Source organism: Neovison vison, chromosome 1 (assembly GCF_020171115.1).
Source record: "Neovison vison isolate M4711 chromosome 1, ASM_NN_V1, whole genome shotgun sequence".
Lineage (NCBI taxonomy): Eukaryota > Metazoa > Chordata > Mammalia > Carnivora > Mustelidae > Neogale > Neogale vison.
This window is the reverse complement of record NC_058091.1, coordinates 43,074,348-43,362,705: the sequence shown is the minus strand read 5'-3', so window position 1 is coordinate 43,362,705 and position 288,358 is coordinate 43,074,348. Positions and strand designations below refer to the sequence as shown.

The 288,358-nt window shown below is 38.8% G+C and overlaps 2 protein-coding genes across 5 annotated transcripts; one reads left to right on the top strand and one right to left on the bottom strand.

The window, feature by feature from the left end:
* The first annotated feature begins 77,558 nt into the window (after positions 1 to 77,558).
* HTR1E (5-hydroxytryptamine receptor 1E) lies at positions 77,559 to 196,106 on the top strand. Of its 3 annotated transcripts, XM_044246084.1 has the most exons (3): positions 77,559 to 78,177; positions 163,361 to 164,412; positions 196,020 to 196,106. In XM_044246084.1, the coding sequence occupies exons 2-3, from the start codon at positions 163,542 to 163,544 to the stop codon at positions 196,064 to 196,066; spliced, it is 918 nt and encodes a 305-aa protein (XP_044102019.1). In that variant the 5' UTR covers positions 77,559 to 78,177; positions 163,361 to 163,541; the 3' UTR covers positions 196,067 to 196,106. The 3 variants fall into 3 exon arrangements, with proteins under 3 accessions (XP_044102019.1, XP_044102002.1, XP_044102011.1); XM_044246067.1 differs by lacking the exon at positions 196,020 to 196,106 and having other exon boundaries at positions 77,560 to 78,177; positions 163,361 to 166,041; XM_044246076.1 differs by lacking the exon at positions 196,020 to 196,106 and having other exon boundaries at positions 77,560 to 78,234; positions 163,361 to 166,041.
* Positions 196,107 to 239,393: 43,287 nt separating this feature from the next.
* On the bottom strand, positions 239,394 to 256,435 carry CGA (glycoprotein hormones, alpha polypeptide). Of its 2 annotated transcripts, none has more exons than XM_044236433.1 (4): positions 256,357 to 256,435; positions 241,369 to 241,475; positions 240,003 to 240,187; positions 239,394 to 239,587 (listed from the first exon to the last, which is right to left on the bottom strand). In XM_044236433.1, exons 2-4 carry the CDS (start codon positions 241,466 to 241,468, stop codon positions 239,510 to 239,512), a joined length of 363 nt encoding a protein of 120 aa, XP_044092368.1. In that variant the 5' UTR covers positions 241,469 to 241,475; positions 256,357 to 256,435; the 3' UTR covers positions 239,394 to 239,509. The 2 variants fall into 2 exon arrangements, with proteins under 2 accessions (XP_044092368.1, XP_044092372.1); XM_044236437.1 differs by lacking the exon at positions 256,357 to 256,435 and adding an exon at positions 248,647 to 248,652.
* Positions 256,436 to 288,358: the final 31,923 nt, after the last annotated feature.

Here is a 288,358-nt window from a genome sequence, read left to right as displayed (position 1 = left end):
GGGGCTCCCAAATATATGCTCTTGGCTCAATGGCTCCCTTGCTTTTTGACTCACAGAGTCATTAATTCAATAAACATTGAGTTGTTGAGCACACATGATATATGAGTCTAAGTCTGGAGATACAGTGGCGAGCTTAACAAAGTCCTTGCTTTCATGAAACTTATTTTCTAGTAGGGAAATGCATCTAAAAACAAATGAGTAGAATATTTATGTGTTAGAAGAAATGACTGCTAAGAAGAAAAATTAATCAAGATACTGCGATAGAGTATTGAAGTTAAATGTAGAAACCATTCTAGGTAGAGTGGTCAGGGAAGAATCTCTGAGGAGGTGAAATTTGATCAGAGACCTGAATGGAGTAGGATTAAGCCAAGTGGCAAAGACCTATGGGAAGAGATTTTCCAGGTAGAAAGTAAGGTGAGTGCAAAAGCCCTGGGACATGATGCACATCTACATAATGAGTATCTACAAAGAGAAAGAAGACAAGTTGCCTGGAGCAGTAAGGGGAAGAAAGGAGGAAGATGGGATCAGAGAAGTAAGCAAAAGGGAAAACAAGACACTTTTCATCACTATAAGAATTTTAGACTTTATTCTAACTCACAAGGGAAGCCAGTGGAGGGTTTTGTTTATTTGTTTGTTTGTTTGTTTGGAGGGTTTTGAACAGGTATATGATACAGTTCAATCTAGTTATCTACTTGATCTCGCTACTTGAGTATCTCACAAATATTTCAAACTTAACATGCTCCAAACTCTTAACCTCCCTCCCACCAAAATTAAACAAATGAATGAACAAACATCCTGTCTCTTCTCCATTTTTCCATTTTCGTAAATGTTACCACAAGCTATCCAATTAATGAAGGTAGAATCTTGCAAATCAACCTACTTTCATCTATCTCTTCTATCTCTCACATCATTCCATGCTTAAAAACCTGCACTTTGTATCAGATCGTTGACTAATCTATTTGCTTCTCTGTGTCTCTTATGCCAACCTAGTCTACCACCATCTCTAACCTAAATTACAACCCTAGGGCCCGATTTTTTACAATTCTGAATCTTACAATTCTGAATTACAATTCTGTGCTCTAAAAGTAAAATCCATACCTCCTGCCATGATCTACAAAACCTTGCACAATTGAACCTATGACTAGCTTTTAATATTTCACACCATTCTTCCCAAACTCCTGATGCTCCAGCCATTCTGACCTCTATCATTTCTTTGTATACACCTTTCCTATCACAGGGCATTTGGCTTACCATTCTTCACTATTCTCTTATAGCTGCTTCTCGCTTTCTTCACTCTTTCTCTCTTTCTTCACTCTTTCTTCACTGACATATCCTCTCCTCAAAGAGGACCCCTGCTCACCCAATATAAAGTTGTCCTTCCCTGTATCCTTTCCTTGTATTTAATGGCACTTATCAGACTTTAAGGTTCATCAGAACAGAAACCATGTATGCCTTATTCACTACCGTGTACACTACCGTGTACACAATCCCAGAGTTGTACCAATGAAAGACTCCGCATATAGACACCCCCCCCCAGCCATTGATTAACTAACCGCTCTCTTGCCTTTCTGTAATCGCTTGGCTTCGCCCTTCCCCTGTTAGACCCTTCCCCCAGTTGTTAATTGTTTAACCGCTCTCTTGCCTTTCTGTAACCGCTTGGCTTTTAGGGGGTAATACTGGTCTCCTGTTTAAACAGGATACCTTATGTGCATAGTCACGTAGGCAAGGGTGGTCGCCTAGGTACGTGGGCCTAGTCACGTAGGCAGGATGTTTCTCTGCTGAGTAATAAGGTCCAACTCCCCCTCCTCACTCCCCCTCCCCGCCTTTTTCTTCGCGCGCGGGGGTCCTCCAAAGCCAATCCACAAACACCGAGTATGCCTTTACATTCAAACCAGCCAATGAGAACCTTGTAACTATGCTTCTGCTTCTGTACGTATGCTTTCGCTTCCCCAAACCCTATAAAAAGGCCCTGAACAAAGGGCTGGCGCGCGAGTCCTCCTAAGACTTGATCGCCCGCAGGTACCTGTGACTACTCAATAAACCTCGTGCTGTTTGCATCTGATCTGTGGCCTCGGCTCGGTTTTTGGGTCCCGGGGTCTCCTCCTGAGGAGAGGTCCATTCCGGGGTGCTTAAAACCCGGGGGGATCTTTCATTTGGGGGCTCGTCCGGGATACGAGACCCCCCCCACCCAAGGACCACCGACCCACTGTCAGGAGGTAAGCTGGCCAGCACTTTATTCGTTGTGTCTGTTCGTTGCATCTGTGGCTGCGTCTGAACCTGTTACTTGTGAATTTGCGCATGCTTTTGGTTTGGGGTTCGATCGGATCCATTTGTATTTGGCGAGGGCCAGAAGGAGCTGACGGGCTCGGACTTCTCCCTCGCAGCCCTGGAAGACGTTCCAGAGGCGTTTGTAGTCCCGCCGGGCGGGGCATTTGGGTCCTTCGGGACATCTGGGCCCCGGTGCAGCGGGGTATCTAGAGCTCGCGTTTGGGGAAGCCCCTTTGGAGCTCAGCCTGTATCAGAGAGATACGTGGCCTTGGTTGGAGAGGGGGAATCCGGACCCCCGGGATCTCCACTTGAGTTTTTGCTTTCGGTTTTGTACCGAAATCGTGCAGCGTCCTTCTTGTTAACTGTTTTGTGTGTCTTACTTATTGTCCTTGGTGTTTTCTTTGACTCTAAAATGGGGCAAACACTTACCACCCCCTTAAGTCTCACTTTAGGTCACTGGAGAGATTCTGAGTTTCTCCTAATAGATGTGGGGGTTTCTCCCTCACTCACTTCCCGTGTTAATGGCTATAACTGGAACCAACTGGGGTTGGTCTAACTCGAGACAGAGACCATAAGGAATATTCCCAAGCAGCTGCTGAAACTCTCTTTGTTTCGGGGAAGTTTCCCTGTGTTCTCTGGCCCGACTTGGACTGCTTAACCCCTCCCCCCCTTGCTGGTGGGCAAGCTTGGCGTCTGCTCCTTTGTTGGGGCTTATGAGCTCCAAAACCGGGAATCTTTTCTCTGCCTCCTGGCAGCACTTTGTTTCCTCTGTTTCCCCCTTATCGTGTTTCTGTACCAATGTGCGTGCAGCCTGCATGACTAGCCTCTCGATCATGCACCACGGCTCCTTCTCTCTTCACTGTCAAGGAGCAAGAAGAGCACCCCCTGGACCTAACACCCCCCACTCCAGATCTTCGCACTTGTGTCTCAGGTAAACATTCAAAGTGGAGTGGGTCCAGGTGAAATGTAAATCAGTACTGGAACTAAGTTAAGTTTGTTGTTAAGATAAGATGTGTCTTTTAAGTTATCAGCAGTAAATGTGAAACTTCGAAGTTTACTGAAGGTCAAATAAGCTCATGTTATTTGTTAAAATTTGTTAGCAAAGAGATGACTAAACTGATGGTTAATTGTCTGTCTCAAAGTTTTAATGGGTAATTGCTGAAGTAGCTTTCAAAGTCTTTGGTAACCTGAAAGTTTAAAGTTTTGCTTGGGTGACAAATGGAATTAAATTGTGGACATCTAGGTCTTAAAGGATAAAATGCTAAGTCATTAATTACTGGATGTAGGGTTGGGTTTTTGACTTAACTGCAAAGAAACTAAGAGTATTTAAATCTGCTGGTAAACTTGTTTTCCACTTAACTGATTCATAAATTTGCCACCTGAAGAATTCTGTTGTAACAGTTCACAAATGGCTAATAACTAAAGGTGTTTCTAACAATACAAAGTTCTGCTTAGTGTAACTAAGACTGATAGAAATAAGGGAAACTCTGTATGTAGGAAAGTAGGAGATATGTAAGAAAGATTTAAGGAATGGGAATACATTTTGTTGAAGGTAAGGGAAGGTAATTTTGTCCTAAATGAGATGGTTGTTTGGAAGGAAATGGCTTGGGACAAAACCTGAATGCAAAGGAAAGTTGTAGAAGGTTTGTGAAGGGAAATCTTCAGAAAAGGAATTTTAGCTATGGTCAAGATGGACTAAGATTGAAATGAATGGGTTTTAAAGTTACATTGGTACAAGACTGAAATTGTCTCTGTTCAAAAGGATAGTGTTCTCTTAGATTAATTGATCTGCTGTTACAAGAATGTAAATGGTTTTCTCTTTTCCTGCCCAGACAATTCAGTTCCTATATTTTGTTTTATCAGGTGTTTAACATCCCTAATTATACTTAGGCATGTGTTTTAAAACTTTATAAGATTTTAGCAAATGTTGACAAGATTTAAATTGTAGATCTCTTTAACTCGGGCTTTTCCTTGGTATGCGAAGTTGCTCATGAAGTACTACTGAACCAATGATAAACCTTGGGTTACATTTGGGAAAATACTGTAACTCTTATAGAGATTCTACGCACTTCCTAAAGTTTTAATGTTTTAAAAGATCATCGCTTGATATTGTAATTATGGAAATGCTATGTGTCACAGAAATAACCTGATTTCCTTGCCAGCTAAATTGTAAACTCTTGTCTCATCAGCTCTAACCATATCCATTCTGAGTTTTTGTCATTTATAATTGTTTTAATTCTCTGGTAAAATGAGTTTTATCTTCAAGGAGATTCATATAAAGGACTTTCAAGACAAATAGATATTTGATATACTTGAAAACCCTAAAACTAAAATGGGTAAAAATTTCCAGAACTAACTAAAGCTGCATTCACCAGATTTAGTAACATGGAACTAAATGAACTACAAGATTATAATGTTGTGTCTCTTAATGTTTTGTCTTGTTTTAGACATTGCTGGTTCTCTAATGTTTGCTCTTCCAAACTAGGGATACTTTTTCTTAAGTTATCTGTAACTCACAGAGATGTAAAAGTGCTCAAGGCATTCAACTTTTCTCTCTATCTGAACCCTCTGAAACCAAAAGGTCTCAGTAAGTATTCTTTCTTCCATGGCAATCAGTCATTTACATAAGTTCAATAAGAATCTGTTCTCTTTGTAACAGGACAGCATTGGAAACTGGTTATTTTACCAAGGCTTTGACTGGAATGTCATATTTGAGAAAGACATGCATAGACTCAGATATGACCAGACAGCTTTAAGGAACTAAGGTTGACTTTCTGAAACCTGGAGCCATAAAGCCCCTTGGGACTATTGGCCTAATACCTTGTTTACAGAGTTCCCAGCAGCCTCACCAGGTGAGTAAAGAATGTCACTCCTTGGTAGGTGCAGAATCTCATGAAGAGGCATATGCCCAAATCGACAGGTATTGCAGGCATGCCTGATGGCAAGTACGTGGCTTGGCTTCTGGCCTAGAGAGGCTACTAGAAGTTCAACCTAGAAATTCCTTATAAAAAGTTCCAGCAAAGCAGATTCGAAAAGATCTATTGATCACACTCACTGTTCTTGCTGAGCTTATGTAAATAATTAGGCCAAGTTTGTTAAAACTGGACTTGTTTCACAAGTGAATTAGTCCTGATTTGGCTATCTCTGGAAATGAGGGTTATTTTGGAGAGAAAAATTATGTTTTAGTAACACACCTTTATGGATGTTAAATTCTAGATTTGGTTGTCTTTAAATGTTTGTTTACCTAAGCTAAACAATTTGAGGTAAACTTCAGAAAAGTTGTACAATAGCTCCTTTAGTCGATCTTATTTTATGGGTGTATTAGCAGACCCCACGGCACATGATTAAACAACTAAAAAATGGGATTGATTCCCCTACAATTGTATAACTTAACTAACACCTTGTGTGTGGCTGAAATAATAAAATTGCCTAAAAGCCAGCCTATCGCACTCCATAGAATTAACTATAGACTTATAAAGATAATGAATGCTCTTCAAGATCCTTCTCTCTCTCTCAGTAATTGGTTAGCTTACTGGTTTGGAGGAGGACTGCGGCCAAATCTCCTTTTCGGGCTTCTCATTCTTATTGCCTTATTAACCTTAATATGTTGCTTTGTTCAATGTTTCTCTACTTGGTGCCGAGACTCCATTGCTGCAATGACTTCACCACGACAGATGATCCTTACCACGCGCAAAGATACTTCTTCACTGTCAGCACTGGATTCAGCTGCCTCCGCCTTTCGTAACTCCCCTATACATTCCTCCACTGATCAATGTTGACCTGAGTAGGTAGGGACAGCTCTACGCCCCTATTCAGCAGGAAGAAGTTACAGAAGATAAGACCTTCCACCTTCAACCACCTTAAAGATTTAAGGGTCAAAATTGTTCAGGAGGCTGGCTGAGGAGGGAGCAGGGGCTGGCGCCTTGCACCCCCTCTCCACCCACTCCCCTTGGTAATATGTATGACATTTCACAGGCACCCCTGACTGCCCTGAAAGAAGAACAAATGTTTATATTGCAGAGATCACAGTCTTGTAAGGCAGGAGTCTCCCTTTGTTTGCAAATGTCCTTGAGATTTACAACAAAGAAGTTACCTTATCAATAGCCCAATTTCCAAAGACACATAACTCAGTTCCTCAAGCCCATCTGCAAGCCCTGCAGCTAGTACAACAAGAGGTCTGAAAACCACTGGCACCTGGTGGCCTGACCTACACCCTAACATCTGCAAGCTAGCAATGGGAACTCCAGCCAATTAGGACGTAGAAAATTACTTTGACCTACAAAAGCCACCTTCACAACCATCCCCCCTGGGGGCGACTCGGGTTAAATCCTTGGGGAAGCTATGGGGACTGAAGTCAACAAAGTATGTTAAGAACACTTACCTTCTATGTATGCCCCGGGTTTCACAGACCCAGAGAGTGGACCTACTGTAGTGGGACATCCCACTTTTATTGTCGCTATTGGGGCTGCGAAACCACTGGTGACACAGCAATATCAGCTAATTCGACAGACCGGATCCCAAACTGACCTGGTACAGGACCAGAGCGAATGGATATAAGATTCTATCCATGATAAAAAAAAAAGAGGAGGGAATGAAAGACTCCGCATATAGACACCCCTCCCCCAGCCATTGATTAACTAACCGCTCTCTTGCCTTTCTGTAACCGCTTGGCTTTTAGGGGGTAATACTGGTCTCCTGTTTAAACAGGATACCTTATGTGCATAGTCACGTAGGCAAGGGTGGTCGCCTAGGTACGTGGGCCTAGTCACGTAGGCAGGATGTTTCTCTGCTGAGTAATAAGGTCCAACTCCCCCTCCTCACTCCCCCTCCCCGCCTTTTTCTTCGCGCGCGGGGGTCCTCCAAAGCCAATCCACAAACACCGAGTATGCCTTTACATTCAAACCAGCCAATGAGAACCTTGTAACTATGCTTCTGCTTCTGTACGTATGCTTTCGCTTCCCCAAACCCTATAAAAAGGCCCTGAACAAAGGGCTGGCGCGCGAGTCCTCCTAAGACTTGATCGCCCGCAGGTACCTGTGACTACTCAATAAACCTCGTGCTGTTTGCATCTGATCTGTGGCCTCGGCTCGGTTTTTGGGTCCCGGGGTCTCCTCCTGAGGAGAGGTCCATTCCGGGGTGCTTAAAACCCGGGGGGATCTTTCACCAAGAATAGAGCAGGTACTCAATAAAACTTGATGAAGGAAGGAACAGCTGTCCTTATCTTGTTCATTCAATCCTCACAACTGTCCTGTCTTAGGAACCATTGTGTCTAATTCATAGATGAGAAAACTGAATCTCAGAATGATTCAGTGACCTAAGATTATACAACTAATTAGGATAGAAATGGGATTCAAACTCAGGTGACTGTTAGTTGCAGATACTATCTGAAAATATTTTTTTAATCACAATATTAAAAATGAATTAATAAATATCAACACCATTTAAACCTTAAAATACTGAACCAGAAAATGTCTTTACTTTGACCAATATGATGGAAGAAGGAGAAATATAATTTGGGAGCCTGTACTAAACACAATGCAGAACTCATAACAGATAAATAGATGTTGATCATTTAAAAGATTCTTCACATTTCTTATAGGTTTCTCTAACCCAAACATTCTTTTCATTAAAGCATTTAATCTTGTTGCATTCTTCCTTGTGTGAATTCCCTTGATTATTAGTTTCTTTAATAATAGTATAGGGCTTTTAATGACAGTTAATACCTATTCTTAGCATCTTTTGTAAGATTTTCAATGGCAAATATTCTACCTCCCTCTATAAATTAGTCTACCAGTTGGCACTGAATGTATGATAGACATAATGTATCATTCTCCCGAAGCTAAGTGTCTATGCTCTGATCCGTTTCAAGTGCATTCATATATGCACATAGAGTATACACATCTGGCTACCCATTATGGGAAAGGGTGTTCTTTGGATATTTCCACATTGTGATGAAAACATAAGTTACCAGTAGCCAGTGATGAATTAAGAATTACATCTTTTTATCTCCTCACAGTTCATAAAACATAGTGGGCACTTAAATATTATTTGTTAAATGAATGAATAAATGTATAAATGAGTAAGTAAGTGCTATTGAGTAGAAAGAAGAGATAAATGGAGTTTTGCTTTAAACATCAAATACTTCTTTTCACCTAAAGGCTATTAATTTTTTAGGAAGCAGTTTCTTTTTCAAATTCTTGATATTTTATCATATAGTGCTTAAACCAATAACTTTGGTCACTTAACTTTGTAGTGTCTATAACTTCATTTTCACTATAAAAACACCATTTGCTTAATTTGAAAATTAAGGAAATATATGTATATAAAATGAAAATAATCAATAATGCCACTCTCCATACACCCAAATAATCTATTAGTTAAAAGGTAGCACACCAGGACCAAAAAGAAGAATGACAAATCATTTCTTATCTCAAAGCACAAGGTTAAACATACAATAAACAATTAAAATACTCCTCTTATTTCTAATGTACTATTTGTTTTTTTTTTAATCAATTTCTTTCTCTTTTTTAAAAGATTTTATTTATTTATTTGACAGAGGGAAACACGAGAGAGGGAACACAAGCAGGGTAGTGAGAGAGGGAGAAGCAGGCTTCCCGCTGACCAGGGAGCCCAAAGCCAGTCTCAATCCCAGGATCCTGGGATCATGCCCTGAGCTGAAGCAAGACGCATAACAACTGAGCCACCCAGGTACCCCTCCAATGTACTATTTGTTGACCTTTATGGGCAATAATAATTTGCAATGACATATTTAGAACTTAGAATATACAATATATTGAGACAGTACATGTTTTTTGCAAAATTGCACTTTGTGATCTTCATAAGGCCCTCTAAAGTAAGTAGCACTGTCAATCTTTTTTAAAGATGAGTAAACAAAGGCTTAAGGAAGTTCATAGTGATAACATCCCTAGAAATAACATTTCTGACATGGGGCAGACCTGAGATTCTAGCCTAGACTAGTGTGATTCCAAAGCTTACATTATCTCCACACAGAACTTGTCTAGAGCCACATGATATTGTCAGTAGTCAACTATTTTAGACATAGAAAGATGAAAATTGTATATGAGTCCATCTAATGCACATAAAATTAGTTTCCTAATTTATTACTTATAAATCAAGTCCCATGATAAATAAGTATCCAAATATCAGGTTAAAGGGTTAAAAGCAGATGACATAGAATGTGGTTTCAAATCCTTGCTTTCATTCCTACTAGCAGAGAGATCATGGACAATTCATCTTCATGTAGGTTTATTTTTTTGTTGAAAAAGTACCATTCCCTTGCTCTGCACACTTCATAGTCATTTGCAATGAAAAAATAAAATTTATGAAACTGTAAGGGATATAATCATAAAGTGATTATTATAAACGACACATTTACATATGGAATATCCAACAAGCCACATTCCCAAGTTTCAAATGTAAAAGACTAGCATTAGAAATTAGTGAAGAGGGGCACCTGGGTGGCTCAGTCAGTTAAGCATCTGCCTTCCACTCAGGTCATGATCCCAGGGTCTTGGGATCAAGTCCTACAAAGTCTCCTTGCTCAGCGGGGAGCCTGCTTCTCCCTCTGCCTGCCACTCCCCCTGCTTGTGCATGCTCTCTCTCTCTCTTTCTCTGACAAATAAATAAATACAATACTTTTTAGAATAAGAAACTAATAAAGAAGACCCTGAAATGTCTCCCACAGTGATGTTAACTCAGTTTTTGATAATCATGTCTAAACCAAAGTCAAACCTGCAGACCCTGATGAGCGAGTGATGAGCAATTCTTACTCACCCTAATAACCTACCCTAAATGTCAAACAGACGTTTCAGAATGCTTACACAGAAATTTAGCCAATCTATAAAAACTCATCATCATTCCTAGAATATAGCTCAATACTGCTTAAGAAATAATTATTGATGGACTATCTAAAAACCCTAATTGAAATTTCAAGAAGTTCTAAGTCTTCTGGGCCACTTACATAAATTTAAAGAGATGGAAATATTATATCTATTGGCAAAGTATCAAACCCCAATAATATGTGCCTAACCTGAAGAAGCTTTCCTTTACAAAGTCTTAGAAGAACTTGGAGCTGCCCTTGAGTATTAATGCTCTTTCCTACATAACTTTTCTGGAAATGGTGAATACTCAGAATGAAGAGACTCTTCCCCTTTGAACATATTTTTCCAGTGATTTATATTTGAGATTTTTATCCCTTCCAGTCATTTTTTTGGGGGGTAGGGGTTAGATAATTTGGTTGAATGTATTTTCTAAACTGAAAAGCTCTGAACAAATGGAAGGACTCTTATGATCACTTCCTGAGACAGAAAAACTACTCTTCTTTCTGTACCCATCATCAAAGCAAGGATCTTAAGAAGAATTATTAACACAAAACTTTAATGTAGATTTATATTTTCTGTAGTTACTGCAATGAAAGAAGATGTCTTCAACAACCAATAGGTTTATATAACTAAAACATTAATGTAGCATATTAGTCTAATTTTAAGTCTAGTTCAAAATTGGCAAATATGTTCTAATTAAATAAGACAAGCCTGAAAGCTCTTGCATATCACATATCTTTTTTTTTTTTTTTTTTTTTGTGGAGGGGATGGCTTTTTAAACTCATTCCATCTTTTCCCTGTGGTTATTCAGAATCTTTTTCATTCTATGAAAATCTCCAGCCCCACACTTGCCTTCTACCCTTAAGTCATTAAGCCAATGACTTAATTCTCCTTCAGTTCCTTCCATGACAGTGTCTCTCCAATGACCCCCCCCACCTTGACTAACTCCTCCATTTTATCCTCATCTCTCCTCCCAGAAGGCAGTGGGATCCCTTCTTTCCCAAGGTGGATTCTTCTACCTAGAGTTCCATTCCTTTCCTTACTCCTTATCTTTTCTTTCTCCTTCATCTTCATGATGAAATCGTGAAGAAAACTTCCTTATCCCTAAGAAAAAAAATAAGTAAACCAGAAGCAGGGTACCTGGGTGGCTCAGTTGATTAAGCATCTGCCTTCAGCTCAGGTCATCATTCCCGGGTCCTGGGATTGAGCCCCAAATTGGACTCCCTGTTCAGCGGGGAGTCTGCTTCTCCCACTGCCCTTCCCCCTGCTTGTGTTCTCTTTCTCTTTCTCAACTAAATAAATAAAATCTTAAAAAAAAAAAAAAAACACAGAAGTAAACAAACAAGACATCTCCATTTTATTCCTCCTTTACATTAACAGCCCATGTTATATCTTGAACATTAAGCCCTTCAAAGAGTTGTCTCTATTTTCTGAACTTCTTAGCCTCCTGCTTTTAACCCTATAATCTGGTTTTTATTTACTAATTTCTTTAATCTTCTAAAAGTCTTCTCTCAAAAGTCTAAATAATACAATACCCTCTCAGTCTTACTTCCAGGAATTTTCAGAGCTATCTTTTGTCTTTCCTCAAAGCCATCTTTTTCTCTTTCCTCTTCCTCCAACAGCCCCTTATCTAATCAGTTAGTATATTGTGTCAATTCTTTCTTCGCGTTCCCTTTCACATCCAGAGTTTCCTTTTTTTCCCAATGGAAATAGACCAGGCCCAATTCAAAACCTTCATCCCTTCTGCCGGGGATTATTACAAGTGACTCCTGACTGATCTCCTTAAACCTGCCTCCACCCCAGCCCTCTATTAGTGCCAAAGAGTAAACATTCTTGTTCCTCAGTCATCAGATCCAAGTTCTCCTTTAGCCTCTCGACCTCCTGATTCCTCCTGCCCCACTTTGATGTCCTTATTACCTCTTCCTAAACTTCCCGCCTAATGCTTTTGTGTATATTGTACGTCTAGTCTGGAAACTGCTTTCAAATCTGACTGTGCAAAGGCAAATGCATTTACCGGTCACCTCCTCCATGAAGTCCTTCCCAAAAGTGCTCTTAAACTAATATTCACTGGAACAAAAAAAAAAATATTAGAACACTAAGAAGTAATGACAATGTAAGCCCAATTTATATGTCAATTTTATATGGTATATAAACGTACTGGATAGAAAAAGGTCATAATGTTAACAATGCCCATTTTAAAGTATAATGACATAGAGATCTGCTATAGCACTTTTAGCAACTCGTTTTCTTTTTGTATTTTCTAAATTATTTGTAATAACTAATATTTATTGAGTACTTCCTATATACTAACCTCTTTACATGCATTAATTTATTTAATCTATCAACAACGGCAAACAATAAAACTCTCTGATGTAAGTATTAGTATTATCTTCCTATTACCAAGGTAATTAAGAATAAAGCAACTTGCCCAGTCACAAAGCTGGCAAGAGTCATCTGGCTCCAGAACCTGCTCTTGTAAGCACTCCAATGAACTGCATGAAGGATTTTCATAATTGGAAAAGCATGTTTTTAATTGCCTTTTTCACTCTTATCTCTACCTCTGCCCAGCTCCATCCCCTAATACCACCAAATTCCAAATTCTCCTTCCATTTCCTTCAAAGACATTAATCTCAGCTAGGTGTTAAAGAGAAAAGCAATCTGATTAAGAAAATTTGCATGAGCTTGTGAATTAGCAATTGCCATCCAAAGGTAATTGAATCTTAAAAAGGATTCTTGTTAACATAAATGAATCCTAATTAGTGGAATTTCTGTTGCTATGACTAAGTGAATGTGTCTACTACTGGCAGTGTGTGTGGGGGGGGTACGTAGAAGAATATCTTGGGAAAGAGGATTTTCTCTATACACCTTAAAGCATAAAGGTTGTTTTATGCACAAGGTCTCTCTCTGTTTCTCAAACCTTTCCTACCTCCCACACAATTTTGGGTTCAAAACACCAATAATCCCCACTCTGAGGTCTGCATAAAATCCCACAAGACCATTTTGATGCTACAGAGGCCACCAAAATCATGTGAAGAGCCAAAGGTCATAGGTGTTTATCTGGTTGGAATGCTCATTTTAGCCGGACAAGAGCACCACAGTGTTAACAAATCCATACCTGAAGCAATAGATATGCTTATATTATAGCATTTATTCTAGCTGTGTGTAAATTTCACAGGAAAAGCTTTCCAGTAGAAGTGTCTGGTCTAACCTCTTTTGTACCTATCATATTTCAGGAGGGGAGTTTTATGGCTGTGATTTTTCCTTGTTCTACTTTAGTTGCATAATGACGAGATTTTAAGTCAAGGATTCTATCTCATGTTTGCTACCTCAAAAGAATGCTGGGGATTCACATGACATTTTTTTCCTCTCTGCATTTCTAAGGACTGAATATCCTTCCTTTAGCATGGTCAATTTCTCCAGGGAACTCCGAAAGAACTGAGGACAGGCCTGTCAACTGCTAGGCAAGCTGTTTACTCCCCAGGAAGGGATGAGGGGGTGGGGAGATAGGGGTGTGACTGGGTCTGAAACAACACTATAAGCTCATTTCTAGGGGAAAAAAAAGTCTTTAAGAAAATTAAGGATTAACAAGTGATGCAAAGGAGAGTCATTTATAGAAGAATACTTAGTAATAAATTTATAAATATTTTTGGGTAGATGAATGGATCAACAGGTGGATACAAGCACTTTTGGAAGAACATATAGCAATCATGAGGAAATGCAATCATGGGGAGGAAATAGGAAATAAATAACATTCCTGGGGATACCTTGGTGGCTCAGCTCATCATGTGTTTGCCTTCAGCTCAGGTCATAATCTTGGAGTCCTGGGATTGAACCCCTTATCAGGCTCACTTGCTTCTCCCTCTCCCTCTGCCTCTCTCTCAAATAAATAAAATAATAAATAAATAAATAAAATCTTTAAAAAATAACATTTCATGTTCCCTCTGTCAATTTTGGAGATTTTTGTTGTTGTATGTATTCAGGAGATTGGGCAAAAAGGCAAATGCTTTACTATGACAGTCGGTCTTCCTCAGGGCAGTACCAAATCTCAGTGAGAAGAGAATGACCCCGGGAGAAGGCAAAGCTGAGAGAGAATCTCAGCCATTGTAAGATGCCACACACACAATGGAGTCCAGGAAATGCCAGGAAACTGAATCATGAAGTAAATGTAACCCTCAGTCTTATATATCCACCCAGAGAAAGGGACACCACACCAGGCGAAAAAGGTAAGGTGAAGAGGAGGGACCCACTGAGAGTTTGCCAGACGTTCTGAGTATTTAATACAGGTTCTCTCCTGGCTTAATGTTTGAAACTCATATTATTCAATGGTTTTCTGTTATTTGAAACTTTTAAGGAAGTTTTTAAGGAGACGAGCTGTGGCAAAGACTTGCTATTCACCAAATGTTCTTTGCTCCCCGACATTTCCCACCCTTCCGCCCTTAGGGAGAGACCACACCACTAGCTCTGGACAATAAACTGCAAGCAGCCCATTTCAATTTCAAGTCTTTTGCATACCAGCTGAGTGATCTTGGGCATGTAGGTTAGTATCTCTGGGCTCAGTTTCCTCAACTGTAAAATGTAAAATAATAGTACCTACCTTGGGGCACCTGGTGGTTCAGCTGGTTAAGCGTCTATCTTTGTCTCAGACAGTGACCCAGGGTCTTGGGATAGGGTCCCATATCCAGCTCTCTGCTCAGTTGTGAGTCTGCTTCTCCCTCTGCCCCCTCCCCCCACCACTTGCACTCTCTCTCTAATAAATAAATAAATAAATCTTTAAGAAAATAATAGTACCTACTTCAGAAATTTGTTTAGGCTAATACAGAGTAAGTACTCAGTAAATGCTATCTATTATTAATAATCTTACAAATAATAAGAAAGGACACAAAGTAAATACATTCCTTTGATTTTTCTTTCATTTTTTAAGAAACAAAGACAAGGATGAACATTTTTAAAATAACTAATAAGTACTATAAAGTACACTATCACTTATGTGTCTTTTTTTCCTTGTTACATGGTATTTACTTCCAAACTCAGAACCAAGCCTCTATTTTATTTTTTTTAAGATTTTATTTATTCATTTGACAGAGATCACAACTAGGCAGAGAGGCAGGCAGAGAGAGAGGAGGAAGCAGGCACCCCGCTGAGCAGAAAGCCTGATGAAGGGCTTGATCCCAGGACCCTAAGATCATGACCTGAGCCGAACTTAACCCACTGAGCCACCCAGGTGCCCCCAAGCCTCCATTTAAAAAAAAAAAAAAAAAAAACTACCACAATCACATTTCCAGATTACAAATGTTTTAGCAGGTAATGGTTTTTCTTTTTTAAAAAGATCATACCTTCCCTGAAGAAAATAAGTGTTATTAATTTACTGTGCCATTTAATGAATATTTGCAAAAAGGATTACAATGTGAAAAAAATTGCAAGAGAAGGAAGAGTATAGTTTTGAATGAAGTTTTGACTCTGAAATGAGACTTCCAAACCTTCATAAAATTTGTTTTTCCAATTGAATGTCACAGCTAGTACATCTTTTTTCTCAAACACTTCAGCACTGATAAAGCAATCAGAAATGAAAAAAACAATGCTGATGCCCAGAGTTGTGTATTATCTAGAAGTTACCCTAACCATAATTTCAGTCCTTAAATGTTCATGGCCATTCAATGCCTGTTTTCACACTGGAAGGACGATGAAGTAATTTTGCTTCCACAATTACAGAAAGTTGAGAAACTGAATCAAGACTTTTCTGAGGAAACTCAAAATACAAACTGACACTGATTAAACTTTAAGCACCCATTTAAGGTAAATGTAACATGGGGACACCTGAGTGTTTCCTTGGATTGAACATCTGACTCCAGGTTTCAGCTCTGGTGGTGAGCTCTGGGTGGTGACCTTGGGGTCGTAATCTCGGTGTCCTGGGATAAAGCCCAGAGTAGGGCTCCCTGCTCAGCACAGAGTCTGCTTGGGATACGCTCCCTTCCCCCCAGCCTCTTCCCTCTCCAGCTCTCTCTCTCCCTCTCTCCCCTGTAAGCATAACATGGAGTGCACAAGCCATTCCCGCCACTCAGAATGTCTCTCTATTCTTGCCTGCTGATGAGCTCTTCTTACACCACCCAAAACCTTTCTTTTCCTATTTACTTCTCCCTCATCCTAGAAGTAGCTGGTCGCTCCTTCCACTGTGTCCCTGCACAGCTGCACAGCCTCTGTTATTGCCCTTCCCATGTGTCTTTGCATCTCTCCTTACCGTGAGAGTAGGGTTTGTGTCTTATATACCCAGGAGTCTCCCAAACCTGTACAAGCTCATAAACTCCAGCAGAAACTGTTGTCCAAATAGTTGAATATGTAGACAATAAATGTCACTGTATAAATACATAATACATATTCATTTTGCTTATGTAGTGATTTTATACAACACTCAGAGTATTCTCTTTTAATAGTCCTGTTCCTCTACTAAATAACGAGGTACTAGAGGACAGCAATTTTGTGTCGTTTACACTTATAAGCTCTTATATTATCCAAAAAAGAGTTTTAAAGGCCCTAAGTGCTGTTTGCCGAAATTAATTTAAATTATTACAGCAGGCATAAGTGGTAGGTGACTCACTCAGTAACAAATGAGGTTAGGTCCTCATTGTGTCATGTGATTCTAATATTTATTACTGATCCAGCCAATATATGTTTCATTAATTGGCCCAGTCTTTCATTTACTATGATTCTGAGACTAAGCACAAGAGGTGTTCAGTTAAGTCCAACAGATCACCAAAGTGTCAGCAAAACTGAGCAGCCTTTTTGGAAAGTCAGTTTACAGTAATACTATAGATTGTGTCAAAAGTATATAAATTTCCTTTTTAAATTCTCATTATAATCACAGTCTTTATAATTCAAATAGTAGCATCAATTTCTTACCATCAATATTTCTTTCAAACCCAGTAACTTGATATCTAACTCTTTAGAAACTTAAAATATTAAACTTCCCCACAATTTTCAAATGATTTGTGTTCCTCTATCATGTGCAATAGTTCTCCCCAACACACACTGAGATACTTTGCAAAATACTGAGAAGTTACCAAGTGATTCATCCTTAGTGTAATATGAGATAGAAGCAGTTAATAAAAAGGCAGAAATCAGGTTCTGTTTCCAGAGATTCTAAAATAGTGTTCAGACACTATTCAGACAGAAATGTAAGGCACTCAGAGTTTTCTTTTTTCGGGTTTTTGTTTTTGTTTTTGTTTTTTTGTCCTCTTAGTATCAAATGAGGAAAGAGAGACCAACAAAATTCTTGTCCAACCTCTAATGCTACAGCTGAGTAAAGTTAGTCACTAAACTCAGAAACAGAATATTGTTGCTACTTGCTACTTATCAGCCTTGAGACTTGGGTAGCTCACTTTATATCACTGAGACTCAATTTCTCCATCTGTAAAATGGGGTAAACACCCTCCATCTTCATTGAACAAAGGGGTCTTCCAAGAATTTATTAAATATGTCTGAAACATGCCTTAAAAATCACTTAGGAAAACATAAAAATAAATTATATAAAACATGCAAAGAAGCAAAGAATATACCAAGTGTTTTCCTCATTTATAAGCAGTTTTTCATTTCTAAGTGGATTTTAAAGACGCATATTGATGAACAAATGGATAAATGACTCACAGTGGGAAGACTCATACCATAAACATGAAGCTGGAGAGTGTCTTCAATAATTGCTAAAGGGCCAGGGTGGGCGGATAATTGACAATGAAATTGCAAAGCAAGGAGATCTTGAGCCATAGACAGAGGAGCATGGTTCAGTGATGAAGAGAAAACCTGTTTCACACTGAGGAAAGACACTGGCTTATGTAACACCTATGAGATCAGGAACCACACGGCTGAGTCTCAGTAAAGCAACAAGGAAATAGAACTGCCCTATGACCCAGCAATTGCACTACTGGGCATTTACCCTAAAGATACAAATGTAGAGATCCAAAGGGGCACGTGCACCCGAATGTTTATAGCAACAGTGTGACAGCCAAATGCCATTTCAAAAATAGCTCGAGTTCTTCACTGGAATTTTTGAATATTGTGAGGGGTATGCGTAGAACAAAGCAAACCTTTGTTAAAATATCTCCTCTCTGTTCACCCTCTTCCCCAACCCTTCCCTCATGCACAATAGCAGACCTGGAGAATATTTCTTGTTCATCTGGGAATTACCCACTCTGCCTGGAAATAGCCCATAAGGATACCTGGTAATTATAACAAACACCACTCCTGTCCTCTTCATTTCTATAGAGGTGGGAGAAGGCTGTAGACTCCATGTTAATAATTTTTATCCCATCACTTTTGTTATGGTTAAGTTAGTACAGTGAGCTGGAAGTTCTGAATTTAGGGAGGATGGAGAAAGCTGGCTTGACATTCGATGGGGGAATCTGAGCAGGCAGCCAGGGCAGGATTGATGCAGACCATGATCCATGATGAACACGGTAACTGACACTCTGTGGTTTGGCTGATCACACATGCTCTGATGGTGAGGCTATTAAAAAGTAGCCAAACCTATAGTATCAAATGTGGGTGTGAGTTATATTTCCTGTGTCACTTAACCATGGGTCTTGAGACCTTGTTCAAGAGTTCCAGCAGGGATATACAAATACTCAAATATCCTGACCCAAATAATGATCTATTTCTGTGTGTCTGTCTCTCATAATAAAGACCGAGCAAAAACATACCATTTACCAGGCACTACTCCTAGCACTTCATGTATATTAAATAATTTAATTTTCACAGCAACAATATGAGCTAGTAAAAGTAATAGCCCCATTTTTCAGATGACAAAACGGCCCCAAGAACTTAAGCGATGATCCAAGTGACACAGCCGGGGTTCAAGCCCAAGCAATGTAGCTCCAGAATCCAAGATTTTAGGCAATACATTATCTTGCCTCCCAATTAATGGCACAGAGGTCTTTCTCAGATGGGACAGGAATAAAGGAAGAAGAAATGATGTGTCTTCCTGAGATGGAAAGCTGTCTTTGCAAGATATTCCCTTCCCTACCTTCTCATTCCCTTCTCCATTCTTAATACATTTCTAAGGAAAGACAGAAATTAAAATGGTGGGGCAGATGGCAATGTTGTCTTTGGGGGTGTGACATTAGGCATGTGAAAATTGAAAGGGAAGAGCTCTGTTTGCAAGACTTCTCATTAAGGTTGACCCGAAGACAAGTGTGTATCATTGATGGGGTAGAGGCCACGGATTGATGGAATACAGACGCCCAGAAAGAGAAGAGGGCCTGAACTTTTAAGGTAACATGACCAGATCTTGAACTTTGCACTGCCCTACCTTTTTAACCACTGAGACTAAAAACACCACCAGCAGGCTGTGACATGGGCTCAACTTAATCCAACCTAAAAAGTGAAGATTTAATCATCTTGAAGATCTCTTGCATTTTTAAAATCTATGACCGTGTAAGTATTAAACTAAGCCTAGCATTGGCCAAAATTAGCCCCAGTGCTCCATCACTTAAGTCCCCTTTTCTCACATCAATCTCCACAGTTACAGGTAGATAAAATAAGCTCACGGCCAAAGCCAAGGCAGCTCCTGACACCAAATGTGTCGAGGGACAGAAAACATTAAGTTCAGCATCTCTGGCACACTGTCTGGCTCATTCTGACGACAGATTCTGGCAGGAAAAAACCCTTGAACCGTCACAGTTTAGTTATTCAGAATGTCAGCCTACAGAACTCAAAGCCTAAAAGTTTTATTATGACTGTTAAGGACCTATTTTGCCAGAGCATTTCCATCCGGTTAAACAATAACTTTGTTGTTTAACCCTTAAACTGTCCCGGCCCCCTTCCCCCAGGGACTTAATTAAAAACTAGTCCCAGAAACCAGCCCCAGGTAACAAAGCCCAAATACAAGGGTGGGTCAGGCCCGGTAGAGACATCCAATCAGTGGGGGGGTACATACTGTCTCCCTAGTTACCAAGGAGTATGGGCCTCACCCTTTGGGAGCCTTTTGGGTGCCAATTCTGACCAAGGTGATAGGCTAGTGATACCTACTAGGTGATATCTACTAGGGTAAATTGTAATTCAGTTGGTCACTTATGTGTGACCTAGCATAACTGTGCAGTTTTCTCTGTGTGTTACAATTTCATTGGCCACCTGTGCGTGGCCAGGTCCAGCCACATGGTCTTTACCCTTAAAAGCTAATCTGTGAAGCAGAGAGGGGTTGCTGTCTCTGTAAGAGGTGCAGCCCCGAACGTTCAGTTTGATTCTTGATGCTTGGCTCGAAATAAAGCTTTGCTTGACCTTCGTTTTGTATCAGTCTCGCTCCTTTAATCACAGACCCATTATTGGGGGACCTTTCAATGACCGTTTTCTGCTCCAACTAAACAATAATAAAAACATCATGCAAAATAACTTCATTTACAGCTGAGTTATATTTAATGATTTGACATAAGAAAAGCATTGTAGATTGCAAAACTACCTACTGACTCGGCCCCCTGAGATATCTGTCCATAGAATAACACCAGCACGCCTCAGATACAGGCTGAGCAGTTGGCCGAAAGTTATAAGGAAGTAGAAAGAAAAACTGGAGTAAGAAAGAGAAGGTTTTATTCTCTGTTTTTACAAAAGCACTGAGAACATTTCAATGCTAACAACCTATAATAAAGAGAATGGAAGAGGCTGGTCTACTCACCAGTTGAATTGACCTTTCTTAAATTTCAAGTCATTAGCTTAAATAATGTATATGCTATGCACCACAGGGAAATATTTAAAGGAAAAGTTTACTTTTTGTGTCTTTAAATTGCTTTGAAAAATATCAAGGCAGAACTTAAAGTACCAAAGTACTTGAAGTGACATATTCCTGTTCCGTTTGATTTCCAAGATTAACTTGATTTTTATACCTAAAAACAATGTGTGCCAGATTCAAATGCATAGCAATTACTTAGTGTCTGGACTGATGTGCTAACTCCATGCAGTGGAACCTGAGTTTATAAGCCTAACCCTAAAACCAGTCAGTCTCCCTTTAACTCCTATAGCTCTCTGGTAACCAAGGACCCCTCATTCTCAGAAGCAGGAAGAAAAGGGCTGGATAGAGCAACACAAGCAACACACTCACTGAGCCACCCAGGTGCCCCAATGGGCACTCTAGATAAGTAAGCAATAATTCGGACACTACCATGATCTCTGTACAGAAAAGCAGATCATGGCAATATTTTAAATCATCATCAAGATTCAAAGCTCCCTTATTGATCATGATGATAAATCTGAGCTCTTGGAGATCAGTTATTCAGGATAGAGAAGTTTTGTTTTGTTTTGAACATATAATGTATTATTTGCTTCAGGGTACAGGTCTATGAATCATAAATCTCACACAATTTGCAGCACTCACCATAGCAACAACTCACCTCCCCAACATTTATAATCCAGCCACCCCATCCCTCCCCACAACCCCCCAGCAAGCCTCAGTTTGTTTCCTGAGATTAAGAGTCTCTTATGGTTTGTCTCCCTCCCAATTCCATCTTGTTTCATTGTTTTCCCTCCCTTCCCCCACAATACCCCCCTCCACCTCTCAGACTTCTCATATCAAAGAGATCATATGATAATTGTATTTCTCTGGTTGACTTATTTTGAGGATGGAGGAGTTTTTTGATACCAAGAGCAATATCTTTATTTTGGTACTTTGTTGTCTGTCCTCCACAGGAACATATAATTACTGGCCTATCCCAAAACATCTCAGGGTGCCAATTTTATATTTTCTGGGGTTCATTCTTACAAATAATATCAATCTATTTGTGAGTATACCTATGAAAACTGTTTACTATAGGATAGGCTTGGGGCTATTCGTGTGTTTGTGGGTATAAAAATGTGTACGTCCCAGTCATGTATCATACTCACACAAAAAAGTTTCCTTATATGTATGATATATTTGATGCAAAACACCTCAAGTCAGTTAATAATTAATCACTATGACAGACCCTTGCCTCACTAAAACTGCAATACTAGTTAGATTGACACAATTTAGGCTAAGTTAAAATGGTAGATTATAATGTCACTCTCAAGTTTCTCTCTCTCTGCCAGTATGAATGTGACAATGGGTCATCTTATAGGTGTCCAAGGGAGCTGGGTTCTACTTTCAGCCTCACTGCTATAAAACCACAATTTACTCAAAGAATAACATGAATGTATATTCTCAATTTATCTCAAATAGAAAATTATAGATAAAATTGCTTTCTAGAACCTCCTTTGAGTGGTATTATTATAGTATCATTATCATAGAATCTACGTAGCATCCATTATTTGGTGAATCTCGTTCCATTTTTATTATTTTATTCATTAAAGATCATCTCGTACCAACACACTAATTTACCCTTTTACAGTAAGTTTCTCCAAGAATGCTGGGGGTTGGACCAGTTATATAAATACACACTGGGATTGTTTAGAATATCCTCGAACCCTATAAAAATGTAATCAGTTGCATAAACTCATTTAATGGAAGTCTCACCAGGAAAAAAAGGTAATCAAGCTAAAACCAGATTCAGAAAAAATAAACCATATCACTGTTTATCTGGCACTGCATGAGATAGACACAAGCAACCCCAGCTCTAGAGAGATGTTCTGCAATGAAGTCTGATAACATGTTATCATACTTTCTCAACGTTTAGCAGCAGCATCCCAACAAAACATTCTGCTATTGCCACCAGGAGCGTATCAAGATGACTTCAGGAATATGAGAAGAAATAAATTCAACTACTCTAGCAAAGTACCTCAAGCAACTCCAAAATATAGTGGCTTGAATAAGACTGAGGTTTCCTGCTCTCTCACAGAGCCATTTGGATATGACCCAACCTAGTAAAGCCAACTCTGTCATCCCCCATATTCAGCTCTCAGGGTTGTCCCACTTCTCACCATTTTCCATTAAATATCAGGGAAAAAAATGGAAGGAGGGTGTCTAGGTCAAGTAAATTAATTTTGAGGGAGATAACCCAGAAATCACACATATCCTTTCTGCTCACATCCAACTGGTTTGTAATTAGCTGCAAGGGAGATAGGAAATGCCACTTCTAGCTAAGTGAAAGAAGAGGAGAAAAGAAAGATACTAGGAGGAAATTACTCATGCCTGTCATCTTCCAATCCTCTGGTCATCCCGGTATTCATGCATAGCCTCTTTTTGCACACAGAGAGCACACTCACATCCTTTACAAGTCCCCTCCAATTCATTCAGCTAAAAAACCCTGGGACTCTAAGTGATGCAAAGTCATTTTCACCAAGACCAAATGAGGCTTCTCATATTTCAGTGACGTATAGACTCATATGCAAGTGTTCTCTCTCTATCTCTCTCTTTCTCTCTGTCTCCGTCTATCTCTGTCTCTCTGTCTCTCTCTCTCTCTCTCTCTCTCTCACACACACACACACACACATTTGGAATGGTAGAGAAGGATCTGGATAACTGTCATAAAATTTCCAATTTATAGAAGACAAGAAGAGCACACATATAGCAGGAATCTGCAGGAATGATGAATTCTGTTGGACAGGACTTGGGAAATCCCCTGCCTTAAAAGTATAGGTGATCTCTTGGTTGGGATGCTGCTCTGTTGTTCATCATCAGGCAACTCTTTGCCAATTATTATCTGTGGCTACCGGCATTGCTATCTGGATGGTTTTCTCTTGTTCACCATGATAGTTGCCCTATAACCAAATAAGTGTTCCTTGACACATATGTCAACTATCTGGTGGTACCCAGTCAGAGGGAGGAAAGATGCTTTAGAACAATCAGAAGCTTTTGTAGGCCAGACTTGTTTCTTTGGCAAAAGAACTTTCTAAAAATTGTAGTAAGCTCTTTGCAGACTTGCTTCTGCCAAGTTCCAAGTGCAATAACCATTCCTAAAGTTCTCCTTCAGGCATAGTTCTTAAAGAGTGACTTTTCCCTTCATTTACTGATCTCTATATTTCCTCAAAATCATGATTGCTACAGTAAGTCCATTCTAAACAGTAAGCTTGGGAAGAAAAGCAATGCCCTTCATCAGATCCTTGCCCTGGAGTTTCTCCTTGGTCTGGTTGTGGTATCTTAACAGGTTTGTGAAAAAAGTTCTGAATGGTAGTTTTATCTTCAGAAGTTTGCACCGAAGAGTTGACTTTTCCAACCCTATGAATCCTCAAATTTAGCAGATCTATATTCCTTTCCCTCTCTGCTTCCAAAACTGGTAAATCCCATTTGCCTTTACCTCTCTTTTGTAAAAACCAGGAAGAAGGAGCCAATAAACATCCAGTGTTTGAGTTTTTCCATGTAGTCACCCTAGATCAATAGAATTAGTAAGCATGTAGTCTGTCTTCCAGGTTACTGTATACTAAATTTTACCAAATATTTTTAACAGTCTGTAGTCAGCAATATGAGAACTTACAGGATATCACCTTGCAACCCATGGTCAGACTGCTAAATATAGTTTTAACTATTGTTATGTAGGGCCTCACCTCTGGGCACTATTTCCTGTCTTCAACAGCTGCTATAACAAAAGATCTCAAAACAGAGTGGCTTATAATAAAGCTCTTTATTTCTCCCAAGGCAGTCTAGAGCTCCCAAGGTGGTTTTATCATTGATAACTAATGACATTAGTCATTAAGACTGCTCCAGTTGTCATCATCCTCCACCTAGTAGACAAGGGAGAAGAGACAACCAAGGCAAACAGGTGCTAAAGAGATGACCCAGAAATTACACGTATTTCTGCTCACATCCCACTGGCTTAAACTTATTTATATGGCCACGTTTTGATTCAAATATGTTCTCTAGCAAGACAAACACCTGCTCCACTAAAACTGACTAGAAAGGAACTCTATTATTAAAAAGAAATGGGGAAATGTTTAGTGAAGAGCAGTCACTGTCTCTGCCACATAGAGATTTCAGAATCTCAACCATTATTTTAATTCCCTCTTTTAACATGAGTTCTAAGAGTCTGCAAAGCAGAGTATGCAATGCAGCATCTCAAATAAAGAGCAAAGACTCACCCTGGATAAGTTTATATAGAGTACAACCCCCACACATTACACTGTCTCAGTTTCCTACCACCTCCTGTTTCCCATAATAGTTTATATCCCATAAAACGGAGTGAAGAAGAAGGCAAATTTAGCATTAAGTCTATTGCTTCCTTTTGGAATATTTGTACTTGAATATGGTCTTTATTATCTCATCCACATGTTGAAATTCTGTGTCATACAGCACCCACCCATTAGCTGTAGTATCGTCTCCAGATAGATCTGGGTGTTGGCAACCTTTTCAGCCCAGATATTATCCTCCTTCAGTTCCATAAATATAAAAATTATGATTCGTGGGAATATGATTACATCAAAACACAGTCACATAAATGTGCTATACAGTATTCTAAGATAAAATGGAAAACAAATCCCCTACTGGTTATAGTACATTGTTCCTTAAGCCAGTGTCTAGCATAGCATCTGAACCTTTTTGATGATAATTTAACATGTGCTACTTCCAGCATTTTAATTCCATGTTCATCTTCTGATCATAATAAGCTCACTTCCCATATACTTTAATACTAGGAAGTGCAAATCTTGGGTAAGGGATTCAAAAAAGGTCTTACTGAGTAGTATAAACTGAATATAATGTTATTATGTATGAAATGTTTGAGAATTTAATAGCAGTGAGTTTTCATCAAGAGACAGTAATCTCTGATTGAATCAAGCAAATCTATTTCTTAGACCTACAAGGAAATAGAACAAACAATAGAAAATGATGACTCAAACACATTGCTTTCTCTAAGAGGCTCTACTTAAAATTGAATTGTCCCTCAAAAAACAACCTCATTGGCCTTCCCTCAAATGCCTATAAATGCATTTCTAATTCTCATCAATAGATCTGTTGTGAGCTGTAAGTCTGAGGGCATGGTGAAGTGATCTTGCCAGTTATTTTTAGAACTTCTTAAATGGCAGATACATCAACAGTAATTAAAGGAAATATTGCTGTTCTTAGGGTGCCTGGTGGCTCAGTCATTAAGGTCTGCCTTTGGCTCGGGTCCTGATACTGGGATCGAGCCCCGCATTGGGCTCCCTGCTCAGCAAGAAGTCTGCTTCTCCCTCTCCCACTCCCGCTGCTTGTGTTCCTTCTCTTGCTGTGTCTCTCTCTATCAAATAAATAAATAAAATTTAAAAAAAAAAAGAAAGAAATATGACGATTCTTGACTTTTTATATTTTAATGAACCCCTATTTAGAAGGAAGAAACATACACACCTCTCATGTACCAGAAGACCAAATACTGACAACATAATTTTTTTTTATCATATGGGTCGATAAATATACAACTTCATTTATGTCCATAATAGATATTTTAAACCACTCATAGCACCATTTCCTACAAATGTTAGAAGTAGCCTTAGAATCATTCTTCATGTGGAAGTCCAGGAAATTGTCATCAATTACAGTTGGTCTTCATGGTAAAATCTATTCAATGCTCTGACAAACACATACACATGCTAAGATCTAAAGTCACACAACAAATTAGTGGTAGAACTGGGACGAAGGTCTGGGACTCTTATTTTCTGAGTTTCCTTTCTTCTACAAGGTATTATGATGGCTAATTAGTACATTAATGATAATTGTAACAGCTTGAAATGCCTTTATTTGCCAAGAAAAAATTAATAAAAGAAAATGAAAAATTGATCCATAGCTCTCTGGATGGCATTTTAAAAGACCTGTGCTATAAAAATAGTTTCTAAAAGACCTCCTAAATGTTAAAAAGGTAGGAAAAATTGCTGTTAATTAAATGCTCAATTAATGCTTAGTATACATGTTACATCATTTTTAGACTAAATTTATAACAGTGATCTATATACATGGTGCTTCTTACATTTTATAGTATATTTGTGCTTTCTCGTATAATCAAAATATATGGAATGTCAATGGCAATTTTATAGGCCTTCTATAAGAAATACAATGAACAGTATACTGATAAATTGGAAGAAATAAATGGTATCTGTCCTCTTCTGAGAGTATGGGCAAGGGCTAGTCATTGATTTTTCTGCATCCTAATATTCTCATCATTAAATTGAAAGAGTCTTTATGGTCTCTGAAAGTGCTCAAGCTATATTATTCAAAGCATAGTTTTGTTGTTTTCAAGTTATTATTTTTAGGATTTAGGATACTAAATTTAGGAGATACTAAAATTGAAGTTTTACCTAACAATGCATTTAAAATATTGGCAATTTGACATGAATTTTGAAAAATTATATACCTCCTTGTGTATTTTTAAGCTGAATCTAAATTTTATCTCAAATGTAATAGTCATAAAGATGCAATTTCTAATATGTTGAATATTATTTTTGATATTTAAATATATCTTAAGATAGAATAATAGAGATCTACATCTTAAAATATACTTGGAGTTGCAGACTTCGCCTTTTCCATTAATGAAACATAACTGCTATATGAAACCTCACTGTCCAAGCCAGTCCTCATGGTCAAACCAATTAGTCAAGTCATGATTCCTTTTTGCCATAAAAATTCCAACTTCATTTTTCAGTTTAAGTAAAAATGTCAATATGTGCTCCATAGCAACACTTCTGTTTCTGAATCCCAGTTCCCACACACATAGACAGAGACAAGGTGGGCACAGACCCAAGTTTGTGGCCTGAATGAAATCAGGCATTGCGCTCTTCTATTATTTTTGTTTGTTCATCTTACCAAATCTAGGGGCTCTCATTCAAGAGCTCTACATTTTCCTTTTTTAAAAGATTTTATTTATTTATTTGACAGTGAAAGAGCACAAGCAAGGGGAGCAGCAGAGGGAGAGGGATAAGCAGGCTCCCCAGTGAGCAGGGAGCCCAAAGTGGGGCTCCATCCCAGGATCCTGAGATCATGACCTGAGCTGAAGGCAGACCCTTAACCGACTGAGCCATCCAGGTGCTCCTAGAGCTCTACATTTTCAAACAAACTTTCTGTTTAGTGACCCTAAGATTGTTATATCCTGGGAAATCCCTCATACTAAGAATCAGATGGGTAACAGGTACACATTTCTTTTTGTAAAGTGGGAGATTGTCAACTGTGGAAAGGGAGGCAGGAAAGGAGAAGCATTGCAGGAGTGGTTCTGGGACAGATCAGCTTTAGGAAGGGACACAAAAGAAGCTGAGTACCTACAAAATGATGTCCTTAAAGCTGTTTAAGCTGTGTACATCTGGAGTCTCCCAGGGTATACATACTTTATTTAAAGATATCTGGATTGAGATTCTTCTAAACTATATATGCAGCAAGTTATGAGGTACTCACGGAAAGAAATGAGACAGAACTCAAATTCAAGCACGAATTCCCTTCCCAGGGCTCATTTATCCTCAAGTCCTCTGCAAAACTGCTTGCCATGCCTACACATACATATGGCAAAGAGGTTTCATCTTAGAAGGCCCTCCTACTAGCCGTGACTTGCTGGAGTTATAATGAGGTTTGTGATGTCGAGTCTGACCTCTTCAAAAGAGTGCTACAGCCGGTAAGCAATATCCAGCAGGATGGGGAGGTGACAGCATAAATGACCTACTGGTCTTTCCACCTTAAAGTCAGAATGACTCAACCAAACTACTTTCTTTTAATCTCTTATTTTAATATCTCAAGATTGGTTCCTAGAATTCTGGATGAAGGTACATTCCAAAGAATACTCCTTTTTAAAGGAGTTATGCACAAGATTTTTACTTTGTCATATACATAATACCACGTGTAAATGTAAGCCGATTTTCCCCACATAAGAAGAAAAGGCAACGCATTTATCAATCAATTAAGAAATAGGATTTATTCACTATTTATTACTAGATAGATTTAGAAGACAGTGCACATGCTTTATTTAAGAAATGGAATTAGGGGCGCCTGGGTGGCTCAGTCGTTAAGTGTCTGCCTTTGGCTCAGGTCATGATCCCAGAGTCCTGGGATAGAGCTCAGAACTGGGATCTCTGCTCAGTGGAAGCCTGCTTCCGCCTCTCTCACTCCCCCTGCTTGTGTTCCCTCTCTCGCTGTGTGTCTCTCTGTCAAATAAATAAATAAAATCTTTAGAAAGAAAGAAAGAATCAATTAATTTTCATATGGCTAGAAAATAAAGGGCAAAGGAGTAAGCAGTCAAGATCTCCAGGCAGAGACTAGGTCATGAAGGACCCTGTTGTAATCCTTAGGGTTGATTCTTTTTTTTTTTTTCCAATTTATTTATTTTCAGAAAAACAGTATTCATTATTTTTTCACCACACCCAGTGCTCCATGCAAGTCGTGCTCTCTATAATACCCACCACCTGGTACCCCAACCTCCCACCCCCCCGCCACTTCAAACCCCTCAGACTGTTTTTCAGAGTCCATAGTCTCTCATGGTTCACCTCCCCTTCCAATTTACCCAAATTCCCTACTCCTTAGGGTTGATTCTTAATGGAAGCCATTAGCATTTTAATCTTTTTATGGGTTTGGATTTACACTGTAGAAAGCTCCCTCTGCTGGCAGTGCAGGGAATAGAAAGACTAAAGGGCAGTAAGACCGAAAAGCACTTCAGAGGCATGAGATAAAATACTAGTTCTTATAGTGGGAATAGAGAGAAATGGAATGACTCAAAACTGTAACAGTTGGCATCTCCCAGACTTGATAATTTGTTGGATGTAGGCAAAGGAACGGAAGGAAGTGTCACTAAGCTGGAGAATAGAAGAAAGGAGGACGGGCCTGGAGTGAAAGACAAAGAGTCCAGGTTTGGACATACAGAGATCAACGCAGTTAGACATGTGGTCTACAGCTCAGAAGAAAGGTCCAAGGCAGAAACAGAAGTGGGGACTTTGGGCACAGAGATACCAGCTGAGGCTTGGTCAGTGTGTGTAGCAGAAGCGAGGAGACTATCTAGTAAGGAGGGCAGGGCTACCACAGGGACACCAACATTCCAGGGCTGGCACAGAAAGAGGAGCTTGCGAAGGGGACTGAGAGAGACCCAGAGCCCTGGAGACCTGGAGCAGGTGGGCTCGTGGAAAGCAAGGGAACCACGCCCCTGGAAAGAGAGCATCCCAGGCGGCAAATGCTGCCAAGGCAGCAGTCCAAAAGGACCAATGTATGTGGACTGGATGTGTGTCAGAGTGTTTATGGGGGAGAGGTTTTTCCCTGCCTCGGTTCCAGTTCTGTAAGGAGAGTTCAGTGGGTTGAGAAGCAAAGAGGGGGCGGAAGAAGGCAGCTGCAGCAGCTGCCGAGGGGCAGACGGGCTCCGGGAGAGCTTGTTACGGAGCACAGGAAAGATGTGGACAGTTTTTAAATGATGGGAAGAGTCTGCACACAGAAAAACACTTGAAGACAGAGAAGAGAGAAGGCATGAAGGAGTTGAGGTGGGAGTGAGAAGAGGAGGCTTTGCTGAGCAGAGTCCCGTGGAGGAGCCTCACACGGACGGAGGGAGGAGGGAGAGGGCGAGAGGGCCTGCTGGTGGAGCATCGGTGTGTGGCCTCTGTGCTCAGCAAAGCTGGAGGGAAGTTCAGGATGCCAAGAGAAGTGGAAGAGCCAAGGGCGGGGACGAAGGGAGAGCCAAGAAGAACAAAGCATGTGGGAAGCAGTCATGCGGAGGAGAGAGATGGAAGCTGAATCCAATCACGGAACATCACAGACACCCAAACTGTCGTTTTACAGAACGACTGACCCGCAGTCTTCAAAAGCATCAGTGATGTCATGAAAGACCAAAAAGTCTGTCCCAAATTAGGTGACATAAAGGAGAAAACTAAATATCACACAACACATGAGCCTAGATTGAATCCTGGATCAGAGAAATAAACTGATTCTTGAACGCTTCAGCAAAAATAAAAATAATACGTGTGTATATGTGTGTGTGAAATAAGAGTTTATTCTATTATTCCTGCAATCCTTCGGTGTGTTTGAATATTTTTCAAGGTAAAATGTTTTTAAAAAGGGATTAAAAACAGAAAGATCTATTCAAAATACAGTTTAAATTCATACCAAAAATTAAATTTATAGAAAATTATATTTATACATAGCTAATCCTTTTCCTTTTTCAGAGAATATTTATATTTCAAACAAAATTTTATCACCAGTTGAGTATCTTGTTTACTTGACATTTACTTTCTCCAGTACCCTGAACAACATTACTATATTTGTACAAATCACAGACTTTAAAATTATAGCCCTCACAAAACTGTAAGATGGTAAAGATTGGTTCTACAATAAAAGGAGACATGAAGGGAGAAGAGAAAAAAAAAAGGATTAACAAAACCTTTAGCTTTCCAGAAAATATATAAAGCATAATTTATATAACATTATTTGTTGATTCCTAAATTACCTCTGAAGTATTAGCTCTTTTTTTCAAAGATTTTTTTTTAAAAATGTATTTATTTGACACAGAGAGACGCAGAGAGAGAGGGAACACAAGTAGGGGAGTGGGAGAGGGAGAAGCAGGCTTCCTGCGAGCAGGGAGCCAGATGCAGGGCTCCATCCCAGGACCCCGGGATCATGACCCAGGCCAAAGGCAGACGCTTAACACCTGAGACACCCAGGCACCCTCAAGTATTAGTTCTTAATATTCATGATTTATTTGGCCATTATGCAAACACATAAATGATGAACAAGTGTTCCATTTAAGTTCAATCCTCCAACCCGTTTTTTTTTGCTCAGAAATTCCATTCAGAGACTCAAACAAACGAAGAAAATTCCATAATCCTAAGCAAAGAAAGGTCTGTCCAGATCAAAACATGCTGCTGGAGATCATTCAGTCCAGTAATATTTGCTAGGACCCAGAGTAATATACATATTTTTAAATAACCATTTATTTTACATATATATGGACTTCCATTTTTTTCACTTTCAGACAATTATCATCAATAATTGGTGCAACAAGTAAGTTGAGACTGTCATCAGTTGTGAAATAGGACAACCTACAACTCTTTGCCGACACTCCACAGTGATGCTAATTCAATATTTCCCTGGGGTAACTGTCCTTCCTTCTGACATACAGTTATCAGAGTTCTGCTCTTGCTATGACACCATCTAAGTCATGTTAGTCTCATTTTCTGCTCGTGCTTTGACGAGGAGGATTCTCATGGATCACATAGTGTTTCACAGACCAACAGCCTATAAAATTATGAAAAAGCAACACAGCAATATTTCTCTGACTTGGTCCGCTTCTGTAGAATTCAGGTAACAGACTCCTCTAAATCCTCTCTCCTAACTCAAAGCAAGGTGAACAACGCCTGGGAAGTCATACATTAATGTCTTCCTCCTAATTTCCTTTTGTCCCCTGGTTTCTCCGTGTGTGATCTTTCCTAATGTATCTAAGAAACAGTGTGTTTCCAATTCCGAAAATCCCAGCTCACTGAGAATGCTAGCTTGGTGTCAAAACAAAGCAGCATTGTGTGACCTTTTTTTTTTTTTTTTTAAAGTCTTACCTATTAAAGTTATCTCCACACCTGACATGAGACTCACAGTCATGACCCCAAGCTCAAGAGTCATGCTCCTCTGACTGAGCCGGCCAGGTGTCCCCTCTTCATTTTAAGTAGAAGCTCTTATGACACACACTTTAACTTTCTCTCTCCCTCATACATTCCCCTCTTGACATCTGTCAAAAGATCACTGGGCCAGAAGTTTAACGATGATCACTTCTTAGTGTGACCATGTGCACACCCTACCCCACTCCCACTTAGGCTAGAACTTGTGGAATATAATGCCACAAAGGACAGAGCTGTTACAAAGAGAGAGAACTCCAGAGATTCACAGAAAGGGTCTACTCAAACCTCTGACAGAATTTCATTTTCTAATTGAAGTATAGGTGACACAAAATGTTATATTGGTTTCCAGTGTAAAATACAGTGATTCAACAACTCTGTACATTACGCTATGTTCACCGCAAGTGTAGCTACCATATGTCACCACAAAACTCTATTACAATACCACTGACTGTAGGCTCTATGCTGTACCCCTTTTATCCCTGTGACTTATTCATTCCATAACTGAAAGTCTGTATTGCTCACTTCCCTTCATTCATTTTGCCCATCTGCCTATCCTCCTCTCCTCTGATAGCCATCTGTTCTCAGTACTTATGGGTCTGTTTCTGCTTTTTGTCTGCTTATTAATTTGTTTTTTAGATTCTACATATAAGTGAAATCATGTGGTCTTTTTCTGTCTGAGTTATTTTACTTAGCATCATACCCTTTAGGTCCATCCATGTTGTCACAAATAGCAAGATCTCATCCTCTTTCCATATGTAACATCCTGTATGTAGAATAAATTCCATATGTAGAATAAATAAAACTATCTGTGTGTGTGTGTGTGTGTGTGTATCTCTTACATTCCCTATCCATTCATCTATCAGTGGACTCTTGGGCTGCTTTCATATCATAGCTATTTTATATTGTGTTGCAATAAATACAGAATGCATATGTCTTTGGGGTGCCTGAGTGGCTCAGGGGGTTAAGCCTCTGCCTTTGGCTCAGGTCATGATCTCAGGGTACTGCGATGGAGCCCTGCATGGGGCTCTTTGCTCAGCAGGGAGCTTGCTTCCCCCTCTCTCTCTGCCTGCCTCTCTGCCTACTTGTGATCTCTCTCTCTCTGTCCATCAAATAAATAAATAAAATCTTTAAAAAAAAATAACAGCTTAAAAAAAAGAATGCATATGTCTTTTCAAATTAGTGTTTTGGTTTTCTTTAGGCATATATCGTGTAGTGGAGTTACTGAATCATATCATATTTCTATTTTTAGTTTTCATTGTTGTTACTTTGTTTCTATTTTCAGTTTTTTAAGAAAACATACTGTTTTCCACTCTGGCAGTACCAATTTATGTTCCTACCAATTGTGTACATGGCACTTTTTTCTCTACATCCTCTCCAACACCTGTTATTTCTTGTCCTTTTGATTCTAGCTATTCTGATAGGTATAAAAGGGTATCTCACTGTGGCTTTGATTTGTATTTACCTGTTGATGAGTGATATTGAGCATATTTTCATGTGTCTGTTTGCATCTGTATGTCTAATTTGGAAAAAAGTTTCTATTCAGGTTCTCTGCCCATTTTTTAATTGGATATTTGGGCGTTTTGGTGTTGAGTTATATTAACTTCTTTATATTTTTTAGATATCAACCCCTTATCAGATATATCATTTTCAAATATATTCTCCCAACCAGTAGGCTGCATTTCCATTTTGTTGGTTTCTTTTGCTATGCAAGAGCTTTTTATTTTGCTGTAGTCCCAATAGTTTATTTTTGCTTTTGTTCCCCTTACCTAAGGAGATACATCTAGAAAAATCTTGCTGAGGCCAATGTAAAAAAAAATTATTGCCTATGTTTTCCTCTAGGATTTCTGTGGTTTCATGTCTCATATTTCAGTCTTTAATCCATTTGGAGGTGATTTTGTGGATGATGTTAGAAAGTGGTACAGTTTCATTCTTTTGCATGTGACTGACCAGTTTTCCCAGCACATTTATTGAAGAGACTTCCTTTTCCTTTTTGTACATTCTTTCTTCCTTTCTTGTAGATTGCTTGACCACATATGCATGGGTTTATGTCTGAGGTTTCTATTCTGTTCCATTATCTACGTGTCTATTTGTGCCAGTATCATAGTGTTTTGATCACAACAGCTTTGTAGTACAACTTGAGATCTGGGACTATGTTACCTCCAGCTTTGTTGTTCTTTCTCAAGATTGTTTTAGCTATTTGGGGTTTCTCCTGGTTCCATACACATTTTAGTATCATTTGTTCTAGTTCTATGAAAAGCAATGTTGGTATTTTGATTGAAAATGCATTGAAACTGTAGATTGCTTTACATAACAGTATGAAGATTTTAATAATAGTAATTCCTCCAATCCATGAATAAGGAATATCTTTCTATTTGTTTGTATCACCTACTTTGACTGAATTCATTTTTTTTTTGCTGTTGTTTTTTTTAATTTATTTTTTATTTATTTTCAGCATAACAGTATTCATTATTTTTGCACCACACCCAGTGCTCCATGCAATCCGTGCCCTCTATAATACCCACCACCTGGTACCCCAACCTCCCACCATTGTTTTTCAGAGTCCATAGTCTCTCGTGGTTCACCTCCCCTTCCAACTTTCCCCAACTCCCTTCTCCTCTCTAACTCCCCATGTCCTCCATGCTATTTGTTATGCTCCACACATAAGTGAAACCATATGATAATTGACTCTCTCTGCTTGACTTATTTCACTCAGCATAATCTCTTCCAGTCCCGTCCATGTTGCCACAAAAGTTGGGTATTCATCCTCTCTGATGGAGGCATAATACTCCATAGTGTATATGGACCACATCTTCCTAATCCATTCGTCCGTTGAAGAGCATCTTGGTTCTTTCCACAGTTTGGCGACCGTGGCCATTGCTGCTATAAACATTGGGGTACAGATGGCCCTTCTTTTCACGACATCTATATCTTTGGGGTGAATACCCAGGAGTGCAATGGCAGGGTCATAGGGAAGTTCTATTTTTAATTTCTTGAGGAATCTCCACACTGTTCTCCAAAGTGGCTGCACCAACTTGCATTCCCACCAACAGTGGAAGAGGGTTCCCCTTTCTCCACATCCCCTCCAACACATGTTGTTTCCTGCCTTGCTAATTTTGGCCTTATAACTGGTGTAAGGTGATATCTCAATGTGGTTTTAATTTGAATCTCCCTGCGGGCTAGTGATGATGAACATTTTTTCATGTGTCTGATAGCCATTTGTATGTCTTCATTGGAGAAGTGTCTGTTCATATCTTCTGCCCATTTTTTGATATGATTGCTGTTGGTTTTTTTAAATTTTAATTTAATTTTATTTTTTTCAGTGTTCTAAAATTCATTGTTTATGCACCACACCCAGTGCTCCATGCAATACATGCCCTCCATAATACCCACTACCAGGCTCACCCCACTCCCCACCTTCCCCAAAACCCTCAGTTTGTTTCTCAGAGTCCACAGTCTCTCATGGTTTGTCTCGCCTCTGATTTCCCCCAACTCACTTCTCCATCTCCCAATGTCCACCATGTTATTCGTTATGCTCCACAAGTAAGTAAAACCATATGATAATTGACTCTCTCTTCTTGGCTTATTATCTATCCATACATGTAATGGAAACCCTATGAGGCTGATAAAGGAATTCAAGAAAACTAAGGCTGAACAGTTCCCACAGCTCTACACAGGGCTGGGAATGGTTCACATTACCACCAGTCAAAGTGCAGAGACTTTGGAATACATGGGTCATTAGGTAGAGTCCTCAAAATGATATCACCTTAGTAAATTACACCACAAAGACTATTCTCGACCTGCCTTAATAAATTTTAAGATCAACCCTTGGAAGAATCAGACTAACATCAAGTAACTAGATTATGCCAGAATGAAGCCAAATCAATATTCCTTAAAACAATATAATATGGGGATATCTAGGTGGTGTGGTCAGTTAAGCATCCAACTGTTGGTTTTGGATCAGGTCATGATTTCAAGGTCATGAGATTGAGCCCCACTTCAAGCTCTACACTCAATGTAGAGTCTGCTTAAGATTCTCTCTCCCTCTCCCTCAGCCCCTTCCCCCTGCTTCTTATCTCTCTCTCTCCCTCTCTAAAATAAATAAATCTTGAAAAAAAGAAGAATACAGTGCAAGTCTTGGGTTATGGACACTGGAGAGGGTATGTGCTATGGTGAGTGTTGTGAAGTGTATAAGCCTGACGATTCACAGACCTGTATGCATGGGGCTAATAATACATTATATGTAAATAAATAAATAATGTAAAAAATGAATGAAAAAAATTCCTAAGTATTCAAAGAAGTAAGAACATATAATCCATAACCAAGAAAAAAGTCAATCAATCAATACAGAATAAAAATAACAAATACAAAATTAATAAGTGAGGACATTAAAATAATTATAAGTATATTCCATTTATTCAAGAATGTAGAGAAAAAATGAGCATAATGAGGAAAGAAATTGAAGATATAAAAAAGACACAAATGGAACATCTAGAGATGAAATGAAAAATATTCTGAGTGATATTAACAGCAGATTACACAATGAAAAAAAGTTAACTAAAGACCTGGAAATAGAAATTATCCAGAATAAACACAAAAAACAAAAAGGTAAGAAAAAAAAGTGAGAGCATCAGCGACCTATCAATATCAAACAACCTAACATACATCTAATTGTAATCCCAGAGATGAGCAAGTAATTTTAAAGAAATAAGGACTGAACATTTTTCAAATTTGATGAAACCATAAACCCAGAGGTCCAAGTGTAAGTATCAACAAAATTCAAGTAGCAACATAAGTAAGCCACACCAGGACATATCATAATCCAATTACTAAAATCCGATAATAAAGAGAAACTCTTAAAAGCAGCCAGAGAAAAATAGAAGGATGTAGAAAGGAACAAAAATAGGAATGGCAACAGAATTCTCAACTGCAGCTATGTAAGCCAAAAGACAATAAGACATCTTTAAAGTGTTTAAAAAAAAAAAAACTTCAATAAACAGTTTAAATAAAATGCTGGACACAAATGAAGAGAAAACAAGTGAACTAGAAAACAGAGCTAAGAAACTACCCCAGAATGTAGCACAATGATTTATTCACTCAATGACTAATATATGCCATGCAATGTCCTTGGCATTGACAATATCTCACAGAGCTAAATAGGAAAGTTTCTTTCCTGACCTTGGAGAGTTTATAACCTAGAGGAGAAGATGTAATAATCAAATAAATAAAAATACATATATAATGTGTCAGGTAATAGTTTTTGAAGAACAATAAAAAAAGAAAACCGAGCTAGAGATTGAAAATGGACAATTTTAGATGAGATTCGGAGAAGTAATTTCTGAAGAGATGAGTTTAAGCAAATACTTAAAGAAGGTGATGATTCATGAGAATATCTGAAAGAAGGTCATTCTAGAGAGAGCAAACACCAGTGCAAAGACCCTGGAACAGGAGCATAATTGACCTGCCAAAAAGTGGTGAGGAGACGACTCAGAGAAAGAGAAGAAAATTGTGAAGAAGAGGTTAAGAGACATGGAGGATAGACAGGAGATCTTAAAGAATATAGTGTAAGGATGGGGGAGAGTCACCATTGAAAGAAACAGTGGCTGATAATGTGCCAGAAATTGTGAAACAGTGTATCATAAGACTGAAGAAACATGAATCCCAAGTAAGAGAAAAATATCCACACCCAGACAAGTTGTAGTAAAACCTTGGAATATCAAAAGCAAACAAATAAAAATCTTGAAAGCTCATCTTCACGGTAAACTGGTTTTTTTCTCACTCCTCATGGTTCCTGGATTCTTTTCCCAACACTTATCCCTTATTCTAAGACAAAGAGAAGTGACTCATGCAACCAAAGAAAAAGAAGCATGCCTGGCTCTTGTCTCTTTGAGTTTCTTCCTACATTCTGAAAGCCTGTATTTTGCCTTGTAGGAAAAGGAAACTGCATCTACAGAGAAGGTGTGAGGTCATCCACTGTGTTGAGGATTATGTGATTTACAACTGTAGTTTATTCAAAAAGACACCCAGCTCTGACTACAGCCATCAGAAGAACAGGCTTTTAATTTTCTACCCTTCGGTACTCATAATAAAGTAGTGAGATTGCTATATACTAAAGTCTTAGAGAAAACGATGTTCATTTATTAGTAAAAAATTGACTAATGGGGCACCTGGGTGGCTCATTAAATTAATCCTCTGCCTTCAGCTCTGATCATGATCTCAGGGTCCTGGGATTGAGCCCCATACTGGGCTCTCTCTGCTCAGTGAGGAGTCTGCTTCCGCCTCTCTCTCTCCCTGCCTCTCTGCCTACTTGTGATCTCTCTCTCTCTCTCTGTCAAATAAAATAAAAATAAAATCTTTAAAAAAAAAAGTTGACTAATATAATCTTAGGACATGTAAAAAATAGGAACAGTTTACTTACTAAAATAGCATAGCAAATTTTAAATGTTACTTAGGTTTCTTCCCAAAGTATGTTTTTCTCATGTCCTTTATGGTCCTACTAGCATTTTTGAACTGTTTAGGAAATGCCTTTTTTTTTTCCTGAGGTGAAATTCCCATAAAATTAATCACTTTAAAGTGAACAATTTAGTGTCATCTAGTGCTTTCACAATGTTGTACAACAACATCTCTCTAGTTCCAAATCATTTTCATTATCCTGAAGGAAAATTCCAGTTTTCTAGCAGTTACTTCTCCTCCTACCCTCACCAATCCCCCACCCAGGCCTTGGCAACCACCAGTCTGCATTCTGTCTCTATGGATTTACTAATTTTGGATATTTCATATAAATGGAATCATACAGTAGGTGTGATTTTACTTCTGCCTTCTTCCACTTACCCTAATGTTTTTAAGATTCATCCACATTTTGACATGTATTAAAAAAAATTTTAAAAATTAAAAAAGTTAAAAGCTTTCCTTTTCAAAGCTGAATAATATCCCATTGTATGTATATACAACAGTTTGTTTATCCATTCATCAATTTATGAATATTCAGTCTATTTGCACCTTTTTTGTTAGTACTAAGGCTACTAAGAACATTCATGTCCATCTATTTAAGTATTTGTTTTCAGTTCTTTAGAATACTAGACTAGAGCTTTAATTCAATGTTTAATTTTTTAGGGAAAGTGTGTCTTTTAAACTTTATAATGCTATACTATATTCTGTCATAATTCTAATTAAAACATTCAGTATCCCATTCAATTTTGCTCTAAAGTAATATTCAAATTTTGTCTCACTGTTTTCAAGTACAAGTCATTTATTTTACATGAGTTATTACCTATAAATATAAATGATACATTAAAGAATTTATATATACTTAAATAATTTTCAGCAAGTGATATCTATATCTTCAAATTTCAAAGATATTCTGCAATGCTATTTTATTGGAAAACTTAATAGCTACGCACTATTTGATATATTAAAGACTTCACCCAAGAACATGATTTACATTCTGAAATGAATATTTGTTAAATTTAGATTTATAAGCCTATAAAACTATCTAATGATAATTCTAGTGGTTCTTTTTCATTGGTTGGCATTCAAAACCCATTATTTTATCTCTATCAAACTTAATTGAATGCTATTTGCTCAAACTCCCATGACCTATAATAAATTAAATATATCCCTAGGAAACTTATTCAACAAAAATATCTCTTACCATTTATATTAAATGAAATCCATATTATACTTGTAATTCTAAAGTTAACAGATCAAAAAATGGGCAGAAGATATGAACAGACACTTCTCCAATCAAGAAATACAAATGGCTATCAGACACATGAAAAAATGCTCATCATCACTAGCCCTCAGGGAGATTCAAATTAAAACCACATTGAGATATCACCTTACACCAGTTAGAATGGCCAAAATTAACAAAACAGGAAACAACATGTGTTGGAGAGGATGTGGAGAAAGGGGAACCCTCTTACACTGTTGGTGGGAATGCAAGTTGGTGCAGCCTCTTTGGAGAACAGTGTGGAGATTCCTCAAGAAATTAAAAATAGAGCTTCCCTACGACCCTGCAATTGCACTCCTGGGTATTTACCCCAAAGATACAGATGTCGTGAAAAGAAGGGCCATCTGTACCCCAATGTTTATAGCAGCAATGGCCACGGTCGCCAAACTATGGAAAGAACCAAGATGCCCTTCAACGGATGAATGGATAAGGAAGATGTGGTCCATATACACTATGGAATATTATGCCTCCATCAGAAAGGACGAATATCCAACTTTTGTAGCAACATGGACGGGACTGGAAGAGATTATGCTGAGTGAAATCAGTCAAGCAGAGAGAGTCAATTATCATATGGTTTCACTTATTTGTGGAGCATAACAAATAGCATGGAGGACAAGGGGCGTTAGAGAGGAGTAGGGAATTTGGGTAAATTGGAAGGGGAGGTGAACCATGAGAGACTATGGACTCTGAAAAACAGTCTGAGGGGTTTGAAGTGGCGGGGGGGTGGGAGGTTGGGGTACCAGGTGGTGGGTATTATAGAGGGCACAGCTTGCATGGAGCACTGGGTGTGGTGAATAAATAATGAATACTGTTTTTCTGAAAATAAATAAATTGGGGGAAAAAAAAGTTAACAGAGGTACAACATTTTCAAAATAGATTTTAATGACCAATTTTTTTTACTATCTACGTATCCTATATCCAACATAAAAGTCTACATTGAAATTATCCTAATTTTTATCTTTTATCATCAGTTCTCTCATAAAGTAGAAAATACAATTACATTCTTGAGCCATTGTAATAGTTTATCGTGTTCAGAGCTTTTGTCACCAAATAACAGCCTTTAGCTGGAATAATTCCTCATTTATGGACCATATCATGATTTTCATTTACCTAATCTGGCTGTATGGACATATAAATACACATATCCACCATCTAATGCATAATTTTTTAAGAAAAGAAGACTCAAAAAAGCTCTGGGAATCTGGTATTCCATTTTTCCCCAGCCACCACTTAGAGTCATTATACCATGAGGAAAGCAGCACTGTATAGTGGATAAAACACAGACCCACACAAGCCATTGCAATGTATATCATGATTGCGTAACAGGTGTGTGACAGGGATAGAACTTTACAGAGGAGGAGGAAAACAGTGAGCCTGGGTGTCTCATGCTTGCCAAGAGAAGTAACCGTGATGGGACTTTTACACAATATATAGGGAAGAGCCAAACATGTAAGGAGGGATCATGAGCAAATGTCAGGCTCAGAGGCCAGAAGCATCATGATGACTTCAGAAAACCACAGGTCGTCTAGTACTGTTGCCTCAGAAAGTATGAAGGATGTTAATGAGAAGAGGTAAACAGGGACCAGCCCACCCACACCTTCATAGGCCATGCTAAGAAGCTTTAATCGAATTCTGTAGGTAATAGCAACTTAAAAGGTTTTCTTAAAGGAGACTGGTCAGGAGCTCTTTGCTTAGGCCAGTTAAGACATGACAGAGTTAGAATGACTGTCATTAGCAATGACAAAGGAAAAGATTGAATTTATACATATATGTAGGATATAAAATGGACAGATTTCAGTGTCTGATTAGAAGCTCAAGCTGAGGTGTGGCAGGGGTAGAAGAGAGAAAAGTAGAGCATGATTCCCAGGTGGAACTTGTCTTGGGTTGAACCCAGTTCAAACTTTGCCATGAATTGTGATCTTGGGGTCCAGTCCTGACAAGGAGGGGTGAGGCAAGGAATGGCTCCAGGACAAATATGCTGTGATCTGACATTATGAACTTAGCCTTTCTGGGAACACAGAGGGACAGCTCCAGTGTGGGCAAGAGGCTGGAAGAACAAAGGTCATCACAAAAAACCCAGGTTTGCATGCTGTGTAAGACTGTGTAAGACATTTAATGCTAAGAGCCACAACCTCTCAAACAACTTTAAATATGGACTTGTTTGACCAGTTTGAAGCCGTATCATTCATCCACCTCATGTATACCTCATGTATAAAACATAAGAATAATGTAAGTTTTGTTAAAACATAAATTTTGGGGCCACCTGTGTGCCTCAGTCAGTTAAGCCTCTAACTCTTGATCTCAGCTCAGGTCTTTTTTTGTTGTTGTTATTAAGATTTTATTTATTTGAGAGAGAGAGAACACAAGCAGGGAGGAAGGGCAGAGGGAGAAGCAGGCTTCCTGCTGAGCAGAGAGTCCAAAGTAGGGCTCCATCCCAGGATCCTGAGATCATGACCTGAGCCAAAGGCAGATGCTTAACCTACTGAGCCACCAATGAGACCCTCAGCTCAGGTCTTGATCTCAGGATCATGAGTTCAAACCTGTGTTGGGCTCCATGTCGGGCATGGAACCTACTTAAAAAACAAACAAACAAACATTTAAAACATGCATTTCTGTAAAACTCAGTATCTACGATATTGTACCTAATTTTAATGAAAATCAAATGTGATTGCTTGATTACAATATTCTGAGCATTGGAAATGAATTTCACCTATACCAACATCTGAAGGACCATGCAGTAATCAATAGCAAATACAAAGTGCTTGCCACAAAAGGTGAAACTTGGTTTTCTCTCTTCCTCTAAAAAAGACAAGCAAAAAACAAATCCCCAAGGAGCTTATAAATGTTACAGGAAGTTTATAGGTTAAGCCAGATTTTCACAAAGCTAATGATATTTCAAAGTTTTTATAAAATTAATTTTTTGATCAAAATAGCAACACTTCCTTCCTTCTTTTATTTAGTTTTCTTACTACAAAATCAGTTTAAATGTACGATCTCTAGGGGCACCTGGGTGGCTCAGTCATTAAGTGTCTGCCTTCAGCTCAGGTCATGATCCCAGAGTCCTGGGATCGAGCCCCGCATTAAGCCTTATATTGGGTTCCCTGCTCAGCGGGAAGCCTGCTTCTCCCTCTCCCTCTCCCCTGCTTCACTTCCCTCTCTCGCTGTCTCTCTCTCTCTATCCCCATCAATTAAATGCAATTAAATGAATAAATAAAATCCTAAAAAAAAAAGGCCAGATAATTTGTGAACACTGAATAAAGGCAACGTCCTTTATTTACTGGATTATGTATCCTCCAGCCACCTCTGTCCCCTCCTTTCCCTATGACCCTACATAGAGTGTGATAGACACCCCTCCCTATTTCTTCCTTTCAAGTAAACTAGTTTTCTTTGAGGCAGTGATGAATCCAGCCCTCAGCAAAGTACTCACTGAAACGTACTTTTGCAGCTAAAGGTGGTCATGTGACAATGTTCTAGACAGTGAAACATAAGGGGAAGTCTTCCAAATATTATAAGAAGGCTTTGCTTTTCTCATTAAAAAAAAAAAAAAATACACCCCATGCCTCCTCCTTCTGAACTTGAACAAGAATGTGATTAAGTGTTGCTGAAGGAGCCATCTTGTCAAATGAGTAAAACCATTTTTTTTTGGTTTCCAGTAAAACTCTGGAGTGGACTTGCAGAGGTCCAAGTGAGGTGATTATAGGTCAGGTCTCTGAATTCTGGCCCTCAACAAGCAAGGACCCAAGGCAGGGGAAGCAGAGGGGTCCTGGAGGTTGAACTGGGGAATCACTCTCTGCTAATCAGAGTTGTAGGGGTTTCACACAGTGCTTTCACTGTGATCACTCAGACATCATTCATTTGGCATTTTAGAGATCCTGTCTTCTTTCTCAGGTAGTATAATGAGTCCCTGGAAGGAAAGAGGATAAACTCCTCACTGTCACATTTCCCCCCTGGAAAGTTCCAAACTCTGTTTCATCTGGCACCATTAAGTATTCAGATTTTTATTCATAATCAATTTTCATTTTTCTTAATATATTCATGGTTCTCTCTACCCTGTTATTAGGCACAATTTTGTAAATGTCATGATCAGTCTATCAGTAGAAATTGGATTTGTCCATAAGTTATAGAGTTGAAAAATAATGGAATATAGTGAAATTTATTTCTATCTTACATCAAAGTGTGAAGTTAGGAATGGAGAATTGATATGGGGTTATGTTTCCCAAACTTTCAGGGACCCAATCTCTTTTCAGCTCACCACCCTGTAATTCTGAGATGAAGCCATACTCTATGAGGTTCAAAATGACAGCCATTGCATCCATGGTTCAGTCAGCAGGATAGAGGAAAGGATGAAGAAAAGTGAATTAAAGCCATAATAGTTGTCTTTTAAAGAAAGTTCCCAAAAGCTACCACAAGACACTTCTGTTTACAACTCTTTGGCCCCACAGATCTGTACCCCTAGGGCAAATAATACATTATATGTTAATAAAAATAATTTTTTTTAAAAAGCCAACAACTCATTGGCCTGAACTTGGTCATATGATGCAAGGGAAGCTGGTAGAGTCATTATTTTTATAGTCGGAGTGGCCTGTCAAATAAATTAGTAATAATGGAAGAAGTGAAAAATGTTGAGATAACTACCTATGTCTGCTACAGAAAGTTATAGAAACTTCCCATTAAAATCTTGCCTATCTAAAAATATATACAAGAATTAATCATTTCCTTATTCAAACCACTGGGTAACTCAAAACAATTCTTAATATAAAATTGTCATTAATATCTTTTACTGAATATACATTTGGACTTTCTAATATTGTATCAGGTCAAAAAATTGTTCACTAAAAATTAAAGTGAAAAAAAAAACAGCAGTAGATTGTTCTATTGAGCAACAGTTGAGTTATCAACCTTTCTGATCTGTGTCAGACTTAGAGGAGGAAAGTATTTCAGTGTAGTTTTAATTTTATTTGTATTTTAAAATTAGCCCATTAAATATCATGTACAACTTATATTAATCCATTTACAACTTATTTTCTAAGATTTTATTTTATTTTATTTAAGATATGCATTTATTTGACAGAGAGAGAGAGAGCACAAGTAGGCAGAGAGAGAGGGGGAAGCAGGCTCCCTGCTGAGCAGAGAGCCTCATGTGGGGCTTGATCCCAGGGCCCTGAGATCATGACCTGAGCTGAAGGCAGAGGTTTAACTCACTGAGCAACCGGCACCCACTTCCTAAGATTTTAAAAAATAAGACCCAGCCACGGACTTGAATTCCATTTGCACAGTTCATTCACTCTGCTTAGATACCGCATACGTTTACTTTCTGCTATCCCTATTTCCAAACTGAATCTGCTGTTTGTATTTCCTGAAAAGATGTTCTGTATTTGGCATGTCTACTCCAATTTTAAGAAGACCGTAATATCTAGCTTTGACAGATTTTTCTATATAGTGCTTAGTCTATAAAACCAGTAAAAGTGAAATTATTTGTAATGAATTTATGTATTCATTTATTCATTCTTATTAGTTACATAATATTAGTACACATGAATATATGAACATACTATTCTTTTTTTTCCAATTTATTTATTTTCAGAAAAACATTATTCATTATTTTTTTCATACAAGCCGTGCCCTCTATAATACCCATACTATTCTTTTTTAATCTATGTAGAAGACCATATGTACGTATATATAAAAAGCATCATATAGAAATATATTTAAGTATACTAAAATGATCATGTAAATATGCCAGATACCTCATTAAATCAGAATTGGGTTAGTCTGCTTTATCACAATTTCAATGATACATTTTAAAGAAATTTCAAATTAATTAATAAGAGCCATTTGGATTAATGACAAAGAAAATATTGTAAATTCTTTAATAAAGTGTTAAACCTAATTTCATAAGCACAATGTTGACACAAACAACTAATAACATAAATTTATAAGTATTTAAAACTATCATATATACTGGTTTTTTTTTAAGATTTTATTTATTTATTTGACAGAGAGAGATCACAAGTAGACAGAGAGGCAGGCAGAGAGAGAGAGGGAAGCAGGCTCCCTGCTGAGCAGAGAGCCTGATACGGGACTCGATCCCAGGACCCTGAGATCACGACCTGAGCCAAAGGCAGCGGCTTAACCCACTGAGCCACCCAGGTGCCCCTCATATAACTGTTTTAAAGAAAGGGTATATAAAATTTCGTACCTACGTTTATCAGTTATAATATAGGAAAATCCCTTCTTTAAAAAAGCACTTCACAGGGGCGCCTGGGTGGCTCAGTGGGTTAAGCCTCTGCCTTCGGCTCAGGTCATGATACCAAGGTCCTGGGATCGAGCCCCGCGAGGGCCTGCTTCCTCCTCTCTCTCTGCCTGCCTCTCTGCCTACTTGTGATCTCTGTCAGATAAATAAAGAAAAAATCTTTAAAAAAAAAAAAAAAAAAAAAAGCTCTTCACAGAGACAGAAGCTGATTTCAGTCTCTCATAATAGTGCCACAAAGTCATTCAGATTCCCTCTGGATTGTAACTCCATCATTCCATAGGGGATTTCTTCTGGCAGCATAGTAAAAACTGGCCTATCAGCATCATGTCTACATTCTAACTTCAAGAAGTAGGATGAAAAAAAAAATGGAACGCAAGCAATTTCTTTTTTAAGGGACATGACCCAGAAGTTGCATACATCATTGCTGCTCTCTTCCTGTGGTGTAGAATTTGGTTGCCTCCCCACATCTGCAAGAGAGTCTGTGCAGTACAGTTACTAGATGGGCAACCACGTGCCCAGCTAAAGCTCAAGGGAGTCAATTAGCTAGTCAATTCATTAGACAGATGTCGGGTGAATAAGGTAATGAACATCTGCTGTAGAAAATCAGGTCATAAGCACATATGACCTCTCATATCAATTAATAAAATTATTAACTGAATATTAAAAGAGTTTTTGTCCTTGGTCTACTATTATTTCAAGAAAGCTGGAGATTGAGGCCTTTAACGCTATTTATCAACATGTGGGAAATACCCAAATTTGGTTGCTAAGTTACCATTTTATTTGACACAAGTTAAAAATCTAATTGAATTAATTAATCTTTAATAATAGACAAGGAATCTTGATGTAAATTTAAAGTAACTTAAATAAATTCAAAATGATGATTGTGTTTCTAAAACCAGTTGATTAAGAAGACAGCATTTAAAAATTGTTATTGAAAGAATAAATATGAATCATCACTTTACTTGAATATAATTATTTTCCTATTTCTGCTGAGTCTCAAAGACTTGGTAATCTTTCCTGACAAAACTTGCAAGAAGATATGCATATAAGAGGCCCAGGCATTCTCATTTCAAATTATAATTAAGAAAGATGTGCCTCTGGGACGCCTGGGTGGCTCAGTTGGTTGAGCAGCTGCCTTCCGCTCGGGTCATGACCCCAGCGTCCTGGGATCGAGTCCCGCATCGGGCTCCTTGCTCAGCGGGGAGCCTGCTTCTCCCTCTGCCTCTGCCTGCCATTCTGTCTGCCTGTGCTCGCTCTCTCTCCCTCTCTCTCTCTCTGATAAATAAATAAAATCTTTAAAAAAAAAAAAAAGAAAGAAAGAAAGATGTGCCTCATAATGATTTTAGCAGAGCAGACTGAGATTTCCTCCCTCCTGTTTCCTTCACATGTGTTAGTTGGAGGAAAACAAAACCATTCCAGGTGTATGCATCACTGAAATGATATTTTGAAGGAAGGAAGGAAGGAAAGAAGGAAGGAAGGAAAGGGGAGGGGAGGAGAGGAGAGGAAAGGCGAGGCAAGGCAAGGCAAGGCAAGGAAAGAAAGGAAAAGGGGAAGATGGAGGGAGGGATGGAGGGAGGAATGGAAGAAGCGAGGTAGAAGGAAGGAAGGAAGGAAAAGAAAGGTAAGGGTAAAGAAGAGAAGGGAAAGGAAAGCAAAAGAAAGGAAAAGAAAAGAAAGGATAGAATTAGATGAGATGTCAGGAACAGAGCAATATCCCTCCCAGACTTTCCAGCCTTATGTCCTCTAGTCATTCAGCAAAGATCTGCTGACCATCTACCTTTTGTTAGACGCCATGTTAGGCAGTGGCACAACCTTAGAGGTGGCATAGTTTATGCTTGCTAAATGTTCACATCTTCCAGTAAAGAAAAATAAATACATGGGCTCTTTCATCTCTATGTCATGTGGATTAAGCGTATTTTGAGGCTTTTACCATAGCGTGCTCATTGTAATTAATTATCCTCCCCTCCCCTTTATAAAGGAACTTTTAAAAGACACTTTTCTAGGCAAAGCACCTGGCTGGTTCAGTCAGAGCAGGCGACTTTTGATCTCAGGGTTCTGAGTTCCAGCCCCTCTTACTTAGGAGAAGGAGAAGAAGAAGAAGAGGAAGAAAGAAGAAAGAAGAAGAAGAAGAAAGAAAAAAGAAGAAGAAGGAGGAGGAGGAGGAGGAAGAGGAGGAGGGGAGGGGAGGGGAAGGATGGGGAGGAAAAGAAGTAAAGAAAGAAGACAAAGATTCTTTTATGGAGAATCTTATCAGTTCAAGAGAAAAGCCTAAAGATATCACCCCATGTCCCCTAAAGAAATGGCCCACTCAGGTCTCCACACATTAAAATGCACTATTGACATGCCCTGCCCACATGCACACAGCATCCATCCAATCAGCTGTATAGAACCCCTTGTTTAAATATGGGGAGACAGTCAAAGATCACCAGATCTGAGAAGTGGGGGGAGGGGTATACAATAGGGGGTTCAGGAGAGGCAGGGCCATTACAACTGAGGGAAACAGAAATATAGGACTTTCACTATTATATAAATCTGTTAACATATCTCCTGTTTGAAGATCCAATGAATGTTCTACAACAGGGATCAGAAAATTACCCATGGACCAAAACCAATCTATCCACCCACAGATTTTGTAAGTAAATTTTTATGGCAACATTGCCATGCCCATCATTTACATATTACCTAAGGCTACATTCACATGACAATGGTAAAGTTGAAGAGGTTAGATGGAGACCATTTGGCCCACAAATTCTAAAGTACCTACTATTTGGCCCTTGATAGGCAAAGTGTATAGACCTCTCTACTACAAAATTGATCTTTTGGATGGTCTCTTCAATCATTCCATTTTTTTTCTAGTGCCAGCTATATGAAGAGAGAAACAAAGGTAAACAAGACATGGATCCCATCCTCAAGCAACATACAATTTATGAAGAGGAAGAAATAACATTTATCTAGCTATAATTACATATAAAAATAAATATAGATAAATATATAGAGAACATACATATGTAAAGCCACCTGAGAGAATAGATAGGGCAAGTGCTGTGTGGGATACAGATAAGATGATATTGCTGTTGAGAGATGGGCAAATGTTTATATAGCACAGGGACTCCACTATGGGTGGAACTTAAAGATTAGCTATGTCCGTGAAGTCTTTACCACCTTTTATGCATCTTTTTTTTCTCTTTTCTTTTCTCTTCTTTTCTTTTTTTTTGCAGAGAGATTTCACTTGCTCAAGAGTTGGACAGGGATTGTGAAGGAGGGGCAGAGCGAGAAGTAAAAAGACAATCCCGGGCAGGCTCCATAAGCTCCATACTTAGCACAGAGCCCCATGCAGGGCTCAATCTCATGACACTGAGATCATGACCTGAACAGAAATCACGAATGAGATGATCAACCAACTGAGCCACCCCCTCTTTTATGCCCTTTAAAGTGCTGTAGATATTTACTTGAAACTATAAATTTTTAGTTCAGATGTTTAGGTAATAATAATAAATCTGTCATTTTTAAATACCATCTTTTTTTTTTTTGCCCTTCCAATTTTTTATTTATTTTTTTCCCAATTTATTTATTTTCAGAAAAACAGTATTCATTATTTTTTCACCACACCCAGTGCTCCATGCAAGCCGTGCCCTCTATAATACCCACCACCTGGTACCCCAACCTCCCACCCCCCCCGCCACTTCCAACCCCTCAGATTGTTTTTCAGAGTCCATAGTCTCTCGTGGTTCACCTCCCCTTCCAACTTCCCCCAACTCCCTTCTCCTCTCTAACACCCCTTGTCCTCCATGCTATTTGTTATGCTCCACAAATAAGTGAAACCATATGATAATTGACTCTCTCTGCTTGACTTATTTCACTCAGCATAATCTCTTCCAGTCCCGTCCATGTTGCTACAAAAGTTGGGTATTCATCCTTTCTGATGGAGGCATAATACTCCATAGTGTATATAGACCACATCTTCCTTATCCATTCATCCGTTGAAGGGCATCTTGGTTCTTTCCATAGTTTGGCAACCGTGGCTATTGCTGCTATAAACATTGGGGTACAGATGGCCCTTCTTTTCACTACATCTGTATCTTTGGGGTAAATACCCAGGAGCGCAAATACCATCTTTTAACAAGCTATTTGCACTATAATTTTATTTAACTTCATTCTTATTGTCAAAGACCTTGAAAATTTTGTCTAAGAAAACTAACAATGAAGACACATAATGTTCTCTACACTACTCTGATTTGGGTAGATAGCATTTATTATGATATACAGTACGGCAGGGAAGAAGGAATAGCTAAGTCAAAGTAATTACAGTCAAGCTGTCTTCTAATGAAGAGAGTACCTTTGGCTGGTCTGACATTAATCTAATTGCACAAAACATGTCATTCATTATTGATGGTATAAAAAATATTTTTTAAAGAACACTATAGTTCTATGGCAACAGAAGACTAAAACCTTATTTTCAATGGTTCAGGTCTTAAATTGTCTTAAATTGAACATCTCTTCTGAGCTCTGTATACACAAGAAAGCTGAGGCTCTCACTCACATCAGTCTGAAATGATGGCTTACCACTTTCCTATGAAAGAAAACATCTAACTACTGCAAGTCTCACAATAGAAAAAACAACCTCTTTTTGGGAGGGTAACCCCAGCTTTTACCTCAAGATCCCCCTTTGAGCATTCCTGCTACCACCTTAATGGCTTCAAGCATTGACCACCATGAATAACCAAAAACATAGAAAGGGGAAATTGCTGAAAATTCACCAAGACTTGATGAAAGACTAGAATAACCAGAAAGGAAAGAGAGAGAATCACATGGGGTGCCTGGGTGGCTCAGTTGGTTGAGCATCTGACTCTTGGTTTCAGCTCAGGTCACAATCTCACAGGTTGTGAGTTTAAGCCCCATGTTGGACCCTACACTCAGTGAGGAATCTGCATCAAGACTCTCTCCCTCTGCCCCTCCCCCTACTCACACAGGCACGCACACATTCTCTGTCTCTCTCTCTCTCTCAAATAAACAAATAAATCTTAAAAAAAAAAAAACCCATAGAGTATCACATAAATAACAGCTAAGCAGGACACCGAGGCATGGGGCCATCTTCATGTACTTCTAGAGAGATGATGAAACTATGGTTCCCAAATTTACTTCCTTCAACTCTTTCCAACACCTGTTTCTTTTTCCTCCAAACTTCTGAGATGCAATCATTTCACCATGAGAGAATTTCCTCACTATTGTGTCTGAGACATATACAAATCAATGATTTTTTAATTAAAATACAATTTGAAGAGTTACTGTAATATGCTATATGACAATATTTGCCAATATTGCTATGACGTGATCATGGAAAAGGTATTATTAAGCCAGCTCAAAAAGTAAGCTGTGTTCAGAAACAAAATAATAAACAAAATAATATTTAGGTGTTCAGTGTCATCAAGGAATTAGCATTAAATCAATCATATACATGACCAACTAGATGTAATTAAGGGGTAATGCTGGTGAAAGTGTTGTCTGCCCCCATTTTCTTACTGTATTGCCTGACTGAGCCTCTCAGGTCAGACTTTTATCCCATAATATTCACTAATGGAATTCCAGCACTTTACCTTGAAACTGCAGATGATTTGAATTCCCACTAAGAAAATTTTTCAAATGATTATAAGAAGAAAATATTATTCTCTCTTCCTCTACAGTTGCAGAAATGCAGACTAGTTTTGTGACAGAAAACTGAACTTCCAAATGTAATTTCTAGCAAGTAAATCTCCTAAAACACCTGGCCTTCAAGATAATTGCTATGCCCTGTAAAAGTAACCTCTAACATCTAAAAAAATCTATAACTGTAATTGATTGTATAGGAATTGTTTTCCAGGTGTTAATATTTAAACAAACTCTTCCTTGTTTACCCAGGAATTTCCCAGTTTTAGCACTGGAAGTCTCACATCCCAGGAAAACCCTTGGTCCCAGGTAAACCCAACTGGCCAGTGTTTTAGACATCTTTGTGTTCTAGAAGGTATAAATGCAAGCTAACATTCTTTGTAAAGTCAGAAGAGGATTATTGGCACTTAGTTCTTCTTCCTCAAGCAGGAAGATTTTAAAACCTATCACTGCAATATTTCTTGCTTAAATGAAGAGTTTAAGATTTTGTGCTTCACTTAATAATGCAAGCAACTGTAAACTATAAACTTCTGTGAAAAAGTAAATAAGTCAACATGCCCTGAGTCCCCAAACGGGCATAAATTTTTTTGTGCTCGAATACTCACAACAAAAGTAAACATGTTAAATAAGTCTACAATGTAATAAAATAGATTTATGATTAATAAAAAACTGCTAATTAGTAATAATTATGTTGTTTACTAAGAATTTAGTGGGTCTTTGAGTAGAATACATTAATAGACTCAAAATTTTCAAACACCTGGGTGGCTCAGTCAATTAAGCATCTGATTCTTGATTTCGGTTCAGGTCATGATCTCAAGGTCACAAGAAGGAGCCCTACACCAGGCTCCATGCTCAGTGGGGAATCTGTTGGAGATTCTCTCCCTCTCTCTCTCTCCCTCTGTTCCTCCCCCACTCACATTTTCTCTCTTCCTCTCTCTCAAATAAATAAGTAAATAAATCTTTAAAAAATAAAATAAAACTTTAAAAATACCTCACCTTGACTGAACCCTGTAACACTAAGTTAGAATCAGAGACATCAGTATGAACTCATGTTTAACTAAATATAAATACAAATAGATACAAAGACAAGTACAGACATGTGTGTATATGTGGGTTAGTATGCTATATACACTACCTAGCTCAGTCTGCAGAGAGGTCCTAGAAGCAATGACACCCCAGTAGCAGTCAACACATCCAGTTCCTGAACTTGAACCCAAAAGCCCATGCAAAAGAGCTTTTGGTAACCAGAGCTGGAACAATTTGAGCATCAAAATAAATAACACAGTATGAATTCATAACTTAGAATATAATAAAAATATGAGATTACACTAAGTTTTTAATAAAAAAAGTTAAGTAAGTGGCTGAAAAAGAGTAGAAATAAGCAACAAATATTTCCCAAAAAATTACATAAAAAAGAAACAGATAAAGGTTCTGGCAATTGATTAATAAAGATGGAAACAAACATAGACCATATCACTCATAGAAGGAATAGAATCAAGAAGACTGACAATTTCCCCAATGAGATCCCGAGGATGCTCAGTCTTTGAAGAAATCAGAGGTGGAATAGGGTAGAGTTGAGAGACAGTGCTGAAACAAGGGCTTTGGTTACAAGTTTGTATGTAAAATATTTATTTCCTCCATTGCCTTCCATGCCCTAGAAGTAAAATCCTAGGAACTAGATGCCCATTCTCAAGAGAGTCCCTTCTCTAGAAAAACCAAAAGCTTTCAGAGAAGAGACATCTCTGAGACCATAGATAAAAATCCTCAGAGATAGTTGAAAGATTTGGTATTTATAAAACAAGAATGAGATACTGGTTCTCCCAGCAAATAGGAGTTTCAAAGGTGAAAAAGAATTGGAAGATGCAAATTATCAGAGAAATAATACAAGAGGAATTCCCAGAAATTGAAACACAAGTTTTTATATTGAAAATTCCCACTGAGGGTCCAACATACTGAAAGAAAGAAAAAACAAAACAAAAAGATGTAGGGAACATTATTCGGAACTCTGTTACACCAAATCCAAATAATACAAATGAGAAAATACAGGTTATCTAGCAAAAAGTAAGAATAGCAGGAAGTTTCTCTTGGGTAACCCAGTATGCTAGAGGACAGTAGACCAAAACCTTCAAAAATATGAGACAAAATGATGGTCGGCAATTAATTCTCCACTCTGAAAAATCATCACTCAAGTGTAAGGTAAAATAAAGATAGTCTTAAAAATGTATGAGTTCAAATAAATTCTCCTCAGGCCCACCTTTTCTAAGAATTCTACTCAACAATATTCTCCAATAAAATAATAAGCTAACCATAAAAAAGAAAGTTAAGAAAACCTGATATAGTAAATTCAACCTAAAAAATGGTAGAGTCCCCAAATGAAAACTAAATAACATGTCTGGGGAACTGTCAGGCCGGCAGTCAAGAGCAAAGGAAGACAGAACCTCAAATCAACTCCAAAATCTTCAAGGAATAAAGGACAGGAAAACAACCAGAGTACAAAATAGGGTAGAATATTTAGAAAAACTAAATGTGTGTGAATGGAATTTGGCAGAAAGAAAGAAAGAGTACATAGAAAACTTTTAAACTATACAGTAATGAATATATTCCTATAAGTCATGTTTTCTGATAATTTACTTTAGCAATATATCTATATTGGGATGAATGGAGGAGAGGAAGTGAGTGTCCCAAAATTAATAAATCCTCACCAATCAAAACAGGAAATCCATAAAGAATCTTTCAACTTGATTACTAAGAATATAATAGTATAAACATATCATTGTCAGCAAGGACATAACCACTGAAAATAAAGCAAACAAATGCTTTAAAAATTATTGCTTCTTAAAAGCAAGAGGCGCGTCTGGGTGGGGGATTGGTTGATCAGCAGACTCTTGATTTCCGCTCAGGTTGTGATGTCAGGATCGTGAGACTGAGGCCCACTTTGGGCTCAAGGCTCAGTGCAGAGTCTGCTTAAGACATTTGCCCCGCTCCCTCTGCCCTTCACACCCCCCATTCAAATAAGTAAATAAATCTTTTTTTAAAAGGGGGAGAGGCTCAGTGGCTTAGTCAGTTAAGCATCAGACTATTGAGTTCAGTTCAGGTCAGGATCTCAGGTGTCTGGGATCAAGCTCTGCCTTGGTCAATCAGAAGGAAGTCTACTTGAGTATTCTCTCTCCCTCTCCACCCCCACTCTATCTGTCTCTCAAACAAATAAATCTTTTTTAAAAAGTTCTCATCACAAAAAAAAATTGTACCTATGTGAGATGACATAATTACACTTACTGTGGTAATCATCTCACAGTATACACATATATCGAATACTGTCTTATACATATATAATTAATACAATATTATAGTCAATTACATCTCAGTTTTTAAAAAATGACTGTTTCTTAGTGTGGGTGGCAATGGGCAGAGGAATGGTGCATGTTTAATAAAAGTGTTCTATGTTTACAAAATTTTTTTAATTTTGTACCTGTTTCAGGTTTTTTTAATTTAATTTTTCTATTTAATTTTTTATTTATTATGTTTTTTTAATTTAAAAAATTAGAATATCAGAAACTTCACATTTTAAAAACTAGAGAAATAATCCTAGAGAATTTCTCAGAGATGAGCAGTAGACATGTCTCTGTTGACAATGCCCTCCCTATGTCAAGCACCTGGTAACATACATGTGACAGTTTAGATCATTGTAAAATTTTGGATCTTCTCTTTCTTTTTGAACAGATATTTTTCAATAAATATTTTTCCTGAGCATCTAGCAGGTGCTAAGCACCATTCCAGGTCTGGAGCTTCAGTAATGATCAAAACCAAATTCTTACTCAATGGAACTCATTTAGGGTTTGGGGGAAGCAGGCAATACAACAACTGAATAGAGAAAGTGTCAGGCATGGTAAGTTCTTAAAATGAAAAAGCATGGGAGTCAAAGAGCAATTTCATGGTAAGTTTTGAATGAATTAAACTACCAACCTGATAATATTTTCCCAAACCTGAGATTCCAGCTTGTCTCAAAGCTACTTAAAAACTGAAATAAACCAATAATTACCTATGCACTCTTCTCCTAAACCCATCAATTTTTAACAACAATTTTCTGCATTTGCTTCTTCTTTCTCTCCAGGTAGAGACAGAGAGAGAGAGACTATTTTACAGGATTTAAGTTTTTACTGAGCCATTTGGAAATGAGTTGTAAGCATCATGACTTAACCCCTATTTCAGCATGCATCTCTTAAGAATACAAATATTATCTTACCTAACTCGAACACAATTATTTCACCTAAGAAAATTAATGAGGTATGCTTGTTGCTGCTTGGATGTAATTGCTTCTTAGACATTAGTGAAGATGACAAAGAATACATGTACATTATTTGTTCAGGTTGCTATCCCCAATTCAAACCCAACATCCCAGCATTCTTCCTTAACTTCTTCCATTTCATATTTGTAGCTCCTTCTCCCACAATGAAAAAGCCTTGTTTCCCCCCAAATCTATGTATTCACTCATTCACTACTCCATAAGATAGTTGGAGAGCTACAACACTAATAACACTAACAACAACAAACCTAATAAGAAGAGTTCAAATGTATTTTGTAATTGTTTTTGTCCTTGAAATATATTCTTCTAAGTGTACATGATCAAAGTACTGTGTTCAAATTTACTTCAATTAATTCCTTTTTCTGTGTGGCTATGATATCAACTTTATACACAATAAGGATTGTATTTATATTGTTTTTAGTGTTTGCTTTTTATTTCATCCTTTTTATTTGCTTATTTTTGACTATGTAAGATATTTACATGAATGTATAAAACATTCCAAAAGTCAACATTATTTAAAAATATATTCAGAGAAGTCTAGTTCCCAGCCCTATCCCTTCTTCAGTCTCACCCACCAGCTTATGTAATCACTTTCATTACTTTCTAGGTTGTCATTCCTATGTTTCTTTTTTAAAAACTAAGCAATGTGTGTGTGAGCTCTTATTTATTTATTCTTCATTACACAAAAAGTCAGTTCACTGCATATCCTGTTGACACCTTGCTTTATTTAATGATAAATTCTGAAAATCATTCCATATAGTTACATAAATTTGGGTTTGTTACTCTTACAATAGCAAATTACACAATTTTATGGCTGCTCAACTAATCTAAGTGTAGGGTATCTAGGTTGTTTTCAGTATTTTTCTAATACAATTCATTTTGCCATGAGTAGTTTGGGGCATTTTTATTTTGTACTTGTAAGGTGTATCTTCAGGGGCTTGGTACTATATTTAGTGTTTGGCATAATGGCTAGTTAAGTGCTCAAGAAATGGTGTGATAGTTGTCTATACAATACCCAATTTCTCCTACCTACTAACAGAAACCTCGTTTAATTATAAGCCTCAATATGCCAACTGAAAGACTATATTCTCTACTCACTATTAAGGACACAGACTCAACAAGGAGGGGATTTTGTTGTCTTTTGTCCTCTGCATTATTTCAGTCTAAAACTTGAACAGAATATCTGGAACCCCAGCTGCCACTTTGCACCATGAGGCAACCTCAAAAGTTGGAATCTAAGTACAAAGGATGAGATAGAAGAGAAATGGTACACTGAGTTCTGATCCTAAATTGCCTGCCTCAAGACTTCTTTAACATGAAAGAGAAATAAATTTCTATAATGCTGAAGCTTGTTCTTGAAATTTGTCATATAAATAGCCAAACAAAATCTTAGTGACATGGAAACCGATACTTGAAAGTGGAATGTTACTAAGAACTTAAGTCAAAGGTCAAGAGTTCATGGAGGAACAACAACTAGGAAGCCGGTGACCCTTACAGTGAGGTAGCAAAACAGTCAAATGCTTACCTCTGTACTTTGGAAGAATGTTCATGCTCTGATAGAGACTAGTGTCAAGGGAAATAGTTGCAATACTCATCGCGATCCATATGTGGGCTCTTATCTGTCACTTTTAGTAAAGTCTACAAGGGAGACACAAACTCAAATCAGAGCTACGAAGCCTATAAACAAAGGTTAATGGAAACAGAGCTTTAGGGAGGGAGGTGTTCTTGCCTAAGGTTTGCAATCTAAATTGAATTAAAGACCCACAGTTCAAAGCCTCCAAGCTATAAAAGCAACCACTGCTTCTGTACTCTCAACCAGAGCAGTAATAGGAGGTGTCCAAAAAAGTGCAGCCTTAACAGGATTTAACATGGAAGGTGCATCTGTTGGCAATGACAAGACTGAGGATGCAGCTTCCTACTGGAGCCCTTATTTCAAATCAGCCTTGAAGCTGAGAGTGTTGGCCAAAGGTAAAAGTTGAAAATCTTCAGGCTTTAGAATTTATGTATCTATGGGAGAGCTAGAGTAGTACCATCCTTTTTGGAATAAATATAAGGCCACTGCAGCAGCCCCAGACTAGGACTATGAAATCTGTCCCTGCCCCCTTGACTTCAATCTTCCAGAGGAAAACCAGCTGCTACTAATGTTCAAGTGTTTACCTTAAAGCAATTATATCAGATACGTTGCATGGGAGGAAATCTGTTATTGGCTTTCTTCCTCCCAAGACAAGGAGGAGAACAGGAGGTCTAGCTGCTATTGGATGTACTAACAAATTCACTAAATCACAACATTCTTCCAGCGGGGTCCTGCTGACCAATACGATGTTATCTCATAATCCCTGAGTCCTTAGACTTGAATGTTGGTCTTTGACTCTTTCCAAGGGAAGAGAAAAACATGTTTTTACCTTCCTTAAGTGAAGTCTACTTTGCCTTTTTTCAAATAAATCCCCTATGTGAGATCATCACAAATTAAAGTGAAGGGATAGCTCTTACAGGCTTTATGAAGGAGGTGCAACTTGAAGAATGGATAGAACTTAAATTACCTATTACTTATTTCAAGCATAATAAACAGCATGCACAAAGGACTGGTGGAGAGAAGGCTCAGACCTGTCCCAACAGCAATGAACTGGTTTGGCTGAAGCTTCAGGCACAGACAAAGAGATAAATTTGGACAGGGCCTTCAAGGCAAAGCTAAGACATTTGAACTTTGTCCTGTAGGTGGCAAGGATTCCTGGAAAACAGTGAATACTGTTTGCAAACGCTGTTTTCATACAATTCATAAAGCAGGGCCCAGAGCTAATTCATAGAGTCAGCTAACGACCCATACAAAAGTGCACAAGTTCAGCTGAGGACAATTAATAAGCAAAATGGAGTAAACCGGTGGTTAAACCAGCACCCCCTCTCAGGCTCACCTGCATAAGAAGCGATGGCAGAGTGAAAATGGGCCGACTGCTCATGTGAAAAACTCTTCCATTTGAATCTCTATAGAATCAGACTAACCAATGTGCAGACTTAGGTAGCATATGATGTATTATCCTTGCCAACTGAGAACTTTCTAAATCTTGCTGTTTTCTCTCCGTCATTACTTGAGAGTGGATCAACATTGGAATGCATCTAGGAGCACCAAAAGTCAGATTTGTGACTCATCCACCATTCACGTTAAAATCTGTTCAAATACGTGGCTAAGTGACTATTTACAAATGTACTGGCAGTGCCTAGCCAAATACAAAGACAAACTCTCCTAAGCTTACTGAGCAATCTTGAATTTTTTGCATCGATGTGTATGGTTCTCTCTCTAAGCCTTAATCAGAGTAGAATACAAAATAGTGTCCTTTGATTTCATTTCCATCCAAAAGATTGTCATCTCACTCCGACAGTGCACCATGATTTTTCTGAACTTTAGAAAATGTGATCCTGAAACATGGCATGATCTTGGGGGATTTAGCGACCAGCCATTGTACCCACATCTGCGCAGTCATCTCGGCCTTTGAGCTATCAGCTCCGGATTGTAAATTTGATCTACTAGTTCATGAAGCTGGGTCTCTTTCTCTGAGCTTTAAAAAGGTATTACAGGGGTGCCTGGGTGGTTCTGTCAGTGAAGTGTCTGCCTTCAGCTCAGGTCACGATCCCAGGGTGCTGGGATGTATCCGGGTGGGCATCAGGCTTCCTACTGAGCAGGGAGTCCGCTTCTGCCACTTGCCCTACTTGTGCTCCCTGACTCTCACTCTCTCTCAAATAAATAACTAAAATCTCTTAAAAAAATAAATCAGGGGCGCCTGGGTAGCTCAGTCGTTTAAGCATCTGCCTTCAGCTCAGGTCATGATCAAAGGGTCATCAGCAGGGAGTCTGCTTCTCTCTCTCTCTCTCTCCCCCTCTGCCTTTGCCTTACTCTTTTTCTCTCTCTCTCTCTTTGTCTCTCTCTCAAATAAATAAAATCTTTAAAAAATAATATAAAATAAATAAATAAGTTTTTAAAAAGGTATTAGAAAGCAAAAATGGATTCAAAGGTAAAAAGAGTATTAAAAAACAATGAAACAAACATACTATCAATGTCTCTCTAAACAACAGAATAAACGATCCTAAAAATGAATGCAAGAGGAACATTTCTATTTGTTAGAGTTTATCTTTTCTTCTCTCTCTCTCTCTGTTGATCTTTTTTCCACTCTCCTGTTTGGTACAGTACATTTTTTAAATTATGTCTTGCCAGGGGCAAAGATAGTATTTGTTGGTGCTTTCCCTCTGGAGAGAAAGCAAGGGTGAGTGTCATTTGAAGGTAGATAGCATCTTATTTGTTCTGTTGAAATCCTGGCTCACTGAAGAGACTTGATAAAAACTTAAAAAATAAGGTAGAAATCTACCATCAGTAGTACCATCAAGATCAATGTCCATGGTTATACTGAGGAAAAAACTTTTAACTCCACAAACTCCAGAATTTGTGTTCCCATAGATACGTAAAAATCCTTCTGAATTCAGGCACTTTAGAGTTTTGATTATCTCTTTTTCCTTCATGAAATAATACTTACCACACCTAAAAGGAATGCATAGCCATCAAGAAGGAATTAACTAGACATTTTTTTCTAGTTTAAAGATTTGTTTAAATTAATAATGTTGTCTAAATTATAGAACAGTCTCCTCAGTGAGATAGCATACTGTATTAATGTGGAGACAAAGGTGATCCGTACAGAAATCCAGGAGCTCTTCCTGGGTTACCAGATTTTATGAGTTGAATCACGTCTCCAGAAAAATATGCTGAAAGTCCCAATTTCTTGTACCTGTGAATGGGATCTCATTCAGAAATAGGATCTTTGAAGATGTAATTCAGTTCAGATAAGGTCATTAGAGTAGGCCCTAATCCAATATGACCAGTCTCCTTGTAGGAAGAGGAAAATGTCACATAAGGACAGAGACATAGAGAGAATACCACATGACAAAAGAGATAGAGATTGCACTGATACAGCTGGAAACCAAGAAACGCCCAGGACTGCAGGCCACTACCAGAAGCTGAGAGAGGCAAGGAAGGGTCTACCAGAGTCTCAGAAGGAGACTCACCCTGCCCAAACATTGACTTTGAACTTCCACCCCGAAGAACTGTGAGAGAACACATTTCTGTTGTTTAAAGTCATCTAGCTTGTGGTACTTTGTTCCGACGTTCCAGGAAATTAATAGAACAATAATGGCAGGAAACAGGAAGTCAAGCTGGATTGGGAAAAAGTATAAAATTTGTCTTGGAAAACTTGGATTTAGATCTTGGTTCTGTCACAACCCTGCTATGTGGATATTATGGTTATTATTACATACAAACAAACTATTTTTACCTGAAATACAAAATAATTATTTTAATCCTTAAACAAATTACAAAACTCTATAATTCTGTACCAGTGGTCTAAGAATCAAGAGTTGGACTAGCCCTACTATCCCAGACTGCTAGGATTACTCTGATGTGTCCTACCAAACAACTGGATGCATCACTTTGATGCTTTATAAAGAATTTTATTTCTTGATATCACAGATTTTTTAAGATTTCTGCTTTATAAATTTTAAAACAGTGGTGAGAAAGTAGGTAAAATGTTAATAGCTATAATGACAAGAAGCTAAAATGATACTCTGTGTGTATGTATGTCTTATTGTTGTTGCTAATCTTGCTTTAGATGATGAGATTGGCTTTGTAGACCACTGCTATGGACTGAACTGTGCCCCCCCAGTTGAAACCTTAACCCTTCATGCAACTGACTGGAGATAGGTCCTTTAAGGAGGTAATTAAGGTTCAATGAAATCACCTTGATCCCACAAAACTAGTGTCATTATAAAAGAGAAGAAACACCAAATCTGTCTCTCTGTCTCTCTTCCTCCCTCCCCCCACCAACCATCTTTGTCTCTCTCTCTCTCTCTCTCTCTCTTTCTCTCTTGCCACCATGTGAGGGCAGAGAAATACAACCATCTGTAAGCAAAAGAAAGTCTTGCCAGAAACTGAATCCTGCTAGCACCTTGATCTTGGACTTTACAGTCTCCAGAATCATGAGAAAATACATTTCTTTTTTTCTTAAGCCATTCAGTCTGTATTATTTTGTGATGGCAGCTGGAGCAGATGAGACACCATTAAACATCTGTCAGGGTAAAAGAAGGGCTGTATAATCTGAACATTTAGAGAAAACCTATCCTAAAACAAAACTACTATTTTGAAAATACATTATATCAGAGTCTTTTGGTTTTGTTTTTAACAGAATAAGGAATCATTTGGGGAGTCACTGAAAAACACAGATTCCAGGGCTACTGGGGGCCACAGCCTCAGAGATTTTGATTGGGTAGGTCTAGGGCAGGGTCTGGTTTTCTCACTCTTATTTTCACACTCCCCAGATAATTCTGAGGTGTCACCAGGTTTAGAAACCTCTGTACCAGGGAAACACATTAGAAAGAACAGAGTTAATGAGTGAAATCTCCTTCTCTCATGTTTTCTTCTCACCTCAAACCTGCCTATCCCTCACCCACCTTTTTCTTACAAGTAAAACAATTTTAAATTAATCAAAGTGTTGAATTGAAATCAGTGTGTAGAAATGTTTTTTCTTTTTTTTAAAGATTTTATTTATTTGACAGATAGAGATCACAAATAAGCAGAGAGGCAGGCAGAGAGAGAGGAGGAAGCTGGCTCCCTGTGAGCAGAAAGCCCGATGCGGGGCTCAATCCCAAGACTCTGGGATCATGACCTGTGCCGAAGGCAGAGGCTTTAACCCACTGAGCCACCCAGGCATCCCAGTGTGTAGAAATTTTATGATAAAGAACAAGAAACTTGCCATTCTTTGGTCCAACAATTAGACGATCTGTACAAAAACAGACACAAACCTGAGGAACCCACTGAATCGGTTCTGTCTGTTCAAGAAGTCTATCACAGACCTCTAGGTACTTGTATTCAAAATGGCCTTCTGGATTCTTCTACTTACGTTCTTTTTACCGTCACTGTTTTTCGTCTTCCAGCCTAGAAACAAGTGAAATTCCAACATTCCTTTTCCCTCCTGTCCCTCCTCTGTCATTGGTCACCAAATCCTGTTGATTTTTTTAACTCTTTTTTAAAAAAAGATTTTATTTATTTATTTGACAGAGAGAGAGAGAGAGACAGTGATAGAGGGAACACAAGCAAGGGGAGTGGGAGAGGGAGAAGCAGTCTTCCCGCTGAGCAGGGAGTCTGATGCAGGACTCGATCCCAGGACCCTGGGATCATGACTGGAGCCAAAGGCAGACGCTTAATGACTGAGCTACCCAGGTGCCCCTCCCTATTTCTATAGTATCCATAACCTCCATCTTATTTCTGATTCATATAACTTCACACATAATGATTGTAATAGCTCTGGTTTTCCTTGTTTGCAGTCTTGACCTGCCATGATCCAATCCAGACTCAGATCCTCCATACTTCTTACAGTGACAGGCAAGTTTCCTCTTCCTTTCAAGGTTAATTTCCACAGCATTACTCCAGCCCTGACCCCTAAACACACACCCCTGGGCCAGTCACACTGAACTATTTTATTCGTTAAACACCTTACCTTATGATTCAAATGAATTTCACACATTAGCTATCATAAATCACCCCTCTGCTCAGAATAGGACTTTCCCAAAATTTCCCAAAACTCATCATTCCTTCTAGACCATCCTAAATCCTGCCTCCTCCATGAAATCTTATAGACCTTTACCTGTAGGGTTAATAGAAAAAAAAAATCACTTCTGTGAATAACTCAGTATTCTGAATAAACCTGTATTGGGTAAGAAAAGAATATGGGGAAGGAAAAACCAAGCCTTGACATTGTGCCTCTAGAGCCTAGGATGTAAATCCGAGTCCGATGAATCTGTGATGAAGAAAGAATCCAGGGCCTGGAGGGAGTCAGCTCTGCAACCCTTATCTGCCCAACAGCTCACCAACAGGGCTGAGGGAGGCACAGTCTTTCCTTCACCATGCAACATGGCCATGGAGAACAGGACAGTCGTGAGGGGAAGGCTTGAACCACCTCCCATGGGAAGGACCACTTAAGCTATAACATCAGAGATCTTTTACTCAAAATATAAGGAGAAAGGAATGAGTTGAAAATGCACTGAGGGAAAGGTAAAATATCAGAATATTCCACAGCTGGTGTTGCCATTATGCTGTCTGACGTCCCTAGGGGTGAAATTTTGAGAGATACTCTTGAGAGAAACTCAATCTACTTTCCTTCCAAGGACTTGCTTTGGGAAGTACTTGTTAATAATTTCCAGAGCCTGATACAATTAACGTTAAAAACCTTTTTTAGGGGTGCCTGGATGGCTCGGTTGGTTAAGCATCTTCCTTTGGTTCAGGTCATGATCTCAGGTCCTGAGATCAAGCCTCACACTGGGCTCCCTGCTAAGTGGGGAGTCTCCTTCTCCCTCTCCCTCTATCTCTGTGCCCCACTAATTCCCTCTCTTTCAAATAAATAAATAAAATATTCAAAAAAGCCCCAACTTTATAAATACCAACACTTTCTGAAAGGACCGTAGCCAATTCTCTCTGTATAGACACATGGAATTCCCATTTTGACCTAATCACTTATGAATTCAAGAATTTGCTGGAACTAAAGTAGGTTTGGGGCCCTCAGACATGCATTCCATGTACCTCAGACTCAAAGAAAAGCAATTATGTCTCCATGATGCTTTTTCTTCCAGTTTCAGTATATTCCTCAATACAAGCTCACTCTTTTTCTGTCTCCCAGCACACCAGGTTTTGAATCAATCTTTAAGGAGGACATTAATGAAAAAAGTACCAACTTTGGAGTTAGGAGACCTGGGATCTAATGCAAACCTTTCCTCTATACGTGTGACTTTGGAAAAGGCCATACTCGTTTTTTTATTAATTATTTTTATTACCATATAATATATTATTTGCCCCAGGGCTACAGGTCTGTGAATCATCAGCTTACACATTTCACAATGCTCACCATAGCACATACCCTCCCCAATGTCCATAACCCAACCACCCTAACCCACCCTCCCACCGCCCAGCAACCCTGTATGTTTCCTGAGATTAAGAGTCTCTTATGGTTTGTCTCCCTCCCAATTCCATCTTGTTTCACTTTTTTCCCTCCCTACTCCCCAAATTCCCTGCCCTTCCTCTCAAATTCCTCATATCAGAGAAATCATATATAATTGTCTTTCTCTTATTGACTTATTTCACTCAGCATAATGCCTTCTATTTCCATCCATGTCAGTGCAAATTGCAAGATTTCTTTCCTTTTAATGGCTTCATGGTATTCCATTGTGTATACATACCACATCTTCTTTACCCATTCATCTGTTGATGGATATCTAGGCTCTTTCCATAGTTTGGCTATTGTGGACATTACTTCCATAAACATTCGGGTGCACATGCCCCTTCAGATCACTACATTTGTATCTTTAGGGTAAATACACAGTAGGACAATTGTTGGGTCGTAGGGTAGCTCTCATTTCAACTTTTTGAGGAACCTCCATGCTGTTTTCCAGAGTGGCTATACCAGCTTGCATTCCCACCAACAACGTAGGAGGGCTCCCCTTTCTCCACATCTTCGCCATCATCTGTCATTTCCTGACATTAATTTTAGCCATTCTGACTGGTATGAGGTGGTATCTCACTGTGGTTTTGATTTGTATTTCCCTGATGTGGAGCACTTTTTCATGTGTCTGTTAGGCCATACCTATCTTTCTTTTCATAGCCTATATCCTTATCTGTAACCGCCTCCCAAAAAAAGTATACTATATAGTAATGTCTAAGGGGTCAGATTTCTTTAAAATTCTTGGGGTCTAATAAATAATTTTATACTGAATATATCTACATTGAGAGTATACCTCCAGCGACTAGCAATGGCCTTAAATAATTTATCTACTGACTTCTTTAGGCCTCACTACTGGTACCAGATTGCCAGTTTTAAACTTCAGTGTTGCCATTCTCTGGCTACAAAGATTTGGGAATGTTGCTTAAATTCTTTGAACCAATCTACCAGTTTAAAAGATTAGGATAATAATAGCCTTCTCTGTAAATGTCATTGCATACACGTAATATGTTTAGAGCAGCATTGCACGTAGGAAAAGCTCCATAGATGTCAACTACTAGTACCGTCCTTATTGTCATGATAAAGTGAGACTGACCAGCTTTGACTTCTCCCGATTCATGAGGGTCAATTAAGATAATATATGCCAAAGTGATTTGTAAATGTAAAAGTACTATTTAAAGTTAGGGAATTATACAAATGTTCAGCACCTGGCGACAGGACTAGGGAAAGAAGTACTACATATGCATATAATGCAAAACAATTCAGTAATTGGAAAGAAGGAACTACTGGTACTTGCTACATACAGATGAACCCAAAGACATTGTGCTAAGTAAAAGAAACCAGACACATAATATTGCATATTTATATGCACTGATGTGCAAATTTATAAAGACAGAAAGCAGATCAGCAGCTGCCTGGGGCAGGAGGTGGAAGCAGGTAAATTGACTGTAAACAGGCATGAGGGAAATTTTTAAAGTTAGTAGAGGTGTTCTACAGCTGGACTGTGATAATGGCTGCATAACTCTGTATATTTAACAAACCCATGCATTGTATACTCACAACAGGCAAATGTGACATTGTCAAAGTTATGCCTCAATAAGGCTTTAAAAATAAGACAATAGGGGCGCCTGGGTGGCTCAGTGGGTTAAGCCGCTGCCTTCGGCTCAGGTCATGATCTCAGGGTCCTGGGATCGAGTCCCGCATCGGGCTCTCTGCTCAGCAGGGAGCCTGCTTCCCTCTCTCTCTCTGCCTGCCTCTCCATCTACTTGTGATTTCTCTCTGTCAAATAAATAAATAAAATCTTAAAAAAAAAAAAACCTTTAAAAAATAAAAATAAAAAAAATAAAAATAAGACAATAAATATATATAAAGTTAAGGTATTATCATCACCTAACATGTCATGTTGTAAACTCTGTTTGTTAAAAATGATTTGAGATTCCGACAGCAGAGTCGAGAGCAGGCCAGGCTTTCCAAAGGCCTCTGCCCTCCTCAGAAACCTTCCATCATCCCAGGTGCCCTCTGTGTTACATTTTAGAAATCCAGGTGTGGCTGCTGATTTCCTGCTCACCATTAACCCCATTAACCCACCATTAACCATTGACAGTTCCTGGCACTGCTCCATGGTGGCCTTACTGTGGCTCCAAGAAAGGCTTGAGAGTGCAGAAGTAAATCAAATCTCAAGTCCTATAGAAGGATGGGAAGCACTATAGGACAGAATGAACATTTAGCTTCCTTTCTAGACTGAGCAAGTGGAACCCTTTTTCTGAACCTTTGGCTCAGCCAGAGTAGTGGACTTGGAGAGAAGAAAATGTCAGTGAGATGTATTGGAAAAATGAAGAAATTCTGAAAGAATTCCAACCTGTTTACTCTTCAATCAGTATGAACACAAAGAGTTATCAACCAGCCCCCATGTTTCTGCCAAATTAGGTTCATTATGCCAGAAGATACAAGATTGTGATCACCATATAGAAAGAATTGAAGTGTTACAGAGTACACTTTGCCTGCAACACAGTTGATACATTCAGCTACACATCCGTTCAGCCATCTCTCACCAAAATGGCTAGGAGGAGGAATACACGACAGAAGAAAAATTCAGAGACTGGGCCCTCTCCATCAGAGCTTTTGGATATGGACATAAACAGTATGTTGGAAAGGGAATTCAGGCTAACAATTATCCAGGCAATAGCTAGGTTGGAGAAAGCCTTTGATGACAAAATGGAATTGATAAGGGCAGAAGTGAAAGCCACCAGGGATGATGTTCACAATGCTCTCAATGAGGTCCAATCTAATTTAAATTCTCTAAAAGCTAGGGTAACTGGGGCAGAAGATACAATTAGTGACCTGGAGGACAAACTGATAGAGAAAAAGGATCAGGAGGAAGCCTGGAAAAAACAGCTTAGAAGCCATGAAAACAGAATTAGGGAAATAAATGATGCCATGAAACATTCCAATGTCAGAATTATTGGAATCCCTGAGGGAGAAGAGAAAGAAAGAAGACTAGAGGATACAGTTGAACAAATTCTCCATGAAAATTTTTCCAATCTGGCAAATGGAACCAGCATTTGTGTCCTAGAGGCAGAAAGGTCTCCCCCCAATATCATAGAATCTAGAAAGGCCTTGAGACACCTGATTGTGAAAATGATGAATCATGATTTTAGACAGGAGCTCTTGAAAGCAGCTAAAGGGAAGAGATTCCTTACGTACAGAAGAAAGCTCATCAGAAAAACATCAGACCTGTCCAAAGAAACCCGGCAAGCCAGAAAGGACTGACAATATGTATTCAGGGCACTAAATGAGAAGAACATGCAGCCAAGAATACTTTATCCAGCAAGACTGACATTCAAAATGGATGGAGAGATAAAGAGATTCCAAGACCAGCAAAGTTTAAAAGAGTATGTGACCACCAAGCCATCACTGCAAGAAATATTAAAGGGGGTTCTATAAAAGAGGGAAAAACCCATGAATATCATTGAATAGAAATATATGGAGACAATCGATAGAAACAAAGACTTCACTGGTAACACGCTATCAATAAAAATGTATCTCTCAATAATCACTCTCAACATGAATGGCCTAAATGCACCCATAAAGGGTCACAGGGTTGCAGATTGGATAAAATGGCAGGACCCCTCCACATGTTGTCTATAAGAGACCCATTTTGAACCTAAAAATAGATCCACACTGAAAGTGAAGGGATGGAGAAGTATCTTTCATGCCAATGGGCCTCAAAAGAAGGCTGGGGTAGTGATTCTCATATCAGATAAATTAGATTTTAAACTAAAGACTGTAGTCAGAGATACAGAAGAACACTACATAATTCTTAAAGGGACTACCCACCAAGAAGATCTAACAATTGTAAATATTTATGCACCCAATTTGGGAGCAGCCAATTACACAAGAAAACTGTTAATCAAAATAGTCATATTGATATGAATACATTAATAGTAGGAGATATTAACATGCCACTCTCAGTAATAGACAGATCATCCAAGCAGAAAATCAATAAAGAAACAAGAGCATTGAATGACACATTGGACCAGATGGACCTCATAGATATATACAGAACATTCCACCCTAAAATAACAGAGTACTCATTCTTCTCAAGTGCACATACAACCTTCTCCAGAATAGACCACATACTGGGTCACAAATCAGGGCTCAATCAATACCAAAAGACTGAGATTATTCCCTGCATATTCTCAGATCACAATGTTTTGAAACTGGAGCTCAATCACAAGGAAAAGTTTGGAAGGAATTCAAACACCTGGAAGCTAAAGACCACCTTGCTTAAGAATGCTTGGATCAACCAGGAGATCAAAGAAGAACTGAAACAATTCATGGAAACCAATGAGAATGAAGACACTTTGGTCAAAACCTATGGGATACAGCAAAGGCGGTCCTAAGGGGGAAAATACATAGCCATCCAAGCCTCCCTCAAAAAAAACTGAAAAATCCAGAATACACCAGCTGTCTTTACAACTTAAAGAATTGGAGAATTGGGACGCCTGAGTGGCTCAGTTGGTTAAGCTGCTGCTTTCGGCTCAGGTCATGATCCCGGCATCCTGGGATTGAGTCCCACATCGGGATCCTTGCTCAGAGGAAGCCTGCTTCTCCGTCTGCCTCTGCCTGCCACTCTGTCTGCCTGTGCTTACTCTGACAAATAAATAAATAAAATCTTAAAAAAAAAAAAAAGAATTGGAGAATCAACAACAAATTCAGCCAACTCGGCACACAAGAAGGGAAATAATCAAGATTAGAGCAGACATCAATGAGATAGAAACTAGAGATACAGTAGAACATATCAATGAAACTAGAAGCTGGTTTTTTGAAAGAATCAATAAGATCGATAAACCATTGGCCAAACTAATCCAAAAGAAAAGAGAGAAGGCCCAAATTAATAGAATTATGAGTGAAAAGGGAGAGATCACAACTAACACCAGGGAAATAGAAATAATCATCAGAAATTATTATCAACAGTTATATGCCAATAAGTTAAGCAACCCAGATGAAATGGATGCATTCCTGGAAAACTATAAACTCCCAAAATTGAACCAGGAAGAAGTTGACAACCTGAATAGACCAATATCTAGTAATGAGACTGAAGCAGTGATCAAAAACCTCCCAAAAAACAAGAGCCCAGGACCTGATGGATTCCCTGGGGAATTCTACCAAACTTTCAAAGAAGAAATAACACCTATTCTTCTGAAGCTGATTCCAAAAATTAAGCAGAAAGAAAACTTCCAAACTCTTTTTATCAAACCAGTATTACCCTGATCCCCAAACCAGGCAAAGACCCTACCAAAAAAGAATTTCAGACCAATATCCCTGATGAATATGGATGATAAGATTCTCAACAAGAGCCTAGCTATTAGGATCCAACAGCACATCAAAAAGATTATTTACCATGACCAGGTGGTATTCATCCCTGGGTTGCAAGGATGGTTCAACATTCACAAATCAATCAATGTGATAGAACAAATCAATAAGAGAAGAGAGCAGAACCACATGGTCCTCTCAATTGATGCAGTAAAGCATTTGGCAAATCCAGGATCCATTCCTGATTAAAACGCTTCAAAGTATAGGAATAGAGGGAACATTCCTCAACTTCATAAAGTCTATCTATGAAAAACCCACAGCAAATATCATCCTCAATGGGAAAAAGTTCACAGCCTTCCCGTTGAGATCAGGAACACGACAAGGATGCCCACTTTCACCACTCTTGTTCAACATAGTATTAAAAGTCCTAGCAACAGCAATCAGACAACAAAGAGAAATTAAAGGTATTCAGATTGGCAATGAAGAAGTCAAACTCTCTCTCTTCACAGATGATATGATACTTTATAAGGAAAACCCAAAAGACTCCACCTCCAAACTACTAGAACTCATACAGCAATTCAGTAATGTGGCAGGATACAAAGTCAATGTACAGAAATCAGTGGTTTTCTTATACACTAATAATGAAAATACAGAAAGGAAAATTAGAGAATCAATTCCATTTACTATAGCATCAAGAGCCATAAGATAGGCATGCCTGGGTGGCTCAGTGAGTTAAGGCCTCTGCCTTGGGCTCGGGTCACGATCCCAGAGTCCTAGGATCGAGCCCCATGTTGGGCTCTCTGCTCAGCGGGGAGCCTGCTTTCTCCTCTCTCTCTCTCTCTGCCTGCCTCTCTGTCTACTTGTGATCTCTCTGTCAAATAAATAAATAAAAACTTTAAAAATTTTAAAAAAAGAACCATAAGATACCTGGGAATAAACCTAACCAAAAAGGTAAAGGATCTATATTCAAGGAACTACAGAACACTTATGAAAGAAATTGAAGAAGACACAAAAAGATGGAAGACCATTCCATGCTCATGGATTGGAAAAATAAACATTGTTAAAATATCTATACTACCTAGAGCAATCTACATACTTTCAATGCCATTCCGATCAAAATTCCATGGGCATTTTTCAAAGAGCTGGAGTAAACAATCCTAAGATTTGTATGGAATCAGAAGAGACCCCTAATTGCTAAGGAAATGTTAAAAAATAAAAACAAAACTGAGGCATCACGTTGCCTGATTTCAAGCTTTACACAAAGCTATGATCACCAAGACAGCATGATGCTGGCATAAAAACAGGCACATAGACCAGTGGAACAGAGTAGAGAGCCCAGATATGGACCCTCAACTCTATGGTCAAATAATCTTCAAAAAAGCAGGAAAAAATATATATGTCTCTTCAATAAATGGTGCTGGGAAAATTGGACAGCTATATTAAAAGAATGAAACTCAAACCTTCTCTTACACCATACACAAAGATAAACTCAAAATGGATAAACGACCTCAACATGAGGCAGGAATCCATCAGAATCATAGAGGAGAACATAGGCAATAACCTCTCCGATATCAGCCAGAGCAACTTCTTTCAAGATATGTCTCCAAAGGCAAAGGAAATAAAAGCAAAAATGAACTTTTGGGATTTCATCAAGATCAAAAGCCTCTGCACAGCAAAGGAAACAGTCAACAAAACAAAGAGGCAACCCACAGAATGGGAGAATATATTCGCAAATGACACTACAGACAAAGGGCTGATATCCAAGATCTATAAGGAACTCCTCAAACTCAACACACACAAAACAGTTAATCATGTCAAAAAAAATGGGCAGAAGACATGAACAGACACTTCTCAAGAAAGACATACAAATGGCTATCAGACACATGAAAAAATGTTCATCATCACTAGCCATCAGAGAGATTCAAATCAAAACCACATTGAAATACCACCTTACACCAGTTAGAATGGCCAAAATTAGCAAGACAGGAAACAATGTGTGTTGGAGAGGATGCGGAGAAAGGGGAACCCTCTTCCACTGTTGGTGGGAATGCAAGTTGGTGCAGCTACTTTGGAAAACAGTGTGGAGATTCCTTAAGAAATTAAAAATAGAGCTTCTCTATGACCCTGTAATTGCACTATGGGGTATTTACCCCAAAGATACAGATGTAGTGAAAAGAAGGGCCATTTGTACCCCAATGTTTATAGCAGCAATGGCCATGGTCGCCAAACTGTGGAAAGAACCAAGATTCCCTTCAATGGACGAGTGGATAAAGAAGATATGGTCCATATATACAATGGAATATTACACTGCCATCAGAAAGGATGAATACCCAACTTTTGTAGCAACATGGACAGGACTGAAAGAGATTATGCTGAGTGAAATCAGTCAAGCAGAGAGAGTCAATTATCATATGGTTTCACTTATTTGTGGAGCATAACAAATAACATGGAGGACATAGGGAGATGGAGAGGAGAAGGGAGTTGAGGGAAATTGGAAGGGGAGTTGAACCATGAAAGACTATGGACTCTGAAAAACAATCTGAGGGTTTTGAAGGGGCAGGGGGCAGGGGGCAGGAGGGTGCGGGAGCCAGGTGGTGGGCATTATGGAGGGCACATATGGCATGGAGCACTGGGTGTGGTGCATAAACAATGAATTCTGTTACACTGAAAAGAAATTAATAGAAAAAATATTCCTGGCTGGAGGAGTTTAAGAAATATTTATTGGTAATGGGCTATTTCTACGCTTCACTGAGTGACCTGCTTCTCAGGATCACTTCCAGTGAAGAAGCTTGTTGGTCATGAGCCACTGCCGATACCACTACAGGGTTCTCCTTACCCACCTACTCTGTCTTTATTATCTACTCTGTTATTCCCTTACAGAAATACGGCATGGAGAAATGCCAGCGGATGCCCAGAGAACAGAGCTTTTTCTTAGGGCAAGGCCAACTGTACTGTAAAGTTTGGATCCTGATGACATATCATCATCAATTAAGTTAGTCAGCCGAGATTCATAATTTTGTTCCTTATGACCTAAGGTTGATCAACACCATTAGCCAATAGAGTCAATGATTTTTTTTTTCTCTTACATCTTTGTTTAAATTCTTTTAGTTAACATACAATACAATCCTGGTTTCAGGAGTAGAATTCAGTGACAGAACACTTACATACAACACCCACTGCTCATCCTAACAAGCACCTTCCTTTTTTTAAAAAAATAGTTTTCTTTTAAAGATTTTATTTATTTGAGAGAGAGAGAGAGAGAGCACAAGCAGGGGGAAGGGCAGTGGGAGAGCCAGAGCAGACTCCCCACTGAGTAGGGAGCCCTATGTGAGGCTTGATCCTACGACCCTGGAATCATGACCTGAACTGAAGCAGATGCTTGACTGACTGAGCCACCCAGGTGCCCCATAAGTGCCCTTTTTAATACCCATCATCCAGCTTCCCCATCTCCCACGCACCTCCTTCCATCAACCCTCAGTCTGTTCTCTGTCCTCAAGGGTCTCTTATGGTTTGTTCCCCTCTCTCTCTTTTCTTTTTTTCCAACTTCTTATATGTTCACCTGTTTTGTTCCTTAGATTCCACATATGAGTGAAATCATATGGTATTTGTCTTTCTCTGACTTATTTCACTCAGCATAATGCTCTCTAGCTCCAACCACATCGTTGCAAATGGCAAGATTTCATTCCTTTTTATGGCTGAGTAATATTCCATTAAGTATATAAATATATATATTTGCAAATATATATATTTATATAATTATATATAACATCTTCTTTATTCATTAACTAGTCAATGGTCACTCAGGCTCTTTTCATAGTTTGATAATGACAAATATTTCAAAGAGAAAATACCTTCATTCAAAAGCATCCCTGGAGACTGTTGTCAATTGATAACTTGTTCACCATAGTTTGTCACTATCATGCCCATCTCTACAGATTCCCCTCCTGGGAGCCTCCTTGGAGGAAGTATCCTCAGCCATATGACTTACTTTAGCAAATGGAATATGAATAGAAATGATTGATCCTTTAACCATGAACATAGAATGCAATTTGGAGTTCATTCTTTAAAAGCAAAGTAAAGAATCACCTGGTGACTCAGTTAGTTAAATATCTGACTCTTGTTTAAAATTTTTTTAATTTTTAGTATTTTTTTTTCCTGACTCTTGATTTCTGTGGGTCATAATCTCTGGGTTGTGAGATGAAGCCCGGCATCTGCTTAAGATTCTCTCTTCCTCCCTCTCCCCTCCCTCCCCCAACACCCGCACTCTCTCTCTCTCACAAAAAAAAAAAAAAAAAAAGATAGTGAAAGAGATAAGAAATATGTCATAGGGTTGTTGGGATTGTTTGGTGGAGCACCATATGGAGAGAACCTAGGACAGTGTAAACTCAGTAAGCATGAGCTCCTTCCCATCACAACTCCTTCCTTTTCCATTTTATTTCCACTTCCACAGTGGAGATAGGAAACTACAGGCAATTGTCTACTAGAGTCTTGACTTTTCTCTATAATAAGGGCATGAAAAAATCATACATAGTCCCTACCTTAAGAATAGTCTAGTCTAATTCCTGTGAGGAAAATGCAACATGTGTATGCTTGCTTCCTCATATATTTAAGTAAGTTCCCAGCATACTAGCAGAATGCTAACAAATAAGATTAAGACATGTTTTGGGGATGAACACAAGTTCATTTTTCCCGCTCTCCATCCACTCCCACTACCAACCACCCCTTCTCCTTTACACACACAACCACCACCTGCACCTCCATCCAGTTTTCCCTAATACTCAAAGTTGGATTAGAATGTTCTCCTTTGTGTTTCCACAGAACACTCTATTTCCCCTTCTCCCAACTGTTACTTAGGATTGGCTTTGTTATTTTGTGAATCAGTCTTCCCACTAGATTCTATGGTGCATCAAAGAAGAAACTGCGTCTTCTTTATTGTATTCGTAGAAGTTGGCTCACACCTGATAAAGGGTAGATGTTTACCAACATTTTTGAAAGAATGAATGAATTTGATCAATTCATTCCTTCATAATGACTTTCAGGTTCTCACCACAGTTGATAAATTTGTTACGCCATGTGCCCAGGGCTCTACCCAATATCTTTATAGATTATATTTTTAATTGACAATGATTCTCCATTATGAAATCAGCATGTAATTTACATGTACCTACAATCTTAAAGTACCCAAAGAGCCCCATGGAAATTTAAATGGGCAATCCACAAATTGAATTATCAGCTTCTATTAAGCAGAAGTTGAGTTTCATTAAAACTGGTAAAGTATATCCTAGAAATTAATAGCTTGAGGATAACCATGAACTTTATGAAACTAAAATCTGCCAAAGCCAGGGTATGCTGAGGTATATTCAGGAGAGTTTCCAAATGTATAATGTTATGTTTCCATAATTGCTAACCTGTAATGATCAAAGAATAAGTAAACTAATTTCCTTAAAAAAAAAAAGACCAAAATGAACTTAAATTTTATTCATCTTTTGGGAGGATTCCAAAGTTGACAAAATAGGATTATAATCCTATGAGGTCCCTTTCTAAAACGAGGAAGGATTCTTGTTCTGTTTGTTTTTACGTAACAGCTCTATCATTAAATAGAGTTGAAACTGATGTCTTAGAAGTACTACATTTCTTTGGTAGGAAAACACCCTTCCATCCCATTCTCCTGTTTGGCTTTAGTACACTAAAGCCTTTTCTCTTAGGATTAACAAAAAAGCAAATCACAGTTCACAACCAGAGTTTACCAACCTTCCTTTCTCTTTTCAATGGTGTTCCCTTTCACACCACCACCCAGCCCCTGCTGATCCTGAGAGGCCCTTCAGAAGTCAGGAAGAAGGGCATGCACGCTTACATTCTGAATTTTAGAAGGATTTCATTTGTTTTAGAGAAGCCAAGCTACCAAAAAATTAAATCAAATAAAGCCTTCTCAATTCAGCCATTAAACCACACACCTAGAAAGGAAAGTGTGAGGCAGGTATTCAGGGAAATATGTGGGTTGTCTATGGAGGTTCAAAAGTCCTTTTCAGTTTGTATCAGGCTGTCTACAGATCATATAGTCTGCATAAGATTTGTTATTCTATTTTATAACTCCTCATTTCTCCTCTCCCATCTGTCAGGGTTGTAGTTCAAATAATCTGATTTTTTTTTTCTCCCAAAATGTCAGGGAATCAATCCATAAAAAGCTTCAAGATTTCAGAGCCACCCAAGTTCCTTCTAGGAAACAACCCACTGATGCTCAGGAAGCTTCCTTCAGCAGTGTCAGGATTCCATAAAGTCCCTCTCGAGTCAGCTGCTCTCACCTTGCAGCAGGTGGATACCCCTGGAACACCGGGAAGAGCACAGAGAACTTGCCAACCTGAAATACCACCTCCATCACTTCCCCTTCTCTCCTCTTGTTTTCTCTACCTCTCTGCCGCCTTCCATTTTTCCCCACCCCAACGTTCCCCTACTTCTTCCCCACCCTCTTCTTCTCATCCAACCCCTTAAAGCACCCTGTGAATGTTGACTGTAATTTTCCCCTCAAGGAAAGATGAGTAATTCACTTCCATGGGATTTGCCTGGAGGAGCCACAAAGCTGCGAAGTTCAAACCTGCCAACGACTGTATTTCCTCTCTCCCCAACCAAGGCTGGACACAGAAGAGGAGTATAAATACGATCTGCCTTTCCTTGGACCACCTGGACCCTTCTTCTCCTGGACCGTCCCCAACAAAGGGTTCTGGATGCGGGACCCGCGTCCACACCACCAAACCCATAGGCCAGGCTTATAGCATGGACAGCGCTGCCCTCTAGTGTTTGCAACCGGGAGCCCTGAGGGCACCATCCGCTCCAGATTTTTTCTTTTACAGCCTAAGCAAGACCTGAAACACCTCGGAGCTCCGACCCTCGAGTTCTCCTCCGCAGCCACCGCCCGCATTGCACCCCGGCTCACCTTTTCGTCCCTCCCACCCCCTTCGCCGTCCAGTGGCGTCCTGGGTGCCTGCAATCTGCCGGGTGATTCAGTAGACTGCCCCCTGCTCCTGTTCTTGTTCTTGTTCCTGCTCCTGCTCCGGCTCCTGCTCCTCCTCCTCCTCCTCCTCCTCCCCCTCCCCGCTCTCGCTCTCGCCTCCTCTTCCAGTCGGGGCGCCCAGACTTCTCCAAGCGCAGCGCCACCGGGCTGCCCAGCGCGCCCCGCTCCTGGCTCCTTCTCGCGGCAGCCTGGGGGCACCGGCGCGGGCAAAGGACGCTTGAGGGGCCCTCGCACCCAGAGCTCAGCGTGCCCCAGAGCCGGATGTTGAGAGAAGCTGTGCTTTGATAAAGCTCGGGAGAGCACAGAGCGTTTTCGGAGTGAGACTTCGGCAACCAGCGGGACGCCCCAGGTCACCCAGTGCGACGCGGCTGCACGCACGGTCCACAAGGTGAGGGGCGCACGCTGCCGGGGAGGACCTCGGCTTCCCTGCTCACCCCCTCCTCAGGTGAGGGGCTCAAGCGCTGCTTTAGGGATTTTTGCCCGCTCTGAGGCGCAAAGGCAGCGTGGGTGGAGGGCACGGGGGGAGATAGACTGGGGGGGGTCGCCTGGGCACTTGCCTGCCCTTGGACCCTCTTAGTGAGGAACGCATTTCTCGGTCAGACAGCCCTCAAACGTGTGAAGCTGAGCGTCGACATTGTGTATAACTGTGGTTTGAGAATTTTATCCTGCTTCCTTGCAAAAGGATTTGAGGCGGCTTAAAGATGAAATGAATATGGGAGGGGTGCCAGGAGAAAAAAAACTTGAGTGGAAATCACGCGGAGATGGGTGTGCGGCGAGGACCGCTGGAGGACGAGGTGATTTCAAAGCCAAGGCTGATTGAAAAACCTTTGATTAGAAAGGACGGTGTGGTTTCTCCAGCCCTCAGAAAATAATGATGTGCTTAGTCCTGATAAAGAAAATACTCAGGTGGGCAGGTGATGGGGTTGACTCATTTTCTTAAATTACAGAATAAACCTGGAAAGTGAGAGTTGAGACAGGAAGTTTGGTCTTTAGCTATTTCCACCCAGTACTGCAAGGTAGGAGACTGGCCTCCTGCTTAATAAAGATGAAAGGGCATCCAGGCTAAATGGAAGGGGTTCCTGCTCCTATCACAGGATGATACATGGTTTTGCATAGTTAAAATATATATACTTTAGTATTTTTTTATTTGGGGGAGCTGTGTCCAATTTCGGATTCAACTCAACCCTGCTCGTCCTTGAGTTCGGAGGATGAGGCGGAGGGTGTCAGCATCCCAGGATGCTTCTTCCTAACCTTCTTCACTGTCCTTCCCTGCCTCCTGCACCAAATCTCTCCGAGCCCAGGAGGGAATAATGGATGGTCAAATAAATTGGGGCGGGGTGTTTTCCCCAAATATGTGGTGTTCACCTACCATTCTTCTTTTACCCCAGACTCCAACAGTTTATGCTCCTATTCTGAACTTGACATTACTCTGTGTCACATTTTTCTGTGGTTACACATTTGGATATAATGTGCCTGACCTTAAACACCCAGCATGACCCCTAAATCTGAGATTTCCCTGCCTTAACAGTTTGGAGAGCAGGAAGCAGGGGCCTGGGTCTTGTTGCTGGAGCAGCCTCTTCCATGGGGAGCGTATTGGAATTACCTCTAAATACATGTTTGAAATACAGAGAGGAAATCATGAGCCAGCCTTTCTGCACTTGCTGGTGCACTTGTATTCTTGCTGAATTAAATGAAATGACCCGTCTTCAACAAATAAGTGAGCAGAGGCTTTTGAGGCCCAGTGAACAAGTGCAAAAAAATATGCCTGCCTGCCTTTCTCTTCCCTTCAGAACTTTAGCTCCTAGACCACAGAACCGTGAAAATGAAGCAAGCCTCCTGATTGGGACTCGGTTCAATTTCTGCACCATGTTTAAAGCAAAGTGTGTTGCTTATTTCTGAAATTACATAGCACCTCCACAATGAACCATTTTGCTGCCTAGAGGTGGGAGAAGTACTTCTGCCCAGATATTTCATCACTAGAGAACTATACAGAGAAACTCATTCAAATCCTGACTCATCATTGTTGATAAAACTTAACTATTATGTCATCATCACCTGATATGAGCTTTTGAAACCCAGGGACTGCTACAGATCTCTATATAAATTGAGACTTGTAATGACAGAGCCGGAAAGGAGCTCGATAAATCACGTAGCCAAAACTCTGGTGCTCGGGGTCTTGGCAAATGCATGCCTAAATATTCCTTTAGATGGTAATTGTTCCTTTCATAAAGATTTCCAGGGATGAAGACTTCACAGACTATTTTTATATTAAAAAGTGTTCAGATTATGCTGAGTGAAATCAGTCAAGCAGAGAGAGTCAATTATCATATGGTTTCACTCATTTGTGGAGCATAACCAATAGCATGGAGGACGAGGGGCGTTAGAGAGGAGTAGGGAATTTGGGTAAATTGGAAGGGGAGGTGAACCATGAGAGACTATGGACTCTGAAAAACAGTCTGAGGGGTTTGAAGTGGCGGGGGGGGGTGGGAGGTTGGGGTACCAGGTGGTGGGTATTATAGAGGGCACAGCTTGCATGGAGCACTGGGTGTGGTGAAAAAATAATGAATACTGTTTTTCTGAAAATAAATAAACTGGGGGAAAAAAAACCAAAAAAAAAAAAAGTGTTCAAATTGACCATTTATATCTACTAGCTGGCAAATTTAAAATTCCACAGGAATCAACATCACCGACAGTAAACTCAAGTTTGCGTTTCCTCTTCTGCCCATGGTGACTTTATTTGGGGCCATATTCCTAGGCCAGGTCTTCTGAGTATCCTCACAGACACACAGTTCTCTAGGGAACATGTTCATGTATAAACCACGACTTCCCTTGATACTCACCCCGATGGCACCTTTGTTAGCCATTTCGGTACCTATTAAAACATTTGCTTTCCATTTCTTCTTACTGATGCCTGGTCAGCATCAATTATGTAAATAAATTTCTTTTCTTTTGAGGTAAAAAACCAAGTCAGGATGACTCAGAGAGAGTATTTAGGAAGAAAGAAAATCTAGGACACACAGCTAGCTCAGGTGACACTGCAATATATTCCCATTCCCTGCTGTTTGATGAGATTATTATTGGAGAGCAAAGTGAGATCATCACCAGCAGCATCTTGCCCAAACTGGCTAAAGCTCCTTCCCATCAGCATATTACACCACCACAACCACCACCACCAAGAATCCAAGGCTTCAAATCAAAAATATATCCCTTTACAGAAAACAGTAGGCCCTGACCATTGGCTTATCTTCTTATGGCTCAAACGTCTGATTCCCTAGACCTTGCCTTTATGCACATGCCATTTTTTTTTCCATGTGTCTGTGGTCCTTCTTAGAATTTTATTTCTACGCTACCTTTTACAAGTAAAAGATCTAAAGCTAATATTTTAATAGGGGGAGATCTTTCCTCCACTTCTATAGGCTTATTTACATGAGAAAATAAGCTTGAAGATGCTCAAGACATGAATTTTAACCAAATGGGGATTTATTGTTCATACCAAATGTTCTCAAGGCCATCTCAGGGTATCTTATGCTGTACTGTCCTTTTTTCTCCACCTCCCACATTTTTCTACATATGAAAATATATGAATATTAATTTCAGGAAAACACTAATGATAAGTATGCTCTATGAGCAAGGAGGGAGCAGATGGGTAGAGTAGACAAGGAAGGAGAAAAGGGGAGCAGATGGGTGAATAGGAGAGAGAAAGGGGGAAATGGGACAGCTCTTCAGAGTGGCTAACTACTCCCTTGTTTCCTCCTCCCTCAGTCGTTTTGTGGTCCCTACAGCTTGGGGCCCAGGTGAGTGAATTTACCAAAGTCTATCCTCCTGTGAGTGCAGGGACTTTCATCAGTAGCCCATCTACTTGTCAAAATTTAGTATCCTTTCCCACATTTTGTGGATTAAGAAACTAAGGACCAGAATTTATAAAGATCATTTAATCAATTTGGCATACTCCTAGATCACAACAAATTGATAAAATCCTTGAGAATTCTATTTTTGATATAGTTTGACTCTAATCTTAGAGTCATTCTTAGTTTTCATTCTTAGTATTTTTCATTCTTAGTATTTTTCATTCTTAGTATTCTCTCTCTCTCTCTCTCTCTCTCTCTCCCCTCTCTCCTTTTTGTCTTGCCCACTATGGATTATCTGATTCACTATGGATTACCTGATTCAGTACCATCCTTATTCTAAGAGATTTCAATTCTTTTATGTCATGGTTTTATTCTCCTAAGACATGACAAATGAAAAATAACCTAGCCAGCAGAAAACCTGTGATAGGTTCATTGTTAGAGTTCTCTCCTGTTGGTCAGTTCTCAATACATACAGTTGTAGGATTAGGAAGACAGAATCCTTTAGAAAAAGCTATAAAACCTAATTCTTCTACATCTGGATCATTTTAAAGTACAAGTTGTAAGAGGAGTGAGCATCTCAAGATTCTAGTTATCAGGACAGACCAGATGGAAGGTCTTTATGAAATCTAGCATGAGAAAGAAAGCATTTTTATAGCAAGAAGGTAATATTTTGAAAAACAGGAACCAATAGAAGCAGCAGCTTGCAGTTCTAAAACTCTCAGATCCTTCTAATGACCCCATCTACCCACAGTGCTCAAATAAGTAAAACCAGACCGCATGAAATGTCTTTCCTTAGCTGCAGCTGTTCTTTATCCCTTTATCAGATAATGGGTATATGGTGATATTTCCAAGGGATCTGACTTAAACATTAAAGTATGAGTTTTGTTGGGACAGCTTGCCCAAGAAAGTCACATTTGTGTCAAGACTTGTATTCTTGGGAATTGGAGACAAGTCAGAGTGTCTTTGGGGAATAAACTCCACCAAATGGATAATGAGATTTATAGGCCATACCGCTCAAAAAGTGACTTCAGCAACACTACCCTAATAATGACCAGAGTTACCATAGGTTCATTCATCTGCACTAGTGGGAGGGAAAAGGAAGAAGGAGCTAACAAATGCTGAGTGTCTGCTATGCTTCAGGAACTGTGCCAAGAACTGCACGTACATTCTTTTCTCTCATCCCCACAAAAGCACTGTAGGGTAAGTGTTATCAACCCCACAATTATCACCCCACATTCATTCATTAAAAACCTGTATTTATCACTCAACCACCTGCCCTGCTGTCTCATTCAGGGAGAGGCAAAAAATTCAGATTAAGTGAAGTCAACATACAAGAGGAGAATACCTAGAGAGGTTTGAGAAATGTGCTTGTCATTGAGGGGATCTTATGAATTTGGACTTTACCTTATAGGCCTGAGGGAATAATTACAGGATTTGTAAATATATGTATTAAGACTAATGTTCATACAGGGAGACATACAAATCATAGTTGTTACTTTTCTCTAAGTGAACATACCCATGTCACTAACCACCACCAAGATAAGAAGTGGAACATCGCCACAGCACAAGTCCCTCCTGTGTTTCCACCCAATCGTGACTTCACCCTCCCTAAATGTACCTCCCTGCATTCCAACATCACAGATTATTTTGATAAATTGTGTAGAATGTTACCTTTCATGATTTGGTTCGTGTTATATTCATGAGACTTGTTCATGTGCATGGTTATGCTAGTAATCTGTTCATTCATTGCTGTTGTTATACAGGACTGTGTTTATGAATGTGCCACAAGGAAATGATCCGTTCTCCCATGGATGGGCACTTGGGTTGTTGCCAGTTTTTTGCTATGATAATGCTTTATTATGGTATTTTAAGCTGCTGACCAAAATAATCAGGTTGGTGTTTTCAAGATCTCCCTCTCGCTCCACACTATGGAGTGGGAGAGAGTAAGTGTGGAAGAAGCAGTTATTGTGAGAGCCCAAGCCAAGGTAGTAGCAGTGGACATGGAGAGAGTGAAACAAGAACAGGATGAGTTAAGGCTACAGTGGGAAAAGGAAATGATAAGATGCAGATATTAGATAGAAACAGATCTGTGTTTGAAAGAAGCACTTTGTTTCTCCCCTCGCTCCCACCATTGCCCCTTTCTCCTGCGAAAGCGCCCCTCACATCCCAAACTGTAATGGTTAGTCACCTAAAAAGAAACATGAACTGCTTCATGTTTCCTGTTTCCTGAACTGTTGACCTATGAATCATTTGCTTTTCCCTTCAGTTTGTCTCACAATTACCAAAAAAGAAGGAGATGGTAATGAATCAGCTAAAACTTTGGCTTATCTTTTAGGGTACAAGACAGAATTCTGGGCAAGAGAATGGAAATAAACAAAATAGAATGCAGACAGCCTAGTCTTGTTCTGGTTGGTTCAAAAGGACGGATCTAGTTAACAACACGTGCAGAGAAGGAGATTGCAGCACTTGGTGAAAACAAGTGTTTCCACCACTGAAACACAGACTGTGTGAGGGGGATGCACTCTGCAGCACTGGGAACATGTCCCAGGTTGGGTTCTCCATGCTCTAAGAGAAACATAGTCCAAAATGAGGTTTATCATGCTTGATGTTGATTAGGAAATGTCCTTGAGAACCACACTGAATGGGTGGAAGGAAACAAGGGTGGACTGAGGGAGAAACTGAGCTGCAGAGTTGATCCAACAATAGCCTCAGCCAACCCTGTGGGGAGTCTGAACTACAATGATCCATCAAAGTTGTCCCAAGCTAGACCAAAAAAGTCAGACTTTCCAACCCCTTCCTCCCTCAGGCGCTGATTGTGAGCTGCCCCAAGAAGAGCAGTGTCTTAGGAGAGACAGCTCTCTACAGCCAAGGACATCCTAGAAGGGGCAGACAGCTAAAGGCTGTCCTGACCCAATCTCAGCAGTTGGCTACAAGCTCCTTCTTGAAAGAGGGATCTGGGCAGTATGTCTCTGTGTCCATCTCAGGACATTTGCTTATTTGGACTTCAGCTAGAGGCGATTAAGTTAGACAACCTTCCAGGTGCAGCCCAACTCTGAGACCTGCATGTACTTATTTCATATATCCAGGTTTCCAAGTCACTGTGGAGTTTACAGACTGTTGTGAATAATTTGCCATTTCACCTTTAGTCTTTCCTCCCTCCCATTTCAGCAAGTAAATATATCACTTGAACCACTGCAAGTGGGTGGAAGGCAAGAATTCCTATAAACATATGAGGTCCCTTGATGCAGAATTTCTCATGAGAAGGTAGAGAGGGTATCCTGCCAACTGTCTTCAGAAGGAGCTTTTTAAATATTCATAAAGGGTCTGTGTGTGTGTGCATGTGTGTGTTTAACGCTTGAAACAGACTTTGACTTTGCCATAACTGCTCCTTTTATGATTGACCTGCACGACATCTTACATATAACAGAAAAACTGCTCATGGAAAAACCTCTCCTTCATATCTCTGTGTGTTCAATTAAGCAACATAGTACCCCACAAAGGGATTTTGTGCAGTACACTTCTGACAGGAAGCTGGCTAAACTTGGCAGCTTGAAGAACCTCTCAGAGCAGATTCTACTGGGGAGACTCCTGCTCTCACATCTGACACAGCAGCTCCTGAGCTGGGGATGCTGCCTCTGACCTAATGATTCACTCCATCTTTGCCTTCAGTGCTGGGGCTGCTGCTCCCGGCTTTACCACAATTGTATTTAGTGAACGGCTACCGAGAGCCACTCCACAAAATTTCTATGGCCCAGAGAGGGCTAAATTACGCTATTTTCTGCATCCATCCCAGTTCCATTCCTGGGTGTTATTTTGTTTTTTTCTCCCACAGTTTGGACCCCTTTCAGAAATAGTTTTTATATCTGCAAAAGCATCATTATAAAAGAAACATAACCTTTTAAGAAAATGTCACTAGTTTTTTTGGCCTTCATTGTATTAACATTCTGCAAGTGTTCTTATTTAATTCCCCAGTTTGCTTCTGTTGATTGTAATATTATGCTCTCCCTTCACTTTGTCCTAATCACTTAAAGTAATTTCTTTGCTCTGTGCCTCAGTTGTCCCATCTTTATTTTTTTAAAGACTTGTTTTCCTTTTTTTTTTTAAGATTTTATTTATTTATTTGACAGATCACAAGTAGGCAGAGAGGCAGGCAGAGAGAGAGGAGGAAGCAGGCTCCCCACTGAGCAGAGAGCCTGATATGGGGCTCGATCCCAGGACTCTGGGGTCATGACCTGAGCCGAAGGCAGAGGCTTTAACCCACTGAGCCACCCAGGCACCCCAATTTGTCCCATCTTTAGAATGTGCATGACAATTCCTGCCTTAGAGACCTATAGTGAGGAGGAAAGAAAAGTGCAACATAAGCCATGAAGAAATGATAGGTATTATTACAATTATCATTATTATTCCTGTGTGTGGTATTGTACAAATAATCCTGACCTGAACTGAGGTGAAGAATATGGTCCTGGCCTTGGAGAAAATAGAGATGGGTCCAGACCAAGTTCCATTGCCCTGAACCCTGTAAGCAAGAATTTTTTCTCTTTTATTTACTAAACATTGCCTCAGGTCAGATATATCCTCAAGCCCCAGAGAATGTTTTTGCTGGGGCACCTGTGTGGCTCAGGTGGTTAAGTGTCTGCCTTTGGCTCAGGTTATGATCTCAGCGATCTTGAGATCAAGCCCCATTCCGGGCTCCCTGCTCAGCGGGGAGGCTGCTTCTCCCTCTCCAGCTCCCTAGTGCTTGTGTTCCCTCTTTTGCTATCTCTCTCTGTCCTAAATAAATAAACTTTTTTAATATTTTTAAAATTCAAAAAAAAAAAAAAAGAATGCCTTTGCCTGCTACTTTCTCCAACCACTGAATCTCCACACCCTGAATCCACTCACAAATCCCTTCTTTATATGCAGGACAAGAGACTGGTCCTAGGATGTGACTCTGGAGTTCCATTTGCAATTGTTCTGCATCTAGAAGTCATGATTCGTGCTTTCTATAATGGTGCCTCTCAAATCTTAGTGTGGAGAAGAATTGCCTGGAAAGCATGTTAAACCTCATGTTCATGGTCCCCACCTGCAAAGCTACCAGTCAGCAGGGCGGGGTGAAGCCAATAATTTAAATTTTTCACAAAATCCCAGGGGATGGTGATGGTGGTCGTCTGCAAACCACACTTTGCATAGCAGAAGATCTATGGGAGTCAGCAGGACACACAAAATTAATGTTTTTGTTACAGCCAGAGAAACAGAAAAATATGCAAAGGAACTTACTCTCAAAGAAATCCAGACCTGATAGAGACATGTAATCTTTAAGCAAGACAACATTCTGCTGACATGTTGCCAGTATTTTATTACCAGAGTCCTCTTTATGGGGGAGACAAACTGCCTTTAAAAATAGGAGCAAGAGGGTGCCTGGATCTGTCTGTCAAATAAATAAATAAATAAATATTTTTTAAAAAAAGAATAGGAGCAAGAATATCACATCGACCACATGATGACCATCTCAAAGGGGAACCAAAGTTTACAAAATTCAATATATGATCATAATTTTTTAAAAACTGGTAAACTAGTAAACTAGGAATAGAAATAGGATTCTTAGTTAACTAGAAATAGAAAGGAACAGCTTTTTACATTAAAAACATCTTTCTCGGGGCACCAGGGTGGCTCAGTGGGTTAAGCCTCTACCTTCAGCTCAGGTCATGATCTCAGAGTCCTGGGATTGAGTCCCGCATCGGGCTCTCTGCTCAGCAGGGAGCCTGCTTCCCCCTCTCTCTCTCTGCCTGCCTCTCTGCCTACTTGTGATCTCTCTCTGTCTAATAAATAAAATCTTTAAAAAAAAAAGAACATCTTTCTCAAATAATAGCCAACATCATGCTTATTAATAAAACCCTATACAGATAAGACACCATTATTTAGCACTCCTCTGAGCATTCTAATCAATGCAATAGAAAGAAAGAAAAGAAAAGAAGTGACATAAATTTATAAATACTGATCATACAGTAGCTATCTTATTACTTACAGATGATATGATTATCAACTAGGAAAACATAAGTGAATAAATGAAAATGCCATTAAAGAGTATGTGGAAATTCAATAAGATGTCTAGCTATAAAATACACAAAAGCCAATAGGTTGCCTGATTAGCAACAATATAATTGTAAGTATTTGTACTAAGCCTGCAAATCACTGGACAGAAAACAGACCTAAGATATGTAAAAAGATTCTGTCAGGTGTCAGAGTCCAAGAAAAATAAGAATTGAAAGCCCACCTCATCTGAAGAAGATGGAGAAAGAGGCCCCTGCAGGAAAGGACTCCACATTCCAACCCATCCCTATGAATTCTGTAATATTTATTCCTCCACGATTCCTGATGACACAATGGAGTGTTGTAATTAACTCTCTCCTATATTACTGTAAGTGAACAAGAATAGAATACTTTAAACTTAAGTAGCTTACATCTTAAAACTTGATTATAGTACACATTTTAATGTTGAACTCTGTCCTACTCAAGGAAATCTTTGTCACCTGCATGAGAAGTTGGCGTTTAGTAAACCATGAATCTCTCCAGAAGTATTGTCCAGCACAATTTAAGTAAACATTCAGGGAAAGAAGAAGGGTTTCCTTTTTCATTATGTTTTCATTTGATCATTCTGTCCCTCTCAACCTAACTCAGTTCCTTACACAAATGCTTTTTAAAAATCAAGTATTAAATGTGATATTTAATTATTAATTAGCAATTTTGCAAATGAACAAGATACTCTCACATTTTTTAGCATATTTTATTTCAAAGATTGTAAACTAGTAAAACAATGTCATCTCCTGACCCTTCTGTGACATGATAGAGTCTGTTTCTAAGGCCATCTGAGGCCTTAATTTATGCCTAAGGCATTGGAAGACCAAACTGTACTTACCCTAGGGTTTGGTCGCACATAAATAAATGGAGCACCTTACAAGAAGGGTTGAAAAATGACTTTAGAGGAAACGAAAGCCTCAAAGCTCACAAGACCTGATTAGGTTTTCAGCTTGGTAGCAGAGGCAGTGCTCCTGCGATGCAGATGGGAGCAATTTTCTCCAGCACCTCCATGGCAATTTATGCCTTCATACCAAAAAGATATGTCAAGTCCCACTGACTTCTGGATAATCTCTCACATCCCTTCAAGTGTACTAAGCGCTTCTTTCGCAGACACACATAACACTGATGTGCATTTAGTTAATAGCTGATGGTTCTGTAATATTGTTATTACACAACATACATTACTGTTATAATATAAAACATGTGTGTTTGCAGCATATGGTCTGTCTGTTTCATAAAAAAAGGAGCATGAATCTAAGGGTGAGAAAGCACAGAGCAGAGATGGAGACTCTGAAGGGCCAGGTGAACATCCCCGCATCCTGGCTGTGTGAGCTGTAGGTTTGTCGTCACCACAATAAGACAGTAACACCTGCAGTACCGCCCTAGACCCCTTTTAGGAAGGTTCCTCAAATCAAGTGTGCTGTTGGAAGTGTCCTTCACATCATCCCTGTGTTAAGTCAAACCACATCTTGTCTTACTCCGAGGAGGCAATTCAGCACAGGGCTCACGTTCTGCTGTCCAGTGAGCCAGGAGCTCTGCCACTTGCTAACTATTTGCTTTTGGGAAAATTACTTCACCTCTCTAAACCCTGATTTCCTCATTTGCTAGACATGGCTGGTATGACAGTACTACATCATAGAGCTATTATAAGAATTTAAAATGTGTGTTAGTTACCTGTTGCTGCACAGATTACCCCAAAACCTAATGGCTTAAAACAATAGACTGATTTTCCCACACTTTATGTGGACTGGGAATCTGGGCATGGCTTAGCTGGCTCCACTGGCTCAGGTTTCTCACAAAGCTGCAATTGAAGTGTCAAGCAGGAGTGCAAACATCTTGAGACTCAACTGGGGGAAAATATGCTTCCAAACTCATTCATGTAGCTGTTGACAAGCCTCAGATCTTAGCTGGCTGTTACCTTGAGACTTCAGTTCATTGCCACATGGACCTCTCTATAGGGCTATTCACAGAGCTTGCTTCTCCCAGATGTTACAACTTGCTTTCTCCAGAGCAAAGGCTGAGAGCAAGAGATTCCAAAACAGAAGGCACAGTGTTTTTGTAACAGCCTCAGAGGTGACATCCCATCACTTCTGCAGTATTTCATTCATTAGAGGGAAGTCACTAGTGCCAACCCATACTCACAGGGAAGGAGTTACATAAGGGCAAGACATACCAGGAGGAACAGATCATTGAGAGCCACCTTAAAGCTGTCTGCATAAGGAAGATGTGGTCCATATACACTATGGATTATTATGCCTCCATCAGAAAGGACGAATACCCAACTTTTGTAGCAACATGGACGGGACTGGAAGAGATTATGCTGAGTGAAATCAGTCAAGCAGAGAGAATCTATTATCATAGGGTTTCACTTATTTGTGGAGCATAACAAATAGCATGGAGGACAAGGGGAGATGGAGAGGAGAAGGGAGTTGAGGGAAACTGGAAGGGGAGGTGAACCATGAGAGACTACGGACTCTGAAAAACAATCTGAGGGTCTTGAAGGGGCAGGGGGTGGGAGGTTGGGGGATCCAGGTGGTGGGTATTGGAGAGGGCACGGATTGCATGGAGCACTGGGTGTGGTGCAAAAACAATGAATACTGCTATGCTGAAAATAAGTAAAAATTTAAAAAAAAAATAAAAATTTTTAAAAAAGCTGTCTACCACAAAATGATAGTATACTAAAAGCTGTTTGATAAGGACTCAATTCACTATCAGTGGCTATTACTACCTCAGTACTGTTCTTAGACTGAAATTAGATAGTCTATGTAAAAGAAATTTGCAAAATGAAAAATCAAAACAAAAATCAAGATTTCGTTAGGATTTTTTTTTTAGTTTTTGTTTAAATTCTAGTTAACATAGAGTGTACTATTAGTTTCAGTTATACAATATAGTGATTTAACACCCATACCACACCTGGTGCTCATCACAAGTGTGCTCCTTAATCCCCATCATCTATTTCACTCATGCCCTCACCCACCTCCCTCTGGTAACCATCAGTTTGTTCTCTATAATTAAGACTCTGTTTCTTGGTTTCTCTCTCTCTCTCTCTCTCTCTCTCTTCCTCTCTCTTTTCCCTTTGCTTCTTTGTTTTGTTTCTTAAATTCCACATATGAATAAAATCATATGGTATTTGTCTTTCTTTGACTAACTTATTTCACTTAGCATAATACACTGTAACTCCATCTATGTTATTGCAAATGGCAAGATTTCATTCTTTTTTATGGCTGAGTTGTGTGTGTGTGTGTGTGTGCGCGTGCGCACGTGCACCAGCCACATCTTTTTTCTTCACTCATTAGTTGTTGGACATTTAGGCTGTTTCCATAATTTGGCTATTGTAGGTAATGCCGCTATAAACATTGGGGTACATGTACCCCTTAGAATCTGTATTTTTGTATTCTTTGGGTAAATACCTAATAGTACAATTGCTGGATCAAGGGTAGTTCTATATTTAACTTTTTGAGGAACCTCCATACTGTTTTCCACAGTGGCTACACCAGTTTGCATTCTCACCGACAGTGCAAGAGGGGGTCCTTTTTCTTCACATCTTTGCCAGCACCTGTTGTTTCTTGTGTTCTTGATTTTAGCCATTCTGACAGGTGTGAGGTGATATCTCTGTAGTTTTGATTTGTATTTCCCTGATGACAAGTGATGTTGAGCATCTTTTCATGTGTCTGTTGGCCATCTGGGTGTCTTCTTTGGAGACATGATTGTTCATGTTTTCTGCCTATTTTAAATTGCATTATTTTGGGGTTTTGAGCTGTATAAGTTCTTTATATATTTTGGATACTAACCCTTTATCAGATGCCATTTGCAGATATCTTCTCCCATTTTGTATATAAACTGCTTTTTAGATTTGCTGGTTGTCTCCTTTGCACACAGAAACTTTATTTAGATGTAACAGAAAGAGAAATTAAGGAATCAATCTCATCTACAATCCCAATTAGAATTAAAAACAATGAGAAACCTAGGAATAGGGATGTCTGGGTGGCGCAGTTGGGTTAAGTGTCTACCTTTGGCTCAGGTCATGATCCCAGGATCCTGGGATGGAGTCCCACAATCGGCTCCTTGCTCAGCAGGGAGCCTGCTCTTCCCTCTGCCTGCCACTCTCCCTGCTTGTGCTCTCTCTCTCTCTCTAACAAATAAATAAATAAATAAATAAATAAAGTCTTAGGGGGAAAAAAAAAGATACCTAGGAATAAACCTCACCAAAGAAGTGAAAGACCCGTACTTTGAAAAATGTAAAACATTGATGAAAGAAATTGAAGGGGTGCCTGGGTGGCTCAGTGGGTTAAAGTCCCTGCCTTCAGCTCAGGTCATGATCCCAGGATTCTGGGATCGAGCCCCTCATCGGGCTCTCTGCTTGGTAGGGAGTCTGCTTCCTCCTCTCTCTCTCTGCTTGCCTGTCTGCCTGCTTGTGATCTCTGTCTGTCAAATAAATAAATAAAATCTTAAAAGAAAAAAAAATTTAAAGAAAAAAGAAAGAAATTGAAGATGACACAAAGAAATGGAAAAACGTTCCATACTCATGGGTTGGAAGAACAAATATTGTTAAAATGTCCATACTACCCAAAGCAATCTACACATTTAATGCAATCTCTATCAAAATACAGATAGTGTTTTTCACAGAATTAGAACAAATAATCCTAAAATGTATATGGAATCACAAAAGACCCCAAATAGCCAAAGCAACCTTGAAAAAGAAAAGCAAAGCTGGAAACATCACAATTCCAGGCCTGTAATCATCAAGACGGTATGGTATTGGCTTGAATTTTCTATTATATCATGTGCTGTAGAATTGGGCACACATGTGTAAATATTCTTCTAGTATATAATCAAGCTTTATAGTGATTGAAGAAAGAACTCACAAAACAGCCTTTTGAAGTAGTCAAATACAACCAACTCTTGATTACCTAAAAGAGTGTTTTATGTTTGATTCTTATGCTATCTACATTTCGTCTCTCACTGTACAGTGACACAAATTGAACAGGTACAAAATACATAAAGGTTCATTCAACTCACTTTAAGAGGTTATTTTTCCTTTGCTTAAAAATATCTCCATATTTTCATTGTAGAAAATATGGAGATAGAGAAAAGTATACAAAAGAGAATTTAAACTACTTCTGTTCCCACCAGCAAGAGATTGCCACTCTCAATTTCTGCCTCACTGCTTTTCCTTTATATGGATAGAAATTTTTTAAATAAAATTAGAAACATACTTTGTATTTTTTGATTTCCACAGTTTTCCAATTAACATTATATCTTTAATATTTTCACATATAATTAAATATTCTTTAAAAAAAATCATTTCTAGTAAGTATATAAGATCCTACTCTATGGATATTCCATAGATTTTGCCAATCATTACTACTGGACTTTTGGGTTATCACCAGGGGTTTTTTTAATACTGTAAATTATAATGTAAACAAAAGTTTTTACATAAATCTTGTTCTTTATGATTCTGGTTATTTTAGTAAAATTTCTATAGCAAAAGAGTTCTTGAAGTCATTAGGAGGAAATAAGGTTTGGTAATTTAAGTGTGGATAGGATCTATGTATACCCCATGGCCTTTTCTTAACCCTCCCTGCCCTCTCCCCTTTGGTAGAAATTTAGAGGCTTTATTTCTGGAAATGGTCAAAGCAACAGTCTAATTGGGGTAGTCATCTGTCATATTTTTGTCCACCCAGCATCCATCCCTGTCCTTTGGTAATAGTGGCCTGATTTTCCCTGAGGAATCACACCTCTTCATTCTCAGTTCATATGGTTTAGGTCAAACTGAATGTATGCTTTGCTCCAAAAGTTACATGTGACCTAGACCAATCACAATATCTTACCCAGGCCACTGTGATTTGTTCAGGGGTGGCCCATGATCCAGAACAGGCCAGTCAGTCAGTGAAACTCAGTTTGGACGTTTATCAGTACCATCAAGGCAATCTGTCTGTACTGGCTTTGGAAATTTGAGGATTTATGCCTGGAACTGCTGAGACCCAATTTAATGAGAAACCCCCAAGGATTAAAACCTTACACAGAGTAAAGAAGAAATGGAATGAGATTCTCGATTTCTGCTGTTTGGATTTCTGCATCCACCTGTGCCTGACCCCCTGCGGACACTGGAGTTTCATGAGCAAATACCTTCCTGTTTTTGCACAAACCAATTTAAATGTATTTCTGCTATGTGACTTTGAAAAGTTCTTCACTAATCCAGAGATCTTACACTCTCTATTGATGAAGATTCGTTTTGGTTAAGATAGTGTAACTACATACTTTATAACTTTTTGAATTGTGGTTAAAGCAAATTCTGGAACTGAACCCTAGTTCCATTGCTCGCTGTGTAGCTAAGGAAAAGTTACAAGACCTTTCCCCACCTCAGTTTCCCTACCTTATCCCCCAATGAGAAGAATGCTAATACTTACCTAGGAGGGACCTTGAAAGGTTAAATAAGTTGATATGTAAAAGTGCTTAGAACAGTGCCTGACACCTCATAAGTACTATGTGTGTGCCTGTTGCTGCTGCTGTTTTTGTGTTTTTTGTGTTTTGGGGTTTTTGTTTGTTTGTTTGTTTGTTTTGGTTTTGTTTTTGTTTTTTGTAGGTAGAAGGTGAAACACAGAAGAATAAATTTCACTCATGCAGAGATTTATCCGAAAGCTTATATTCAAACTTCAGTCCTTTCTCGTCTCTGCTTGGTGTGCCTTCTCAAAAGATGGTGTGGTTAACATCATCATCTTTGTGACAGAGATTTAAGCATTAAGATTTGAGAGGGTTTCTGTCCACATATTTGAATATTTCTGTGAAAGGCATTTGAGAGAGGTCTGAAGCCCACAAAATAGGTGTAGCTTACAGCAGTGACCAGACCCTATTGGTAGAACTGTAGGTTATTACAACTTGTAACCGAATGGCTTTTATTATAATAAATTCAATAAGTTTATTGTTAAAATTATTGATTTAATTTTAAAGTTATAATGCATTTTATTGTCATTTCTATTTAACAAGTGACTGAAAAAGAAATAGTTGGCACCTCTTTCAGTTTTGTTTTTTTTTTTTTTTAAATAAAATATAACTTCCCACTAAACCAATTGCTCTTGTAAAATGCTTGAGTCATTTGGCTCTCAGTTAGTAGGTTCCCAATATCTTCTGAGTGCTGGGTGGACATGTTTGCTGGAGGAGGCAGCTGGTCTTTCCTAAATGTAAATCAGATTTCATCATGTCTGGCTTGGAGAGAACATGGCATATGGCAAATGAATACACAGCTGCCTAGTGAATTTTTCCACCAAGAATTGATCTAATACTTAAATGCAGAGTGAATAAAACATTTTCTAAGTAAGAATATTGTGTTCAGGGGTGCCTGGATGGCTCAGTCAGTTAAGCATCTGATTCTTGGTTTTGGCTCAGGTCATGATCTCAGGGTTCCACACTCAGTGTGGGATCTCTTGTGAGTTTCTCCCTCTCCCTCCTCTCTTGCTCCTCCCCCAACTCGAGTGGGTGTTGGGTACTCTCTTTAGTTGTCTACATTGATCAAGCTCACCTGAAAATCACTTCTCAGTCCTTAATTTTATACTTCCCCAAAAGAGCTTTTGGAGTATTTGTGTTTTTCTTTTCATGAAATCCTCTTAAGTTTTTTTGCTTAGACTCCAAAGTAGGAAATTAAATTTAAATAATACTGCTTTCAAACTAGACTTCTGAAAGCTTCCATACATCATCATTAAATCCAAATTGGTATTTTTTCCCTTAAAAGAAGCAACTTTTAAAACCAGGGCCATTTCCTACGTGAATATAACTATATTGATTTATGAACTCCAGGAAGAATTACCACTAGGGAAAAAGACAGACTAGGGGAGCATTGGCTGTTAAGCAGAGAAAGCATTTTAAACTGATAGTTAATGTTCCTCTTACAGCATGTTGAAGATTGATGAAGAATATATTCAAAACTCAAATCACTAAAAGAAGAAAATAATAGATATGTCTATTTAAATATACCCTGGGAAATTGAAAAATGTTTTTCTAATCATAATATAAATGGGATAATGCAAATAGTGTCAACTGAGTTTGAAGTGGCACACAATATTTTTGGCTCCCAGATTGAGTACTGTCATAAGTAACAGAAAATAAAATAGGAACTATATATATCCAAGCATTAGCAAATATCCTCTCATACAATTTTAAAGAAATTAAGAATAACTGCCCCCTTTATTGATTTGAATTTTCCTTAGTTGATGCTCTCTGGATTACAAGTAACAGATTCCCCCTTCAAATTAGCTTAATCATTATGGGAATTTATTAGAAGACACAAGCGTATTTGGTGGTAATCCAAGAGCCAGAACTAGCTGCTAGGAAGTTATCAGGAACCTGGGACTCGGTAGGTATGTGTTTTCCTCCAACCCCCTTCCCCTTCTCCCTGTCCTAAACTGGATTTGTCTTTCAGTGCATCTGCAAGCATGTAGCCAAATGAAGGTGTTCCACAGCAACTTAGTTTAGATGTCCAGGTTGAAATAACCCAGAAAGAAGACCACTAAATGTCTCTTACTTGAAGTTCCAAATTTTTAGAAGAGACTGACTGGCCCAGCTGTAACTAGGTATCTACCCCTAGCTCAGTCAGTGATAGCCGAGAGTACGTTTATGGAATGTAAACATGATTGCTGAGAATCTAAACCTAGCAGGAGGGGAACAGTATGCAGAAAAAAATGAGGATATGGGTTATAGATACACTCCCCCAAAAGTTGCAAAAGTTGTCTCTCTATTCTTCCTTTGGCTGACACATACACACACACACACACACACACACACACACACATGCACGCACACATGCAGACACACACACACAAATACACCTATATTTATTCCTCTTCATTTAGAAGTATCCCTGCCATACGTGATTTTAACTATCTTACATTGAACTATGCTCTTATCCACCGTGTTCCGATAGGGAGATAATCCAGTTAGACATGTCTAACAACTGAGACCAAAAATGTCATCAGTAGGCCCCTGTCTTCATAGTGAATGATTTCCAGATTTGTCCATTTTACTTCTAGGTCAGACTCAATTTTGTTCAGACAATGTTCTTTTCCATTCTGCATTGCAATGCTTAACTGGCAAAATTAGAAAGCTATCAGAACCACAAATGCTCCCACAAAGAAAAAGATGCAAGAAGCAAGAACAGTCACTGCTATACCACATATTGGTTGTCAGACCACAGAATATATTGCATCCCAGAGGACAAGGATTACAAGGTAAAGGGTAGGATAAACACGTTTGTGGGCATCCATTGGTGTTGGGCTGGGTTCTTTGCTTAATCAACTGCTTTACTACCTCATAATGCAGGAATTCTTTGGGTATGCCACTCTGAGTGACTCAGCCAATCAGTTCCACATTCTTTCTATAGCTTTGCTAATTATAGCCTTCTCTATTGATACAATTTATCTTTTAATGATGATTCTTTAGATTGCAAGTACAAATATACACAGATAGAAAGCCACACACTTCAAGTTAGTTTAGGGAAAATTTAAATTAGAAGTTTACTGGCAGGGTACAGAGATGTATCAGTTAGATTTTACTGAGTACAAATGACTCCCAAACTAAATGACATAAAACAACATCCTTTATTTAACTCACCTTTGAAAATTGGCGGGGTAGTTTTTGTGGCCTCAGCTGGTCCCTGCTGAGATGACTCATGCATGGGCACACAACTGGCAGGTTAGTCACAATTCTATCTAGTATGTTTCACCTTTCTGGGGGTCAGCAGGCTATCAGCCATTGCAAAGAAATCAGGTGGACCATGTAGTTCTCAATATCCAGGAAACTAGATGAGATGTCTTCACATGGTGGTCACAGGATTCCTAAAAGAGCAATGGAGGAAAGGGCAAAGCTCTTGAGACCCAGACTGAAAATTCACACAATTCTATTTCTGCCATGTTCTGTTGGTCAAAGTAATTCATAAAGTCATCCTAGACTCAAGGAATGGGGAAACAGATTCACCTCTTGATGGGAGCTGCAAAATATTATGGACATTTTTTCAATCTTCAGTGAGTGATATTTCAAGCAAGTCAAAGATAATATGTATAGCCAAACATCACTGGAACTCGGAACTGTAAATCCCCCAGAGCCTAGGAGATTTCAGTTTTTCTTCAGGCTGTCTGCCTCTTATCATATAGTCTCTTGCTCTGCTTCTATACATAAGACAACTAACCTTATTCTGTGACATTCTTCTTTTCGATGTATATATGTAAGACCTGAGAGAATAGTCCTATTATTCACCAGTGAGCATGCATTCAATTCAAGTGACCTACACAGACAACAAAACAGTGTCTTTTGGTAACCGATGGGCACATATTTACCCAGTTCACCCACTATGTCTGGGTAGAAAGCCACAGAGGAGACACAAGATTGGTGGGAGCCCACCCTGTGGAAGGAGGTATGGGATCCTTCTCAGAGGATGAGAGCCAGGAGGCACATTCTATCCCAGTGTGTAATGACAAAGCCTGTGTGCCATGAAAAGGACTTCAAATGATATAAGAACTCTATTACCAAGTCAGTAGCAAGCAATTGCAACAACAACTGAAAACAAGCCTGTCTTTTTCTTTTATCCCTTCTGAATCTGAAGTACTCTCTCTTCTTTTAAAAGGTTGATAAACAATATTTAATGGGAGTTAAATTTCATCTGCCGCATGCTTTTTTTCATGTATTTTTTCCCATTATCTTATTATGGGCACATGCCCTATTGAAAGAAGTATTCCAGAGCACCATCACAGGGCACGTCTGAGAAATGAGCATAGCATAAACCAGAGCAAATAGAATATCTGCTTCCTAATAGCAAGCTTGATTTTCAGGAGCTTCCCTGAGCCACATCTTACAACTTCATCACACTTACCTACAATTTCTAGAGGTCCAACAAAGAATCAACTTCCCTCGCAGTCTTTTTGGGGCAAACTATATCTCTTGATGGCACCACTGCTATTTTCTATAGAGTGATTGAGAGGGAACATGGGTTCCATGCATGTTATCTTCCCATCTGCACTCACCAATCATGTGACCTCTAATAGGGCCTCCTCTCTGTCCACTTGTCACATGCAAAATTTAGGTTTAAATATCTGTTCTTTCTCGTACTTCATATGTTGGTTTTTAAGATCAGATGAGATCATGTCTACATGTGGTAGCACCTTGAAAACAATACAGTGTTCTACATATGAGAAGAAATGGAACTTCTCTAATAGGTATTTGGTAGTGTGACCAATTTTCACAGTCATTTTATGCCCATTCTCATCACACAGAAGTTAAAATCCCACCTCAGAAAACTAGAGAATACTCATGAAAGAAATTAAAAAAGACACAAAGAAATGGAAAAACGTCCTATGCTCATGGATTGGAAGAACAAATATTGTGAAAATGTCTATGCTACCTAGAGCAATCTACACATTTAAGGCAACCCCTATCAAAATACCATCAATTTTTTCAAAAAAATGGAAAAATAATCCTAAAATTTATATTGAACCAGGAAAGACTCCAAATAGCCAGAGGAATGTTGAAAAAGAAAACCAAAGTTGGCAGAATCACAATTCCAAACTTCAAGCTCTATTACAAAGCTGTAATCATCAAGACAATACAGTACTGGCACAAAAACATACATATAGATCAATGGAACAGAGTAGAGAGCCCAAAAATGGACCCTAAACTCTGTGGATAACTAATCTTCGACAAAGCAGGAAAAAATATGCAGTGGAAAAAAGTTTCTTTAACAAATGGTGTTGGGAAAATTGGACAGCCACATGCAGAAAAATAAAACTGGACCATTTCCTCACACCATACACAAAAATAGACTCAAAATGGATGAAAGACCTCAATGTGAGACAGAATCCATCAAAATCCTTGAGGAGAACACAGGCAGCAACCTCTTCGACATCAGTCATGGCAACTTCTTCCTAGAAACATTGCAAAGGCAAGGGAAGCAAGGGCAAAAATGAACTATTGGGACTTCATCAAGATCAAAAGCTTTTGCACAGCAATGGAAACAGTCAACAAAACCAAAAGACAACCATCAGATAAAGGACTAGTATCCAAAATCTATAAAGAACTTATCAAACTCAATACCCACAGAACAAATAATCCTATCAAGAAATGGGCAGAAGACATGAACAAACACTTCTGCAAAGAAAACATCCAAATGCCCAACAGACACATGAAAAAATGCTCCACATCACTCAGCATCAGGGGAATACAAATCAAAACCACAGTGAGATACCACCTCAAACCAGTTAGAATAGCTAAAATTAACACGTCAGGAAATGACAGGTGTTGGCAAAGATGCAGAGAAAAGGGAATTCTCCTACGCTGTTGGGAATGCAAGCTGGTGCAGCCACTCTGGAAAACAGCATGGAGGTTCCTCAAAAAGTTGAAAATAGAGCTACTCTGTGACCCAGAAATTGCCCTACTGGGTATTTACCCCAAAGATACAAATGTAGTGATCCAAAGGGGCACGTGTACCCAAATGCTTATAGCAGCAATATCCATAATAGCCAAACTATGGAAAGAGCTGAAATGTCCATCAATGGATGAATGGATAAAGAGGAGGTGGTACATATATACAATGGAATATTATGCAGCAATCAAGAAAAAATGACATCTTTGCCATTTGCAATGACATGGATGGAACTAGAGGATTTATGCTAAGCAAAATAAGTCAATCAGAGAAAGACAGTTATCATATGATCTCACTAATATGAGGAATTTGAGAAACAAAACAGAGGATCATAGGGGAAGAGAGGGAAAAATGAAACAAGACAAAACCAGAGAGGGAGACAAACCATAAGAGACTCTTAATCTCAGGAAACAAGCTGAGAGTTGCTGAAGGGGAGGGGGGTGAAAGGGATGGTGTGGCTGGATGATGGACACTAGGGAGAGTACGTGTTATGGTGAGGGCTATGAATTGTATAAGACTGATGAATCACAGACCTGTACTCCTGAAACAAATAATACAATGTATGTTAATTTAAAAAGATTTAAAAGAAAAAAATCCCACCCTGGAAATGTAGGTGACCACATATAGAATTTTTGCTCTACCACCCCAGGAGGCTGCTGCCTCTAGCAAAGTTTTTTAGGCTTTTCCTCCTAGCCTTCCTGTTTTAGGAGAAACACTTGAATAAGTCCATCAGAATAAGGCCAAATGTGTGTGAATTTAACAAAGTTTGGTTGTCCTAGAAAAAGCCTCCAGAAAACTTGCCAGTGGATTCAAAGATGGTTTGTCACACTGGTCTACTTTAGAAGCCCTTTGGCATCCCTTCATAATTTTCTCCTAAATTTATTATTATTGTCTTCTGTTATTTTATTTGAATTTTTCTCTAACAGATCATGTGTTCTCATCCTTGATGTTACTCCTGAAGTGTCAAGAAGACTCACAAAATGCTAGAACATTTTCAAATTATGTTCTGGTTTTAGTAACTTTCCCCATTATTTTTCATTCTTATAGTTAAAATTCCCCCCCTAATGTTTTATTTTGATAAATGTAAAACCTAGAGAAAAGTTGAAAGACTAGTACAATGAGCATGAATATCTCCTTCTAGATTCTCTAATTATTAACATTTTCCCACATTTGTTTTCTGACTTTCTCTCTTTCTTTCTCTCTCTATATAGATGATAGATAGTGATATAGATAGATAGATAATATAGATACACAAATCAAACATAAATATATTGATACATGTCTATATATATTTATACACACACTCATATGTATAGGTTGACAAGATGTTGAAGTGACAAGATGTTCTGGGCTCATCTTGGACTTAACTCTACATCAGTTTGGAATCATCTGTTTCTCCAAGGAGTACTTGTTTCTTTTAATGGAAAACAGTATTTATAAACCACAATCTGAGCTTTAAGTGAACTTGTTACTAGGGTGTCATTACTTCTAGACTTATTTATTAGGTTTTATTTATTTATTTGAGAGAGAAAGTGAGCGCATGCGCAGAGGAGAGTGAGAGGAAGAAGCAGACTCCCTGATGAGCAGGGAGCCCTACATGGTGCTCAATCCCACAACCCTGAGATCATGACCTGAGCCAAAGGCAGACACTTAACTGACTGAGCCACCCAGATGCCCCAGTTCTAGGCCTTTTTGGTGAACAGAAATAGGGCATGCATTGTGCATTTATGTTTAATTTATATGTCTGTGTCTGTCTTTCTCTCTCTGAGAGAAGGAATAGGAAAGCAAATCAATGCGGGAAAATGTCAATAATTGGAGAACCAGGAAAACAATTTTAATTATGAGATTATATTGATGTTTCCAATTCAAATCAAGCACCCTGGAGGTCATTCTCACCATCCCCTGCTTCATCTTTGTATGTATCTCCCTCCTTTCACTGGAGGAATTCTTCTGTAGTTGCAGCTACATTCAGGTATTACTCATGTGTTCTGTCCTGCAGTACACACAAAATAGTTTCAAAATACTCAACCAAATACTACTGCTAACAGTAAAACTTCTAAGGTCAAGATTTCTCTGCAGTTCCTTTTCTTCCCTTAGAATATATATCATTTTGTATTATAGAGCATGTGTCACTATATTATCAGTTTATGTACATTCATTTCTATTTACAATAAACTTCATAATTTGCTTTTTCCATTATTTTTCAATTAATTATTTTTTGAACACAAAATATTGACTGACTTCAAAAGCCAAAATATATTTTCTCAAAGTATACTCAGAAAAGTAATTATACCTATTCTTTACTTCATCCTCACTTACCCCCCACAGGTAACAATTTATATTTGTTTAATTAAACAAATTAAACAATTAAAATTATTAAGACAATGGTTAAACATCCCTAGAAATGTTATAAATATATATCAGCTGTGTGAGAGAGTGATACTCTTTTCACAACCTTGCCTGATAAAGTATATTGCCAAATTTTTTAATTTTTCTACTCAGCTAGGTAAGAAATGATATTTCAGTATAACTTTTTTCATTTCTCTTATTGAGAGTGAATTTGAACATGTTTTCATATGTTTAAAGTTTATCTACATATGTTTCTATGAACTGTCAATTCATGACTTTTGCCCATTTTTTATATTGGGTTTGGTTCTTTTTTAATCAATTTAGGAGTTCTTTTATATAAGGAAGATTAGATCTCTATGTTTAATAGATGCTACAAAAATTTTCTCCCTGAAAGTTTGTGTATATCTGTGTTCTACAATGTGACTTTTCTTTTTTTTTTTAAGATTGTATTTATTTATTTATTTGACAGATAGAGAAAGATTGCACAAGTAGGCAGAGCAGCAGGCAGAGGGAGAGGGAGAAGCAGGCTGTCCACTGAGCAGAAAGCCCAGTGTGAGGCTTGATCCCAGGACCTTGGAATCATGAACTGAGCCATTGGCAGACACTTAACCAACTGAGCCACCCAGGTGCCCCATGACTTTTCTTAATGTAGTCAAATTTATTAATATTTTCTCTCATTGCTTCTGGATTTTGAATCGACATCATCAAAGCCTTCCCTGGGTTATAAAGGAACTCATGTGTATTTTCTTCTGTTCTTAGACAGCTATACGTTCATATTTAAAATTCTGATTAACTTGGAATTCTGATACAGATCTAATTTTGTCTTTTTTCAAGTTGCTATCCAGTTATCCCAACATCACTTATTTACACGTCCATCATTTTCTCAGTGATTGTAGATACCACTTTTATCATAATCAAAATTTCCACTTGTCCCTGAGTCTATTTGGGGGTTTCTATTCTGTTTCACTGGTCTGTCTATTCATGCACTAATATAAACATGATTCCTTATCACCTGGGTTTCATTCAAGAGTCACTCCTTCTGCAATTGGTCCCTGTGAGGGTTAAAGTGAGGGGATTCCATCAGGCCCAGTATCTCAAATTTTAAAACTCAGAAAACTGTTGATGTTGATAGACCATAAGGTGATTCCCAATGATTCTGCCTTCTGGTATTCATACTTTTATATATTCTCCTCCGCTTGCATGTGAGTGAGACCTGGTATTTTCTTCTAACCAATAAAATATAGCAAAGTTGATGTGATGCCACTCCCTACATTACATAAGACTGAGTTTCACTAACAGATATACTCTCATTCTCCTACTGGCCTTAAGAAAGCAACTATGCTGTGAACTACAGAGTAAGCCACATGGCACAGAACTGTTGGCAGCCTCTAGAAGGTCCACACCAAGACACGTAGTAATTAAAAAGGTAAAAAGTAGCAATGAAGAGTGAGTGTTAAAAGCAGCAAGAGAAAAGACAACAAGTACGTATAAGGAAAACTCCATAAGCCTATCAGTTAATTTTTCAGCAGAAACTTTGCGGGCCAGAAGAGAGTGGCATGATATATTCAGTGATGATAGGAAAAACAACAACAACAGAATACGCTATCTAGAATACACCTGCCACCAGAATACACTATCCAGAAAGGCTATAATTCAGAATAGAAGGAGAGACAGTTTCTCAGACAAATAGAAGTTAAAGGAGTTCATGACCACTAACCCAGCACCACAAGAAATGTTTGAAAGGACTCTTTGTGTGGAAAGGAAAGACCATAAGTGAGAGTAAGAAAAGTAGGAAAAACAAAAGCAGAAAAAAAATACATACATCTATAAAAATTGGTCAGGAAATTCACAAAATAAAAGGATGTAAAGTATGACACCATATACCTAAAACACAGGGGAGAAAAGTAAGGAATGGGTTCACATTTAAGTGACCATCAACATAATTTAGACTGTTATATCCAGAAGAAGGTATATACAAACCAAACAGCAACCTCAGATGAAAAACCAGTAATAGACATGCAAAAAATAAAGAGAAAGGAATCTAAGCATATCACAAAAGAAAGCAAACCATGAGAGAAAAGAGCAAGAGAAGAAAGGAACAGAAAACTACAAAAATAACTATTAAATAGTAATGAAATGGCAATAGGTACACACCTATCAGTAATTACGTTGAATATAAATGGACCAAATACTGCAATCAAAAGACACAGGGTGATAAAATGGATTAAAAAAAAGCAAGACCCAGGATCTATAATGAAGTCCTCAAACTCAACACACACAAAACAGACAATCATATCAAAAAATGGGCAGAAGATATGGACAGACACTTCTCCCATGAAGACATACAAATGGCTATCAGACACATGAAAAAATGTTCATCATCACTAGCCATCAGGGAGATTCAAATTAAAACTACATTGAGATATAACCTTACACCAGTTAGAATGGCCAAAATTAGCAAGACAGGAAACAACATGTCTTGGAGGGGGTGTGGAGAAAGGGGAACCCTCTTCCACTGTTGGTGGGAATGCAAGTTAGTGCAGCCTCTTTGGAGAACAGTGTGGAGATTCCTCAAGAAATTAAAAATAGAACTTCCCTATGACCCTGCCATTGCACTACTGGGTATTTACCTCAAAGATACAGATGTCGTGAAAAGAAGGGCCATCTGTACCCCAATGTTTATAGCAGCAATGGCCACGGTCACCAAACTGTGGAAAGAACCAAGATGCCCTTCAACGAATGAATGGATAAGGAAGATGTGGTCCATATACACTATGCAGTATTATGCCTCCATCAGAAAGGATGAATACCCAACTTTTGTAGCAACATGGACGGGACTGGAAGAGATTATGCTGAGTAAAATAAGTCAAGCAGAGAGAGTCAATTATCATGTGGTTTCACTTGTTTGTGGAGCATAACAAATAGCATGGAGGACATGGGGAGATGGAGAGGAAGGGAGTTGGGGGAAATTGGAAGGGAAGGTGAACCACGAGAGACTATGGACTCTGAAAAACAATCTGAAGGTTTTGAAGGGGCAGGGGGTGGGAGGTCGGGGTAACAGGTGGTGGGTATTATAGAGGGCACGGATTGCATGGAGCACTGGGTGTGGTGCAAAAATAATGAATACTGTTATGCTGAAAATAAAAAAATAAATTTAAAAAAAAAAGCAAGACCCAGGGGCACGTGGGTGGCTCAGTCATTGGGTGTCTGCCTTCAGCTCAGGTCATGATCCCAAGGTCTTAAGATGGAGCCTGGCATTGGGTTTCCTACTTGGTGGGAGGCCTACTTCTCCCTCTCCTGCTCCCCCTGCTTCTGTTCCCTCTCTTGCTCACTCGCTCTCTCTCTCTCTCAAATAAATAAATAAATAAAATGTTAAAAAAAAAAAGAAAAAGAAAAACAAGACCCATCTATACACTGCCTATAAGAGACTCATTTCAGACCTAAAGACACATCCACATTGAAAGTAAAAAGATGAAAAAGCATGTATCATACAAATAAAAATGAAAAGAAAGCCAGGGTAGCAATACTTACATCAGAAAAAAATCAACTTTGAAGCAAGGACTATAATAAGAGACAAGGAAGGGCACTATATAATCATTAAGAGAACAATCCAACAAGAATATATATCAATTATAAATATTTATGCATCCAACATAGGAGTGCCCAAATACATAAAGCAGCTAATAATAAACATAAAGGAAATAACTGATAGTAATACAATAATAGAAGGGGACTTTAACACCCCACTCACATCAATGGATAGACCATCCAAACAAAATCAATAAGGGAATGGTGGTTTTGAGTGATGCATTGGATCAGACAGATTTAACAGATACATTCAGAACATTCCATTCTAAAACATAAGAATACAAATACAAATGCTTTTCAAGTGCACATGAAGCATTCTTCAGATAGATCACATATTAGTCCACAAAACAAGTAAAAAGATGGAATTTAGACCATGCATCTTTTCTGACCACAATGCTATGAAACTGGAAATCAACCACAAGAAAAAATCTGGAAAAAACACATATACATGGAGGTTAAATAACATGCTTCTAAATAATGAATGGGTCAATCAAGAAATCAAAGAGGAAATCAAAAAATACATGGACTTTGAAACTTCATCAAGATAAAAAGCTTCTGCACTGCAAAGGAAATAGTCAACAAAACAAAGAGGAAACACACAGAATAGGAGAAGTTATTAGCAAATGACACTACAGATAAAGGTCTGGTATCCAAGATCTATACTCAAACTCAACACCCAAAAAACAAATAAATCCAAAAATGGGGAGAAGACACAAACAAACATTTCTCCAAAGAAGACATACAAATAGCTAACAGACACATGAAAAAATGCTCAACACCATTAACCATCAGGGAAATTCAAATCAAAACCATGTTGAGATATCACCTTACACCAGTTAGAATGGCAAAAACTGACAGGGCAAGGAACAACTAAATGTTGGAGAGGTTGTAGAGAAAGGGGAACCCTCTTTCCCTGTTGGTGGGAATGCAAGGTGATACAGCCACTTTGGAAAACAGTATGGAGGTTCCTTGAAAAGTTAAAAAAAAGAGATACTTTATGACCCGGGAATTGCACTACTGGTATTTACCCCAAAGATACAGATGTAGTGAAAAAAGGGCCACATGCTCCTGAATGTTCATAGCAGCAATGTCCACAATAGCCAAACTATGGAAAGAGCTGAAATGCCCTTCAACAGATGAATGGATAAAGAAGATGTGGTCCATTTATACAATGAAATACTACTCAGTCATCAGAAAGGATGAATACCCAACATTTGCATCAACGTGGATGGAACTGGAGGAAAGTATGCCGAGTGAAATAAGTCAAGCAGAGAAAGGCAATTATCATATGGTTTCATTTATTTGTGGAACATTAAGACATAGCATGGAGGACATTAGGAGAAGGAAGGGAAGAATGAAAGGGGGAAGTGAGAGGGGGAGTGGAGCCATGAGACACTATGGACTTCAGGAAACAATCAGAGGGATTTAGAGAGGAAGGGGCTGGGGAAATGGGTTAGCCTGGTGATGAGTATTAAGGAGGGCACATATCCTGGAGCACTGGGTGTTATATGGAACACTACATCAAAAACTAATGGTATACTGTATGGTGATTGACATAATTTAAAAAATACATAAAGACAACTGAAATGAAAATACAGTGGTCTGAAATCTTTGGGGTAGAGCAAAAGTGACTCTTTTTTGTTGTTGTTGTTGTTTTGTTTGTTTTGGGTTTTTTTTTTTAATTATGTTACGTTAGTCACCATACAGTTCATCATTAGTTTTTGATGTAGTTTTCATGATTCATTTTTTTTCAAAGTTTATAGCAACACAGGCCTACCTTAAAAAGCAATCTCAACAAATAAAATCTCAAATAAATAACCTAACCCTACATCTAAAGTAGCTAGGAAAAGAAAAACAAAATCTAAAACAGGTGGAAGGAAGGAAACAATAAGGATCAGAGCAGAAATAAAATAGAAACTAAAACAAAAAACATAAAAAAATTAAAATATAAAAAAACAAAAAACAAACAAAACAAAACAAAATAGAACTCATCAATGAAACCAGGAGATGGTTTTTTGAAAAGATCAACAAAGTCTATAAACATTAAGCCAGACTCATCAAAAAAGAGAGGAGACTCAAATAAACAAAATCAGAATAATAACAACCAATACCATAGAAATACAATTTTAAAAGAATATTATGAAAAATAATATGCCAACAAATTGGACAACCTAGAAGAAATGAATAAATTCCTAGAAATGTATAACCTTCCAAAACTGAATCAGGAAGAAAGAGAAAATTTGAACAGACCAATTACCAGCAATGAGATTGAATCAGTAATCAAAAAACTCCCAACAAACAAAAGTCCAATACCAGAGGGCCTCCCAAGTGAAATCTACCAAACATTTAAAGAAGAGTTAATGAGTTAATAACTATTTCTTAATAGTTAACTTAATAGTTAATGAGTTAAAAACTATTCCAAAAAATAAAAGAGGAAAGAAAGCTTCCAAACTTATTCTATGAGGCCAGAATAACCCTGATACAAATACTAGATAAAGACACAAGGGCGGGGGGAGACAACTACAGGCCAAACCTTGATGAACTTAAATGAAAAAATCCTCAGCAAAATACCAGCAAACAGACTCTACAGACATTCACCACAATCAAGTGGGATTTATTCCCAGTATGCAAGGATGATTCAATAACCACAAATCAATGTGATACACTACATCAACAAGAAAAAGAAAAAAAAAATGATCATTTCAATAGAAAATACATGAAGAAAAAACATTTGACAAAGTACAACATCAATTGATGACAAAAGCCCTCAACAAAATAGGTTTAAAGGAAACACACCTTAACATCATAAAGGCCATATATAAAAAACCCAGAGCAAACATCATACTCAATGGGGAGAAACTGAGAGCTTTCTCCTTAAGATCAGGAATAAGACAAGGATATTCACTCTCACTAGTTTTCCTCAACTTAGTACTGGAATTCCTAACTACAGCAATCAGGGATGAGAAAGGAATAAAAGGCATGCAAATTGGAGATGAAGAAGTAAAATTTTAATTATTTGCAAAAGACAAGATACCCTATATAGAAAATTCTAAAGACCACTGAAAAACTACTAGAACCGACAAATGAATTCGGTAAAGTCACAGGATATAAACTTAATGTGCAGAAATCCATTCTAGTCCTATATACCAATAATGGAGCAGCAGAAAGAGAAATTAAGGTATCAATCCCATTTACAATCAGACCAAAACCAATTAAGACACTTAGGAATTAACCTAACCAGAGAGGTGGAAGACCTGTACTCTAAAAATTATAAAACTTTGATGAAAGAAATTGAAGACAACACAAAAAAATGGTACAATATTCCATACTAATGGGTTGGAAGAACAAATATTGTTAAAATGTCAATACTACCCAAAGAAGTCTACAGATTTAATGCAATCCCAGTCAAAATACTAATAGCATTTTTCACAGAACTAAACAAATAATCATAAAATTTGTATGGAACCACAAAAGACCCCAAATTGACAAAGCAATCTTGAAAAAGAATAAAACTGGACCATGAGAGACTATGGACTCTGAAAAACAATCTGAGGGTTTTGAAGGGGTGGGGGGTGGGAGGTCGGGGTACCAGGTGGTGGGTATTATAGAGGGCACAGATTGCATGGAGCACTGGGTGTGGTGCAAAAATAATGAATACTGTTATGCTGAAAATAAATAAAAAATAAATTTAAAAATAAAAAGACTAAAACTGGAGGTTTCACAATCCCAGATTTCAAGCTATACTATAAAGTTGTAATAATCAAAACACAAAAATAGACAGGTATGTCAATTGAACAGAATAGAGACCTCAGAGGGGCATCTGGGTGGCGCAATGAGTTAGGTGCCAAACTCTTGGTTTGGGGTCAGGTCATGATCTCAGGGTCACAATATCAAGTCCCACAATATGGAGCCTCACAAGACTGAGCACCACATCTGGCTCCACACTCAGAGGAGTCTGCTGAAGACTTGCTCTCCCTCTTCTTCGCCCACCTCCGTGCTCACTCTCTCCCTTTCTCTCTCTCTCAAATAGTATATAAATAAATAAATCTTTTAAAAAATGAAAAAAGGAATAAAGACCCCAGAAATAAACCCATGATTATACAGTCAATTAATCTTTGACAAGGAGGCAATAGTACACAATCGGGAAAAGACAGTCTCTTCAAAAAAATGGTGGAAGAAAACTGGACAGCTATATGCAAAACAATTAAACTGGGCCACCTTCTTACACCATGTACAAAAGTAAATTCAAAATGAATTAACTACCTAAATATGAGACCTGAAACCATAAAAATCCTAGACGAGAGCACTGACAGTACCTTTTCTGATATTGGCCATAGCCGCTTTTCTCTAGATAGGTCCCCTGAAGCCAGGGAAACAAAAGGAAAAATAAACTATTGGGCAGCAACGGAAATAATCAATCAAACTAGAAGACAGTTTACTAAATGGGACAAATATTTGCAAATAATACATCTGATAAAGAGTTTTCAAAATACACAAAGCACTTACACAAATCAACACAAAAAAATTTTTTTAATGTGCAGAAGACATAAATAGACATTTCTCCAAAAAAGACATCCAAATGACCAACAGACTCATGGAAAGATGGTCAGCATCACTCATCATCAGGAAAATGCAAATCAAAACTACAATGAGATATCACCTCACACCTGTTAGAATGGCTAAAACCAAAACCAAAAGCGTTGGTGAGGATGTGGAGAAAAAGGAACTCTTTTGAATGCAAGCTGGTATAGCCATTCTGGAAAAGAGTATGGAGGTTCCTCAAAAAGTTAAAAATAGAATATTCATATGATCCACTAATTCCACTACTGGGTATTTATCCAAAGAATATGAAAACACTAATTCAAAAGATATATGCACCCTTGTGTTTATAGCAGCAATATTTACAATAGCTGAATTATGGAAGCAGCCCAAGTATCCACAGACTGCTGTGGATAAAGAAGAAACGCTATAGGGATCTAGAGAGTATAACAGTCAGTGAAATAAGTCAATCAGAGAAAGACAAATACCATATGAGTGAAATCATATGTGGAATTTAAGAAACAAAGCAATCAGAGAGAATGAGAGACAAACAAAGAGCAGACTTGAGAACAAACTGATAGTTACTAGAGGGGAGGTTGTGGCGGGGAGTGAAATAATGTTGGGGATTAAGGAGAAAACACTTCTGAAGATCACCAGGTGTTGTATGGAAGTGTTGAGTCACTACTATATTGTATACCTGAAACTAATTTAACACTATATATCAACAATACTGAAATTAGTTTTTTAAAAAATAATGATGCAACAAAAGCTGTCCTCAAAAAAAATTTTTTTAATTAAAGTAACTTCTAAAAAAAAAAAAAAAAACTTCTCTTCTTTAACTCTCTCCCTGCTTTCCTTTTTAACTCAAAACATTTGCCACAGGGGCGCCTGGGTGGCTCAGTGGGTTAAAGCCTCTGCCTTCGGCTCGGGTCATGATCCTGGGGTCCTGGGATTGAGCCCCACATCGGGTTCTCTGCTCAGCAGAGAGCCTCTTCCTCCTCTCTCTCTCTCTGCCTGTATCTCTGCCTACTTGTGATCTGTCTGTCAAATAAATAAATAAGCAAATCTTTAAAAAAAATTTTAAAAAAACACTTGCCACAACCCAAAATTAACTTGTACAGATGTTTGCTTGCTAGCTTCTTCCCCAATTAGAGGTCAGGTTTTGTGACTCCATAAGTTTCATCAGTTTTGTTCAATTTTGTTTTGCCAATGTTTAGAAGAGAACTGACATAGAGTAGATGCTCAATAAATACCTGAATAAGCATTTAGATGAATGATTCAAATGCCCATTTGCCCTTGAACCATTCTTCTCAGCTGCACAATCCCAAGGTGGCAGGAGCTATAAGGAAAATAGCAGTTTTTTTTCAAGTTTGACATCTGCTTCCGGAGGACCCCTCCCTTCTTTGTTAGAGACACTTGTTTCAAGAGCCTCAGAGAGTATTTGCCCAGTGGAGGATTCTAGCAGTCAGAGACTTGAAGGGGAAATGTCCATCTACAGATGTCGGCCGGGCTCCCAAACAGTATGAGGCAGCGTGTTAGTCAGGGTTCTCCAGAAAAACAAAATCAATAGCTCTCTCTCTCTTCATACAGTATAGCTCTGTTTATTTTATAAAAAGACAAAACATGGATTTCTTTCCGACAGGGGAGAACACAAAAAAATAACTATAGCCACCATTTTATGTACAGAGCTTTGGTTGCGTATCAGACTGTGACTCCCATCACAGACTGTTAGCGAGGCAATGATAGTGTTCAAAAGAGTCCAAAATTGGTCTCAAAGTGTCTCTGTCTTCTTGCAGGAAGTAATAAAGAAATGAATTATTCTAGAAGAAGAATAAACAATGTTATATATAGTAAAACATGAAGGAAACAAAATTAAGTAATTCTCAGTAATAATGGTTAGGGGGAAAAGGTAGCATGAATTTAAGCTTATAATCCTTCTAGAGCTTAGGTGTGTTGAAAGAACAGCAGCACGTGACAAGCAAGCCCTACTACTGGGAGGGGATAACAAGAGCTTCCAGGATTGTCACTGTGATATGTAAGATAATACTGTGTCCTTTGGGCACATTTTGAATTGGAGATTCATCCTCTCTTGTCCTATTCAACAGTTCCACTGGCTTCAAGAGCATCACTCTATCTACTACTGAGAGAGAGACCGAGATAGAAACAGAAAGACAGAGAGAGATTTATGTTAAGGAATTAGCTCACAAAATTAAGGGAGCTGACATGTCCAAAATTACACAGCAGGCCAGCAGACTAGAGACCCAGGGAAGAATTAATGTCCCAGCTTAAGCAACCAAGCAGTCTGCGGGCAGAATTACTTCTTCCTTGGGGAACATATCTTTTTCCTTTAAGGTCTTTGACTGACTGGATGAGGCCCACTCTCATTATAGAGGGTCTGCTTGACTCAAAGTCTACTGATTTAAATGTTAATCTCATTTTTTAAAGATTTTATTTATTTGACAGAGAGAGATCACAAGTAGGCAGAGAGGCAGGCAGAGAGAGAGAGGAGGAAGCAGGCTCCCTGCCAAGCAGAACTCGACATGGTCCAAGCAGAACTAGGACCCTGAGGTCATGACCTGAGCCGAAGGCCGAGGCTTAACCCACTGAGCCACCCAGGCACCCCAATGTTAATCTCATTTTTTTAAAAACATCTTCACAGAAAGATTGAGACTAGCATTTGACCAAATATCAGGGTACCATGGCTTAGCCAAGTTGACACATAAAATTAATCCTCACAGGCAGGATGACAGTGCTTCAGTGGACACAGGTGACACAGAGGGTCCTGTGGTGAAAGATTAGAAACAAGGGCATGTATGAAGAAGGGGCAAGTGTTATGTAACTTCCTCATAGACTTTGAACCTCTCTTAACCTTTTTCTAATACAATTTTTGGAAAGAGAATCTGAAGATGGAGCCAAGTTCATTGAATCACTATGTTGTGCACATAAAACTAATGTAACATTATGTGTCAACTTATATATGTGTTATGTACATATATATGTATACAAATATACATGTGAGTGTATGTGTGTGTGTAAACACATATACAAAGAAAGGAGATGGAGCCAAGTTAGGCAATGGGAGCCTTAGCTTTCCAACCCCATCTCAGCCAAGATTAAGCTGTTGGTGGAGGCTAGGTGGCCCTGAATCCCCAGCTTTGTTTGTAGTGACTCCTTCCTAGTGTCGCTACATTCCTGAGCACTAGTAAGGAAGCCAAGCCTTTCCACCCAATTTATGGATAAGTACGTTGAAAGAGAGACTGTCTAAATAAGCAAATTTAAGTGGCACACCGAAAAACTGCAGATAAATCAGGATGAGATGTGGCAGATAAGTTTGAAAAGCTTATATTTTGGGTCCCTCTTATCCCACCCGGGGAACTTCACCAGTTAGATTACCTTTATGACTCCGCTGAGGTCCATGTTCAGTTATCACAGGTGTTTAGTCAAGCTCTATGAGACACTAGTGAGGAGAGGAATGGATTATGTACAACCACTTCGGGAAAGTGGGAGTTAATGAAACATCAGACTGGTGTAAACGGAACAGAATTCAAATGGGTTTTAACACCCCTCTGGGTAATTTGGGACAAGTCATTCAATCTTCCAGCCTCAGTTTCCCCTCTGATTCTCTCCCAGCCTTACAATTTCATAGGATATCTAATCTGGTTATAAGGGTCTCAGGCACCTCTCCTAATGCCTGATGCTAACCCTGTGTGTTTTCAAATACACTGCTGTTGCTGCTTATTTTATTTCTACCACTTGAGTACTGCAAAACCCATATTAAAAAACACAGATTTTTCCAGGCACCTGGGTGACTCAGTGGGTTAAGCCTCTGCCTTCAGCTCAGGTCATGGTCTCAGGGACCTGGGATCAAGGTCCACATCAGGCTCTTGGCTCAGCAGAGAGCCTGCTTCCCCCTCTCTCTCTCTCTCTGCCTCTCTGCCTCCCTGTGATTCTCTCTCTCTGTCAAATAAATAAAAATCTTTAAAAAAAAAAAAAACACATATTTTCTCCACAATGGTGAGTCAGAAAATAGGTTCTAAATTGCTTTACACATACACTGTCTGTTTATCTAATTATAAATGGAAATAACACTGTGCCAGTGAGAAAAATGAAGCTAGGAACTATCAAGAGAATCTGGTCATATTTCCAAATACCATTACAGTCTTTAATATTTTGGCTTCAAATAAGCTTCTAATATTTGGGAAGTTGATTTTTTTAAAAAATTCTTGCCGCTCACTTGATTCAGAAAATCTCCTGTTGCTATGGAAGTCAAATGGGCTTTTCATCTGTTTTAAAATCCTTCCTTCATGCCTTTACAATTAGAAGTCAGACTGAGTTATAATGCTAAGCATTTGAGTGTGAGATCTCATGTGAAATAAAGAATACTTTTTCTGATTCAGTTTATTATTCTACCAGACTTTAACTCTTTCCTGTTCTTTCATATGCTACTTGAATGAGAATGAAGTGTGTCTAAAATCAATTATATGAGTATAATTTGCCCAAGCTCAGAGTAAAATTTTATTACTTTTTTCCTGAGCATCTGGTTATTCTAATTAATTTTCTCTTCCTTATCAGGGGATTTAATGATTCACTTCCATGCCCTTCTTTTGCCAAGTGCATCAGAGCGGTATTGTTAGCCAGAGGTGTCCGCATGGCTGTTAAGAGTGTGCTGAGCAGGAGAAGAGGGATGAGGTCATGCCACTGAATAGCGACTGTCACCTTCATTTTGCCCTTGGGTTTTGTAATGGAATGGGGGCACACACAAATATATGCCTCCTTGCAGGAATCCTTATGTTAGAAATGGGTGGCAAGAGGGGTGGTGTGCGGCTCAAACAGTGAAGCGACTGCCTTCTGGTTCAGGTCATGATCCCACGGTCCTGGGATCAAGCCCTGCATCAGGCTCCCTGCTCAGTGGAGAATCTGCTTCTCCCTCTCCCTCTGCCTGCTCCTCCCCTACTTATGCTTTCTATCTCTCTGTCAAAGAAATAAATAAAATCTTAAAAAGAAAAAGAGAAAAAAAGGAAGGAAGGAAGAAATAGGTGGCAAGTGAAGATGAGGGAATATTCCACATTTTTAACCTCATCTAAATTCATCTCCTTTGCAGAGCTTCTTCTGAGTAACCCCTTTTTAAATATGAGCCTTCTAATTACTCCAATTCACTTAACACTTGGCTACTTATATTCCTGTGCTGTCAAAGCAAAGTCAAGGCTGACATCCACAGCAGAGAAGATAAGTAACAAATGCATGAACTTGTGGCACAAGATCAGGCATACATGCTCATGATTGGCATTAAGGAAAATGTCAGACCTGCTTTAAAAACGAAGAATATGATGTGAGTGCCTGGAATTAAGAATGGAGACATATTAAATCTGAAATGGGGTATATGACACCTGTCTGCGGAAGGTGTAAAAATGTCCCTGGTCCACTGCAGCCTCCCGTGGAATTATTTACTCCTTCCCTAAGGTGCATGCTGGGGGCACGGTTCAGCCTCAGACACTGAGTGTCTGCCAATACTGAAAAACGTGTGGGAAAACAGATATGTGAACATGAATACATCCCGGTGGAAGGATACTATCACCACCGAAAACTCGACTGAGGTTAATAGCAATCACGCAGAAAGAATGAATCAACAACCCATGCTGTGCTTCTCTTAGTTCCCAAGACTAATCTAAGTAAGTGAGCATTTTTTCCATGTACCTTTCTTGTTTACAGGAAATGGGCAAAGAAGAAAGGATCATAAGACAGGTGAGATTTTTATTTGCATATTAAGGAGAATTTCTTTTTTTAATTTTTTTTATTTTTTACACATTAAGGAGAATAATGAAGAGTTACTTCATATGTAGAAATTATAACTTTCACATAAGACTGCAACTGATCATTTAAAATTAGTGAACAAAACGATGTGGTACCATTAAGAGAAATGAGAAGGAATATCATTGGAAACATGGTCTCTAAATTTCCTGTGCTTCATCCGCCTCCAGATTATGTCATTCAGGCTGTTGGTTTAGAACCGAATCTGTTCAATTAAAATCACCTTCTGCCTTGTTTCCATTGCCTCTACAGGCTGAGTTCTCCTTCACTGCACCCACTCCATGCCCCACTGGTAGGCTTCCGGGCCAGTCCTGACTTGAGGGACTCAGCATCTTGAGCTTCCTACCCCTTTAGGGGAGCTGTCTGAGGTTGGGGGGGGGTGGTTTCCATCAGTCCTGGGCAGTGCTCGTTGTGTTCTGACCCAAAGTGTGACCAGTGCTGTCCACTGCCTCTAGGCAGTTCACCACCTTCTGTAGGAGAGCTCCCTACCCAACAATGAGGCTCCTCTCCCTGGCATGGAAGGTATACCTCTCCTTCCACCTCCTGTGAGTCTCAGTTCAGGGATTCTCAATGATTCTCAACTGAAAACATCAAACTCCTTAGTGCAGTGTTTCTTAAACATGATCTTGTGTTTTATTCACCTTAGAAGTTTTGGTTTTGTTTTGTTTTTTAATATCGGTGTCAGGCCCTGCCCCCATAGATTCTGATTTAATGGTTCTGAGGTAGGCTAGAGTCATCAGCATTTTGCAAATGGTCCCTAAGTACTTCTAATTTGCATGCAGCCAGGGTTGAAAACCACTGCCCTAGTAAACTTCACACATACTCCCAGTCTCACCTTTTCAAGTAATTCCAACAGCCAGACCAGTCCACCCAGGGGTTCCCAACACACACACACATACACACACACACACACACACACACACACACACACACAAGCTACAAGTAAATAGCTTGAGGAATGATTACAAATAGGTGGTCTTTCTCTAAACTAAGTAGTTCTAACTAATAGTCTTTCTCAGAAGACAATGGAGATGAAATGATGGGTGATTTCATAATTTTCCAGACTCTGAAAAAAAAAAAAGAATAAAGGAAATGCTATGGCCATATGGAATTTAAGAGAGAAAAATGACATACCAAGAAAAAAGAGAGGAAAAAATAAATGTCAAGTAAAGTAATTGAGTCCAACAAAAAAAAAAAAAAAGAGATGCAGGGGAAGAGAGAAAAATAAGGAGGGAATAATTGAGATTTTAAGGAAAGGTAACCTTGCTTAAATTAACAGACTTACAAATAAGGGAAATCTCTTTCCAAGTATTAACATCATCAAATGACTGAGATCCTATGCTGTAATGAAAAGTGTGTAGGTCATAAACTCAAATGGACAGATTGAATCTCATCTCTACCTCTTTCTAGCTCTGAAAACTTGGGCTATTGTGGCAGATTTTCTAAAATGCTCACAAGATTTCTTATGACACATGCCTTTTTACAATAAGATGTTAAATCTTCTAATGAAAGGGGGGGTCTATGTTCTCCATCCCTTGAGTCTGGGTAGGCCTATGATTACAGGGGATGTGGCCCTACATGACTTCTGAAACTATGTCATGAAAAGCAATACAGCTTTCTTTAGTCCTCTTGGAACACTCCTATTGGATACCATTCACTATGATGTGAAGAAGTGAGAGACCACATGTATAGGCCAAATGCAGATGTTCTGGCTCCAAGATCCAGATGAGATCTCCCCTAACTACCAGCATCAACCTCTAGGGCAAACCCCCAGCTCTCTAGGCATTCCTAGCTTCAAGTCTTCCTAGCTGAGGCCTTAGACATAGAGGAGTAGAAACAAAGTATCCCCAATATGCTGTTTCTCAATTCCTGACCCAGGGAATCCAGGAATGTAACAAAATAGTCGCCATATTATGCCCTTATGATGGGGGAGGGGGTGTGAGTGTTATATAGCAATAGATAATTGGAACAGTAAGTTAAATAAATTTCTAATGTTTGGTTCAATGGTTTTCTAAGGTTTTGGAAGGTTGTGTTGAAAATTAGAAATAATGTGTAATTTACTTGGCCTGAAATAAGTGCTCAATAAAATATCAATTCATAATAAGGATCATTGTTCATTTCCATTAACCATTATCTCTTTGAGATCTGGACTCTGCTACCACTTTATAGTGGCCCATCAAACTTGAAGATGCATAAGAACATGAACAAATATTTATCCATTACAGATGCTCTTTTAAACTTAAATGCATGAAGACCAACCCATTGGTTAGAGATGATACCGGTCATTTGCCCAACAATTCAATCATAGCTTACTTTTTTGATATATGTTTTTCTGAGTGATGTAATAAATATTTATTACCAATGTGTGATGCACAATGACACAGAAGATAGAATCCCTGCTAAAAGGAGTAAACTTAATTAAGAAGACAAAATCATCAAACGCACCTGAGAGGGTTTCTAAATTATCCCTTCATTTTATATTTGAGGAAGCTGGAAAACTGGGAAGGTTAATCTAGTTTTTCAGCTACACATTATCAGCAGTAGAGCTGGGATTAGAATCCGGGACTCCTTACTTCCAATACTTTATTCATACATTCCTTCAGGAAACATTTGGTGAGCACTTCCCTTTTGCCATCCTCTGGGGATTCAAAGATGGATAAGAAACACTCCTGCCAGTGAGGAATGTGCAGTCTGATGGAAGATGCTGTCGCAAAAGAAATAAGTATAGAGCGTAAGAGAGTGTTGCAGCATTGTTAAGATCACAAGGGAGCAGAGCTGGCTTTTCTTTGTTGGGGAAAGTTTCAGAAAGGAGATGATGTTTAGGCTGAGTCTTAAATGCTCAGTAGGCGTTTGTCAAGCGGAGAAAAGGCATTCCAGGTAAGAATAGCCAATTTCTGTGATGCTTCAAAGACATGACTATGCATTTTCATCACCCTGAAGTTTCTGAAACTCCACTCCATGGACATATTCTTAGAGGACTTAGAGAATTTTTATCCTTTAAAATGGTTGATATTTTATACAGGCTGATTAAATATTTTATACAGGCTTATTAAACAGACATACTTACATACAATACAAGACACATAAAATGCACTTTTTCTCTAGGGAAACATAGAGCGTCTGAATTGGAGGGGATCTCAGAGATCATTATCTCAGCTCCCATGTACACATGTGCCATAGCTGAGAAGTGATACAGCATAATGAGCAGGAAGACTGTGAAAACACAGACATAGTTAAAGAGCAAGAGCAATTACAGGTTAAAATTAGGTTATTATTCCCTTTGATGCCCTGCCCCCTCACCAGCATATCACAAAATGTGAAAGCAAAGGGAAGGGGAAAAAACAGCACATGGAAGGCTGTATCCTCTAGCCAGCTTATCACAGTTATAATATGGTATTTGAAAGAAGAAAAGACATTTCAAAAGGGCACCATTATTAATGCCACCAAGAAAGAATTGGAAAGTTGCAGTTTAAATCATTGGTTTTGTGCCAGTTCTCTTTTTTATATAAATATCAATTTTCACTGTGAGTTATTGCACCTTAATTTAGTTAGGAATACATTTTAAAAATGGCTTGCTAAAAGGTGTGATTCAATGGAGGGAAAGTATTATCAAGTGGTGCAATGATCCATAAATAGCTATTATTATTATTTAACATTCGTTAAACACCCACAGTGAGCTAAGCACCGTACTGAACTTCAGAAAGATATGGTTCTTTCTTTGACAAGAAAGGATTAAATACACAGGAGTTAGGAGAGCTTAAATCTACTTGGGATCTGAGAAATGTACTTTTCCGCTCCAACTTTTCCTTTCTTCACTCGTCAAATTAACATAACTCACAATATTATCTGAGGACGAATGATAGTCACTCCTTCCTTGTGTTCAGTGTTTTCTATTTTACAAAGGGTGCTAAAGACGTTTCTCACTAGATTAGGTGGCAGATGGTCTCTGGAAAATGGAAGCAGTAAACAGAGGTAGTTTCCTTTCGAAAGAAGACTAAAAGCTTAGAGGGGTCAGCTATCCTGTCAGAATATCAAAGGACAGTTGTGCTTTGCAGAAGCAGCGAGGCAATATGCGCACAAAACCCCTCTCTCTCCCACCTGTCTTTCAGCCAATTTTCCCCCCTGGAGGCAGCCACGATGACCAGCTTCTTGCGTAGCCTTCCCAAGATATCAAACGCACTCGCTAGCATGCAGTTTACACATGTGGCTTCATTCTACATGCACCGCTCTGCACCCCACTTCTCTCTCTTATGATATTTTGGAGATCATTCCATTTTTAATGGTTACATCGTATATTAGGTACAAATGGACCATATTTTATTAAACCAGCCTATTCTTTTTTTTTTTTTTTAAACCAGCCTATTCTTAAAGGATGTTTAGGGGTTTTGTTTTGCTTGTTTCTGCAGACTTCTGCTGTTATAATGATTCAATAAACAGCCTTGTAGAAACAACTCTGCAACTTGTTTGTGTATATATATACGTATATATTTATTTTATATATATACTTATGTTGTACTTATATACTTAAATAATTTTATACACACACACACACACACACACACACACACAACACATCATAAATTCCTATAAGGGAATTGCCAGGCCTAAATGTATGTGAATTGGTAATTTCAGTACCTGTTGCCAAATTCTCCTCTTAAAAATACGTATTGATTAAAATTCCCAGCCTCAAAATATAGGAATGCCTATTTCCCCACTATTACTAACACAATATTATCAACTTTTTAATCTTTGATAACCCGATAAGTGAAAAATAAGATCTCCTGGTAGTTTCATTTGCCTTCCTTTTAATTATGAGATTTTTTTTCAAGGTTTAAAACATTTTTTCAAGTTTTAACAAACATCAATATTTCATTTTCTGAGCACCTCTCAGAGTTTTTTGGTTTTGTTTGTTGTTGTTTTTGTAGTAGTTGTCCTTTTACTGATTGATTTTCGAGAATTCTTCTCACAATAGTGAAATTGGTCCTTAGTGCATAATCCAAATTGCATGTATTTTTCCTAATATGTCATTTGTCTTTTGACTTTTTTAATGACACTTTTTGCCTTACAGAATTGTCTAGTTTTAATAAATTAGTGAATTAATAATTTTTGGCTTACTTCATATTTATAAAAGTATTTATTAATACAAGATTATTTTAAAAGAAGTTCCCTCATTTTCATCCAGTGCTATGATTTCATAGGTAAATTACTAATCCATTTGTTATTTATTTGATGTGAGATAGGAATCTACCTTTGGTTTTGGGTTTTTTTTTTTTTTTTGATGGCTACTAAGTGGTCCAAACTACATTAATGAATAATTCACCTTTTCCCCACAATTTTAAATGCCACTTCCACCATATATTAAATTCTTTTATAGAGAGTAGTGCTATTTTTGTTTTGTTTTGTTTTTTAAAGATTTTTATTTATTTATTTATTTGACAGACAGAGATCAAAGTAGGCAGAGAGGCAGGCAGAGAGAAAGAGAGGAAGGGAAGCAGGCTCCCTGCGGAGCAAAGAGCAGATGTGGGGCTCCATCCCAGGACCCCGGGATCATGACCTGAGCAGAAGGCAGAGGCTTTAACCCACTGAGCCACCCCGGCGCCCTGAGAGTAGTGCTGTGTTAAGGCTCTTCAGTTTAGGGATCTAGAAAGTCCTCTGGGTCAATTTACTACAGCTGGTGTTAAAAATGACCTGCTAATCCGCTTAGACGTGTAGGGCAAAGAACACAGAAAAAGTAATGTGCGGGAAACAGAATGCCTAGCTGGAATTAAGATAGCAAATGGGCAGGGGCGTGGGGGGTGTTGCGGTACTGGGTGGCTCAGTGGCTTGAGCGTCTGAGTTCTGGTTTCAGCTTAGGTTATAATGTCAGGTTATGATCTCTAGTGGTGTGATCAAGCCAAGTATGGGAGCTCGGGATTCTTTTCCGCTTCCTCTCCCTCACTGCCCCTCCCTCTCTCTCTGCCCCTCCCTTCTGCGCACACCTGTGTGCACCTGCGCTCTGTCAAATAAATGAATAAATTTTTAAAAATAGGAATAAAGAAAAGTTAAGATAAAAATATGAAGAGAGGAATGCCTGGGTGGTTCAGTGAGTTAAGCAACTGCCTTCGGCTCAGGTCATGATCCCAGCGTCGTGGGATCGAGTCCTGCATCGGGCACCTTGCTCGGCGGGGAGCCTGCTTCTCTCTTTGCCTCTGCCCGCCACTCTGCCTGCTTGGGTGCACACTCAGTCTCTCTCTCTCTCTCTCTCTCTCTCTCTCTCTGATAAATAAATAAATAAATAAATAAAATCTTCTTTAAAAAATGAGGAGAAAAAGTAGAGAAAATTCCATAACAAATGCTTTAATGATACAGAGGGTACTAGGAGACCTTTTCCAGTTGCCCTCATTGATAAAGTCCAGACTCCGCAATGTTAACTCTCACACCTGTCTCATCTGGCTTCCGCCTACCCATCTAGCCCAGGGCATGTCCCCCTTAACTTTTATTTCATATTTCAGCTCAGACATTATTTCCCCAGGTCTATTTCTAAGCTGGCCGAGACTGAGTCAGACATTCCTCTTAGGTCTCTCTGCAGGAGTGTGTACTTTAGAGTTTAGCAGTCTAGTTTCTTAATGCTTTCTCCTCTGTTGTGGACCTTTTCCCTCACACCCCAGCTTTTGTAATTCTTTCTCCTGGTAACTAAATTTCTGTGTGTGTGTGCATGTGTGTGTGTGTGTGTGTACAGGAGGGAGAAGGAGAGAAATTTAGGCCTGATCTGTAATTAGCAACTGCTTTTTTTTTTTTTTAAGTATAGTATACACACAATGTTACATTAGTTTCAGGTAAACAAAGTAATGACTCAGTATAGGTGATGCTCTGCTCACTGTTTGTGCTTCTTATGAGAAAGGCTCAACCTATTCCAGTACAGCCTTCACATTCCAGCTTCTGCACCCACTACTAACTCCCAAATACCATTTTCCATTGGGCCCACAAGTACAAGTGTCAGAATAGCACCAGGTTATACAGTGGTTTCCAACTCACCGAGCAGCAGCCTGGGCCATAGTCTCCTTGAACAGCGGCTCATCCAAGGACCTTTAAGGGCAGTGCTTGGCAAGTTACGGTCTAGGAGCCCAACCTGGCCCCCTGCCTGTCTTTCTAAATAAAGGTTTATTGGAACATACACCTACTGTGATAATAATAACTACACATACCAAATACTTATTCTTAGAACTGATTATTTCAACCTTTTCCTCAAATAGATAGGCTCAATTCTCTTCAGAATCTTTACAAATTATAAAAATCACAAAGAACTCTCGAAACTCTGAAAGGAAGACATCATGGCTATAGGAGATTACTCTGAATTCTGCAAATAAAATCACATTTTTATTCAGCTTCCAATTGTCTCTGCTGATGAGAGAATGCAAAGTAGTGGATAATCAAAAGTCATTTATATGTGTTTGGGGACCTTGTTCTATGATGAATTCAGTAGTAAATTTTCCTTCCTAATTGCATTTTGCCTAGAGTGGCACCAAAATGAGTTTGGATTGTCTGAGCATATGTTAACTGGGTGATAAAGATGATAATCATTGTGCTGGACAGGAACAGAAGCCATTTAAATATGTTTTAAAATTTTACTTCATATAATCCTCAAAGCAGATAATCCACAAAGCAGAGGGGCAAATGTCAACTGAATATAAGAAATTTTTTTTGTTCTACTGCATCATTATGATTTTTAATGTGGCATTATAGTTTTTATTTTCAATGACTTTAACAAGTCTAACCTACTTTAGTTGATAGGACTTTCATTAACTGTAAAATTTTAAACCACTTGAATAATTTCATGTTTCAATTACCATCTTCTTAAAATAGCTTAAGTAATGGCTAAAGCATTATTCATTCTATTCATAAGTCAATGCTGTTTAAATTCTGTTGTGAAATGTATTAAAAAAAATTTATGCATTTTTCCACGCTTAATATTTTTAGCTAGGCATGGTTTAAAGGCCAGACAGAATATATGACTACCATGGGAATTCTGAGAAAAATAACTTCCCCAAACTAGATAAAGCAAACCTCTTCTACAGGAATCTGGTACCCTTACTGTTATTGGTGGTTGTGTACATTGAGATATTACTTCTGGAGGGCAGTTTTCCTATTTGTATAAAAATCCCTGAAATGTTTAGCATTTGACTCAATTACATTCTGAGGAATTATCTTAGGAAAATAATTAACACAAAAAAGATGTCATTGTAGTACTATTTATTATAAAGGGAAAAATCTAAATTTCTAGCAATAATAGCATATCTGTAACTTAAGAAATCATGTTTTCAGAGATTACTTCATGGCTTGGCTAGATGGCTACAATATAATTATTAAATAAAATTAAACACACACACACACACACACACACACAGAGGCAGAGAATTCTCCCAGCTATCTATGAGGGTATGGGGGAGTGGAGTTGGAGCTGAATGGGGGCATGTGGAAGAAAATTTGCCGGTGAGAGGCCTGGGTAGCTCAGTCACTTACGTGTTTGACTCTTGATTTCAGCTCAAGTCATGATCTCAGGGTTGTGGGATCAAGCCCCATGTCAGGCTCCACACTTATTGTGGAGTCTTCTTGAGATTCTCTCTCTCCCTCTCTGCCTATTCACACTCTTTCTAAATTAATTAATTAGGTAGGTAAGTAATTAATTAATCTTTAAAAAGAAGAAAGTTTGCCAGTGATTATTAGATAATGGATAATTTTTGCTTCTCATTTTCAACTTTTACCATCACAAACTTCTGTAATGCATACATATAGCTTTTGTAAGAGTGAGTTTTATTTCAATACCTGGTTCCCAGAGCAGGTAGATTAGGTATACAGCCCCTTTGGAAAATGCTTTCTAAAAAGAGGCTATAAGACTAAAGTTTGTTTTATACCTACTATTTCTCATTAGCCAGTTTGTTATCATTATTGCACTTCACAGCTTGGTCTACGATGTAGAAATTCTTTAGCAAGTTTGGGTAAATCCTTGGTGTTCAGTAGAAGGATTTATCTTCCTACAGAAAAAATATTCTCCTTCTCTGTCAAGTCTCTCCAATGCTACCATCTACCTTCTCATCATAAATCCTTGGCTTCGGGGTACCTGGTGGCTCAGTTGGTTAAAGCCTCTGCCTTCGGCTCAGGTCATGATCTCAGGGGCCTGGGATCGAGCCCCGCATCGGGCTCGCTGCTCAGCAGGGTGCCTGCTTCCCCCCGCTCCACCTTCTCTCTGCCTGCATCTCTGCCTACTTGTGATCTCTGTCTGTCAAATAAATAAAGTCTTTAAAAAATTAAATAAGTCCTTGGCTTAAAACCCACATTAGGTTCTAGGCTTCTTGTCTGGAGGCAGGAAGATCTGTTAGGGACTGCTGCAATAGTCTGGGCAAGAAATGACACAGCCTACATGTATCCTCTGCCTAGAATGATCTTCCCTTCATTTTTGCTCAACCAGATCCTCCCATCCTTCAAGTTTTGATTCAAATGCCTTCTCCTCCATAAAATCCTCCTTGTGCCTATAACTGAAAATCATTTCATCTCCTTTTATTTTCGTTTTTTACCTTTTTTGTATACACACACACACACACACACACTTTTCATTTTGAAACAACCCAACTTACAGGAGAAAAAATGCAATTATAGTACAAAATTTTTTTCTTAAACTATTTGAGAGTAAGTTGCCAAGCTAATAATGCCCCATCACCCATGAAAACTTTAGTATTTCTTCCCAAAAAAAGACATTCTCTACAGATCCACAGTAGACCATCAAAATCAGAAAATTAGAATCAAAACATTAATACTATAATCCTCACTCCAGTAATGCTTTTTACAGTAAAAAGATCCTGTTTAGAATCAAGTGTTGCACTTTATTACCATGTCTCTTTAATCTCATTCACTCAGGAATAGTGTCTCAGTCTTAACTCTCGTGACCTTGACCCTAGAAAATTATGATCCAGTAGAACATGCATCAGTGTGGGTTTTTCTGGCATTTCCCCATGACTCGATCTAGGTTATGTGCATCCTTAGTAAAAATATCACAGAAGTTGTGCTATTTTCCTATTAAGTGGTACATGACTGCAATTTTCTCTCTTATTGGTTAGGTTTACATTGATCACTTGATTAAGATGATTTTTGCCAGTCTTCTCAACTCTGAAGTTACTCTTTGCTATGGAATTAATAATATTCTATGGTGATGTACTTTGAAACGTTTATTCATTCATGTATTTTTATCAGTATGAACTCACTGTTCATTTTATTCAATTAGCTATAATCCAATACTATCATTATTTATTTGAAGTTCAAACTGATACAGATTGGGCCAGTGGGAGACTGTGCAAAGTGGTTCATGTGTTCTTTGACTCCTCCTCATCATTCTTTGAGAATTTCCTTGTTTTGTGGTAGAAGATGTTTCATGCTCTTTTTTTTAAATTTATTTATTTTCAGCATAACAGTATCATTATTTTTGCACCACACTCAGTGCTCCATGCAATCCATGCCCTCTATAATACCCACCACCTGGTACCCCGACCTCCAACCCCCCCACCACTTCAAACCCCTCAGATTGTTTTTCAGAGTCCATAGTCTCTCATGATTCACCTCCCCTTCCAATTTACCCCAACTCCCTTCTCTCTAACTCCCCATGTCCTCCATGCTTTTTGTTATGCTCCACAAATAAGTGAAACCATATGATAATTGACTCTCTCTGCTTGACTTATTTTACTCAGCATAATCTCTTCCAGTCCCGTCCATGTTGCTACAAAAGTTGAGTATTCATCCTTTCTGATGGAGGCATAATACTCCATAATGTATATGGACCACATCTTCCTTATCCATTCATCCGTTTCTTGCTCTTTTATACTTTCCTTGTCCTAGACCTGGAATCATCCATTTCTACAAGGACTTCTGGCTCATTTAAGAATGTTATTTAGAAGACAAGGTCTCATCCCTAGGAGTTCTTCCTGCTTTTGGAGTATCAGTGCTCCTAGGACCATGCAGTGGACAGAGATTATGAATCTTGGAATATGTATATGTACACATACATACAAATCTACACACATCTGAAAAATTGTGAGTTTTCACGATTAAGACTTCTAACTCCACTTTTATTTCAGCTTCTTCCTTTCTATATTTGCAAGTCCTTTTTCCTGAGAAAACTGGCTCCCATGAACTTCAATATAATTACTTATTTAAATATTTCCTCTATGTGTAACCAGGCTCTCATCTTTGAAACTACCACCTCCCTCACATAGATGTCCTCCTTACTCTACTCAGACCATGACTACACATGGATGTTCTTCCCACCCTGTTTCACCACAAAAGCCCATGCCAAATTACTCTACATACCCCCTTTCCTGTATACTCTCTTCGGCTTCTTCTATCTCTGACATGCCAGTGCTGGGCCACTGGCTCCCATGTGAATGCCAGCTTTACCCTGCTTGGACTCCAATACCCATCCCAGGCCATCCTACATGTGTACTCTTTCACTCTGCCAGGCTGCCCCATACATGGGCATCTTCTCCACTCTCTTTACAAATAATAAAATTTTTAAGTTAAAGGAAAAGAGGTACTGGAAGAACTTTTAGTCTACGGACATTCTAATACCTTAAAGTCCTTAGCCTAACCCTGACTTTATTAGAATATGGGAAATATACTCAAGGAATAAGTATTCCTCCTTTTCTACCCAAAAGGCCAGTCATCAATATAATCATTTTAAAAGAGAAAGTGCAACTGTTTTTTATTATTAAATATCACACACATGTAGGACATACTTGTACTCCTTCAGTGTCACTTATTCCTCTGAAGATCAAAAATTGGAAAAAATAGAATAAAATTATTAGTATTTTTAATGAAAATCACTGCCTACTGCATTCTGCTGCTAGAAAGATTCTTCTGATATAACGGGAATAATGGCAACAACCAACAGAGATACAAGGAAGATATTAGGGAAGACAGAAGAAGGAGAAAGGTGAGAAAATGAGAAAAGGTGGGAACAATGGAAGGTAGGAAGGAGAGAGACTGAAAGAGGAGAGACCTAAGACAGAAAAGAGAAGAGGGAGGCTAAATGGGAGACATGTGAAAAGGGAATGGCAGGACGTCATTCAAAAGAGTCTAGTTCGGCCACCAAATCCTATGATAAAGGGCTCTAATCCTGTAATCAGCCCCAAAGCAGTGTCACTGTCAGAATGAAAACATATCCTCTACTCCAAGTTTGCTGACAAGTAATGAAAAAAGTTACTTCATACACTTCACTAATAAACAACTGAATGAAACTGACATCTGGGATTTTGTTACAGCCAACTTCTGGATTTTATCTATTTGCTTAATGACACCTTTAAATGACTCCTATTTTGAGAGTCACTTTTGAAAATATTTGCAAATGATGAGAAGGTTCTCAGTCAAAACTTCAGCAAGGCAAAATATGGATACTACACGTATAGGTAGAACATCTGCAATTCTTAATATCACACCTGATTTTGCTGCTTTGATAAAGAAGCTACATATCCTGTAGATGATGATGTCATGTCTCAGATTCAATCCCCTACCAACCATCAGAAAGACATCTTGCCTAGTGTTGTGGTTCTTGTCAAAACTAGGGTATTAAACCATTCCTTTTTTTTAAAGTGTAACAGAAGATAAAACTGTTCTCTATTACACATTTGGTTGCCGGATTTCTAAAAAGTATTCTTTCAACACAATAAACCTTAAGGGAAAACTTTTAGAGAAGAGGAATACTCATTATCAAAGTAACTCAATAGAGAGTTAATTCATGGTTTATGTTATTTGGCAGATATTTTCAGCTGAGGTAAATCTTTTTATATAATTTTAGGTGCTATTATAGATTCTACTGAAAAGATCAATAGAGAACATTAGTTACATTCCCAGCACCCATTTCTCTTTCTTCCTTCCTTCCTAATACAATCCTGATTTTGTTTGGATAGTGCTGCTGCCCCCCACCACCATCCACCCCAACCCAGTGACTGAGGGAAACAGACCTCACTGTCAAGTTGTTCCTGTTTCCTTGAAAGCAGTCAGCACATGGCATTGCTTTGGCCCCTGTTGTAAGGAGAGAAGTCATGTGGTCTACATTGGTCCAATTATAGTTGGGGGACAGGATTTTCTCTCATTTAGGGTGTGAACAAGAATGTATGTTGCATCAGATAGTACTGCTAAGTATTTTATAACCGTAAGAGGAGCAAGTCTAAATTCAACACTGTGACACTGAGGATTACAGAGCAGAAAGATAGGAAGAATATGGATTCTTGATGACCATCATTGAATTACTGAGTTACCACCCTGACCAGAACTAATTCTACTTCTGAACTTTCTGTTATATAGGTTAAAAAAAAAAAACTTTTTTACTATATAATTTTTTCTTGATTTGGGATTTTTTTATTTGCAGCCAAAAACATCCTACTTGATCAAACCATGTTTGAAAGCTCCAGTATGAAAGCCAGAATTGCAGGGAGACATTGAAGCCAACCTTACAGTGCTGGGAAGAGTGCTTTTATAGGTTAGAGTCAAGAGTTACAAGGCCTTCTCAGTTTCCCTGCAGAAAGAAGTCTGAAAATAGTTAGAAGCCCTGGAGAATTCTCTCACAGATTCCTTCTATTTAGGCAACTTTAAAACTTAAATATGTACTCACAGTCCTTTCTTTCCTGGCATAGAGGATATCAGTAATACCAGCTTTGCAAAGGTAAACTTATTGATTTGAGGTCAAAGGAAATGATGCTATATAAATTCAACCCAGAAGAGTCCTGAAAAATTCTGATATTCTTTGATAACAACCTACCTTTGAGTTACAGTTATTAAGCACTGGCTGCCATCAAAATCAAAATGTCAAAGTCAACTTAGGGCCCAAGATAACTTTCATGTTGCTATGACAACCTCTTTTTCAAGTTCAACATCAGATACCTTAATTTAGGCAGAGTTAATATTTACCTTGGGAGTTTTGGGGGATTTTTTATACAAATTAGATCTATTTCAATTATTTTCAGAAAAATCACTATTAGATTTTATGCAATCTTTTCCACAAATAAGTATTTTGTGATCAAAATCAATTTTCAGTTTAGGACGCCTGGGTGGCTCAGTCAGTTAAGCTAAGTGTCTGCCTTCAGCCCTGGTCATGATCTCATGAGTCCTGGGACTGAGCCCCCTGTCAGGCTCCCTATTCAGCATTTCCCTGTGTCCCCCTCCCCCATGTTCTCTTTCACTTACTCTCTCTCTCAAATAGATAAATAAAATTTTTAAGGAAAATCAATTTTCCGTTTAGTAAAATATATCCTATGCAGATTTGCTACATACATTTTTATATACTGTTCTGAGGAGAAAAATTCTATTTTCATCTAATTCATAAAGGAGTCATGACTCAAAAAGTTAAAATTATTACTGGAGACTGAATAATAACTGTAGGTGGTCAGAGAAATTATCATGAAAAGGGAAAGTAGATAGAAGGAACAAAATAAAACATATTTTTGAAGTTTTGTCATGGTAAATCTAAGGAAGGACAGATACAAGGAAAGTGCCTGCTGGATAGGGCAAGTGGCTGTATATGCATTTGAATCTGTTACAGTTTGTTGTGGGAGACACAACAAACACATAGGAAGCCACACAGGAAGCCACTTTAAGATATTTGATGACAATCTATTGTGGGGCATGTAGAAATTAGATGTGTATCTGTCAATCAGGAAACTAAGACACAATCAAAAAGGGTAACTGAAGAAATTTAAACAGAAGGAATGCAGACCCCTTCTCGACTTACAGTGGGGTTACGTCCAGATAAACCATTCCTAAATCAAAACTATCCTAAGTCAAAAATGCGTTTAATATACCTAGCCTACCCAACATCATAGCCTAGCTTAGCCTCCCTTAAACAGGCTCAGAACACTTGTGTTAACCTACAGTTCATCTAACATAAAACCTGTTTTATCCTAAAGTATTGAATACCTCATGTGATTGATGGAATGCTGTACCGAACGTGAAAAACGAAATGGTTGTGAGTGTATGAGTTGTTCCCCTCATGATCATGTGGCTGGCTGGGAACTCTGGCTGCCACTGCTGCTGCATCAGGAGAGAGGACTGTACCACAGACCACTCATCCAGGAAAGACTAAAATTCAAAAATCGGAGTACAGTTTCTTGTAAATGAGTATCGCTTTTATGCCATCGTTAAATTGAAGAATGCTAAGTCCAGCCATCGTAAATCAGGGACCACCTATATTTACAAGAAAAGCAGACAGGATTAAGTGAAGCCACAGTGCTGATGAAGGAGCCTAGGAGACTGATGACAGTAAATGTTATTTACACTCCTAAACAGGAAGAGGCCAAAAGAGGGCGTTTTCTCGGAAACCAGACTAGTGAGACAAGTGTGCCTGACAGGAATGTGGAGAAAGGGGGATCCTCTTACACTTTGGTGGGAATGCAAGTTGGTGCAGCCACTTTGGAGAACAGTGTGGTGATTCCTTAAGAAATTAAAAATAGAGCTTCCCTATGACCTTGCAATTGCATTACTGGGTATTTACCCCAAAGATACTGATGTAGTGAAAAGGGCCATCTGTACCCCAATGTTTATAGCAGCAATGGCCATGATCGCCAAACTGTGGAAAGAACCAAGATGCCCTTCAACTGACGAATGGATAAGGAAGATGTGGTCCATATACACTATGGAGTATTATGCCTCCATCAGAAAGGATGAATACCCAACTTTTGTAGCAACATGGATGGGACTGGAAGAGATTATGCTGAGTGAAATAAGTCAAGCTGAGTCAATTATCATATGGTTTCACTTATTTGCGGAGCATAACAACACTGAGGACATGGGGAGGTGGAGAGGAGAAGGGAGTTGAGGGAAATTGGAGGGGGAGATGAACCATGAGAGACTATGGACTCTGAAAAACAACCTGAGGGTTTTTGAAGGGGCGGGGCGTGGGAGGTTGGGGGAGTCAGGTGGTGAGTATTATGGAGGGCGTGCATTGCATGGAGCACTGGTTGTGGTGCAAAAACAATGAATTCTGTTACGCTGAAAAGAAAAAAATAAAGTGTACCTGACAGGAGCTATGACCTTAGGTGAGGGGTGCAGAAACCCAAACCACAGCCCCACAGGGAAGAGGCCAGGAAAATACACACACCATCCTCATGCTTTCCCCATCCTCTGACCTCCTTGTCAAAGACTTCTGTTGGCTAAATCCACACAAAACTGAGTGAAAATGAGCTAGATTACCCTGTCTGAAGAGGCCCCAAATAGAGTCAAGGGTGGAAAAGGAATCTGACAGAGCAAACAGACACCCTCAACACAGACACTGCCCAAATAACACAGCTGGGACTCATTAAAAGATGGAGACATTTGGTTCTGCGACAACTTTGGTACACATTTGGGGCAAAGCTGTATATTTTAGAATCCTTTTCATTTTTTTGATGTTAGTTTTTAGTCATTAAACTTCATGTTGACAACTTTTGAATATAAACAAATACATATTTCACTATCATTAACTTTCTCACAGTAAATCCAATACTTTTTCCCTCAGGCAAAAATACCCTTCTAGTTCCACAAAACTGGCAGTACTTCATTACTGTCAAAGAATGAAGTGTTTCTGTAAACTTAAGACAATTTGCTTTGACTCCATCTCCAATTTCTCCTATTTCTCTTTTGAGTTGTTATGAACATAAATTGTGTGTGGAGTGTGGGTAGGTATAGCTTACTGAGCTGACCAATGGAAAGTCCACGTACACAGATGATCTCAAATGCCACCATCAGCTCATCAAGTCTGTCTTTTCAAGAACTGATTAAACAGGTTGTGTGGTACAAATGAAAAGTGTTCTGTGCTCTAGGTCGGGAGGCACTGGCGATAACCAGTCTCTTCATTAACAAGCTGTAGGACTCTGGCACATTCCTTCACCAGCTTCTCTATTATTTCCATCAAAGGTGTTGAGGCACAGAGTCTCTGATGTCACTTCCAGCTTTAAAATTCTGTGGTTCTCATGCACATCCCTAATTATCATGCCTAATAGGATCCATACGTTTTGCTGCTTCTTGATTGCTTTAGTTTGAAAGGGCCCTTTTCAAACTGACATAGAGAATGCTAAATATGCTATTTTAATTTAAAATTTAGATAAAGAAACTAGCAGATGACATTAAAACACAGCAAAGCCTAAGTGACTTTTTGAGTCTAACAATTAAAGCTTCCCATGAACCTTAACATTTCCTGAATTACAAAAATTATGTTTACCATTTCACAGGTAAATATTTACATGCCTAAGTAATGATTCCACAAAGCTATGAGAAATGAGGAGGATAAATTATGCTCTAGAGTAGAAATATACTTTGTAATTCAGCTCCATTGAAAGCACTCTCCTTAATATCCTTACTATCTTCTTCAGGCCCTAGAACAAAGGAAAGAGCTATTTATCCACTGTGGAGGCTGAAGTAGTCCATACAAGCTGCCAGATGGGTATTCAAAAACACTACTGTATTGTATAAATTCCTGTGTATTTAATACCTACTATACACCATATTAAGTGCACTATGTATATTATTTAATTCTCACACTTTTCCCTTGACATTGTTGCCACTTTTCTGGTCCCAGAAAAGTCAAGTAACTTAACCAGAGACAACAGGTAATAGGGGACAGAGCCAGGATTTGAACTAAGATCCTAAAGCCAATACCTTCATTCTTGTTACCCCAGTGTCTCTGGCAACATTGGCCAGACACATCCACTACATCTCAAGTAATTCATTGTTTTTCAGGGATAATGAAACTGATCACTTAATTTTTCTTTCTCCCTTGAGTGATGTCTCTGCTTACTGAGCCCCCCTACATGTCCCTTCAGCAACATCCATCAATCCCTCAGGAATGAGAATGAAATGGGCTTGGCCTTAAATATCAGTGTTCTCAAGCTCTGGAAGAGGGACAATTGACACATCAATGTAGCATGTCTTCAGGCATGAAAAGCCCTATCTCTCTCCTCTCTTCTTAATTATAAACCACGTTTTTTTTTTCCATATGTATCTACCTCCTATCTCCTTCCGTTATAATTACCCAATTGTCCCAACTCCAATTCTCTCTAGAAGACATCTACTTTCTAAATGTGCTTTTGTGCTTTAGAAAATTTTTTACCTTTATGATCTTTGAGAAATAAAGAAAGATTGGAGGCAGTGTCCTAGACCACTTCACTTCTATCTTAGACTGGATGTCCTGAAAATATCCTGAGATCAAGAATTGTGTGTGTAATGTTGGTTGGGGAGTGCTCTCAGGAGACACACCGGCAAAGAAGTGAGAAAAGGACAGAGGGAAGGAGGACCCAGAGATAGGTCAACCCTGGAAAGAGGTCTGGGAAGGAGCAGCATGGAATGCTTTACACTCTGTCAGACTGATGGATCTAATTTGTGTCTTCAGTTTAATTTTCTGTTTCTCTTCCAGACAAAGGTGGGTTTTTTTTAGACTGATACATAGATATAAAATTTAGGTATATATGCATCATTTTCAGACAAAGGGTTTTTTAAGATTCTAAAGACCAGTCTGAAATCTAACTGTGCAGAATTTAAAGGATCCTGAGCTTTCTCTCCTGGGAAAATAAATGGAATAAAGAAAAGATTATGAAATATGAAAGTTCTAAAAATAATAGCCTGAACTGGGTAATTTGAATGAAAGCCAATCAAATCTGTATGGAATATAGCATATTACTGATTCATTATCAGATCACATAATTTAATTATATTCTACTTACCATGCAGTTTTCACACCCTAAACCTCCCCTTGTGAAGTCTATGTTATCTGATAGAGAAAGCAGAAAGAGAAAGAAAGAGGCCATGCAAAAGAAAAGCTTAGTTAAGGATGGCAGAGTGCATTGCAAATTCAGAAACACCTTTAATATTAAAAGAAATGATGCAAATTCTTCTTTTGTTTTCTATAGATAAGCCAGGTTTGATTATCTTAAACTATTGGTAAGAATACTTTTTCTTTTTTATCTTTCCTGGATGTGAGCCATTTACAATTTGTAACACAGAGAACCATTTTTCAGATCTAACTTAGCATGTAACTCCTTGTTGTTTCAATTGAATTTAGCAAAACCCAGAAAGAAAACTCCTTCCTAAAACATAATTAATTTCTACATGTTGATTTAAGAGCTGCTGATTTAGAAACATATCCCTATTGCTAGATTCTTCCAGTCAGACTTGAAAGATAGTCTTCCAAATATGTATATATCTCAAGATCTAGAATAAGGTTTTAGTGACTGAAAGATGTTGAGGAAAACATAAAGCTCTCATTTAAAAGTATAAGTCAAGGGATGCCTGGGTGGCTTAGTGGATTAAGCACCTGCCTTTGGCTCAGGTCATGATCCCAGGGTCCTGGGATGGAGTCCTGCATCAGGCTCCTGCTCAGCGGGGAGTCTCCTCTACTCTCTGCCTGCCACGCCCCCTGCTTGTGCATGCTCTCTCTCTCTGACAAATAAGTAAATAAAATCTTTGAAATAAATAATTATCAAGACAAATACATGTATTTGCCTTGATACTTAATATTTGACTCTACTGTGGTGTGATATTTAACTATACTATCAGTAGTATAATCTATGCTGAAAACAATTATGTACCTTTCTCCTAATGGGAGATTTTATATATATATATGAATGAATTCATATATATATATGAATGAATTCATATATATATATGAATTCATATAAATGAATATGCAAATAATGCTGATAGATCAATCTGATGAAATAAATTAATAACTCAATAAACAATTAAGGTTTGCATGTATGTATGTATTTAAAACATTTCCTAGAAGTTACAGTGTCCTGCGAATCATATAAAATGTACTTTTAAGTCTGTCTCTAAAGAGACACAATTAATATTTCATCTTAGATAAATTATGCTAGGAACAGGATATAAACTTGTGGAAAGTATAGTTTTTTATTTGTTTATTTACATAATATCACCCAACAGGTGCAACAGTAATGGCACAAAGTGTGTGCTCATAACTATCTGCTGAATTAACAAATTAGGGCAAGGTTAGTGAGGACTATAAGACAATACTAGGAACAAGGAATGGTCCTGGCCATTCAATGACTATACTTTAGCTTAGAAAGAGAACTAGCAGATATTTAAAGTAAGGGGAGTTCAATCCAGGTTTGGGTTAACATTAAAACGCTATTGACATCTGTCCAAATTCTATTCACAATCTTGGGCTCTTACATAAATGTTCTGAATTTTTTTAAAATAGCATAACGGGCATAAGCCCAGAACCATGACAGCTTTGTTTCAACAGAGAGCTAAGAGATGGCCTGTTTATGAAATATCTTTACCATGAATTATTTGTGCTGGGAAATCAACAAAATACTTACTAATTCAACTGTAATGCTTAACTGTGTTTATTTGACCAAGAGATTGAAATGATCCTGGAAAAGCCAGGAGAGAAGTGATAACTTGGCAAGAAATATAACCTCATGGAATCACATAAAAACCTTAAATACTCCATTATCATCACTATTATATAATATGCTTTAAACTTTATAAAGCAAATTGGTACATATTATCTAAATTGATGAGCATGACAACCTTGTGAATCAGGTAACAGTACTGAATCATGTTGAAAGTTTGGGAATACTAATGCCAGTCTTTTGCAACTTAACCAGTTGAGAATAATAATGATAATCGTGATCATACTAATCAAAGTTAGTACCTAAATAGGACTTGTTTATGTGCCAACTGTGACCTACATGACTTTACATGTTAGCTCAATTCCTCCTCCAACCATCACAAGTCTCCAAATGGGAAATGAGGCATGTTGGTTGGCAAATTCACTTTCCACCTGCTTAAAAAAAAAAAAAATGTATTTTTCGGTCCCTCTCTCCTACACTGAAGATAACCTGGGAATGACCATGCTGAGTTTTCCACCCAGTGTCATGCTATAAAGCTAGAACAGAGAGAACTGAGGTGTTCTCAGGTTATGTGGTCTGATGATCTGTTTACTGACAGCCTGAGGATGTGAGCTCTAGCCTTCCCTGCTCCCAGGCAGAACTGTGAGCAGAGGGAGGGGTGGGCACAAATGTCAGGCTTTCCCCAATCTCACACTCTCTCTCAAGTTTCTTCAGTAGGTGGAAAATTGTTACTGAAAATGTTGCTGCTATCTCCTGGGAAGTAAGGCAGACCTCCCCCATGCCTCCATGGGAAACTGAAGGCAAGAAAATGGGTGTTCCAGTCCATCCTTCTCCCAGCACCTCCAACAGCCAAATGAGGGAAACTTAAGGACTATGTAGGTTTAATTTTTTCTTCAAAGGCAAGGAGCTGGCAAGCAGCAAAGACAAGCCTTGAGCCCTAGCACTCTGACCACAGAGTGCACATCATATTTATTCTACCCTACACTAGAAACCTTGCCCTCCAACAAGCTTGATGAATGCTGAAAGGCAAACATTCTAGAAGTCAAACCCTTGAATGCTCTTCTGGAAATGCTTTCATGTCCTAACCAGATTCTCTTTTATCCATAATTTCTTTTTTTAATGGTTCTTAAGATCTTTATTAATAACCTTATAATTTATGTTAATTATTCCTATCAGAAGTACTAAGTTACTTTTCCCCTTTATTTTTTTAAAATTTTTATTTATTTTTTAAATTTCTTTTTAGTGTTCCAGAATTCATTGCTTATGCACCACACCCAGTTCTCCATGCAATATGTACCCTCTATAATACCCACCACCAGGCTCACCCAACCTCCCACCCACCTCCCCATAATTTCTTGTCAAATGTTTGAAAACATATCATTCAAGCCAAGTTAAGGATGTAATAAACAACAAAAAGAAAAGGAAAAAATTATAATTATATTCCACCTCACAACAGCATATTTAAAATTTTACTCACTTGACTTTGATGTATTTCTGTTACCCAATAAGTACTCATTATGTTGTGTAACAAGGTAAGACATCCTCTGTTCATAGAGTTAACAGTTGGGCCAAAAGCACTAATATTTTGCTTTAATGAATATCAGACTCAGGAAGAGATATTATCTTATTCTCTTATTTGTATTTTCTCATCAGTCTTCATTCAACAGGTACCCCAATATGGAGCTGCTTGTTAGTTTACTTTCCACTGAATATAGACACATAATTAATATGTGCTGGGCCATAAAGTGTTCATTTACTGTTTATCAACAGCTCAAATTGCAGAACATGAATACATTTGATGGCAATTTGTGAAAAATGACTCAGAGTCTTGAACTTCCTAGTGGGAGTAGAATTATATCACCCTCCAGGCTAGAAGACAATTTTATGTTTTAAATGCATGTATTTTGTAACCACTACTGTTGTTATTTACTATTTGTGCTATTATGGAGAAGGGAAGAAAGTTGTGTCACTTCCTAGCTGTGATTCTTATAAACAATAAAAAAGTAGCAGGAAGGGTCAAAATTCTATCAGTTTTCAGATAAGAGCTTCAATTCATAAGCATGGTGACTGAAAGAATTGGTTTTTCTCTAAGCAGAACTGGAACTGAAATTAGATTGAATCAAGACAATTGTCCTCAAGACTTTTTGCTGCCATTTGGAAGGATAATGATTTTTTTTTTTATTTCTAGGAAAATAAAAAATTTAGCTTTCCGGGTACCAATCTAGGCTAGTTGCTAGTGAATGATCACTAATCAATCATAACTCTTTTCTTCTGAGTCTAGACACCACCTCTGAATTCTCAGCCCAGCACTCCATTGCTCAGGACCCATAAGTTGGAGTTTATATGAGGTGAAACTATTTGCCTTTTCTATTACAGTTGAAGTACCTCACCTGTAGCAGTTTAAAAAGAACAAAATAAATATAATCCTACAATATTAATAGAGATATCAGTGCTCTTTCAAATTTTGATTAGTGCCACTAATCCCTGTAGACTCCTTCAACACTTTGCAGGAAAATAGTGAAATCTAATTAAATGTATTCTAAAAGGACTGTAGCTGATAATAGCTTAGCAACTAAGAGGGCTCATCAAGGTAAAAAGAAACATAACAAAGTTCCCTATTGAGCATTTGAAAAATAGAACTAGTATAATCAAGGAACTGATTTTTATTGTAATTTAATTTTAACTTAAATATTCATCAGTGGCTGCCATATTGGATAGCAGAGGTATACTGAATCTAGTTTTACCTTCACAATAACCTGGCAAAGCTGTTCTTCTCCACTAAAAAGAGAAGGAAGTACATACATATTAAGTGACTTGCCAACATTACATAACTGGAAGGTGACCAAAATTGTACATGAATCCAGTTCTCAACTGGATTCCAAGTTCTCAACTTCGGGAATCCAAGTTCTCAACTCTTTTTATGGTACCATATCAAGATTGAGGTAAGTGTGAATCAAGAGGGGACAACCCCCCCAAAATAGTGACCCACTAAAAACTCTCAATAGGAAGTACACTACAAAGAACTAACTGTCAAAAATCTGACAATCTGAAAATCTACTTGCAAGCTAACCAATAAGCATGCCACGGTTTCATGAAAGCCATCAGAAGACAGGACATTCCTGAATCAGAGAGTAAGGATTTTATTATAGCAATAGCAGTAGCCAGGGTATTAGCATTTTCTTGTACCAATTTCCCAAGCCCAAACCACACAGTGATGCAAAAAATGTCAGATAACTCTTGCACATGCAGTGAGTGGATTACGGGTTGCATACTGAGCTTAGGGAACCCAAATATTTTATAATGGGCAGTAAGCATCCTGCCTATTACCCCAAAAAGAGACATTATCTTTATCATACTAAACAATAAGCAAGGCTCTCTTTCCCAATCTCTACCTTTCAAGATTATTCTCTATGCAAATATCCTTGAAATAGATAGTCTGGAACACAGGCAATCCTGAGACTTGCATAAATGTGAGAGACCACACACCACCCATGACAAGTGACAAACTGGGAGAAAAATAGCAAAGAAAAGGGAGAACTATCTAAATATCAACATCAGAGTAACAGTGTGCAGATAAATGTGTGTGTTTGATAGAAAGATTATGTGTCCAAAGTTATAAACAGAAAATAAATATTGAAACAAGAAAATTAAGGTGAAAGTAAATTTGGAAAATAGCAGTGTTATATAAATGTCAGGAAACGTTGTCATTTTTATTGGGCATTGGTAGTACATTTATAAATGTAATTTCCTCAAAACTAGAGGTTACTTCACTCTCAGAACTGAGTTGTAAATATATGCAAGTAACCCTCTTCCAGTCACCAAAAAATTATAGCATAAAAATTATAGAATGTTAGACCTGGAAGATGCTCAGAAATAATGAAGTCCTAATTACACAGGCAGGGAAACTGAGACCCACAGGCATAGAATGTCTTTTTCAGGGCCACACAACCAACCATCTATATACCTGAGATGCATTCACAGATGTCTCTGCTCTTGACCCCTTCACTTCATTACAACACCCTATCTCTTATTTCCACCTTGAAGTGGATTGAGCCCCCCCAAAAAATACCTGAAAACCTCGCTCTTGTAGAATATACCCTTGGAACTAGTTGAAGCAGAGCCAAGTAGTCAGAGCTAGCAATGTTTCCCCAGGCGGAAGCCCAGTAGGATACCTTAGCCCTACACATAGCTTAAATGCTCATTCCCTTGGGTCTGCCACAAAGGCACATTACATTGCAGAAGAGTTAAAAAAAAAAAAGTGTGTGTGCACAGCACAGGAAGGAGACCAGATCTTCTCTAAGGAGTTGAGTGGTATCATTAAAGCTAGGTCCAAAAAAAATTCATTTCATTTTTTTAAATATGGTAATATAACCTCGAGCACCAGCTCACTTCAATGACAGGCACTTCATAAAGTTCATTTTTATTATTCTCAGCTGAAAAGTAAATAACACTTCTACAGGTGTCCTTCATATTAAAAGGCTTTATTTGCTGGCAATAGAGACTCTCTATTGACTAAAACCTTATCTATACTTCACAGAGCAGATTGTTTTTCCCCAGCACCTTTCAGAGAGGTATAGCCAGTCCATTCTGGACAAAGGAAAACAGTGTGATAAAAAAGATGATGCAACACTACCTGACTGAAAGAGCCCTCAATAGCCTAACCTTTAACAATTTGAGCAAAATCAAATAATGCAGTTTTTAATTATAACCAAAAGAATAAATATTCATGAGTCCATATAGATAAACAGAAATGTAAATAGACATCAAAAGCACTTTTATAAAGATAATTTTCCCCAAAGTGGAGCCTACTGTTTCCTTGGGACTGAATCATAAATGTTTAGATGCATATAAATATAAATCACTGAATAAGTAAATAATAGAGGACAGACAAATCTTCCTCACAGAAGAATTCTGAGTAATATATATACGTATTCCCACCTCCAGGAGGTGAAACTTTTATTTGCCTTTCTTTGAAGGTGGGCTACACTTAGGGAGTCACTTTAAAAACACAGAGAAGGGAAAGGGAAACATAGTCCCTTTCCTGTAGAGAGTCCTGACAAGAGCTGCCTTAACCAAGTGATGAAGGTTAACATTGGCAGTGATGTCACATGGATATAATGTACTCTGATGTGAGGGAACGAGAAGGGCACTTCGATTCCATAGTATTCTTTCCAAATCTTATAACTCCAGTCTACTCATGAGAAAAACATCAGACAAACCAAGATCAGGAAACATTCTACAAAATATTTACCCTGTACTCCCCAAGACCGTGAGGTCATGAAAAACACGCAGAATGAGAAATTGTCACAGACCAGAGGAGACTGGGAAAATGTGAAAACTAACTAAACTAACTACAGTGTGGCATCCTGCAATGAAACAGAAAGAAGGCATTAATGAGAAAGCTGGTTAAATCCAAATAAGTTCTGGAGTTTAGTTAATAGTGATGAATAATGTTGCTTTCTTAGTTTTGATAAATATACTCCGTAATGTAAGATGTTAACAATGGGTAAAGGTAGGTGGTGGATATACTCTCTGTACCATCTTCACAACTTCCCTATAAATTTAAAATTATACCAAAATGAAAAGTTTATTTTAAAAAATAGATGGTACAAATTCATCTCATTGTGTTCTCCTACCTCGAGCTTGGCAGAATTCTATAGCTAATGCATTGCCCAATCCAAGAAGCGCAGTTAAAGAAGGCTTAGGGAAGCTCAATGAGTTCAAAAGTTAGGGAGGGAGTGGAACAGCACATTTCACAATCAAAAGGAAAAGTAATGTTCTTCACTGAATAATCTGAGTATTATTTGTGTAATAATCTGAGAAGCAGAATATTTTCTGACCATAACAAAAATTGAGGCTCTTCTTTATAGGTCAGGAAAAGTAATAAGATAAAAACCCAAACCAATAAACTAGCCAGATTTCAAAGAAACGAAAGTGTGCTGAATATCCAATAATGTCTGTGTATAATAGTATAAAAAACTCAAATTAAAAACATAACTTTTAGACAAACACTTCAAATTTGAGAAATTTCTAAAAAAAACTGAGAAATTTCTCTAAATTCTCTTTATAAGTTATCTAGGATAAATTATAATACTATCTGATATTTATATTTTCATTTCCAAGGTAGTGAAACCATTTTGCCTATAAATTGTATTTCCTCTTGCCACCCAGTTCTCTAAATTACTTCCTTTTCCCACTTGGGCCATCCTCAGCTTTCAATCATGAGGGTTTCAGCCCCAACCCAAACTCCCCAACCTGTGCTCCCACTCCCAAGTCCCAACTAAATCCTATCTCTTGCATTTGACACACTTTTGGATTCATCTTCTAAATAATAATCCCTTCAAAATGACTGTGAGTGGATGGATGAATAACTGGGCTCTTTCCATATTCTGGCTATTGTGGACATTACTGCTGTAAAAATTGAGGTCCATCAACAGATGAATAGGTAAAGAAGATGTGGTATATATATACAATGGAACATGACTCAGCCACCAAAAAAAAAAAAAAAGAAAGAAAGAAAGAAATCTTACCATTTGCAATGATGTGGATAGACCTAGAGGGTATTATGCTAAGCAAAACAATGTCAGTCAGAGAAAGACAATTACCATATACTCATATGTGGAATTTAAGAAACAAACAGATGAACTTAGAGGAATGGAGGGAAAAATAAAATAAGACCAAAAAAAGGGGAGATAAACCATAAGAGACTCTCAGCGATAGGAAACAAACTGAGGGTTGCTGGAGAGGAGGTGGATGAAGGGATGGGGTAAGTGGGTGATGGGCATTAAGGAGGACACTTGATGTAATGAGCATTGGATGGTATATGAAACTGAGGAACCACTAAACTCTACCTCTGAAATGAATACTATATTATATGTTAACTGATTGTTAAATTAAAAAATTATTGTGAATGAAGGGAAGTGACTTAATGGGTTAAAAAATGTTTATGTCTGGGGCACCTGGGTGTCTCAGTGGGTTAAGTCTCTGGTCATGAGCTCAGGTCATGATCTCAGGGTCCTGGGATTGAGACCCCGCATCAGACTCTCTGTTCAGCAGGGAGCCTGGTTCCTCCTCTCTCTCTCTGCCTACTTGTGATCTCTGTCAAATATATAAATAAAACCTTTTTTTTTAAAAAAGGCATATGTCTGCTTTCCATATAAATTTATGTATATGAGGAAAATTTCCATATAAATTTATGTATATGAGGAAAACTACCTTGCTCTTTTTCTCCTCATCTTTGCATAGAAACATACAATCCTGTTTACAAAAGATGCAAGAAAGGTATGGGCATAACTTATAATACACGTGGTATGAATTTTTTAAAGAGATCCCTTGAAGTTGAATTCAACTATGATAGTTTATAAAGAAACTATGTTAGGGAAACTGACAAATGCATAATATTTTGATCAATATACATGAGGCTTACATTTTGGTTCATCAATTTCATTGCTGAAGAATATATTTTACTTTTTAATATTTATTTATTTTAGAGATAGTGCATGCACCAGCTGGTGGGAGGGGCAGAGGGAGAGGGAAACAGACAGACTCCCCACAGAGCAAGGAGCCTGATGAAGGGGCTCCATCCCAGGGCCCTGAGATCATGACCAGAGCCAAAATCAAGAATCGGATGCTGAACTGACAGAGCCACCTGGACAGCCCAGCTGAAGAATACATTTTAAAGGGATAGATTAAATATTCAAGAACAAAAACACAAGTAAATACCTCTTAGTTCAATATGAAGATAACAAATCCATTAGTATATCTACATATGAACATGCTCAGCAAACAGTAGACTGAACAAATGTTTATTGAGTACCTCATAGGTGTCAGGAAATGTGCCAACACTTTGGTAAATGCTGTCTCATTTCATTTTTTCTATAAATATGGAGGATCAATATAATTATCCTCACTTTTCAAATTGTAAAACCAAGCATCCAATGATTAAATCACCCAAGGGTATATTACTTATGGTAAGTAATTAGTTCCTTTAACTGATAAACCCCAAAATATCAGTGGTTTAACACAATAAAATGTCACTTCTCATTTATATCATTGTCTAATGGAAGTCAGAAGGGTTGTACTCTGCCCCACCTGGTCATACAGAGCCACCCCCCCCCCAAGTTATTTCCATCTGTCCACTGGTAGGTGGAAATTGAGAGTAAGGATAGTACATTAAAAGTTTTTGTAGACCAGGCCTAGACATGGCACATACCATTTGTGTTTGCATTCCATTCCCCAAAAATGATCCCTTTTCTGTTAATAGGGAAAGAATGAATGCTTTCCTAAGCATTTCCTAAAATAGGAAATAAGCTAAAACAGTATGCTCTCACTACTAATAATCATCATAGAACTGGAAGGTCTACCTACTTCAATAAGATAAGAAAAGCCATAGAGACAAGCAAGAAGAAAGGAAAGTGTTCCTGTTTGCAAATGACATGATCATCTATGTAGAAAACTGTAGAGTCTACCCAAAATGTCCTATAACTAATAGGTGATTTAAACAAGATCAAAACACAAAATCAACCACTTTTCTGTATCTTAAAAATAAACATACAAAACTGAAATTAAAAACACAATGCCATTTACAATCACTCCAAAAAAAAAAAATGAATAAGACACTTACGTATAAATCTACCATCACACGTGCAGGACTTGTATGCTGAAAAATCACAAAATGCTAAAGAAATAAACAAAAGGAGACTTGAATATATATAAAGTAAATACAAAAAACGTAGAATTAAAAGCAAGCACATCAATAATTACATTATGTGCAGATAATTTAAACATCCTAACTAAAAGGCAGAGAAAGTCAGATTGGACAAAAATGCAAAACACAACTAGAGGCTGTCCATCAGAAACCCATTTAATATAAAAACATAGGGGCGCCTGGGTGGCTCTGTGGGTTAAAGCCTCTGCCTTCGGCTCAGGTCATGATCCCACGGTCCTGGGATCGAGCCCCACATCGGGCTCTCTGCTCCTTGGGGAGTCTGCTTCCTCCTCTCTCTCTGCCTGCCTCTCTGCCTACTTGTGATCTCTCTCTGTCAAATAAATAAAATCTTTAAAAAATAATAAATAAAAATAAAAAAATAATAAAAACATAGATAGGCTAAAAGGAAAAGGAAGAAAGATATACCATGCAAATATCAGTTAAAAGAAAGCTGGAGTGGTTATATTAATATCATACAAAGTAAACATCAGAACATAGAATATCAGGGACACACAGAGATAATACACAATGACATAAAAGTCAATTCATCAAGAAGACATAGGAATTCTATTTGGGTAAATTGGAAGGGGAGGTGAACCATGAGAGACTATGGACTCTGAAAAACAATCTGAGGGGTTTGAAGTGGCGGGGTGGGGTGGGAGGTTGGGGTACCAGGTGGTGGGTATTATAGAGGGCATGGCTTGCATGGAGCACTGGGTGTGGTGAAAAAATAATGAATAATGTTTTTCTGAAAATAAATAAATTGAAAAAAAAAAGAAGACATAGGAATTCTAAATGAGTATACATCTAATAACTGAGTTTCAAAATACATGACTCAAAAATTGACCTAACCAAAGGAGGAGATTGGCATATCCAAAATTATGGAGATTTTAACTCCCTTCTCTCAACAATTGGTAGAATGAGTTGATAAAAATATTGATAAAGGTATAGAAAACGTGAACAATACTGTCATGCAAGTTACATGAAACAATGACAGAAAACACATTCTCTTTAATCATATGTGTAATATCACCAAGATAGACTACAAGCAGAGCCATAAAATAAGTTCTAATAAATTTCAAATTATTGAAGTCATAAGACTCTGTTTTGTGAGCCTGGGTATGATGATACTAAAAGTCAGTTTTAAAAGAATACATGAAATCCTTAAATATTTTTGAAGTTAAGAAATGGACTCCTAAATGTAAAGTGAAAGAAGAAACCATGAAGGTATTAGAAAATATTTCTGACTGAATAATGAAAATACAAATATTAAAATTTGCAGGATGCAGTTAAAATACTGCTTAGAGCAAAATTTATAATTCTAAATGCTTCTGTTGTTGGTAAAAAAAAAAAAGTTCTAAACTAATTATCTTACCTTCTACATTAAGAGACTAGAAAAAGAAAAGTGAGTTAAGCCAAAGTAAACAAAGGAAGAAAATAATGAATATAAAAGCTGAAATTAGTTAAATAAAGAATAGATAATAGATGAAATCAAGTCATTCAAAAACTGATCCTTTGTAAATATTAATAATATTTTAAAATCCTTACCTAGACTGATCAAGGAAAAAATAAAATTACCAATATCAAGAATGAAAGAGAAAGGAGAGGAGTCAAGATGGAGAGGAGTAGCAAACTGAGATGACATCAAGTTGCAAGAGTTCAGCTAGATAGTTATCAAATCATTCTGAACACCTACAATCCCAAACGGAGATTGAAGAGAAAAGCAACAATTCTAGAAACAGAAAATCTACCACTTTCTTAAAGGTAGGATGTGCAGAGAAGTGAATCCGAAGTAACAGGAAGACAGACCATGGGAGGAGGATGCTGGCTCCTGGCAAGTGGTGGAGCAACAGAGCACAAAATTTGAACTTTTAAAAGTCTGCTCTACTGAGGGACATCACTCCAGAGACTAAGCGAAGGTGAAGCACTTGTGAGGACAGCGTGGTCTCAGGTCCCACGGGGTCACAGAAGTGTCAAGGGTGTCTGAGTGTAGCACAGCTCACAGGTATCAGAGCAGGGAAGCCGGCAACAGAGACGGAGCCGAGGAGCGAGTTCTCAGCTTGGGGTTACCTTAAACTGTGATCTGCAGTACAGTTGGGCCACTGCTCTTTGAGCAGGAACCCTACAAGTGGTCAATCCATGGAGACACCCTGGAAGAGCAGCAGGGATTGGCTGGGTTTGGAGACTCCAAACGGGGGAGTCCTTAGACAGAAACGCTTGGTCACAGGGCGGATGAGTTCAGAGCATGGCTGAAGACAAGGGAGACGGGAGTAATTGAGAGCTTTTCTCCAAGGGCGCACTGAGGAGTGAGGCCCCGAGCTCTTGGATCCTCCCAGCTGGAGATTGGGAGGCTGCCATTTTGATTCCTGTCCTCCCGAGCTCTATGGAAAGCATTCAGGGAACAAAAGCTCCCAAGAGTGAAACAAAGCAGGTTATTTAGCCCAGCCCCTGGCAAGGGTGGCACAATTCCACACTGGACAAAGACACTTAAGAATCACTACAACAGACCCAGGCCCTTCCCCCAGAAGGTCTGCAAAAATATCCAGCCAAGACCAAGCTCACTGATCAAGGAGAACAGAAGAATATCAGAGGAAGAGAAAGCAAAGCATGGAATTCTTGGCTTTCTCCCCATGATTCTTGAGTTTTGCAAAGATAATTAGTTTTTTTAACTTTTGTTTTTTTCTTATTCTAAAATTTTTAAAGTTTCCTCTTTCCTCTTTTAAGGTTTTTTAACTAGCTTATCTTTAAAAAAATAGTTTATCTTAACAATAACTTTCAAAAAAAAATTTTAAAACCTTCATTATTACATCATATTTTATCCTTCACTGTAGCTACCTTTATTTTTTGTATAAAAATATGTTTTTTTCTTCTAAAAAATTTTTGGGATTTAATTTCTTCTAATAGATCAAAATATACCCTAAATCTAGCACAGGGCTTTGTTCTAGTCTCCAGCCTGAGAAAATTCTGTCCACTTTCTTTTTCTTTCTTTTCCCAAACACTTATCTTATCAATTCTTTTTATAGAAAATTTTAAAATTTTCATCTTTACAGTCATATTCCATCCCTTTGTCATGTTTACCCTTATTTTTGTATATACATATTAGTTTTTCTTTCTTTAAAGTTGTGGAAGGCTTTCTTCTAAGTTTCTTCTAAGAGACCAAAATATATCAAAAATCAAGTGAGTGGCTCTGTTCTATTCACCAGTCTGATATATATATATATTTTTTTTATTTTTTTTAAACTTCTCTTTACCCCTTTTCTTCTCCCCCCCAGTTTGGGTTCTCTTCTGACTTGGTTTTTATACATTTTTCTGAGGTCTTTGGAACCTTTTAGTATTTTATCCTCTCATTCATATATTCTTATCTGGATAAAATGACAAGATGGAAAAACTCACCACAAAAAAAAAAAAAAAAAGAACAAGAGGCAGTACCGAAGGTTAGGGACCTAATCAATATGGACATTGGTAATATGTCAGATCTAGAGTTCAGAATGATGATTCTCAAGGTGCCAGCTGGGCTCAGAAAGGGCATGGAAGATACTAGATAAACCCTGTCTGGAGAAATAAAAGCCCTTTTTGGAGAAATAAAAGAAATAAAATCTAACCAAGCTGAAATCAAAAAAGCTATTAATGACATGCAATCAAAAATGGAGGCTCTAGGGCGCCTGGGTGGCTCAGTGGGTTAAAGCCTCTGCCTTCGGCTCAGGTCATGATCTCAGGGTTCTGGGATCGAGTCCCACATCGGGCTCTCTGCTCAGCAGGGAGCCTGCTTCCTCCTCTCTATCTCTCTGTCATCTGCCTCTCTGCCTACTTGTGATCTCTCTCTGTCAAATAAATAAATAAAAATCTTAATTAATAAAAAAAAATGGAGGCTCTTACAGCTAGGATAAATGAGGCAGAAGAGAGAATTCGTGATATAGAAGACCAAATGATGAAGAATAAAGAAGCTGAGCAAAAGAGAGAAAACTACTGGACCACAAGGGGAGAATTTGAGAGATAAATGATACCATAATATGAAACAATATTAGAATAATTGGGATTCCAGAAGAAGAAAGAGAGAGGGGAACAGAAGGTATATTGGAGCAAATTATTGTAGAGAATTTCCCTAACATGGCAAAGGGAACAAGCATCAAAATCCAGAGGCATAGAGAACCCCCCTCAAAATCAATAAAAATAGGTCCACACCCCATCATCTAATAGTAAAATTTAAAAGTCTTAGTGGCAAAGAGAAAATCCTGAAAGCAACTCTGTAACATATAATGGTAAAAGTATTAGATTGGCAGCAGACCTATCCACGGAGACCTGGAAGGCAAGAAAGAACTAGCATGATATATTCAGAGCATTAAATGAGAAAAACATGCAGCCAAGAATACTCTGTCGAGCTAGGATATCATTGAAAATAGAAGGAGAGATAAAAGCTTCCATGACAAACAAAAACTAAAAGAATTTGTAAACACCAAACCAGCCCTACAGGAAATATTGAAAGGGGTCCTCAAAGCAAAGAGAGAGCCTAAAAGTTACAGATCAGAAAGGACAGAGACAATATGCAGTAACATTCACCTTACAGGAATACAAAGGCACTGAATTCATATCTTTCAATAGTTACCCTGCATGTAAATGGATTAAATGCCCCATTAAAAAAAAATCAATATGCTGTTTACAAGAAATTTATTTTAGACCCAAAGATTCCTTCAGATTTAAAGTGAGGGGGTGGAAAACAATTTACCACACTAATGGACATCAAAAGAAAGCTGGGATAGTTGAGCTGGATAAAGCAATCCTTATATCAGACAAATTGGATTTTAAGCCAAAGACTATTATATGAGATGAGGAAGGACACTATATCATACTCAAAGGGTCTGTCCAACAAGAAGATCTAACAATTTTAAATATCTATGCCCCTAACATGAAAGCAGCCAACTATATAAACCAATTAACAACAAAATCAAAGAAACACATTGACAATAATACAATAATAGTAGGGGACTTTAACACACCCCTCACTGAAATGGACAGCTTATCCAAGAAAAAGATCAACAAGGAAATAAAGGCCTTAAATGACACACAGGACCAGATGGACATCACAGATATATTCAGAACATTCCATCCCAAAGCAACAGAATATACATTCTTCTCTAGTGCACATGGAATATTCTTTAGAATAGATCACATCCTGGGTCACAAATCAGGTCTCAACTGGTACCAAAAGATTGGGATCATTCCCTGTATATTTTCAGACCACAATGCTCTGAAGCTAGAACTCAATCACAAGAGGAAAGTTGGAAAGAACCCAAATTCATGGAGGCTAAAGAGTATCCTACTAAAGAATGAATGGGTCAACCAGGAAATTAAAGAAGAATTGAAAAAATTCATGGAAACAAATGATAATGAAGACACAACTGTTCCAAATCTGTAAGACACAGCAACTGCAGTCCTGAGAGGAAAATATATAGCTATACAAGCCTTTCTCAAGAAACAAGGTCTCAAATACACAACCTAATCCTACACTTAAAGGAGCTGAAGAAAGAACAACAAAGAAAGCTAAACCCAGCAGGAGTAGAGAAATCACAAAGATCAGAGCAGAAATCAATGAAATAGAAACCAACAAAACAGTAGAACAAATCAACGTAACTAGGAGCTGGTTCTCTGAAAGAATTAATAAGATTGATACACCCTTGGCCAGACTTATCCAAAAGAAAAGAGAAAGGACCCAAATTAATAAAATCATAAATGAAAGAGGAGAGATCACAACCAACACCAAAAAAATAAAAACAATTATAAGAACATATTATGAGCAACTATATGCCAGAAAATTTGACAATCTGGAAGAAATGGATGCATTCCTAGAGACCTAGAAACTACCAAAACGGAACCAGGAAGAAATAGAAAACCTGAACAGACCCATAATCAGTAAGGAGATTGAAGCAGTCATCAAAAATCTCCCAACAAACAAGAGCCCAAGGACAGACGGCTTTCCCAGGGGAATTCCCAAACATTTAAAAAAGAATACCTAGTCTCCTGAAACTGTTCCAAAAAATAGAAATGGAAGGAAAACTTCCAAACTCATTTTATGAGGCCAGCATTACCTTGATCCCTAAACCAGACAAAGATCCCATCAAAAAGGGGAATTACAGACTAAATATCCTTGATGAACACAGATGCAAAAATTCTTACCAAAATACTAACCAATAGGATCCAACAGTCCATTAAAAGGATTATTTACCACAACCAAGTGGGATTTATTCCAGGGTTGCAAGGTTGGTTCAACATCCGCAAATCAATCAATGTGATACAAAACATTACTAAAAGAAAGCACAAGAACCATATGATACTCTCAATAGATGCTGAAAAAGCATTTGACAAAGTACAGCATCCTTTCTTGATCACAACTCTTCAAAGTGTAGGGATAGAGGGTACATACCTCAATATCATCAAAGCAATCTATGAAAAACCCACAGCGAATATCATTCTCAATAGAGAAAAACTGAGAGCTTTTCTGCTAAGAGGTCAGGAACATGGCAGGGTTTCCATTATCACCACTGCTGTTCAACATAGTACTAGAAGTCCTAGCCTCGGCAATCAGACAACAAAAAGAAATTAAAGGCATCCAAATTGGCAAAGAGGAAGTCAAACTCTCACTCTTTGCAGATGATATGATACTTTATGTGAAAAACCCAAAAGACACCACTCCAAATCTGCTAGAACTCATACAGGAATTCAGTAAAGTGTCAGGATAGAAAATCAATGCATAGAAATCAGTTGCATTTCTATGCACCAACAACAAAACAGAAGAAAGAGAAATTAAGGAATCGATCTCATTTACAATTGCACCTAAAACCGTAAGATACTTAGGAATAAACCTAACCAAAGAGGCAAAGAATCTGTACTCACAAAACTATAATGTACTCATGAAAGAAAATGAGGACTACACAAAGAAATGGAAAAATATTCCATGCTCATGGATTGGAAGAACAAATATTGTGAAGGTGTCTATGCTACCTAAAGCACTCTACATGTTTAATGTCAACCCTATCAAAATAAAAATTTTTTTCAAAGAAATGGAACAAATAATCCTAAAATTTATATGGAACCAGAAAAGACCCCGAATAGCCAGAGGAATGTTGAAAAAGAAAGCCAAAGCTGGCGGCATCACAATTCCAGACTTCAAGCACTATTACAAAGCTGTCATCATCAAGACAGTATGCTACTGGCACAAAAACAGACACATAGATCAATGCAACAGAATAGAGACCCCAGAAATAGACCCTTAACTCTATGGTCAACTAATACTTGACAAAGCAGAAAAGAATGTCTAATGGAAGAAAGAGAGGCTCTTCAACAAATGGTGTTGGGAAAACAGACACATGCAGAAAAATAAAACTGGACCATTTCCTTACTCCACACATAAAATTAGACTCAAAATGAATGAAAGACCTCAGTGTGAGAAAAGAATCCACCAAAACCCTTGAGGAGAACACGGGCAGCAACCTGTTTGACCTCAGCCATAGAAACTTCTTCCTAGAAATCTCCAAAGGCAAAAGAAGCAAGGGCAACAATGAACTGTTGGGACTTCATCAAGATCAAAAGCTTTTGCACAGCAAAGGAAACAATCAACAGAACCAAAAGACAACTGACAGAATGGGAGAAGATATTTGCAAATGACATATCAGATAAAGGACTAGTATCAAAAATCTACAAAGATCTTATCAAACTCAACACCCACAGAACAAATGTTCCAATCAAGAAATGGGCAGAGGATATGAACAGACATTTCTGCAAAGAAGACATCCAGATGGCCAACAGACACATTAAAAAGTGCTCCACATCACTCGGCATCAGGGAAATGCAGATCAAAACCCCAATGAGATACCAACCCACACCAGTCAGAATGGCTAAAATTAACAAGTCAGGAAACAACAGACACTGGCGAGGTTGCGGAGAAAGGATAACCCTCCTACACTGTTGGTGGGAATGCAAGCTGGTGCAGCCACTCTGGAAAATAATATGGAGCTTCCTCAAAAAATTGAAAATAGAGCTACCTGACGACCCAGCAATTGCCCTACTGGTTATTTACCCTAAGGATATAAATGTAGTGATCCGAAGGGGCATGTACATGTGAATTTTATAGCAGCAATGTCCACAAAGCCAAACTATGGAAAGAACCTAGATGTCCATCAACAGATGATGGATAAAGAAGAAGTGGTATTTATATACAATGGGATACTATGTACATGTAATGCAACCATTAAAAGAAATGAAATCTTGCCATTTGCAATGATGTGGAAGGAACTACAGAGTATAATGCTGAGCGAAATAAGTCAGTCAGAAAAAGACAATTATCATTATGATCTCCCTGATATGAGGAATTTGAAAGGGAAAGTTGGGGGCTTGGGAGATAGGGAAGGAAAAAATGAAACAAGATGGTATTGGGTGGGAGAAAAACTATAAGAGACTCTTAATCTCACAAAACAAACTGAGGGTTGCTGGGGGGAGATGGGTAGGGAGAGGATGGTTGGGTTATGGACATTTGGGAGGGCATGTGCTATAGCAACTGCTGTGAAGTGCATAAGCCTGATGATTCACAGACCTGTACCCCTGGGGCTAATAATACATTATATGTTAATAAAAAAATAAAAAATAAATTTTTAAAAAATGAATGAACAAGAGAATACCACATAGATATTACAGACATTAAAAGGACATGAAAGGAATATTATGACTAACTTTATGACTATGAATTTGACAACTTAGATTAAATGAACAAATTCCTTAAAGGACATAAATTACCAAGTCATACAAGAAAAAGAGAAACCCTAAAAACCCTAATATATGAGATTTTGATGGTGGTGGTGTTGATTTTTTTTTAATTGAAGTATAGTAAAGAAACTAAATTTACAGTTAAAAATCTTCCCACCCGGGACACTTGTGTGGCACATTTGGTTATGTGTCTGACTTGGTTTCAGCTCAGGTCGTGATGTCAGGGTCATGAGATCAAGCCAGATCAGGCTCTGTGCTCAGCACACAATCTACTTAAGACTCCCTCTCCCTCTCCCCGTTCCTTGCCCCCACACTGCCTCCCTCTTTCTCTCTGTTTCTCAAATAAATAAATATTTAAAAAGAAGAAAACCTCCCCACAAGAAAAACTCAAGATCCAAAGGGATCTGCAGGTATATCCCATCAAATATTCTCAAAAGAAATGCCATTGATATTTCTCAAACTCCTTCAGAAAATTTTTAAACTCACAAACCAATACAAGAAAATAAATTGTGAAACAATCTCTCTTGAACATAATACAAACTTCTTAACAAAATATTAGCAAATCAAACTCTGTAATATGTATTTAAAAATACTTCATAACTAACTAAAGTTTTTCCAGGACTGCAAGATTGGTTTAACTTCCAAAAATCAGTTACCATGATTCACCACATGATATCATAAACTCTCAGTAGTTGAAAAAGATACATTTGATAAAATGCCCACTTATTATAAAAAAATCAGAGATTTAGAATAGAAGAAAATTTCCTCAAACTAATAAACATGATCTAAGAAAAACTTATAGCTAATGTATTAATGGTGAATGATGAACATTTCCCCCATCTGGTAGGAAAGAAGATAAGAATGTTGGTTCTCACCACCTCTATTTAGCATTTTACTATAGTCCTAGTTAGTATGACATGGCAAAACAAAGAAATAAAAGCAACAAAATCAGAAAAGAAATAAAAGCATCTCTGTTTGCAAATGAAATGATTGTTTTTATAGAAAAATCTTAAGAATCTAAAAAATTTTTATAGAAAATTTTTATAGAAAAATCTTAAGAATCTAAAAAATATCTACTAGGATCAGTAAGAGATAAGAGATCACAGATTCAAAATCAATATCCAGATATACATTATATTTTTCTATACAAGGAATAAAAATGGAAATTGAAATACAAGTACCATTTATAGAAACATCAAAAATATTAAAATACATAGAGAGATCCCTCTTTCTGCTACTTCATTATGAGTTTATAAAAACACTACCAATTTGTGCACCCCTATGTTTATTGCGGCATTGTCTACAATAGCTAAGATCTAGAAGAAGCTCAAGTGAGCACTGACACATGAATACTTAAAAAGTATGTGGTGTACACACACACACACACACACACACGGAGAGAGGAATATTACACAGCCATTAAAAAGGTTGAGGGGTTTGTTTGTTTTACCATTTTTGCCATTTGTGACAATATGGATGGACCTAAGGGTATTACTCAGTAATACGTTGTCATATAGGTATATAGGTATTAAGTCAGACTGAGAAAGACAAATACCATATGATTTCACTCATATGTGGAATCTAAAAAAAAAACAAAACAAATGAACAAATAACAAAAAGCAGAATCAGACCTATAAATACAGAGAACAAACTGATGATTTCCAGAGAGAAAGTGGGTGCGTGGGATGGACAAAATGGATGAATGAGTGAGAGATACAAGCTTCCAGTTATGAAATGAATAAGTCATGGGAATAAAAGTCACAGTATAAGGAATACAGTCAATGATATTGTAATCGTATTGTATGGTGGCAGATGGTAGCTACACTTGTGGTGAGCAAAGCATAATATATAAGCTTGTCCAATCACTACACTGTAACCTGAAACCAATGTAACATTGCATGCCACTTCTATTCAAATATAAAGACTAAATTTACAAATACATAGGGATAAATTTAAAGAAATATGTACAAAACTTCAACACTGAAAATTACAAATATTACTGAGAGAAACTAAGAAACAAAACAATTAGAGAATGATTCTTTTTTCTTTAATTGGAGAGCACACAATATTGATACATTTTAATTCTCCTTAGTCTAGTTTTTATACAAGGCAAACTAAAATTCCAGCAGGTATTTGTAGAAACTGATAATTTGATTCCAAAATCTATTTGGAAATTCATAGAACCCGGAATAGCCAAAACAAGGTTGGAAAAAAACAAAACTGGACTCACACCACCTGCTCTCAAGACTTACATTGAAAGCTGTAGTAATAAAGACAGTGTTATACTGACTACAAAGGTCGATCAAGAAACAGGAGAGAGAGCATAAAAATAAACTGACACATACAACTGATTGATTTTTGACAAAGACATCAAAGCATTTCAATGGGGAAATAAAGTCTTTCCTACAAAATTTGTTGAAACAACTAGATATCCACATGGAAGAAAAAAGAAAAACCTCAACATCTACCTCATATCCAAATACAAAAATTTATTCAAGATAGATCATGAATTGTTGGTTCATAAATTTGGAAATTTCTCAGATGAAATCTGAAATTGGCCCCTGAACATGGAGGGCAAGGAGAGTCTAAGAGACAGACAACTTCAGATTGGTAAGTGACCAGTTTAATAACCAAGGGAAACTACACAGGAGGCTTGTCTTAGATGGCCAGGAGATGAGTAGTCCTGCACATCCACACTCCAGAATCTTTAAAGTTTATATAGAAGAATTACCTGTGCTCAATAATGTGTATCATCCAGAGAGTCTCACCAGTACATCACTCTCTCAAGGCTGTATCCTTGAAAGTGGCTCCCACTGTAGGAATAGTAGGCCAAACACACATTCCAAGGATGGAGGGCTATAGATGGTGAGATGCCTCTGATTGTCTGGGTCCAGCTTACAGGACACCAGAGGGTCCCCCGAGGACCTCTTCCAATACAAAAGCTAGAAGTACTAAGTTTCTAGAAGAAAATACAATCTTTGTGACCTTGAAGTCATTTCTTAGGACACAGGAAGTTCTAATCATAAAGAAAATAGGTAACTTAAACTTCATCAAAATCGAAACTTTCTGCTTTTCAAAAGACATCATTAAAAAATACAGAAGCCAAGTACAGAGTAGAAGAAAATGTTCACAAAACATTGTTTTGACAAAAGACATGTGTCCAGAATATCTAAACATCTCCTAAAACTCTATGTACTCTGTTTTGTTTGATTTTTACAATGATAATATTTTCCTGTTATTATGAAAATAATAAGCTCATAATGACCACATGTCACATGTCACAATTTAAATAAACAAGAGGAAGAGAATAAAGAACGCTACACTCCAGTATCTCCACTACATCTTCCCTTGCTCCCAGTGAAGACCAAATGAGAAGCAAACTACTATCCACCCCTTCTTTTCTATAGACAGGCCAAGAAAATTCTTTACGAAGGCTGAGGAAGTGAATTTAATGAGTAATTAGTAATATGAGGGCAAGCAGCTGCTCCTGAAATTTAAAAGAAAAAAAAAGAAACTGGCACATACTAAAGATTTTTTCTTCCTTTTTTTAACTGAAGCGTAGATGACATACAGTATTATATTAGTTTCAGGTATACAACATAGTGATTCCATATTTATATACATTAAGAAGGGATCACCATGGGAAGTCTTGTTCCCATGTATTACCACACATAGTTATTACAGTATTATTGTCTATATTCCCTAGACTACACTTCACAATCCCATGACTTTTTATATTATTACGGGAAGTTTTTATCTCTTAACCCCTTCACCTATTTCATCCATCCTCCCAGTCCTCCCTCTGGTAACCACCAGTTTATTCTCTGTATTTATGAGATTTATCAGTGTGGTTTTATTTTGTTTTATTTCTTAGATCCTATATTAAAGAATTTTACAATTATTTGAAGAAATTTAGGCAAAATGAAAGTGGCCAAAGAAGAGATGCAAGGATATTTCTGATAAATTAACAATAATTATTGAAAACCAATGAAAGACTAGATAAGATGGTGAAATTAAAAATGAGTGTACTCATGACCTCTTGTCCCTGGTGTTCTGTCACTGGCGTAGTACAAATCAGAAATTCTGAAGCATCTCAGTAAATGAGAGCAGCATACATGGACCCATTTGGTTTATAGTGATTCTCTCCCGTTTGTGATTTCAATGAAAAACCACTTAAATATAGCTTTTGACTGCACTGGTATTTTCCATGTCATAATCAGAGCAGAAACTAAAAGTTACAAACCCCCAAAGAAGGACCTACATTAACTCCTCATGGGATATGTCCATTTTTTAGCTAAGATTATTATAGTTAACTTTTCATTCCAAGGACTAATGGAAGTTTGGTATATTGATATTGGTGTTTGGACTAGTTCTGCAGAGGGTGTTTTGAGTTAAGTGTTATAGTTCCTCCTCCCCTACGATGCAAAAAGCTAAAGACACTTAAATTTTCAGGTGCTGCGTAAGGCACTGTTCTAATTAGACATCATACTGCCTCCTAAGGAGTGGGTGGTGATTATAAATCCATGCTGTTATTGTCTTAAGAAGATAAAGGAACCCAAGATAATTGGAGTTGGGATCATTTCCTGAGTATGGCTGCATCTTTATCTGCTTCACAGTCCCCAGTATAATCCCTTACATTGATCAAAGAATTCTACTTCCCTGCTGTCCCCAGCCCCACGGACTTCCAGCTTCTTCCATTATTGCTTTCCTGCTTCCTCTTTTACATTTCACTCCCTCCAGAAATGTTCTGGGTACCAATAAAAAGAATACACAGTACAGTAATAAAGAAAACTGCAAATAGTCCAGTTTAAAAAGACAATCTCTGATCCTAAAAAGAAAACAACCTTGATCCCACATCTCCCTCCACAGCTACCTTATTTCTCTGCTACCCTTTTCAGTGAAACGCTTTAAATACTTTTTATTCCATGTCTCTATTTCCTTTCTTCTCATTCTTTCTTGAACCACCCCATTCAGCCTTCAATCTCTACCTCAGCACCAAACGGGTCTTGTGAAGGTCACTGGTGTCATCCACATCATCCAGACCAATGGTCAAGTCCTCATCGCCCACTGCCTGTCAGAAGCACTTACATAGCTGATCACTCTTATTTCATATACTGTTTTCATCCGTCTTGGGATGGAATTATCTTTCATCATTCTCCTCTACCTGAATAGCTGTTGTACTCTGCCTTCCTGGTTCCCCCTTTTCTTTCTGATCCTTTATTAGTGAAGAGCTCCAGGACCCCAGTTCTCAGACTAGTTCAATCCATAATTGCTCCCCAGTTCATCCCATCCAGCTATTCAAAAGATTATGTTCTACATGGTGTTATGGAACACACTTCAAGGTAAAAGATGGCAAGCTGGATGCATGCAGGAATTTCGGGGGACTGGCAACACCAGGATATAAAACTTAACTCCTATTCTGAAAGGCTGGGGCATGAAATAAACCAAAAAATCACATTAAAGGACTGACATTGTAGCCCCAACCAGTAATATTTTTGCTAATTTAACAGGAGACAGTTAAGAAGAGGACTCAGACATACATCCCATCCTCCAGAAATGTGTAGTTAACTGGGGGTAGAGTGGAGGGGAAGGAGAGGAATGAAAAATAAGTAGGTACAAAATAAGGAAGAAGATGGTGTCACCAGAGAAATAAGAACTAGGAGGTATGGGAGCTCAGAAAAAGAGCAGCTTTTAAAAGCTTGACGAAGCTGAATTATTTGATTTTTTTAACTTCTTGTTTTTAAAATAGCATTTCCTAGTTGTTTCTGTTATCAAACTAAAACTTCTAAAGTTTTCTGTCTCTTATCCAGGCTACTCTCTATATTCTCAATCTGAGAAGATTGGAGAGTAGAAGAATCTGATTCTTCCAATCAGAGTGGAAAAGCTTTTTTTGTTTAGAACTAGTTTTCTGGGGTGCCTGGGTAGCTCAACTGGTTAAACATCTGACTCTTGATCTCAGCTCAGGTTTTATCTGGAGTTCCAGCCCTGCATTGGGCTCCACTTTGGGCTCCACACAGCATGGAGCCCACTTTTAAAACAAAACAAAACTACTCTTCCAACAAACCTCATGGACCCAAGAAAAACATAACTTAGGATTAATGTTTGCAGGAAAAAAAAAGATTCTATTTCATGTAATTAAGGAGAAGGGGGTCAAAATAGAGAAATACACATGTTGGCCACAGGGAGAAATATAGAGTTTGTCCAAGCTAATACATGGCTCAGGTGCAACCCAGGACTCTGATTCCAAAGCCCATACACTTTCAATGTTACAGCCTGTCTCAGATATAAATGCAAGTTTAAAGTGACTACAAAAGAAGGGAAAATATCCAGGAGAGAAGGAAACATTTAATTTACAAGAAAGAATGTACTGTTGGTGGAGCAAAACCCATAGAAGAAGAGGGAAACATGAATTTCAAGAAGGTACATCTACAGAAATGCTATAAAAGCATAATGAAAATAGAGAGGCAGAATGATTCTCATTTCACTGCAGAAAGATAAAGACTGTTTTAAAAACAATTGCCCCATTTTTTGTCTTTAGTGAAATCATTTTCTTTTACTTTCTATATCTAAAGAATAAATGGTAACCATCCCCCAGTCTTCTTGATTTTTGCCCAGTGGGCAGAAGACATTAAATCCAGAGCTATATAGCTCTCAGCCTGGCTGGAGATTTTTATTCCTACCCTCCTGGCTTCCAGTCCCCAGTCTACCCAAGGACTCTCATCCACTCCATTCTCCATTTCATACATGCTTCACCTGCTCCTGCCCTCATTAGAGAATGTCTATTAAGCCTAATCCACATCAATCTATGTCCCTTCTTTTTTTTTTTAAGATTTTATTTATTTATTTGACAGAGAGAGATCACAAGTAGGCAGAGAGGCAGGCAGAGAGAGAGAGGAGGAAGCAGGCTCCCTGCTGAGCAGAGAGCCTGATGCGGGACTCGATCCCAGGACCCTGAGATCATGACCTGAGCTGAAGGCAGCGGCTTAACCCACTGAGCCACCCAGGCGCCCAATCTATGTCCCTTCTTATAACTGCCAAAATGCCAGTTGTTTTTGAAGTCATCCTGGACCTAATCCCACAGAGACAAATCAGAGGATTTGATCAATGTTCTGAAAAACAGCCACTGGCTGTGAATATTCCTATTTGGATTTTGATCGTGTTGTTTTCATGAATATATATTCATATTTGAGCTTACAGTAGTCCCCCCCCCTTACCTGCAGAAAATGCATCCCAAGACTGAATACCTGAAATCACAGGTAGTACCGGACCCTGTATGCACTATGTCTTTTCCCATATTTACAAACCTATGACAAAGTTTATCAGTTAGGTACAACAAAAAGATTAACAACAATAACTAATAAAAAAATAGAACAATTATAACAATATACTCTAGGGGTGCCTGGATGGCTCTGTTGGTTAAGCGTCTGCCTTCCGTTCCGGTCATGATCCCAGGGTAGTCTGCTTCTGCCTCTCATTCTGCCGTTCCCTCCCCCACTCATGCTCTGTCTCTTGCTTTCTCTCTCTCAGATAAACAAATAAATAAATAAAGTCTTTAAAAAACACGCAGTATACCAGAATAAACATTATGTGAATGGAGTCTCTCAAATTATCTTACGGTACTCACCTTTCTTGTGATGATGTGAGAGGATAAAATGCCCACGTGATGAGGCAAAGTACGGTGAGTGATGCAGGTTTGTGACATAGCAATAGGCCACTATTGACTTTCTGCGGATTCATCAGGGAGAGGATCATCGGCTTGAAGACCAAGGTAACCGAAAGTGTGGAAAGCAAAACTACAGATAAGGGGGACTGTTGTACCTTTTTTTTTTAAATTCCTTACAACTACGCATTCAATAAATGTCACTATCTCACTGATTGCCCAATTTAATCACAGCTATCCAGGAGACAGATCATAGATGGTAGGTAGACAGAGAGAGAGAAATGATAGAGATTGATAGATAGATAGATTAGATGATAGATAGATAGAAATTGAAAGAACACAAATGTTAACCAAAACTAAAGACATTTTTTTTTAATGCGGAATTCTTTGACCCTGGTGATGATGCTGTTTCACTGTCAGTTTACGGTATTACTCGGAGAACAATTGGCCATAAACATCAAAGTAATGTTATATGCTTTTTTCCCTCTCTTTTCTCCAAAGAAATGCACAGTGGTATAAGTAAAATGTCAGAAATAATTAGACAAAAGTCACACAATTTCATGATGACACTAAAATATCTTTGGAGTTGAGCATTTGCTATGAAACTTTTAAACTGCTTTGAAGTCTGCTTATTATAGACAATATAATTTTTTTCTATAATGTCCCAGAATTTTTTTTTTATTTGACAGAGAGAGATCACAGTAGACAGAGAGGCAGGCAGAGAGAGAGGGAAACAGGCTCTCCGCTCAGCGGGATTCGATCCCAGGACCCTGAGATCATGACCTGAGCCGAAGGCAGCGGCTTAACCCACTGAGCCACCCAGGCGCCCCATACTTTTAAAAGTATGATGCAAGGTGACTATATGTTTCCAAATAAAAAAATACTTTATGTTTAAGTGCATATATACATTAATAAATATAAATAAGAAAGTAATTCAGGGGGCGCCTGGGTGGCTCAGTGGGTTAAGCCACTGCCTTCGGCTCAGGTCATGATCTCAGGGTCCTGGGATCGAGGCCCGCATCGGGCTCTTTGCTCAGCAGGGAGCCTGCTTCCTCCTCTCTCTCTGCCTGCCTCTCTGCCTGCTTGTGATCTCGCTCTGTTAAATAAATAAATAAAATCTTTAAAAAAAAGAAAGTAATTCAGGTGGCAATGTAGACTTAAAAGTTGATAATGTCTTCATGAGAGTTTGGGAACTTAACTTTTTAAAAAGTATCCTTTTGGTAGCTACATTTGTGGTTAGCACAGCATAAGGATTAGATTTGTGAATCACTATGTTGTATACCTGAAATTATGTATATTGTGTGTCAACCATACGTCAATTTTTTTAAAAGTATCTTTCGAAGAGTAATGTAAAGGTAAACTTTATACCCAGAGATACAGAGAAAATTATATCAAAAATATGTAAGGAATTTATGAGTACTGAAATACAATAACATTTTCCAGGGGGAAAAATATGATTTTTTCATTCATTAACCAGTAGCATACTATCTTCCAGGAACCCTCAGAAGAAATGATGTGGTGTTTCCTTTTACCTATACAAAATGGAACATAAGAAACTACATAGCTGAAGAAACTACAGTCTTCTTATAAATGAGAGGCATTGAAGTCTAAGTAATTTCCAGCTGTAGGAAAATAACCAACAGCTTCTCTACAGTGTAGATTGAAACAGGGAAAACATGAATATCACTAACTGTACCGCAGAAGCCAGTGTGGCTGCGAGACCCAAGACCATCACTGAAAAGATGCTCATCTCCATGACTCTGGTGATCATCACCACCCTGACCATGTTACTGAACTTGGCGGTGATCATGGCCATCTGTACCACCAAGAAGCTCCACCAGCCTGCCAACTACCTGATCTGTTCCCTGGCTGTGACGGATCTCCTGGTGGCAGTACTCGTCATGCCACTGAGCATCATGTACATTGTCATGGACAGCTGGAAACTAGGGTACTTCATCTGTGAGGTGTGGCTGAGTGTGGACATGACCTGCTGCACCTGCTCCATCCTCCATCTCTGTGTGATTGCCCTAGACAGGTACTGGGCCATCACCAATGCTATTGAATATGCCAGGAAGAGGACCGCCAAGAGGGCTGTGCTGATGATCCTCACCGTCTGGACCATCTCCATCTTCATCTCCATGCCCCCCCTGTTCTGGAGAAGCCACCGCCAACTCAGCCCACCTCCTAGTGAGTGTACCATCCAGCATGACCATGTCATCTACACCATTTACTCCACGCTTGGAGCATTTTATATCCCCTTGACTTTGATACTTATTCTGTATTACCGGATCTACCATGCAGCCAAGAGCCTTTACCAGAAAAGAGGATCAAGCCGGCACTTAAGCAACAGAAGCACAGATAGCCAAAATTCTTTTGCGAGTTGTAAACTTACACAGACTTTCTGTGTGTCTGATTTCTCCACCTCAGACCCTACCACCGAGTTTGAAAAGATCCACAACTCTATCAGGATCCCTTCCTTCGATAATGATCTAGATCACCCAGGAGAACGTCAGCAGATCTCTAGTACCAGGGAACGCAAGGCAGCACGTATCCTAGGACTGATTTTGGGGGCATTCATTTTGTCGTGGCTTCCATTTTTCATCAAAGAATTAATTGTGGGTCTGAGTATCTACACAGTGTCCTCTGAAGTGGCTGATTTTTTAACGTGGCTTGGTTATGTTAATTCTCTGATCAACCCTCTGCTCTATACAAGTTTTAATGAAGACTTTAAACTGGCTTTTAAAAAGCTAATTAAGTGCCGAGAACATGTGTAGATTGCATAAAGCCAAAAGGCATTGTTTTTACCAGCCTTGTTTGTGGACAGAGGAAAGGGGTTCAACTTATTAATTCTTGAACATAGTTGGTTCAGAAAAGTTTGTAAGGTAGTGTGGTCCTTTTGTTTGTTTGTTTGTTCTGTTTTGTTTGAGGTTTGTTATCTGGTGTGCCGTTTTCTACCTCTGGTTTTATTTGTGGTACATGATTTCCAATAAACATCCTATAAAGACAGAAATTCCATAGACATAATAATAAGGTGAAATAGTAACTACTTATTTTTAGCCATTTCAGTTAATCTTGCAATTAAAGAACGCCAAAATAAATCTTCATTTGCAGAATTTCTTATTACTTATAAATCAAATACTTCATAACTTGCCCTCCTGTGCCATTAAAACCGAGGTCGTGGCTCCATATCCATGCAAATTTTAGAGGGAACTGCAAACTGCATGACTACATAAAGCATTAATTAAAAAAAAAAAAAAAAAAGAGTGGTGCACTGTCATCTGCTTGCAGACCTGAGCTAAAGTCATTTACTGTGACTACATAGCCCACTCCTTTTAGGCACAAATAGTACAGCTGACGTGTCCTTTATAGTTCATGATTAAATATGCTTCCTCATTCTCTAAAAAGAACCTGGAATGAACACTCTGGCACTTTCCTAGGTATTTAACTATGAAAATGAAACAAAAACAAATACAAGATAATCTAAATCTCCTCCAGTGTGTTGTTATATGACCTGACAGGAACATTGGACCTCCTCATATTCTGAGAAGAGTCCCACTGAGCCTTGCACACTCTCCCTGACTCTGGCAGGATTTGGGTGGGAGTACAAGCAGCTTCACAGGGTGGAGTTACCAAATGAAGGAATATATTATCTGAAGAACTTTGTTAGAGAATGTTACTCATTATCAGTCGTGCACTTAGAAAAACCATTAAAAGTTGAAAATCTATGTTTAGTGCAAAGGTCACCCATAGACTAAACAAGCATGAAATTGTATCCCTTGGGATCTCAGTGGCTTCCATGCCAGACTGCACCTTGTGGCCAGGAGATGCAGATGCAGAAGGAACCTGACCTGAGGCCACAGCGCCTGCCTGACCTGGGCTGACTGCTCTAGTCATGTGGAGGAGCTTACCACAGTCAAGAGTGATGACAGAAGGAAATGAAAGTTTGCAAATTTGTGTACACTCTCAAGTCAGTGACTATTTTATACCTCTTCTCATTTCAACGACAGCTTCTCCCCATCTCTTCACTCTCCACAGGTCATCTCTCTTCTTTTTCACTAAGAAGACATGAATTTGCTCCCTCTCCACCTCCATATTTTAGCCTGAAATCTACACCCTCTAATCTTTTCTGTAATCTTGCACATTTCTCCTTACCCCTGACTCCTCTTCCCTACTACCCCCTCCTCTCTCTCTCTCTTTTTTTAAGATTTTATTTTTATTTATTTGACAAGAGAGAAATCACAAGTAGGCAGAGAGGCAGGCAGAGAGAGAGAGGGGAATGTAGGCTCCCTGCTGAGCAGAGTGCCTGATGTGGGGCTCGATCCCAGGACCCTGAGATCATGACCTGAGCTGAAGGCAGAGGCTTAACCCACTGAGCCACCCAGGTGCCACCCTCCTTCTTTCTTTACCCTCCTTCCTCCCTTCTCCCCTCCCTTTCTCCCATCCCCCTCCTCTCTTCTTTAATCTCACTTATCAGTTTGCTCAAGTATCTTGAACACTGGTGTACATTTCTTCTACTCCCACTTCCCATCAAGAAGAGCCTGCTTCATCTCTGCTGGCTCTCCCACCTGAGTTTCTCCACTCGTCAATCCTTCGTTCTGCTCACCTCTCACCTTCCACTGACTTTCCTATCCTGTGCCATGTGAGTTTGTCCCTCCTAGTTCTCTGGAAACAGAACTCCCAGAGGTCTTTGGTGAGTTGCCAGTAAGCAAATATAAAGGCCTTCCCTCTGTCCTTATCTACTTTCCAATCTCTCATCAATTAAAATAACTAAGCCTTCTTTTCTCGTTAAGCCCATGACTTCCAAAATACAAAATACAGTACTCCCCTGCTTCTCCAACTACCTCCTCATTCTTTGTCTCCTTTTCTTCCTCCTGGGGCATTGTCCTCAGCTCTTACCTCCTGTATCTCCATACTCTGTCCCATCCCTTCACATGCCTGTGGCTTTTCAATTTTTGTCTTTAGTTCTGATTTGTCTTTCTCAAATTCCAGACCCATGAGTTACCTCCAGTGAACACCTCCCTATGACTAATCTGTTCGTTCCACAAACACAGTTTTTCCATACTGAACTCGTGATCATTTTCCCACACTCACACCTTCTCCTCCTTCCACCTTCCCAGATTCAGATAACAGGATTACCTTGACTCTTATCATCCCTATTAGATAAACGTGATCTCTCTCTTGAAGACTTGTCTGTAACTTTCAGACAGTCTTAAAGTCTTCTTCATTTACCTCTACAGAAATATGCCCCCTTCTTCTCCAATAAGTTAGTCCCCTCATCTCTTCCAAGTCTTCTTATTTGGTCCTCCTTCCTCTGGAGTCCTTCACCTGCAACTCCGCCCCCACACACCTGTACATCTATCAGATACATCTTCTAGAACAGCAGTTTTCAGAGTGGCAGCTCCCGACCAGGAACATTTGCATCACCTGGGAAGTTGTGAAAAATGCAATGTCCTGGGCTGAAGACATAATGAATCACAAATTTGGAGAGCAAAATTTCTGTTTAATAAACCCTCTAGAAGATTCTGTTTTGAGAATCACTACCCTCAAGCATACCACAGGTTTTAATTACAGTATTCATAACCCTCTACTATTTCTCTATCAGTTTAAAATAAATCAAGATTCCTTAGTATAATATTCAAGGCTCTTTCACTATGTGACTTTAACTACCTTTCCAGAGTTGTGACTCACCACTTTTTCTCACCCACTTCATACTCCAGAAAAGTCTAGTTATTTTCTGGGTTTTCTGAGCTCCCCTAACAGTAGCTCCCACGGCTTCAGAAAACTGACCCCACGGCTTTCCCTTCTTCTTCTACCAGCTCTTCAAGCCATCTTGCAGCACAAATGCAATCTCTTCTGTAAAGTCTTTCCAAGATCCTTCTTCTTCTTTCTCCATCACTATGAAAACCCTCTCTCCCAGCTCTATGCTTCCATAGAACCCCATTTCTATCAATATTACTATATTCACCCTATTTTATAGTGCATTGTTTAAGTATTTCTGCTGTCTGCCCTAATAGACTGTGAGCTCCTTGAGGGCAGGAACCATGTCTGTTCATCTCTGTATCCCTAGGGACTTCTACAGTGTTTTGCACACAATAGACCCTCAATAAATGTCTGTAATGTGAATGGAATTATGTCCCTGGAAAAGAAAATATCAATGTGCCATCTTCTCCCAGTGAGAAAACCAAACTTTTAAAATCCCATGGTACAATACTTTCTTTTTCCCCAAAACTTACTCCCACTTCCCAGCCTTGTTCAAAAACTGCTAGAAAAATCTTCCACATGGAAAGAAAAAGAATTGTCTGTTGAATATAAATGAATAAACTTTAAGCAATAGGATTCAAGTTAAGCTGCTCTCAAGAAGGGCCCCCCCAAACACAGTAGTTCAACAAGATAGTTTCTTTCTCCCTCACGTGAGAGTAAAGAGGTAGGAGGGCAGCCTAGAGTGAGTAGGAGACTCTGCTGCACAACATTATCCAGGACAAGGTGGTTCTTCCTTCCTCCCAGGGCTTGCTCTCATCTGCATGGCCAAAGCTGACTCACCATCACATCCACATTCCAGTCCATAGGAAGTAAGAGACAGAAGTAGAGAACAGTTTCCTTTTTTTTTTTTTAAAGATTTTATTTATTTATTTGACAGAGAGAGATTACAAGTAGCCAGAGAGGCAGGCAGAGAGAGAGAGAGGAGGAAGCAGGCTCCCCGCAGAGCAGAGAGCCCGATGCGGGACTCGATCCCAGGACCCTGAGATCATGACCTGAGCCGAAGGCAGCGGCTTAACCCACTGAGCCACCCAGGCGCCCAGTTTCCTTTTAAGTTATGTGGGAATCACATAACTTCTGCTTGTACTCCATTGGCAATAATTTGTCACATGGACATACCAAGTTGTAAAAGAGAATAGGAGAGTAAATCTCTAGCTGGGCACCTCATGCCTTGCTAAAATTGAGGACATTATAATAAATGGAAGAACAAGAGAATGAATACACAGGAACAATGAACAGTCTACCTCAAAGGGATATTGTTTTCTGTATGTAGAGCTCCGGTATCTCAAGGCAAGTCAATTGCTACCCAGCTCCTGACAATCTATGCATGAGGATGTGGAGATTTAAATTATGGGTGACTGGAATGAGATTGTGCATATGCTGAAAATACAATATTTATCATGACTGTACCTCTAATATTTAGAAATGATATGAACAACTCACTTGCTTTCTCATCATCTTCCACATATCATCTATTGAAAATTCTTGGTAATTTTAAGCATTTTAAAATGTTAAGAGTCTAAGTAAATAAAAAACAAAAAGCAGATGCACAAGTAATTTTCACTTACTCATTTTTACTAACATATTTACAATTTACTAGATAAGTCCTAATTAAATGCAACTTTCTCATACTTACCTTGGCCCTTAGCAAAGAAGAATCTGTATCTATTTCCTAGTATAAATCAAACCTATTGGGGGGAAAAAAAATCCGTTGTTTGGTTTACTCATTTACCCAGTAGTGCTAGCTAGTATTGACTGCCATTGCTCCTTTCAATTAAAACTTGAATAATGGTTCCTTCCAATATCGTTAGTTTTTCTAGTGTAAATATTAAAGGATTAAAAGTAAACCCCAGGGGTGACATTTCAAACACGCCTGTTAACTAATAAATTAGGACTTCCCGATTTGTGTTCTTGGTGAAAGAATTCTTTTTTTTTAAATTAAATTAATTTATTTATTTTCAGAAAAACAGTATTCATTATTTTTTCACCACACCCAGTGCTCCATGCAATCTGTGCCCTCTATAATACCCACCACCTGGTACCCCAACCTCCCACCCCCCTGCCACTTCAAACCCCTCAGATTGGTGAAAGAATTCTTGGATATAAGTCACTCCTTTGGAGACCTGGTAGGTGTTCAGTTATAACCAGTAGCAATAAGAACCCCAATGAGCATTGCCACCATTGTCTGCTTAGGATAACTGTAGAGCCCCCTATACTTGTGAATTTCAGTTTGCAAACTCTGACACATATGTACAAGGGAAATTCCAGAGTGAGGTTCACTAACTGTTCTGGCTACCAGCACAAGACATCCAGCATCGTACTGGTCTCAGTCTACCATGTGTTTGCTGTGTTTGCTTAGTTTTTGAGGTCTTCTATGCACACAACTTCTAACTCCAGATATACAGTGCTTGTAAATGCAGTAAGAGCATCAGAAAAAATTAGTGAAAAGGAGCATATGACTACATAAGAAATAAAAGCAAAGGCAATTTTTTAAATTAGAATTAAATTAAATTCTAATTTTAAATTAGAATTTTTTAAATTAGAAACAACAAGCACCACATATGAGAATGGGATCAAACCTTGTTCACTTTTCAAGGACCACCATATGCAACATGTGAAAAAGCAATGTGCTCAAATTATTGACTATAATCAGCAGGAAATAAGGAAAAATGATTAATGAGATGAAGCACCACACAGCAGTTGTGAGCACCACACAATAGTTCTAAAAGGTGTTTGAGAGTGTGTATGGGCATATCTATCACAATAGAGAACACTAATGGTATTTTGTAGGAGGAGGCACGGAGGCTAAATTCTGCAACTGGGGGTGGGGTAGCCCCACTCAATAAAGAATTGTCACACTCAAAATACCAATATCACTACCTGCTAAGAAACGCAGGAGTACCACCATCGAAATGGGATATGCAGAAGCCTAATGTTAATTCAGGTATTGGCTAGGGATTCTTTGAGAATTTAGAAGACGAAGCATTGCAAAAGTGCTGCTATGACCTTTTTTTGCAAGCCATGGAGGGTTGTAGAGGTTCAAGGCCAATTTGAATCTGCCCAATATCAAAGTGAGGGTCAGACCAACAAATATAGACAACACGTTGATTAGAGAGTCTCCCATGACATTGGAAGAGATCATTGAGAAAAGGAACCCAACACAATGTCTGTCAGCAAGGAGGAGGTATTGGTGACCCAGAGGATTGACTCAGATCCTTATCTGATGGAAAGGCTTTCAGAAGTTAAACATGGTCTCACCTAAGTGACTTCAGAGTTAGAGTTGAAAGAGAATCTCAGATGTTCCTGGGACCAACTTGCATTCCCACCAACAGTGTAAGAGGGTTCCCCTTCCTCCACATCCCCTCCAACACATGTTGTTTCCCATCTTGTTGATTGTGGACATTCTAACTGGTGTAAGGTGATATCTCAATGTGGTTTTAATTTGATTCTCCCTGATGGCTAGTGATAATTAACATTTTTTCATGTGTCTGATAGCCATTTGTATGTCTTCATTGGAGAAGTGTCTGTTCATATCTTCTTCCCATTTTTTGATATGCTTGTCTGTTTTGTGTGTGTTGAGTTTGAGGAGTTCATTATAGATCCTGGATATCAACCTTTTGTCTGTACTGTCATTTGCAAATATCTTCTCCCATTCCGAGGGTTGCCTCTTTGTTTTGTTGACTGTTTCCTTTGCTGTGCAGAAGCTTTTGATTTTGATGAAGTCCCAAAAGTTTATTTTCGCTTTTGTTTCCTTTGCCTTTGGAGACATATCTTGAAAGAAGTTGCTGTGGCTGATATCGAAGAGATTACTGCCTATGTTCTCCTCTAGGTTGTTTTTATTTTTAGGTTGTTATTTATTTTTGCTTTGGCCCCAGGATAAAGTAACCTATATTTGCCCAAGGAGCAATTTACTTCCTTAATTCTTAGCCTTGGGAATCGGAAAAGAATAGAAAGGACAGTGTGGGAGGGGCAGTGGGCAGAGAGACCAAAGTACTGTCAGTCTGTCAGAGATGTTATAATGAAAATGCCATAGACCAGTTGGCTTAGAAACAACAAGAATTTATTTCTCACAGTTCTGGAGGCTGAGAATCTGAGGTCATGATTCCAGCATGGTTGGGTTCTGGTAAAGAACCTCTTCTGGCTCATAGAATGCTGAGGAAGGTTTTGATATATGAATTTGGGGGAGACACAATATTATTTTCAGGACAAGTACTAACAGTCATCTTGAGAGGGTTTGTGAACCAGTTACACTTGCATCCTCAGCAGATGTTTGGAGGGCTTGGGGTGAAGGAAGGAAATATTCTTCCTCTATTCTCAAGGTCTTCCTTGAGGACTAAGAATTAAATTTATATGAGACAGTTGAACAGGAGGTTAAATACAAAAAGTTTTATTACGGGCACATGGAGGCCCAATAATGAAATTGAGACCTAAAAAAGTGACCAAGACAGGCATCTTTTATTCTTTTTAGACAATGAGACAATAAACCTTTGAGGAATTGACAGACAAAGAAAATTTAACTTTGGGAGCTTTAATTAGTAAAAAATTCTAAAGGTTTTTTGTTTGTTTGTTTGTTTGTTTGTTTTTTAATGTGGTCCCTACACCCAACATGGGGCTGGAACCCTCAACCCCAAGATCAAGAGTAGCAGACTCTACCAAATGAGTCAGCCAGGTGCCCCAATTTGCAAGAAGTTCTAAGCAGAATCTGGGCTGGGGCCATAAATTGGTAAAAAGTAACAAGGGTTTTTTATACAGTCTTCTTGGCTCTAAATTTCCCATCTCTAGTAATAAGGATGTCTCTTTATGTCCTGGTACAGGGAGGATACCTTTCACATGGGAGACTTAATTCCTACTTTGATGGGGGTAGAGAAGGGTCTGAGTGTCCTCCTTGCTCAAGCTGTCTCTTTAGTAACTTTCACTTAAAACACGGATTGCATGGAGCACTGGGTGTGGCGAAAAAATAATGAATACTGTTTTTCTGAAAATAAATAAATTAATTTAATTAAAAGAAAAATAAAAATTAAATAAATAAATAAAACCAATAAACCAATGTGGTCCATCTTGGGGCAGCCTGTCATAGGCATCTCTACAGGGGAACAAAGTCATGACATTAATGACTACTGTGTATTCAACCAGGCTTAGCTCTGTCACAAGCATCCTAGGGAATAGAATCACCTCTTTTAATCTTATAAAATATTGTAGATCTGAATATACTCCAGCAAAAGAGCATATTTCTACTGGTATGAGCACCTTCTTAATAAAAATAACCAGAAGAAATTACTAAAATCCAGCAAAGGGGTGTGTGTGAAATTTAGTCTACTAAATAATAATTTGAAGATAAAGTTCATTCAACACATATCTATTAATATCTATGGGTCAAGTTTCACTACATATTGTCTTATGAATGATACACAGCCCCAGTCCCGAAGAAAAACATGATCTATTGGAAGAGAAAACCAAGTAAACAATAGAATAGGATACATTGCATAGTAGACACAGAGGAAAAAATTATCAGTTCTGTGCAAGATAGAGGAGAGTAACCTTCACTAAAAATTTGAAATGTAACATGCTATTTGAAATGGAACATGCTATAAGAATTCAGTTGGCTGACAATTCATTCTGATAAACAGCATAAATAAAACCATGGAAACACAGAGATTCGAATGGTGTTTGGGGAATGAGAAAAGGCCTGCCATAACCAGCATATGAGGTACTGAATTTTTAAACGACATAATGCTCCAGGCATGTCCATGAAGGACCTCAAATGCCTCACAAAGGATGTTAGATCTTATCTTGCAGAAAGCAGAAAATTTCCTGAGGTTTCTAACCAAAGGAGAACATGATCAGACTTGCAGTTTTGAAAGCATCCTTGATTGAAAGAGGACAGAGTAATGAAGATCAGATTAGCAGGTGTTGGAATAAGCCAGGGAGCAAAAAAGGTAGAGTCTGTACTAAAAAGAAGGAAAGTGAGCAAAAGGAGAGGTGGTGGAAGATGTTGAAGAAATTTCAAAGATAAAACTAGAGGACAGACAAATCAGTAGACTTATCTAGAAGATGACCTTTTTAAACTGAAAGGGAGCAAAGTTTCAGACTGCCAAAGAGAATGTATAATAATTTCAGCTGCAGATCATAAATCCCACAATCTGGGGATATAATAGAAGAGAACTAGAGTGATCTTTTTTGCCAAATAGACCAATCCTTTTCCCATGTTGGAGATTGTCTACCCTTCCTTAATCATAGTCAACTGGGCAGAAAATCTTTCCTGAGAAATTACAATAGGTTAATTACACACCTCATTTGTCTCCACAGTTAGCACTACTCTTTCACTGCCTCCTTCTAAAACACACTGGTTATTTAACAACTCAGTCAAGCAAACCTTTCCTCAAGCAGATATTCATTTATCATTTAACAAAAATTTTAAAAATTCAGTAAAGAGCAATATTTCTCCAACTTCCAATATGGAAGGTCTAAAGTAAGACCCAAGGTAGTGCATTTCTAACAATTTCCCAAGTGATGCTGATGTTGCTGCTCTAGGAACCGAACCCTGCATGGCATAGAATCAGGTAACATGGTCTAGAACATCTTCATCCAAAGCCATCTGAAAAGAAATTGGCAGGAGAGTGAAATGTCTTGCATTTCCCACATTTCATAATTTGAGCAAAGATAATTAAGAACAGAAAAAGAAATGACGTGCACCATCCACGTAGATCTGCAGAATTCTCATGGGATCTTAGCTGATCTTTGAGAAAGTTGGGACAGAAGATAATGGGGATGAGAGTGCCCACACTTGGAACCTCAAGTAGAAATGTAGAAGATGAGTTATAGAGTTGTAGAGGACGAGAGCCAGGACAGAACACTTACTTCATCTCACAGGCTTTCTTTTTTTTTTTTTTTTTTTTTTTTAATCACAGCACAATGTAGAAGAATTCGTATTTAACATCTGGCCCCAAATTAAGTTATATCAGTACTTTTTAATTAATTTTAAGTGTGCTTTTATGCTTACATTGACCACCCTATAAATAAATGTATTTTATCCCATGGGCTGATATCTCCTCAATTAATCCTCATGTTAAAAGATCAAGAGAGGAGTGCCTGGGTGGCTCAGTCAGTAAGGTGTTGGACTCTTGATTTTGCTTCAGGTCATGATCTCAGGGCTGTGGGATGGAACTCCCATCCAGCTCCATGCTCGGAGTGTCTACTTGGGATTCTCTCCCTCTCCTTTTGTCCCTCTCCCTGCTCACACTCTTTCTCTCAAATAAATAAGTAAATCTTTAAATAAATACATAAATAAATAGGCCAAGAGAAATGGAAATCAAATGGAAAAAGGAAGGAAGTCCCCCCTGTTTATTTAGTTAGCCTGCTTCACATCTGACAATATTGGATACTCAAACCCAGAATCCTAACAATGCAACAGAAAGGCACAGAAACATAATGCAGGAAATCTGGAGATATCAATGAAAGATTCTTCCCCCAGGGAATGCTCTTTACTTTGCATTTTAATACAATATAACATCTAAAATGTGTCTTTAAGTTCTACAATTTATACCTGTATCATTAACAGAAGATATTAAGTGTCTACCTAAGTCAGCATCCTGAAACATGGCTCTCCTGGCTTCCAGAGCTCTATGAGACCATAGTCAGTGAGCTTGTTCCCTTCCAGAAAGCTGTACTTCTGAGCCCTGTGTGTCCTGGTAAATGCCTCAGTGCAGGAGATGAGCCCCAAGAAGAAGGTACATCATGACTGTCAAGAAAAGCCAGGAATCATGGTTTTGCATAGTTCTCTTTGGCCTTTGTTACATTGGTAACCAAAACGTGTCTTATAGGATACTTCTGAAGATCAGTCCTTAACACCATTAGAGTCTTTAGCCCTTGCCTATACTTGCTCTTGGCTGCATTTATTGGCCTGCCCCCAATAAAGGAGCTGCCCACAGATCTCCCTTGAGACACCCACCCTGGACCAACAGCCCATTCTCCAAAACCATTTTCTATCTCTCTTCCTCGGAAATAGCACCTTCAGGAGTTTGGAGAACTCTCCCTTGCCCCCATTTCATGTGCTCCAGGAAGCCAAAGTCCCTTCCTAGGAGTTATGTTCACTCCCTGAGAATTGTAAACATAGGAACCCAGGGACCATATTATCTGCTGTATGGAGGAGCCTGAGCTAATGAGACCAACCCAAGAGATAAGATGAAATAAGGGTAGAGATATGCACAGAGCCATCAGCATTTTTGCTAATGAGGAATTAGAACAGCTAATTCCTTCCACCTCTAAAATCGTATTTTCTTGACAATACATTCATGAATAATTGTAGTTTAGTAAGTTACTCTTAGCAAACAACATATTTGGAATTAAGTGTGGACTTATTCTGGTAGACTGAAAAGAATATCAAACATGGGGTAAGAAAGCCTGGATTTAAATTTCCATCCCAAAATTAATGAGTGACAACAGGAAGTTGTTTAACCTCTCGGAGCCTCAGTTTCTTCATCTATAAAAATGAGCCACCTGTGTGGCTCAGTCCATCAAGTGTCTGCCTTCAGCTCAGGTCATGATCCTGAGTCCCTGGATCCAGCCTGGAGTCAGGCTCCCTGCTCAGCGGGGAGTCTGCTTCTCCCTCTTCCTCTGCCCCTCCACCTGCTCATGCTGAGTGTTAAACGACATAATGCTCAGAACAGTGCTTGGTACATGACAAAGCCAGAAAAAGAGAGAGAGAGAGGAAGGGAAGGAGGAAGAAGAAGAGAGGAAAAGATTGAACAGGATGGGAAATGAAATCAGAAAATCTCTAAAACTGCCTAACATAATGCAGTGTAATGAGGGCCTATTTGGTAAGAACACTCGCAAAGAAATCAGACACAACATGTCCACAAACCACCTAGTACTTTTAATCCAAATTCTGATCTGATGTCGGGAGCCCTCCAGTGGTTGAGAGATAGGGATGCATCTGACTTCTCCCTTTTGAGCTGGTGCTCTCAGAAGATGAATAAAAACTAGCCATCACATTATGATATAACTAGAAAAGACCTTGGAGAGTACTTCCTCAATCTCCCATATTTAAAAGATGAGGAAATGAAGACACTAAGGGGCTGTGTACACTTATTTTGAAAGTTAGAAATTACACTATTTATTTTGAGATTTAACCTTTTATTATTTTTCCTAAGAATGCAAAATTCAACAGTTTCCATTTTGACATGAGTAAGAACTACTCGTACTTCAAAATGTATGATTAAGGCATGTCTATAATGACCAAGACCCAAAATCACTCAATAATACAACCATGATGCTTTGAATATATTTACATCAAGGAATCATTTTTGTATAGAAGCTTTGGCTGAAAATGTTCTGCAATTAAAACACCAATATTTTTGTCTTATCAAAACCTGTACTTGGGACAATTCCTTGATGCCCTCTACTGGCCATAATGTTATTATCCAATGTGAAATGCTAATTATTTCTGCCTAGCCTACTGATCTACTTTATAACATGCCTGGACACTAGAAAAGTTTACTTTGGGAATAAAAATAAGTAAATAAAAGAACATACAGTATATAAGAATGTATCAAAAACATTGAGGCAATGAAATAAACCAGAAACAAGCCATCATTGCTGTCAACATTTGGAATGCTAAGAAATTATGATATCAACCAGTTATACCTAATTTTGCTCTACAAAGTAATATAACTAGGCTGTGAATTTTGTTCTTAATTTACATATTCAACTGCACCAGATTCCCTAAGGATGATCTATAAAACAATATATTACTGACTTTGACACAGAAAACAGAGTTGTTTAAATTATTAGGATGCCGGGGTGGCTCAGTCAGCTGAGCAGCCCTTCACTCTAAGGTTCAGCTGAGGTCATGGAATCAAGCCCCACATCAGGCTTCGCACTCAGCAGGAAGTCTCCTTAAGATTTTCTTGCTCCCTCTCCTCTGCCTCTACCCCCGCTCTCTCTCTCTCCACGCCTCCCCCCTCTCTCAAGTAAATAAATAAATCTTTAAATATATTTAAATTATCAAATGTTGAGAGATATCATGTTTAGAAGTTCAAGAAATGGAAAAATATGAATGAATGTACTAAACACCCAAATAGCCTTAAGAGTAGCCTTCTCCTTCCCTGAAACAGAATTTTTCAACCTTAGGATCAGTTCTACAGTTCACGTTGACCATTACACTGGTTCCTCTGGCCTCTCACCCAGTGTCAGGCTGAATCATAGATGCATCTACCTTCCCATCTATATCATGTTGCCAAAATATTACTACTACCTAAATAACAATATTAATAAAAACATTTATTGAGTTGTAGCCATGTTCCAGGCACTGTTACAAATGCTTCTCATGCATAGTTCTCACAACAATGCAATAAATTTGGTGCAAAATAGATGCTTGAAAATTACTTGAAAAAACTGTTGCATGAAGACTGTAACTGTCCTTTTTTTACAGATAAGAAAAAAATGTCAAATTCTAGACAGTAAGTCGCTTGTTCATTGTCACATAGCCAGCAAGTGTCAGAGCTGGGGTTCACCCAAACCTGTGTTCCTTACCATGTCTCAGGCACTGCCATGCCATGTGGACACCCTCAGAGCTTCACCTGCCAAGCCATCTACTGCTTTGTCTCTCTTATGACTCACCCAGAACCCATGCTTCAAAGATATGAGACAAGTGAGAATTGTTCTATGACATTCAAAATCAAAATTCAAACAGTAGATAGGCACACTTACATAGACTAGGGTAAGAAATGCATTTAAAAGTTGGAATCACTTATTGCTTTTGGCAATTTTAAAACCTAGTCTTCAGATTACATGATACTACTCCCAGCACAAGATGGAGTATACATCCTCTCTCTTTAAATCTAGATGTGTTTGTGCCAGCCTAGATCAATAAAGTAGGAATAAATTGTACTCTGACTTCCTCAGTTAAGACAGAAAAGACCATCAGCTCTCTACCTGGTCCTTTTGGGATGCTCACTCTGCCAAAGCTGCCCATCATGTGTAAGAAATCTGCCAACTCTGAGATCACCATGCAGGAGAGAGCTCAGACGCCAGTGCTCCGGCTGACAGCTCCCAATGACTCCCTGCTGTCAACAGCTTCAACTGCCATGAGAGTGAGCCACTGTGTGACCAGTCGACCTGGGTCTTCAGAGGACTGCAATCCTAGTTGACACCTGAAAGCAAATGTGTGAGACCCTCCAAGCAAAAACTGCCTCCCTGAGTCCTTCTTAAAGTATTTGTTGCCAAACTGTGAACAAATAAAATGCTGTTTTGAGCCAGTGTGTTGGGGGGGCAATTTCTTATGCAGCAATAGTAACCAGACCATGACTCCACTCAGTTTTAGTTTCTCTTGTTACTCAAGCTCTTGGCCTTGTCCCAGTTGGTGCAACATGGGAATATTCTAGCAATCATATTCAACTGTGGTTTTGATGTTTTTTAAGATATGCTTCCCAAAAAAAAGGCACAAAGAACACAGGAAACTGGTAGAACACATACTTCCTAAAGTTTAGGCTGACTGGTTTCTACTTTTTTTTTTAAAGATTTTATTTATTTATTTGTCATAGAGAGAGAGAGAGAGAGCACAAAGGCAGAGTGGCAGGCAGAGGCAGAGAGAGAAGCAGGCTCCCTACTGAGAAAGGAGCCCGATGCAGGACTCGATCCCAGGACCCTAGAATCATGACCTGAGCCGAAGGCAGCTTTCTAACTGACTGAGCCACCCAGGCATCCCACGTTTCTACTTTTTAAAAAAAGAAATAAATATTGCTGTTTGGAATAAACACCGAGAAGCATAAGTGAACTCAGGGCTTATGAACTCCAGAAAAACATGAAAGAAAGTCCTTATTCTCAGGCCATTCTCCTTTCCCAGATGATATGGACCATTGAAGATGTCTTGTTCCACTGTTACTATATTTTCCTGGTATCCACTCTGCCATGAGGACTTCCGAGGCACCAAAGTGGCCCACATTGTAGGGTACCCATAGAGTCATCATGCAAGGTTCTGCCACCTCTTGAGTCCTATATACAAATAGGACACAGGACTCTAATACTCATGGAAATTGGTACATCGATGCCTTGTCAATCTCAGGAAATTCATCTCCTAAAGTTTGAAAGCTTTCCTAATTCTCTGAACAAAAGTCTTCACTCCCAACCCAGAAAGTCAATCCTAATTGCCCAGAAGAGTTTCCGTGTCTACTTTAAAAACTTTTTAAGATTGTGTGCTCCAGGTACAAAGGTTTCTGGAAATTTCTTCATTGATCTATGATCTACACGAACATCACAACTGTTTCTTTCCTGATACCATGGAAATTCCAAAGTTTAAAAATACAACCATCCCCCCCCAGGAACAATGAGCATATTTAGTGCCCAAAACTTGGTTTCCAAGATCATTCTCCCGTTAAAGGAACTAGGGATCCTTAGAAAAATGGCTGACTCTAAGGCTGGGGCAGGAAATATACAAGATGAATTTAAGATATCCTGTAGTTTCAGAAAGCAAGGGTATCCTCAAAAAACACAATGATAGGGGCGCCTGGGTGGCTCAGTGGGTTAAGCCTCTGCCTTCGGCTCAGGTCATGATCCCAGGATCCTGGGATCGAGTCCCACATTGGGCTCTCTGCTGAGCGGAGAGCCTGCTTTCCTCTCTCTCTCTCTCTCTCTCTGCCTGCCTCTCTGCCTACTTGTGATCTCTCTCTGTCAAATAAATAAATAAAATCTTTAAAAAAAAAAAAACACAATGATAGAAGTGTGTCAAAGAGACACAGTAGTTCACTGATAGAGCTCCCAATTGCTAAAGCTGGAACAATTTTAGGAACAAAGGAAATAATGTAGTTTTGGAATATAGCCCAATGTATAAAATAAACACCCATAAGTCCATAATGATATAAATAAATTACTAAGTTAAACATGAAAGAAATAGGAAAAAATCCACATAGGATTCCAAATCATATATATAGTGTCCCCTGAAGGAGATAGAGCATAACACCTCATCACTTAATGTGTAGACCATTCATAGTGACCCCTCCCAAAAAGGGAATGGGGAACGGTATGGAAAGGGGAATAAAAAGTAACAGCACCTGACAAATACTACTTCAGTCAGGTGATCAAGGTTAATGTTAACAGTGATAAGTCATGATGATAAGTCATGTACCCTTAATATGATGTGATGAGAATGGCACTCTATTTCCGTGGTCATCTTCCCAAAACCCATATGTCCTGTCTAAACGGGAGAAATCCAAATTGAGTAATATTCTCTCAAACATCTGAGCAATAATCTTCAAACCTGTCAAGGTCATCAAAAGCAAAGAAAGTCTGATAAACTGTCATAGCAGAGGAGCTAAGGAGACATGATGACTAAATGAATGTGATAACTGGACAGGATCCAGGGACTGAAAAAAGAACTTCGGGTTAAAAATTACAAAAATATGAATAAAGCATTGACCTTAGTTAATAATAATATATGTAACAATTATACACATTATACACACATTAGTTGTGACAAATGTACCATTCACATGTAAACGTTAAAATGTAAATGTAAACGTTAAAAGAAACTCGGTACATGGTACACAAGAATGATCTGTGCTATTTTTGCAACTCTTTTGTGAATCCGAAACTATTCTAACATAAATGTCTATTTTAAAAGAATCAAGAAGAATACCTGCTACTATTTGTTCCATCAAATTTTCACAGCTGTTTACAACATTTTTGTGCATTTCATCATTCATTCATATATATTTAATCATAAACTCAATTAACAATCACATTATTCTTAAGTATAACACTCAATAAACCCAAGAATTGAATGCTGCACTATTAATATGAATGCTCGGCAAGCTGTACTCTCTAATACATTCCCTGTAGTTTGGCACTTCATGTGCACGCCCTATAAAGAACTCTCATAATAAAATCCGTGTCTAAGATAGCATATGGTAAACTTACGATCTATCTTTAACTGTCCCCAGAAACATGCATTGCGATGCTCCCAATTCTAAAACATACTTTTCTGTTACACTATTCTAATTTGATTAAAAGTTGTTGATGATTTATAATCAGATTTCATTTTGACTAATCCTATAACATTTTCCTCCCCTTCTCAATTCCAATCATTCTTCTTAAAATAGAAGGTTAAACGGGACATTTCCAAATCTCAGCTGAAACTAATAGGTGTCACTTAACTCTAGGTTCTTTTTTTTTTAAGGTTTATTTTTTTATTTTTTATTTATTTATTTGACAGAGAAAGATAGCTCACACATAGGCAGAGAGGCAGGGGGGGTGCTTCCTGAGGGAAGCAGATTCCCTGGGAGCCTGATGCAGGGCTCGATCCCAGGACCCTGAGATCATGACCTGAGCTGAAGGCAGAGGCTTACCCCACTGAGCCACGCAGGCGTCCCTTAACTCTAGGTTCTAAAAAGAGTTGCCAACTATCCATACAGGACTGGCAAAGAAGGATCCCCCCAACCCACCCAAAGAAAAGAAAACTACAATCCATAGCATTTCACCAACCTCCAGGATACAGGAAAGCAAGCCAATAAGTGATTTAAGGTTGTTGGTGAGTCCTTGACCAGAACTCTGAGTGTTATGCATTTCCAACCCAACCCCACTAGAGGTCTTCCATCCCCTGCCACTAGCCTAAGGATAGGGCTTTCAGAAACTGCTCAGAGAGAACAGAGGTGTTTTCTGAGAAAATGATGGGTGGACAATAAGGAAGGGAGCCCCAGGAGAACATTACTGAGCACTGAGCTTGCGTAACCATGGAACAGAGTTTAACCTGTGTCCTGTGGGGTTGGAGAGGGAACATTCTGGGGCCTGTTATTATCTAGAAAACCTTACAGGAGAGGCTGGCTGGAGTGACTTTTGACTGGATGGGGCAAAGAGAAAACATGACATTTACACTCATAGTGGGTCAAGCAGAACAGAATCAGGCTTGAGTGACCTGGGAGGGACCTTGCCCCAGAGGACTGCTAAAGAGGTGAGCTGAGCCACACAGAAAGATACTGCATGGCACAGACAAGAATGGACATTGCAAGGGGGTAGCCAGTGAACACAAAGCTAACTTCAGAGAAATGTTGAAGGCTCTTGGCCAGGGAGGGAGAGGGATATCTGAAAAACCAATGAAAAACTCCACAAGAGAAAGAGCTAGCATTTGGGCATGAGCCACAGAGATCACCAGTTCTAGATTACAGTCATACTGGGCAAGGCCAGATTGCTTCCATTCCAAATGATCAGAACCGATTTGAACCTACAGTAACTATCCTACTAAAATAAAAATGTTACAAAACCTGAAAACAAGACATCTTAATAGGTTATGCTTGAATTAATTTACTTTTTATGGCAAAGAGATTAAAAACACTAGCAGTTTTGAAGGCACAGAGGGAGTGAGGGAAGGAAGTGATATTATTATTATTATTATTATTATTATTGTTATTATTATGCATCCTCTGGCACAAAATAAATAGTTTCTGGCAAACCAGGCTTAACCTTAGAATCATATAAATTGGTTTTTAAGGGAATGGGAAACCTAAAAGAGATCAGAAAAACACAGGTGAGACTCGCCTTTCAAAACCATATTGATTCTGCCTGGAAACCAACTATTATACAAATACAAATTGCAACACAGGTTTGTTCAAGAGAAAGAGTTTGTTGGCATAGTATCAAATCATGCCCAGTAACCAAATGACCATCTACTTTCTATGCAAACAGATGTGTCAGTCCCTGCTATTGTCAAGAGATCAGTCACTCACCAACTTCAATTAGAGACTGTGAATCAATACTCTGGTTTAAGAAGCGTAACTACTCTAATCCACACAAAAGGATGGATTTCCTCAAGGAAATTTTCTCATGAATTTCTCATCCATGATCAAAATTTACAATAGACTTTACCAAGGTATTGTCAAAATACGATCTTGAGACCTGTAGGTACATCATGATGACAAAGTCAGATCTGGGGCCTCATTCTTTACAGTATTTCTAATAGAAAACTGCAAGCCTAGATACTCCCCATGCCTGGGATGGACTACAGGCAGTCTAAGCAGTTGTAAGCCACAGCCCACAGGCCCTCATGTTGTTCATCTTGAGGATTGCTACCTGGGTTAGATTTCTAGGGCTGCCATAGCAAAGTAACACAGACTGTGTGTCTTAAACAACAGAAATTTATTTTCTCACAATTCTGGAAGCTGGAAATCCAAGATCAAGCTGTAGGAAAATTCCCTTTCTGGTGAGGTCTATCTCCCTGGCTTGTACATGGTCACCTTTCCACTGAGTCCTCAATTACCTTCCCTCTGTGATCACAGGTGAGAGTTCTCAGGTGTCTTTTGCTCTTACAAAATTAGCAATTCTGTTGGATTAGGGCCCCAACCTTATGACCTCATTTAACCTTAACTATCTCTTCAAAGGCTTTGTCTCCAAAACAGTCACACTGAGGTTAAGCCTTCCATGGTTTACAGACTTGGAGTGGGGAAATGATGACACAACTCAGTCCATAACACAACCATTTTGGCAATAAGAGCAGAAATCAGGGTGGTTAATGTGAAAATGGAAGTCTAAAATTTAATCCTGTCCTCTAACTTCTCAGAATTCTAAGATTAGCTATTCAACCAAAGTAACGCTTTACTGATTCAGACATCACTAATTTGAAATTCACACTGGAGAATCTGAAGCTTCCACTCGTACCCTAGTGGCCAAAGTAATCACCGAGGCAATTGCAAGAGTTCACGAGACTGCAGAAGAATTGAGAAACAAGAAAGAATAAATTTCACCCACTGCCATTGGTATGTAAGTAATGAGCAGGTTTCTACTTACTCTATTCTTGCCATGAAAGCGGGTTGGCCAGCTCTTCCTTCAGTGTTCCCTACTCATCTTTAGTCAACTAACTATATCTTCACTGCTCTACTCTTCAAAAATAGGTCTTTTCAAGAATTTCTGAGCTCTCGTGGTGAGGAGCAAGATGGTAAAAGAGTACAACTAAATTTCTCCTGGTCTGAGGAATTCAGCTAGATGGTTATCAAACCATTCTGAACATATACAAACTCAACAGGAGATCACAGAGAAGAATAGCAGCAATTCTTTGAACAGAAAAGAGACCACTTTCTGGAAGGTAGGGCGTGTGGAGAAGTAAATCTAAGATGATACATGGGAAGTTAGACCATGGGGGGAGGGAGCTGGCTCCCAGCAAGTGAGAGAGCAGCAGAGCACAAAATTGGAACTTTTAGAAGTCTACTTCACAGAGGGATATTGCTCCAGAGGCTAATAAGAGGGAGTGGAGCCCTGGCTGGGTCAGTGTGGTCTCAAGACTCTGGAGTCACAGAAAGACCAGAGGTGTCTGAGTGTGGCAGAGCTCCCAGGTATCAGAGCAGGGAAGCTGGATGCAAAAACAGAGCCCAGTAATGAGCTCTCAGCTCAGGGTTGCCATCAACCATGATCCGAGGCAAAGTCCAGCCATGACTCTTTGAGCAGGGACCCCACAAGTGGCGGATCTGGGGAGACCCCCCTCCTTCTTCCTCTGGGAGGAGTGGCACGGGATCACCATGGCAGGAACCTGCTGGGTTTGGAGACTCCAAATGGGGCCATGCACCAGAGATAGAAACACTCAGTCACAGGCTGAGTGAGCTCAGAGCATGGCCAGAGACAAGGGAGATGGGAGGGATTGACTACTCTTCTCTGAGGGTGCACTAAGGAGTGGGGACTTGAGCTCTTGGCTCCTTGGGAACAGACACTGGGTAGCTACCAGCTTCATTCCCGTCCTCCAAAGATGTACAGAAAGTGTTCAGGGAACAAATGCACCCAAAAGCGAACCTGAGAAGATTACTTAGCCCAGCCCCTGGCAAGGATGGTGTAATTCCGCCTCAGGCAAAGACATTTGACAATCACGGCAACAGGCCCCTCCCCCAGAAGATCAGCAAGAACATCCAGCCAAGACCAAGTTCACCAATCAAGAACTGCAGAATTCCAGAGCTAGGGGAAAACAATGCATAGAATTCATGGCTTTTTTCCCATGATCCTTTAGTCTTTTAAAGTTAATTTTTTTTAATTTTCATTATTTTTTGGTCTTCTATTTTTTAAATTTTTTCTTTCCTATTTTAACATATTTTAACTATTTTCTTATCAATACCTTTTTAAAAATCTATTTTAATTTTCATTTTTATAGTAAAATTCTATCCCTTTATTGTATTTAACCTTATTCTTTGTATACATATAAGTTTTTCTTTCTTTAAAATTTTGGGATACAGTTTCTTCTAACAGAACAAAATATACCCTAAATCTAGCATATGGCTTTGTTCTAATCTCCAGCCTGATCACATTCTCTCCTTTTCTTCTTTTCTTTTCTCAACCACCTGATTATCTTATCAATTCCTTTTAAAAAAAATTTTAAATTTTTATTTCTGCAGTCATATTCCATCCCTTCATTGTGTTTACCCATATTTTTATAGATATAGAGGTTTTTCTTTCTTTAAAATTCTGGGACGCAGTTTCTTCCAACATACCAAAATACACCCAAAATCAAGTGTGTGGCTCTGTTCTATTCACCAACTTAATCATATTCTTTTATTTTCTTCTTTTTTCTCTCCCTGGTTTCAAGTCTCTTCTGATTTGGTTAGTGTATATTTTTCTGGGGTCATTATTACCCTTTTAGCATTTTGTTCTCTCATTCATCTATTCTTCTCTGGGCAAAATGACAAGGTGGAAAAACTCACCTCAAATAAAAGGACAGGAGACAGTACTGACCATTAGGGACCTAATCAATACTAATATTAGTAAAATGTCAGAACTAGAGTTCAGAATGATGATTATAAAGATGCTAGCTGGGCTTTAAAAGAGCATAGAAGATACTAGAGAATCCCTTTCTGAAAAAATAAAAGAACAAAAATCTAACCAAGTTGAAACCACAAAAGCTACTAAAGAGGTGCAATCAAAAAGAGAGGCTCTTACAGCTAGGATAAATTAGGCAGAAGAAAGAATTAGTGATATAGAAGACCAAATGATGGAGAATAAAGAAGCTGAGAAACAGAGATAAACAACTACAGGATCATGAGGGAAAAATTCAAGAGATAAATGATGCCATTAGACAAAACAATATTAGAATAATTGGGATCCCAGAGGAAGAAGAGAGGGGACAGAAGGTATACTGGAACAAATTATAGCAGAGAACTTCTCTAATTTGGGGAAGAAAACAGGCATCAAAATCCAGGAGGCACAGAGAACCCCCTCAAAATCAATAAAAATAGATCAACACCTCGTCATCTAATAGTAAAACTTAAAAGTCTCAGAGACAAAGAGAAAATCCTAAAAGCAACTCAGGACCAGAGGTCTGTTACCCAGAATGGCAGAAATATTAGAATGGCAGCAGACCTATGCACAGAGACTTGGCAGGCCAGAAAGGACTGACCTGATACAGTCAGAGCACTAAACAAGAAAAATGTACAGCAAATAATACTATATCCAGCTAGGCTGTCATTGAAAATAAAAGGAGAGATAAGAAGCTTCCAGGACAAACAAAAACTGAAAGAATTTGCAAACACCAAACAGCCCTAAACAGCCCTACAGGAAATATTGAAAGGGGTTCTCTAAGCAAAGAGAGCCTAAAAGTTACAGACCAGAAAGGAACAGAGACAATATACAGTAACAGTCACCTTACAGACAATACAATGGCACTAAATTCATATTTCCCAATAGTTACCCTGAATGTAAATGGGCTAAATGCCCCAATCAAAAAACACAGGGTATCAGAATGGATAAAAACCAAAACCTATCAATATGCTGTCTGAAAGAAACTCACTTTAGACCTAAAGGCACCTCCAGATTTAAAGTGAGGGAGTGGAAAACAATTTACCATGCTAATGGACATCAAAAGAAAGCTGGGGTAGTCTGAGCCAAAGACTATAATAAGAGATGAGGAAGGACACTATATCACACTCAAAGGGTCTGTCCAACAAGATCTAACAATTTTAAATATCTATGCCCTAACATGAAAGCAGCCAACTATATAAACCAATGAACAAAATCAAAGAAACACATCAACAATAATACAATAATAGTAGGGGATGTTAACACCCACCTCACTGAAATGAACAGCTCATCCAAGCAAAAGATCAACAAGGAAATAAAGGCCTTAAATGACACACTGGACCAGATGGACATCACAGATCTATTCAGAACATCTATCCCAAAGCAACAGAATACACATTCTTCTCTAGTGCACATGGAACATTCTCCAGAATAGATTGCATCCTGGGTCCTAAATCAGGTCTCAACCAGTATCAAAAGATTGGGATCATTCCCTGCATATTTTCAGAACACAATGCTTTGAAACTAGAATTCAACCACAAGAGGAAAGCTGGAAAGAATTCAAATACATGGAGGCTAAAGAACATCCCACTAAAGAATGGTCAACCAGGAAATTAAAGAATTTTTTTAAATTCATGGAAACAAATGAAAATGAAAACACAACAGTTCAAAATCTCTGGGATGCAGTAAGGGCTGTCCTGAGAGGAAAGTGGGTAAAGTCTGTCTCAAGAAACAAGAAAGTTCTCAAATATACAACCTAACCCTACACCTAAAGGGACTGGAGAAAGAACAGCAAAGAAAGCCTAAACCCAGCAGGAGAAGAGAAATCATAAAGATCAGAGCAGAAATCAATGAAATAGAAACAAACAAACAAACAACAACAACAACAACAAAAAAAAAACAGTAGAACAGAACAACAAAACTAGGAGCTGGTTCTCTAAAAGGATTAAGAAGATTGATAAACCCCCGACCAGACTTAGGAAAAGAAAAGAGAAAGGACCCAAATTAATAAAATCATGAATGAAAGAGGAGAGATCACAACCAACATCAAAGAAATACAAACAAAATAAGAACATATTATGAGCAACTATACACCAAATTTGACAATCTGGAAGAAATGGATGTATTCCTAGCGACCTAAAAACTACCAAAACTGAACCAGGAAGAAATAGAAAACCTGAACAGACCCGTAATCAGTAAGGAGATTGAAGCAGTCATCAAAAATCTCCCAACAAACAAGAGCCCAAGGCCAGATGACTTCCCCGGGGAATTCTACCAAACATTTAAAGAAGAATTAATACCTATTCCCCTGAAACTGTTCCAAAAAATGGAGATGGAGGAAAACTTCCAAACTCATTTTATGAGGCCAGCATTACCTTGATCTCCAAACCAGACAAAGACCCCATCAAAAAAGAGAATTACAGAGCAATATCTCTGATGAACACAGATGCAAAAATTCTCACCAAAATACTAGCCAATAGGATCCAACAGTCCATTAAAAGGATTATTCACTACGACCAAGTGGGATTTATTCCAGGACTGCAAGGTTCGTTCAACATCCACAAATCAATATGATACAATACATTAATAAAAAGAAAGAACAAGAACCATACAATAGTCTCAACAGAGGGGTGCCTGGGTGGCTCAGTGGGTTAAAGCCTCTGCCTTTGGCTCAGGTCATGGTCCATTGAGCCATCAGGTTCTCTGCTCAGCAGAGAAGAAACTGGACCATGTCCTTACACCACTCTCTGCTGAGCAGAGAGCCTGCTTCCTCCACTCTCTCTGCCTGCCTCTTCGCCTACTTGTGATCTCTGCCTGTCAAATAAATAAATAAATCTTTTAAAAAAAATACTCTCAATAGATGCAGAAAAAGCACTTGTCAAAGTACAGTATGCTTTCTTTTCGTTTTAAGATTTTATTTATTTACTTGACAGAGAGATAGAGAGAGAGCACAATTAAGCAGAGCAGTAGGGAGAGAGAGAGAGAGAGAGAAGCAGGCTTTCTGCTGAGCAGGGAGCTCAATGTGGGGCTCAATCCCAGGACCCAGGAATCATGACCCAAGCTGCTTAAACAACTGAGCCACCCAGGTGCCCTACAGCATCCTTTTTTGATCAAAACTCTTCACAGTGTACGGATATAGAATATATACCTCAATATCATAAAAGCCATCTATGAAAAACCCACAGCAAATATCATTCTCAATGGGGAAAAACTGAGAGCCTTTCCCCTGAGGTCAGGAACATGCAGGGCTGTCCATTCTCACCACTGCCATTCAGCCTAGTACTAGAAGTCCTGGCCTCAGCAATCAGACAACAAAAAGAAATAAAAAATATCTGAATTGGCAAAGAAGACATCAAACTCTCACTCTTTGCAGATGATATGATATTTTATGCAGAAAACCCAGAAGACTTCACTCCAAAACTGCTAGAACTCACAGGAATTCAGTAAAGTGTCAGGATAGAAAATCCACGCACAGAAATCAGTTGCATTTCTATACACCAACAAGACAGAAGTAAGAGAAATTAAGGAATCCATCTCATTTACAATTGCACCCAAAACCATAAGATACCTAGGAATAAATCTAACCAAAGAGGCAAAGAATCTGTACTCAGAAAACTATAGAACACACATGAAAGAAATTGAGGAAGACACAAAGGAATGGAAAAATGTTCCATGCTCATGGATTAAAAGAACAAATATTGTGAAAATGTCTATTCTACCTAGAGCAATCTACACATTTAATGCAATTCCTATCAAAATACCATCAACTCGTTTCAAAGAAATGGAACAAATAATCCTAAAACTTATATGGAACCAGGAAAGACCCCAAATAGCCAGAGGAATGTTGAAAAAGAAAACCAAAGTTGGCAGCATCACAATTCCAGACTTCAAGCTCTATTACAAAGCTGTAATCATCAAGACAGTATGGTACTGGCACAAAAACAGACACATAGATCAATGGAACAGAATAGAGAGCCCAGAAATAGACCCTCAACTCTGGTCAACTAATTTTTGACAAAGCAGGAAAGAATGTCCAATGGAGGAAAGAAAGACAATCTCTTCAACGAATGGTGTTGGGAAAATTGGATAGCCACATGCAGAAGAAGGAAACTGGACCATGTCCTTACACCACATACAAAAATAGACTCAAAATGAATGAAAGACTCATTATGATACAGGAATCCATCAAAATCCTTGAGGAGAACACAAGCAATAACCTCTGTGACTTCAGCTGCAGCAACTTGCGAGACATGTCTCCAGAGGCAAAGGAAAAAAGGTAAAAATGAACTATTGGGAATTCATGAAGATAAAAAGCTTTTGCACAGCAATGGAAATGTTGGGTCCATTATCAAAGGAACGAGACTGAGACAAAGTTATGCAAAGCCTTATTCTATGCCAAGCATTAGAAGTTAGACTGACCGGCCAGGGAAATGAGGCTGAGACAAAGTGAAAGTTATGTAAAGCTTTATTCTATGCCAAGCATTAGAAGTCAGACTGACCGGCCAGGGCCGCCTCCGAAGAGAGTGATGCCCCTTGGTCTTACAGGCTAGTTTTTATAGGGCACAATCACAGACATCTACATATGTGGCTTTGGCTGATTGGATATCTCCTATCTGCGTGTTTTAGTAACGGTTACCAATGGCCTTGTTTTAGGTATGTGTTTTAGTAATAGTTACCTGGAACTGGCCTTGTTTTAGGTGTGTGTTTTAGTAACAGTTACCTTGTTTTAGGTGTTGTGTTTTAGTAAGTTACCTGGAACCGAGAGCAGTAACTTTTCTAGACAACAAAATGTCTATCTAGGCAATATGGAGTCACTATGGCTAAGTAGGCCCAGGCAGGCCCTAGGGGGTTAACATGTTTTAATGTGGAATCGACCCCAACAGAAACAGTCAACAAAACCAAAACAACCAAAAGAATTGGAGAAGATATTTGCAAATGACATATCAGATAAAGGGCTAGTATCCAAAATCTATAAAGAACTTATCAAACTCAACACCCACCGAACAAATAATCCAATTAAAAAATGGGTAGACGACATGAACAGACATTTCTGCAAAAAAGACATCCACATGGCCAAAAGACACATGAAAAAGTGTTCAACATCACTCAGCATCAGGGAAATACAAATCAAAACCACAATGAGATACCACCTCAAACCAGTTAGAATTGCTGAAATTAACTAGTCAAGAAATGGCAGGTGTTGCTGAGGACATGGAGAAAGGGGGGCTCTCCTACATTGTTGGTGGGAATGCAAGCTGGTGCAGCAACTCTGGAAAACAGTATGGAGGTTCCTCAAAAAAGTTGAAAATAGAGCTACCCTACGACCCAGCAATTGCCCTACTGGGTATTTACCCCAAAGATACAAATGTAGTGATCCAAAGGGGCACATGCACCTGAATGTTTATAGCAGCAATGTCCACAGTTGCAGACTATGGAAAGAGACTAGATGACCATCAACAGATGAATGGATGAAGAAGATGTGGTATATATATACAATGGAATACTATGCAGCCATCAAAAGAAATGAAATCTTGCTGCAATGACATGGATGGAACTAGAGGGTATTATGTTAAGCGAAATAAGTCAATCAGAGAAAGACAGTTATCATATGATCTCACTGATATAAGGAATTTGAGAAACAAGACAGAGGATCATAGGGGGAGTGGAAAATGAAACAAGATGAAACCAGAGAGGGAGACAAACCATGAGACTCTTAACCTCAGGAAACAAACTAAGGGTTGCTGGTGCAGGGGGAGGGCTAGGTTAGCTGGGTGATGGACACTGGAAAGGGTATGTGCTATGGTGAGTGCTGTGAATTGTGTAAGACTGATGAATCACAGACCTGTATCCCCGAAACAAATCATACATTATATGTTAATTTAAAAATTTTTCTGAGCTCCTCGTGTATTTATAAATCATACCCAAGATTCTCAACCAGAGAGTCATTTAATTTATACAGAGTTGCTCTTCTCTAAATTTCCAGATCTATTCCACTACCTCTGGTTATGCCATACACCTCTTCTTGCTAGTTATTTTTCCTAAGCAGGTCTTTAAATAATTGTGAATTCTTTCAAGCCAGGTACTACTGACTTTTAATGTTTTTTAAATATCCAAAGGGCTCAACACAGGGTAGAAACACAATGCAGTAAATATTTTTCTCTTCAAAGTACCTCAAGTTCAAACCTCTCACTCCTTCAAATCAATCTTTCTAAGTAATGTTAATTACTGAGGCTGTGCCGCATCTGGCATTTTATTCATGCTTCACATCTCAAATCAATTCTGGAGCAAAAACTCTGTGATATCAAGAAAGAAACATAAAAGAGGTCTGAAAATTGACAATTTTTTTTATAAGGTGGAAAGAATCACTAAGCAGTAGTCAAGGAACGTCACCTAGGGAAGTTTTAATGTAGAAAGGAAAGTTCATACTTGAAGTACTAAGTGGGAAAACAATTTAATGTTAGCTTACATGTATTGGTGTGAATTATTTAAATGATAAGAATAAAATTAGTTCTTTTCTTAAGACCAAATAAATGCAAACCTCTTGAATTTTCTGAAATACTAAAGCAAAGTTTTGGGTAGAATGGGATGGGGTAGGACAGGGCCAGGGAGGTTGTGATTGTATTTTTTTTTTTTTCAGAGAATTCATCACCTAAGAGCAACTTCTACCCCTTTCCAAAAGAATAAGCTTACAGGGGTCACATTTTGGCCTCACTGCAATATGAGTCAGTGATGAAAATTTGCCCCTCACAGCTCTGTGAAGTAATATTTTTCAACCCTTTCAAATTGCATCTCTTACTCTAACTTGTCTTTACAACTGCACTTTTCTAAAAGTCATCCATGATATAATTATGTACACACTTGAAGCATATAAGCTAAAAATACATACTTTCACTAAAACTCTAGATACAAAAGGATAGGATAGATGGCACTGAATTGCCTAAGATATCCATTCTAGAACCTAAGCAAAGATTCTCAGCACTTTCTAATGCAGACTTTTACAATCCTGAAACTCCAGGCAGAGAAAGCTCATTACTCCCTCTTCCTGAAGTCCTTGAAGTTTGATAATCCAAGCAGCATTCTCAAAAGGTTTTGGACAAAACATTGACTTTATATGGACATAACTATTATTCACATTAAGCCTGTCTTATTTATTTATTTATTTATTTGTTTATTTATTTTAATCCCAGTATAGTTAACAAGCAGTGTGGAGATTCCTCAAAAATTTAAAAGTAGAACTGCCTACAATCCAGCATCAATCTTGTCTTTGATCCGTCTCTGAAATATTTCTTTAAATGACAGCTTTTGGGTTGTGCCAAAATTATACAGCAAGGATTCCCCACTTGATCCAATGGTTAATCTTACTCAATAAAACCTATGCAGCAAGTTCGGAAAATAGCCAAACATGTTTCCTCTCCCTGCAACGGCCGATGCAAAGAAGTGTGAGCTAAATGAATGGTTCTTGTTTTAAACCCCTAAGTTTTGAGGTGGTTTGTTATTCAGTAAAAAGCTAACTGACACACCATGAGATTTCAAATAAAAGTCTACCATTCCCCTCAGCTTTGACTTCAACTCCTATAATCCCTTGTTTAAACTGGTCATTGTGAGGTCTTTTATTTTTCCTACACAGTGGGATTATGGGATTGTGTCCGGAAACCAACCCAGAGATCCGAGGGATTGTCCATAAAAGGGAGTGTGGGAGTGTAATAGTTTTCACCAGCTGGGTTTGACTCATTTTCAGCTGTCCTATCTAAGCAATGTATTCTAAACGGCTGAAATACACACAACAAGAACAGCATCTTTCCTTGGAAAGTAATTTGAAGCCTTGTGAAACAATGAAAGCTTTTGAGCAAAACAACAGTTTTCCTTTGTCTTTTTTAATGCAGAAAGCAGGTGGCCTATGGCATCCTATAGCCACAAAAAAAGCCTTTCAATTTCAATCCATCTGAACAGAAACTGGACAGTTATTTGGATCAATCATGGATCAAAGCCTCAAATATCTGTAGTTTTTGTATTGGTTAGAGATCGCAATTGAACCAAGGGTGAATGATAAAACTAAGTTGTAGCACATCCAAAATAAACCATTAATTTGTCATTGATAAAAGTCATTCCATTTTCTGCTATTACAATTACAGTTATGGTATCTATTTTTTCTGATTCCTGTGACAAAATATGGTATTTTAAAATTTTGCATACTTGATAACTATTCTTGCTTAACTTTAGGACATTGGATAGGTTTTTCCCACCAACTTCTTCAGGCCAAAAGTTATTCTGAAGTATTTTTCTTGTCTGCCAATGAGGAGGCAAAAACTGACAACCGAAGTGGAGAGTCATCACAACAAATATCCCAGGGAGGATCCTTGTAACATTTGCAGAGTTAAGTCTTCAGACATTTTTATTACTTGTCGAGTTTTCTTTTCTGCCATCTTTATTCTTGTTGCATTTGTGGGGAGCTTTAACATGCTTAAGGGAATTTTGATTGAGATACTGTACCTCTTCTTCTCTGAAGAATGTATTCCATGAGGAATTCAGAAACTCTTCTCATGTCATGCCAAAATGAACTCAAATAAGAAATACTCCCTTTACAATGCAGGTATCTGATAGGCAGATCAGTTACATATGGGATTTTTTTTTTTTTTTTGAAACTAGAAGCCTGGTAAAATAAAACAGAGTTGACATTCTCAAGTCGAACAGACTCAAATCTTTAGGTTAAAACAGTGATAATTTTACTTGTGTGCTGGATGAGGAAAAGTCACTGAGGATATAGACTTTACAAAAGTGAGAAATGGATTTCTTTCTCCATCATCAAATGATTAGATATTATTTAAAAGTTTATTATATCCTGGGGGGAACAGTCCAAGATTAATTTCACAATTATTAGAAGCAGATACTGACATTGATAAAAGGAAGTTGTTGAAAATTGCACCCTGGCTTTTCTACTGTTAAAACACTCTAACTTCCTGTCACTTAGATAGCAACCTGGGCTGTACGTGATCACAGGCTTGAGTTCACATTATAAAAATAAATAACCCAGTGAACCTTTTTCATGAGAGAACACCTTTCAGAGTTAGAGGAAAAAGAGAAGGCCTGGTCTGTTCCATGGTTTCACATTACACCAGAGTGAACTCAATCCCTCAGGACACTTAACAAGTGATGAATAATTATAACCCCTTTATTCAGAATCCAGTAATTAGGTTGATGGAAAAGCAACTCTTTTGGATGGGTGTCAATTTATTACAGCAAGTATAAACTCCTCCAAACTTTCCATAGCTACCAACACCATATTATGTGTCTCCATCCCTTATCTCACTTAATCTTCACAAACAACCCCACAGGTAAGTAAGAAAATTGAGGCTAAAGAATCAAGATAACTTTCCTGTGAACATACAGCCTATAAATATTTAATTCAGGATTTGGACCAAAGAAGAGTTTTGCCAACAACTACATTCTTAACCAGTACCTTCCCTGTAACCACAGAAGTAGTAATAAGGAAACTGGGAGACCCTTAGTTTTATGGCTATAATTCCCATTTAACTGGTGTGCTTAGTCCATAAAGACAAACCAAAAACAGTTGATTTGCACTACAAATAAAACCAGGCAGTATATTAGACCTGACCCTTAGTGATATTTTCCTTATGTACCCTCAGTCGCTGAGCTTCAACACTCTAAATCAATGGAACCATATGTCAGCTGAGTTTATTGCATGTGGAAAAGCACCCAGGAACAAACAGAAGAAAAAATACGTTGTTTCCAGGAGCAAGTAAGTGATTATTGATCATGATACAGAAGAGTTCACTCAGGGGCTTTGCTGTAGTTGAGTGGGTAAGAAAGAAAGAAAACAGGTTGGTAAAATAGAGCTCCATAAAGAGGTGGGTCTTCTCTATGCTGTCCCCAAACATGATTTGGGAGTATAAATTTGTACCTCAGAGCTTGCCACACACCAACCACAGTGTAACTGTATCAACATACTTTTATTTTATGTTAACCTTCGTTCAGTTCTCCCTCTCTATTCTACTCTCCTTTTCGCCTCAGGCAACCCATGTGAACAATCTCGTCTACCATAATTGTCTTCTTTCTTCCATAAGCATGGTTCATCTCCCCTTCCATAAGCATGTAAAACTCCATTAATCGTGTGCACACACAGGACTCGGTGACTGTTCTTTAAAAACTGGATTATTTTATGCAGTCTTTGGCAACTTCCTTTTCTCACTCATGTTATCTCATGAAAATCCCTCCAAATCAATCAGAAGAGGTAAGTCTAATTCATTCTGGGTCATGGTTGCAGAAAAGTCCATTCTCTTGCATGACAGCATTCACTTTGGTTCTAGATTTTCTCTACTAAGAAACTATGGACTCTGAAAAACAGTCTGAGGGGTTTGAAGTGGCGGGGGGGTGGGAGGTTGGGGTACCAGGTGGTGGGTATTATAGAGGGCACAGCTTGCATGGAGCACTGGGTGTGGTGAAAAAATAATGAATACTGTTTTTCTGAAAATAAATAAATTGGGAAAAAAAAAAAAAAAGAAACCATGCTACAATAAACATGATTGCACAGGTATTTTATGTAGTGGTGATTTTATTTGTAAGGGATCCATTTCCTGGAGTGAAGTTTCTGGGTTAGGGTGTATATGGACTTGTGATTTTAAAATTGTTGCTAGATGTTATATTGCCAAAATGCTGCAACAATTCCTATTTGCACCTGCTGTGAATGTGAGAAGCCTTTGCCCCACATCCTCACCAGCAATGCCTTTTTCATGTCCATCTGTCTAAGAGTTCTAAAATGATATCTTGGTGTTGCTTTAACTTGCATTGCTGGGTCACTAGTGACTGTGAGAATTTTTCACAGGCTTGCTACCCATCTGAATTTTCTGTTCTGTGAATTGTTCACATCTTTTGATTTTATCTCTACTGAGGTCTTTTGACAATTGGTTTTAATTTGTAAGGGGTCTTTGAATTTTATAAGCATTATCCCTCTGTCTGCTGTCTGTATTATAAATATTTTCTCAAGGCTTTCATTTGTATTTTGACTTAGTTTATAATATTTTTTGCCCTATTGATATAATCTGAAATTCTGTCTATTATTTAACAGTTTCCAGGTTTCCAGTCATGGATAAGATGTCTCCAGCACCTAGATTTTTCAGAATTACCTAGATTTTCTTCCACGATATTAAAATGTTTACAGAAAGCTTTTAATCCATTGAAATGATTTTATGGTTTAAAGTGAGGATAAAAGTGGGAGCATACATTTCCTTTTTTATATTAACAGCCAGTTACACAAATACCATTTATTACATAATTCAGTCTTTCACACTGAATTGATATATCTATTCGTTTCCTATTTATTAATTCTCACATATAGTGGGATATATTTTTAGATTCTGTTCTTCCCTATTCTGTCTCATGAATCTATTTATGTATTCCTAGGTCAGCATTTGATATCTATTAGAGCAGGTCCTCCTTTACTATCCTTTTCTTTCCCCCAATATATTTACTTTTGGGGTTTGGAGCATTTATTTTTCCTTTAAAAATTAAGTCATTTTATTCAATCTTCCAATTCTCCCACCACCCAGACTCCTTTGGCATTCTACTTGGGATTGCCTCAAATGCATTTGTTAATTTTGTAAGAAATGACCTTTTATGATATTGTTTTTCAATCCAGTAAAAAGGACGCATTTCCATTTGTTCCAATGTTGTTTAAGTCCCTGACTTGTGACCGCTGCCAATAAAATGAGATCTTTGAAATACTTTTGTTTTCTGTCTCCCTTCATCCTCAATCCTAGATGACACCTTTGAAAATGAATTTCAATTTTTCTAAAAAGTACTTTTATTTCTAGCCCATTATTCGCACTTATTCATACTTATGCCACATTCATTCATTCATTCAAGTAAACCCTTATTGGGAACCTACCATTTGCTATGCATGGTTTCAGGTACTGGGGCTAGGTCAAGCAGAAAAAATCCTCTGCTCTCATAAAGTTTACATATGGGGAAACAGATACTGGACAAAATGAATGAATTAAATATAACTATGTTTAAAGGCTAAAAGAAATATTACAGAGAAAATCAAAACATGAAAGTAGGATATAATGCCATGGCATCAAGCAGAGAGTACATTAAGTGTTGAAGGGTGTGGTCAGGGAAGGTCTGAAGGACAATGTGGCACTGGAGAAAAGACTTGAAAGATGTAAGAGAGAAGTCTGTGTGGATGTCTGAGGAAAAGCAATCCAGGCAGAGGAATGAGAAGTAAGAATGAACTGAGGAGGGGCGCCTGCATGGCACAGTCAGGTAAGTGATCAACGCTTGGTTTCAGCTCAGGTCATGATCTCAGGGTGTGAAGACGGAGCCCCCAAGTCAGAGCAGAGTCTGCTTGAGAGTCTGTTTCCCTCTCCTCCTGCCCCTCCTGCTCGGACTCTCACTCTCTCTCAAATAAATAAATAAATCTTGCAGAAAAAAAAAAAAATAAAGAAAGAATGCACTGAGGAGGGATCATGCCCAACTACTCAGGAACAACAAGAAAACCAGAGTGATGGATGAGGAGTAGAGGGCAGGGTCAGGAAGGGTGAGAGCAGAAGAGTAAGAGATGAGGCCTTAGAGATGATGGGGGTCAGGTCACACAGGGCCTTGCTGCCTATTATAACTTTTACTGAAATTTCACTCTGAGGATATCTTTTTAAAAGCACCATGATCTGGGGTGCCTGGGTGGCTTAGTCAGTTGAGCGTCCAACTCCTGATTTTAACTCAAGTCATGATCTCAGGGTCATGAGATGAGCCCCGCATCAAGCTCTGCACTCAACAAAGGGTGTGTCTGGGATTCTCTCTCCCTTTATCCCTCTGCCCCACCCCCACTTTCTCTCCCTCTCTCTCTCTCTCTGTCAAATAATAAACAAACAAACAAAATCTCCATGATCTGACTTAATGTTTAACGGAAAGATCATTCCTGTGTTAAGAGTAAAGTGTAGGGGAATAAGATGAGTTGGGAGCCTACTGCAATAGTCTAAGCAAGAAATACTAGTGTTATGGACTGGGTGACAAGTGGTCAGAAAAGTACATATTTTTAAGATAGAGCAATGAGGTTTGTTGAAGGATTATATATAGTGTACACGAGAATGAAAGAGTTCAAGGATAACTGAAGATTTTTGACTGAGCAACTGGAAAGATGGAAATCTATTCACTGAGACAGAAAACCATGAGAGGAACAAAGCAAGATGGTAAATGGAGGTGGTAAATCAGGAGTTTTATTTGAACAGGTCTACTAGACTTCCAAGTAGCTGAGATAATAGATGGTTATGCCAGATTGGGGTTCAGGAGAGAAGTCCAGAGTAGAGACATAAATCTAGGAATTGTAAGTATATGGTTGGCACTTGAAAGAATGTAACTGGATAAAACTGTTAATGAGGTAAATGGAGTTTAATGAAGAGAAGCAGCTCAAGGATTTTACCATGAGGAACTCTAAACTGAAAGACTGGGAAGACAGGAGTAGCAAAAAGAAACTGAAAAAATGTGGTCGATGAGACAGGAGGAGAGCCAGCAGAATGTGGCATCTTGGAAGTCAAATGAAAAAAGTATTCTAGAGTGAGGAATGATCAGCTCTGCCAAACACAGCTGAAAAGATGAGATGAAAACTTAGAATTTCCCGGTGGATTTAGCGAGGTGGACGTGATTGGCGACCTCAATAAGAGAAGCTGTGGTCATGTGGATGCCATCAACGATGATTTAAGTGATCCATAAGCAATGAATCTTGGAACACTGAAAAAATTAAATTTAATTTAAAAAATAATACTAATGCATGTTCCTGTAAATAAATAAATAAGTGAGGAAAAAATATATAAATAGCACAGACTTGTGAATAGCATCTGAAAAAGGAAGTGACATAACATAATAAAAAATTATTTAAAAAATAAATTTTAAAATTTTTTAAAAATTAAAAAGGAAGTGATATATTTCTTGAAACTGGGGTTCTAGTTACATTTGGATTGTTAACTATAATTTTATTTTTTATATCAAGTTTTTTCATTGTCAATTAGCATGAGATAAAAAGGCATCTTCATCTCGTATTTAATACTCGCTGGCTCTTGATAGATATTTGTTTGCTAAGTATGTATGATTTTTACATTATAACACTTCCTAGCAAGGGCTTTCCTCATCAAATCAACATGCTAACAAATGACAGGAGTCAAGGACACAGTGGTCTCCTTAAACTGGTAAATGATTATCTTTTACTATGGTACCTACAAGATCTCTGTTGATGACTGTGCCAAATGGTGAAGTAAAATTACATGAATTCTAGTCCAGACCCCTAACTTAAACTCAAATAATGTCTGCAAGTTCCTAGGTAGGCACTGAAGGGGAAAAAAATATGTCATCTAGGACAGATGGCACTACTATATGACCTTTTAATCAAAGAGCTAACTGGCTTTTAAAGATTTTTTTTAAGATTTTATTTATTTATTTGACAGAGATCACAAGTAAGCAGAGAGGCAGGCAGAGAGAGAGGAAGCAGGCTCCCCACTGAGCAGAGAGCCCGATGCGAGCTTGATCCCAGGACCCTGGGATCATGACCTGAGCCAAAGGCAGAGGCGTTAACCCACTGAGCCACCCAGGTGCCCCCTAAGTGGCTTTTAAAAGTAAGTTTTCAAAACTGATCTATGTGTAAAAAGAGAGAAGTAGCGAGAAGAATAATAGCCCAGAAAACAATGCAATCCAATATGCCAGGTTTTGGTAGACGGTGTCTTCCTGTGAGAATTGCATACTAGATGGTGATCAAACAGGAAAGAAGAAGAAAAAGAAAATACTGTAAGAGATAATGTTCATAATTCCACTCCAATGGGTTTTGTGAATAAACACTTGTGAGCTCCCTTGATGTATCTGAGGCCTCAAGCCATTATAAAGTGTATGATACTCCTTTTTCATAAAGTAGAGTTAAATTAGATCTCTCAAAGCTTCACCAATCTTGCCTCATGTACAGCAATTTGATTACAGATTGAAACACCTCTAAAATTCAGAGTAACCATTCTCACCCATTTAGAAAATGCACAGAAGAATGAAATTCTACCTGAAGTACATTAGCCAGAAACTCACATAGTAGAGTGTGTGTGAGGAGAGAAAATCCAAATGTGTAAGGTGAGGAATATAGTCAAGGTGGTATATTTATCCTCAAGGAAACAAAAGCATGTGATAAATGAGGGTGAAAAAAAAAAGATTTAATTTATAAAGCTGCAAATCATTTGCTTTGATTTATAGTAAACCAAATAATTACAAATATAAATTACTATTAGGCAGGCACTGGATGACCTTGAGTCTTTGGAGGAAAATTGACATTAAAAATAACAAGATAAACTATTTGGGAGAGGGACTTTTTAAAATTGGGGTATATTAACATGTCCCATTATATTAGTTTCAGGTGTACAACATACAGATTCAATATTTGTTTACATTGCAAAGTGATCATCACAAATCTTGTTAACATCCATCACCACATACAGTTATAAGTGTTTTTTTCTTGTGATGAAAACTTTTAACATCTACTCTTTTAGCAACTTCCAAATATAAACATACTAGTATTAATTATAGTCACCATGCTGTGTACTACATCCCCAGGACTTACTTATTTTATAACTGAAAATGTGTACCATTTGACTACCTTTACCCATTTCACCCATCTGTATCCCCACTGCCCCCCCCCCGCAACTAGCTATCGGTTCTCTATGTATCTTTGAGTTTATTTTTGGTTGGTTGGTTGGTTGCTTGCTTGCTTGGTTTTTTACAATTCCACATATAAATGAGATCACATAGTATTTATCTTTCTCTGTCTGATTTATTTCACTTACCATAATGCCGTTAGTTACATCCATATTGTTGCAAAGGGCAGGATTTCCTCCTTTTTAATAGCCAAGTAGCATTACACATGATTATACAGTATGTACCGCATTTTTTTATCCATTCATTCATCCATAGATACTTAGGTTGTTTCCATGTCGTGGCTATCGTGAATAATGCTGCTATAAACATAGGAGTGCAGATATTTTTTCAAGTTAGTGTTACTGCTTCTTTTTGACATATTCCCAAAATTAGAATATCTGAATGACATGGTATTTCTATTTTTAATTTTTTTCCATTGGGTTACTTTTTCTTTTTTTTTTTCTTTTTTAATTTCTTTGCAGTGTTCCAGAATTCATTGTTTATGCACTAAACCCAGTGCTCCATGCAATACATACCCTCTATAATACCCACCACCAGGCTCACCCAACTCTATTTTTAGTTTTTTGAAGACCCTTCATACTCTTTTCCATACGGCTGCACCAATTTATATTCCTACCAACAGTGAAAGGTGAACTATTGATATGTTATTCTGCTCAGTTTTTCAGCTAATATATCAGAGAGGTATTGTTAAAAATGTCTCTTGGGGTGGGTGGTTGGCTTAGTCACTTAAGCATCCTACTTCTGATGTCAGTCATGATCTCATAGGTGGTGAGATGAAGCCCCACATGGGGCTCCATGTTCAGCCTGGAGTCTGCTTGAGTTTCTTACTCTCCTCTCTTTCTGTTTCTCCCTTCCCTTAAAAATAAATAAATAAATATTTTTAAAATTGTCTTTCAAGGGGCACCTGGGTGGCTCAGTGGGTTAAGCCTCTTCCTTCAGCTCAGGTCATGATCTCAGGGTCCTGGGATCGAGCCCCACATCGGGTTCTCTGCTCAACAGGAAGCCTGCTTCCCTTCCTCTCTCTCTGCCTGCCTCTCTGCCTACTTGTGATCTCTGTCAAATAAATAAATAAAATCTTTTTTAAAAAATGGTCTTTCAAACAACTAATAATAATAATGTTAAATTTAATATACACACATATACCCACTCTGAAAGTATGGAAAGCTTATAAAAATGTCAGTAAGTGGCTTTTCCCCCTATTCTGCTAATCTTTATTTCTAATTTTTTTACAATGAAACTGAACTGCTTATATAATTTTTAAGGGTTTTTTTTAAATGTTCATGCATGGAAGAGTAATGGTTGTTAGCCAAATTTAGGGTACTTGAAATGAAAAATTAGAAAGTATTTCATCCAATGTTTCTATGTTACAGATGAAAAGACTGAGGTAGAGAAAGGTTATGTCAGTTTTGCTAATAATGATCTGAATGTATAGATCATGTAACTCAGTGATTCTCAACCCTGGCTGATTTAAAGAATAATAAAACTATGCCTAACAAGAGCCTATTCCAAACCAGTTGGATTGTAATTGGAGCTACTGTAGACAAGAAGTTCAAGGTTTTCCACTCTACCTCCAAACAATCTAAGAAGAATAATAGGGACAAGAGATCACCAAAAATAAAATCAACAGAAACTTTAACGAGTATCTCTGTATAAATGCCCTTTCCTAAACATATACTTGTGTATTAAATGTGTGAGCCAGCTCATTCTGAAACACAGCTTGGCAATAGGGATGATGTATCTGTCTCTTATGCTAAGGGTGTGAGTTCTTCTTTGCACCCTTTAGATAAATTCACATCTCGGATTCTGCAAAGCATAAGAAGAGTAAATATTTATTGAATGCTTACTATATGCCAGACACTCTTCTAACTGTTCTACATATTTTATTCAGTTTATTATCTCAATCCTAGGAGGTAGGTTTTACCACTCTCCCTATTACATGTACACTGCAGCTAAGAGAAGTTAGGTAACTTTGCCTACAGTGACTAAGCAATTTTTTGTATTACCTTCAGTTAACCACAGTACAGTACAGCATTAGATTTTGGAAGCAACTTAAGTGGACAAGCCTGGAGTTGAACTCAACCATGATCCCAAACACGTGCCCTTCACCTGCACAGTGCTGTGCTGTAGGAGGATTACACATAACCAAGTCCAAAGAGTTAACTTGGATTCTGATTTCTGCTTAGTAAATCAATAGCGGGGCTCCAGAAGAAGAGGGGGAAAGAGGACACAGGGGAGAGAGAGAGAGAGGACAGTGTAATAGTACCAGAAGGAGAATCTAAGATGTTTAAGTGTTTCCCCCTGAGGAAAGTCTCCAAGCTTTAGTATGTAGACTTCAAGTCGTCTTTTAACCCCACAGCAAACCTCATGCTTCACGGCTGAGCTCTGAAAACTGAGGTTGCCCGAGGGTGTCCACTGTAGAGGGGAGTGTGGCTACGTCATCAGACACTTGATCAAGTATATGCATTTAAAATAAAAGAAGTATTCCAGAGTTCTAGTGTCTCCAAACCAACCAACCAACCTAGATCAAGAAAAAAACAAAGCCAAGGTTAATATCCCTGGTCCCACATGGAAACAGACATTTTCCCAGCAGTATCAGCAAATAAGTTAGACTGAATCTGTGTTTCTCAAACTTGAATTCACAGATACATTCCCAAGGCACCTAAGGGCAACTTTCTATGAGAAAGTTAGTGTTGTCACCTTATTTTAGTCACAATCTTGTTTAAAAAGAATATTTTCAGTCATATGGATAATTAGTTGCCTTATTAGCAAGACTGCCATGTAATTCAGTACTTGTGTTTGTACTTGTATTTACAATCCTCCTGTGCCCAACGATTACCTGTAATCCTTTATCTTATGTGTATGTTGAGCACCAAGTGTGGCCACCATTTTGTTGTCATATCCTAACATCACAATGATGACAGCTGGCCCACATCTGCTTTTGTGTACTGTGTACTGGTTATAAATTTTAAAAAAGTTTTTCCTTTGCAGTTTAAAAACTTTTTAAATTAAGACTTTATTTTCTTTAGTTATAAAATTGAAATTGACTTACTATTATTTAAAAACATATAGTAAAGCAAAATAATGTGTTCCTTGTCACAAGCTAATGGACAGAACATAGATAGAGATGTAGTAGATAAATAACTCGTTTACACCGAGTTACATGGTAAGCTTTCCCCCGTCCTCCCTTCCCCCCTGGCTCACTCAGTCCAAGCTAAAGTCATATTGTCCAGAAATGTATGTCAGCTCCCCTAGAAGTCCTTGAAGACATTGTTTCTCTCCCTCCATTCACCTTCTGCCCTACATGAAGATTGATATGATTAACGTTGGGGTAAGTCTTCACAACTTTAAAAGCACATTCACTTACATACTGCATTTAATCCTTATAATATCTCTGTCATTTTCATGTCCATTTCACAGATGAAAATATCAAGACTCAAAGAAATTAATAACTTAATGATAAAAATAACAATAATGATAACATTGGCTACAAAACTGTGCTAAGTATGTGACATGCATTACTCATTTACTCCTCAGAACAAGTCTTAAGGTACAATAGGCATAATTCTGGGGTGGCCCACAAGTTGCCCTTCATCCCCACCCTTTGTACCTTCTCTGGACAATCCTCGTACTGTGAATTCGGTAGCTGTCTCATCAAGGTCATTAAAAGCAGAGCTGACGAACTTGTTACATAAATAGCCATTGCCCTAGCTCTTTCCTCTGGTCACCCTCTCTTCTCCTCAAAATCCAACAACTGAAGAATTAACATCTGTCACAGTCCATCTAAAAGGTACCCTTGAAAGGCAGGTGATTGTGCCTTTTTTATTGCTAAATATATTTACATGAACCCTGACTAAAAAGACGGAATGTCCCCAGCCTCATGTCCACCGGTGTCCTTTGTGTCAAATATGTCTTTCAGGCTTATTCAGTATAACATGATTGTACATGATTTACAGGCCAAAGCACTCATATTCACCAAGACTCTGTGGTCTTGTATCAGACACAACGAGCTGGCTATACGTGGCAGAACACAACAGTCAGCATCAAGAGCTCTGGTTTTTGGCAGAATGCCGTATTGTCCTCCTCAGTCATCATGGCTGCCTAGAAGGGAATAAATACTCAAATCTTAACCCTATCCTCCTTCCAATACCCCAGTGAGGCCAAATCTGACTCATGCAGTACAGAAATGCCCAGCACCTCCTCCACCAAGTGGAGCGATTGAAGACGACCCTCCAAGAGACCGGATAAGGTTGGAATCCCAGAAATATGTCCTCAAGTCTCAAGTTGGGGTGACACAGAAAACAAAGCAGTCTAAGCTCAAGCCCAACACCTTCGAAAACCCTAAGAGGACACATCAGCTCTGCCTCTAGATAAGCTGTGTGAAAGGACGACGTTTCTGGTTTTAAAAGTCTGTGACAAAATGTTTTAGAAATATTTACAGATTGAGAAATATTCTAGATAATTTATAGGTCAAATTTAATCACTGCAACAAGCAACCCTATCTCAGGACTTGTGTTCTTGCTGTTCCCTGTACCTAAAATACTCTTCCCCATGTAGACCATCACGCCCTTCATGCCTCTGTTCAAATGGCACATTGCCAATCCCTGTATAAGGCGAATCTGCTCCCTTATCCTCCCCTGGCCATCCTTGTTCCCTCCCCTCTCTCCCAATGTTTCTTTCCATACCTCTGTCTCCATTGGCCACACTCTATACTTACTCATTTACAGTATACATATTATATATTATACATAATATATCATTCATAATAAACAAGTCATAATTATAAAACATAATGACATGTATTAATTATATATATGTATTAACTAAATATATAACTAATAAACATGTTACTAAAATATAAGTTGGAATAGAACGGGGAATTTGTACGTTTAGTTCTTTGCTGAAATCTCAGTCCTTAGACAGTTCTTGATACATAGTAGGTATCAACAGCTACATACTAAGTATATTCCACTAAACAAGGAGATTGCACTAGAGAAACTAGATTGGCTCATGACAGATCCAGAATTCTGACCTAAAAGTTCAGATGACAAGTGTGAATTCTTCATGTGGAATAAAAGGGAGAGGTGCGAGATACGTTTGATATTCACTGGGGAGTTAAAGGTGAATTTGCTCACGCTGGGAAGCTTGGTCTGCAACAGGAGGCTGGATCCTGAGAATAACAACCAGTCTCAGAAACAGACATGGCAAAACCAGCACGACCCACCTCAAAATTCTCTGAAAGAGTGTGGTTTTTCTGGAAAAATTAGATGCTCTGTGAGCAAGGAGTGGAAAGAAAAGAGAGAGGACAGAGAGGGACCAGAAGATCTTTCTCTGTGGTTACAAGTTTCTATTGCTGGCTGATTATGCAGGAAAAGGATTTTTAAATAAAAGGATTTGAGGCTCTTCTAAAAATCAGGGTGAGATGGAGAAACAGGGTTGGCACCTGAGGAATCTTCACTGATAAGGATGGTTTTTCAGCTGACTCATCATTCTCAAGTATAGCACAGGTTGCCGGTTTAGGGGCTGAGCTATTAGACAAGATGGATCAGTGAGGGGAATGCTGGGGGAAAGGAAGAATGGCTGCCAGGAAGTGCAGGACCAAGAGGGGAGGGGTCCTCCAGGCAGCATCACACCACAATCCTACAGGAGGTCTCTGCTATCTCAAACTAGTTTCAAAACTCACAAGAAACTTTGCTGCTTGAGACACAGAGGAAGAAACGGAACCAGGAGGATAAGTACAGGTAAGTAGGCTGCCTTTCCGTGGATTGGTCCCAAAAGGGCTCCAACCAGAATGTACAGGGCATCAGGGATGCAGAGGGAGTGACAGGTGCAGTCTGCAATGACATGTCCAGGGGAACTAAGTATGGAGAGTAGAGTTGGAAACAGCAATGGAGAACCCAGTAACACGTCACATATTCCAAACATAGATGAGAACTGGGGAATACGCTACAATGTGACTGAGCAGCCCATATAGTTCACCTACTACACTCTGTGCACTTTTTCAGAGAAGCAACTCGTGCTCCATTCTGTATCCACTTACTCTTCTTTTACTGCAAAACCCTATCGAGTGTAACATCTACTTCCCAAGCCCTCAACATATTGGAAGCAGGAGAAAAGCCAACACACCAACTTCTACAAGAAATAGCAGACAAAAAAAGAGAAAGAAAGAAAGAAAGAAAGAAAGAAAGAAAGAAAGAAAGAAAGAAAGAAAGAAAGGGCAGACAGGAGTTCAATGTTTTGGGAAGAAACAGATAAAATCAGAAGACTAACAGACGGACAGCATTTCATGTAAAGGTTAAAACAAAACAAAACCTTACACATCTTAGTAGCCCCATGATAACATTAAATTAGAACAAATTATAATGAAAGAATTGCTTGGGGTGCCTGGGTGGCTCTGTCAGTTAAGCATCTGCCTTTGGCTCATGTCATGATCTCAGGTTCTTGGGATCAAGTCCAGTGATGAGCTCCCTGCTCTGGGAGTCTGCTTCTCCCTCTCCCGCTGCCCCTCCCCCATCCTGCTCATTCTCTCTGTAATAAATAAATAAAATCTTTTAAAAAAGAATTGCTTGGAGCACCTGGGTGGCTCAGTGAGCTAAGCCTCTGCCTTTGGCTCAGGTCATGATCTCAGGGTCCTGGGATCGAGCCCCACATTGAGCTCTCTGCTCATTAGGGAGCCTGCTTCTTCCTCTCTCTCTGCCTGCCTTTCTGCCTACTTGTGATCTCTCTGTCAAATAAATAAAATCTTTTAAAAAAGAAAAGAAAGAAAAGAATTGCCCAATGTATTCATTCATTGAGATATTTAAGAATATTTATTCAGCACCTAATATGTGTCAAGAACTGGGCTAGTTGCCTGAGGCACAACCATGAATGAGACAAAGTTCCTGCTCACAAGGAAGGCTTGATCTAAATGAAGATACATATCATTTTAATGCAATACAGTTGATAATGAATTACAATAAAATAATAGAGAAAAGCCAAGAATGCTATTACAACACAGAAAACCAGCACAAAACCTCATCGAGAAAACTCAGGAGAGGCTTTCCAGAGACATTAGGATCTACACCAGGGCTCGAGGGATACATGGGAGTTAGCAGGGGAAGCAGAGGCAGAACAGAAGATGTGAGAAGAAGCAGTAAGAACAGAATGTACAAAAGTCCAGAGGCAAATAGTAGCCCAGGGTCAGTTTAATGGGCATGTAACCCATTTTCCGGTCCCGTGCTCAGAAGCCTAACCCCCTGCTGCTTAGTTTAACACTGTGCTCCCAATGTCCTGAAATTCTGAATAATTTTATCTTTGAACTTGTGTCTAGGAGTGAAGGCCAATGGATAATGTGTCACGTGGCTGAGCAGAGGAGACCCTCACAACACACAGTGGGTAGCCACCATTGCTGTTCCATTTGCCTACAGCATTCCTCTGATGAGCACAGAAATCTGCAGGCCCACAATAGGTGGAAGTTCATCCAGACTCAAAGCAAGCAAAAAATAAGTGTGTTGATCTTCGACTGGGTGAGTGGGACTGTTAGAGATTATGTGCCTGTTCCAACCAGAACTTGCCTCAAACGAAGAAAGGAGACAGTGGTATTCTAAGAAACATCATGACCTAGGATAGCTTTTCTTACCCTTACTTTTCCGTCTTAGTGAACCACCTAAGCTGGAAATGATGACTTCAAAAGAAAAGGATATAAAGAATAGCTCACGGTTCTTAATTTCAGCCTTTCCATCCCCATCAGTAGATGAAGACAGGAAGTGTTGGTAGAATGTACGGGTGTCAAAAAGGGAAAGAAAATCAGTTGAGTTAGTTCTGTGAAGTGTTTTCACTATCCTAAAGAAAACCAAATACATATGTGTGTATGAACTACAAAATACAAATTGTGCAATTCCAGTGATTATGCATGTAAGATAACTGCTCTTATACATTTGTAAAACCAGCATCACACAATATAAAGATGAATGATAAAACCTGACGATATGGGGCGCCTGGGTAGCTCAGTGGATTAAGCCATTGCCTTTGGCTCAGGTCAATGATCTCTGGGTCCTGGGATCGAGCCCCCCATCGAGCTCTCTGCTCAGCAGGGAGCCTGCTTCTCCCCCCACTCTCTGCCTACTTATGATCTCTCTCTCTGTCAAATAAATAAATAAAATCTAAAAAAAAAAAAAAAGACGATAAAAAATTTTCATTTTTCTTTACTTACAACATTAAGTGGCAACTGAAAAACACTGTAACAACTAGAGAGAGAGACTGTGGAAGAAAGGAAAAGCTATATGCTTCTTCTGCTTTTGGGAAAAGGGCCCCACATTTTCTGTTTGTACTGGACCATGCCAATTATGTAGCCTGCTGTGACAACGTAAGAAGTCTGTGTGATGTAGAAAGTTCCAAATTAGAGGAGCATACGATGTATTTTATCTGTGGTTGTTGGGAAGGAAGAAGAGATTTGAGTCAGGGAAGACCATCTGGCAATCTGTAAGGGAAAAGAGTGGCTTTGAACATTAGTGAGAAAACTGATAGGAATTTTGGAAGGGCTGAAGTCTTGCCAAAAATTCATCTAAAGGTAAAAATCACGGATCAAAAAACAACAACAACAACAAATTTGCACTATGGAAAGACTACTTCCATGGTCACCACAGGGGGAAAATGGCTACATAAGTGGTTTTTTTTTTAATTTTTAATTTTCTCAGTGTTCCAAGATTCACTGTTTATGCACCACACCTGTGCTCCATGCAATACGTGCCCTCCTTAATACCCACCGCCAGGCTCACCCAACCCTCCTCCCCCCTCCCAGGGTATATACAAAACTATTTGTTGCACAATGTTTATAATAGCCCCAAACTGGAACCAGCCCAGATGAACACGAGCAGGAGGATGAATGAACACCCAGCGGCACGGGCATGCAGTGGAATGCTGTTCAGCGATGAATGGACTACAGCTACCGTGCAAAGACATGGATGAATCTCACAACGTTGGACCCCAAAAAAGGAAGTCACAGAAGAATAATGGGATACAGTAATTCCATTTATCAAATTCAAGTATAGGCAAAATTAAATGGTATATTCTTAAGATATTTACATAGATGGTGAAACCATAAAGAAAAGCAAACCATTAACACAAGTGTTAGGAAAATAATTACCTCTGGGGAGAAAGGAGGGAAATCTCGGTAGGCTCCTTTTTTTTTTTTTTAAGATCTTTAAAATTTATTTATCTGAGAGAGCACACAAGCAGAGGGAGAGGAGAACACAGAGGGAAAAGGAGAAGCAGAAGGAGGGGGAGGGGCAGAGGGAGAGAGAAGCAGACTTCCCGCTGAGCGCAGAGCCCCACTGAGGGCCAAAGCCCTGAGCAAAAATCAAACTGAACTAACCAGGCACTCTTCAGAGGGCTTCTTGTTCTTCTCCTTCTTTTTTTTTTTTTTTTAAGCATTTTACTAAAAACAAAAACAAAAACATTTTACTTATTTATTTGAGAGAGAGAAAGTGCCTGTGTGAGCAGGAAGGAGGGGCAGAGGAAGAAGGATAAGCAGATTCCCTGCTGAGCAGGGAGCCCAACAACTTGGGACTGCATTCCCGGACCCTGATATCATGACCTGAGCTGAAGGCAGGTGCTTAACCCAAGGAGCCACCCAGGTGCCCTTCTTGGTGAGATTCTAAGAGACATTTCTTTACCTGAAAAATGGATTCATGCAAGACAATTAATTTCAATATTGTTCTCTGGACTGTGCATATATATTTTATAGACTTTCTTTTCTATATGTGATGTTTTACAATAAAAAATATTTAATATGACCATTTTATTAGACATAAAAAATGGCTTTTTAAAAAATACTTTCAGCAAATTACATATAGAAAAAATTCTGCATTCTAATGAGAGCAATCAAATAGAAATGTGCATTAAGCATCTCAAGTAAAAGCAGAACATTAAAAGCATCCCTGGTAGGGTCAGAAGAGGTGCAAGGCTGCCTTGTCACTGCTAGTCTTCGTTCTGGATAAGAAGCATATAATTTTTTTATAAATTTGAAAACATTTAGTTCACTAATGAGTAGCTGGTACTTATTTCATTTATCATATTGACAAAAGCTAGGCTGACATTCTCATCATGTGACCATATTCCCAGGAATAATTACAAATTATGCATTCCAACGCACTTAATAATGAATTGTCCCAACAGTACTAATTGTTTTGAACTGAACTTTGTCAGCTTGTAATTCTATTTCTCTGCTTCCTTTGACCAAAAATTACTTTTAAAGAACGTCTTCAGAAGATGAAACCATGAGGCATTTTAGAGATGTAGAGCAGAAATATGTAGACGTTGAGGTCAGTCAGGAATATGTGCCAGTTCAGCTCAATCACTTCCAAGCTGGATGCAACCACAGGCATATCACTTAATGTTTCCATTCTTCTGTTTGATATCTTAAAAACTGAGGATAAAAACATGGACTCCAAGGTCTACTTTGCAAAAATGTCAACAACATTCAAAATCATACATGGTAATAATATATGCCTAGATATAAAAGATGATTCAAAACAATATAGGTGAGGGGCGCCTGACTTGCTCCAGTGGTGGAGCATGCATCTCTTAATCTTGGGGTTGTGGGTTTAAGCCCCAACATGGGTGTAGAGATTACGTAAAGAAATAAAATTTAAAAAAATAAAATAAAATAAAGGGGCATCTGAGTGGTTCAATTGGTTAAGCATCTGCCCTCAGTTCAGGTCATGATCCCAGGGTCCTAGGCTCAAGCCCCAGCTCTGGCTCCCTGCTCAGCGGGGAGTCTGCTTTTCCCTCTTCCCTTCCCCCACTCATTCTCTTGCTCTCTCCCTCTCTCAAATAAATAAAATCTTTTTTAAAAATAAAAAATATATAAATAAAATGGTGTTGTTATGATTATTTTTTAATTTCATAAGATCATAGCCAATTAAATCCCTAAACCAACCCACAGAATGCTGCCAAAGAGCCCTGGACAGAATTCTGGTGTGCCACTCCTGTTCTTGTTAAACATCTCCTAGTCTAGCGTGAGACACACATGGAATGATTGTTACATTTCTAGATGATGTAACACTAGACCAGATGGATAAGACAATTCAGTGGATCCTAACAACATTGGGACCAAAATCAACAAGGCAAAATTTGACGTGAATGGTCCCATACTTGAACTTTCCAGTAGCGGTACCTCACCGTGCCCTAGCAGCCAGTCATGGCTGAAAGACCTATGTGGCTTTGAGTTTGAGATGAGCTAACATAAGGGTCCTATCATAGGTAGAAATGTAGGCTACAGTAGTCCCCTTTATCCACAGGGGTACATTCCAAGACCCCTAATGGATACCTGAAACTTCTGACAGGAAGACCCTGTATATATTATGTATCTTTCCTATACCAACATACCTCTTATAAAGTAATTTATAAATTAGGTCTCATAAGATATTAACAATAACTAGTAATAAAATGGAATGATTATAACACTATACTGTAATAAATGTTATGTGAATATAGTTTCTCTCTCTCTCTCTCTCTCTCAAAATATATTAATGTACTGTACTCACCCTTCCTGGGATGATGTAAGATGATAAAATGCCTGCATCATGAGATGAAGTGAGGAGAATGATGCAGGCTTTGTCACGTAGCATCAGGCTACCTACCACTGGCCTTTTGATGATACATCGGAAGGAGGATCATCGACTTCTGGACCACAGCTGATCGTGTGTAACTGAAATTGCAAATAAGGGAGAACTGTTGTACTTGACAAGACACAGGCAGTATCCAAAGGAAGCAATAGAGACACATTATGGGAGGGGCCCCAGTGCAATAGGCAGGAAAGGAAGCGCTCTCCTCATGAGTCTATGACCCTTCTCAAAAGCCCTGGTAAGGTGGCAGTGGGAACACACAGATTTGGGTATGTTCATATCGATCCAATGTTTAAACTACTAAAGTGTCTATTTCAATAATAGCCTCAGGGAATAAATACTAAAAACTATCACAAAAACTCAGGTTTGTATTTGGGGATTGGGGCAGAGTGGTTTGGCTTGGTTTGGTTTGAATACAGAGCAGCAACAATAAATGAAATGTCATGAACCAAAGGAACAAAAGCAAAAAGAAAGAAAGGTAAGAATTACAGTCATGACGATTGCAATGGTCTCTTCCTATGCCTCTCTTGGAGTCACCAGTTTCTTTAGTTCATTTCAAAGAAAATTAATCAATTGGTTCTAATATTGCTTCCATCTCCAAATTTTATATATATATATATATATATATATACACATATATATATATATATTTTTTTTTTTTGCCACACATTGCCACTGGGTGGTGCTCCAAGTCAACAAAAATATCTTAGGGTTGCAATAAGCAAGTAAATAAAAAGCAGGCAGGCATTGACTGGTTTTCAGACACACACCCAAAACAATTAAAATATTTTCTCTTTTGTGTTGATGCATAAATGAGCACAAACCCTGAAAGAAAGGAGGTAGAAGGAAGTGGCCATCTTTAAAAAGAAAAAAAAATGCATCTCTGTTACCGAAGAGAAAAAAAAAACAACCAGCCAGCTATGAAAAGAGGTTGCTGCAACAGTTTTCAGAGATCAATTTCATGCAATCTCCTGAAGGTGTGATCGGTGGCTTACAGTAATGGCAGAACTAAGGGGCTTATACAGTTATACAGAGATTTGTTTGTTTGTTTTTTATTCAGCTTTTTCTCTTGCACAGAGGCACTTGCCTCTTCTGAAGCTGATTCACGTATGGACACTGTGTGGACATGTGCTTCCCTGATGCATATATGTTAAATGTATTCCTGCAAAGGAGGCCAGGGATGCCCTTGGGGCCCAGATGGTCTATCTGGCTCCAGCATCTATCCCTTTGGGAACATCAAATACAAAATGCCGCTCAGACAATCAACTATTGCACTGTTTTAGATAAGGCAACTTGCACTTTCCCCCTTTATCAAATTCCTGAAAGGAAAAGGTGCAAACCAGAGAAGAAAAGAATAATGTGCTTTTCATTGCCTACAGAGCATGTGCTGAAAGGTCCTTTGTCAAAGAGAAAATGGAAATCGGATGTGTCTTGATCGGCTCTCACATTTGCGTGTGTAGCTATAATAATATTTGTTTCCATTTTTCAGTTTCTTTTTCTTGCCCTGATTTACCCGATACAGGTTTAACAAAATATAGTTGGGTAATAACAAAATAGCTAGTGGTGCTGGGTAATTAAAAAAAAAAAAAAAGCTGACACTGAATGAGCCTTTATTACATGCCAGGTGCTGAACAATTCACTTCCTCGTTCCCTTTAATACTCCTAACAACCCTCTCAGGAAGGAATTTTTATCATCTCTACATTGCAAGTATAGAAATGAAACCTCAGCAAGGTTAAGTAACTTGTGCAAGGACACCCAGCTAGGAAATGGCAGTTCCTGGCCCAGATGCATTTCTGCACCAAAACACATGCTCTTCCTTTTCCATAAGTGCATTTCAGCAAGATCTCAGTTGTCCTACTTAAGGCACTGCACCTGAGAGAAGGTGTCCTGGTTATGAGCTACCTTGCTGGCCCCGCCCCCTCAGCTCCTTGGTCTCACAGAGCAACACTGGGATCTGAGGGTGAATGGAAGACCTGGCTTTCTAATGGGAATTTCGCCCAAAATAAGCACCACACCCCCTCTGTTCAGCAGAGTTTTGATTCTGCTGACCTTCATTTCCATCCATGACAGTCACTGGAGATCACCCAAATCTACTGAGCCATGAGGTGACTTAACCTCACTTGTGTTTTTAAATCTTTGAAACATGAATAATAGAAATACCTACCACTCAGGGTGTTGTGCGAACTGAATGAACGTGTATAATGCTTCCAACCTTGCATGGCCCACTGCACAAGCTAACAAGTGTTGGCCATTATCAGCATCATCGATCCCACATCTCTAGGTTTGCAACCCCTTTTCCCACCACGGCCTCTCTGCCTGCCACCTCTCTGCACACATGACTGCCTGTCCGCCATGGAAGCATCTGCCCTGCCAGGTCCCTCCCTCTCCAAGGAATCTTGCAGCTGGCTTACAAGACTATTGTCACTGAAATGCCACCAGGTTCCTCACACTTTCCATATTAAATAATAATGATACTTCTCCATGATCTCAAAGTTTATGTTTTCTGTCCTTCCACTACCCAGTACTTTCAACAATCTGCTTCCAACCTATCTTTCCAAGCTTCTCTCCCCAGTTTTTGCTTTATTCCAGTCATGCCTCATACCAAGCCTTTGTACACAATGTTCTACATGCTGGCATAACCACCTTCATTTGTCAAAAGTTGACATACCACTTAAGACACGGATGAAATTCTACTTTCTGCCAGCCTGATGTAACTGTTTTCTCATAGGAATTCCCACAGCTTTCTTTTTTGGAAACTTATTTATTTCTCTGAACTTTTCACTTGTTTTATTGTTATTTCATCCTTGCTTTTATGGCTTTTTCCTCAGGTAGGTTATAAGCAGAATGAGGGCAGAGACTGTTGAAATTGTATATACTTAATTAGCTATATACTATAGCAAAAGTCCTGAGCAGGTATATGAGAAGCTCTGAAGGAATTATTTACCAGAACAAAGCCAGACAGAATTCCTCCCCCAGACTAACAGGAGTCAATATTTGAGAATCTGAAAGCTTAAGTGGAAGCTTCTAAGATGGTAGATGTGAGATGTTTGGTCCTCTGCATTTCCTGAGGTAACAAAGTATTGTTAGAATTACCAAAGGGAGAGAATAGCAACCTCGCTGGTACCAAAATGCTGGACAGATTAGTTTTGCCTAAAGACTCTAGTCAACCAAATGCTCCGGCAAACTCTAAGAATGTAATAGAACTTGCTATTACCAGGAAATTTTAGGAATTATCAAGAAAGAACATGCAGGATATTTTTTAAATGATTTTAACATTCTTGAATATTGAGCTATTCACTATTAAGTATCAGAGTCTTCTGGCCACAAAGATTGTGAAATAAAATGTGTTTTGTTTTTGTTTCATTTGTCTACATATTTTATTACTTTAATGTGCACCGCTCCCCACAGGTTTGATTTTGATGTTCCAAACACTGACCACTCTGAAGAAAACATGGTCCATATTTGGAAACTTTTTTGGCAGGTCATAAAGCTCACATTGGTCAAGTCTACATAGTTCTACAGGGGCCAGTCCTAATTCTCAGTAGCTCAATAAAACTAAGCTTAATTTTTCACTCATACTACTTGCCCGTTGTGGGTGGGAAGCCCTGCTGCGTATAGTAACTACTCAGGGACCCAGGCTTGTGGAGGCTTCATCCTCTAGAAATTCACCCTGGAACAGTCCCTGGGAGGCAGAGAACTTACATGAAAGTCACTTTCTTTTTTTTCTTTTTTTTTTTCCCAATTTACTTATTTTCAGAAAAACAGTATTCATTATTTTTTCACCACACCCAGTGCTCCATGCAAGCCGTGCCCTCTATAATACCCACCACCTGGTACCCCAACCTCCCACCCCCCCCCGCCACTTCAAACCCCTCAGACTGTTTTTCAGAGTCCATAGTCTCTCATGGTTCACCTCCCCTTCCAATTTACCCAAATTCCCTACTCCTCTCTAACGCCCCTTGTCCTCCATGCTATTTGTTATGCTCCACAAATAAGTGAAACCATATGATAATTGACTCTCTTCTGCTTGACTGATTTCACTCAGCATAATCTCTTCCAGTCCCGTCCATGTTGCTACAAAAGTTGGGTATTCATCCTTTCTGATGGAGGCATAATACTCCATAGTGTATATGGACCAATGAGATATGAGTGAAAGTGAGTGAAAGTCACTTTCACTCATATCTCATTGGTCAGATGAGATGGCTCCTCATCTGCAAGCAGGGACTATATGTGGACTTTTTATACAAGCGAGCACGCCTGTATTCATCCAAGACACACTGATCTACATTTCTCCTCTAATGGATATCAGCTTCTGTTTCTTGTGTAAAAATTTCAGAAAACTCGGGGGGACTGGTCACAGATGGCAGAGGAGTAGCAGGCTGAGATGACATCAAGTCACAGGAGCTCAGTTAGATAGTTATCAAACCATTCTGAACACCTACAAATGCAACAGGAGATTGAAGAGAAAAAGAGCAGCAATTCTGGGAACAGAAAATCCACCACTTTCGGAAAGGTAGGACCTATGGAGAAGTGAATCCAAAGTGACAGGAAGATAGACCGTGAGGGGTGGGAGGTGCTGGCTCCCAGCAAGTGGAAGAGCAGCAGAGCACAAAATCAGAACTTTAAGAAGTCTGCTCCACTGAGGGACATCACTCCAGAGGCTAAGCCAGGGTGGAGCCCTCATGGGGACAGTATGGTCTCAGGTCCCTCAGGGTCACAAAAGGATCAGGGGTATCTGAGTGTAGCAGAGCTCACAGGTATCAGAGCAGGGAAGCTGGCTACAGAGACAGAGCTGAGGAGTAAGCTCTCAGCTTGGGGTGACCTTAAACTGTGATCCGTGACACAGTTAGAACACTGCTCTTTGAACAGGGACCCCACAAGTGTCAGATCCGGGGAGAGCCACCAGAGAGCAGAGCAGCAGGAATCTGCTGGGTTTGGAGACTCCAAATGGGGCTGTGTGCCAGAGACAGAAACACTCAGTCACGGGCCAGGTGAGCTCGGAGTACGCAGGAGACCAGGGAGATGGGAGTGATTGACTGCTTTTCTCTGAGGGCACACTGAGTAGTGGGGCCTGAGCTCTCAGCTCCTCCAGGCCGGATATTGGGAGGCTGCCATTTTCATTCCCATCCTCCAGAGCTCTACGGAAAGCATTCAGGGACCAAAAGCTCCCGAAAGTGAACTGGAGCAGATTACTTAGTCACACCCCTGGCAAGGGTGGAGCAATTCCACCTTGGGCAAAGACATTTGAGGATCACTACAACAAGCCCCTCCCCCAAAAGATTAGCAAGAACATCCAGCCAAAACCAAGCTCACTGATCAAGGAGAACAGCAGAATTCCAGAGCTAGGGGCAGCAAAGCATGCAATTCATGGCTTTCTCCCCATGATTCTTTGGTTTTGCAAAGTTAACTAAATTTTTTTTTCTTATTCTAATTTTTTAACTATTCCTCTTTCCCTTTCAATGTTTTTTAAATAGTTTATCTTAACAATACTTTTAAAAAAAATCTTTTTAAACCTTCATTATTATAGTCATATTTTATCCTTCATTGTATCTAAAGTTATGTTTTGTAGACATATAGGAGTTTTCTTTTTCCTAAAAAATTTTGGGATACAATTTCTTCTAATAGATCCAAATACACCCTAAATCAAGCACAAGACTTTGTTCTAGTCTCCAGCCTGAGCACATTCTCTCCACTTTTTTTTTCTCTTTTTCCCACCAACTTATCAATTCCTTTTTTATAATTTTTTTTTCATCTTTACAGTCATATTCCATCTCTTCATCGTGTTTACTCTTATTTTTGTATATGTTTTTCTTTCTTTAAAATTTTGGGAAGTAGATTCTTTTAACGGACCAAAATACCCAAAATCAAGCGGGTGGCTCTATTCTATTCACCAGTCTAATATATAAATTTTTTAATTTTTAAAAATTTCTTTTTACCCCTTTTCTTCTCCCCCAATTTGGGGTCTCTTCTGATTTGTTTTTTGGTTTTTTTGTTTTTTTTTTTCTGAGACCTTTGCCACCCTTTTAGTATTTTATTTGCTCCCTCATATATTCTTATCTGGATAAAAAGACAAGATGGAAAAACTCACCACAAAAAAAGAACAAGAGACAGTACCAAAGGCTAGGGACCTAATCAGTATGGATATTGGTAGTATGTCAGATCTAGAGTTCAGAATAATGATTCTCAAGGTGCTAGCTGGGCTCAAAAAAGGCATGGAAGATATTAGAGAAACTCTGTCTGAAGAAATAAAGGCCCTTTTTGGAGAAATAAAAGAACTAAAATCTAACCAAGCTGAAATCAAAAAAGCTATTAATGACGTGCAATCAAAAATGGAGGCTCTTACAGCTAGGATAAATGAGGCAGAAGAGAGTATTAGTGATATAGAAGACCAAATGATGAAGAATAAAGAAGGTGAGCAAAAGAGAGACAAACAACTACTGGACCACAAGGGGAGAATTTGAGAGATAAGTGATACCATAATATGAAAAAATATTAGAATAATTGGGATTCCAGAAGAAGAAAGAGAGAGGGGAACAGAAGGTATACTGGAGCAAATTATTGTAGAGAATTTCCCTAACATGGCAAAGGAAACAAGCATCAAAATCCAGGAGGCACAGAGAACCCCCCTCAAAATCAATAAAAATAGGTCCACACCCAATCATCGAATAGTAAAACTTACAAGTCTTAGTGACAAAGAGAAAATCCTGAAAGCTTCCCAGGACAAAAAGTCTGTAACATACAATGGTAAATTTATCAGATTGCAGCACACTTACCCACAGAGTCCTGGCAGGCCAGAAAGAACTGACATGATATATTCAGAGCATTAAATGAGAAAAACATGCAGCCAACAATACTCTGTCCATCTAAGCTATCATTGAAAATAGAAGGAGAGATAAAAAGCTTCCAGGATGAACAAACACTAAAATAAATTGTAAACACCAAACCAGCCCTACAGGAAATATTGAAAGGGGACCTGTAAGCAAAGAGAGAGCCTAAAAGTAGTAGACAAGAAAGGAACAGAGACAATAAATTGTAACAGTCACCTTACAGGCAATACAATGGCACTAAATTCATATCTTTCAATAACTACCCTCAATGTAAATGGGCTAAATGCCCCAATCAAAAGACACAGGGTATCAGAATGGATAAAAAAACAAAACCCATCAATATGCTATGTACAAGAAACTCATTTTAGAACCAAAGACACTTCCAGAATTAAAGTGAAGGGGTGGAAAACAATTTACCATGGTCATCAACATCAAAAGAAAGCTGGGGTGGCAATCCTTATGTCAGATCAATTAGATTTTAAGCCAAAGACTATAATAGGAGATGAGGAAGGACACTATATCATACTCAAAGGGTCTGTCCAACAAGATCATCTAACAGTTTTAAATATCTATGCCCTAACATGAAAGCAGCCAACTATATAAACCAATTAACAAAATCAAAGAAACACATTGACAATAATACAATAATAGTAGGGACTTTAACACACCCCTCACTGAAATGGACAGCTCATCCATGCAAAAGATCAACAAGGAAATAAAGACCTTAAATGACACACTGGACCAGATGGACATCACAGATCTATTTAGAACATTTCATCCCAAAGCAACAGAATACACATTCTTCTCTAGTGCACATGGAACATTCTCCAGAATAGATCACATCCTGGGTCATAAATCAGGTCTCAACCAGTACCAAAAGATTGGGATCATTCCCTGTATATTTTCAGACCACAATGCTCTGAAGCTAGAACTCAATCACAAGAGAAAAGTTGGAAAGAACCCAAATACATGGAGGCTAAAGAGTATCCTACTAAAGAATGAATGGGTCGACCAGGAAATTAAAGAAGAATTGAAAAAATTCATGAAAAAAAATGATAATAAAAACACAACTGTTTAAAATCTGTGAGACACAGCAAAGGCAGTCCTGAGAGGAAAATATATAGCGGTACAAGCCTTTCTCAAGAAACAAGAAAGGTCTCAAATACACAACCCAACCCTACACCTAAAGGAGCTGGAGAAAGAACAGCAAAGAAAGCCTAAACCCGGCAGGAGAAGAGAAATCACAAAGATCAGAGCAGAAATCAATGAAATAGAAACCAACAAAACAGTAGAACTTATCAACAAAACTAGGAGCTGCTTCTTTGAAAGAACTAATAAGACTGATAAACCCTTGGCCAGGCTTATCAAAAAGAAAAGAGAAAGGACCCAAATTAATAAAATCATGAATGAAAGAGGAGAGATCACAACCAACACCAAAGAAATACAAACAATTATAAGAACATATTATGAGCAACTATACACCAGCAAATTTGACAATCTGGAAGAAATGGATGCATTCCTAGAGATCTAGAAACTACCAAAACAGAACCAGGAAGAAACAGAAAACCTGAACAGACCCATAACCAGTAAGGAGATTGAACCAGTCATCAAAAATCTCCCAAAAAATAAGAGCCCAGGGCCAGACGACTTCCCAGGGGAATTCTACCAAACATTTAAAGAAGAATTAATACCTATTCCCCTGAAACTGTTTCAAAAAATAGAAATGGAAGGAAAACTTCCAAATTCATTTTATGAGGCCAGCATTACCTTGATCCCTAAACCAGACAGACCTCATCAAAAAAGAGAATTACAGGGGCGCCTGGGTGGCTCAGTGGGTTAAGCCGCTGCCTTCGGCTCAGGTCATGATCTCAGGGTCCTGGGATCGAGTCCCGCATCGGGCTCTCTGCTCAGCAGGGAGCCTGCTTCCTCCTCTCTCTCTCTGACTGCCTCTCTGCCTACTTGTAATCTCTCTCTGTCAAATAAATAAATAAAATCTTTAAAAAAAAAAAAAAAGAGAATTACAGACCAATATCCTTAATAAACACAGAGACGAAAATTCTCACCAAAATACTGACCAATAGGATCCAATAGTCCATTAAAAGGATTATTCACCACTATCAAGTGGGATTTACTCCTGGGCTACAATTTACAATTTGGTTTAACATCAGCAAATTGACACAATACATTAATAAAAGAAAGCACAAGAACCATATGATACTCTCAATAGATGCTGAAAAAGCATTTGACAAAGTACAGCATCCTTTCTTGATCAAAACTCTTCAAAGTGTAGGGATAGAGGGTATATACCTCAATATCATCAAAGCCATCTATGAAAAACCCACAGCGAGTATTATTCTCAATGGGGAAAAACTGAGAACTTTTCCCCTAAGCTCAGGAACACGGCAGGGATGTCCATTATCACCACTGCTCTTCAACATAGTACTAGAAGTCCTAGCCTCAGCAATCAGACAACAAAAAGAAATTAAAGGCATCCAAATTGGCAAAGAAGTCATCAAACTCTCACTCTTTGCAGATGATATGATACTTTATGTGGAAAACACAAAAGACACCACTCCAAATCTGCTAGAACTTGTACAGGAATTCAGTAAAAAGTGTTAGGATAGAAAATCCATACACAGGGGCGCCTGGGTGGCTCAGTGGGTTAAGCCGCTGCCTTCGGCTCAGGTCATGATCCCAGAGTCCTGGGATCGAGTCCCGCATCAGGCTCTCTGCTGAGCGGAGAGCCTGCTTTCCTCTCTCTCTCTGCCTGCCTCTCTGCCTACTTGTGATCTCTCGCTGTCAAATAAATAAATAAACAATCCTTAAAAAAAAAAAAAAAAGAAAATCCATACACAGAAATCAGTTGCATTTCTATACACCAACAACAAGACAGAAGAAAGAGAAATTAAGGAACCAATCCCATTTACAATTGCACCCAAAACCATAAGATACCTAGGAATAAATCTAACCAAAGAGGCAAAGAATCTATACTCAGAAAATGATAAAGTACTCATGAAAGAAACTGAGGAAGACACAAAGAAATAGAAAAATGTTCCACGCTCATGGATTAGAAGAACTAGTATTGTTAAAATGTCTATGCTACCTAGAGCAATCTACACATTTAATGCAATCCCTATCAAAATACCATCAACTTTTTTCAAAGAAATGGAACAAATAATTCTAAAATTTATATGTAATCAGAAAAGACCTCAAATAGCTGGAGGAATGTTGAAAAGGAAAGCCAATGTTGGTGGCATCACAATTTCAGACTTTAAGCTCTATTACAAAGCTGTAATTATCAAGATAGTATGGTACTGGCACAAAAACAGCACATAGATCAGTGGAACAGAATAGAGAGCCCAGAAATAGACCCTCAACTCTATGGTCAACTAAACTTTGACAATGCAGGAAAGAATGTCCAGTGAAAGAAAGTCTCTTCAACAAATGGTGTTGGGAAAATTGGACAGACACATGCAGAATGAAACTGGACCATTTCCTCACACCACACACAAAAATAGACTCAAAATGGATGAAGGACCTCAATGTGAGGAAGGAATACATCAAAATCCTTGAGGAGAACACAGGCAGCAACCTCTTTGACTTCAGTCACAGCAACTTCTTCCTAGAAACATCGCCAAAGGCAAGGGAAGCAAGGGCAAAAATGAACTATTGGGACTTCGTCAAGATCAAAAGCTTTTGCACAGCAATGGAAACAGTCAACAAAACCAAAAGACTACCGACAGAGTAGGAGAAGATATTTGCAAACAACATATCAGATAAAGGGCTAGTATCCAAAATCTATAAAGAACTTTTAAAACTCAACATCCAAGAACAAATAATCCAATCAAGAAATGCACAGAGGGGGCGCCTGGGTGGCTCAGTGGGTTAAGCCGCTGCCTTCGGCTCAGGTCATGATCTCAGGGTCCTGGGATCGAGGCCCACATCGGGCTCTCTGCTCAGCGGGGAGCCTGCTTCCTCCTCTCTCTCTGCCTGCTTCTCTGCCTGCTTGTGATCTCGCTCTGTCAAATAAATAAATAAAATCTTTAAAAAAAAAAAAAAAAGAAATGCACAGAGGACATGAACAGACATTTCTGCAAAGAAGACATCCAGAGGGCCAATAGACACATGAAAAATTGTTCCACATCATTCGGCATCAGGGAAATACAAATAAAACCATAATGAGATACCACCTCATACCAGTCAAAATGGTTAAAATTAACAAGTCAGGAAACAACAGATGCTGGTGAGGATGTGGAGAAAGGGGAACGCTCCTACACTGTTAGTGGGAATGAAAGCTGGTGCAGCCACTCTTGAAAACAGCATGGAGGTTCCTCAAGAAGCTGATAATAAAGCTACCTTATGACCCAGCAATCACACTACTGGGTATTTACCCTAAAGATACAAATGTAGTGATCCAAAGGGGTACGTGCACCTGAATGTTTATAGCAGCAATGTCCACAATAGCCAAACTATGGAAGGAACCTAGTTGTACATCAACAGATGAATGGATAAATAAGAAGTGGTATATATACACAATGGAATTCTATGCAGCCATCAAAAGAAATGAAATCTTGCCATTTGCAACGACATGGATGGAACTAGAGGGTATTATGCTGAGCGAATAAAGCCAATCAGAGAAAGACAATTATCATATGAGCTCCCTGATATGAGGTAGTTGAGAGGCAACATGAGGGGTTTGGAGGTAGGGAAGGAAAAAATGAAACGAGATGGGATCAGGAGGGGAAAAAAAACATAAGAGATTCCTAATCTCACAAAACAAACGAGGGTTGCCGGGGGGAAGCGGGGGTATGGAGAGGGTGGTTGGGTTATGGACATTGGGGAGAGTATGTGCTATGGTGAGTGCTGCAAAGTGTGTAAGCCTGACGATTCATGGACCTGTACCCCTGGGGCAAATAATACATTATGTGTTAATTTTAAAAAAAAGAGAAATTTTTTTTAAAAGTTCAGGAAACTCAATGTTATTTAAATAAATGAACACATTGGAAAGAACAGAGAGTTCAAGCAGATGACTTCAGTGTGTTTAATTCCTGATCAGGATTTAAATTCCTTCTGAACTCCACCAATATCTGTCTCTTTTAGTTAAAATAATCATCTAGGCCTTCTTTGATATTTTGATTAATGGAACAATCAGAGAATGTGACTAAGTGGAACATTTTTTTCTTTCCCTTCCGAGTAGAGAATGGACAGCCAATAAACACTTGAATTTATTTGGTCAAGAACAAGGTTAAAGACTTAACCATTTTCCTTTGTGCTCTGACTTCATGGAGTTGTTGTTTGTAGTAGCAGTGATTTTTTATTGCCTGTGTCCTGTGAGAAAGATTATGTGTTAATAAGAACCCCCTAACCAGCCTTCTTCACATAAAAATGTGAAGTGACATGACAAATGAATCCTTTGGGGAAATTCCTCTAATTTGAATAGAGCCAAAACCACGGGGAATAAGGGCAATAATCATCGCTGCTTTCTCTTTCTGAAACTTAGCTCAAGATGTTTATTTGAGAGAGTTAAGGATGAAGAAATGCAAAATAAAGGATTTTCAAGCAGTACTTCAAAACTAAGATCAAATGTCCTTGAGGAAAACAGTTTCAAAAATTGTCCGGATTCTTATTTGCATTCTTACACCAATTAGGACTTTAGGAATGATCTGGAACAGCAGTTTTCAATCACTGGTGGACATTAGAAATACCTGTGGTGGGGTACCTGGCTGGCTCAGTCAGTAGAGCATGCAATTCTTGATCTCAGGGTTGCGAGTTCAAGCCCAGAGTTGGATGTAGAGATTATTTAGAAATAAAATCTTAAAAAAAAAAAAAAAGACATTCAGAAATTAAATTCTTTAAGAAACATTTGTGGGGGTGCCTGGGTGGCTCAGTTGCTTAAATGTCCTACTATTGACCATGGTTTAGGTCTTGATCTTGGGGTCATGAGTTTTAAGCTCTGAGTTGGGCTCTACTTTGGGCATAAAGGCCCCTCAAGGGAAAGACTATGTTATTTCACTCACTAATGTGTAAAAAAAAAAAGAAGAAGAAGAAGAAGAAGAAGAAGAAAGAGAAAAAGAAAAGAAATACCTGTTGATTTTTCAAGTATACACATACTTTGGCTCAAAAACTAGGAAGACTGATTCATTGGGTCTGGGGGTGGGAACAAGGATCTGTAATTTTTAAAGCCTTAAGAGAGGTTACGATTTTTTTAACTAGGAAATTAAAAGAACCTGTTACCTAAAGGAACATGGCATTCTGCATTTTGTTCTTCAGTGCTATCACTAATGTATTCTCCATTTATTGAACTAGGGAAACTGAGTCAGGGCACCAAGGGAAAGAGCCACCATTATCAGAGTAGAAAATAGGATTTTTTTAACCAATAATCATTGCCCATTATTTGCAGCCACATAATTGATAATCAAATTCTCTTTCCAAACGTACTATCTTCATCTGCTACAAGCAGGTTGTCGGTGCATGACAAGAGAACAACAGGCATTTATCTTCTCTGTGTACTGGGGACAAAAGCAAATTCTTTGTGATGTGGCCCTGTCTACCTTCATCCATTCCAGAGATACCAGCCAGATTTTTCTATTTCAGCAAGTCAGCTGGACTCTAAGTGGGGCAGAAACATGGATTAGATGGCTCCAGCTAGAGCAAGAATTGGGGCAGGGACCCAGGTGTGGCCCTTGGAGAGTCCAGTCTGGCTTTACTGAGGAGTAGCCAGTCAGTGTCAGGGAGATCCAAAAAGTAAGGAATGTGTGGGAGTACGTAGTCACCAAGAATTCAGAGATAATTAAAACCTGGGGAGCCACTAAGCAGCTAGACTTTCAGAGTCTGAAAAGGCATTGAATTAGGGCTCTAATAAACCTAGAAAAGTATCTTAGGTAGATGTCCAAGCAGATTGAAAGTCAGGAAAATTCTGTCACAACAGTCTGTGATTAAAGAACAATTAAGCAGCTTAACTGAATTTCTTTACTGACCCCTTTACATAGGTTGAGAGCAAAACTCAACTGAGAACAAAATCACTTCCTTAGAGCAGCGCCTTTGTCCTGCGTGCCTCCCGCATAGATTCAGCCAGAACGCCTCACTTCCCAGCCTACAGCACTGAACCACCAAGCTGGATTACTGGCCAATTTCCTCACTCACACCACATCAGAGCAGGCCTTGGAGCACAGAGACAGCCATTGCCTCTGACTGGAATGTCCTTGGATTTCCTTTTCTGCCTTCTGAGGTGATGTCTATGGGTCAATGCCTGCCTTAGAGATTCCCAACCATGGAGAGTGGCCCCTGCCCAAACCTCCTATCCCAGGCAGAGATGAATACCCCCACCCCTCCCCACCTCAAGCCAGCGCACCTCAAGGCATTCTCAGGGACAGCGAGGTTGGTCGAGGTTGAGAATCATTGTCTTAGAATGAATATCTGTTACACGTGTATTTGAAAGTCAACAATTCTATCTTCTTCACTTAGGTTCAATTAAAATGAAACTAAATTTAAACAGCATATACAGTGTAGCCATGTTAGTGAGCATATTTACTCTTCTTTGTGTGTATGCCTTAAAATATCTATTCACCATGATTGTTTCCGAGTGATGGGATTATGAGTGGTGAAATTACGAGTAATTTTTTTGCACTGATTTTTGTGCTTTTCCATATTGATAGAATTATTTTAACAATATATTTTTATAAAATGAGTAGTCATTTTATTTTTATTTATTTATTTATTTATTTATTTATTTATTTGACAGAGAGAGATCACAAGTAGGCAGAGAGGCAGAGAGAGAGAGAGAGAGGAGGAAGCAGGCTCCCCGCAGAGGAGAGAGCCCGATGCGGGACTCAATGGACCCCGGGATCATGACCTGAGCCGAAGGCAGAGGCTTTAACCCACTGAGCCACCCAGGCGCCCGAGGAGTCATTTTAAAAGAGACTTTATCTATCTTACCTAAAAATATCTACCCAGTCCCCCCCAGCCCACTATCCTCTATCACTTCATGATATTGGTTTTCTTTATAGCTCTTACCAGAGTTTGTAGTTATATACTTATTCATTCATTTGTTTATTTTCTGTCTTTGCCTCTTGACCTTAAACTCCTCAAGGGAAGGACTATGTTATTTCACTCACTAATGTGTACACAAAACCTAGCTCTGGGCCTGGCACGAACCAGTTGCTCCAAAATCCTTACTGCTTGATGGAGGCCTGGCACAGAGCAGCTGCTCTGAAGTATTTGTTGCCTGACAGATGGGTAGACAAACATGTGATATAGTAGAAGGGGTCCAGCATGACTTGAGGGAAAAAGAAGAGACTGGATACTGTTAGAGAAGATCAAAGAAGGCATCCCAGAGTAGGAGACACATGAACTGAGTCTGGAGCATTGAACAGGATTCCAGGCAGCAAAGAAGGAAAGCTCTCTAGGCGGGGAGAATATCCAGAGTGAGGGTACAGAAACATCCAAGGATATAAATGTTTGTGAAACAGACTCTGGGTGTGGCCAGAAGGTAGGCAGAATCATATGGGGGAAAAAAAAAAATGAGACAGGAGGGTTGGGTTGGAGCCCACTGTAAAGAGCTTGGAATCCTCATTAAGTAGTGGGGACTTTAATTTACAAGGCAACCTTAGAACGTATGGGCAAAAGAAAAGGAGGGCAAAGGACAAAAGTATGAGAAATACCTTGTGGAGCGACAAAGATGGGAAATGAGTTCAAACAGAGAAGCTGGAGTTGAGGAAAACCAGGAGAAAAAAGTGTGGTGGGAGGCAAGGAAAAAGTGTTTTAAGAGGAAAGAGGCTCGGAGTGTCAGATGCTGCAAAGAGAGAAAAACAATAGAATTTGGCACATGCACAGATTAGCAATGACTGTAAAAAGACTCAATACAGTAAAGCAGGGGATACAGGAATATGATTATAAGGAGAGTTTCTGTAAACTTTTTTTTTTTAAGATTTTTATTTATTTATTTATTTGACAGACAGAGATCACAAGTAGGCAGAGAGGCAGGCAGAGAGAGAGGAAGGGAAGCAGGCTTCCTGCTGAGCAGAGAGCCCAATGTGGGGTTCGATCCCAGGACCCTGGGATCATGACCTGAGCCGAAGGCAGAGGCTTTAACCCACTGAGCCACCCAGGTGCTCCTCTGTAAATTTATTTTGAAGTTATTGTGGATTTGCAGAAAAGTAGGAAAATAGAACAGAGTTTCCATATACCCTTCACTCACCTCCTGCTAATGTTAACATCTTGCATAACCAGAATACAATGATCAAATCCAAGAAATTAACATAGGCACCATACTATTGACGAAAGTACAGATTTTATTTGGATTTTACCAGTTTTCCACTAATGTTCTTTTCCTGTTTTGGGATCAAACCCAAGAACCCCACTTTGCGGTTAACTGTGTGTCTCCTTATTCTTCTCCCATCTGTGATGGTTTCTCATCTCTCTTTGTCTTTCATGACCTTGACCTTCTTTAAAAGAACTGGTCAGTTATTTTGTAGGTTTTCCCTCAATTTGCGCTTGATGATTTCTCAAGATTAGATTGATGATATTATAATGCATTTCTGGTCTGTCTTGGCTTGTCATTTTGGGGGCCTTTGATGTTGATAACACGTTATTCCTGGTTCAAAGTTATGACTTTTCCCTTTATAATGAGTAGGTGCCTTTGAGCAAATTCTTTTTGATGATGTAAACATCCTATTTTTTCCTCAAACTTCTGCCTACCAATTTTAGCATCCAGCATCCTACAATTATTATTGTGGTGATAACTTGCTATTTTTCTCATTCCTTCCCTTTCTATTAATTGGGATTCTGCCATAAGGAAAAGCTATATTGTGTCCTCATTTGCTCATACAGTTAAGCATTTATATCAGCAAGGATTCATGGATATTTATATTATGCGTTTAATCCATTATCTTGCTATTTATGTTCAAATTGCTCCAGATTTGCTCACTGGGAATTCTTTTAGGTTGCTTCTATACTTTGCAACTCCATCAGGTGAAGCTCTTCTGTTAGAGATTTGATTTCAGCTTTTCAAATAAAATCAGCCTTGTAGAAAGACTGTGCTACAATACTCTACCCTGACAAAAACTCTCCACTCATTTCCTTCTCAAACCTTGGAAGAGATTGATTAGGAGGCTTGGATAATGTCAAAAGCTGTTATAAAGTAGCCAGTAAGGTCTTAAATTATTTGTTGTCACCTTACAGGTGAGTATGAGAGCAGGTGTGAGAAGAAGCACATTCTCCTAGAGCAAATGCCAGAATCACCTGTGGGGGGGCCCAACCACACCATCTCCTTCCAAGCAGTGGTGAGCACCTGTCACTAATGGGTATCACACAGTCCTTCAAGTCAGCTGTTATGGGGAAAACATAAAGGTAGGGAAACACTAATATAGGAAGTTCTGGAAATGAGAACACAGCTGTTTGTCAACCCCCCCCACCTGCCTTTGGCCATCAATGTATTGTCCTTTTATAACATAATTTTAATCTACAACTCTCTTGAATTCCCAGGCTCATCAAACTTCCAAAGGCACAATTCTGAAAGGCAAAGGGGCCATCTGGAACTCAAATGGCCCTGTGTGGGGATCTAGGAGGATTTCAGAGATTTTAATGTTCCTGGTGAGGGGCTAAGCATCAGCCTTCAGGAAGGTCTCCTCCACCCCCAAATTTCACCACAAATTGCTGCTTCCCATTTTTACATTGGAACTGCTCATGCTAAAAGGTAAAAGCATATTATTTCTCTTCTAAGATATAATTAAAGACTTACTGGTATATGGAATAAAAGAGTCTGAAAACTTCAAAGGTTGATGCAACTGGAGGTACCCTTAGGAAAACTGTGGAATTGATAACAAAATTTCCTCAAAGATATGGGGTAGAATTCTTTGAGAGGAAGGTTTGTGAAATGCTCAGAGAGAAAGCCCATAAACCCGCCCAACTTCAGTATTTCTCTACCACTCCTTTACCTTCTCTTCCCTTCATGCTCCTAAGGGGGTAGGGAGGACAGATTAGGGCAGCAAAGTGGTCCAGCTACAACCCCTCTCCTCCAGCAAACAATGGATAGGTGGAGGGACACTATCCTTCAAAGCTCTGGAGCTGAATAAGACGGGGATGTCATGTACAGTACGGTGACTTTTAACAATACCGTATTAACAATATGGTATTTAACATTATATGGTAGTTAACAATACTGTATTATATAGCTGATAGAGTGGATCTTAAAAGATTTCATCACATAAAAAAAAATTGTAACTCTGTGAGGTGATGGATGTTAACCTGGGGCAATGATTTCACATATAATATATGATATATAAGCATACACAATATATTTATTATATATAAACATATATCAAATCATTATGTTGTGTACCTTGAACGAATACAATGTTATATGTCAATTATATCTCAGTAAAAGTTGGGGCGGGAACAAATACATTAAAAGCATAGTAGTTTTCAACAATATCTCCTAAATAAACTAATTTAAAATTCAATTTTATGTTTCAAAAAAAGAGAAGGCCAGGATCCCCAGTCCCAATTTATCTCTATGGTAAACTGGGCCCGGAACTCTCTGAAATCTTAAGTAAGTTATTCTCACCATCCTACCCAAATTCAGCTCTCAAAAAAATATTCTGTGGCCCTTTTTCAACCACAGGAGAGAAAATGGACTTGACAGAATGAACTTATGAAGGCACTTAGAAATATTTTTATGCACTAATGTAAAATGATAAAGGCAGTGAACCAAATGAAGATAATGTTAATGGAATATCATACATCTTAAATCATATAACAAGTTACTATATAATTAATTCTATTTCCATTCCTTATCTTGCTAAACATTTTTCAGGATCTCTCTTTCCTGAATGTTCAATAGATGTGTTTGTGTATGCTTTGTTGTAGACAGCAACCAATCTTTTTGTGTTTTTTTAAAAATTTTGCCTTCTATCCTACTGCTTCCTAACCTCTCACCTCATGGCATACAGGAAATCAAATGGGATGAACAGACAGGTATTTCAAGATGTCCATATGAGCCATGATTTTAAATAAATAAATAAATAAAAGATGTCAAACTCCTCATCAAGTCTTTTTAATGACAGTCTCTTACAATTCTGGATAGTCCTTACCAGATGAAAACATTGTGCATGTTGGGAGTAAAAGAATTTTCAAGCCACTATTTCACAAGCATTCAAAACTTTATAATAGTATAAACTCTGTATAAAGAACCGGTGGCTTTTCCTTTTCTTTCATGGACTGTTGTCATGTTGAAATTCATGTAATAATGTGAATAGATGTTGAGCTTTAACTTTAGCTCATCCAATATCTCTGAATAATGTTGAAGCTATAATTTGCTGAGTGCCCATGCATTAAAACTGTCACCCTGCAGCTAGCTGAATGTCACTAAAAGGGCACATGAGAGGAAAATGAACAGAAGGATGGCATCAAGATGAAGACAAATGTACCCCATCAGCTAGACCCATCCTGCTAGGCATCCCTGGAAAAGCACACAGGCTCGCCGACCTCGCCCTCCAACTACTCCAAACACTCAGTGTACCATTTGTCCACGAGGTGCGGTGTCTCTGCCTCTGACCTATGAACTAGAGGAGGGAGCAGAGGGGAGAGGCCCCTCTTGGCCGGGCTCAGTTTCACAATGCTGTGCTGAGCCCTTGTGTCTTCAGCTTCAGGAACCACGGGGCACACCTTCAGAGCTTACTCTGTCTAAGCAGATGTCTTCCACATCACAGTGTGGTAACAGAGACACAGTCACTAGAGTAACTATAATTTAATTTAAATAGTTAAGAAATTCTCTCCCTGGGGACTCCTGGGTGGCTCAGTCGGTTCAGCTCAGGTCATAATCTTACGGTCTGGGATTGAGCCCTGCATTGGGGCTTCTCCCTCTCCTTCTGCCCCTCCCCTCTGCTCGTGCTCATTCTGTCTCTGTCTCTCCTCTCTCTCAAATAAATAAATAAGATCTTTTTTTTTTAAGATTTTATTTACTTATTTGACTGAGAGAGATCACAAGTAGGCAGAGAGGCAGGCAGAGAGAAAGGAAGAAACAGGCTCCCTGCTGAGCAGAGAGCCAGATTCAGGGCTTGATCCCAGGACCCTGGGACCATGACCTGAGCTGAAGGCAGAGGCTTTAACCCACTGAGCCACCCAGGCACCCCAATAAATAAGATCTTTAAAAAAAAAAAAAAAAAAGGAAATTGTCTCCCTAATACTCAAAGTTAAGTCTTTAGTTTCTCCCACCGTAACTTCAACCCAGGCATCTGCCAGCACCTCCTTATCCACATGCCCATCCCACTTCCTCCATCTTTACAAAGCACAGGTGCATTTCTAGGTCAAGCCCAGGTTTCCTTTCTTCCTCTTCTTTAATCCCTCTGAAACAGTCTTGGGCAAACCACTACTTCTGCTTTGCCTCCCAGTTCCCCTCTGTTTCCCAGACCTAGTCCTGACGCCTCCTTTTTCTAGTGATCCCCAACAGGAGTTGCAATTGAGAAAAAGGTATGTGTAAGGAAATCTGTACATGCTGAAATTCTACTTAATGTCAACTTACTTGAGAATCAATTACTGTTACAGATAATTTACAACTAAGTGATCACTTTGTGATCAAGAGCATTTGGAGAAAATGGATATAGTTTGCTTCCCAGCTTTACTCCCCTACTTTTCTGTAAACATTTCATTCATGGAAATGGCTTTAAAACAGCAGAATAATTTCATTAGAAACATTCTCCCCAACTTTCAGTTACGTGCCAAACTCTCTGGCTGCTTCTTCAGAGACTCCTCCCTGACCCCCATTTCCCTCACTCTCTTCCCAAAACCTCGGTTTGCAAGTCCTTCAGATGAGTAAGCTCTGGAAGTCAAGTTCAACAGGCAAGTATTTATCGGAGCATGCGTTTCTCTAGGGGTCCGGAGGGAAATTCATTTAAAAAATTCAACTGTTATTTCCTTTTTATGTCTCCCATTTTGAAGTTTGATGCAATAATTAATTTCTCTCTTTGCTTCAAGCAAACTCAGACTTGGCTTTAGTTCTTTGTGAAAACAACATTTAATATTTACAATTCCATATGCTACCCAGTTTCGAATAGGAGAATATGGAAATCCTAATTGGGTTTCAGAAGAAATAAATCACTTTGTTTCTCCTAATGAAGTTCAAAAAGAAAGTGTCTGAAGGAGGTGTTGAATGAATCAAAAACAAAAACTAAAACAAAATGTCATAATGGTAAAACTGAAGCTCTAGCTTCAGACAAAACATCAGTGGACAATTCATAGTTCAGATTTCATTTCTTTTACTAACATGGCATTTCACCCTGAGCAAATCTCCAAGAGAGTGCCGATTCGGGACCCAAGGAAAAATAGGTTCTTTGCAGTTAAACACTTCATACCTTGAGAGGAAATTGGAATTTGAAAGAAACAGCACAAAACTGGATATGAAGAGACCCAGGTTTCCATACATTCTCAGTCCCTGTACAACCAAAGTTCTTTGTGCCTCCATTTATTCAATTGTCAGATGGAGACAATGCCACCTGCCTTGACTTGCAGTCCACAAAGGGCTGAGTCAGACACACCGACATGAGGCACAGAAAGCTTTGAGAAAGTAAAAGTGCTGTACTGATGTCAGGCGGTTTGACATTGATTAACTTTTTATCAAGTGAGGGGACCTCTCTGGACCTCTTGAGGTTTGTGGTCCTAACCAACTTCTTCATGTCAGCTTCATGGTCATTTACATGTGTATTCTCTGGTTTTACCTTCCTGTTGGACCAGATTATGGGCAGCTCTTCTAGTTTCCGCATAGGTGGTAAAAGCAAAATCAAACTATTTGGGGGAATATTTTCTCCAGAAGCCTCCCAAAACTATAAGAATATTAGAAATCAACATTTGGGATCTCAGATTAGAATTGGAGACATGTGGAATCTAAGATTCTCACCAGTTTAGGACATTATTTCCCACAGTCATATTAAGATAAAGAGGTCATGGTCGTGGCTAGCATGGAAAGTTGCACAGTGTGTGGACTGCACAAAGGGGTTAAGAGCTGACTGATATCTATTTTTCTGTGCCATTTAGTTCTGAAGCCATTTACTTCAGGTGCTCTGCCTGCCCAGAGAGGGCATTTTCATCCATTTGCACAAAGGCTCTAGAATGGCTAGAGGTCTTCACTTTGGGTGATTACTTGAATTCTGGCAATGGTGGAGGAAGAGGTGGCAGCATGTACAGCCATGACTTTTTCCTCTCTGCTTTAATTCAGGTCAGCCACCTCTGAGGCTGCAAACTCCTCCAGCACCCCTTCTTGTCTCTCCCCCGTCCCTCTCACATGTTTTTCCTGCCCCGGCTTTTTCTGCCCCCTCCATTCTTCTTTCTCTTCCCTTCCCTGTGCCTCTTTCCCTCTCATTGTTTGCTGCCCTTTCCTTCTGCTCCCAGGAGACAGACTGAGTCACAGGAACCATCCTTGTTCCCTGGGCTCCTCGTTGAGCTCTCATCATCAGTGGCATCCCCGTCATCACTTAGAAGTTATGGCTCCAGGATTCTTGGTACAACTACAGAGAAGCAGAAGTCTAGCTTTTTTGTTTTATCCTTTCATCATTCCGCCTGACACCCCTCTCTCCCTAGTAACCAGGGTCCATGACCCGAGCAGACAGACCTGGTGGTCTGTTTATCTTATCTCTCAGGTTAATGGTCAACTACGTGGCCTCTGTCAGATATGTAGTCATGGGGGGAAGAAAAAAGATGCCCAGGAGACTGTGTCTTTGTCCTAAGGAAAGAATCTCAAACTGGTAGAATTTCAGGCAGCTTTCTGGCTGAGGTAAATGGTAGAGATTTTTTGGAGTAGAATAATCGCTCCAACACATACTCGTTCTACCTCTTTCTTTTAGGAATTTTTCACAGATAGGCTTGAAACAAAATGTCCAGCCCCCAGGCCTGCCTCTCTTCTGCCTCGCTGCTTTTGTGGTTGAGATTATAATCTGTTCTCTAGAGAGCTCATATCAGGGCTTTGAACTCAACTGTCGCACAAGACATAATCGTTGTCTCAGCCAGGCTGGCCCAGAATCCATGGTTGGCGGTCCAGCATCTCTTCATCATACCCTCACACACTCCTGAGCAATCCTAGACGCCCCTGTGCTTTTGGCCTCGCCCACCCCTGACGACCCTCAAGCCTGTATCTCGGGGCTGGAGTCCTTTCCTGAGTTCCGTGTCACTGTATAGGCTGCCTATCAGACAAATTCACCTGATATTCCTTAGACGCCTTAACTCTCGGGCCCCAGACGGAATGTCATTCCCGCCTCTGCTGCCATGCAAACCTTTTCCATTTCCTGGTTATTGACCCAGTCATCCACCAGCCACCCAAAGAGCCAGGAGCCGCACCCACAATTAGCTCCTCATTTCCTCCTAATTCCTCCCAACTGCATCTCGTTCTCTTGCTCTCATCCTCACTGCCAGCGGACTAGCACCGTCTCGAGCCAAGACAATTGCAAACTTGTAATCCTGGGTCCAGCCTCTCACTTTGCTTGCTCCCAAAATGATTTTTCCAAAGTGGAAAGCTAACCATATTAATTCTTTAATAATACCTTTTCCATTCAAGTACTCCTAAGGCAAGCTCACAGCAGGTGTGGGAGGGGTCAGAAAAGCAGGGTCTGGAGGGCCCCACTCTCAGCACAAAGTTCCTTTTTTTACTCTGATTTTTACAATTTTACATTCTATTCTATAATGTGTTGGCCTTTGTTTTAAAATCAAAATAATATTTCCCCAAAGCTTCAAGCAAAAATTGATCTTGCAGAAAAGGGCGTTTTATCCTGCAGCCTCTGGAACCCTCAGGCCCTCTAGTTTGAAAAGCTGCTGTCCTAGCTAGAGTGCACTTCCTCTGCATGTTACACAAGGACTTTGACAAGTGTCCGTTTGTCTCTGCGGTTGCAGGACTTATCCATCTCCCTGTGATCCAGTCACACTGAACTTCTTGCAATTCTGTGAGCATCACACCTGTTCCCATCTCAGGATGTTTACTTTTACTGTTTTCCTCCAACTAGACTGAGCCCCTCCCCCATCTCTCTGCTTAACTCTTAGGCCCAACTCAAGTATCATCTGCCCTGTGAAGCTGTCCATGACAAACCTTACCAGGCCGAGTTAACCATCCCTGTTTTGTGCCACCAAAGTCCCACACCTCTCCCATAGCATGTATCCCATTAGATTGTAATTCTTTGCCTATGTCTCTCTTCCCCAGTGGACTGTGGATTGCAGCAGAGCAAGTCTGTGTCTAATTCATTTTGACCTTCCCACGCCCAGCATCATGCCTGGCCCATGCCCAGATGGGAAGTGAATATAGCCAAGACGTTTCATCCTAATGTTCTCCAGGGTTGATCTGATTGATCTGAATGACCATAAGAATGTCTCTCCCCGTCTGTCAATTAGATGATCCCAGACGGACAAGGACACTCTGATCAAGGGCAGGTCAGTAGATTTCCTCTCCTGCGGAATTCCCCAACGAGATCTCCAGACCTGACACATGGTAGATTCTCAGTGAATATCTATTAAATATCTGTATGAACTAATGATCAGCTCCACTGTTCTCTTGAATTAAGCTACATTATATTTTCTCCATCTTATCTTTCCAGGAATCCTGATATCCCTGATATCTCCCATAATGTAACAACATGCCAGCACTTACTAGACACTAAATAAATGTATAATAAATGAACGAATGAACAAATGGAGTAATATCTTCATGTGTTATTCTAAAACGTACATGCACTCATTTTAATTTTTTATCCTGCTACCCGGTGTGTTTACCAACCTGTTAGGAACTAGTTTTTCATTTAGAAGTGGAATCTTGACAAATTAGTGATAATTGAAATTATTCTGAAACCTTTATCTGTAACCAGTGTGATTTTTTTTTTTTTTTAATTTCAGGCTCCTTTAGGAGAGAATTTTTGAGTGGCTTTGATCGCTTCCAGAGCTAATATAATTTAAGGTATAAGGCCATGAGCCTCAGAGGAAGGGCCATCTCTGTTTTTAAGTATAAATACTCAATAAATGTGACACCATTCTTAAGCATTTGGATACAACAACATAAAATTCTACTAAAGGAAAAAGCTTGGCACCCCATCTAGCCCACAGTGAGGGCTCAGTGAGTACTTTGCTCATCATTTATTCATTCCCTTCTAGGCTTGAATGTGGACTGTAAGAGCCAATGTCTGTGGATTATCAAAGCAGTGCCCAATTTTTATCGAGGACAACAATGCCCTTTCCTTAACCACCATTCAGTTGTAACATTGTTGCCAAGGACTAATAAAATGTACTCTTTTTTTAGCTAGGTATAAGCCAAGTGGATAGGATCTTCAGGCTGGAAAGGATTTTGTCTTGCTCAAAACTTACAGCAGTGTTTTTTAATTCTTTTTCCCTAATTTTGCACATTTCTCTCAGTAGAAAGTGTCTGATCAAACGTCCTCAATTTATGCAGAATTATTTATTTATAAATTTTATACATTTATTACCATTCTACTATATATATACTTTTATAAAAGTCATCAAAGGAGTGATATAAAAATGAATAGCAATGGAGGTTCTTGTGTTTTCTTTCCTCAAACCAACAGATTATTTTATAACTAGCCTACTGGCTAAAGGAAGTACTTCTGGATCTTACAAGAAGGATCTTGGCAAGATCAGTGTTCTCCAGGATCACTGAGTGCATGGGACCCTGGCTCACTTATTGGCTCCCTCCCTTCAATGAATCTTATCAAAAGTACCTGGCTTAAACCCTTAAGAAAAAATTAGAATCCAATGACAGAATGATGTTTTAAAAGGCTTTATTTCCAGAGGAACCAGCTTTTTATGTTCATGCTAAATGCAGTACTTCACTCCAAATGAAAAGAACTAGACTTCTGATTATACTGTAGAATAACGAGAAAGGCAATAAAGCTGCAGTACATCCCCGAAGCACACCAAAAGGAGTATGGTAAGGAAAAAAGGGGTTTTATCTCACAAGGCCATAAACACTGAAAAATTAACTTTTCACTCCAGGAAATCAGCAGTCATCAACATGCTCTTTTGCAAAACATTTAAGATTTGTGATAATAACAAGTACTGCAGTGGCATTCCGTGTGGTTCTCCACTTTGGCATTTCCCATCACTGTGGCCTAAAAGGAAAGTGAGAAAAAAGATGGATGGATGGATGGATGGATGGAGGGACAAAACTGAAAAATGTTAAATAACACTGTCTGTAGACAGCCGGACTAAAGAGATGCTTGTTCTGTTTGCACATTCTCTATTTCAGCTAATATTTCACTCTAAAAGTTTGGGTTTGCCCTGTGTACAAATGTTATACTTTCTTCCAACCCACCCCTCATCACCTCCACAGCTGTTCCTTACATTCTGAATAAGTCCAGCTTGTCCCCACAGGTTATTTTTGATGTAAAGGGATGAATCCGTGTACCAATGTCAAGCAAAGGATGGGTCATTAGACACTTTTGACATGAAACCCCATGGATGTGTTCTGGGGACATTTCTCAAGATGCACTGTTAGAAAACTTCTGGGGCCCTCTAAGTTCTCACCTTGGTAAATGCTTTGGCCACACAGCATGTGGCTTCTGAAGTGATGTTTTTTGGGACCAACATCGTCTTCTTGGACCTTGCTGGAGTGGGATATGCTCTGGAGAAGCAACAGCCCATGCATTGAAAAATTGGGGCATCCAACTTGGAGAAGTATTTGTTTTCCTTTAGCTTGCATTCTGGGCAACCTACCACCAAAAAAGGCAAAGAGTAAAATAATCCAAGAATGACTCAAAAAGAAATGGCTCACGGGGTGGAACATGTGACTCTTGATCTCGGGATTGTATGTTCAAGCCCCTCCCTGGGCATAGAGCTTATTTTTTTTTTAATTGAAAAATAAAATTTTTTAAAAAGAACCTGAATTTTCCCTGATTATGAGACCGTAAATATTCTTTTTCCATTGGAAATAGAAGGAAAGTAATAAACATTTTTTGGCTGTTCTCTTTCATGCATAGTATCTATTTGTACTGATTGTATTTATTTTCATGGGAAATAATTTTTTCAGATGCATGAGAGATCTCAACAGTCATAGTTTCTCACATAAACATAAAAAAAAAAAAGAGGAGTCGTTTCTGTCTCTTCAACCATGGATTTTCTATCCGTGTTAATAGCATGCCTATAGGAAGCACAAAACTTGACAGATGAAAACACCATGTTCATCTGAAAGGAGAATTTTGCCCAGAGGCAAAACAGTTTCCCCTTTAGAACATGCTATTGTTTTTTTTCCCCCATGGAAATTCCAAATATTGACAGAGAAAAATATGTCAGAATTAAGAAAACTTGGTGAATGGAGAGCCCTGATATCAGATGGGGAGCATCCACATTGAAGAACTGGGATTAAAATATTACCAGATGTCTAAGAAAAACCATAACCAAGAGTAGCTCACAGTTTCATCACATACAGAATTATATCAGCTACTCTATGAGATTTTTCAAACAATACAGCAAAATAAATGTACTGCATAAAATGGTGTTGTTTTTCTCCTTTGTTAACTGATGTGAAAATTCATCTACAGAGGAAATGTTAAAATCTTCTCAAATCTTCTGGGAAAAATGTAAAAAAACATTAAGCTGACTAAATAAGGAGCATTTTCTACTTATAAAACTCAGATAAGGAATAATAAGGAATTTATTTCAGATGAAAATGTATATGCTGCTATTTAAGTGGACATGTTAGATAAATTTTCACTATACATTATCTGAACCTAATTTAACTTTATGTGTATAGTCGAAAAGTGTCTGGATATGTACCCAGCAGCAAAGATTTATCACATTTGAAAAGGAGGTGGAAATGAAATTAATGGAGTTATTGATGTACATCTAGAAATGTGTGTTTTTCTTATTACCGCAAATCCGTTCGGTCACATACCTTGTATTGTAAACTCTCCTTCAGGAAAGGAATGGAGAATATGCAGAAACACAGACAATGTGGCCAGAATGACAGCTGCATATTTTCTGTAGTAATCCATGGCTCTCCTGCAAAACAGAAAAGGAAAACAAAGTTACTCTAAAATTGGCTTTCCAGTCATAAAAACAGCTAGTAGTTTTAACAGTACTACTAGTAATACTCATCAGTGTCTTGACCCCTCAGCTTATAGCTCCAAACACTCTCTGGAGCCATGTAAATAAGAAAATAATTTTTCCTTAGGAAAGAGCTAGGAAATCGAATCTTTCAATTTCACATATAAATCAATAGAATTGGACTTGATGCAAATAAAAAATTCTCTTTTTAAATACATCATTCTGCTAAGCCTCAGTGTCCTTAATTGTAAGACATGAAACTTAAACTAGATAATGTCTAAGAAGACAGAGAAGACGAAAGAGAGAGATAAGCTCATACAAAATAGATAAGCTTATATGTGATATATAAAATGTATAAGCATTTGAGTTCATCCTTCCCATTCCTACACTGCCAGGTGGGAGAACAGAAGCAAAAGATAATGGGGCACCTGGGTGGCTCAGTGGGTTAAAGCCTCTGCCTGGGGCTCGGGTCATGGTCCCAGGATCCTGGGATCGAGCCCCGCATCGGGCTCTCTGCTGAGCGGGGGGCCTGCTTCCCCCCTCTCTCTGCCTGCCTCTCTGATTACTTATGATCTCTGTCTGTCAAATAAATAAATAAAATCTTATTTTATAAATAAGATAAATAAATAAAATATATATAAAATATATAAAATAAATAAATATAAATATAAATAAATATAAATAAATAAAATAAATCAGTTGACAGCATCCAATACTTTTTCATAATAAAAAGTTGCCGCAAACAAGAGTCAAAAGTTTTCTCAACTTGATAAAGAGCATTTATAAAAAACCTGCAGCTGACATCATACTTAATGGTGAAAAAATGAATGTTTTCCCCCCAAGATCATCAACATGGCAAGGATGTCCACTCTTACCTGTTATTCAGTATAGTCCTGGAAGTTCTAGCCAGTGTAAAATGGCAAGACAAAGAAATTAAAGACACACAAAAGGGGTAAAATAAAATTATCATATATGTAGATGACAGGATCATCTATGTTTTTTTAAAAAAAGGAACCTACAGCCAAGGTCCTGGAATTAATTAGTGAGCTCAACAAGATTGCATGTTGTAAGATCAACACACAAAAATGAACTGCATTTCCTCATACTAAAAACAATAACGTGAAAACAAATTTAAAACACAATACCATTTACAATTGCTCCAAAGAAAATAAAATACTTAATCTACCAACATATATACAGGACTCCTTTGCTGAAAATTACCAAAAAAAAAAAAAACCTGATGAAATAAATTAAACCTAAATAAATGGAGAGACATATCAGGTTCATGAACTAGAAGACTCAACGTGGTAAAGGTGTCAGTTGTTTCCAAATTGATCTTTTTTATTGAATGAAATACCTATCCAAACGCCAGAACAGCTTTTGTAGACAGAGACAAGATTATTATTGAAAGGCAAAAGATCTAGAATAGCTAAAACAATTTAAGAAAGAAAGTGGGAGGAATCACTGTTCTAGTGTTAGGACTTACTATACAGCAACAGTAATCAAAGCTGAGTGATATTGGCAGCGGGATAGATACATAGACCAGAAGAACAAAATAGAGAACCCAGAAATAGACCTACACAAACATGGCCAGCTGGCTTTTGACAAAGATGCCAAAGCAATTTAACAGGCATTCAACCTTTTCAACAATGGCTGCCAGTACATTTGGACATCCATAGGCAAACAAACAAACAAAAATTAAATACAAATCTCATACCTTGCATGAAAATCATTGAAAATGAATTATAGACAAACGTAAAATGAGAAACTATAAAATTTTTAGAAAAAAATGGGGGGGCCAAGGACTAGATTAAGAGTTTTTAGGATTAACAACAGAAAAGAAAAATTAATTAAAAGAAAAATTAATAAATTGGACTACATCTAAATTATGGGTTAATGCTTTGTCAAGAAGATAAAAATACAAGGTAGACACCTGAAGAAAATATTTGCAAGCCACATATCCAACAAAGTGTTAGTATCTAGAACAGACAATAAGCTCTCAAAATTCAATAGAAAAAAAAATCCAATTAGAAAATGGCTGTTGCAGGGGCACTTGGGTGGCTCAGTCTTTTAGGTGACTGACTTTTGGTTTCTGCTCAGGTAATGGCCTCAGGGTCGTGAGATTGATCCCTAAGTCAGTCTCTGCGTTCAGCAGGGAATCTGCTTAAGCTACTCTCTCTCCCTCTTGCCTGCCCCTCCCCGCTCAAATAAATAAATAAAATAGTTTTAAAAGAGAGAGAGAAGAAAATACGTTTTGCAGCAGAAAGGATATACAGATGGCAAATACATACATGGAAAACATTTAACAGCATCAACATTTAGTAACATGCAAATTAAAATGATAGCAAAATAGTATATACCCATCAGAATAGCTAAAACAAAACATAATGATAATACCAAACACTGGTATGGATGCAGATAAATAGGATAATTCAAACATTGCTGGGGGAAAATAAAATGAAAAATCATTTGAGAGCTTCTTTCTTTTTTTAAAAAAAGGATTTTATTTATTTGAGAGAGAGAGAGAGTGGGCACATGAGCCAGGGGAGGGGCAGAGAAGCAGACTCCCTACTGGATAGAAAGCCTGATGTGGAGCTTGATACCAGAACCTTGGGATCATGACCTGAGCCAAAGGCAGATGCTTAACTGACTGAACCACCCTGGTGCCCCATTTGGGAGTTTCTTATAAAACCGACCATATAACCCAACAGTTGTACTCAGGCATTTATCTCAAAGAAACGAAAATTATATTCATACAAAACTTATATACAGAGAGGTTCAGAGCAGCTTTATTTTTATTTATTTATTTATTTATTTATTTATTTATTTATTTGACAGACAGAGATCACAAGTAGGCAGAGAGATAGGCAGAGAGAGAGAGGAGGAAGCAGGCTCCCTGCTGAGCAGAGAGCCCGATGCGGGGCTCGATCCCAGGACCCTAGGACCATGACCTGAGCTGAAGGCAGAGGCTTTAACCCACTGAGCCACCCAGGTGCCCCAGAGCAGCTTTATTTATAAGAGACAAAAACTGGAAATAGCCCAAACGCTTTCCGTAGACAAATAGTTATACAAGCAATGGTATATCCACATGAGCTAATACTATGTAGCAACATAAAGGAATACATTATTGATATCCATGCAAGGCAGATGGAGCTCAAGAGTATTGTGTTGAGTGAAGGTTGCATGCTGTATGATTCCATTTATATAACACTCTATATAATATAATAAAATTAGAGAGATGCTGAATAAATTAGCAGTTTTAAGGAGTTAGTGTTGGGGAGGGAACTGAGGGGGGGATAAGACTGGCTATAAAGGGAGCCACGTGGTGATGGAACAGTTCTGGATCTCGATTGCCATAGTTGTCATATTAATGTACACAAGGGATAAAATTGCATGGAACTACACACACATTCACACACACACACACACACACACACAACCAGAGAAATCTGACTAAGCTCTGTCGGTTGTACCAATGTCAATTTCCTGGTTTTCACATCATACTACAACTAGTCACAGTATTATCTTCGGGAGAAACTGGCTAAAGTATACCCAGGACTTCTCTGTACATATTTTTGCAACTTCTTCTAAATCTATAATTTTTCGGGCGCCTGGGTGGCTCAGTGGGTTAAAGCCTCTGCCTTCAGCTCAGGTCATGATCTCAGGGTCCTGGGATCAAGTCCCCCATCTGGCTCTCTGCTCAGCAGGGAGCCTGCTTCCCTCTCTTTCTCTCTCTGCCTGTCTCTCTATCTACTTGTGATCTCTGTCTGTCAAATAAATAAATAAAATTTTTTTAAAAAAGAATTTTAAAAATCTATAATTTTTCAAAACAGGGAATTTATTTTTTTAAAAAGGGCATTCTAAAATGAGGTTTAGGGTGCCTGGGTGGCTCAGTGGGTTAAAGCCTCTGCCTTCAGCTCAGGTCGTGATCCCAGGGTCCTGGGATAGAGCCCCGCATCAGGCTCTCTGCTCAGCAGGGAGCCTGCTTCCTCTTCTCTCTCTGCCTGCCTCTCTGCCTACTTGTGGTCTCTGTCTGTTAAGTAAATAAATAAAATCTTTTAAAAAAAATAAAATGAGGTTTAAAATTGCATGAGTCAAAATTTGTGGTTATTTTTCGTGCAGATTGACAGAATGAGACCATATTTTGGCCAAAGGTTTATATCTACCTATACATCTTTTAAGAAAAAAATGGTCAGCAGAACTAACAGTTAGTAATACAGAAAAACAAACTGTATGAATATAGGTAAGGCTAAAGCAGTTAGCCTTATGTTATTATTTCTCCCTGATGTATGTACTTGTACATAAGTAATTATGGGTTTTATTTATCTCTGTACCTAATTAGCACCAAATAAACATTGTTCTGAGTTGGTGGTTCTCAAAGTGTGATCTGGGGACTCTCAAAACTTTTCAGTGAGTTTGTGAGGTCAAAACAATTTTCATAGTAACCCTAAGATGCTATTCACTTTTTTTACTCTCAGCTTCTCGTGAGTGTTCAGAGAAATTTTCTAGAGGCTACGTGACACATGCAATTGCAACAGATGGAGTACAGATGCACATGGGAATCTAGCTGTGTTCTATTAGGCCAATTTTTGGGAAAAAAATACAGAAAGATAAAACCATGCCATCTTTCTTACTGGTTTTTTGTTTGTTTGTTTGTTTGTTTTGGGAGTTGTCATTTTTTAATAAATATATATTTGTGTTAATATGTAATAGGCTAAATCTTATTGTTTTAAAATGAATAAATGTGTTAAAACTTTTTCTAACATAATTTCTAAATCAGTAAATATTGAGAAATACAACTTCATAAAGAATTCTTTGGACTTTTCAACAATTTTTAAGAGCATAAACAGTTTCTGAAACCACGAAGTCCGAGAACCAGTGCTTAAGTGATTTACAAAGCCACAAGGAAATTTTCAGAATTGAAACTGGTTTCCTTTTTTAAACTAGAATCATTTTTGTGCTTTGATCTTGCAGCTCATATATTATGAAAATTCAGCATTATGCAGTGAACAATTATATCAGAATTAATTCAGAGAGAAACATTTATAACAAGATTGCAGAATGTGAGAGCATGAAGTCAACGTACATTTCAGAATCTGCTTCATGGTAAAGTGAAGAGCAGGTTGAAAAAGCAGAACAAAAGTCACCATTGCTGTAGCTTTCAGTAGCAGAAGTGACTTTATCTTTATTTTAAAAAAGAAATAGGATTAATCAAGCGAAAGGGATTAACCTTCAAATGCTGAAAACATTTAAATAAATATTTTTATCATTCGAATCACCTTCAGGTCTTTCTGCTTTGGAATTTAGGAGAAAACATTAAGAATCAAGACAGGAAAAATAATTATGTCCAGCTGGGATTTATGCTATTTTGCAAAATATGCTCAATCTTATTCAGATTTCCTGACCTCAGCCTCTTTTGGCATTGCAAGTGGGTACCTTGCAGACATCCCAGACCCTCTACATCTGATGCCATGGTCAGTGCTCCAACATGCTCTTATCTCCAGCCACCTGCCACATCAGAATGGTGTGAATCCAACAGAAGGTGCGTTTTCTCAACTTGGCCGGGAATGCCTCTCTCCTCTATCTTGGTCCATCCAACTCAGCCCTTTAAGAAGTGGTCCTGCTGCCAGCCTCCCCATGAAGGTTTCACACAACCCCAAAGCCGGAATACATCTCACCATTGCATCCACCTACTGCTTTGCTTGGAATTCTTAGATCAAGTTCCACAATCTGCCCTGAACTCTAGCCAGTAATGTACATGTTGGTCTCTCCATTTCCGTGAAAACCTCCTAAGGGTAGAAACTACGCCCCTCTGATCCACCACCATCCCCAGCGGCCGGGTCTTGCACAGAGTAGATGCAATTACGTTGCGCTGGGACTTTACAACAATAATAATAGTATCAACCCACAGTTGCTAACGTAGAGCTGTCATTAAAGAAAAGATAACTCCTGAATGGGGACTTAGAATAAATGTTTAATAAAATAATTAAAATAAAATAATTTCAAATAATAAATTCATTAGAGACTCTATGTTCTCACCAAGTCCCTAATTTGTAGCTGGCTAACATGTGAATCTCTAAGTGTTGAATATGCCGCAGAATATGCCACACTGTATGCTGAGATATAAAAGTCATAAGAATTTAAAAGAAAGCTTTAATAAAAAGCATATGTAAGAGCTCCAAGGTTTAAATTGGGTGTCTCATCTCTTAGTTTACATCAAACTATATGTGTGCACAAATTTAAATTTGCTAAGACTGAGGAAAAGACAACATTCTTGAAAGTATAGAAGAATATTATTGCCATAATTTAATATTATTAATATTTTCATATTATTTATTGTGATTATATATAATTAATAAATTAAATGATTTAGAAATAGGTAAATGCTCTACCAGTACATATAAGCTAACCAGCTAGCTAGATAGGCCAAGTATTCAAAACATACACACACATATACACCCTGTATGTCAAACGGGGTACAAAAATCGACACCCCACTTTTGGACATGGAAGTGGCACACATACTGTCATACTACAGAGGGAATTTAGTCTAAGATACTTCTGTGACCTTCTTTGGAAATACAACCCACTATCACATGAAAACTTGGGGGCAATGAATAACCAGGGGGCTTCTCTTTGTATCTCCTCTGCTCTGTGGTTTGTTTTTGTTTGTTTGTTTTTAACATTTTATTTCTTTATTTGAGAGAGAGAGAGCATGAGAGGGGGGAGGGTCAAAGGGAGAAGCAGACTCCCCGCCGAGCACGGACCCAGATATGCGACTCAGGACTCCAGGATCATGACCTGAGCTGAAGGCCTTCACCCAAACAACTGAACCACCCAGGTGCCCCTCTGCTCTGTTTTTATAGCAGAAAAAAATCCTTATAAAGTTAGGCACCTGTCTATAGACAATTCTGGCCTGTACACACATATCTGTACACACATGTATACACACATATATGGAGATGTACATGTATATCAAAGATTGCTCCAAGAAGATTACAAGTGCTTGGTACAATGTGACATCCTGCCCTTCACTTGCAAAGATGCTGCTATTCCTCCCCACCCCCCACTGCCAAAGAATAAGGTTTTCGGTTTTTCTAAAGGTGGTGATGGGAGGGGTGACTCACCCACACTCTCCACACCGAGAAGCCCGTCTGACTCATAGCATGCTTTTGAGATGACTGGCTAAGACTAGAGGTACAATTTTTTTTGAACAAAACAGTAGAAATGTAACTGACTTCTAGAGGGTTAGTTAACCCAAGGCTTCACCTCATTAGCCCCATTGAACCCAGCTAACTACCAAGGAGAGGAAAAGTCCAGCTGCCTTCAGTGAATAGTAACGAATGAAAGGGAACCTTTAAGGTAGAGCCTTTAATCCTTGGCACATTGCCTGGCATGAGAAAGGTATTCGATAATCATTTACCAAACAGAGGCTCAGCCTGTTAGTTTTGTGTCTTGCCTGGTGAGAGAAGATAGCCATAGCTCTACCTGAGGAAAGATTTGAAGGAGGAACATCACAAGAGAAAGTAGAATGTTTGCCATCCATCATCCCACAACTTCCACGGAGTCAGCCCCCCCTCTGCCTGCTGCTGAGTGACTGCCTCTGTTTCTAGGTGGAAGAATTTAAACAGCCTGGGGCCAATAGTAAGGAACCTCAGCTTGGAGTGACCCTGGCAACATTTTTCTTTGCTCTCGAGCTCTAGGTGCAGTAAGTGGGTTTCTACCTTGTTCTTATAATGTGCTCTGCACCGCAGGTCCAGAATGAGTGTCTTGCATGATCCCATGCTCCAGCACCCAGCCTCAATGATCCTCTAGGTTCTAGACATTCCAACATTGCTTCCAGGCACACAGAGACCATCAGACCCATTAACATATTCACTGACAGTTTTTCCAAAGATGATGATGTGGATGGTTGAGCAACTGGGGGGACAAGGAGAGACTGGTTAATGCTCCCTCAATCTGTCCCTGGTCACTTCATTTACTCTTGGATATAGATAATTACTATTTTCTCTATCTTATAAAAAGATGAGTTTGGGGGAGAGGGGAACTAGGTGGCCCAGTCAGTTAAGTGCTTTGGCTCGGGTCGTGATCCCAGGGTCCTGGGATTGAGCCTCCCATGGGGCTCCCTGCTTTGTGGGAGTCTTCTTCTCCCTCCCCCTCAGCTCCCCCCTCACTCATGCTCTCTCTCTTTCTCTTGTGCTCTCTCTCTCAAATAAGTAAATAAAATCTTTAAAAAATAATTTAAAACAGGCTAAAAATAAATAAATAAATAAATAAATGAGTTTGGGATAGTTTGAGGGGAGTTCAATGTCGTTAAGTGCAAAATTTAAGGTCCAAGTTGAACCTCTGAAAGACTTAAAGACTTTGAATAAGCACCTGCTACATGTCGGGCACCATGCCAAGCACTGGTGACACAGACTTGAATAAGCTTCCTGCTCTCTGGCCCAGATACAAAGGCAAGTAACTATGAGAGGTGAAGAATGCTATAATGAAAGCATTTGTTAACACTGAGGCATTTGCTGGATGAAGGACATGAAAAAGGAGAGATGACAAGCAAATAAGAATAAGGAGCATCTACTTGACCGGAAGAGAATCTCTATAGCAATAAATACGTATTTTAGTGTTTTGATATTTGTTCAGGGGCTTTGTGGATTCAGTAGTCCCCATAACTTATGAAGCAGCTACAGGTGGCAAACAGTGGGATTCAAAGCATCCCAGGATCCAGAGGAAAATAAGGCCAAGTGAAGTCACACAGATCAGGGGCAGTATTAGGGATGGGATTTCTGTCTATGAGTCACATAACGGTGTTTTGTGCCTCTTTCGCTGGGGCTGCTGACATGCCGTCCAGGCTGAGAAAGACTTGGAAACTTCCGGGGAACGTAAGCCACGGCCACGGCTGCTTGGGCAAGCACCGGAAGCACCCAGGGCCCAGGGTCGTCCTGGTGGCATGCGTCATCCGCCCAGGAGCAACGTCAACAAATCATACCCAGGTTACTTTGGAAAAGTTATTTTTAAAGCAGAGTTCTTATTATTACCGAAGCCAGTATTGCAGATACTGTGACCTTCTTTGGAACTACAGCCCACTATCACATGGAGCCAGAGCTTCTGCCCAGCTGTCAACCTTGCTAAAGTGTGGGACCAAGTCCATCAGCCAACTGGAAGAAATGTGACCAGAAAGAGGACTGGAGCTGCTCTTATCATTGATATGGTGTGATCTGGCTACTGAAAAGTTTTGGGGAAAGGAAAGCTGCCAGAACAACCTGTCATGGTGAAGAATCTTTCAGTAGAAGAGCTCAGGAGAAAAATTGGGTGGTTGGGGTGATGCATCCTGGTAACTCAAAACCATGTGGAGGGAGGAGGTCCAATAAATGCCAAAGAGTGCTTTACAAGACAACAACAACAAAAAAACAGCAACAGTGCTTTGTGTCTTCACAAAACCTTCAAAGGGATCCAACTTGTTTTCCAGATGAAATGGGGAGAAAGGAAATGGAAAAAAGCGGTTCCATGGACAGGAGAAATATACAGCACAACTTGTACAATTTTTGTCTTACTGAACAGGGGTTTCCATAAGGAAGCACCGACAAAAGATGACCTTGAGATATTTATCTTAAATCTTTATTTTAAAAATAAAGGAAAAAAGCAGTAATTAGAAGAAAATTCAAGGGCTTGTGGATTTATGAAAATAACTTTAATCCCTATGACCATTCTTTTAACCATCATATTTTAAGAAGTTTCTTTTCTTTTCTTTTCTTTTTTAAAGATTTTGTTTATTTATTTGACAGACTGAGATCACAAGTAGGCAGAGAGGCAGGCAGAGAGAGAGGAGGAAGCAGGCTCCCTGCTGAGCAGAAAGCCCAATGCAGGGCTCCATCAGGACTCTGAGATCAGGACCCGCGTGGAAGGCAGAGGCTTTAACCCACTGAGCCACCCAGGTGCCCCAAGAAGTTTCTTTTCTTAATTGAATATATTTAAGGGACTTATAATAAGATGCACACTTTCTACTGTAATTTTTATTTAAAGGCACTTTACAATGTTAATTATGTAATTAAAATCTTGGTTTTTCCATTACCCTCTGGTTTTCCTGGCATATCAGCATTTTTTAAATTGCATACTAAATCAATAAGAAATTTTGATAAAACGGACTCTATGCACCACAAAATATTGTTCTAAATGAGAATTTCAAGTGTTTGCTGTTTAAAAATACCCAATTTTTAAAATTAACATTATTGGAATAATAAATGCTGGCCAGAATAAAACACTGGATAGCATCAGTTTATCACTCAGAAAAGTAAAATATCCAAAGGCTAGAAAAGTTTCATATGGAGCATTATTATAGCAATATAAGAATGTTTCTTGTAACTTTTTAAATTTGTGCATTGTATTTTGTTATGTTTCTCTGAGCTATTTTGATGCAATCTTTTGACACACCACACATCATTCCCATTTAAAAGCATTAAGGCATAAAAGCATATTTCATTTGCCTTGAAGTTTTTCAATAATAGAATAGACAGGCAGGGTTATTGATTTCTCTTCCCTGGTATCTTACTTTATAAGGATTTGTTTTTCTGTAATAAAAACACCAGAAGAGCTTCAAAGAAAAGCTCCTTTGTTGTTCATTGCCCCTAAGTTTTCATTTCTGTGGCAGGTTGTATTTCCCAAAGGTGGCAACAAAAATATATCTCAGCCCATTCCTTCTGTAGCAAGACCTTGCCATTTCCACAACAAAACACAGTGTGTCTAGGGGCATCTGGGTGGCTCAGTTGGTTGAGCATCTGCCTTGAGCTTAAGTCACAATCTCATGGTCCTGGGATTGAGCCCCACATTGGGCTCCCTGCTCAGTGGGGAACCTGTTTCTCCCTTTCCCCCTGCCTGCTGCTCCCCATTCATGCTCTCTCTCTTACAAATAACTAAACCTTAAAAAAAAAAAAAAAAAGAAAGAAGAAGAAGAGGAAGAAAACCCACAGTGTGTCTATTTCTGTACCCCATTTGACTACTGAAACCAATAGAATATGGCAGGAACAATATTGGGCTGGTTGTTAGGTGTATCCAGGCCCTAACTTGGCAGTTCCTGCTTCCTGTCTCTTAGAAGACAGTTGCCAGGGGCACCTGGTGTCTCAGTCATTAAACGGCTGCCTTGGGTTTAGGTTATGATCCCAGGTTCCTGAGATCAAGCCCCACATCAGGCTCCCTGCTCAGCGGGAAGCCTGCTTCTCCTTCTACCACTCCTTCTGTTTGCATTCCCTCTCTCTCTCTCTCTCTCTCTCTGTCAAATAAATAAATAAAAATCTAAAAAAAAAAAAAAAAACCAGTTACCAGATAGAAAGTGCTACTACTCTGAGATCACCCTACAAGAAGAAGCCAACCTACACGGAGAGAGAAAAGAAGGCCAAGCAGTAAGAAATGAAGAAGTCATCCTAGATGACCTGTCCAGTTGAGCCTCCAGATGACTCCAACCCCAGCCACAACCTGACTCATAAACACCTGAGAAACCCAAGTGAGAAACTGCCCAGGTGAGCCTAGGGTCACCTACAGAACTATGACAGAACAGTAACTTATTTTACCCACGAAGTTTTGGGGTAATTGGATTCACGGCAATAGATCACTGGAACAAATATCTATTGCTCTCTCTTATAACAAAAATTTTTCCTCCAGGGTCTGAAACATAGGACCCCAATCTTGCCTTTCTGCTTTCTCCCCTTTCTACTGTCCTCTTACTTTTCCTCTGTGGGAGGTTATTTCTATAACACGTATTCAGTTTACTCTATTTGGGAAATGTAGCAATGTGTGAAAAAACATTTGGAGTGAGCATTATACACAGTATCTGTAATACTGGCTTCGGTAGTAATAAGAACTCTGCTTTAAAAATAATTCCTACATTTAATGTGTGCTAGATGTTCTTTTGGGCACCTTGAACACATAAACATATTCAATACTGATGACAATCTTATCAAGTATTACTTTCATTTTGGCTAAAGAAATTCTTGAGGCAAAGTAACCCAGACAAAGTCACAAAATTTGTTGCTAGTGGAGCCTAGATTTTAGAATATTTCTTTACCATTCCAAACTCCAAGCTCTGAACCACACTTCGCTATACAGCCTTCAAATCTTTATATTTTACAATGGAGTTCTTAAATGATTTTTTTCAGATGGTATATCCCTAAATAAGATGTTGACATCTTTTTGTCTAGAGCAGCATTATGTTATGCCAGCTTAAATAGAACTTGCCCGTGTAATTTTTGATTTTACATATTTATCTGACTTCACCTTCTTCAGAACAACCTCAAGAAAGCCATTCCGTTGGGATAGAGAGGCATTTTATACCTGATCGAGTTGTGAGGACTGGTGTCTGACTGTGGGAGAAAGGAGGAAACATTGACTTTCATGTGAACAGTCCTTTGTGTGAATCTTTTTACATCTCTAAGAGGAAAGCCTTGTGGTGGCACAGATTTTGCAGACTAGAAAACTATGCATCAGAAAATTAAAGGGATCAGCCAAGGTCACGTGGAAAATGATCTGTTCCTAAGATCATACTTCTTCCACCCATACCATTTCTATGGCCCTACTTAGTTAATCCATTACCTCCTTTAGGACATTGATTTATCTATAGATCATGCTGTTACAATTGTCTTCTCTAATTTGTTTCCCAACATTGCCCCTGATTCCACACTAGTTTAGCCTCAGCCCCTTCTAAGCCCTCTGTGAACCCTAAGCCCTGTTTAAACCCTCTATTGTATTAAGGATGCTAGAGCATTTTTATAATGTTATCTCTGAGTCTGATGAACCAAGAAATAACCAGATTACTTTGTGCAACATTACAATATGTAATGCTAAAATGTTACACACCAAGACCAGAATTTGCAAAGATCATAAATTGATAACAAACTACTCCAGGATTCACAATCTGTTAAAAAAAAAAAAAAAAGGAGTTTGGTGCTTTGAGTTGTACTGTTCTCAATGGAAATATTAATTGATTCCTATACATTTTCTCTTTGTGAAAGCAGATTATCCTGATCTCTTTTTGGACAAGATGTACATTACTTTCTAATTTTACTATTTTTATTTCACAGCTTTACTTTGAGTTTTCATGTAAATTTGAGTCCCACATTTATAAGAAATGTACAATGAAACCGAGACTCTGTTCTGGAACATAATCAATTGCTTTTCTAACATTGTTCACATGCTACCCTTTTCAGCAGGAAACGGTAAGAAATATGACTCAAAATTTCAAAAACTCTGTTACTGAAGAGAGAGAGAGAGAGAGAGAAAGGAAACTTAAACCAAAACCAAAGTTAAAATTGAAATGAAAGCACATGAGCTATTCATAAATCGTAACTGTTCTTATCTTTTTTTAAATAATTCAAACTATAGCAAAGTATTACAATGCAATTTGGATGACCAATATTTTAAATAGTTGATCTGGCATTGGGTCAAGTAATTATTTAAAAGGTATCTTCAGGGGTGCCTGGATGGCTCAGTGGGTTAAGCCTCTGCCTTCAGCTCAGGTCATGGTCTCAGTGTCTTGGGATCAAGCCCCGCATCAGGCTCTCTGCATTGTTTCCCCCTTCTCTCTCTGACTACTTGTGATCTCTCTCTCTCCCTGAGAAATAAGTAAACAAAATCTTTTAAAAGATAAATAAATAAAAATAAATTAGAAAAAGGTATCTTCAGAAAATTAGATCTAATATTAAAAAATATTATTTTTTGGGTGGGGAAAGGATTGTAAGTGCTTAGGAAATAAAAGCTCCCATGATGTTTAAGTGGAGCTTCTGCATTCCCCAAGAGACCCATAATTCTTCCATGCACCCAAATCCTATTTCTCGAAACTAATAAAGAGGGACAAGAGAGCAATTTTATTTTCGAGTCTCACTTTCCCAATAAGCTGCCGTTTCAACTAGTGCTCATGTAAATATAAGGTTAACAAAAGTTTCCAGAAACTCTCATTAGAACACAACTAACTAGACTTGGTCAGGAGATTCAGAATTACAAGGTCATCAGTAATAACTGGAGAAATAGCTCTGACTCTTATTTTTGTAGCATTTTATGAAAGAAGAAAATGCAAACAATGTTGTCCAAAAATTTTCAGCGTGACTCTATTCACATCTACAGGAAAACATCTATTCAGAAGATACCAGAAGCTATGGTCATTCATTCGGCTAAACAAGTGAGCGGCTTTATCATTGGCCAGATTGAAGATATAGTTATGCATCATTTAAAAACTGATTAGGGGCCCCTGGGTGGCTCAGGCTGTTAAGCGTCCGACTCTCCATTTTGGCTCAGATCATAATCTCAGGGTCCTTGGACCCAGCAGAGTCTGGCTCCCCACTCAGCAGAGAGTCTGGGGGAGATTCCTCCTCCCCTTTTCTCTCCCCCTGCCCCAAATAACATGCTCGCTCATGCTTTCTCTCTCCCTCTCTCTAAAACAAACAACAAAAATCTTTAAATAAATAAATAAACAAATAAATAAAAACCGATGGTAAAACAGTATCCGCACCTTATATAATATCTACTCTCTTTCTACCTGACCCCTATAAACCACTCAAACTAATGTCTTTCAAATGACACCCAATATTTCTTGAAGAAAAATTTTTAGATACTGACAGGCACTTGCAGATCTCAGCAGGAGACATTTGGTTTCTGGTTTCTGTTAGATAACATCTTCGCCTGTGATCACGGACCACAGTTTTGCAGACTTCCTCCCAATTCAATCATGAGTGCCAAAAAGAGAACGTGTAAATGTCTGTCTCTCCTCACGAAGGCTTATGCATAGCTGACCTATGTTATAGAATATTATACTCCTCACTCAATTAAAATCCCAGAAATTGTTTCATTTATATTACCTTCTTCAGGACTTTTTGCAGGATGTGTTCAGGGCAGTTGATTGTGGATCTGAAGAGGGATTTTAGCTTTGCCTTGTGATTTCTCAGTAACTACAGTTAATAAAGTTCTCACTTGTCTTTTATACCAGCAGAGTGATAAAAACTGCATGTTCCCACCTGCATCTAAGCCCAGGGATCAACAGTAAATTCCACCCAGTGATTGAATGGTCCTTCATGTAATTACCATGACATCAATTTGATCTTATCTTGTTTCAACCCTTAGATCATTTTTTGTTTTGAGCCCTTTTCAGGCGGTGGTGACTTCAAGGTCAGCCTATGAAAAGAGAGTACACTCATTATCTATGTAATTTTATCAAGACTTACACACAACATCCTGAAAGTGGACACTTTCCTATAAACAAGACTCTATTAATATTAGATTTAATTAGCTAAGTACCTGATGTTTACTTAAAACAGGAGAGGAACTATAAATGTCAGATAGTAGATACAGAACATTACCAGGCTTACGTTATTCTAGTAGGAAACAGAAAAATAAAACACATACCTATTTAGATTTTTCTAACCCATTACTATGTATTTGGATTTGATAAGGATGCATAAAAAGCACGAGATAGTTCTAAGAAAGACTGATTAGTTCTCAACCGTGACTTTTTTTTCCTTTTTTAAAAATTTCACATCTGTAAGGCTCAGTTTCCACCTAAACAAAAAATACAGGGGCGCCTGGGTGGCTCAGTGGGTTAAAGCCTCTGCCTTCGGCTCAGGTCATGATCTCAGGGTCCTGGGATCGAGCCCCACATCGGGCTCTCTGCTCAGCAGAGAGCCTGCTTCCTCCTCTCTCTGCCTGCCTCTCTGCCTACTTGTGATCTCTGTCTGTCAAATAAATAAATAAAATCTTTAAAAAAAAAAAAAATACATGTTACAGCTTGCCAGCTGGGGACATTTAACTCCAAGATTCCCAAACCATGTCTCTCTAAAACTACCCAGCTCCTCAGGATTCAACTCTGGCTTTTATCCAGAGATTATGATCCTTCCAAGCGTCCACTCTCCGTCTACTGCGCTCAGTGCCATTTCTGTAGGAATTGGTTTGAAAATAAACTACCAAGGACCTCCCCAGGGGAGGGCTTAGAAGATCTGTGGGATACAAAAAAGCAACTCTTGTTTCACATAAAGACACAGACCAAAGAAAGCAACATTGTTCTGTGATTTATTATCTGTGATAAGTTGATTTGTTTCAGTTCTTACACCTTTTCAGATTTCCATTATCTCCTTCCAGTGGTTTTTCTTAGGATCCACTCTAACCATTCACCTTTTTCTGGTGACAATTGTTGTCACCATTATTCATGAATTTCTATCATTTACATCTCGAAGGATTAGCAGTACATTTTCAAAGTAGCAGACTTACTGTGGAAATCTTGAGCCTTTATAGCTTCAGGGGAAGGAAATCTCTCTAGTCTTATGGATAGCTTCCTTTCCCTCCATTCCAGCATTTTGTTCTATTCTCTTCCTTCTCTCTGTGTCTTCTTTGAATTCTTTTTTCTTTTTTTATCTGTGTGATTAAGTAGATAAGATGCTTCTTGTGTTCTCTTATTATTTTCACTTGGTTTATGATTCAGTAATGGGTTTCATCTTTATTTCACGTTTCTGTATAAGAATGAGGAATATTAGGGACTCATGAAAGTTCTTAGAGTATTTTTAAAGTTTACAGTGTTTTCATATTCTTTTTTAAACATGATATGGCAAAATAAATAAATTAGACAACGGAGTTGTCAAAACAGTCCCTTCAGCATGTGACCTCTCCTGCTCCACAGACTCCCAATTTCCCTATTTAGGAATCACAGTGAATCACTGCATTCTACACCTGAAACCAATACTACACTAATGAGAATTTAAATAAAAATTTGAAACAAAAGAAAAGAGTGAAATTTTTAGTTTTTATATGTTTCTGCATTTATCCTATGTATATATAAAAACTTTACACATAACTTTCCTTCCCCATCCAAATTATCTTTTACATGATAAATAGAACACAGAAGTTGGAGGAAACTGAATTTGTACTCATAATTTAGAGGCATTTCTTTCTGTTAATATATTATAAGTTATAGTTCTCCATACTTCCAAAAATGAGTATATATTATTTTTTTGGAGCATATATTACTTTTAATTATAACTACAGAAATGAATTTTTAGTTACTGGAGGAGAAATAACAATATTCAATTACAACCAGGTAAAATACCAGTACTGAAAATATGTTTTCAAGTCTCATTTTTTTTTATGTAGTTGTTTTCCTGTATTACTAACAGTTCTATCCCATACCAGGCCATTCTCCTCTTCGATATAACAAGTAGGGCTGGTGGGTCAGAGATCCAAACCACACCTCATTCATTTATAGTTACTCTCCAGATGCTAAAATTTGGAGTACCCATTTCCAAGAAAGTAGACCGGCTGAAGAACATGAGATGACAGGCCCACCTGTCACTCTTACTAGGCAAGGTCCTGAAAGCATATTACGCTACAGAGAGTGTGTCAGGCACATCTTTGCCTAGCAGTATGACACAGTGAATTTCATACATGCTAGGCTAAATGCGTGAATTTTTCCTAATGAAGTTTTGTCATCTACACATTGGATATTTTTTTAAATAACCACCTTTGTAAATGATTCATATGTCTAATTGATTTGTTTTATTAAACATAATTTGATCTTTCTACTAACAAAGTATAATTATCACAAACATTATGCTATAATCAAAACAGCTGAGGCATGTTAAATGCCTGCTTTCTCGAGTAGTTTATTCTTCAGTAATTTTAATAATACATGACACGATTTTAAATTTTCAAGCAATCTAAGAGTATGTATAATGAAAATTAGTCTTACTTCTACCCCAAAATCTTCACTTCCATTCCCAAAGTTAATCAATTTTTCACAATTTCTTTTCTTGAGAGAGAGAGCATGAGAAGGGGGAGGGTCAGAGGCAGAAGCATACTTCCAGCTGAGCAGGGAGCCTGCTGCGGGACTCAATCCCGGGACTCCAGGACCATGACCCAAGCTGAAGGCAGTGACCCAACCAAGGTACCCCATTTTTAATAGTTTCTTAATGTTTTCTGACATTTTCTACATACATAGATACATTTTGTGAGGTATTACTGTGTCAGGGAGCAAGAATTCCTGTCCCTTCAAAAGTCCTTTTGGCTGGACTAAGAACCAAATTGTCATGAGACAGATTAACAGGAGAAAATCAAATTTAATAGGCGTATTACACAGGGAATCCACACAGACATGGATTCCAGAGATTGTGATCCTTCCAAGTGTCCACTCTCCATCTACTCTGCTCAGTGCCGTTTCTGTAGGAATCGGCTTGAAAATAAACATCAAAGACAGGCAAAATGAAATATATATGCTGAACTAAGGAGAAGGAGCCCATAGGGGTCTGAGTGACAGGGGTGTGGGACTTCAGAGAGAAGGTCTGGGATTTGAAAGGAGAGAAATGCACTTTACAGGGTGATAAGAAGAGCAGATATTTGGTAATTAGATGTTTGCCCTACCATGAAGATGAGTCACTCAGATAAAATTGATCTCTGTAAATAACCCTTATTCTGGGAAAGACCCCCAATTTAGATTCTTCTATGTGGTTAAGGGAAGGACAAAGTTTCTCTTGGGCTCACAGTGTCTCAAGTGCCTTCAGCTCAAAATAGTCTCCATGCCAAAATGGCACATTCTACAGGGGATCCTATACTGAACCCCTTCAACTATATAGAAATATATGCGTTGTTTAGTACCCTGACTTCTTCTATTTATTTTTTAAAGTTTATTTATCTACTTACTTATTTAAGTAATTTCTACACCTAATGTGGGGCTCAAACTCATAATCCCAAGGATCATGAGTCACATGCTCTTCCGACAGAGCTAGCCAGGTGCCCCTTTCTTCTTTTTAAACCTTATGATGTATTTTGGTGGGTTTTTTTCCCCATGTGCAGATAAGTAGATCTAACCATAATTTTTAAACAGCACAAAGTATTATGGACCATTAATTATTTAATCAGTCCTCTGTTAATGATCATTTGCATCATTTCCAGTTTTTTGCCATTACAAACAATGCTATAATTATCATCCTTGTCCTGGTTGCATGTACACTTATAGTTCTTCAATACATTTTTAGAAGTGTAGTTGGATCAAAGAATATGAGTATTTTAAACTTGTATAGAGATTGCTCAAGTGCCCTTCACTGTTCCTCAAAGCCAATACTATAAAATTTGTTAGTTTTTATGAAATAGATGAAAAATCATCTTATTTTCATTTCCATTCATATAATTTTGAGCAGGGTTAAATGTCATTTCATAAATTATAGTTTATTTATGGGTTATTTTTCAAAAATCTTTATTTTCAAAAATCTTATTGTTCAAAAATCTTTTCCAACTTGCTAATTTCACCTTTGATTTTAAGCTTGAGTTTTGACTCTTTTATGATATTTTTATCATACAACAGTTTATGTAAACAAAGATGCCTATCTTTAACTTTTAGACGTGTTGGTTTTACATAATGCCAAGATACTAAAGAGAAGTCCTTTTTTTTTTTTTAGAGAAGTCTTCATTTTTTGCTCTAGCATGTGTGCTGCTTTATTTATTTTCAGTTCAGATCTTTAATCCACCTATAACTTCTTTGGGAGTGAAGAGTAAAGTAGAAATCCAGTTTCTTTTTCAATCTAAATGGCAAAAGAGTTGCTATAATATCATGTAGGGAATAATCAATCCTTTAGTTTTCTGGAGTAATTTGAAATGCCACTAAATTTACAAATATTTGGGGTCTAGTTTGGGGTTCTCTATTGTGACTCATAGCAATAAAAATTGGTCCATAAATGATAATAGATGTCCTAAATTTGTTAAGATAAGTGAGTAGTAAGATTTGTAAGATTAGTGATTATCCACAAAGTGTACCAACCAGAGTATATTTACAAGCAAAGAGATGTAAATAATCTCCTTCAGTAGCTAACAATCTCCTTGCTATAAACTGAAGTGTTGGGATTTTTCCCTCAACATTCTCTTTGATTTGTCATGAAACTACTAAGACAGAATCCTGATCTCTTAACCTCCACTCAACTCTTTGATGCTATGAGGCTACATTTCTTGCACTAGGTCCCATTTTTCATCGATAAACAGAATTTTCAGGCTGTTTAAGATCCAGATTCCCAGGTCCGCTCTGAGACCTACCACATCCAAATCTGTCAGTTGAGCTGAGACATTTGCATTTTGGGGCCCAAAGCTTGAAACCCATGAGTGTACAGCCTCGTTCCATAAGCCAGAAACGTAGTTAAGGAACAAAACGGTTTGTTTTCATCTTCAGCTGCCCCCGTCGCACAACTAAATTCAAAATGAAAAAGTCATTGATTTCAGCCATGTGGGCCTCCACTCTGTACAAACAGCAGAGAAACGCAGCAGTGGGAGTCTACCAAAATGATAGCCCAAGGCGCCAAACAACTACCCCAGGGTCACAGCCACAAAAACAGCAGCAGACAGTTTCTTGGTCGAGATAAGGTTTTTAATCAGCACAGCAGGTAAGGTGACCGGCAGGCTGAAAAGACAAGGTAAGACGTGATGTCTAACACAGGCGGCCGCCACGGAATCTCCCCAGAATTGATGGACAAGAAGCAGGCCGACGTGACACATGCAAAGCAGCCGAGGATATTCTCCACTAATTCAGTCAAAGCAGCGTAGCCTAATCAATAATGCAAACATCCTGTTTCTCGGGCTAACAACCTCTGTCACTTGAACCCTCCGAGAGATAGAGAAACTGCAGGGACAATTATGCAGATTCTTCTTCTAGTCTGAACCGTCCATAGACGAGGCAAATAAGGCTTTGGAGAAAAAGGAGGAAAATCTCACAGGTGAAAAGGAATTTGTTGAACATTTTCCCGTTTCTTTTGCTTTGTGCCACTCTCCTCCCCCTTCCACTGCAGAAAGCTTTCCAGGATGGGCTCTCAATGGGAAGCTTCACGAGACAAATGGATTTTGTGCAGAATCAAAAAAGCAGCAACAGGGCTGATAGAGAAGTTCAGTCATATTTATAGTGCAGCATGGGAGGGACAAATGAAGCTCAAAAGAACTTCCTACCCCTCTTTTGCGGGGGAAATCTTGGGAAATTCCATGTCAGGTGGGTTTGCCAAAGGCGTCTCTGTCCTGAAGGGCTTGACTATTTTGCTGTGAGAGGTTAAGGGTGCTACATTTAGAAACCTGTCTTCATTCCTTCAGTGGCTGCATAAAAGGCCCTGTGCAGCTTTAGAGACAGTGAAGAACCTTCTAGGAGGGAGTCAGAGCCACTTTTATTAAGTGAAAGGAGCTTTCCTTTGGACAATGTTTTTGGTGTACGTAACAGAAATCCCACTGTTCCTCTAAGAAGAGTCATAGGTGCTGGTTGTCCTGGCCTAAAATCTTGGCTGCTATCCAAAAGAAAATACATTAAAGGGAAAAAAAAAAAAAAAAAAAAAAAGACCCTGTCACAAACATTACCCTGATATCCTCCCTCCCCACATACCCAACCACCCTGGAGCTCAAACTGAATTGGAGGGTCGAGGGATTCTGTCTAATCTCAGCCTCTAATTGCTGTCAAACACTCATTTGGGCTGGTTGATGTGAGTTCCCATCGTTCACTGGGGGGACTCTGCCTCCCACATAGGTGCCTCCAGATTTTGCCAGCCTTTTCGAAACACCATGAATCAGCCAAGACCCACCAGCCCTTCTCCACACCCATACAGTTCCCATACTCACATCTTCAGGATAACTGTAATCTCTGGGAATCGGGGACCAGTTGGAAATAGAGGTAAAGACATCCCCTACTTCATCCTTCTTTGTGCCTGATCAGATTCCATGGGAGAAGTTTTAACTTGGGTCTCTCTCTGAAGCACTAAAGCAGGATTCCAAGGGAAAAAAGAAGAAAGGAGGAGGAGGAATGGGATGTAAAGAATTATATATACCTGAAAATTGTCAAGAGAATAGAAGCCATAAAATAGAGCATTAGAACTGTTGATAAAGAGATGGGAAAAAACCAATGTGGAGATTGACACTTAGAATTCAGAGAATTGAGACAATACAATCTTTATTTGAGTATGTGGCCCCTCTCCATACCCCCCCAAATATTGTATTTTTTAAAAAATAAGTTTGTTTGGGGGCACCTGGGTGGCTCAGTCTGTTAAGCATCTGCATTCAGTTCAGGTCATAATCTCAAGGTCCTGGGATTGAGCCCCATGAGGGGCTCCCTGCTCAGCAAGGAGTTTGCTTCTTTCTCTCTCCCTCATCCCCCCTCCAATTCATGTTCTCTCTCACTCTCTCTCTCTCTCAAATAAATAAATAAATTTTTAAATAAATAAAATTAATTTAATTTTGAAAATTATGTTTCTCCTTTGAGATAAAAATATTCTAGATGTGGTCCCAGAACTAGGGTTGGAAGCTCTGACCTTAAGCAAAATCCACACAAAACTAGTCTTCCCGCATCATTTCCCATGAAATCCCTATTCCATTCAACCTGGCATCATTGTTGAGCTTCATGCCAGTGTTTTAGTTCAGTGTTCTAACTATCTATTGCTGTGTAATCAGTTACTCCAAATTGGCAGCTTAAAACATAAATTATCTCATGTAGCTTCTCAAGGTCAGAATTCTGGCAGCCTCTTAAGTGGATGGTTTTGAATGAGGGTCTTTCTTGAGGTTGCAGCCAAGCTATCAGGTGGGGCTTCTGTCATCTCAAGGCTCAGTCAGGGTGAAGAATCCACTCATAAACCCATTTATGTGATTGCTGCAAGTCTCCATCCCTCAATGGCTGATGGGCAGGGACAGGGAGGTTACCACGTAGAGGTCTCCTTGGGGCTGCTGACAAATTGTAGTGAGATTTCCTGAGAGAGACGGAGAAAGAGAAGACACCTAAAACAGTCACTGCCCGTGAGGATACAGAGTGATTGGACCCTCTCATACATTGTTAGTGGGAACGCAAATGGTATAATTACTTTAGTAAACAGTTTATCAGTTTCTCTTTTTGTTTTTTAATATTTTATATATTTATTTGATAGAGAGAGACTCAGTGGGGAGGGAACACAAGCAGGAGGAGTGGGAGAGGAGGAAACAGGCTTCCTGCTGAGCAGGGAGCCCCATGTGGGGCGTGATCCCAGGACCCTGGGATCATGACCTGAGCCCAAGACAGACGCTTAACAACTAAGCCACTCAGGCACCCCAGTTTAGCAGTTTCTTATGAAGTTAAATATATGATATATATTTATATTATGATCCAATAATTTCTCTCCTAGGTATTTATTTAAAAGAAATTAAAACATATGTCCATACAAAGACCTGTATGTGAAAATTTATAGTAGCTTTAAGTGTAATAGCCAGAAACTGAAAATAATTCACTTGTTCTTCAAGCAATAAATGTATAAAGTATGGCTAACCCATACATAGAAATGTTATTAAACAATAAGAAGACATGAACTACTGATACATGCAACATGTGAATGAAACTCAAAATCATGCTAAGGAAAGAAGCCAGACACGAAAGGCTATACAAAGTATGTATGATTCCATTTACAAGACATTCTGGAAAAGGCAAAAGTATAGCCACAGACATCAGATTAGCGTTTGGGGGATGGAGTGAGGGGATTGGCTCTAAGACACACACAAAAATTTATTTACCATGAATGTAGTGATGATTATGTGACTGTGTATTTTTGTAGATACTCAAACCATACATCTCAGAAAGAATGAATTTTATTTTATGTAGATCATACGTCACTAAACCTGACTTTAAAAATAATAAAAATAAAGGTAGGAAGACATTTCGTCAGAGGTAACACAAGAGAAAAGTCATGGAAGTATGACAGTATGGTGTGTGCAAGAAAGAGACAACAATATTACAACACTCAATATTACAAGGACCTAACAGTCAAAGCAAGGGGTTGCAGGCAGTGAAATCCTAAGCTTCTCACATGCATCTCCAGCTTTGACCTCAAACTCAACGTATCCAACACTGCAGCCTGCTTCCCTCTTTCCCCACAAGAGCACCATCTCACCGGCTGTTGATGTCATTTTCCCAGTCACTGAATCTCTCAAGCTCAGAATCATTCTTCACTACTTCCCTTCTCTGTCCTACCAAATCTATGCTACTCCTTTGTAATGTCATGTTTTTTGTGGTATTTATGGGGGCAGCCATCATGCAATGATGACAGTAGTGATTTTCTTTCTTTTTTTTAATGTAAAAATTAGCCAACATGTAGCACATCATTCTTTTTGATGGAGTGTTCAGTGATTCATCAGTTGCATGTAACACCCAGTGCCCATCACATCACCTGCCCGCCTTCATGCCCATCACCCGGATACCCCCACCCACCAGCCCTTCAGTAGAGATTTTCTATTTCTCTCATAAACCATTTTTTCTTACCCCACTGTGGTCATACAGTTCAGGCTTTTATTTCTTCTCACCAGGCAGCCCTCTGCCTGGTCTTGGTACATCTGGCCACTCTCCCTTCTTGCCAGATGAGGCTTCTGAAGAAATCAACCTCATCCCACTATGTCCTAATTCAAAATTCAAGGTCCTTTTCAATGAAAATCCCCTCTTCCCTTGATCCCAACCTACTTTTTTAAGTTTATTCCTCAATACATGTAAGTCAACAACCTGCTTCAAAGCCAGTCAGCTTGAGTGTTCATGCCCACCTATGCATATCTTCAGATTTTTTTTTAAAGATTTTATTTATTTATTTGACAGAGAGAGATCACAAGTAGGCAGAGAGGCAGGCAGAGAGAGAGGAGGAAGCAGGCTCCCTGCCGAGCAGAGAGCCCGATGCGGGACTCGATCCCAGGACCCTGAGATCATGACCTGAGCCGAAGGCAGCGGCTTAACCCACTGAGCCACCCAGGCGCCCCCATATCTTCAGATTTTACAGTTCTGCCCAGATGCCCACTCCTTTTGTCTCCACGAATTAAGCTCCTCCCTGTCCATCATGACCCAGCACAAATCACTGCTCCCTCTCAAAGAGATTCTGAGAGTGACACAGTTTTCCTTCTCTGAACTGCAGTTCCTCTTGGTCCACCCATTTGGGGGTTTTGGATTAGATTGATAATGGTAGCATGTATTTCTACAGCCCTTGAAAGTTTTCAAAGCGCTTTCCTATTCATCATCCTCTTTGAGTTCTACTCAACAAATGTGTGAGATGATTCCTGTCTCAGAGATAAAGAAGCTATGGTTCCATAATGCACAGTGAATTGTGCACAGCCACATGGCTATGTAGAAAATTTTTAATACATATATATATGTTTTAAGATGTTGTTTGTTTATTTGAGAGAGAGAGAGAGCAGGAGGGAAAGGGAGAGAATCTGAAGCAGACTCCATGCTGAGCTCAGAGCTGGACTCGGGGCTCAATCCCAGCAACGTGAGATCACAACCTAAGGCAAAATCCAAGAGTCAGACGCTTAGCTGATTGAGCCACCCAGGTGCCCCCCAAATTTTTAATATATTTTTAAAATGAAGACAGAACCAGAATGTTGACTTGGCAATCAAGAGGAAGAGGCAGGACTTGTTTGTTTGTTTTTTTTTAAATCTTAATAATATATTCTATTTAACTTAATGTATCCAAAGAGGCAGAGCTGTTTTTAATAGGGAGGAAACTATTTAAAGTCCAAAAAAGACTATGTAAAATCAAAATTTGACCACAACTACATCCAATCTGACCACACTGTCTGCTCAGCTTTTGTGATACTGGTAAGATAAAGAGCAGAATTTAATCTAAACTGTTCAGCATGGGAAGCCTGGCTGTCTCAGTCAGTGGAGCACGTGACTCTTGATTTCAGTGTTGGGAATTTGAATTCCATGTTGGATGTAGAGATTACTTAAAAATAAAATCTTTGGGGCGCCTGGGTGCCTCAGTGGGTTAAGCCGCTGCCTTCGGCTCAGGTCATGATCTCAGGGTCCTGGGATCGAGTCCCGCATCAGGCTCTCTGCTCAGCAGGGAGCCTGCTTCCTCCTCTCTCTCTCTGCCTGCCTCTCTGCCTACTTGTGATCTCTCTCTGTCAAATAAATAAATAAAATCTTTAAAAAAAAAAAAAGAAAAGAAAAAAAGAAAATCTTTCAAAAATAAATCAATAAGTAAACACTTCAACAGGAGAATTTTTTAAAAGCTTAAAACTGGAAAACTATGCCCTCAGCAAGCACTTATTTCTGCTTTTGCGACTGCTGGCAGTGACTGTGTGGGAGAGTCAACTGCTGTGTAAAAAGTGAAATTAAAATTTAAAAGTTCTTATGTATATTTTTAGAGAACAGAAACAATTAAGATTAAATGTAGCTCAAAATACAGTTAGTTGAGTTGGCACTTAAATTGGCTGTTTAATTAGCAAAATTCTATATGATTAAAGAAGTCACTTGAAAATGTCTTTCAAAGCAAAGCATTTTAATATGCCTCAGTTCTTAGATGATCTGAATCACTGGACCTTCGTTTCCCCCTGTGGAATTGACTTGCTCTGCAGTCTGAGTTAAGGTGCTCCTGGACTAAAGATTTAAAAGGGAGCTTATCAGAACGAGTGCAGAAAGTGAATCTTATTTGACAATGAAATACCCAAGACCTTCAAAAACTGTTAGCTATCTCTAGTAAATGAAGGATTATAGGGAGAAAACTTTTTCCATATTGAAGTCTTAGACTCCTAGCCTACATTTCATCTGAGACACTGAGAAGGTGATTACCTGTGAGTGCATTAATGAATCACAGAGTTCTTCAGGTTGTGACCCTGATCTAAAATGGGTTTGAAAGCACACACTTTTAAAAACCCTTATACACAACCATAAGAACGTCTTTGAGGAAAGAATATGTAGTTCGACCCCCTTTTTCACTTAGAACTAGACCAAAACTGTAACGAGTAAATAAAATTCCAGATAGTTTTTATTTTTTATTTACTTTTTAAATTTTTATTTTTAAGTAATCTCTAAGCCCAAGGTGGGGCTTGAATTTACAATCCCCAAGATCAAAAGTCATGCGCTCTAACCACTGAGTCAGCCAGCCACCCCCAAATGGTGTTTTAAAACTCCATGGCAGGGACTAGCTAAATATTCACCAAATGTCTTTCGCCTCCCTGGGCACCCTGATAAACTCCATTTTTCTGACTTCCTTGCACCTAGAAGTGGGATCTTTGGAATGAAATGTGAAAGAGGATGTGGAACTGCCTCATCATGGCGGTTAAAGGGGCATGCCTTCCCCTTTGTGCCACCTGGATGATGCCAGGGCCTTTGAGGTGATACATTGAAGCTGGCAGAACCACAGCATGAAAAGAGCCTATCTTTAAAAGTCTGTATACAGGAGACCTCCCCACTACATTGTCATGCACAGCCCCTATACCTCCCCACCTCCCACCACTGATTGCATTGATTTGTGAGGTGAGCCAGAATTCAATTGCAATTATGATAAGTCTCTGGGTTTTGGGAGATTGTTTATTAGACCACTGGGTGTTGGCCTACCTGCGAACTCTACATTGCCTTGGAAAGAAATTCCCACTACCACTATAATTCACAATGCAATGTCCAAACAATGTTGCTTCATGTCCTTTTGTATTAGTTGCCTATAATAGGGCTTTGTGGATCCTAACCTTTTCGGAGACAAGGACATTTTTGAACCTGAAAAAAATTCATAACTCTCTCCTTTGGAAAATAAATGCATATGTACTCAAAATTTTGCCTGAAATTTCAAGGTGCTCATCAATAAATTCCCAGTTTAGACCCCTGCTACCAGTAATTAGTGTATTAGAAATGTAGAGGGGCTCTGAACAAGTAGTATGTGTATTCCAAGCTTTCTAGTTGTCTTCATCATTCCTTTCATATACAGCTGCCCTGTCATATTCATGACTTTGATCTTTGGATTTTAAAATGCAGAAAATTAAATGTTTTAACATTGATATTTCTTTCCCAAAGCAAAAATGTCAGTGTAACAGTCCCAATGCCAAACATCAATTCTGTGATCATGCCTTTTGATTTCTGGATCGATTGTGAGCAGCCTGTACATCAGAACCACCAGCAATGGTTCTGTGATGATCGATATTTTATGCCTGGTACGGGGCAATTGCTTTTGGAAACAGAGTCTTAACTACCTAGCATGACCCTTGAAATGTTTTCAGTTTTGCTTTGTCAGGTTCCCCAACTTCATTGTCATCATCCCTAATTCAACTATTTGTTCTTTTAATTTATTTATTTATTTATTTATTTTTAAATATTTATGGGGTGCCTGGGTGGCTTAGTTGGTTAAACATCTGCATTCTGCTCAGGTCATGATCCCAGGGTCCTGGGATCGAGTCCCACATCAGGGTCCCTGCTCAGCAGAGAATTGCTTCTCCCTCTCCCTCTGCCTGCTGCTCTGCCTACTTGTGCTCTCTCACTTTCTATCAGATGAATAAATAATTAATTAAATCTCAAAAAATAATTATTTATGGGTGCCTGGGTGGCTCAGTCAGTTAAGCATCTGCTTTCAACTAAGATCAGGATTCCAGGGTCCTGCGATAGAGCCCCACATCGGGCTCCCTGCTCAGCAGGGAGTCTGCTTCTCCCTCTCCCTCCTGCTTGTGCTCTCTCTATACATATTAAATAAATAAATAAATAATCTTTTAAAAATATTTATTTAGTGATTTGAGAACGAGAGAGAGGAAGACAGCGAGCGAGTACACAAGCAGGGGGATGGGCAGAGTGGAGCCCATGTGGAGCTTGACCTCACAACCCTAAAATCATGACCTGAGCCAAAACCAAGAGTCCCATGCTCAACTGATTGAGCCACCCAGGTGCCTCAACTCTTTTGTCCTTTTAGTACCACAGTCATCATGGTGCACTGAACATGTCCTTTAATGTCTCGTGACTTTGGCTGCAATGTCCTTTCCTTGACTGTCCAAAAGCTCCTATAGTCCTCATGCATGGTGAGGATCTACTTCTCTGCCTCCCATGGAACTGCTGGCTCCTTGGGGGTAAAGACTGTCTTCTGTCGCATATCCTTCATGTAGCACAGAGCAGGCGGAAGCATGCCACCCATACAGCATGTCTATGTTCCAGACAACATGAGGGAATGAATAGCTGTGAAGTTGATTTTACTTGATGAAGCGATTAAACTCCTCTGAGTACCCTCAACAGCTAAGGACTTCTTTATTGTAATGTGACATTTAGCTTTTAGAGTTTTTCACTCTAAATTTTCTGAATTTCTGATTTAAAAAAAAAAGAAATGAAGATGAATTAGCCACAGTTACCTCTTTCATCCTTAGGTGATTTAACACTCACACTTCCCTAATAAAGGCCCCACCCTGAGTTTTGGGTGTATAGCTTTTCTTTTATGTTGTTCTCTCTCTCTCTCTCTCTCTCTCCCCCGATTTCTCAGTGGGGCCTTCCCTGAGCACTACATTTAACATAACATTTCCTTGCACCTCCTACTCCTCTCCTCTTTTGTTTCTCCCCAAGCAGCCATTTACTGTAGAGACACCCTTTGATACATTCTACCGCCTACAGTTTTTTTTTAAAGTATTAGCTGAAATGTACAGGTTCCACAGTGATTACAAATTAATCCTGATTTCTCAATGGCTTAACATAATGCAGATTTATTTCTCGCTCATACTACACATCCATCACAGGCCAGCTGGAGTTTCTACTCCACTCAAGGACCCAGGCTGACAAAAGCCCCACCAACACGTAGATGCTCTGTAGGGAACACACAGCATCCCTGATCAGAAGAAAAGAGAGACTGGAAAATCATACATAGCTTTTCACTGCCTCAGTCTGAAGATCACTTTTTTTCCTATTTCATTGGCCAAAGTAGTCACAAGGGCTTACGAACTACAAGGAGACTCCTAAATGCAGGAGGTCAAATGGAACATGTGTGAGCATTACTGTCTCTGCCACAAATAATAGTTTTCTTCTCTTTTATTCATCCATCTTGTCCCTTGAGAGTAGAATAAATTATTGGTCAGGTTACATGAACTCAAATAGAAATCTTTTTGAAATTGTTTTATGCTTATTTGAAATCCATATATATTTGAAGTAGTTTGAGAATATGAGTCTGAGAAAAAGAAGAATCTTTTTAAGAGTGGTTTCTTTATGTGTTAGCTAACAAATTCCATTGAGGCAAAATGGGAATGCGATGGCCTCCCCCTTTGATATCTTTTTGCCCTTGTGATTTCACACTTTTCCATGATCTGGTTACATGACCCAACTATGAAGAAAAGAAAGATAAATATTCTCTTATATAGATGATATATCTCTATTCAAACATTCTAAGATTGGCTTTAAGAAAGAATTAACCATTGCTTCCCCCACCACCACCAAATGGTTAGAGACCAAGCATTCTATAAATAAAGTTATCATTTTTTTTAAAGATTTTATTTATTTATTTGACAGACAGAGATCACAAGTAGGCAGAGAAACAGGCCAAGAGAGAGAGGGAAACAGGCTCCCTGCTGAACAGAGAGCCCAACTCAGGGATTGATCCCAGGACCCTATGATCATAACCTGAGCCGAAGGCAGAAGCTTTAACCCACTGAGCCACCCAGGTGCTCCTAAAGTTATCATTTTTGTTCAAAATCACCCCACATTAAATGGGTTCATTACTTTAAACTCCGTAAATCTACTTATCAATATGTAAAGATCACTTTAACTTAATACGTTCACCAGGAAATTATATTTCTTAAAGGTATACATCCTCTGGATCCCTTACTAAAATAGTTTTATGGCCAAGGCCAGTGTCTAGTTACAACGGCTCTATAGTTTTTCTAGAATGAAATAATCGTGGATATAATCAGGATGAAGAACTTTGACCTTTTGAGAGTTCATTTGTCTATGTTTTAGAGCTCACCACATACCACTTTTGGAGAAGAATTTTGCCCTGCCTAAAGATGTTGCCATAGCTATCTTTTTGCAGAGGTGAGGTAGCTTCCTCATCAGACTCTAAATTGTGCTTGTAACCAGTACACTGTTAAATACTAAAGCCTGTGTCTCCACACATTTGCATCACCAGAGAGTTTGTTAGATTTGCAGAAAACAGGGCCCTAAGTCAGACCCGTAAATCAGAATCTGAACTTTTAACAAGATTTATATGTCCAGTAACATTCAAGAAGCACTACTCTAACCCACATTAACCTTGGGATCTATGTATCCCTGGATGGGCCCCAGGAAGACTCTAAATCCCTTGAAATTGTATTTAAGTGTTGTCCATTTGTACAGTTTCTAGGGAGAGACTACATGATCATCACCAAATTTTTGAAAGGTTTCACTTCAAACGTATTTGTCTCCATCTGTAGATTTTCTAAAATATTTACTAAATTATTCTTTGGTTTTAACTAAAGAATCAGAGAGGTTTGAACCTTTACCACTTCTATTAGTTACTCATCGCTGCATAACATATTACTCCCAAATTTGGTGGTTTAAAGTAACATTTATTATCTCAGTTTTTATGGGTCAGGAATCTGGAAATGGCTTGGCTGGGTACTGTGCCTCAGGATCTCATATGAGGATGCAGTCAAACTACTGACCAGGGTTACAATATTATGAAGGCTCAGCTGTGGCTGGAAAATCTACCTCCAAGCTCCCTCATACAGCTGTTGACAGAAGCCCTCAGCTCCTTACTGGCTATTGACTAGAGACCTTACTTAAGTGGGTTTCTCCACAACCTGCCTGAGTGCCCTCTCAACAGGGTGGGAGACAGAAGGAGGCAGGAAACCACATTGCCTTTTATGACCTGTCTCCAAGTTCCATTGCATCACTTTGGCCTGATTCTATTCTGTATCACAATGTTTTTGTGAGGATTAGTTGACATATGTGTGTAAATAAATACCTTAGCCAAGTGTTTCTCACATGGTAAAATTCTCTGGAAGTGTAATCATTTCACTGCTGTAAAGACCAATCCTATAAAGACCCCTGTTACAGATACACTGTATGTAACAGATACACTGTTACATTAAGGTATTTCTAAGAACATTGTCCACTATGTTCCTCAGAAATCTCTTCAAAAAGTACTACGGAAGGATTTCAATTTGGTCTCAGTGAAATGAATAGGGGATCCATTTCCTAGACATTGTTAGTTAGATGATTGCGTCCTTCTTGTGTTGAGTGGTAGAAAGTATATAACCACAAACATGGCCTGACCTAACAAGGGAGCAAAGACCCTCTCAACAAGCATTTTGTCCTCTACTCTTGCTCTTAACTTCACATTACTTTCCTACACTATGTCCTATCTACTCTGGTCCCCTCACATATCTAAAGTAATATTTTATCTTGTTTCATTATATTTAGTTTTTGGAAACTTTTTAAACCATGCAAGATATAAAATAATCTTTCAAATTTCACTAACAAGAAAGAATACATGAGTTATAGGAAATTTTACTTAGTACATTCTCTCCATAATATGAAATTTAAACATTTTTAGTAGTAGTTACTTATTGATGAAAGCTATGGAAATTCTCCCTCTCTCCAAAATGCATAAACACAAAAGACATTTAGCAGAATTTTAGGAGGCTTATGCACTGCACTAAATCCCATCCACAAGTCCCAGGTTTAGAACCCATTCTCTGCAGGGGTTTCCTTGATATTTAATTCAGAAGATTCCTCTTCCCCAAACTTCCTATGAGTAAAGCACAGTCATTAAGTGGGGTCCACATGATTCTGGGAGTATTCTAAAACTTTTCAAAGAATAAAGGACATGAATAATTTTGAGACCATCAATTTCCAAATCCTCAAATTCCCAAGGCATTCTTTTCTAAACTTGATCTGCTTGAGAACACCTCACACAGTCAAGACATGCCTGTTCTCCTTTCCCACCTTCCCTTTCTTTTCATAATTGCATTTCCCACATTACAGAATAAAGACATGTCTCTCATGCAGCCCAGAGCTTACTACATTGTATTGCCCTGAGAGTAAAAATCCACAGACTGAAAACGAAGGAAGATCCAAAATAATCCAAAATATCTGTATCAATGAAGCCATCTTTTTTTTAAAAAAGATCTTATTTATTTATTTGTTTGTTTATTTAAGAGAGAGAGTGAGAGGGGGAGAGAGAGAGCACACAAGTGGGGTGAGAAGAAGGGGGAGAAACAGGCTCTCCACTGAGCAAGGGTGCCAATGCTGGGCTCGATCCCAGCACTCTGGGATCATGACTCTGGCCAAAGGCAGATGCCCAACTGACTGAGATACCCAGTGCCCCTGAAGCCATCTTTGAGATGCCATAAGCCCACAGTAGACCTTAGCACCTTTCTTTGTCTTAAATCTTTATTTCCATTAAGAGTGAAGGTAGATGCTAGAAATCTTTGTTGAGATGTTTCAATTTAAATTTTTTAAAGTAATCTCAGACACCCTGAGGTGTTTCCATTACAGATGGATAGTAAAGTTGGGCAGCAGTGGTCATGGCAATTTTTGCTCAAAGACCTCATTACCTGGATCACAGTGTTACAATGTGCATTGCCTGTGAGGATAGGTTCTCTTGAGAGCAATACAAAAGAATCTTAGCAAAGCAAAGTAATAGTCTTTTCTTTCTTTCAGTAACAAACTCCCAGCAAAGCTCCGTGACTTAATCTACACACTTATCCTTACACTTCGGACATTTTCATGCATCGAAAAAAGCTCTAAGGATTTTTCCCCCTCTTAGAGAAAAAAAAAAGTAAATCACAAGATAGAATATATTTGCAAAGGTGAATTGACGTCAATGGTTTCTCAATTTCCCCAGTCCTTTCTGAATATATTGGGATGCTTCTAAGGGGATGAGTAAGAGTAACTAATACTCATTTGATAACTCTTAGTGAAACCTCTTTGGGAGACTTCCCAGAATTCAAGGGACTCCAATGAATGAGTAAGTTAGGTGGTTTCTAATTCTAAGGACTCCAATGAATGAGTAAGTTAGGTGGTTTCTAATTCTAATTCAACAAAATTGGAGGAGCCACTAATCAAGAAGTCAGTTGCAATATTTTTAGCATATAACTTGAAAGAAATTTTTTAAATTGAATAAATTACCACAATAAAACTTCTTCTATTCCATTAGTTATAGGAATAAAGATTTCTCAGAGCTTACTTTATTAAAATAAACAAAAATAGAATAGAACTGAGGCTGAAAATCCCCTCTTATAATGATAACAGTTACCCATAGATGTACCTAAAATGTGAGTGGTAAGCATCACCACACCATAGGATTGGTGTAAAAAGTAAATAAACTAACATGAAAAGGACTTAGACAATATGTGGCACAAAATGAATGGCAATACACATGACCTGTGACTATTACCATCCTCGTCATTATCATTATCATAGAGTGGACAATTGTGAATCACAGATACCGCCACGTACATTGCCCACATGTTTTGTGTTAATAATTATCAAATCATAATATATGTATGTTGTTTTGCTGAATTGGCACTAAAAATATTTTTGTGGCAAAGAAGGATTTTAGGATTATCTAATAAGGATTTTCAAATATTGAAATATATCACGTTGGGATTCAGTTATGAGGGGAAATGCAATAGAAATGAGCTTGGGGAGAAAAGGCAACTCCTTTATTAAAGAAGAGTTCATATATTTTTTTTTAATGGCTTATGATAGATATCAAATTGGTACAGCATTTGCATTATATGTGATACATTCAAAAGAGTGATAGAACCATTTCAATTTAAAATGTCAAGCTTAGAATAAGCAGGAAATTACACACTTTGCAACAACTCAAATTTACAATGGAAATTTTTTAGAACCTAAAAAATGTATTGACTGGGCACATATATAATGAAAATATTATGAAGACCACTGCCGTGGAGCTCTGTCTTTGATTTTCCTCTTTCTGTATAACACCTGCTTAGTCACACTCATTGTTCCATCAGCCTCCTTACCACCAACCTTAACTGTTAGAGGGAGATTCTCTGAGCAGACATCTCCACATATTTGCATTTTCGTTTATATTTCCAAATGTCTGTGGAACATCTCCAGTTACTGTTCTAACAACCTCATGCACAACTTGTTCAAACCAAACATTTCTCTTCCAAATTCTTATTCTATTTTTTGCTAGTATATATATTTTGAAGTTACCAGAAAACTAATACAAATGGAGCTCATTTTAGAAGGGAATCTATTGGCTCGTATAACCGAAGCTCTCATTAAGAGGGATAGCTGGACTGGCTTCTGGGCTCAAAACCTGTCTTTGGAGTTCAGCATCCCTCCTTATTCCCTCTGGATTCTCCCTTCCACTGTGCAGGCATTAGTCATGGCTCCACGTGATAGCAGCTGGCTGTAGCATCTCTGGACTTCACAGTCCAGACTCCTACTGTCTTAGAGACTCCTTTGGGATCGGTCACCCCCAGATGACTAGGGCCAAGGGAACTGAAGGTCTGGCCAAGGGTGGAATCACCCAAATCACCTGCCTCCACATTTCAGGGCCTGATGGAACTCAGAGCATGAGAGCTACACAGACTGAGATTCTGAAAGGAGAGATCCCAAAACAAAACTTGAAGGCTATAACTGACTCAAAGGAGTTCAGATGCCAGGCCACAATGCCACTGTCCACCCTGCAACCTCACTTCCATTCCAACCTCATCCTCCATCTTGGGATTACTTTTGACTTTTCCTCTTGTTTGGTCCCGATACTCATTCACTCAGAGTGAAGGCGATCTGGGCTTAAATCCCACTTCTACTCTTTCCTAGCTCCGTAAATTTGGGCAAGTTTCCTTCACTGCTCATTTTGTTAGTCTCTTTATCTATAAGATGTGAATATAGAATCCTTTTCATCGGGTTGCTGTGAGAAGTAAATATGCTAATTCAGGGGTACTTGGGTGGCTCAGTCAGGTAAGGGTCTGACATTTGATTTCAGCTCAGGTCATGATCTCAGCATGGTGAGATGGAGCCCACCTTGGCCTCTGCACTGGGCATGGAGCCTGCTTAAGATTCTCTCTCTTCCACTCTCTCTGCTCCTCCCCCACCCTCTCACTCCCTCTCTAAAAAAAGGCTAGTTCACATAATGCACTTACACAATGCCTGGCACATAAACAAAAAAGTTCTATGCAAAATTATCATCTCATCCCCTCATACTTGGCACAAAAGTTACAAAGATTAGTAATGGAGACAATTTAGCACATGCATATCAGTCCCTACCTGGTCCCACTCTGCTTTTTTAGCTTTCTTTTCCATTATGATCCCCAATGGAGTTGCCCTGGGAGACTTTTATCTACTTTCCTTACATTCGCTGCATTTCCTGCCTTCTGCTTCTCTGCTTTGTTCCCTCTATTCACTTTCCTCAAAATGTTCCTGCTTTACACATCTGGGTTTACCAGGGTTTGTTGTTGGTATTTGTTTCTTTTGCTTTGTTGGAGGTGCAAGTTAAAATAATTATAGCCGGGGCTGTGGTTTTTGAAGACATAAAGGCTGGTTAGTTAAGGACACACTTGTTCTCAGTCTGACTTCTAGTAATAGTCCATGAAGCTTCTTTTTTAGCAGCACAATTGGGATCTTGTTGATGAAGAGAGAGAGAATGCTGCTGGTGAATAATAAAATATACACTTCATCATAAAAGCTGAGAAGAATGTGTTCTTTACTGTTTGGGGGCAAACTGGAATGAGTTGGCATTCTGGGATGAGTAAGCTAAGTAGCCCAGAATTGAAAGACCCTGGACTCCTGACCATCTGTAAGGCCCAGACAGGTGCTAATAAGATTGCCTATCTCCTGGACGCTTGGGTGGCTCAGTGGGTTAAATCCTCTGCCTTTGGTTTGGGTCACGGTCCCAGAGTCCTGGTATCGAGCCCCACATCAGGCTCTCTGCTCAGCAGGGAGCCTGCTTATTCCTCTCTCTTTCTGCCTATTTGTGATCTCTGTCTGTCAAATAAATAAATAAATAATCTTAAAAAAAAAAAAAAAGATTGCCTAACTCCTCAACCTCATCAAAGTCATTTGTTGAAATTGTGGAACATTCGAACATGTCCTTCTGACCAGCATCACAAAGCAAGATTATTCCAAGGTTCTGGGCACACCTGGTCTCTATGAGGAGATGTCTTCATAGTCCCCTCCCATGGGGGACACCATATCAACCCATCCACTCTATACTGGATCCAACCCAGATTCTCTGACCTCAACTGTCACGGAAAAAGTATAACTTGGCATACATAACTCCAGAGTTCTTAGCCAAAATGGAGTTTTGGCTTTAAAAGAAAGTCATGTAAGTTCATAATCCCACAGCCTTACATCTGAAATCTAAAAATCTCTTAAAACTGAAATTTTATTCATAATTCAGTTGACAATAAAACCTGACCCAATTTAGATTCATTTGGCAGTAAATCCTGGCCTGAACTGAGGAAACCATTTATAACCTTTATTTTACTTTGTGTGAATATTTATGTTTTGCTGAGAAATGTTTGTATACTTGATTATGAGTTATTTTCCCAAACTGTACCAAAGAAAGATACCAAACAATACTGTATTCTCTCCATATATCTATATCTATAGCCTCTAATAGAGCTGGGGAAAGTAACTTGTAATCAAGTAATCTAGCACCCCAATATTTCTTAGCAAAACATATATATACATATACTTCTTAAAAAAATTAGTACCTTTAAAAAATGTCTATAAATTGTGAAATACATCTATCCCCAAGGGGTGTAGATATGGAATTATTGACCTGAACAGATATAAAAACAGATACCAAATACAGTCTTCCTTTGGCCACATGTTTAACCCATTAGATAGGGACTGGGGTTGATTGAGGCTCGGTCTAAAAACATTTTAAATAGGTCATAATGGGCACCATATAATTAATTGTCATTTACTATTTCCTGCTTTCTAGAAAGTTTCCCAAATCTCCTTCTCTTGCAGTCTCATGGAAATGCTGGTAAACTTGTTTCGGTTCCTTGGAGATAGTACACATTCTAAAAGTTACCCTTTTTTTTTTTTTTTTTTTGCAGCTGCTTTTTGCCACAAATGCTAAAGCCTTTCTGCTCTTATTACCCAGGACTTGGCACCGTTGTCCCAGAATCGCAATGTAGGCCTGAAGGGAGGCCCCAATTCACCTGCTCCTTTAGAGTTATCTCAATGTCCTTTGTTCTAACAGAGGTAGCAGGCTGGTTGCAAAGTGTGGCTTCTTTTTTCCATCTTTGTCTAACTCAAGATTTCTAAAATCCTGCTCTCCTCGTTTGCCATTAACACTTTTTGTCATTTTCTTACTTTTTGTTTTCAACTCTCTCTTTCTTTTATTGCTCCCAAAATAATTGTGCACTTATTTTGGAAATAAAATTTTCATAATCATCAAAATGCACATAGAAATAAAATTAAGTACACTAGAATTTCGTATAGAAGGAACTTGCACCTAGGGAAGGATCGCTGACTTTATAAGATTTCAAATATAATTTCTAGGCGTCACTTTCATGCAAACAGCCCTGATTGTGTATATGCAGCATAGTCGTAATAATTTACTGGATAATGTGACTTTGACCCAAAGCCGAGACTGATAATTCTTGTTCCTGGCTTATGGGTGGTTTAAAAAGCTCAAGCAGTCCCCACCACCACCCCCCACCGCGCTACACATGTCTTCACACCCAGTGCAAGCCATTACCAATCTGGGATTTGTTTAATCATTCAGTCTGATTAGCCTGGTGGTTCTCTACCCCACATTTTTCTAAGAAGACATTGCTACAGAGCCGGGCATTTTCTCTGGTAGATAGTTCACATCTTCAGTAGTAAACTGTGCTTTTTAGTTTTATACTCATTAAACTAGACATACACATCAAGCAAAAAATCTTGAGCTCTGTGTCTGCACCAATAATCAGCAGCACAGGAATATTTTTCCATAAGATTCTCAGAGAAAGCTCATAATCTGTATAAATTGTAAAAGCATGATCTTACCAGAGGAAGACATGAGACTTCCTAATCCCTGAGATAACACGAAGGGCTTCTCTGTCATTTGTGCATTGTTTGTTCTCTAAGTGATCTTCTCTTAAATAAGTAACAATTGGCGTGTCTTTGTCAGTGGCATTTCATGACTAGACCCAGCTCTGGCACAGACGTGCTGACATGGAAGTGGTAAGAAGCAGCAGTTTATGTTCATGCTAATGCTTTCCTGTAGACTGAAAGTCAATAACCACTTGACATTCACAAAGCATCCTCATGCTGGTGAGTCCAATTCTTCTGCCTTAGTTTGTTCAGGCTGCCATAACAAAACACTTTATGAGGTTTAAACAACAGAAATTAATTTTCTCACAGTTCTGGAAGTTGGGAGTCCGAGATTGGGGTGCCAGTATGGTCAGTTCTGGTGAGAATTCTTCTCTGGGCTTCTAGACAAATACCTTCTCACCATGTCCTCCCATGGCAGGGAGAAAAAGCAGGCTCTGGCATCTCTCCTTAAAGGAACACTAAACCCACCACCAGGACCCCACCCTGATGACCTCGTCTAAACCCAGTCACCTCCCCAGAAGCCCATCTCCAAACGTTATGAAATTGGGGGTGAGGACTTAACCATTCATTGAAGAGAAGGGACACTATTCAGTCCACAGCAACTTCATAAGACCTCATCAGAATGAGCTATGGAAGAGTTATGCAGAAGCTAAACATTGTGTGAAAGCACCGGGACAGGGGTGCCTGGGTGGCTCAGTGGGTTAAAGTCTCTGCCTTCAGCTCAGGTCATGGTCTCAGGGTCCTGGGACCAAGCCCCGAATCAGGCTCTCTGCTCAGCAGGGAGCCTGCTTACCCCCCACTCTCTCTCTCTCTGCCTGCCTCTCTGTCTACTTGTGACTTGAGATCTCTGTCTGTCAAATAAATAAAATCTTAAAAAAAAAAAAAAAAAGCACCTGGAGAGAATGATGTAGTAGGTACAAGGGCAAGGGCCCTATTTTGAACTACATACGTGCACACACACAAACAGACACACACACACACACACACGATTTCACAACATGGCATCTGAGAAAATCCCCAAAGCTATGGTGCTTGATTCTTCACACAAGCCACAATGTGGTCTCTAGTTTGATGATTCTATTAGGGAAATTTACATTTCAGAATAATTTCTGGTGTTTTTGATAATTCCACCTGAAGACTAGCCACAGAAATAAAAACAGGGAGCAGTAATTTTCCCCTAGCTCTTTTTCCTGCTGAACTAGTCTCCTTGCATATCTGTGTCCACAACTGAGTCTCTACAAAGGCCCTCCTTTGCCCACTGGATTGGACATGTTGAAGGGAAAAATGAGTTGTCATTTACTGTTCACTTACAATTCTTTTCAGTTTCTGTACAGTTGTGCTTCAGTGATTGGGTTTAACCTACAGGGGATTCCAGGAATAAAAGACTATTTGGTTTGTTTTTTTTTTTTTAAAGATTTTATTTATGTACTTATTTATTTGCCAGAGAAAGAGACAGAGCACAAGCAGGGGGAGCAGCAGACAGTGGGAGAAGCAGGCTCCCCACTGAGCAGGGAGCCCAATGTGGGACTCAATCCCCGGACATTGGGATCATGACCTGAGTCAAGGCAGTTGCCTAACCCACTGAGCCACCCAGGAATCCCTAAAACATTATTCTTTTGAAGACCTATTCCTTCCTTGACTGGCTTTTGTGTTTGGGCTTTGTGTTTATATATACATATATATATATATTTTTTAAAGATTTTATTTATTTATTTGACAGTCAGAGATCACAAGTAGGCAGAGAGGCATGCAGAGAGAGAAGAGGAAGCAGGCTCTCCGCGGAGCAGAGAGCCCAATGCGGGGCTTGATCCCAGGACCCTGGGATCATGACCCAAGCCAAACGCAGAGGCTTTAAACTACTGAACCACCCAGGCACCCTGGGCTTTGTTATATTTTTACTGAAAACCAATGTCTTCACTTCCCACCCAAGACCTAGCTCCTTCATGAAACTTTCCTTGGCTCTTAAACATGTGTTATGTGGACTGCATCATAATTTTCTCAAAAATTTTTGAAGGTGGTCAGATATGACACTCAATAAAAATTTGACTGATTCATTGATATTCTTTATAAATAACTCTAGCCCATTAATTATATACCCACAGTGTACAGTTTTTAAAAAGAGAGAGGAAGCAGGGGAGAGAGCAAGTTGTGTGCAATTAATTGGACTTCTTCCTGAAAGCTTCTTTTTTTTTTTTTTCCTGAAAGCTTCTTTATTGTTTCTGCCACCCAAAGCATCTCATCTGACTCATAGGACCACCTGGAAGAAGGCAGGACACCAGACACAACCATTCTTGGATACCCAAATTCATCTGGAGAGCCTTTTAACATCCCTCTCTTAACCCAGAGTGTTATTTGAAGAGGTGCAGACCTCTTTTCAGATGTGTCACTAACATCTGACTACTGTTTACTTTCCAGTGTTGTCTTCCTCTCCCAGTGCAGGATGAGGTTCATATAGGAGTTTGGTTTCGTTTTGTTGTCCTGTTTCCATTGCTCTCAGGTAGGAACAAAGGGAGGCTAGGGCAGAGTGGAACTCACTTGTCAAGTATTCCTTCCAGTCTTTCTGCTTTATCCTTGGTCCTGGAAATTTGAACTTAAAAAGCAAGCAAGCAAGCAAAAAAAGAAAGTTCCTGCCTCAGCTCTCTGGTTCAGTTGTCCCTGGGACAATGATGGCCTACCATCCAGTAGTGTGTTATTGGGGAAGAGTTAGGGAATTAAAAAAAATAATAATAGAAGGAGACCGCATCCATTCATATTTTGAAACATCATCTAGTTGTAGATTATGGCAATTTGGTTCAATGCCAGTGGTACTGCAATAAGTATTGAAGAATTTATTAAAATGATACTTCTGGGGGAACCTGGGTGGCTCAGATGGTTAAGTATCTGCCTTCAGCTCAGGTCATGATCTCCAGGTCCTGGGATCGAGCCCCAATTTGGGCTCCTGGTTCAGCAAGGAGTTTGCTTCTTCTTCCTCTGCCTCTTCCCCTGCTTGTGCTCTCTCTGTCTCTGTCTCTCTCTCTCTTTCAAACAAAAAAATAAATAAAATAAAATTATATTTCTGGGATCAGGATTTTGTAATAAATTCAAATATTATTTTTAAAAGAATCATAAAATTAAGTTTATCCTGGATTCCTTCATTTTCCCCCAAGTCTTAGCTCAGGCGACAACTTAACGCCATCAACAACCTTTTTCCTGTGAAAGTCCATGTGCAATTTCTATCTATAAAGTGGAATTTTGATCTTTGATTGCTGTGAAAGCAGTGGGTTGCTTTCAGCAAAGGTGACATTTTGCCCCTAATCAAGTAAGAGAATAGTTGTGTAAGGAGCTGTTATCTGGGCGTGAAAAAATGAGGACTGTGCATCCCTGACAAGGAATGTATTTGCAAGTTGTTGATCTCGGGGGAGATTTGGGAGAGGAAGTTAATATTTTCTTGCTAAAATCTCTATCACCATGAACTGTGAACTAATTGTAAATAATGCAAAGGCTTGTATGGGCGAAAATTATCTGTATATAGAGCTGTAGGAAAGTAAATTAAGCTGCTGAAGATGTATGTTATAAAGGCTTTTTATTAAAAAGTGCTTAACATTACATTCTTCTCCCAATATTTTCTACATTCTTATTACCACTAGTCAACTATGTTACAAGAGGAACTTATTACATTCATTGTATTCCTATTAATCTTTTTAAAAATAAATATTATATTGTTTTTCATTTAATCATTGCACAGCTATTGTTTTTCCACTAAGCAATGATTTTTACCATATGGCTGAAATCAATAGACATTTCACAAGTAATATACATAGGTTTATCATCAATCAAAAACCCCAAGGACCTAACATAGCACTTAGTAAATTGAGTTTGAATTCATCCCCGCTATTATTATCTCTTTTGAAAGCCTTTTAAAAGGTCCTGGTTTGTTTTACTGAGAAAATAATGCAATTCTCAGTAATAATTGACAAAAAATTAAGGAAACATAATTTGGAAAAAAATTATTTATTTCACATAGCTCAAATTGAAAATTTGGAAACTTTTTCTTTCATATTTGCTCTGCCTCTGGTAATACAGCACAACAGGATCTTTTGAGGCTACTTCGATTTTCTGCAATTTTTGCACAGAAAACCTTCACCGAAAAAAAGAGTTGGAAATAGAGTGTTTGCTTTCCAGGAAGGCAAAACCAAACTCCTCTCTTAGGAAAAGGCATATGAAACCATGAATTGTTTTGTGTTATTTGATTATACCACCTGCCCCCAAGTCAAGACACTGAAATGAGGAAACTAAAAACTTAAAGGGCCAGGGCACTTGGCTGGCTCACTTTTACAGCATGTGACTCTTGATCTCAGAGTTGTGAGTTCAAGCCCCATGTTGGGTGTGGAGCCTACAAGTAAGAAAGAAAGAAAAGAAGGGAGGGAGGGAGGATGGAAGGAAGGAAGAAAGAAGGAAGGAGAAAAGAGAAGAAAAGCTTAAAGATCAAAATTTTAAAGAAATTGTAGCACCTAAATTAGAATATGACAGTAATTGATATTGAGAGTAGAAAGGGCAATACAGAGTTAAAATTAAGGGAATTTGAAAACATGGCTGTGGATGGGTACACATATCAAAAGAATCCAACTAGCACTTATAGGTCCTGGTTAAGAAAACTGGACAACTCCAGATACAGAAAATACAGAGATAATAGAAATCAAGTGTTGTTACATCAGGACCTCAAACTTTTCATACATCAGTTTCCACGTTTGCAGAGTACCTGGGAATTCCTGCTTCCTGTGTATAGTATAATCCTCCTTCATACAGGTACCTAGTCCTTTATCATACCCATCATAGTTCAGTCAGCACTTCTTTGGGTTCTAGAACCCACCTGCAGGATTCTCCCACCTGCCAGGAAGAATTTCATGGTTGAGTGTTTACCAATGAATAATTTCTCACTTACAGTAACATGGCAGAGCAGCAACAGTGTATAAGCACTCTTTCTTAATTTAAAGAAACTTGTTGCAATAATTTTTACACATTATCCTCAGGAACTTGAACTAAGTGTTACTTGGAATGGCAGTACATGTATATGCACACACAAAAGTTATAAAGGAAACTTGCCAGGGAATGTTTCGATAGTGGAAAGAAGGAAAAGAAAGGAAGCGAGAAAACACTTTGGACAGAATTAAATTTAACAATTAACTATAGGGCGCCTGGGTGGCTCAGTTGTTAAGTGTCTGCCTTCAGCTCGGGTCATGATCCCCGAGTCCTGGATCAGGACCTGTGTTGGGCTCCCGGCTTGGTGTGGAGCTTGCTTCTCTCTCTCCCATTCCCCCTGCTTGTGTCTCTCTCACGCTCTCTCTCTCTCTCTCTCTGTGTCAAAAAAATAAATAAAATCTTTAAAAAAGAAAAAAAAATCCTGTGTTTAAAAAAAAACAATTAACTATAAACCCCTGCGAGATACTGGAAATTTTATAAAATAACCATAAAATCTCTGGGCTCACAAATCATTCCATAGTCCTCCTGACCTCTCCATAAAAGCTGTCAGAGAGCTAGCCTTCCGCCTTTTGATTTAGAAATTAGAATCAGACGTGTTTGGTTGAAAAGGACCAACAAACCAAAATGTAATAAGAACCATTTGAAATTTGCAGTTTGGAGAAAAATCAGAGCCAGAAACTTTTTGACTTCTTTATGGTTAATATTATTTTTGCAGAATATAATACAATTTCGCTATGTAGTAACCCATAAAATGTTAGAAGCAAAATCACAGTAACAATCATCCCTTCAAGCTTTAGTTAGTATTCCTTTAGAACAGGGTGATTTTCAGAAACTTAAATGCTTGCAACTGAAAACAGCTTTTATGAATAAGAATAAGGTAGATTCTTAACAGATCAATACCTTGTTTTCAAGGGGCCAGGTTCTCATTCCACGTAGCTATGGAAATCAGATTACATGGGAAGGCAATCTTCCCCAGAGGGAGCTGGTTACAGGTGAACTTTCTGATACTGCCAGCAAAATTGAAATTCTGGATCCAAGCTATGTTAATTGAATTCAACACGCTCTAACGAGTATATACATCATTATAGTATTTTTATTCTGGTAAAGGGAAAACAAAGCACAAATAATATGACTGAAAGTCTTACTTTTCCTCTAAGTATCTGCTCCTGAACAAATGTGGGAACATTCTCTACATGTTTAAAACCCTATTTAACAAGGTATCTTTTAACTCCTTCCAGCAGTAACACATTAGCAATTGATTTTGATAAATCACTACCTGAGCCAAATTACTAACATCTACCCTAAGTATGCCTATTTTAAAGTTTCAAGCTGTTGTTCATCATTGTATTAAAACTGACCGGTTTAAATACTATCTTCCTTTTATGACACTAGCACTTGCATTAGTCTCCTATGCCTGCTATAATAAAGTTCTCACAAACCTGGTGACTTAAAACAATGCCAATTTGTTATCTTCTAGCTCTGGAGGTCAGAAATCCTAAATGGGTCTTACTGTGCTAAAATCAAGGTTTGGTGACGCCTGGGTGGCTCAGTGGGTTAAGCAGCTGCCTTCGGCTCAGGTCATGATCCCAGCGTCCTGGGATCGAGTCCCACATCGGGCTCCTTGCTCAGCAGGGAGCCTGCTTCTGCCTCTGTCTGTGCCTGCCATTCTGTCTGCCTGTGCTCGCTCGCTCTCTCTCCCTCTCTCTCTCTGATAAATAAAATCTTAAAAAAAATAAAATAAAATCATGGTTTGGACAGGTCTGCATCCCTTCTGGAGGCTCTAGGACAGAAACCCTTTTCAGGCCTTTTCTAGTTTTGAGAAGCCACTGTACTCCTTAGCTGGTGGCCCCCTTTTATCTTCAAAGCCAGATATGGCTGGTCAAGCTCTTCTCACATCAAATCATTCTGACCTCCTCTTCTGCCTCATTCTTGCACATTTAAAGGACACTTGTGATGACATCAGGTCCCCTAGAATAATCCACCTATCTGAAAGTCAGATTGGCAGGTGTAATTCCATCTGCAACCATAATCCTCCTTGGCCTTGTAACCTGTCCTATTCACAGGTTCTGAGGCTTAGGGCATGGACATCCGTAGGTGAGAACGCATCATTCTGACCACCACAGTATCCCAATGTTTATTGTAATTTTTCACATCCTCAAAGACTCATTTTTGGACTAAGATATATTTCAAATTTTAAGAGGTCTTTATAGGTCATACTCTGTTACGGGTTGGATTGCGTCCTCCAGAAAGTTAGGTCAAAGTCCTGACCTCTGTTACTGTGACTGTGACCTTACTTGGAAATAAGGTTTATGTGGATGTAATTGAGTTAAGATGAAGTCATTAGGGTGGGCCCTCCTGTAGGACTGGTATCCTGAAAAAAAAAAAAAAGAGAGAGGGGCGCCTGGGTGGCTCAGTGGGTTAAAGCCTCTGCTTTCGGCTCAGGTCATGATCCCAGGGTCCGGGGATCAAGCCCCGCATCGGACTCTCCGCTCAGCGGGGAGCCTGCTTCTTTCTCTCTCTCTGCCTGCCTCTCTGCCTACTTGTGATCTCTGTCTGTCAAATAAATAAATAAAATCTTTAAAAAAAAAAAGAGAGAGAAATGCCTTGTGACAAATAGATACATAGACGAACCATCACAGAGACAGTTGGGGGGGATGCCATGTGATGGCAGAGGTAGAGATCAGGGTTGCCATCCAAGCAATGTCAACAACTTACAGCCACCACCACCAGAAGCTAGGAAGAGGCAAAGAAGGATTCTCTCCCACAGGATTCAGAGTAAACACAGTACTGCAGCATCTTAATTTAGGAACTCTAGCCTCCCGAACTGTAAGACAATAAATTTCTGTCATTTTAGGCCATGAGGCTTGGGCTATTTTTTTTGTTTGTGTGTTTTCTTTCTTTCTTTCTTTTATTTTCAGTGTAACAGTATTCATTGTTTTTGCACCACACCCAGTGCTCCATGCAATACGTGCCCTCCTTAATACTACTTTGGGTAATCCCATTTGGTGTCTGGTTTCTTTTTTTTTTTTTTTTTTTAGCATAACAGTATTCATTATTTTTGCCCCACACCCAGTGCTCCATGCAATCCGTGCCCTCTATAATACCCACCACCTGGTACCCCGACCTCCCACCCCCCCGCCCCTTCAAAACCCTCAGATTGTTTTTCA

Bases quoted from the DNA above. Each gene is read 5' to 3' on its own strand.
- HTR1E (XM_044246067.1), top strand. From the start codon at position 163,542: ATGAATATCACTAACTGTACCGCAGAAGCCAGTGTGGCTGCGAGACCC.
- CGA (XM_044236433.1), bottom strand. From the start codon at position 241,468: ATGGATTACTACAGAAAATATGCAGCTGTCATTCTGGCCACATTGTCT. The intron at 240,188-241,368 runs GTATGTGACCGA...TTTTGGTGGTAG, and splicing joins AGGAGAGTTTACAATACAAG to GTTGCCCAGAATGCAAGCTA. The intron at 239,588-240,002 runs GTGAGAACTTAG...CTTTCCTTTTAG, and splicing joins TGGCCAAAGCATTTACCAAG to GCCACAGTGATGGGAAATGC.